Raw genomic sequence first — 241,320 nt, forward strand, 5'->3', positions numbered from 1 at the left:
GGTAATATAGAGTGAGGAAAGGGATCCTACGAGAGAAGGTATGAAACAGGAAAGGACAATGCTGCTTACTCTAGTTTTGTTGAAGCTGCTGTTCTCTAAATTATTCTTCCATCAACTCTGGGAGGATGTAAGATGATGCCCAAGGAAAATCAGAGGCAGGGATAAAAGATTAGGAATTTTAATTTCCTCTATCTACATAACTTTTATGCTACAGGAGAAAATCAACTCAACCCCATCTACCTATTTTACTTAAAGGGCAGGCAAGCAATGACTATTTCATACGGCTATCTTTAAAATTCCTCTAAATAGATATTCAAGTTCATTAAAGTGCCAATGATCATATAATGTGCCAAGAATACAAGATGAATAAGGTTGGACTCCTATTCTTAGAAGGCTCACAATTTATCTTAAATGCTGTAACAGGGATCCCTGGGTGGCGCAGCGGTTTGGCGCCTGCCTTTGGCCCAGGGCGTGATCCTGGAGACCCGGGATCGAATCCCACATCGGGCTCCTGGTGCATGGAGCCTGCTTCTCCCTCCGCCTGTGTCTCTGCCTCTCTCTCTCTCTCTGTGACTATCATAAATAAATAAAAAATTAAAAAAAAAAATGCTGTAACAAGGGGAAGTCAACAAAACACTATGTGCAATGATTAATTCTGCTTAGAGGGCTGTGGTGTCTAAGAAACTTTCACAGAAATGTTAGACATTAGCCGGTTTGGACATTAAATTGTTGGACAAAAACTTTACATTAGGGTTGGCTTGGTATAAGGATAAAGCGATCCCTTCTCAGCTCTTTCTAGCTTAGTTCTCCAAGAGGATAAAAGTATCAGAAATAATCTACCATTGGGATCAGGTAGTTAAGTATTGTACAGTTTAGAGTTAATTGTTTTTTGGTTCATTGCCTTCAGGGATAAAACTCTGTCTTTATCAAGAGTTGGCCCAAGTATTCTAAGAGTTAACCCTAGGTAAATGTGAATCAATGGCAGTTCCCCATCTCTTCATTGCCCCACTTTGTAAAAAGTACCTTCATGAGATGAATATACATAGCAGAAAGACTGTTTGGTCTAAATATCAAAGTTTATTGAAATAAAATATAATCTATAATAAAAAATACTAAGGGTATTATCACTGGTTACAGTTTTAAGTACATTAACAAAAAGTCCAACATTTTAATCCAAGAATGACACTATCTTTGTGGTACAATAACAAACATGAAATTAAATGTTGAATAATACTGAATAATTCTGTTAGAATTATTTTATACTTTCCCATCTATTCAGTATGCCCTTTTTTTTTTTTTTTTTTTTTTTTTTTTTTAGGAATATCTTCCAAAAATGAAACTTTGGAAACTTGTTTAAGACCTAGTTTTTAGAATTAAATAGTTTTAACATAATTAGCATTTAAAACCAATAACTTTTTTTCATAGAAATTCAGTTCAGTTCTAAGTTGGGTAGGTGCTTTTAGGTGTCATTTGAAAAATGTATTTCAAGGCTGTTTTGTATCAGTCTCTATGGTTGCTATTAGCCTAAAACTGCAGTTAAAGCTGGTCACAAAGCAAAGTGGATGAATGAATTATTTCAGATATAGAAAGGGTGTTAAGATAGCAAAGAAGAGGAGGAAAGAACAAGTGCTCATATACTATATATTTAAACTCTTTGAGAACTCTATTTCAATTGGCCAATCTTGGCCTAACACAAGAGATCTATGATATGTCATAGTAACTTCCTGAATATTCGCACATGAAAATGGAGGAAGAAAATTTGTTTCTTCTTACTACATTTCAAGATCACTTGCCTCTGCAGTCATGATACCATTTCACTTGCTATTCCCCAAAAATATGTGCCCCATCCAATTATCCTGCACAATTCAAGGAAAAAGACTCACATGCACTAACTTTAGGAGATGACTTTCAAGTACCTCTAAAGAAGCACAAGTGAAGATTATCCCTTATACTGACCCTTATGTAGCAGTCATATACCAGTCTGCTATCGTTTTGTCCTACTTTTGTGATATGTGGATCTGTGAAAACAATGTTTGTCATTTTATTGAGGAAAGTTGCTTTTTAACAAAAACAACTGGAAGTTTCTCAAATCCTCATCTTTAAAAATCTGTATAGCTATGATAGCCTATGTACTTCAGAAAAAAATGATCATAGAACTAAGATGTAAAAAGGAATAAAAACTGACAATATTGAGACACACCAGACAGATCTTCAAAGATTAAATGCCAGTCTTAGTCTTTAAACATATTCTGTTAGAACCACTCTACAAGGTATTTTAGTGATAATGTCCATTTGGACAGGTCACTGATTTGGGAATTTAAATGGGCATTTCACTTTCCTAACTTCCTATGGCAGGACTCATGGCAGCTGTGACTGCCAGACCCAAAGAAGCCAGCATCACCTTCAGAAGAATTTTGCTTTGTGCATCCTCTAATCTAAGAGGCATCTCTGCCACTCAAAGCAGAATACTGCATAGAGGAGGCATATAAAGTTTTTTAAGTTAATGACAAATCAAGTGATTTGAAAAAAATTCTTAAAATTAGTATCAGATAAAATAGAGCCATTATAGAATAATACTAGAACTTTTTGTCTTTTAAATCTACTGTGATTTATAGTTTAGGATTTGTATTTCTGCCAGGATGTTTCAATTCCTTATCTGGGATAGTACCATGTTCTTAAAAATACCTATTATATGCAGAGAAGTCTAAATTTCAGGACAACAGGATAAAACTGAACTTGAAAATAGTTCAGTTCTTGTTGAAGACTTTGACCCAAGTTTTTGAGTTTTTTTTTTTTAGATCAGAAAAGTGAAATTAGAAACTAGTTTATGTGAAAATACATAAGCATATTCACAATATATTAAACTCTGATTTCTAACAGCAGAGACACTGGCATTAAGTAACAGATGTGTGAATTAAAATTTAGATCTTCAAAAGAAGTTAAAATGACCTGGGTCCTGCAATCTGTCCCGCAGATTCCATTATTTCTCTTTTGTAATTATTTTGGCCAAGATGCCTTCAATTTTAAACTTTAGTTTGTTTTAAAGTGTTACCTGAGGCAAGTAACCTCAGTTCTTTTTAAGATTTTCTCAGTAGCTACAGAAGTATTGGGTATCAGTAAAAAAAAAAAAAAAAACCCAAAAAACAAAAACCCATTATATTCCCAGAGAACCTAAGAATTCTGATTTTCTGTCACTTTCTAAAAGGAATTTATCTGCACATTACCAAATAACATTTATACTAAAAAACAAATAATTCAAATAGTCCTAAATATGACAGTACTTGACAGACCTAAATGAATTCCATCCGTGCACCAGTTTACATATATGCAATTAGTAACCTGATACCACTGTACTTTGTTCCATGGAAAAAAAGGCAAAGAGAGAATCTAAGTATTTAGATATATGAAAGATATTGGAAAAAAATAGACTTTTAATGCTTCTTATACTCTCAAAATACTCTTGATTTTGATCTTACAGTCCACAAAACACAAAAGCTACCACAAAATACATTTTGGGAAGAGATGATACCATACTCAAAGACAAGATAATTCTACACATTTTAACAGCATTAAAAAAAACTGACTTTAAGAAATATTGTCATTGGGAAAAAGATCTGCACACTCAAGAACAGAAACTATAATGTTTATGATTATTTAAGTAATACTCTGAGTTTTTACTATGCCCTTTATTCAGGAGTTTAAAGCACTAAAAAATGCACATCTTTTACATGTTTAGAATAAACAGGGACAGAAAATTTGCCCCTGGAAAGATGAAAGCCAGATTTTTAGACTTAAAACAGTTCAGACTTCCACATTTCCATATTTGTATTTTCTTAAAATACAAACTATGTACTGTCTTTAATACTTCCATGTTATTTTATCAAACTAAATTTTCCATATTTTAAAATAACTAGTATATTTAATAGGAAATTAAGTAAAATGTAATCAATTTACTTTTTTTGCTTAAAAGATTTTTTTTTTAAGTAAATGAGTTTGAGGACAGTTCTAGAAATTCTTGCCTTGAATATTTCTCCAGCAGGACATTACCATTAATATATGGACTACAACAATTCCTTCCTTAAATATCTATCTGACTCCTAGTCCTCTTTCCTCTCAAGGTCTCACTTAGTGACCTGAGCTGATAATTCAGTAAAAACAAAGTATTAAGGTTTTGTGCAAGTACAAAATGGCTAATGTTGGGTTCAGTCAACTAAACTGTTATTAACTTGCTTAATTAAGCTAAGATCAAGAAGTATGCGGAAGAATTTGAAACATAATATGGGATAAGTAGTCAAATACTAGAAATATGAGACACTAAAAAAATATATTCCAAAATTTAATCCTAAACTTAAATCTATGCCTCATTCGACTGCTAAGCTGACACCTTGAAACATGGAAGAAGTTACTTCACCTAAGCACACTGGACCAGCATATTACAGGAAGCAGCCAATGCCAATTTTAGCTGCTTCAGACTGCTTAGTGTATGTATGTATGTGTGTGTGTGTGTGTGTGTGTGTATTTTTTTAAGTGATAATTCTTAAATTTGAGGGAAAGTTCCCAGATTGCTTTGACAATAGAAGTCGTGGATCCTTGCTTCAGAAGAACAGATACACACACGCATACAAACAGGCACACAAGTACTTTTAAATGTTGATAACCTATTGTAAATCACAGCATTGTTAATTCAGTGGGATACACATGAGGACAATTTTCATATTGCTAACGAAGACTGGTCACTAAACTTACGAAATAGCCTTTATAAAGTACAAGAAAGTACAGCGACCATATCCATTCACATTCATGTCGCTTTTGCTAGCTCTAACAGTGATTGGTTGATGCAAATGTGTCCTTAATCTAGCCTATAAATATTAACAACAAAAATGTTTAAGTTCCACCTTCTGCTCAAGCAGTTCATGTAACAGTTTTCAAGTACTACAAAACACTGTGAATGAAAGACTTGAATATACCACTATCAAATTCCAATGTACCCAAACCACCAATGAAATGTCTGAATATGTAATTTGTTGCCTTGAGCAAAATATAAGAAAATAAAGACACAATAACTCTCTAATCTTCAAGGATGGGAAATCAGTATCTCCAAGAAGTTTGTTTTAATAGGACTGAACATTTAATTTTTTTCCTCACAGTAATCAAACATTTTATCATTATTACTCTTGGTATATCAAACTGAACTCCAGGAATGTAAGAAAGTCTGACTTGGAAATATTACATAGAAAAAAGGTTGAATTAACAACACATTATGTTTTTTAGTTATTTTTATATAAGTATACATTGACATCTACTTATCTGATAGCAGCACTGCTGGTTTTGAGTGAGTTTTATTTTTCTTCCAGAGGGAATGCAGAATGGCAGTATTATCTTTGGAACAAATTAAGAAGATAGTAACAAATAACAGAATAACTTTTACACATATTTTTTTCAAGGGTAATAAATAGATAAGTATATAATTATGGAAAAATATGCCTCAAATATGCTTTTTAAAATTTCTCAGGATTTACTGTTTTGCCTTTTCATATTATAATATAATGCATTGTCCCTACTATCTGTTCTAGGAAAAACAAATGCTGAGGTTTGAGTTTCCTCCTTCAACCAACAGAGTGATATCAAGAGAAAACCTGGACTAAAGTCAACTTGCTTGAGCCAACAGAGAATTCTGTAGAACATCTGATTATTAAATTAAAGACTCACCAAATATTTTGTACCAAAGTTTTATACCCCAAACAGGTTCTCTGATGATGATTTATCATGCTAGCATAGGAAATCTGAAGGGATAAACAAATGGTATAACATAACCAGACATGCAATACAGAAGGACATGACATAAAGCTTGACCCTGGATTTTTTCCTTAGAATAATTCCTTCCATAAATAAGACTTTACTTTTTATTTTTACATATAGACTCATCCTATAAATGGTCTTGGATCATGGAGAATGTTAAGGACATAGCTTAAGAAATCTAGACCACATTTTTTTTTGTAGTCTATTGTCATCCTAGACCACAAGAACATTCTCCAAGTCGATGCTCAGGTTAGATTAAGATGCTCTTAAACAAATTTACTGAGGCTTAGAATGTAAATCACATAACTACTTGCAGCAGCAATAGTCTTTTCAAAAATGACTAAAACAAACTTTTAAATATAAAGCATATAAAAAGGACTATTAAGGATAGTAGAAATACAGGAAAATATGTGTTGCCTCATAATAAAGTTCAATAAATATTCTTTCTGAATCCTATAAACACTACAAGATGTTATAGGTCTATTTGGTTGGTTCCCCTAAGTTAAAAAAAAATCTGATTGCTTTTACATAAATTTCTCCCAATTCTTATCTATTTTCAAACAGATTTTTATTAATGCTTTTTCACTAGACTCAGAAATTATTTCTAAATTCCTTTCAGAAATGTGCTTTTTTTTTGTTGGCTTTAGTAAGTATACTTAATTTTCCAGCAAATAAACATGATTTAAATTTTAAGGTTCAAGGTAATTCTAGAAAAAGGTAGACATTGAACTATCTGCTTTTCTACATCCCATATTTACAAGGCCTAGCATCCACTGTGGTTTCCTTCCTATACTCAGTTCTCACACTGTCAATAAGTAGTAACTGTAGTACAAGTTACCTATATTAAATATTTCAAAATTCCTCAAAATTTCACAACACTACAAAGTTATTAATATCTGATTTTGATAGAATATGAGTATTAGTGTTATGCAATTTTTTGCTATTGGAAAAGAAATACAAATTATTTTTTCTATCTAAATGAAACCCAAGCTCCATTATCAGTTCTCAAGATAATATCTAAAATGTACATTCCTAAAGAAAGGTAAAGCTGTTCAAGGGCTGAACTAGTCCAATATAGGATTAAGGGTTATTTATTTCTGTTATTTTTTGTCATGGTTCTTTTGTTTGTGTTTTTTTTTTTTCTTTTTTACATCCCTATATTAAACCCCTGGTTTCTCTTGGATTAGATCATAATTTAACATTGTAAAAATTAATTTCAGAAACTATTGTGCTAATATTTAGATTTCAGGAAGGAATCAGACGAAATAAGTTACCTCCATTCATTGTTAGAACAGAAGATAAAATAGCTTACTAACTGATATGAGTTATGAATGTCACTATGACACAAAATTTGCTGTGATTTGCTTATTTGGCTACAAGTGAAGTATTTTTCATGAATGAAAACACACAGCATTTCCAACTTGTAACATGAAACTCCAGCTCATAAAGAGTGTACTGTGTGACTTGAAAAAGTCTGATTGTAACTAAGTAACAACCTTTCCCCTGAAAAACATGAACAAAATCCATTGGGAAATCAGGCACAGACGGTATTTATCGGTTTTTCTTCCTTTCCTCCTGTGGTTTTGTTTCTCAAGACATATAGATGCATCCAACAGAATCCAACACTTGTTACAAAATGACACAGCTATTTTTGTCCTTTTCTTTCTCTTTATCTTTTTCTCGAGGTTCCTTTCGTTTACGTTCACTATTCCCAGGTTGTCTTCTACTTGGAGAGGCTTGTGCTGGCTGGCTTTGCTTTAAGAAAAATAAACAGGAAGAAATTACCTCAACTTTCTAAGGTGCTTAATCATAGTTATCTAGAAGGAAAAACCACAAGAGTGAAAGGAATCATTAATGAAAAAATTATTTGTACACAGACTTGTTATGTTACATGGTATCTGAGTAACTGCCTCTGTCATTTTGGATAGATATAATTAATGTATCCATTATTCTAAGTAAATGAAATTTCAAACAATATGTAGGATTATATTCCCTGAAGCCTCAAATTCAAGAAATATTTATGTTAAAGTTTAGAATATGTAAAAGAAGGTGACAACTTTTGGTAAATTAAGTTCTCTAAGTCCTCATTAAATACTATAATAAACAAATTTTAAAGGAGAAAAAAGAAAATCCTGAGAACTTCAAGTGTGAAGTAAGTGTATTCTGTGAAATAAGAGCATGTTTTTAGTGAAAAGCTAGGTTTCCACTACCATGGTAGGTTTTAACTTTTAAGCTTGGAATAGTCCATGTTTGAACTAGAACTAGAAATACTTAGTTTAATGGAGACCTCTATGTATAATGTTTTGTTGGACCTTAAAGCGCATCTTACTTTATTATATACCCGAGTCAAAGGAACCATTCTGGCATAGTACAGTTAAACATGAAAGAAGGGAAATATTTTTTTCATTCAATAAAAAGGAACCCATTTAAAGCCACATTTTTAGAGCTTAATACTTTTAACTAGGGAAAATGGAAAGGTGCTAATAATAATCTTTGTTGAATACTTAGTACATGTCAGACATTGGGTTTAAGTACTAACATTATTTATTCTTACCCACAAATCTGAGAGTTAAGCATTATCTTTTATTTTCAAGATAGGGAAAATGGGGCTAAGAGAGGTAAAGGACTTTGTCCAAGGTGCAGCAACTATAATGGGGAGACAGGAACGGGAAGACAGAAGCAGAAAATGCAATCCATGTCTATCTGGCTCTGAAGTCTACATTCTTACTAGCAGTACCTCATACTGCCCTCTAATTATTACAAAAGACTTTGTTCCCATTGGTTTATATTCTTTGGAGCTATTAACAATTTAAAAAATACATTTCATTGAATTGCACCAAAAATAATAAAATACTTAGGCATAAATTTAACCAAAGAGATGAAAGATCTGTACTCTGAAAACTATAAAGCACTCATGAAAGAAATTGAAGACAACACAAAGAAATGGAAAGATATTCCATGCTTATGGATTGGAAGAACAAATATTAATAAGATGTCTATACTACCCAGAGCAATCTACAGATTTTAATACAATCCCTATCAAAATTCCAACAGCATTTTTCACAGACCTAGAACAAGAAATCCTAAAATTTGTATGAAACCACAAAAGACCTGTAATAGCCAAAGCAATCTTGAAAAAGAAAAATAAAACTGGAGGTCTCATAATTCCAGACTCAAAGTTATATTACAGAGTTGTAATAATCACAGCAGTATGATACTGGGGCACCTGGCTGCTCAGTCAGAAGAGTGTGCCACTCTTGATCTCAGGGTCATGAGTTTGAGTCCCATGTTTGGTGTGGAAATCACTTAAATAAAAAAACAACAGTATGATACTGATATAATAATAGTCACATACATCAATGGAATAGAACAGAAAACCCAGAAATACTCCTACAGTTACATGGTCAACTAATCTTTGACAAAGGAGGAAAGAATATGCAACAGGAAAAAGTCTTTTCAACAGTGTTGGGAAAACTGGACAGCTATGCAAAAGAATGAAACTGGACCACTTTCTTACACCATACATAAAAATTAAAAAAACGGATTAAGGACCTAAATGCGAGACCTGAAAAAATAAAAATATTAGAAGAGAGCAGAGGCAGTAATTTCTTTGACATTAGCCATATTAACATCTTTCTGCATATGTCTCCTGAGGCAAGGGAAACAAAAGCAAAAATAAGCTATTGGAATTACATCAAAAGCTTCTGCACAGCAAAGGAAACAATAAAACTAAAAGACAACTTACTGAATGTGAAAAGATATTTGTAAATGACATATCTGATAAAGGGTTAGTATCTAAAATATATAAAGAACTTGACACCAAGGAAACAAATAAGCCAATTTAAAAATGGGCATAAGAGGTGCCTGGGTGGCTAAGTCGGTTGGGTGTCCAACTCTTGATTTCAGCTTGGGTCGTGGTCTCACAATTGTGGGATTGAGCCCCATGTCTGGCTCTGCACTCAAGGCAGATTCTACTTTAGATTCTCTCTCCCTCTCCCTACTCCTCACTCCCTCAAGTAAATAAATAAAAAATTTTAAAAATAAAATAAAGATTATTTCTCCAAAGAAGACATATAGAAGTCCATCAGACACATGTAAAGATGCTCAACATCACTCATCATCCGGGAAACGCAAATCAAAACCACAATGAGATACCACCTTACATCTGATAGAGTGGCTAAATTCAAAAACATTAAGAAACAGTAAGTGTTGGTGAGGATGTAGAGGAAAAGGAACATTTATGCACTGGTGGGAATGCAAACTGGTGCAGCTACTCTGGAAAACAGTATGGAGGTTCCTCAAAAAATTAAAAACAGAACTACTCTTTGACCAGCCATTACACTACTGGGTATTTACCCAAAGAATACAAAATATTAATTCAAAGGGATACATGCACCCTTATGTTTACTGAAGCATTATTTACAATAGCCAAATTATGGAAGCAACCTAAGCGTCCATTAATAGATGAACAGATAAAGAATATGTGGTATATACACAATGGAATATTATTCAGTCATGAAAAAGAATGAAACCTTGCCATTTGCAACAACATGGATGGAGCTAGAGAGTATAATGCTAAGTGAGACAAGCTAGTCAGAGAAAGGCAAATACTGTATGATTTCATTCATACATGGAATTTAAGAAACAACACTAAGTGAACAAAGAAGAAAAAAAGAGACAAACCAAAAAACAGACTCTTAAGTACAGAGAACAGACAAATGCTTCCCAGAGGGGAGGTGGATGGGAGTGGGGAATGGGGAGAATAGGTGAAGGGGGTTAAAAGTACATTTAGCTTGACAAGCACTGAGTAATGTATAGCATCGTTAAATCACTACGTTGTACACCTGAAACTAATATAACACTGTATGTTAACTACACTGGAATTAAAATTTAAAAAAAAAAAAAAAGAAACAACTGAAGGGGCGCCTGGGTGGCTCAGTCGGTTAAGCGTTCGACTCTTGATCTCAGCTCAGGTCCTGATCTCAGGGTCGTGAGTTCAAGCCCCGCGTTGGGCTCCACACTGGGCGTGGAGCCTACTTAAAAAACAAAACAAAACAAAACAAAAAACAAAACTGAAAAATCTTGCCATCAGAAACTCAGGAAAAATAATTTCACTAAATGAGAAATATATTAAGATAATCACAAACTTATAACAATGTCACAAAACCCATGGGTGCTAAAATGCTAACTTAAGAGTCAATACCTAATTTAAAAATATTTATCTCAAAAAAAAAAACTAAAAAATATTTATCTCAGCACAAATTTGTTGCTAAAGTGATCATTATATTTAAGAATCAGAACACTAGTTTTTACCTGGGCCTGTGTAGAAGCAGAAGCAGCAGCAGCTGCTGCTTGTTCCTGTTCCTGATAATATTGAGAAGCCCGTCTATCCTCCTCTTCTTGGAGTTTCTTTGCTAGTTCCAAATCACTGATTCCTTCAGGTATTTGTTCCCAATTGATCTCTTGGCTCTGCTGTTCTTGTTGTAGAGATAATGCCATAAGATAGTCCTAAGAAATTAAGTTATAACCATCTTTAGCTATGAGATTTTACTCAAGAACTGATAAGTATAGAGGTTATACCTACAAAACTATGAGAAAGGCTTTTTAAAAACATATCAGAGTTTAAATACAAAAATTAAAGTTACCTAAGTATTTCTGAGAGCTATAATTTTAGCCATGCTGCCATTGTTCTAAATATTCTTGGAATTCATTTAAAATTATTTGTAGAACCAGTATATAAGGCATTCAAGAAAGCTTTAAAAACAACCCCCCAATAAAAACAAAATAAAAACCCTCCACAAAATGCCCCGAAGGGGCACCCGGCTGGGTCTGTGGAGCATGCAACTCTTGATTTTGAGGTCATGAGTTCAAGTCGCATGTTGGGCATAGAGCCTACTTTAAAAATAAACAAAACAAAATAAACTTCCCTATATTTATGAAAGAAACACATCTGTAGAAATTGTGTTTGAATTTGTATGTGAATGTAGAAAAAACTAGATGGATATATATCAATTGTCTTTGTGTAGTGATATGGTAATTTACAATTTACTGTAATTTACAATTTACAATTTACTTTCTTATTTACATTTTTTATTTTGTCTCAATTCTACATTTCTCAACCTCCATTGAATGTCATAAGTCTTTTTTTTAATTGTAAGAATTTCCCAAATAATTAAATAATTAATTAAATAATTTATTAAATGTTCTTCTACTCCATGATTTTTAAAGCCAGTAACACAGTTACCCATCATTCAGTGATATTCAATTACTTAACCACCTCCTCCTTCCACCAACACTCCCAAGTTATAGCCTATGAGAAAATGTGATGCAGCTGGTTGAAAGTTATATCATCTAATTTCACACACATTCATTAAGAATTAGTACTGAACGGAACTTGAGTACTCTGTGCATCTCCCCCAACCTATACTCAAAATGAGAAGATTTTAATTACCTACAGTGGATATCTAAAAGGTTGTTGCCTGTGAAGACTTTGTACTATCTAGCATGAATATCTTACTAACATGACGAATTTGCCCTTCAAATTTTTCTCCTCACTTCCTCAAACTGCCCGTTGCCAAGTCCCATGGTCTTAAATTCACTCTTTTCTTGCTACTTCCACAGACACTGTATTTCTCTCAGCATCTTACAACTTTATTACTGTGGCAATCTACTGCTTTACTTTCATCCCTTCTGTTCTGATATTTTTTACATATAAGTGTCAAAAAAATCTTGCACATTTCTTTCAAGTAATATATTTTTAAATGCCCCTATAAAGCTTCTGAAGGAAAATGAGCATATTATTATGGCTGTTTGTATACTTTCAAGTATTCTCCTGTGCGCTCATAACTTACTATTCAAACTGCCACTATCAAACTTAACATATAATTATTAGTTAGTGAAATATTTGCCTCTCTGTTAGACTGTAGAACTCCTGAGGACAGGACTAAATGATTTATCTTTGCCTCCCGAGGACCTTGGTAATAATGCCAAGAACACAACTGCTCAATGAATATTGGCTAAATGAACAGCCTCCATGTACTTAAATTGTTATCAGCATCAGAAATATGTGCCAACTCTTCAACATAACCACATTTCTGCCTCAGTTGTGGAAGAAGTCATGTCATTGTTACACTTTTCATAAGAAACACGCTTCTGGCTCCTAGGCTGCCCACCCGTAGCGGACAAAGATCTCACCTGTCTCAGATCTAAATGAGAATTCCACTCATTAGTGCAGTTCTTGCTCTAAGTGTCTACTTACCCTGGACTCTAAGGCTTGGAATAACTACCTAACATTTTTACCCTCTCCTTTTCCTACTTTTTCTGACTAGCCAAAATTGATCTCTAATCTGTGCTCATCTCATCTCTGCCACTATAGCTAAACCATCATCACCTCTTGTTTGAATTGCTAGTCTCTACTAACACCTGTGTTGTCTGTTTATACCTATGCATTTTTCACATAGTAGCCTTTAAAAAAGGTAAAGTAGGGGTGTCTGGGTGGCTCAAAATGTTAGGCGGCTTCCTTCGGCTCAGGTCATGATCCCAGCATCCTGGGATCAAGCCCCACATCAGGCTCCTGCTCAGCCAGGAGTCTGCTTCTCCCTCTGCCCCTCACCCTTGCCTGTGCATGCTCTCTCAAATAAATAAATAAAAACTTAAAAATAAATAAATAAATAAATAAATAAATAAATAAATAAATAAAGTAGATCATCTTCCACATTTAACACTTGCCATATCTTTCCTATTAAAATTTATTTTTATTATTATTTTTTGAATTTTATTTACTTATGATAGTCATACAGAGAGAGAGAGAGGCAGAGACATAGGCAGAGGGAGAAGCAGGCTCCATGCACCGGGAGCCTGATGTGGGATTTGATCCCGGGTCTCGAGGATCGCGCCCTGGGCCAAAGGCAGGCGCCAAACCGCTGCGCCACCCAGGGATCCCTCCTATTAAAATTTATTTATTTTTTTTTTTTTTTTTTTTTTTTTAAAGATTTTATTTATTTATTCATGAGAGACAGAGAGAGAAAGGCAGAAACACAGGCAGAGGGAGAAGCAGGCTCCATGCAGGGAGCCCGACGTGGGCCTTGATCCCAGGTCTCCAGGATCACACCCCGGGCTGCAGGCGGCGCTAAACCGCTGTGCCACCGGGGCTGCCCCCTCCTATTAAAATTTAAAATAAAATTCAAACTCTGTATCATGGCCTTCACAGTTCAATATAATCTGGCTTTCTGAACCAAAGTGTATAATCAATGTACAAATGTAAAATGCTCACTTACTGATTTAGGAAATGTCAGGAATATTTCACAATAAATCTTTATTTCAGAAGTTTTGGATAACTAAATTCACATTTGAAAGGAATGAGCATTTTATTTTTAATTTTTTTTTAAAGATTTTATTTATTCATCATGAGAGTCAGAGAGAGAGAGAAAGAGAGAGGCAGAGACATAGGCAAAGGGAGAAGCAGGCTCCATACAGGGAGCCCCACATGGGATTTGATCCCAGGTCTCCAGGATCATGCCCTGGGCTAAAGGCAGGCGCTCAACCACTGAGCCACCCAAGGATCCCCTATTTTTAATTTTTTAAAAGAGGTTTTATTTATTTGAGAGAAGGAGCGAGCAAGAGCAGAGGGAGGGGCAAAGGAAGAAGCAGACCATGTGGACTTTACTTCAGGACCCTGAGATCACGACCTGAGTCGATGTCAGATATTTAACTGACTGAGCCACCCAGACACCCTGAAAGAAACGAGCATTTTAAACGATATGAAGACAAATTTACCTGATCTATCTGATCTTGCTGTCCTCTGTATACAGTTTCAGGATCTGAAGGAGGCCGCAGATGAAATTCTGAGTCACAGAAATTTCCATCACCATCCACATTATGTAGGCTTTCCCAAACAACTTTTTCTTCAGTAAGAAACCCCTGATCTGTTACCAGCAAATACAGTAGACCCTTAATAAGAAAGAAAAGGCACTGTTAAATTGACCAAAACTAGCTAATACTTAAGGGAAATTTTATCATCTTATGTTTAAAGCATATTAATTATTCCTACTAGTTAGATATAATAAATAGTAGACAAAGTTCACTGAATTAGGTCTACCTGGCTTTGAATACAGTTTATTATTTTATATGTTTATAAATATTGAAATAGGAATATTTTATATTTTATAAGTATATTTTTCACAAATATATTATATATATTTATAAATTTATAGAAGTAAGAAGCTGCTGGCAGGCTCAACTACTACATGACCTATAAATAGCCTCAAAGGGTTTTTAAGGAATTTGTATAGTATATTCCTGTTTTATGAAATATCAGGTAACAAGACACAGTCACAATAAAATTATATCACACTGCCTGTTTATTAAAATTTAAAAATATGACTAATCCAATCCATATCAATTTTTTCTTTTTCTGCTCACACCATTAGTTGCTCTTCTTTCAACACCCAGAGTACTTACAAAGTACTTATTCCTATTGTAGCACTGAATCACACTGTGCCACGACTGTGTTTCCCTGCCTCATTCCCAGACTTTATTTTTAAATCTATGTCTGGGCCTAGTGTAGCGTACATCATAAAGCTGAAGCCTAATATTTATTGAATCAATTAATGAATGAATTTATATTTTTAGTCACTACCACAGAATTTAGTACTGACTTCTAATTTTTCATATGAATTAGTTCTAATTCCAATCATATGTAAAGTGTCCCTATGATACCATTAAAGTTTTTAAGCAATTTTTTTTTTCAGATCTGCCAAGGATATGACTTTCATTTACTTGCTCAGGATTTCCACTGTTAATATAGTATTTGTTGTTGCACAGGATTCATGCTTCTCATGTTCTCTCATCACAATTAATCTTAATAATTAAGAATAAGAAATTTCTTTTGAGAGTTTGGTGGGGGCATTAGAGAAATCATTGAATAGAATCACAGCTATATAGTCAACTAATCTTAAACAAAGCAGGAAAGAATATCCAATGGAAAAAAAGTGTCTTCAACAAACAGTGTTGGGAAAATCAGACAGCAATATGCAGAAGAATGAAACTAGACCACTTTTGTACACCATACACAAAAATAAATTTAAAATAGATGAGAGACATAAATGGAAGACAGGTTAAACCATCAAAGTCCTAAAGGAGTGCACAGGCAGTAACCTCTTTGACATCAGCTGTTGCAACTTCTTACTAGATATGCATCCCGATGCAAGGGAAACAAAAAACGATCTTCATCAAGATAGAAAGCTTTCACAAAGTGAAGGAAACAAGAAAACTAAAAGCAACATTTGGAACAGGAGAAGATATTTATAAATGACATTTCAATTAGCAATAATCGCGCCTCGGATAAACCTCATTGGCTACGATACTGCCATTGTGCAAAGCTTATAAATGACATTTCAGATAAAGGGTAGGTATCCAAAATATATAATGAACTTATACAACTCAACATCCAAAAAACAATCCAATTTAAAAATGCGCAGAGACAGGAACAGACATTTTTCCACAGAAGATGTACAAATGGCTAACAAACACATGAAAATATACTCCACCTCACTCATCAACAGGGAAATGCAAATCAAAACTATGATGAGGTATCACCTTACACCTGTAAGAATGGCTAAAATTAACAAGACAGGAAACAACAGATGTTGGCAAGGATGCAGAGAAAGGGGAACTCTCTTATACTGTTGATGGGAAAGCAAACCTGTTCAGACACTCTGGAAAATAGTAAAGAGGATGCTCAAAAAGTTTAAAAAAAAAAAAAAAGACCCAGCAATTGAACACTACTAGGTATTTACCCAAAGGATACAAAAACACTGATTTGAAGGGATACACGCACCCTAATGTTTACAGCAGCATTATCTACAATAGCCAAATTACAGAAAGAGCCCAAATGTCCATCCACTGATAAAGAAGCTGCGGGGTGTGGGTGTGTAAAATGGAATATTACTCAGCCATAAGAATGAAATCTTGCCATTTATATGACAAGAGATCACTGTATAAACTCTGAAGCTTTAAAAACTAATTATTATTTTTGAACATTTACTATCTGTCCAGCAACACAGCTATTCCTAAAATACGAAATCTTTCCTATTGTCTACTACCAGTTACATCTAAAAGTTAGCTGTAGATACTGATTAATTTATATGATCAATGAAATTACTATAGCAACATGAAAAGTATTCATAAAGAAAAACATTTGGTGTATACAGTTTAAAGACACTGCTCTAAGCAAAAATTATGAGGTGATATCTCATTTTTAAAAAATCAAGTAGGTTCCAATTCATTATTTAAATACCTATGATATGCTCATGACTATGCTATCATGGAAAGTAATGATCTTTCCTTAGTTTGTACTAGATACCCTCTTTATGCTACTCCATAGCATATCACTATCACAGCACTTTATACATCAAACTGTAGTTATCTATTTACTTATCTGTCTCAATGTATTTCAAGCCCCTTGAGGACCAGAGCCATGTTTTATTCGGTTACCTAACACATTTTTAATACCCAGTCAGGGTCTACCTTGCCCTAAATAATTAAAAAAAAAAAAAAACCCAAAAAAACCCTAAAAGTTCTTTCCAGTCAATTTTCCACGAATAGATCTGACCTTTCTATATTTATACTTACCAGAGTACATTTTAATATACCATTATACGGTACAATATCTAGGTTTTATAATTTATTTTACGTTAATCATATATTAGAGTGGCTACTTATTAGGAGAGAAATCAGTTTTATTCTCCAAATGACACTTTAAAATGGGTAAATTCTGGGAGGGTTTTGTTGAAACCTGTTATCATCCATAGCATATGAATATAAGTTTAACAAAAATGGTGTTTCTTTCTTGAAAATAGCTGACCTGTCTTCTCATGGACCACCAGTCTCAATTTCTTCCTCTTTTAGATCTTGACATTTATCAAAACAGTCTATAACTAGTCCACTGTCAACAATGCTGGTTATTACTCAACAGCTCCTTTGTATAATTGCATTGTAGAATAGCAAAGTATGTATTAATATGGCCCTTTGTTCTTGAAAGTCCATAATTAAATTACCATCAAGAGTTGCTCTTGCTTTTGTGGCACCTGTGTGGCTCAGTGGTTGAGCATCTGCTGCTTTTGGCTGAGGTTGTGATTCTGGGGTCCTGGGATAGAGTCCCACATCAGGCTCCCTACAGGGAGCCTGCTTCTTCTCCCTCTGCCCTATGTTTCTGCCTCTATCTCTCTCATGAATAAAAAGTAAAATCTTAAAAAAAAAAAGCTCTTCCTTTTATATCCCAGCACTTTTGCTACATCATCTGGTCAAAGCATTCTTTTCTAAGCCTTGAATCTTCTTAATCTTACCAGTTTCTATAAATACTAATTTCAAAAAAATAGCTAATACAGGATGCATATATTATTAATGTATAAAATATATATAACTTATTATATGAAAATAATAAATGATACTAGATAATTTTTATAACCTAGGCAATTGGATCACCAAAGACAGGATGAAAAACTATTCTATCTAAAATACTCAGATAGGGGCACCTGGGTGGCTCAGTCTGTTAAGCTTCTGCCTTCCACTCAGCCAATGATCCTGGGGTCCTGGGATGGAGTCTTGTGTCAGGCTCCTTGCTCAGTGGGGAGTCTGCATCTCCCTCTCCTTCTTCCCCCTCCCCCTTGCTTTGGTCTGTCTCTCAAATAAATACATATATGACAAAATCATCACAATTTGATAAAATAGAAGAAAACTTGTCAGATGTATACAAAGATTATGTAATTCTAGCCTTTAAATATGGAGGAAAGCACTGCCCAAGTATTTCTGGTTGATTAGCTTGGATTCAAATGACAATGTCACTGGATCTTAGTTTTCTTTTCTTTATTATGAAGTGATATAGAGGCAGTTCAGAGAATTTCTAAGGTATTTTATAAATTAGAAGATGAACTTTACTTCTGTTTAACAAGCATCTCTCTTATCTACAAATAGTTTTCTTATCCATCCAGAGAGGCAGAGCTGTTGAGTGTGGGCTTCAAAGTCAGATTAGAGCTGCTTAAAAACTGAATGGTGTTTGGCAAGTTACTTAGGCCTTTCAGCCTGTTGTAAAGTGAGAGTAAGAATATCCACTCCTCATAGGGAAGCTGTGAAAATTAAATGAGATAATGCATGTTAAGTGCTTAGTACAATTTAAGCCACATAATGCTTAATGAATAGGAGATATTATATTCATGAACACCACCTAAATCTATCTCAGTTTCTTTTTTCTTTTTTTTTTTTTTTTTTTTGCCTATCTCAGTTTCTATATCTGTTGCCTTTTCCTGCCTCCTATTTAGGAGAGAAAGATGAATTTCTGCCTCCACTATGGAATCTATCACTTGTTAGTCTGTTTCTACACTCCTTACCCCGACCCCATTTAATGTGACAATGTTTGATGTATTAACCACCTTTTGAAAATAACTGAATTAGGGACACCTGGGTGGCTCAGTGTTTGAGCGTCTGCCTTTGGTTCAGGGAGTAATCCTGGAGTCCCAGGATCAAGTCCCACATCAGGCTCCCTGCATGGAGCCTGCTTCGCCCTCTGCCTATGTCTCTGCCTCTCTCTTTCTGTGTCTCTCATGAATAAATAAATAAAATCTTTAAAAAAAATAACTAGATAAAAAAACTAAAATAATTGAACTATTACTTAAATATAGCTTCTGTGGAAAAAATCCCAAAATAGTCTTAGTCAAAGAGGAAAGAGAACAGATTTATTTAATATGGCCATAGCACTTATTTAGAACTGTATCTCCTTCTAAACTACTTTTCACTTCTAATCCTTAAATGTAAAGTAAAAATGCAAACAAAAGCCAACCTCAAAAGCCCTCGTTTTGAATATACTCCAGAGAAATGTGAGTAATTAAAGCCAAGAGGTAGAAGAAACAGTTATGACATGGAGAGGAAGGCTGACATAGATAAGAGATGATTAAGAAGCAGTCATGAAAACAAAAAAAGGGTGTCACGATGGGAAAAGAACTACAGATATCATTATGTGAACCAAAGCTCTAGAAGCTAAGTGATCTACACAGAGTCCAAAGAATTTGTAGTTTACCTTACTAAAGAACAAGCAGAAAGTATTAGATAATGGAAAAGAATCATGAGAATAAAATAGAGTAATAGATTTTAGATACAGAATTATATATATGTGAATCTAACAGTCATGATCATGAGATTATATGATAAGCAAAATAGACCTACAAGGTCTTTCTTAAAAACAGACTGACAAGGTAGTTTATTTACAACTCATTTTTATACTTTCAAATTTCCTGCCTGGATAAAAAGTCATCTCACTAGCTGGAACCACAGGAATGGCCCTGAAAGCATCTGCTGCTCTCTCACTAGGATCTCCTCCTGCTGCTTTTGGATCCTAATCTAGTTATGCTGATGAAAAGCACTGATCTTCATAGGATCGTGTATTCATTACAGATTTGTCAAGTTGATCTGCTTGGCTTAATTGTACAAGATTAAGTGGAAGCACATGAAGCAAGGTAACATCAGTGACAGCAGAAATTGGCATATAAATTTGTTCCTGATGAACAGATGAGAGATGAAGAATTTAAAAAAGGATTCACAGAGGGTGCTATTACAACAAATCACTAATAAGAGCTGGATTTGATTATTTTGCTAGCAATGAGAAGAAAAGGCACAGGTATGTGTCCAGGGTTTAGTAATGGTAAAACAAAAATTTACCATTTGTGGTAAATGGTAAATTTAAAAAGGATAAGAGGACTTTCCAATAACAGGAAGTCAGCTAATATCTATGGTTAGGGAAAATATGAGAGGCTGTGCAGTTAAAACCATAGATCATCATAAGTTAGATGGTTGAGAAGTGTAAGGTTGATTGGTAGATATTATTCAGGGAAAAAAAGTCAATTTGACTAACACATCCATTGTGACTCTGTGATGGCAGAAGGCCTAATAAAAAGTCTATGAAGATGGAATCATAAAGTCAGTAAAGAGAATACTTTGTCCAGGTTTTAGAAATATCTGCAATCTTCAGTGCTTTATAGAAAGTCATCAAAAAGTCTAACCTAATAGAGAATTTGCCTCTGCCTCTATTCAGTTTCTAAAGAGAGGAGTTAGAACAAAGATGAGTACTGGAGTACGTTATAGCAGACACATATATACCTCCCCTTTGGTCAAATAAAAGTCCATAACTCATATATCTCTAGAGTTTCATTTTTTAAAAAGTCTTATCTATTGAGAGAGGCAGAGCATGAGCGCGCCTGAGCAGGGGTGAGGGGCAGAAGGAGAGAGAGAAGCAGACTCTTCGCTGAGCAGGGAGCCCCATGTGAGACTCAATCCCAGTACCCCGGGATCATGACCAGAGTCAAAGGCAGATGCTTAACCAACTGAGCCACCCAGGTGCCCATCACTAGAGTTTCAAAAGACTTTAAGTGAAAAAAGATTTTTACACATAAATTAGAGTTTAGTAAGTTCCTAAAGAAATAGTACAACCAATAAAGAAACTGGAGATGACCTTTCCTAGGTAATCCTTTGTCCTGCCAACATGGACTTCCTCCTTGTAGGTGTTGGTCCTGGGGTGATAATGGCATATGATATGACATGGGTATCAGAAAGCATAGAGATCCTTTCTGCAAATCATAATAAAGATAAGCCCCCAAATAAAATAATAGTTCTAAACATGTATGACATTATCAATTTATCAACATTATTTATATAAATAATATAATTTAACATTATGTAATTTATTATAGGCTCCTTGTTATAGACACCATTTATCTGTAGTGGAAAGTATTCTGTCCCTACATTAAATTTATTTTTTGTTGAAAGTACATCTAGAATTCTGTGGGATGAACTGTATTTATACTAAAGGTGTTCCAAAGAGTTCACAAGAGTAGGAAGATGGGAAATAAAGTGATCATTAAATATGAATGCATAAAATGGCACTAAAATCTCAGGAGTCTTCAAAAGTTAAATGTTATGAAAACCTAATGCAGTATTAAAAGTAGTCATATCTGGTTTGAAAAAGCAGCTTTATGGTTTCTCCTTACTTGTATCCCTATTAGATTACAGATTCCCTGGGGCTCAAATATATAAAGAACTACAGAAATTCTTAACAACCCAGAAATTAGTGGTAGGGAATAACAGTTTTAATGCTGAACAGGTTTAACAGAACTAACGCACAATCTTATATCCTATTTCATTACCAAGCAAATGGATACCATGTTGGAGAAACGCCTTCACTACACTTTATTAAGTATTCTTTTAGGGCTTCTAGCTTTACATCAACAACCAAAGAAATGTTATAGATTTTGTTGTAAATCAGTTAATTAGGCACTGGTCAATGAGGAGGCAAAGTGTCTCGGACTCTTATGAAAGAATGTACTCATTGGGGCACTTGGGTGGCTCAGTCGGTTAAGCATCAGACTCTTGGTTTCAGCTCAGGTCATGATCTCAGGGTAGTGAGATCAAGCCCCGCCTGTGGCCACCTCTAGCTCAGTGGGGAGTCTGCTAAAGATTCTCTCTCCCATTCCATCTCCCTCTCCTCCTCCCACTCATGTGCTTTCTCTAAAATAAATTTTAAAATCTTAAAAACAACAAAAAAGAATGTTCTTATAAAAAAATTATTACATTAGGTACTGTGCCAGATGTAAAGCAGGGTCTTATTTACAGACCCTCAGGATTGGAAAGATAGTTTAATGGGAACATAGGAAATAGGACTGAGAGGATTATAATGGGGCATAAATAAATAGTTCACAGGCCCATAAGATCCCTGGAAAACATAAGATTTGATCATATTAAAATGGAGTTACTTCACCAAATTTAATGCATGTTCCTTGATTAGACCCTGGTTTGAAAAACCATACGTAAAACAATTTGTAGGACAAAATGGGAAACTTGACTATGACTTGGGTATTAGATGATAATAAGAATTATATTTAAATTTGTAGGATGTAGTAATGGTATTGTGATTTGAAAGGAAAATGTTCTTGTTTAGAGATGTATATTGAAGTATAAGCAAAAATACAAAATAGATGAAAACGTAAATATCAAAATTGTTGAAAGTGATGAAAATAATAGGCAGACGTTAAATTAGTGTCATTACTTTTCTCTAAATTTGCAGTTTTTCATAGTAAAAAACAAAAAAGTGTTACTATTTCAGTTTGGTGGTCACTACAGGAAACAAGGGAAAGTAAGCATTCCTCTTGCTTAGTGACTGGCCACCAAGATAGTTGTTTTCATTTATGTCTTTTATAAAGACAGGGTGACCTTAATAAAGAATGATGTTCCTAAACTCCTTTGGTTTTCTATTCTTTATTACATCCACTTAACAAAGTCTCAAACCTAGAATAACAAGCTAGCTACCTTTGCCATGCCTATACCCTGATGAATACTTCCACAGAAAAATCACATAAGACGTATGTTCATCCTCCTAAGAGGTAATTACCATCTTCAACACTACCTTCTTAATTTCTCTAATTAGAACTTTCTCCTACTTGCTGTAAAGTCTGCTTCAAACTACCTCCTTCAAATCTGTTACGAAACTTACCTACTACTCAATCTTTAAATGATTTTGCCTTCCAAATAATACAGAGGGGCAGCCCGGGTGGCTCAGGGGTTTAACGCCACCTTCAGCCCCAGGCGTGATCCTGGAGACCTGGGATCGAGTTCCACATCAGGCTCCCTGCATGGAGCCTGCTTCTCCCTCTGCCTGTGTCTCTGCCTTTCTCTTTCTCTGTGTCTCTCACGAATAAATAAATAAAATCTTTAAAAATATATATATACCAAATAATACAGAAACTAGAAACATTCAAACAGTAGTTTTCTCTACTTCTTGCCATCAAATCTATAAATCAGCTGTACTCATAATTGATTCCTTCCCTTCTTTACAATGAAGAGGTCTCCTTTTTCAATCAAGGGTTAATGCCCTTCACCTGTGAAATTACTATCCTTTCAGTCACCTTCTTAGAAGCTTTCTATCATCAATTATCTTTTCTCTTGAATCTTCAACCTTTCTCTCTCTATTGAGTCCTTCAATATTTAAACATGATCAAGTCTGTCATATTAAAAAGTGAAAACAAGGAACCCTCTGGAGTCCATACTCCACCACAGCTGTGAGCCATTATGTCAATGACCCCTCACAGACAGCTTCAAACAAGTTCCTATCCTCTGTTTCTAGTTCCTGACATCCCAGTCATTTCCTCACCAATTCAAACTGAGTTTTTTTCTGCTGCCACAATTCTCTAAAAGATACCAATGAAATATGTATCATGTTCTGCACCCTGCCCGTGTTATCATCTTTCTCATCTTCCTCATCTTCTTTTTTAAAAAAGATTTATTTATTTATTCAGAGAGAGAGAGAGAGAGAGAGAGAGAGAGAGAGAGGGAGGCAGAGACACAGACAGAGGGAGAAGCAGGCTCCATGCAGGGAGCCGACGCAGGACTTGATCCCGGGTCTCCAGGATCACACCCTGGGCTGCAGGCGTACTAAACCGCTGCACCACCGGGGCTGCCCCATATTTCTCATTTTCTTAACAGCATTTTACAACCAAGATCTCCATTCTTCTTGAAATACTCTCTCCCTGTGCCAATAGGGATACCATGATACCATTTCTTTAGATTTTCCTTTTCTTTTCTTTCTCAGTCTCCTTTGCTAGTTCATACACCTTTAGTTGATCCTTAAATCTCTGTCCTAAGCCTTCTTTCTCCCCATTCTGTATTTTCCTTATAAATCTCATCCTCTCCCTAAACTACCATTTATACACAAAAATTATTCCAGTCTAGGGCAGCCCAGGTGGCACAGAGGTTTGGCGCCGCCTGCAGCCTGGGGTGTGATCCTGGGGACCAGAGATCGAGTCCCACATTGGGCTCCCTGCATGGAGCCTGCTTCTCCCTCTGCCTGTGTCTCTGCCTCTCTCTCTGTGTGTCTATGAATAAATAAATAAAATCTTAAAAAAAAATTATTCCAGTCTTGAACGTTTATCCAACACTTCCACTTGGAGGTTTGCCTTAGAAGCAGCTCTAACAGTTGCAACACTGACTTTTTAAAAAGATTTTATTTATTTATTAATAAGAGACACACAGAGAGAGGCAGAGACATAGGCAGAGGGAAAAGCAGGCTCCTAGTAGGGAGTCCGATGCAGGACTTAATCCCAGGACCCCGGGATCACAACCTGAGTGAAAGGCAGATACTCAATCACTGAGCCACCCAGGCACCTCTCCAAGGCTGACTTCACACTGTCTTTTCCTCTTCAGTGTTCTCTCTGTCAATAATGAGCACCACCATTCATCCAATTCTTCATGCTCAGAGCTCAGAAACCATTCTTTCTTAGTTTTCACATCCTAATCACCTCTGGTTGATTGTATCTCCTAAATGTTTCTATGGAATCTTTCTACTCTCCATTTCTTTATCAGCCTAGTCCAAGTCACTGCAACATCTTACTTGTCCTCCTGCAATAGTCTTCTGACTAAATCCACATCCACACTTGCCCCAAAGTCCAAAGCACCTTAATGTTGTACAAGGGGGGCAGGGAGATAACACATCATCTTAGACACACTTTTTGCCACAAAATAAGGTTTACAGAGAAAAACATGGAAGCAGAGAAACAGCAGAATGCACACATTCTCTCAGTTATCATTATCTCAGAAAAATGTATACATCATCCAGAAATAGACACATCGTGGAGAGTGCTTGAGGAGAGATACCCCTTCTCCAACTGCACAGAAACACTGGAAATGTCTAGCTGACTAGTAAAGGACTTCTGGGCAGGTATATGGCCTTGACAGAAAAGAAGATGTCTACAGCTCAGTCTGGGGAGCTTGCTTAACAACCACCAATGACAGCCATGTTTTCCCATTGAACTATCTCACTCCTGCTGAGGCATATAAAACAAAACAAAACAAAACAAAACAAAACAAAACAAAACAAAGAAAGAAAACAAAAAGAACCCGAGGCCATCAGGAGACCTCCTCCATCTCCTCTTAACTAAAGACTCCACAAGATCTGGCAGTTGCCTATTTCTTTAGTCTTCTATCAGGCCTCTTATCTTCTATGCTTCAACCAAGAGGGCCTTCTTTTAATTCCGTAAGGAGTTAAATTCTTTCCCTTCTCAGGGCCTTTGCACACAGATGTTCTATCTGCTTAGTTAATCCTCTTTTTTGCTAACTGATTAAACTCCTAAAAGATTCATTTTTCAAGTCTTAGTTTAAATGTTAACTTCTCAAAAATCTTTCCTGACATTCCTAACTGGTTTTTAAGTACTGATAAAAGCACTCACAGCATGTTTATGTATCCTTTGCAAAATGTGTCTCAATAGAAATAATAACTATTTATGCAATTATTTAACATGTTTCTTGCCAGTGTAGGAGGTCTTTAAATGGTAGGAATGAACCAAAGCTGCCTTGCTCACGCTGTAGTCCTTGTACTTGGCTGAGAACCTAAGCATAATCATGCTTAGTAGATATTTGACATAATCATGCTCAATAATATTTGTTAAATGAATGAAGTGTGGACTTTGAAGAGATCAGGTAAAGCAAGATGACTCAGAAATATACACTATGTAGCAATAATTCTGATTCTGAGGTTTTGGGGCTTTAAATTTCTGAAAAGTATGGATGACTCTGGGCCCGCACCTAGCACACATCTACCTCAAATTTGAGAACAATACAAATGAACCCCTGCTATAACTAATATAATAGGAGAGCTACGGCTTTAGAGTATTTTAATTAAATATTTTTTTCTTTAACTTTAATTCCAATGTAGTTAACATACAGTGTTACATTAGTTTCAGGTGTATAAAATAGCGATTCAATAATTCCATATATTTCTCAGTCCTTAGAGTATTCTTATGTAAGCAAATAAATCATTATTTTACATTGCTTTGTGCAATTCATTGACTAAAGTGTTGAAGGAAATATGAAGCCCTGATTCCTGACTTCAATCAGCTTACTTTCATTTAGAGAAATAAGGCTTATTTACATGAAAAGAAAACTGGTAACTAGGTACTCATCCATAAGTGAAGTAAGAATAACATGGCTCATTCAGCTAGAAGAAGGTGGGTAAAGTAGTGATCCTCAGCACTAGCTGTACATTCAAATTACCTGGGGAGCATTTAAAAAATATAGATGCTTCGGTCCTACCTCTAGACATCCTGATTTAATTGAGTTGGTGGTGGGCTCTAGACATTGGTATTTTTTAAAAAGCTTCCAGGTAGTTCTAGCATACAATCTGGTTGAGAACTACTGGTTTAAGGAGAAAAAGAGTAGCTGTACTGGAGAGATAGTATTTGAAATGCTTGACAGCTAGGTGAAATGTGGATAGGATAAAAGGACTGAGATCTTTTCAAATAGGAATTAAGGAGTAAGAAATGGTAGTAAAAGTGTAGAAATGGGAAAGGATAAAATATGTATGAGGATAGACAATTATTAATGAGTAGGCAAGCTATAATATGCTGAAGCAAAGTGTTGGCACAGAATAGTAGAAAATACCTTGCATTTTTATCCTCTTGGTACTGAGTGCTACTGAGCATTTTTGCTATATTATTGACATGATCAGAGCAGTATTCTACCACAGAACCCTCCCTATGAGTTGAGAAATTCCTCAAATAGGTGGCAGCTATAAAAATGGAAGAGATGGATGAAGAGTTAACAAAAGGATAAATCAGTAAGACTTTTGGCAAAGCCATAAACGGCATAAGAATTTAAAGTCACATTGATAGCTTTAATAATAGTAAACACTATCATAAAGACAAATCCTCATTCTTTCTTCTAAGTTCCCTTAGCCCTCAAATATATACATCCACCATTAACAGCGATCCTAGTTCAATCTCTAAGAGTTATCTTTAATTTTTTTCTTAGAAAGAAAAATAATACTTTTTAATGCGGTAATCTATGATAAAGGAGTTGAGATTTAAAACAAAAAGCTGATCTGAAGTAACACTTAAATTGCAAATCCATTACATCCTAAAGAAGTATTTAATAATTACCTTATAATTTGATGAATAAACATTATGCAGAATTTTTTAAATTTTGAAGTAGATCATAAAACATCTCTAAATCCAGCTCCTTTAATTTAGAATAACAATTAATAGCTATTTCTATATCATACCTTGTATTTGGTCATGGTGCTAAAATGATTATTCCGAAAGAACACACAAAGTTCTCCTTCCTGAACCGTTGAAGTTAGTTCACATAATCCATGGTATGTCAGTTGAGTGGCTGTGTTATTTAGAAACTGCTCAGCTACAAAGCCTATGGAACCAATGCATAATATTAGATGGAAAAATAATTTCAGAATTAAAAAGTTTTTCTATTTACATTGTGTTCCAAGTATGAAGAAAGGCCAATCAAAATAAGATTTTGATACTATAACCTGATGACTCCAAAATAAGATTTTGATATTATAACCTGATGACTCCAAATTGAAGATTCTTCTAATTTTGCAATAGAAGATGTGTCTATAGACATTCTCCATTCTAAAGTAACAGTTACATGAAATTCTTTTTAACAATAAATGTATTTACTTATACTTCACCTATTTCCAAAAAAGGATTTCAGGCAGCTAAAAATAAAAGATATAGACACGATAAAACTAAAACCCTTTAAAACAAATAAGAAGGCAAGAGTTAGCAATTTAAAAAGTAGGTAGGAATGAAAGATGTATGGCAACAACTACCTTCCCAATGGAAAAGTGTTTAGCAATTAAAAGGAACATTAACAATATGAGTTACTCTAAGATGTTAACAAAGATCCCACATAATTCTCAATTCACAAACTGTTCGGTTTTTGCCTTAGAAAACTGAAAACAGGTGAGACCAAACAGAAAACAGTGTATAACTAACTGATGCCATTTTTATCCTAATGTCCTCCAACATACACCACTTCACTATGTAGATATATCAAGTTCAGAGACAGCAATGATCTCTTTTGTTTTCAAAACACAATGGAATATTTGTACAGTTTCATACTTGCAAACTTGCCTACTAACTAAAATTTATTTATAAATCCAAAATCAATTCTTGCTGTGCTTTCAGGGTCAACCTTGGATATGTACAAAGTGGCAAAAATTTTGAGTCATTCAATGCACACATTCCCCACTGTTGTCAAACCTGAGGTCAAACCAAGCAACGTCTGCCATCTTGTTTCAGCTTTCTTACTATAAACAATTTTCACAGTCTATTAGGTGTGTCTTTTTGGGTAACTTTTACTGTGTAAATTGGCCCCCAACCATACTGTTGAAGTGCTGAGTAGTCAAAGGCTGTGTGATATGTCTTACAGAGAAAACATGTATTTTTGCAGATTCATTCAGACATGAGTTACACTGCTGTTGGCCATGAGTATAACGTTAATGAAGCAACAATATGTATTAAATAAGGTGTCTCTAAATAGAAACACAAATAAAACAAGGTTATATATTGATCGGTTGATGAAAATCTTGTGTCCAGAGGCTCATAGGAACCTAATCTTGTATTTCCCCCTAGGAGCAGTGGTTCAGTATTCATGAATTCAATGTTCACAGCAACTTTACAGAACATAACTGGGCAGCCTGGGTGGCTCAGCAGTTTAGCGCTGCCTTCGGCCCAGGGCCTGATCCTGGAGACTCAGGATCGAGTCCCACGTCGGGCTCCCTGAGTGGAGCCTGCTTCTCCTTCTGCCTGTGCCTCTGCTACTCTTTCTCTGTGTCTCTCATGAATAAATAAATAAAATCTTAAAAAAAAAAAAAGAACATAACTGCCAGGAATAATAATCTGTATAAATAATTTAAAAGGCTGTATTTTTCTTCTTTCCTTCTTTATCTTCCTTCATCTTTTTGCTCCTTTCTTTAATAAGGAATGTCACAGATGCATTGCAGGTAGGATGGGGTGGAAGAGAATGCTCTAAAAAGTTTTAAAAGTGAGCAGAGAAGTGCAGATATAGGAAAGAAAGATGAACTTACATTAAGAAACTGACACCTCAACAATAAATTGAAAATAAACTTGGTAGAGCCAGAGGCAGCAGGATAATAGGTTTATTTCACTTCCTCTGCACCCCTCACCCTTAGTGTCAAGCTATAGAACTTTAAGCTGCCAAGTGGTTGTAAAAAGCTACCAATGTATCACACTATTCAAAGGAATTTGTTAAGGTTAGAGGGGAGGTGCAAAAAGTTATACAGAAGGCCCCTGAGACAGGAAATGTATAGCCTATTTGCATTTTCTTGGGTTTATACATTTAGAAGAACTCTTCCCTTCAATTATTATCATTAACTTTGCTAAGTACTAAGTTACTGAGTAGAGAGAATGTATTGGTTATATACTAAAGCACTAGCTACATAATAGTTTCAGTTTTAAGTACTATACCCATGCTGAGAAGTACCACTGCTCTACATAATATCCACATTACTAAACGCTTCCTGCATAAGGATGTTTCTAAAGAACCCTCCCACACCTTACACAATATCCTCTCTAAAAATCTTTTTCAAAAAGATATAAAAAATCAGTGATTACTGAACTCACAACATTATTTCATGTATGTGAAATTTAAAAATGCTGCACTAGAAAGGTCTTTCTTAGCTACTTCTTTCTAGAGAACAGGACATCAGCTCAGAGAGAATACATGACTTGCTCAAGGACATAAAACTAGTTATAGCAAAGTGAAGACTGGAACCCAGGAGAATTACTGGTATTAAGTTTAAAAATTTAGTGCTGATTATTACAAATGCAAACTGAATTGTATTTCTCCCAAGCTATAAAGCATATCCTAATCTAGACTTATAGAGAACAATGTTTCCTAATTCTTTTACCAACTCTTAAAATCACCTCTGTGATATTCATGGCATAATTCAAAAGCCTAATCTAGTTTCAACTTTTCACAACTAATTAAACAAATTTTGGTAAATAGTTCTTTTTTTTTTTTTTACCTTTTTTTTAAATTTTTATTTATTTATTTATTTATGATAGTCACACAGAGAGAGAGAGAGAGAGAGGCAGAGACACAGGCAGAGGGAGAAGCAGGCTCCATGCACCGGGAGCCTGACGTGGGATTCGATCCCGGGTCTCCAGGATCGTGCCCTGGGCCAAAGGCAGGCGCCCAACCACTGCGCCACCCAGGGATCCCAAATTTTGGTAAATAGTTCTAAGTGTTACATAGCAGTTTACTTATCTGCATTGCTTCAAATAACAGTTGATTTTCAACATTTAGCTTAAACTTCATTTTTTTTTTAAAGTATGCTCCATGCTAGAAGCCTGAACGTGGAGCTTGAACTCATGACCCTGAGATGAAGACCTGAGCTGAGATCAAGAATTGGATGCCTAACCAACTGAACCACCCAGGCACCCCTTAAATTTCAATTTTAATTTGTAGATACTGTTACTAATAATACTAAATAAGGTAAACGTTAAAATAACAGTAATAATAAAATTATATTACCAAAAGTAAATTTAAATTAAAAATTGTTTTCTTGACATAAGTGTGTTTGAAAATATTTCTTAGGTTCAGAAATTCAATACTAAATTTATCAAATTACTCTTCTCCATTACTGAGGAGTTATTAGAAAACACAAAAGTACTAAGTGCCTTAAAGGAACTGAAATAGAAACAGAGGCACTAAAATTAGGCAAAAAGGAACAAAAAGAGGATATAGGAGAAAAGGAAACTTGGCTTATTTTTAAATGTTGGTTAGATTTGGCAGTGCTTAAGATGTGCATTCAAATTTAAACTCAATCAGAACTTTGTCACTGTGAGAGTTTTAAACAATTTTCTTTTTAATTTCATCTACTGTCAATTTAAAAAAATCAAGTACATTACATTAATTATTTTTCCCCAAGAGGATGGGGCAAAACAATCCCTTTTAGTAGGACATATACACATATTTTCTTTGAAAATACAAGGGCTCATTGATTCCAGGGATGTGGTAGGGAGCCCAAAATAACCGTTGTGCCATAAATAAGGAAGTACTCAACAAATGAAGACATGTTAAACGAACATGGGATCGAGGTTGAGAGAATTCCACTGGATAAATCTAAGACGATCCTAAGCATCAAAGAGTCATGATAATAACTGATTATAACACAATGAATAAAAAAGAATCTGAGTCTACACTGATAAAAATTTTTTAATGGGGGATAAGAAAACACTTTTCATTTTTACAACAGACTGCCAACTAATAAATGTAGAAGGAATAATAGAAATATAACCACTATAGTAATGGTTGACTCAGACAATAATCACTGAGTGCCAATTGTACTGGCTGAAAGATTATTAGGGAACAGGGTATTCATGCAGTTTCAAAGTATAATGTCAGAGATTACTTATTAATTAATTACAAAAGGCAAAGGACATCTTAACAACAAAAAATCTAGCAGACACCAGTTTAATCATATTTCAACATCACCAATAAAGGGATAATCAGACATCTTATGCCACTTGATTTGACAAACTGGGAAAGATACAGTATCACCTTTGTAGTATTCCCACCAAATATATACTCATGAGGAAGCAATAAAATGAATCCAAATTGAGGACTATTCTACGAAAAAACTGGCTTGGACTATTAGGAAAAGTCAGTATCAGAAAAGATCAAAAAAAAAAAAAAAGGAAAGAAAAAGATTAGGGATCTGTTCTAGATTACAGGAAGCTAAATTGATATGACGATTAAATGATTCTTGACTAGAGCCTATATTGTAAAAATTCAAAGCTATAAGGGGTCTTATTGGGATAACTAAAAAATTGAAAATATGAACTGCATATAAGATAAAAGTATTGTATTGATGCTAAATTTCCTGAGATAATTCTTTTGTGACTACAAAGAAGAATTTTTAGGAGACAACTGTTCAAGTATTAATAGGTAACGTGCTATAATATTTGCAACTAATTCTCACATGATTTAGGAAAATGTGTGTGTGTGTATAACAGAAAGAAAGCAAAATTTCAGTATGTTAATAATTGATGAATTTAGGCAAAGTATATATATATATATATATATATATATATATATATATAAATAATCATTGTTCTAACTTTTTTATGGGTTTGAAGTTGTCAAAATAAAGGGAAAATCAATATCACTTAATCAGAAATAACATGAATTCAAACTATAAACTTCAATGTTTATGGCACATAATAAATATTTGAATGAATATTTGAATTCAAATAAATATTTGAAGAATGAATATTCTGGAATTATTTAAGCAATTTTTTAAACTTAGGAATAACTGTTAAAGAAGAAATTATTCCTGAGAAAGCATCTGGAATTAACTGACCAGCTCTGGTGGAGTCTGGCAGCTGGTACTGTGCTATTTTTTTTCCTTAGGACTGCCACCCAAAAGAGGTAGCAAATAAATACATACTCTATGTACATGTAAAAGTTCTGTACTTTTACTTAGAAGGTACTGCCACCAAAAGAAAAAAAAATGTTATCTGAAAGAAGGTGAAAGAATATCTAACTCTATTTAGCTAAATATTATTGCTTTTTCATCAGAAAAGAATGATAGTAAAAATATTTCTTGTATTCTACACCTTATAGAGATGAAATATTTGAATTTAAAAAATACGGTTATCGGGGATCCCTGGGTGGCGCAGCAGTTTAGCGCCTGCCTTTGGCCCAGGGCGCAATCCTGGAGACCCGGGATCGAATCCATGTCGGGCTTCTGGTGCATGGAGCCTGCTTCTCCTTCTGCCTGTGCCTCTGCTACTCTTTCTCTGTGTCTCTCATGAATAAATAAATAAAATCTTAAAAAAAAAAAAAAGAACATAACTGCCAGGAATAATAATCTGTATAAATAATTTAAAAGGCTGTATTTTTCTTCTTTCCTTCTTTATCTTCCTTCATCTTTTTGCTCCTTTCTTTAATAAGGAATGTCACAGATGCATTGCAGGTAGGGTGGGGTGGAAGAGAATGCTCTAAAAAGTTTTAAAAGTGAGCAGAGAAGTGCAGATATAGGAAAGAAAGATGAACTTACATTAAGAAACTGACACCTCAACAATAAATTGAAAATAAACTTGGTAGAGCCAGAGGCAGCAGGATAATAGGTTTATTTCACTTCCTCTGCACCCCTCACCCTTAGTGTCAAGCTATAGAACTTTAAGCTGCCAAGTGGTTGTAAAAAGCTACCAATGTATCACACTATTCAAAGGAATTTGTTAAGGTTAGAGGGGAGGTGCAAAAAGTTATACAGAAGGCCCCTGAGACAGGAAATGTATAGCCTATTTGCATTTTCTTGGGTTTATACATTTAGAAGAACTCTTCCCTTCAATTATTATCATTAACTTTGCTAAGTACTAAGTTACTGAGTAGAGAGAATGTATTGGTTATATACTAAAGCACTAGCTACATAATAGTTTCAGTTTTAAGTACTATACCCATGCTGAGAAGTACCACTGCTCTACATAATATCCACATTACTAAACGCTTCCTGCATAAGGATGTTTCTAAAGAACCCTCCCACACCTTACACAATATCCTCTCTAAAAATCTTTTTCAAAAAGATATAAAAAATCAGTGATTACTGAACTCACAACATTATTTCATGTATGTGAAATTTAAAAATGCTGCACTAGAAAGGTCTTTCTTAGCTACTTCTTTCTAGAGAACAGGACATCAGCTCAGAGAGAATACATGACTTGCTCAAGGACATAAAACTAGTTATAGCAAAGTGAAGACTGGAACCCAGGAGAATTACTGGTATTAAGTTTAAAAATTTAGTGCTGATTATTACAAATGCAAACTGAATTGTATTTCTCCCAAGCTATAAAGCATATCCTAATCTAGACTTATAGAGAACAATGTTTCCTAATTCTTTTACCAACTCTTAAAATCACCTCTGTGATATTCATGGCATAATTCAAAAGCCTAATCTAGTTTCAACTTTTCACAACTAATTAAACAAATTTTGGTAAATAGTTCTTTTTTTTTTTTTTACCTTTTTTTTAAATTTTTATTTATTTATTTATTTATGATAGTCACACAGAGAGAGAGAGAGAGAGAGGCAGAGACACAGGCAGAGGGAGAAGCAGGCTCCATGCACCGGGAGCCTGACGTGGGATTCGATCCCGGGTCTCCAGGATCGTGCCCTGGGCCAAAGGCAGGCGCCCAACCACTGCGCCACCCAGGGATCCCAAATTTTGGTAAATAGTTCTAAGTGTTACATAGCAGTTTACTTATCTGCATTGCTTCAAATAACAGTTGATTTTCAACATTTAGCTTAAACTTCATTTTTTTTTTAAAGTATGCTCCATGCTAGAAGCCTGAACGTGGAGCTTGAACTCATGACCCTGAGATGAAGACCTGAGCTGAGATCAAGAATTGGATGCCTAACCAACTGAACCACCCAGGCACCCCTTAAATTTCAATTTTAATTTGTAGATACTGTTACTAATAATACTAAATAAGGTAAACGTTAAAATAACAGTAATAATAAAATTATATTACCAAAAGTAAATTTAAATTAAAAATTGTTTTCTTGACATAAGTGTGTTTGAAAATATTTCTTAGGTTCAGAAATTCAATACTAAATTTATCAAATTACTCTTCTCCATTACTGAGGAGTTATTAGAAAACACAAAAGTACTAAGTGCCTTAAAGGAACTGAAATAGAAACAGAGGCACTAAAATTAGGCAAAAAGGAACAAAAAGAGGATATAGGAGAAAAGGAAACTTGGCTTATTTTTAAATGTTGGTTAGATTTGGCAGTGCTTAAGATGTGCATTCAAATTTAAACTCAATCAGAACTTTGTCACTGTGAGAGTTTTAAACAATTTTCTTTTTAATTTCATCTACTGTCAATTTAAAAAAATCAAGTACATTACATTAATTATTTTTCCCCAAGAGGATGGGGCAAAACAATCCCTTTTAGTAGGACATATACACATATTTTCTTTGAAAATACAAGGGCTCATTGATTCCAGGGATGTGGTAGGGAGCCCAAAATAACCGTTGTGCCATAAATAAGGAAGTACTCAACAAATGAAGACATGTTAAACGAACATGGGATCGAGGTTGAGAGAATTCCACTGGATAAATCTAAGACGATCCTAAGCATCAAAGAGTCATGATAATAACTGATTATAACACAATGAATAAAAAAGAATCTGAGTCTACACTGATAAAAATTTTTTAATGGGGGATAAGAAAACACTTTTCATTTTTACAACAGACTGCCAACTAATAAATGTAGAAGGAATAATAGAAATATAACCACTATAGTAATGGTTGACTCAGACAATAATCACTGAGTGCCAATTGTACTGGCTGAAAGATTATTAGGGAACAGGGTATTCATGCAGTTTCAAAGTATAATGTCAGAGATTACTTATTAATTAATTACAAAAGGCAAAGGACATCTTAACAACAAAAAATCTAGCAGACACCAGTTTAATCATATTTCAACATCACCAATAAAGGGATAATCAGACATCTTATGCCACTTGATTTGACAAACTGGGAAAGATACAGTATCACCTTTGTAGTATTCCCACCAAATATATACTCATGAGGAAGCAATAAAATGAATCCAAATTGAGGACTATTCTACGAAAAAACTGGCTTGGACTATTAGGAAAAGTCAGTATCAGAAAAGATCAAAAAAAAAAAAAAAGGAAAGAAAAAGATTAGGGATCTGTTCTAGATTACAGGAAGCTAAATTGATATGACGATTAAATGATTCTTGACTAGAGCCTATATTGTAAAAATTCAAAGCTATAAGGGGTCTTATTGGGATAACTAAAAAATTGAAAATATGAACTGCATATAAGATAAAAGTATTGTATTGATGCTAAATTTCCTGAGATAATTCTTTTGTGACTACAAAGAAGAATTTTTAGGAGACAACTGTTCAAGTATTAATAGGTAACGTGCTATAATATTTGCAACTAATTCTCACATGATTTAGGAAAATGTGTGTGTGTGTATAACAGAAAGAAAGCAAAATTTCAGTATGTTAATAATTGATGAATTTAGGCAAAGTATATATATATATATATATATATATATATATATATATAAATAATCATTGTTCTAACTTTTTTATGGGTTTGAAGTTGTCAAAATAAAGGGAAAATCAATATCACTTAATCAGAAATAACATGAATTCAAACTATAAACTTCAATGTTTATGGCACATAATAAATATTTGAATGAATATTTGAATTCAAATAAATATTTGAAGAATGAATATTCTGGAATTATTTAAGCAATTTTTTAAACTTAGGAATAACTGTTAAAGAAGAAATTATTCCTGAGAAAGCATCTGGAATTAACTGACCAGCTCTGGTGGAGTCTGGCAGCTGGTACTGTGCTATTTTTTTTCCTTAGGACTGCCACCCAAAAGAGGTAGCAAATAAATACATACTCTATGTACATGTAAAAGTTCTGTACTTTTACTTAGAAGGTACTGCCACCAAAAGAAAAAAAAATGTTATCTGAAAGAAGGTGAAAGAATATCTAACTCTATTTAGCTAAATATTATTGCTTTTTCATCAGAAAAGAATGATAGTAAAAATATTTCTTGTATTCTACACCTTATAGAGATGAAATATTTGAATTTAAAAAATACGGTTATCGGGGATCCCTGGGTGGCGCAGCAGTTTAGCGCCTGCCTTTGGCCCAGGGCGCAATCCTGGAGACCCGGGATCGAATCCCATGTCGGGCTTCTGGTGCATGGAGCCTGCTTCTCCCTCTGCCTGTGTCTCTGCCTCTCTTTCTCTGTGTGTGACTATCATAAAAAAAAAAAAAAAGTATATATATATATATATATATATATATATATATATATATATAGTTATCACCTGAGATTAAAGCTAATACTTTTTAATAAAAAAGGATTAGAAATCACCTTTTGGATATTTTATGGATTCAGAAAGAAAGTTATAGTTATGCGTCAAAAAGAAAAAGAAAGCAGACTCCTTCAGCTAAACACTATACCTAAGAAAATATGAGGAAGAAAACAATCAGGGGAAGCTAATTGCTACATGTGTGATCCTGGAGACTTGGGATCGAGTCCCACGTCACGTTCCCTGCATGGAGCCTGCTTTTCCTTCTACCTGTGTCTCTGCCTCTCTCTCTCTCTCTGTGTATCTCATAAATAAGTAAATAAAATCTTAAAAAAAAAAACTAGTTTAGCTTTTTAATTGTACTGAATTCCACATATAATTATTCCTTGATATAAAAATCTGATATGCAGAAATCTACATTACAAAATTTAAATATCAAGGAATTAATCAATTCTGGTACATATTACCCCCAAATTCTATAGCACTAAAGAGGATGATTCCTTCCTTGCTTTCATCAAGGAGTTCTCAAGATATCAATACTATATAGCTGTAATTTTTTGTTACCCTGGGGAATCAATATTAGAAAAATTGTAATAACAGTAGTAACATCAGGCTGAAAGAAAGGAGAAGTGATGAAGGGGCTGGATTTTTGTTGTTTACTTTGTTAATTAGCTTACTTTCTAAGTACATTACATAACTTGCTACATTACACCCTGGCTTGGGGAAAATGCTATTACCAACTGTTTGCTATAGCTTCCTACCCTATAAGCCTATTCACCTCAATATCACTTCTATAGTTATCACTCAATCTGTTAACATTTGCTGAATCCTATTGCTCCCTCTCTTACTACTGAATAGCATATTGGAAGTTACTGAGAAACCTGGAATCTACACATGGAAATTTTCTTTACCGTCTGTTTTTTTTAGATTTGGGTAGGGAATAGAAAGTTCTAGTGACTGGGCAGGCCGGGTGGCTCAGCAGTTTAGTGTCACCTTTGGTCCAGGGCCTGATCCTGGGGACCTGGAATCAAGTCCCACGTCAGGCTCCCTGCATGGAGCCTGCTTCTCCCTCTGCCTGTGTCTCTGCCTTTCTCTTTCTGTCTCTGTGTCTCTCATGAATAAATGAATAAAATCTTAAAAAAAAAAAGTTCTAGGGAGTGGAATTTTGTTAATTGAAAGTATTTTTTTAAACAGCTTTTGTTGCTCCTCTTTCCCCTAAAATTAAACTTTGTTGTCTTGAGTTGTAGTGAAAGAGCTGTCATACCTATCAGTGATTGATATCCCTGTATATTTATGTATTTATTCCAAGTAAAAGCCTCCACTAAAATACTGTTTTCTTGCTACCTGCTTCTTGAATAAATGTGTTAAACTTATGGATAATTGAATAATATAATTACTTGGGTTCTGATTAATATAGTATGTGATTCATGTGCATATCTTCTATGTTCGTATATACTCTTGTAGTCATTTTATTTTTTTAAAACGTGGTGATTATAATCAACTTTCATTATACCTCATGTAAAAGGCTTATGTCTGAGAGAGGATGATGAAGCCCATCCCCTACTTCTCATTATTTCTCTTTCATATTTATCCTTCAAAAAGAGGAGAACAGCAGCCTGAGTATTTGTGCATATTTATGAGAAAGTGAAGTGAGTAGTAGGAAAGGTATATCCAAATACAATGGCTCCTGATGGCACTCTGGTTTCAAATGTGCTTTTCCTTTCAATGACCAGAACACAGCTGAAAAAACATGAAACTGCTTCTATGATGATAAATTTAGCAATTTTAATTAGTTAGGGATTAGGAAAACTGATGATCACAGGTATACTTTCATTAAAGTGCTTTAATATACTATATTGTACTGAAACATAAGGCAGAGCTCTACTAAAATAAACATTTGAGTTCATAATACTCATTCCAGTCAATTAGAAGATGAATTATAAAGTTTATTCAGTACTCCCAAATAATAATACTTTTTTTTAAAAAGTAACTATCAATAACTCCTGGGTAATAGAACATATCAAAGCTAACTAGTGATTCCAAAGAATTTTAGTAGAATCTAGGCCTGATTTTAGAAGTTCAGTGAAAAGAGTTCTAGAAAATACCTTTCACTGGTATCTTTATGAATAATTATTTCTTTTAATTCCTACAAGTAGCATCACATATATTTTAGAAGTCTTATTTATGACATTTAAAAGATACTAAATTATAAGACAAGTTATTCTGCCAAGAATAAGTCAGGTAATAGCAACACTCACCCACCTTCACTAACCAGCTCACTATTGTCTGACTGCTTACAAGAGATGATCTTCTCCACTAGTTGGTTGTAGCTGCAGTTACCAACAGCTTTTACAATGTCATCAATCTAGAAAACAAATGACTGTCTCACTAATCATGATAGGATTAAAAACAATAACAAAGAAACCCATTATCACTCTTTAGGGTTTTATTCTAATATTATATTAAGTATAAAAGTATTACTTATGAAAAAGAAAATCAACATTCAACAGTTTCTAATTTTGTTTATAGCTCACTATAACATATTATGAAAAATAATGCTTAGTTGTACCTCAGTTATGCAAAAAATAATGAAAAGGGATTATTACATGTGACTTTATTTAAGTTTGTAAAGATGCATTTATGTGATTAAAATAAAAAGAAAACTATTTCAGGAGGAAAAATAAGAGGATTTCAGTTTTTTTCTAAAAAACAAATATTCTGCATTTAAAGTAAGATAATTTATGGAATTAACAAAGTTCTCCCATTTTATTTATTATTTAGTTCTTAGCAAAGTATAGTGGAGATGCAAGTAGACATAACTATGTCATTTTCCTGAAGAAAAGTTAATTATTAATCAAGGACAGTATTTGCCTCACAAGTCTTTTTCTTGTTGTTGTTGTTGTTTTTTTAATATTTTGTTTATTTATTCATGAGAGACCCAGAGAGAGAGGCAGAGACATAGACAGAGGGATAAGCAGGCTCCCTATTGGGAACCTCCTGCAGAACTTGATCTCAGGACCCTGGGATCACAACCTGAACCAAAGGCAGACGTTCAACTGCTGAGCCACCCAGGCATCCATGCCTCACAAATCTTATTTAATCTTTGTCTTTGGCAGTAGAATAGAAAAGTAAACGCAAAGTTTTAAGCTATAGGAAAATGAAACTGGGTATCTCTACTCTCCTTCCATTATACTTTGCTTTGACTTTTGAGGAAAAAACAGGTTTCTGCTGTCTAAACATGTTTTTATTGCCATCCCATCTGTAAAATATATTTACTTATAAACTACATGTACTGATCTATCTATAATTAAACAAATAGAAATTAATGCAATGATATAAGAGGACCAATGTTTTCTTTCCACATCCAAATGATCTTCTTGAATATTTACACTGTGAATACCATAAGTCTTCACATGTATCTGTATAAATAATACTCTGGACACTGTTTCTCAAACTGAGGAACTTGTTAAAAAGATCTAAAAGAATTCCAGGCTCAAGTTGCTTCTCAGTTGTCTAAATTTTCATTCCACTGCTTCATAGCAAAGTTTAGGAAAAACTGCTTTAGACTATAATTTTTTTGTACTTGCAAAATTCTAGAATGGAAAAGCCTCTGAACCACTGTGAGACGGACTGTTGAGAAGAACAGTTAATTGGAAAAAGTCAAATCAGGGAGTTGTGAAAAAATGTTATATACACATCTTGAACATTTCATGATAAAATACACAATGTACTCATTGTCGATCTTTTGAGGCAGAGCCAAATAAGGCCTTTTCTTTGAAAGCAGAGTCTTATGATTCTACATAAACAACACAAGAGTATGACTTCCAGTTTTGATTTAAAGTGAAAACTTAGACCCTTAAGAAGCAATCTGAGGGCACAATTCCTTCATATTTTCATTATTCTTAACACTTTTACTGTTTACAGCAATTTTCCTTAGTGACTCAACTTCATTAAGTCTTTCCAAAGCACCTGAATTTTCAATCCTAAGAAATCCACAAAAATACAACTATAATCAAAACAAGATCAATATATAAAAATCAGTTGTACTTCTATAGACCAGGAATAAATAATACAAAGATTTCAAGTTTTCATAGGCCAAATCTCTACATTAGTATTTCATTCAATTAATTCCTTTGGGAGCCTTTTATGTACTGCTATGTACTAGGTGCTGTTAGAGAAACTGCAGACTCAGCAGTGAACAAAAGAGATGGTCTATGCTTTCATAAAGTTTACATTCTAGAGTAAAGACAACAAACCAAATAAGCAAATATATTATATGCTAGGTGGTTATATGTAGTGGTGTATAGCTGTTCTTTGTTCATTTTCATTGTATAGCTTCCCACAGCATGAATATACCATAATTTTTTTTATCATTCATTTTTTGATGGCTATCTTAGATGCTGACAGTTTGGGGCTATGACAGATAGTACTGCTATGAATATCCTTATACATTTATCCTATTCTACACATAAAGAGTTTCTCTAGGGAATGTATCTTGTCAAATTGCTAAGTCTTAAGGTATGCTTATTCTCAATTTTGCTAGAGAACTCCAGACCACTTTCCAAAATGGAATGCCCATTTATTTTCTCAGTAGGAAATGTCTCTACATTGCGCATTTTCTCCAACACTTAGTACTGTCAGAGTTTTAAATATTAATTGTTCTATGTTCTAATGGATGTATAGTGATATCTCATTTTGATTTTAAGTTGCATTTCCCTGATGACTAGCTATGTTGACTAGCTGTTTGGATATCCTCTTTTATAAAGGGCCTGTTCAAGTCATTTGCTCCTTTTTTTTTTTTTTTTAAACTGAGTTGTCTATCTTAAAATATATATATATATATATATATATTTGTAGGAGCTCTTTATACATTCTGGATGTTAATCCATAGAAGTTGTAATCTTCTTCTACTTAGTGGCTTGCTTTTACATTTTCTTTGGAATTTCTCTAAAAAGACACAAGTTCTCAATTTTAATGTAGTCATGTTTACCAAAGTTCTTCATGGTTAATGTATTTGTTTTAGAAATCCTTTTCTATCATTAAGGTCAGAAACATACACTCAAACTTTTGCAGTTTTAGCTTTTACAGTTAAACATCAATGTATGTGGAAACAATTTTATGCTGTAAGTTGGGAGAAATGATTTCATTCTTTTCTAATTGGTTATCTAATTAGATATGCAATAGCTACCTAATTGCCTTATTAGCACCTTTTATTGTAAGGACTGCCTTTCTCCTGCTGCTCTACAGTGCCCTATTTCTGTCTATATATGCATGGTCTTTTTAGCTTCTCTATTCTCTATCATTGGTCCAATTCTTAATTACAATATTTAAAATATTTCCTATCTGGAAAAACAAGTCCTCCCTGCTTTTCTGCTTCAAGCATATCATGGCTTCCACTCCCAGCCTTTTGCATTTCCACATAAATTATAGAATCCACTTGTCTCATTCTACAATTACTCCCCATAAATCTTTTGGGATTTTGTTTGGGGTCATACTGAAACTAATTTAGAGAGAACAGACATCTGTATAAATTGTCTTAAAATCTAAAATCTAAGAATAGAGACTTCCATTTATAGGTCTCTAATTTCTCTCAAATTTAAAATTGTCCACACAGAGGTCTTGCAGATCTTTTTGTCAGTTTTATTCATAGGAACTTATGCAATGTACATGGCATATTTTTAAAATTTCATTTTCTGTTATTTTATTTATTTTTAAAAAGATTTTATTTTTATTTATTTATTTTAAAGAAATTTATTTATTTGAAAGAGAGAGAAGGAGAGAACGGGAGAGCACAAGAGCTGGAGAGGAAGAAGCTGGCTGCCCATCCAGCAGGGAGTTCAATGAGGGCTTGATCCTGGGATCCCAGGATCATGATCTAAGCTAAAGGCAGGTGCTCAACCAACTGAGCCACCCAGGCACCCCAGAGATTTTATTTTTAAGTAATCTCTATCCCCAATGTGGGGCTCGAACTCACAACTCCAAGATCATGAGTCGTAGGGTCTACCGACTGAGCCAGTCAGGACACCCCTTCTGTTTGTCATTTTAAAATTCTTTCTGAAGAACGTTTATTTGCAGAATTTTAGCTTTGTTAACCTTCTTTATTACATATTTACTTTCTACCTTAACACATTTTGCTTTTTAAAAATACGTTCTGATCTTTTTTAAATACCTTCTGCTCTTAAAATGGATATACAGCTTATTAACTTTCACATTAATATATGAATTTAGGGCTTTAAAAAGTCCTGTAAAAGTTCTTTTAGCTAAATCTCACAAGTTTTGGATTTAGTTATTGTGCAGTTTAAAATATACTCTTAAGTTTCATTATAATTTTTTGGCTCAACAATTTCTATTTTTCTACTGATTTCTAGCTTTAATTGCACTGTGGTCAGAGGAAATTCTATACTCTCTACATGATATAAATCCTTAAAAAATTGCTGAAACTTGCTTTATAGCCCTGTAATAGGTTGGTTTTTGTAAATTTCATGAATGTATAAAAAGAATGTATAGTCAGGTTCAAGAAAAAAACAAAAGAAAATGTCATGGACAGGAGACTATGAAGATATGATTAAATGCCATGTATTATTAGTCGAGATTAGATTATAGAACAACAACAACAAAAATTAGTGGAAAAATTGGTGAAGTGTGTGAGACCTAAAAACCACAAAAAATAGAGGAGAATACAGGCAGCAACTTCTTTGACATTGGCTATAACAACTTCTTTCTAGATATGTCTCCCGAGACAAGGGAAACAAAAGCAAAAACAAACTACTAGAACTACACAAAATAAAAAGCATCTGCACAGGGAAGGAAACAACCAACAAAACTAAAATGCGACCTACGGAATGGGAGGAGGTATTTGGAAATGACATACCCAATATAGGATTAGTATCCAAAATATATAAAGAACTTATAAAACTCAACACCCCAAAAACCTAAATAATCCAATTAAAAATGGGCAGAAGACATGAATAAAATAAATTTAAAAATAAAAAAAAATTAAAAATGGTCAGAAGACATAAACATTTTTTACAAAGAAGACATACAGTGGCTAACAGACACATGAAAAGATACTCCAAATCACTCTTTATCAGGGAAATACAAATCAAAACTATAATGAGATATCACCTCAGCTGTCAGAATGGCTAAAATCAACAACATAAGAAATAATAGGTGTTGGTGAGGATGTGGAGAAAGGGGAACCCTCTTGCACCGATGGTGGGAATGCAAACTGGTACAGCTGCTCTGGAAAACAGTATTGAGGTTCTTGAAAAACTTAAAAATACAACTACCCTATGACTCAGCAATTGGAGTCCCAGTTAAGAATCCAAATAGACTAATTCAAAGGGATACATTCATTCCAATGTTTATAGCAGCATTATCTACAGTAGCCAAATTATGTAAAGAACCCAAATGTCCATCAGCTGATGAATAGATAAATAAGATGTGGTATACATATACAATGGAATATTACTCAGCCATAAAAAGAAAGAAATCTTGCCATTTGCAACAATTTGGGAGGAGTTAGAGAGTATAATACCAAGTGAAATAAGTCAGAGAAAAACAGATACCATATGATTTCACTCATATGTGAAATTTAAAAAACAAAACGAGGAAAAAAAAAAAGAGTGAAGCAAACCAAGAAATAGTCTCTTAACTATAGAGAGAACACACTGATGGTTACCAGAGAGGAGGTGGATAGGGGGATGGGTGAGACAGGTGATGGGGATTGAGGAGTGCATGTGTTGTGATGAGCACTGGGGGACATATGGAAGTGCTGAATCACTATATGATACACCTGAAACTAATATTATACTATATGCTAATTGGAATTTAAATAAAAACTTAAAAATAAAATAAATCAGTGAAATGTGAATGAAGACTATAATAAAGCTAATAGTAATGAACCAGTATTAAATTTTGACATGTGTACCCAAGTCATGTAAGATGAAGAGAAATGGGGTGACAAGTACATAGGAATTATCTGTAATATCTTTGTAAATTTCCTATAAATCTGAAATTATTTAAAAATAAAAAGTTCATTAATTTTTTAAAGAATATACATTCTTAGGTTTTGTTTCCTGCTTCTATCACTTACAGAGAAAGATACAACATCTTCCATTATGACAATCTATTTCTTTTTATAATTCTGTTAAATTTTGCTTTAGGTACTTCAAGATTAGAGGATTAGATGCATACAAATTTTATTTTTTATTGTCAAAAACTGACCTTTATTATTTGTGACAGTTCCCATGGGTCCAAGGAAAGATCAATCAATCAAGTATTTACTTACTTCTTTTTTTTTTAAGTTTTCTTTATTTATTCATTCATGAGCGACACAGAGAGAGACAGAGAGAGAGGCAGAGACACAGGCAGAGGGAGAAGCAGGCTCCAGGCAGGGAGCCTGACGTGGGACTTGATCCTGGGTCTCCAGGATCACACCCTGGGCTGCAGGCAGCGCTAAACTGCTCTGCCACCAGGGCTGCCCAGGTATTTACTTTCTAGGTGTCTCCAGGCACATACAAATTTAAAATGATTGTATCTCCTCAGCAAAATTAAACATTAAGCAATTGTATGGCATCTTTTTTCCTTCTCTTTACTTGCAATCTTTGTTTTTTCTCTCTTGTGAACAATAAATATATATAGTTTAGCCTCAGAACCACTTTTAACTATAGCATTTAGTCCTATTGCTATAATTATATATTGAATTTATTAAATCTATTCTCTTTATCCCATCAGTACAACATTCCTTTACATTTTTTTCCTTCTTTCTTTTTAGATTGATTCATTTTTCTCTTTTCTCCTTGTTTAGAAGTTACTATGTTTTTCTATTCTTTTCACAGTTACTCTAAAAGAGCGTTATCCAATAGCACATTCTGTAATAATGGAAATATTCCAAATTTGTGTTGCTCAATAAAATATCCACTAGCCACATGTGACTACTGAGCAATTGAAATGTACCGCATACAACTCAGAAACTAAATTTTTCATTAAATTTAAATACCCAACCTTGACTACCACATTGGACAAAGGAGTTATAGGAACTATAACATCTGTCCCTACACAAAGTCAATATTAATAGTTAATATTAAGAGAAGTTAATATTCTCTTCTTGAACTATTAATTCTAGGCCCTTAGAATACTTTACCTTCCTCCCAACCTATGTTATTATTTTTGTATTTGCTCATATTCTTTTTTAAAATCCCAAAAGATAGCATTATTTTTTATACAGTCCACAATTATCTATATTTATCTTCATATGTATCATGTTATCATTCACTTTTCCCTCCATCTGTGATTATTTTTCTTCTTTCTAAAATCCTTGTTTAGAATTTCCATTAATGGGATCCCTGGGTGGCGCAGCGGTTTGGCGCCTGCCTTTGGCCCAGGGCGCGATCCTGGAGATCCGGGATCGAATCCCACGTCAGGCTCCCGGTGCATGGAGCCTGCTTCTCCCTCTGCCTGTGTCTCTGCCTCTCTCTCTCACTGTGTTCCTATCATAAATAAATAAAAATTAAAAAAAAAAAAAAAAGAATTTCCATTAATGATGGTCTATTACTAGGAAGCTATCCTTTTTTTTTTGAGATTAAAAAAGAAATTAAGTAATCTCTACACTCCATGTGGGCTCGAACTTACAACCCTGAGATCAAAAGTCACATTCTCTACTGACTGAGCCAGTCAGGCACCCCAAGGAAGCTATCTTAATTTAATTAATCTACAAAATGATTTTGCTACATTCTTGAAAGATAATTTTTCTGGGAACAGGATTATAGGTTAGCATTTGTCTTCTTTTAGTACATTCAATGTATCATTTCCACTGTTACCTGGCTTCCAATGTGTTTTTAAAGAGTTAGTTATCCAAAAAATAAAATAAATAAATAAATAAACAAATAAATAGTTAGTTAGTTATCAAGTAATAATGAAGAAATGTTCTCTCAGTGGCTGAATTTTGGTGCCTATCATTAAGAGAACTGACTTATTTGTAAGATAATCATTAGCAGAATACATCATCAGAATACAGAGAACTAACCAGTTCTAAGTGGTATTTCATATACACCTACAGATTTCAAACTTTTACCTTGTTTTTTCCTTTCGCAGCAACAGAATCATTCTGTCACAAAATAAGTAAATAAAAGAGATAAAATGCTGGACATAGTTACGCTTTTCAGTGATACTTCCAGAGACAGAATGCCAAGATACAGATGCTTTGTTTGTAGTAATCCGTGCTTTTCTTGCCCAGACTACCAGTTGCTTTTACCAATGGGCAGGGGTGAAGAAACTATTGCTATTGTGATCTCTCTGTCCTTGTAGTAAACACATGTGGACAGGTATGCATGCTTCATGCCATCCATCAATATTTACTAAGAACCTACTATGTGCCAAGCACTATTCTAAATAATGAGATATAAGAGCCTAGCCCTCATAATACATTCTAGTGGGAGATGAGAGCCCACCAAGTAAAAGAATAAATAATTCCAGATAATTGTAAGTGGTAAAGAAAATCAAATAGTATCATGGAAGAGGTCATGACTGGGGAAAAGGAGGGTGACTAATTTCAATAAGTCAGAAAAGGTCTCTCTAGCAAGGTGATAATTGATCTGAGATTTGAATAATGAGGTACCAGAAACATGAAGATCTGGGAGAACAATGTGTTTAGGGTAGTAAGACAATGGTCCACAGCAGACAATCAGCTAGTACAAAAACCTGAAATAGAAAGGAACTTGACTGGGATCCCTGGGTGGCGCAGGGATCCCTGGGTGGCGCAGCGGTTTGGCGCCTGCCTTTGGCCCAGGGCGCGATCCTGGAGACCCGGGATCGAATCCCACATCAGGCTCCCGGTGCATGGAGCCTGCTTCTCCCTCCGCCTGTGTCTCTGCCTCTCTCTCTCTCTCTCTGTGACTATCATAAATAAATTTAAAAAAAAAAAATTAAAAAAAAAAAAAAAGAAAGGAACTTGACATGTCTGAAGAACAGAATAGCAATTAGCATTACTAGAGAGTAGTTAAAAAAAAAAAGGAGAATTATATGAGATGAAGCTGGACAGACAGGCAGAGTCTAGGTCATACAGCTTATCATAAAAACTCTAATAAGGATTTTGTATCTTATTGGAATTACGGTGGAGGTTTTTAAGGAAAGGAGGGGGCACAGGAATCAAGGGGAGGGTTATTTTACAAAGATCACTCTGAATATGAAGACAATCTAATGGGGAAAAGGATAATCTTTTACAAAGAGCACAACAAATACTACTAGGACAACTGGATATCCACGTGCAAAAGAATAAAATTGGATCCTTCATCAAACTATATACAAAGATTAACTCAAAATTGATCACACTCCTAAATATTAGCACTAAAACTTGATAAAACTCTCAGAAGAAGATAAGGAGTAGGTCTGTGATTTTGGCTTAGGGGAAGCCCTCTTAGGACATCAAAAGCATAAGCAACAAGAGAAAGAAAAAGATAAATTGGACTTCATCAATTAAATAACTTATGGCGGATGCCTGGGTGGCTCAGTGGTTGAGAGTCTGCCTTTGGCTCAGGGCATGATCCTAGGGTCCAGGGATCAAGTCCCACATTGGGCTCCCTGTGAGGAGCCTGCTTCTCCCTCTGCCTATGTCTCTGCCTCTCTCTGTGTGTCTCCAATGAATAAATAAATAAAATCTTAAAAAAAAATTAACAACTTTTGGGCTTTAAGAACACCATCAGGAAAGTGAAAACACTATCACAGAATGTTAGAAAATAGTTACAAACCATATATCTAATAAGAGACTTATACCTAGAATATATACAGAACTCTTTCAACTCAATAACAAAAAGACAAATAGCTCAATTAAAAATGATGAAAGTATCTGCAGACATTTCTCCTACGAAGATATGCAAATGGCCAATAAGCACATGAAAAGATGTTCAACATTAGTCAAAAGAAATATAAACAAATCCACAATGCAATACAACTTTATACCTTTTAGTATGACTATATTCCAAGTAACATAATAAGTGTTGGTAAGAATGGATTCAGTTTGTAGTTGACTTCTAACTCCTTGAAGTTACACTCAGAAGTCTTGGACAGATTAAACAATCTGGAGGACACGGCCCTTAACCTAATAATTTGGCTAATTTCAGGTAAAAAGCACAAAAATATAACAATCAGAGGAGTGCCTGCATGGCTCAGTTGGCTAAATGTTGAACTCTTCATTTCAGCTCAGGTCATGATCTCAGGGTCGTGAGATCGAGCCCTGTGTTGGGCTTCACACTGGGCATGGAGCCTGCTTAAGAGGCTCTCTCTCTTGTTCCCCCTCCTCTTCCTCTGTCATTCCTGCTCACTTTCTCTCTCTCTATCTCAAAAAAAAAAAAAAAAGGATATATATATATATATATATATATACACACACACACACATACACACACATATGAAACAATCAGAAAATATATATCTATCTAGATTAAATTTCCAAATGAATAAAATTTTACTACATTTGTGTTTATATAATTTTAAAATCTCTACTTACCTGTGGGTCCACTAACCACCCATGGTACAAAGGAATATCAAGAAGATCAAATACAATGCATTCTGGTGTATATTCAAACACTCGAACACCTGTGAATTTTACATTTACATCCAAGCCTGTCTGTAGTTTGTGCAGGATTGCCATAGCATCACTCATATTCTGAAAATAGAAAGGAGAAAGGTAAAGATGAGAAAAATCAAATGACAATGACAATGGCAAAGATATCTGAATGCAGGCGTATTTACTTGTAATTTTCCATTTTATCCAATTTATTTTTCCCTTCAACCAATTTTTATTATTAAGTGCCTACTATGTACCAGGCACTAATCTGAGTTCTAAAAAGATAACAGTAAATAAAACAAAGTTCCTGATCTCATGTAACTAATATTCTATTTTGAGAGACAAATATATATACAATATAACATCAAGTATTCATGAAAAATTGAATAGAATAGTGACATACAGACTGACAGGGATGAGAGATCTATTTTAGACCTCAGAGACTAAATAAAGAAAAGTTTCTAGTCAAAGAGTATTGCCTCTCCCACATTTGGGCATATATCCAAAAGAATTGAAATTAACCCCCTGAAAAGATACTTGCATACCATGTTCACTGTAGCATTATTTATAATAGTTAAGAGATGGAAACATTCCAATGTCCACTGATAGATAAATGGATAGAGACACTGGTATATACATACAATGAAATATTATTCAGCCTTAAAAATAAAGGAAATCTTATTACATGCTACAATATGGATGAAACTTGGGGACATTAAGCTGAGTGAAATAAGGACCACAAAAGGACAAATACCATGTGATTCCACTTACATGAAATATCTAGAGTAGTCAAAATCCTAGAAACAGAAAGTAGAATGATGGTTGTCAAGGAATGGACAAAGGGAAAGCTGGGGAGTTGTTCAATGAGTTTAGAGTTTCACAGTTTTAACAAGATGAAAATGTCCTAGAAATTTGTTATCAATATGAATATAGTTACACTACTGAACTTTACACCTAAAAATGTTAAGGGATTAAATTTTATATTATTTTTTAATCACAATTCAAAAAGAAAAGGAAATGAGCTATCAAGCTTGAAAAGACATAGAGGAAATTTAAATGTACATTACTAAGTGAAAGAAGCCAACCTGAAATGGCTGCATAATGTATGAGTCCAAATGATATTGTGGGAAAGCAAAACAATGGGGACAGTAGAAACATCAGTGGTCGTTAGGGGTTAGGAAGAGGGAGGAATGTGTAGGCAGAGCACAGAGGATTTCCAGGGCAATAAAACTGTGTTTGGTACTATAATGGTGGACATTTATCATTATATATTTTCAAAACCCATAGAATATTTAACAAAAGTGAACCTAATGTGAACTATGGACTCCGGGTGATAATTATGAGTCAGTATAGATTCATCAATTATAATAAATGTATCAATGAATGGATATTGATAGTAGGGGAATGTTGTGTATGTATGTGTGTGGGGGCAGGAGGTATACATATATATATACCATGTATACTCCATATACATGGCAACTCTGTTCTTTCCACTCAATTTTGCTGTAAACTTAAACTACTTTAAAAAGGTGGGGGAGCTCTTTAAAAATGACACTTAAATATCAACTAAAGCAAAATCTTGAATCTTGGGAAGCTCTGGGAAAAAAAGCACTTCAGACAAAGCAGATACTAGTACAAAAACTCTGCTGCAGAAATTATTTGATACCATGCTCATGGAACAGCAAGGAGTCCTGCATGGCTAGAACAAAATTAATTAAAAGTATAAAGTGGTGGGAGGTGAAGTCAGAGAAAGACAGAAAAAGACAGATACAAAGACTTGTTGCCCAAATTAAGGGGGTCATTCTGTCCAAATCTGTTTTCTGTAAATATGGTCACATAAATCTGTAATGAAAACTATTTTAAAACATGTTTTCCTAAACATTTTTAATACATTAAGTATGGTCATATGTATAGAAGATATATTTGATGAACCAAAAAATTATAATATATAAAATTTGATATAATTTTAGTACTGTTAATCAGACAATGTGCTACATGTTGAAGATAGAAAATAGGAGGAGACTATAGCCTACTGGGGGCCTTATTGTAGAAAGGGTGAATATGAAGTAAATCCTTTTGTATTAAAACTAGGGACTCTGAAATTTGAAAAAGACAAACCTAGGTCGTAACAACAAAATGTCTGTTTTACTAAATAACAAAATTCCATTTGAAAAGACTCTACAGACTGAAAATAGAAATTATTCAAATGTTTTAAATTTATCAATGAAGAATTTATAATAGGATAACATTGTTATAGTCTGGCATTCATCAGTTTCACCTCTTCCTAATAACTATATTCTCCCAAAACAATGTATTTTTTCAATCTTCCCAAAAATTGAACCCTTGAAAATAATCAGCTTAAATTTTTTTCCCTTCAGTGTTGTAACACTTATTTAAAGCCAAAGCAATGATGAATCTGAAAAAATAGTAATAGTAGGCTATTATAGGAGTAGTTTTACCACTACTGAGTTTTCTTCTGCAATTGTTAAATTCTTGGTTGCCAGTCATCCAATTTCCATTAGGGGAGGTATAATTTCTAATAACTCCTGGGCTCATGCTTACACTTTTATATATCTTCTATATTTCTTTATAAGTTATATAGTATTAAAATATTTAAAATGACATTTGATAATCTCCATAAAGATTAATAACATCAATAAAGAAATAAACATTTGTAAACAAAGAACTAAAGGATAATATTTTGCCATTTTGTTCAAATCCAAATTATGATAATTTATAATATAAAATATAAATCCTTGGGTTGGTTGCTTACATTGCAAGAAAGAATTACTATTAGTTCTTTTAAGCCAGTGGTTAAACTGTTTTTTATTTATTTTGTTTTTTGGTTAAACTGTTTTTTAGAGGTTTTTCACAAGGTATTTCTGACATGGCGAAATATTTTAAATTTAAGTATAAAATCCATTGAGGTGCCTGGGTGGCACCATTGAGCATCTACCTTCAGCTCAGGTTGTGATCTCTGGGTTCTATAATCGAGGCCTGTGTCACGCTTCCTGCTCAGTGGGGAATCTGCTTCTCCCTCTACCTCTCCCCACCATTCCTGCTCTCTCTCTATCTCTCAAATAAATAAAATCTTTAAAAATAAGTATAAAATCTATTTTAAAAATTTATTTGTAGTCATTCAAAAACCTGTGATATATACATGCGCAAAAACAGGGTGCTTTCTTGTGTTGTCAGGGTATCCATCATAAAGCAAAACTGGAAAATACACTTTTTGTTTATTTATATTACTACTTCTGATAAAGAAGTTTTAATTAGGAAGATTTCAGCTCTACATTGTTCTTTCTCAAATTTAGGGTGAAATATTTCTGTTCACATAAAATTATACAAAAAAGAAAAAAACAGTGTTAAATCACACCTGTGGAACATTAAACACCAGCTTAAACTCAGCCTTATCCACATGCTATTCTCACACTAATAGTAATTTAATTATAATACCTTATAAATAGTTTAAAAGTGTATCTTAAATGCAGAGTATTTTTCATTTGGCATGTATTTCTCTTAAGAAATTTAAGTGGTTGTTTGAACTTGAAACAAAACTTTGCTTCCAATCATTTTCTAAGAGTCTAGATCACTTTAATGGAAGTGTTTCCTGAGATTGCAGAAGGACTTGAAAAAACAAACAAAATAATGAAATCACTGGCAAACATTCATCAATCAAGTTTTTCTTGACTGTGCAATAAAAGTAAAGTGAATTTTGAGGTTGATATTAAGCTGCAAAACAGTCTCACTAATTTCAATCAGAAATGATATAAATTTGGGCAGCCGGGTGGCTCCGCGGTTAGCGCTGCCTTCAGCCCAGGGCGTGATCCTGGAGACCCGGGATGGAGTCCCGTTGGGCTCCGTGCAGGGAGCCTGCTTCTCCCTCTGCCTGTGTCTCTGCCTATCTCTCTCTCTCTCACTCCTCTCTGTGTATTCTAATGAGTAAATAAATAAAATCTTTCAAAAAAGAAATGATATAAATTTGATATATAAATAATATAAACTGAATCATCACTTTATACTTAAAATATCATTTACCACTTTTATATATTGGAGCTTAGCATGAGATTTCATTTGAAAATAGGTTTCTAAAGTGAAAATATTTGCAAATTATTGCTGTAAGCTATAAATTCCAATAGAATTTAAATGACTTAGTGTACCAATTTGGCTTAGGCTACAGATTTCCCACCTTACAGAGTGAAGCAATGCAATATGTTGGCTTTCCAATTCTATTAAGACTAAATATGAAGATTATCTGATCATTCAAATTCAAGAAATTTTGCAATGTTGAAATGAGTTTTGCTTCCTTTTTGCCTATTTAACACCGGTAAAAAGTATGTAAAAAAGGTTCCTTTGAAAGTAAATATAAAGGTTCCCCATGATGTTTATTTCTTCCCTGGCTCATACTTTCTTCCACTGTAAGAACCTGATTCTTCTTGCCTTCTACTGTCAAACAGAGCAAGAATACTGAAGAAAATGAAGTTCTCCTTGTTTTCTTCCAGCTCCAATAGTTTTGAGCTTCTCTTATTTTACAGAATAGCATCTCTAAAAAAATATGCAAGAAATGTGGACACACTGAACCCATAAAATAGCAGATTTTGTCCTAATGACACACAACAAATATAATTTACTCAACTTCCTCTCAAATATAACTTAATTATAAAATATAATTAAAACAAGGAATGATTAATCAATGACAAATTTACTTGAAAGTCAATTTTTCAAGAAAAACACTAGGTTATCATTCTACATAGATCTGTAGGATAATATTTATGTTTCATTCCATTTAGCATATATATTCATATAAAACAGAGATTGGAAAAGTATGGCCTATGGGCCAAAACTAGCTGAAGCTAAGAATGGTTTTTACATTTTTAAAGGGTTGTAAAAAAAAGAAAAGAAAACTAATATGCCTACAAAGTCACTGACAGAGACCAATGAAAACATCCATAAGTTAAAACTTATACATTTTAATATAACAAAAATTGTGTCTGTTACCTGCTCGTAGTTTAAACGTTGAATTTCCGAAATTTCTTTTGGCTTTGCATCAAGCATGTAATCTCCTGTAAAAAGAAATTGTGAACTTGCCTTTTTAAAATATCACTTAAAAAAAATAAAATATCACTTTTTCATTACAAAGGTAATAGATTCTAATTATAAATTATAGAAATAAATGACACAAAATTGACCCCCAGTTCTGCTCAGAGAAAAATTGGTGTTAACTAATGGCTATAGTCTCATATGTTTTTTCAATTACATACTATAATGCTTTGACCTTTTTCTTCCACTGTACAATATATTTGAGCATTTTTTCATGTCACTACAATAAAGCTCTAAAAGGTTGTACCAAGTCTCATTGCTAACAACAATATAAACTACTACCTCATTACTTTTTCAAGAACAGGTATTACCAGTGTTTTAAATGTTTGCCATTCTAAAAAGTAACATAAAATATGTTTTGCACTTGAAAAATTGGTATATATGTATTTATATGTATTTTATATTTGTATTTTTATTTGTTATCATCCTGTTCCTCCCTGGTATTACTTTTTTTTTTTTTTTTAAGATTTTAAGAGAGAGAGAGAGAGAGAGAGAGAATATAAGCAGGTGGAGTGACAGGTTAAGGAAGAGGGAGAAGCAGGATCCCTACTGAGCAGAGAGCTCGATGTGGGGCTTGATCCCAGGACCTTTGGATCACGACCTGAACTGAAGGTAGATGCTTAACCCAGTTAGCCACCCAGGTGCTTCCTGTTATCAACATTTTAATATATGTATGATTTAGTATACATACATGGCACCTTTTCAATCTATGTAACATTTTAGCACATGCAATAACTTTTTTACCTATGTTTTGTTTTACTTTTTTTAATTTTATTTTTAGAAAGATTATACTGATGGGACACCTGGGTGGCTCAGTGGTTGAGCATCTGCCTTTGGCTCAGGTTGTGATCCCAAGATCCTGGAATCAAGTTCCACATCAGGCTCCCCACAGTGAGCCTGCATTTCCCTCTGCCTATGTCTGCCTCTCTCTGTGTGTCTTTCATGAATAAATAAACAAAATCTTTTTTAAAAAAAGATTATATTGATTATTTTAGAAAGAGGGAGAGAGTGCATGCAAGCAGAGGAAGGAGCACAGAGGGTGGATAGGGGAAAGAATCTCAAACAGACTCTGTGCTGAGCATGGAACTCAATGTGGGACTTGATCTCACAACCTATGAGATCATGAACTGAGCTGAAACCAAGAGTCGGATGCTTAACTGACTGAGCCACCCAGGTGCTTCTATGTTTTACCTTTTTATTTATATACTAACTATATATACTTTTCTTTTTTTTAAGATTTATTTGAGAAAGAGAGAGACAGCGAGTGGGAGGAGCGGCAGAGGGGTAGAATCTTCAAGTAGACTCCCTGCTGAGCAGGGAAGCTGAGGTGGGGGGGGCCTCAGTCTCACAATACATGAGATCAATACTTGAGCAGAAACCAAGAGTGGTACACTTAACAGACTGAGCCACACAGGTGCTCCTATACTTTTCTTTTAATTGCCTGCCTATACAATCTTTTTCTTATTGAACTATAAATGCTTTTTTATTTTTTATAAAATAATTTTTTTTAAGATTTTATTTTTAGGGCAGCCCTAGTGGCTTAGCGGTTTAGGGCCGCCTTCAGGCCAGGGTGTGATCCTGGAGACACGGAGTCGAGTCCCACTCAGGCTCCCAGCATGGAGCCTGCTTCTCCCTCTGCCTGTCTCTCTCTTTCTCCCTGTCTCTAATAAATAAATAAAAAATCTTAAAAAAAAAAGATTTTATTTTTAAGTAATCTCTACACCTAACATGGGGTTCAAGTTTACAACCCGGAGACCAAGAGTCACATGCTCCACCAACTGAGCCAGCCAGATACCCCTCTCTTTTTTAAAAGATTTTTTTTTTAAAAGATTTTTAAAATGACTTTTTCTTTAATGGAAGTATAGTTGATACATGTTATATTAGTTTCAGGTGTACAACATAGTGACTTAACTCTATATGTTATGTGGTGCTCACAAGTGTAGCTACCATCTGCAATATCATTGACCATATTTCCTATTCTGTACATTTCATCCCAATGACTTATTCATTCCATAGCTGGAAGCCTGTATCTTCCACTCCCCTTCACCCATTCTGCCCATCTCCTCTTGCTCCTCCCCTCTGGCAACCATCAGTTTGTTCTCTATATTTACAGGTCTGATTCTATAAAAACTCTTTTACAACTAGAAAATTAGAACACTCCCTATTATACTGTGTGGTAAATATTTTTCCCTATATTGTATTCTGACTTTACGGTGATGCTTTTCATCTATTTTTACCATACAGAAATATTTAATTTTAATAAAGTCAAATTCTTCTATTATGGCTTCTGATTGGATGTCATATGTAGAAAGATCTTTTCCTCTTAAGCATATAAAACACTCATGTGTGCTTTCTTCATGTAACTTTATGTTTACTTTTTTAAATGTTTAAATCTTTATCTGGAATTTATTTTGATATAAACAGTAATATATGGAATCAACTTCCCACCTAGCCTCCCAAATCACTAGGTTGCTAAAACTGTGTGTGTTTGTGTGTATGTTTTAAGATTGTATTTTTAAATAATCTCTACACCCAAAGTGGGACTTGAACTCACAACCTAGAGATCAAATGTCCCATGCTCTATGGACTGAGCCAGCCAGGCACCCCAAAATTGTTTTTAATATAACTTTTATTTTTCTAATTCAGAATAAACCTCTAAAGACTGCATCAAGTATTCTCTTAAGCTTTTCAACAAGAGATTTCTGATAGCATCAAGAACCTCTGATAACAGAAGATTCCTATGGGATGCCAGGTTTGAGCATCTACCTTTGGCTCAGGTTGTGATCCTGGGGTCCTGGGATCGAGTCCCGCATCAGGCTCCCTGTAGGAAGCCTGCTTCTCCTTCTGCCTCTCTCTGTGTCTCTCATGAATAAATAAATAAAATCTTTAAAAAATATATTCTTATGAACATCAACATATTATTATTTATGCTTTTTGTGTATGTGTGCTTTTAATTAGAACTTTAAGATAGCAAAATCTAACTAGTAATGATTTTATTCCATATAGGCACAAGAACTCCCAAAGCACCAAATTAGCTAATTCACAAAAATGTATAAGCAAGTCTACATAACATTTTTGAGCCTTTTCTATACATGGCACATTGTATATTTGTATGTTGAGGTTTCTATACAGCATTTAACTGAAAATTATGCCTTAATAAATTCTAAACATCATTTACTCAAATAACTGAGAACTGTACTTGTATCTCATATTTAGGTTCTGTATTTATTCTGATAAAAGACTGTATTTGTTTTTCTGACAAAAACTTTAGTGGAGTCAAGATGCAGAACATTCGATAATTCAATATTAATAAACCATGAACATGCTATAATAAATAAAAACTTAGATGCCAAGAGTAGAATAATTATTATAAAAGACTCAAATGTGCAACTCCTGAGGCCAGGAAAGTCTTCTGCACAAGAGAATAGCTTGGCTAAGGTCAGCAGCTTCTTAGTTGGATCTTAATAGCGGCACCTGGGTAGCTCAGTCGGTTGAGCATCCAACTCTTGATCTCAGCTCAGGTCTTGAACTCAGGGTCCTGAGTTTGAGCCCCACATGGGGCTCCATGCTGGGCATGAAGCCTACTTTTAGATCGACCTCAGTAATTCCCATCTTCTGGTATTCACGCCTTTGTATAATCCCCTTCCCTTGAGTATGGATTGGATTTACTGATTCACTTCTAGTGAATAAAAAAATGACAGAAATAATGAAATGTCACTTCTGAAATTAGAATACAGAACATTGTAGCCTTTGTCATGATGCTTTCCCAGTTGCTCACCCTGTGGAAAGCCAGGTGCCATGTCCTGAACTGCCTTATGGAGAGGCATGGAACCGAAGGAGCCCTCTGGCTACAGTTAGTGAGAAACTGAGGACCTGAGTCGAACAACTCGTGAGGAACTCAATCCTGCCAACAACCATGTGAGTAACCTTGAAAGCAGATCCTTCTGAGTTGGGCCTGGGGATGAGACTGCAGCCCCCGCTGATACCCTGACTGCAACCTCATGAGAAACTCTAAGCCAATCACTCAGCTAAGCCATGCCCAGATTCCTGATCCATAGATACTGACAGATAATAAATGTTCATTGTTAAACCAGTGAATTTTGGGGTGATATGTTGTGCAGCAATAGATACCTCTATTTTTAGGAAAGTTTGTAATAAAAGAATCATATATTTTTAAAGGCTGAGTTTGAGTTTCTAAGAGAGATTTAATTATCTAAATAAATCATCTCTTAAGAGTGCTGTTTATATCCGAAACTGGTCAACAATAAATACTATTTCAGGGGCTCAGTTGGTTAAGTGGCTGACTCTTGATTTTGGCTCAGGTTGTGATTTTAAGGTTGTGAGATTGAGCCCCACATTGGGCTCTGTGCTGGGCATGGTGCATGCTTAAGATCCTCTCTTCCTCTCTCCCTCTGCCCCTTCCCTACCTCTTTCTCTCTCCCATGCAAAAACCAAAAACAATATTATTATATTCAAAAAAGTATTTGAGAGTCTGAGTATTTAATAATGAGCTAAAATAAATATTAGGAAATAAATGTTTCTCTTAAAAAACTATTCAGTTGGGAAAAGAACATACAAAAAAACAGAGAATTAGATGATGTAAAGTACAATATAGTGCAACATGTAATAAATGCCTGAAGTACCAATCGATTTTGAAAAGAGATATATTTTTTAAAGGTTTTATTTATTTATTCATGAGACAGAGAGGGAGGCACAGAGACACAGGCAGAGGGAGAAGCAGGCCCATGCAGGGAGTCGATCCCAGGTCTCCAGGATCAGGCCCCGGGTTGAAGGCGGCACTAAACCACTGAGCCATGGGGGCTGCCCTTGAAAAGAGATATTGATAAAGCCTATGGCACCTAGAAATATCCTTATCAGGGGCTCATATCTAAACTGGATTCAGAAAAAGGGGCAGACTTAGCAAGGCAGTGAGGGAAAAAGCATTCTTTGGGGAAAGTGACAGAAAAGCACATATTAAAAACATCACGCCATGGGAGTGCCTGGCTGGCTCAGTCAGTAGGGCATGCAACTTGATCTAATGGTTGTGAGTTCCAGCCCCACTTTGGGTATAGAGGTTACCTAAAAATAAAATCTTTAAAAAAAGAAAGAAACATTATGCCATAGGGACAGCTCATAAGAAGGCTTGTTTATACATAGGTTTATACACAAGATTTATGCTACAGAGGTGCCTGGGCGGCTCAGTGGGTTAAGCAGCAGACTGGATTTTGGCTTGGGGCATGATCCCAGGGTCCTAGAATAAAACTCCTGCCTCGGGCTCACACTCAGTGGGGAGTCTGCTTGAGGATTCTCTCTTCCTCTCCCTGTGCCACTCCCCCATACTTGTGAGTGAGTGTGCGCACATCCCCTCTCTCTAAAATAAATCAGACTTTAAAAAAAAGAAAGAGAAGGCAGAGATGATGCCATTTATTTTTTTAAAAGGCTAATGTTGTAGAATGGTGGGAAATATGGTTGGTAAAGTGGATCAGATAGAAAATTATAAATAGTGTGTTGATAAGTTTGGCTGTTTATGAAAGATCATAAGGGATCTTTACTTTTTAAATAGACAAGTATGAAATTGATGCTTTACGAAGATAACACAGGCACAGAGAGGAAACAATAGAGTTTGAATAAATCATATTGTGAAGTATACAGAGAGAGGAAAGAATTTCAAAAAAGAATGCATAAGACTGGAATGAGACATTCCAGACAAACAGAAATCAAGAAACAAAAACCTGTAGCTACATTAGGCCAAAACTGGAAGAAAAGGTTTGGCAGTAGTTAGTTTATCCCAAGTGAGCATTAGGAAAAGAGAAGCTGGGTAAACTCTGGGCAAAATTAAAATGCTTCAAGAGTGATCTCCCTAAATAGTATGTAAATGTAAAGATAAAATAAATTATCTTTTTAAAAGTTAGACAATACCACCATCCAACATCTATTTTCCTTAGTCATCATCATACCAACTATTTTGGATAATTAAAGTGATAGTATATATTCCTGCTTGTGTTGTGCTTTATAGTATCTTCTTACCCATGTTTTCCCTTCCACCTGTACTTCTTCCCATCTTATTTTATTAAATCTTCCAGCACTTCCTACATATCCTAGGTTGTCATGTTCCTTTCTTAATGCCAAAGCCCTCCAACAGACCATATCCATGTTTGGCCCTGCTCTAATACTCTAGTAATAGAAATATTCAAGTTAAAATTTACTCCTCCTCTAATCTTTACCAAAATTCCCATTCCCTTATGGTCTGTAAGCTAGATGCTAGGAAGGCAATTAATAGTTTGTCTTACAAACTACTAGCATTTGCTTATTAATTCAAAAGCATCTCTGGTTCCTTCAGAGAGCTGAAGTAATCTCACAAGGAGAAAATCCAAATAGCTTAGAAAATTAAACAATTTGTTCTGGCAGGGTTGGCTCTGAATAAAGTTTACTTCTGGCAAGGCAGTCTTTAGAATCTCTTTTCTTTCCTCATTCTTGCTTACTTCTCCCCCACCTCCCATTTTTACTTTCAGACTGCTCCTAGTAGTTGGGTCCCTCTAACCCAGGACTTCTAAACCTTGTCAGCTATCCCAGCTCTATATTATACGAAGACATACTAATTATTTTCTCTCCAAGAAAAATACCATGTTAACATGTTCATAGCAGAATACACTTATGCAGCCACAGCCACATTCACTGCATTGTTGACACCTCCAAATAGCTTGACCACAGTATGTGCTCAGTCAATATTTGCTAGATGAGAGAAATAAAAGAAAGAAAAAGACAAGTAGTGGGAATTTCAAATACTGTAACAAAAACACTTTTGAGTCGTAAAGGAGGTGGAGGGACATACTTTGGAGTATATAAACCTTTCAGGGAGAAGGTTAGGTAAATGGCATCAATTACAGTATAGACAGCAGGGCCAGAATGAAGTTAGAAGCTATAGAGTAGCAGTGTAGTTTGAGTTAACACTGTCCAAGAGAAATACAATGCAAGCCACAAATATAAGCCCATACTTTAAATTTTCTAGTGGCCACACTGAATAAAGTAAAAATAGGTGAAATTAACTTAAATAATTTACTTAGCTCAGTATATTAAAAATATTACCATTTCAATAGTATAAAACTCAATAATACTTTACATTCTTTTTTTTTTTTTTGCATTAAGTCTTTGAAATTCAGTGTATATTTTATATTTATAGAACATCTTAATTAACTAACACTGGCAAAATTTTAAGTGCTCAATAGCCACATGTGGCTAGTGGTTACTGTACTGGGCAGTGCTGCTTTAGGTGATTATGGTCATGATCTGAGAATAAAGAAAGTAGGGCAGACAGTAATTAGATATGGAAGAGACAGATAGGAAACCGGGCTCAGAAATATATGTTCTTATCTCTTAAACTATATATATATTAAACATTCAAATATCTGCTGATATTTGACTACATTTGAGCTACTATTACAATTTCCTAATTGGTCTCGATCAGGCCATCTTAAAAACTACACTGAACATGTTTTTTACCCCAGTTAAGAAACTAAGATAGATCAAATGGCTTAGTATAGTAAACCCAAACTCCCCACCCTGTCTCCCAAGACTCCTCAGTTTAGCTGTAATACACCTAATCCAATCTCTATTCCAATAACTATACAATATGCAGACTTGCCAACTACAGTCAAATTGTACTCATTCACCATTCCTCCAAATATGCCTTATATATTATCACCTCTAGCTTGAGCTTAAAATAGTTTCCATCTAGCCCTGTAACATTCTTTTTCTTCTTTACAAGAGTTTAGATTCTAACTATATTTAAAACCCAATACAAGTCATATGTTCTCTATTAAACCTTTTCCTACTTCCAACTCACCTCTCATACCCATTGCTGCCAAATTTCTCAAAAGTTATCTGCACTTGAGGTCTCCACTTACTCACCTCTTAGATGCTCTTCCACTCACCAATCTATTTTCATCCCATCACTGTACTGACACTGTTTCTGTAAAGATCATAATAGCCTGCATGTTGCCAAGTCACATGGACAGTACTCTTCATTATTCTATACCGTCTCTTCTTCTAACATTCCTTCTCTTGGCTTCACTGTGCCACCCTCTCCTGGCTGTTCGCCTATCTTACTGGCTAGTTCTTCTCTTTCTTCTCTCTCCTCTCCTCTATTCCATGCATTTCAGCAGGGGCCTGTTGCCCCAGAAGGACAGAAACTGATTCCCTGGGGGAGACGCCAAAAATATTTTAGCCAATATAATGGTTTGTGATCTCCAAAGGGCACAGTACATGAAGAAACATATAGTATGCCTATGATATTAAAATTTCTTGGAGTGGGTGATTAGGACAGAAATATCTATGTAGGCTCCTTTAAGGGGCAGTAATTAAAAAAAGACTAAGAAACACTGCTCTACCCCATCTCTCTATGCTGGGAAGTTTTATGGTATAACCTTGACCTCTTCTATTCTCTCTTTATGCTATCTTAATGTTCTCATCAATTTCCATAGATTTAAATCCAATTTTTATACTAATGACTCCTAAATTCTTATCTTGAATATCAGTCCTCTGGAACTCATGGACCCTCCTTGCAAAATCTTCCAGGTATTTTCTTCTCTTAGTGTTCCCTTCACCTTCTTGCCTAAATGAAACTTGGCTCTGCCTTGATGACACTGCAGCCTTCTCAAGTAATAGTTCTCTTTCATGCCTCTTTACTAGTGAGTCTGGAGGTGGAGCAGATACCTGCTTACTCCTTATTGTCCTATTGTCATTCTCTCGCCTTCTCCCTAAAACTCCTCAGTTTTAAAACTCATGCCATTGAATAATATTACTCATCATCCACCTACCTGATTGCAGTCCTCTACCAACTTCCAGGTCAATTCCTCTTATTCCTAGCTCACTATCTCTCTCAAACACAAATCCTGACATAATTTTTTAGTGTTTTCAATATTTAAAGAGATGATCCATCCAATAACCTAGACTTTCTGTTCCTTAACCTCTTCAACAAAAATCTTAAAATCTACCTTACCTCAGAAACTTATTCCCCAGGGTCATACAGCTTTGTCATTATCAGGCTCCAAAAATTCTTAAGCTCCATCAGGACCCCTATAATCCTTTAACTTCATCACATTTTTTTCCCCAAGACATTTATATCTTCATTTCCTCTTTATGCAACTCAAATCCTTGGCTCATTACAATCACTCTCGACACATATCTTCAATTCCTTAGACTCTTTCTTCAACATATTCACTTGGTAAAAAACGAACTCTGCTTAAATCCTGCTCCTCCACCAAGAAGGCCTATACTCATGCAGCTAAATGTGACTAGAGAAATCATACCACCATGCTGGCTGCTCTAACTTCAGAGGTAATGCCCAGGAATATATCACACTCTCATTCACTCTCTTACTCTTCTATAGGCAACTATTTTATGCCTTCCCTCTCATCTGCAACAACTCTTTCTTCATCCCTTGCTCTCAGCTGATGACCTGGTTCCCTATTTCAATGAGAAAATAAAAGCATTCAAAAGGGCTTCTATAAGCTACCACAACCACATCTACCTACCTACCTGCATCTGTTTTTGATACATTCTGTCTCACCATTAATTGCTATCAATGAACTCTCTGTACTGAGACTGTTCTTTTTTTAATTTAATTTATTTATTCCTGAGAGACACAGAGAGAAGCAGAGACATAGACAGTGGGAGAAATAGGCTCCTAACAGGGAGCCTGATGTGGGACTCAATCCCAGGCCCCGGGATCATGCTCTGAGCCAAAGGCAGATGCTCAACTACTGAGCCACCCAGGCATCCCTATCTGAGACTATTCTGTTTGTCAAAAGTATTCTTTTCAATTCCTTTCCTCCAGTTTTCTTTTCTTAAGCAGCTTTATTGAGATACAACTCAAATACTATACAATAAACCCATTTAAAATATACAATTCAATATTTTGAAAGTATATTAACAGGACTGTGAAGTCATCATGATCCAATTTTAGAACATTTTTCCCCACCAAAAGAAATTCTGTACCCATGAGCAGTCAATCCCTATTTACTCCCTTACCTTTCCCACCAGTCCCAAGTAACCCACTAATCTACTTTCTGTCCCTATAAATTTGTTTATTCTGGACATTTCATATGAATGCAATCATATAATATGTGGTCTTTCATGACATGGCTTCTTCAACTTAGCATAATGTCTAAGTTTTATCCACTTTCCAGTGTGTATCAGTACACTCTTTTTTGTGGCTAATATTTCATTGTATGGATATATCACATTTTGTTTATCCACTCATCAGTGGATGGACATTTGAGTTTCTTCCATTTTTTTGGTTATTATGAGTAATGGTGTCATGAACCTTCCTGTACAAGTTTTTGTATGGATGTGTGTTTTTACTTCTCTTGGGTAAAATTATAGGTCATATGGTAGTTCTGTTAAACTTTAAAAAAAATTTTAAGATTATTTATTTATTTATTCACAAGACACACACACATACACACAGAGGCAGACACACAGGCAGAGGGAGAAGCAGGTTCCATGTGGGGAGCCTGATGTGGGACTCGATCCCTGGTCTCCAGGATCACACCCTGGGCTAAAGGCGGCGCTAAACCACTGAGCCACTGGGGCTGCCCTATGTTAAACTTTTTAAGGAACTGAGAAACTGTTTCTTGTCAGCAATATTACATTGCTATTGGCTATGTATAAAGGTTTCCAATTTTTCCTTGTACCCTCCCTGTCTGGTTTCCTCCCACGCACTTGTTGAGGTTACCAGTGACCTCCTTATGGTTCAATCAATAGTCAATTTTTAGTCTTCACACTGCTTAAGCTATTAGCAGCATGTGGTTCAGTTAATCTTTTACTCTTCATTGAAACTTCATTTGGATTCTAGGAAATAAGTCTCCTGTTTTTCTTCAACCTGGCTTGAACACACCTGTTCTTCCTTCTTCTGCAATTTCTAATCAGTGGCATGTCCCACAGTTAGTACACTGATCTCTTCCCTTCTCTATCTACATTCAATCTCATTGTAATTTCACTTTGTCTACCATTTATATATGTTGTCTGCTCCCAAATGCATATTTATAGGCTAGATCTGCACCGCCCAATACATTAGCCAGTAGCAACATATGATTATATAATTTCCATTAATTAAAATTTAATATTCAGGTTCTCAGCACATCAGCTATATGTTAAGAGCTCAAGAGCTATGTGTGGTTAGTAGTACCAAACTAGATAGTACAGATATTGAAGATTTCTATTATCACAGAAATTTCTATTATATAGCAGTGATCTAGACCCCTCCTCTAAACTCTACATTTATATATCTGACTGCCATCCTGAAATTTCCACTTGGATGTCAATAAACATCCCCAAACCCAAATCCTGTTATTCCTCCATAAACATGTTCCTTCCATTTTTCTTGTGTCAGCTGATGTTAACTCCATCCTTTCAGTTGTACTAAGCCAAAAACCATGCAGTGAACCATTCTCACTCTCCATTCAACTGATTAGCAAATCCTGTCAGCTTTATATCCAGAATCTGACCACATTTTACAATCGCCGCTTCTACTACCTTGTTGGAAGCCACCACCATCTTTCACTGATTGCAATAGGATTTTTTGTTGTAATAGCTTCCTGATATCCCTGCTTGTCTCTTCCTTCCTAGGTTCTAGTTTCAGCCAGAGAATTCTTGTTACTCTCAAAGTCAAATCATATCAGTCCTCCGGTCAAAAACCTCTAATGGCTTCCAAGCTCACTCAGGGCAAATGCCAGAAGTTGCTATAATAGCCTACAGGGTCCTATATGACCTGGCCCCATTACCTCTCAAATGTCATCTCCCTTGTACATACACTCCTTGGAAGTTATACTGGTTATTCATCAAAAGCACCAAGCATATTTCAGCCTTCCCCATGAAATATAATTCCCAATTATGTTCCCAATTATGAAACATAATTTAGAAATCATAAAGTTTAACAATCACTAAGCTAGACTAAAAGAGATATAAATAGAAATTCTATTTCCAGACATATGGGTATTCAAAGTAATCTACTCTTAACTCTGAGATTTCCCTAGCCAGTGAATAGGATTAAATGATAGTAATTACATAAAGAAAAGGGTCTTCCAAAAGCTACAATCTCCAACTTCACTAGGCCTGTACTTCACCAAAAGTCAGTTAGCTTGTAGTCTGGAATGGTGTAGACAAGCTAATCAGCTGACAATAATAATTTTTCTTTTTTACAAAATTTTTCTTAAAATAAACAATTAATTACTAAAAAAAACTAAGAATATGGATTGATTACCTATGTGGTAACAATATAAATATATAAATTCCTCTTTGCTAAATTGTAAAAGACCTCAGTGTAATACACAGTTCCCCCGCTCTGTAAACAAGTTCTACTGAAAGCAGCTGGTCTGTAAACTGTCTATCACTGGTCTGTTTTGAAATAAGAAGCTTGCATAAGAATGCAACTTAATACACTGCTTCCTTCATCAAGAAAATTTTGCTATGAAAAATTTCAGATAAACTAAACAGTGTGCTTGTGTAAATGTTTTGCATTTTGGCACAAACCCCTGGATCACTGCAGATTGGTAACTAATGTTTCACAGACTGGTGTAGGTCCACGAGTCATACTTTGGATAGTGATAATCTAAATCTAAATCTAGGTTTTTAATTCAAGTCTATATTCAACTCAATATTTTTTTAATGCTTTCTACATGCAATGTCAGACTTCCTGTACCATTTCCCATTCTGTAATTTATTAGGAATTAATATGTATCTTGTTCTTTTCTGGAAGTTATCAGCCTCCTTATTTATACTATAGAATTTTAACACTGGTTAGAAAAAGCCTTCAGAAAGGTTTAACACTCAAGAACAGTAACATATTAATATAAATTTTTAATTAAGAGATTCAAAATTATGATTTTAAAGCAGATTATTTAATAGCACTTCAGAAAGATGCAATTTGGTAATATATTAGTTTTGGAGACTTTATTTTGAAAGAGATAAAATCATCCCACTTTTCAACACTAACCTAAATATTCCATCAGTTGTTCAGCAGTTATGATTTCCATCATCGGTGGAAGTTTCACCTGAAAAACAAAGTATTTTTTCTATAAAATCAAATGTTTTAAGTGATTAAAGTGTTTCTTCAGTCAGAAACATTGTATGTGTGCAAATGTATCTACTATACATATACATTAATATTTGTTATTAAAATCTTTATAACTAATCTTTATCAAATATGACAGTCAATCTTATCACCATAAAATTTATAGGGCGATATAAGATCTCACAGAGACACCAGAAATCTGTTTTTTTCTTTCATTTTATTTTATTTTTTATTTTTTTTAAATTAATTTTTATTGGTGTTCAATTTACTAACATACAGAAAAACACCCAGTGCTCATCCCGTCAAGTGTTCACCTCAGTGCCCGTCACCCATTCCCCTCCAACACCCGCCCTCCTCCCCTTCCACCACCCCTAGTTCGTTTCCCCGAGTTAGGAGTCTTTATGTTCTGTCTCCCTTCCTGATATTTCCCAACATTTCTTTTCCCTTCCTTTATATTCCCTTTCACTATTATTTATATTCCCCAAATGAATGAGAACATACACTGTTTGTCCTTCTCCGATTGACTTATTTCACTCAGCATAATACCCTCCAGTTCCATCCACGTTGAAGCAAATGGTGGGTATTTGTCGTTTCTAATTGCTGAGTAATATTCCATTGTATACATAAACCACATCTTCTTTATCCATTCATCTTTCGATGGACAAGAAATCTGTTTTTAAAACCAAATGCTACCCCTTTCATCACCCTCTATGATTGTCACTAGGCACCTCCAGTAGTGTCTTACATGATAGACCAGCTGAAGAGCAGGAATAGGCACCAAACATGTGACAGGTCAACCATGGAGCAGTTTTACTAAGGACAGATTGGAACATAGCTCAATATCCCATTTCTTCAGTTTATCTTGGCCATTTTTATTGAGTGACTATAATGCTACAGTATTAAAGTATCAATCAGGGATGGCTGGGTGGCTCAATTGGTTACATGTCTACCCTCACCCCAGGTCATAATCTCAGGGTTTTGGGAATGAGCCCCAAGTCAGGTTCCCCACTTAGCAGGGAATATGCTTCTCCCTCTCCCTCTGCCCCAACCCTGGCTCATGGTGTCACTCTTTCTCTCAAATACATAAATAAAATATTTTTAAAAACCCATATTAATCATATGCTAAAGAATTTCACTTGCAAAGTTTTTTTTTTTTAAATTTTATTTATTTATTTGACAGAGAGCAGAGTGAGAGAGAGAGCACAAGCAGGGATGAAGGGAGGAGGGAGAGGGACATGCAGACTCCATGCTGAGCAGGGAGCCCAATGTAGGGCTTGATTCCAGGACCCTGAGAACATGACATGAGCTGAAGGCAGACGCTTAACTGACCTAGCTACCCAGGCACCCAGTAAAGTTTAAACGTAGGCAGCATTAAACTATATTGTTGATAGCTGTATGCATGGTGATAAAATTATAAAGAAAAGTAAGGAAATGGATTCTATAAAAACCAGAATATGGTTAGCCCTAGGGATAAAGGAAGGGGTTATAGTTGGAAAGGAGGGCATATAAGAGCCTTCTGGGGAGCACCTGAGTGTCTGACTCTTGGTTTTGGCTCAGGTCATCATCTCAGGGTCGTGGGATAGAGCCCCCCAAGTCAGGCTTGTGCTCAGTGTAGAGTCTGCCTGAGCTTCTCTCTTCCTCTCTGCCTCCCTATACTAGGCTCACTTGCTCTAGTTCTCTCAAATAAATAAATAAATATTTTTTAAAAAGTAAGAGCCTTCCGGGATGCTGGCAATGCTCTATTTCTTGACTTGCATGATAGTTCCACTGATGTTTATAATAACTTGTTAAACTATACATCTGTTTTATGCATCCTATGTGTTATGGTTCACAATAAAAAGGTTAAAAGTAGATACGATTACAGTCATATTTAAGTTTCTAAAGTTAATTTGGCAGCAACACATTAGTCTACATTAATGTTTCAAGTGAATTGTCAGATGAGTTACATAGATGTTATAGCCAATCATTATAAATATTTTAGCTGACTTATTCAAAAGCATACTCTGTGGTATATTCATAGGATAGAAGAAAAATAAATGCTGTAGGACAGAAAATCAAACAAAGTAATTAAATATCAACGATAGGAGAATAGTAACATAATTAAAAATTTTTCAGGAGTTATTTTCTGGGAATCATTTTCCGTTCAACCAAGGAAATCATTTAAATTATCAACTTTTTCCAACAGTTCCTCCAAGTGTTGAAGAAGGTGCTCTGGGTGTTTACGTTAGCAAATGCGGTAACAGCATGTCACAATTTTTTGTTTGTTTAATCAATTAATAAAATAAGTTCTTTTTTTTTAATTTTTTTAAAAATTTATTTATGATAGTCACAGAGAGAGAGAGAGAGAGAGGCAGAGACACAGGCAGAGGGAGAAGCAGGCTCCATGCACCGGGAGCCTGATGTGGGATTCGATCCCGGGTCTCCAGGATCGCGCCCTGGGCCAAAGGCAAGCGCCAAACCACTGCGCCACCCAGGGATCCCTAATAAAATAAGTTCTAAAACATATCTCTGTAAAACAGATCTCTGTAAAACAGAAACAGTTTCATACCCTGAGAGCATACGTGACAATTGATGCTTACAATTTTGTCATCCAGCTGGATTCATTACTCAGGCAAAACCAAGAGATGCCATGGAGGTTTTTATTATTACTTGATTCTAAATCATTTGTTTCCTTGTGTCATGTTTTTCAAAAATTGTTAACAGAGTTTGGGGATTTTGTTTGTTTTGTTTTGTTTTAGCTGCTTTAGGTTTACAGAAAATTGAACAGAAAGTTGAGAGTTCCCATATATGATATATTTTTAACCTGAAATTCATTGGTAAACTATGGTCCCTGCCTGTTTTCTTTTTTTTTTAGATATTTATTTTTTATTTATTTTATTAAAGATTTTTAAAAATTTATTTATTCATAGAGACAGAGAGAGAGAGAGAGAGAGGCAGAGACACAGGGAGAGGTAGAAGCAAGCATCATACAGAGAGTCTGACGTGGGACTTGATCCAGGGTCTCCAGGATCATGCCCTGGGCTACAGGTGGCGCTAAACCGCTGTGCCACCGGGGCTGCCCCCTGCCTGTTTTTCTAAATAAAGTTTTATTTGAACAGTCACTCTCATTGTTTATATATAGCTTTATTGTTGTTTTGCACAACAATAGCATAGCTGAATCTTTACAAGACAGATCACAAAGCCTAAGATATTTACTTACTATCTGGTCCTTTACAGGAATTGAGTTTGCTGACCCCTGTCTTAGATGATTTTAACTGTTCCTACAGAATAGTTTATCACTAGAAAATATTGTATCAAGCTGTTTCAGGAGTGCTCTTAAAGGTCTGATATTTAAACCAGAAGTTTATATTCACTGTTAATGTTTATATTCTGAATAATTGTCAGAACAATCTGAAAATCCCACTTACACCTAATAATGTTTCTTAAATAAGACCTATATATTTTTTTATTCCAGACAGGTTCAGTCAATATATTTACCAGAAAATTCCACAAACAGATAGCTTATCCTCTGCTTTGGTTAAAGTAGCAATCCTATATAATTGTCAAAATAAGAATTAACAGAATTGTCAATTGTGGCATTTTTGCCAAAAATAACAAACAAAGGCACTAACAACTATATGTACTTGGGAAATACATACTATAATCCTAGATTTCTACAAACATGATTTCAGGGTTTAGCCTGGAAATGTCCAAATAATAACAATTGCCTACATGCATTGCTTCAAACATTTGAAAAAGAAAATGACACCTTTATACTGATTAAGAAGTGGGCAACAAATATGCAAATATTTTAACTCACTTATTCACAAGCATACTCAGTGAAATATTCATTTCCTGAATCTAGCCAATAACATATTCCGGATAGTCATTAAAATTAAGGACAAATAAACAATTGAGAAGGAACGCCTGCTTCTCACTAATACTGTGAAGCTGTCAACAGATCTTTTTTTTTTTTTTTTAATTTTTTTAAAATTTTTATTTATTTATGATAGTCACAGAGAGAGAGAGAGAGGCAGAGACACAGGCAGAGGGAGAAGCAGGCTCCAGGCACCGGGAGCCCGAAGTGGGATTCGATCCCGGGTCTCCAGGATCGCGCCCTGGGCCAAAGGCAGGCGCCAAACCGCTGCGCCACTCAGGGATCCCCAGATCTTTTTTTTTTAAACCACAAAATTATCTTCCTGAAAGCTTATCTTTTTCCATTCTTTTACCACCATCACCTCAAAAACAAGTGCCAAAGGTTTTGTTAATGATTCTGACTTTCATTCCTGTCTCTTTAGGTTTTATAAAAGAAAAAAACAAGTTAGGGAATAGCTAGCTAAGAATACAGAATTAACAAGTGTGAATCTCTAAATTTTAAATTTTACAATGAAAAAAACTTAAAGAATGACCTAAGTTCTCAGGTGACCTTTTAGTAATAATCTAAAATATATTGTTCTTAAGTACATGAATAATGTATATAAAAGTAATTGGAAGGTACTCTTTTAAGTAGTTTAAATATTCTTCCTAAAATATGAGCAAAACCTCTCAGTATATACTAACACATAGCTCCAAATTAAGAGTTCAAATAGAGTCTAAGAAAATAAATTACGTCCTCTCCGAGACATAAGATTTTACTGAATTAACTGGATTTCCTGAGCAAATTAATAACTTAAGCACAGCAAGAATAATCAAATTAACAAACAGAAATAGCTACTCCAACTCCAACTATTCAACTATAGGGTAAAAACCCATTAATTCAGCCAAATTATTCTGTAATTCTTAGTCACTTGAAGAGTGAAGTGTATTTGAAAATAGACCCAAGCAAGATCAAAATTTTAAAAATTTTTATAAAATTAAAAATAAATAAAAATAAATTAATCAAATCTTCCACGTAAAGTATTAATAAAACCTTAAACAAAAATGTAAAATATCCCAAAAGTGATATGCCAAGATTTTGATACCTATGATGACATTCTGAAGGGGATAGAAAAATGCAGGGGACCAGTAAAACTAAAAAATAAGCAGTTTATATAGGTGATGGTAAGTACAAAAATGACCAAAGAATATTATTAAATGTTTAACTGGAATACCAATAAAAAGTCATAGATTCACATTTTGAATTATAACACCTCTGTAAGTTGGGGAGTTGAAAAGATAAAAATTGAGTATTTGCCAATCTTTGCTCTTTAGGAAAAGCAGAAAAAAAATTTTAATATATTGAACTAATTGTCATTCAGTTTGCTATGACAATTAGCATAATCCACAATCCTATGAAGCTGATTTTACTACCTTCATTCAAAGAATTAACTAATGCACTGAGAAGTTAATTTGTCCAAAGTAGCAAAGCTGTGATGTGAACTGAGATCCGACTCCAAAGCCAATTACCTTCTCCATTATACCACTATTTACATATTTTTACAGCAAAATACTTTTTTTCAACACAAATTTTATGTAAAACATCATCTGAAATATATTTTAAATAAAGATTTGACAGAACTTTGTGACCAATGAAAAGTGGAGGATAAGCCTGGGTGGCTCAGCAGGTTAAGTGTCCAACTCTTGATTTCGTCTCAGGTCATGATGTTATGCATGGATCAAGAGATAGAGTATGACAGGATCCTTGCTGAGTGAGGAACCTGCTGGAAGATTCTCTCTCTCCCTCCCCCTTTCTCAAATAAATCTTTAGAGAAGAGAAGAGAAGAGAAGAGAAGAGAAGAGAAGAGAAGAGAAGAGAAGAAAGAAAGAAAGAAAGAAAGAAAGAAAGAAAGAAAGAAATAAAGAAAAGGAGATAATGATAGGCAAAGAATAAATAAGGTTGACTCTAAGACTTAGTTAGGAGACTCTAAAAATTAAGATCTATAGAATCAATATAAATGAGAAATTTGATAAGGGAAGACAAGTTTGTAGAAGGAAATGATGTCTGCTTCAGAACTGTAAGGTTTAGTTTGATATTCCAACAAAGTTGCTGGAACTCAGGAGACAACCATTTTTAATTTGTACATGAATTATTTAATTCTTGTGTTGCAGTCTATTTTTGCATTACTTAAGGTAAAATGGCCCAAATACATGATAAAATCCCTTCTTAGTTCAAATTTCACTAATTAAAAAAATTTTTAAAGTAATTTCTACACCCAATATGGGGAAAGTTACATGCTCTATGGACTGAGCCAGCCAGGTGTGGTACCCTTCTAATTTTGAATATACAGTAAATCATACAGCATTCATGATTTTTTAGTTGAAATTATAAATAAATTATTTTTTTTAAATATTAGAAGTATTAAACAAAGACTAAAGGGGCACCTGAGTCACTCAGTGGTTGAGCATCTGCCTTCCATTCAGGGTGTGATTCCGGAGTCCTGGGATCAAGTCCCACATCGGGCTCCCTGCAGGGAGTCTGCTTCAATTCTGCTTATGTCTCTGCCTCTCTCTCTTTGGGTTTCTCAAGAATAAATAAATAAAATATTTAAAAAATAAATAAAATAAAAGACTTTTATCCTTTAAAAAGGATCCTTTCAACATGCCTTATTATAAACTATTACACATCATCTTCATATTCTAATTTATTATATGTAACATTCGTTTATTATTTATCATTTATTAAGAATAATTCATTTATTAATAATAATTACTATACTTAAAAATACCAAAATTCAGATTGTTTAGTAAATCCTTCTGTATCTCATCAATATATCAAGTCACAAAAAATTTTAAGACACAATCTTCAACTTAGAAAAGCCAATTTGAAACACATTCACCATCAATTTTTATCATACTTTAGACCCTAACCTCAGAGTAATACTAAGGCCTATCTAAAACTATTTAAAACCATCAGAAATTGCAGATATAGTCATACATATTAGATTTTCAAGAATGTCCTATTTTAGGGCAGCCCAGGTGGCTCAGTGGTTTAGCGCCCCCTTCAGCCCAGGGCCTGATCCGAGACCCAGGATGGAGTCTCGTGTCAGGCTCCCTGTATGGAACCTGCTTCTCCCTCTGCCTGTGTCTCTGCCTCTGTGTGTGTGTGTGTGTGTGTGTGTGTCTCATGAATAAATAAATAAAATCTTTTTTTTTAAGTCCTATTTTATATGCAATGCAAAGAGTTTCAGAGCAATAAACAACGTTACAATGGACTTATATTTAAGCTCAGAAAGCCTAGCTGCTGAAAAACCCAAGTATAACTGACAATGAAATTTTTGCACTGTTACTTGAGAAATAAATGTGAATAGGGTATGATAAGGGACCAACTTGAAGGCTATTGAAGTCATCCAGATGAGATGAAGGTGGCCTAAACCTCCTTCAGGTAGTGGTTGTGGTAGTAAAGATAGTAGTAGTGGTAGTAAAGATAGAATTTACTAATTAATGAAAATATCAAAGAAGGTATTTAATAAACTATGAAGGGAATGGCACACTCATTCACCCCAAAAGCTAAGAAAGTCTCTGACACTGGAAATGTCAGATAATTCAGAGGACATAGGATAAAGTATAGGGGGCTAAAAATGGAAGGAGTCTGAATAAAGAGCAACTGGTACCAGATCCCAAGGATTTGTTCTAAAGAGTCACGGAGGCTATTTCTGCTTCTCTGACTTTATCACCGGTTCGTTCAACCTGCTTAGCCCCAGATCTAGTGTCCATCAGGTTTGCTGGCATCTTGAATTTTAACTTCAAAACCACATACCCCAAGTAACAGCTCAAGTTCTGGAGTGGGTATTAATCTTAGGTTGGGCCAGTTATTTAAACTTTATGCAAAAATAAATAAATAAATAAATAAATAAATAAATAAATAAACTTTATGCACCTCAGTTTTGTATATATGTAAAATAGGAGCAATATTTGCATAAGGATTTAATGATGTGATTGAGAAAATTAAGGAGAAATGCATATAATGCATATAAAATACTTAGCATCATATCTGGACATAAAAATAACTGAATACTATTATTTTTCAAAGCTCTCTGATTACTGGTACGATCTATGCTCAAATGTTCTTCACCTGGGACTCAACATAGACTAGGCTGGATGGGAAATAGGAAAGTTATCCACTGAAGGACTACTCAAAGCAAAGGGAAAGGAGAAAATGAACCCATTATTAATAGGACAACCTATTACAGATAGAACAAACCTATTACAGCCACCAGCAGTATTCATATCGTCATCAGCCTGCATCCATTTTACCTCACCAATCCTAATTCTTAAGAGAGATTGAAAATGAAAGACTTCTAAATGTTATTTGCATCTATCACGTACACAAAACACCAATGTGTAAAGCTATTATTCTCTTCTTATAAGATCTATATTAAAAGGGGGAGGGGACCGAGGAGATGCTAAAATGGAATCTTTGGCTCACCATCTCTTTTTCCACTTTTACAAGGAACAAACACACTTGGAAATCCTCAAAAGTGCCTAGTTTAAAAAAAGGGAAATATGAGAAAATTTGTGTGATTGCAATGTTCTTACAAGTGAGGAAGTTTAAAGAAAAAGAAAGTTGGGGCACCTGGGTGGCTCAGTTGGTTAAGTGTCTGCCTTCAGCTCAGGTCATGATCCCAGGATCCTGGGATCGAGCCCCACGTCGGACTCCCTACTTGGTGGGGAGCCTGCTTCTCCCTCTCTCTCTCTCTGCCGCTTCCCCTGCTTGTGCTTGCTCTCTCTCTGTCAAATAAACAAATAAAATCTTAAAAAAGAAAAGAAAGTAAGAAGCAAGGAGAGGTGTCTGAAAAGTGTATGAGAAAAGTTGTCAAGAAGGGACGGAGAACTAGAGCAAAAGCTCATTGTTGGCAAGAGGCTCATCTTCATGGTGCTTTATTCTATAAGTGATAATGAGAGAAAGGATGTCCATTTGAACTTCTTTGAATTTTCTGGAAATGGCCTTTGCTCATTTTGCTAGTGGATTGCTTATCTTTTCTTTCTAATCTGTAAGGGCTCTTTGTAAATGAAGAAATTAACCAATAGGCACATAATCTGGTAAAGAATTCCCTCAGTCTATAGTGTGCTTTGGTTTAGTTTCCGGTGGAGATTTTTTTGGGTGAAAAAAGGAGTATTTTTGTCCTTTTTAACCTTCAGCCTTTTCATTTTCTTTTAATTTTTATTTTTTAAAGAGAATACACATGTGGGGTGAGGGGTTGTGGTGCAATCTCTTTTCCTCCATAGTCCTTTTGGGTAGGAAATTCTTTTCTCTTCTTTCTTTGCTTAGTAGGGGTTGTGGTGCAGAGAAACGGGGAGACAGAGAATTTTAAGCAGACTCTGTACTCAGCATGGAGCCCAACTCCAGGGTCAATCTCATGACTCCAAGATCATGACCTTAGCTGAAGTCAAGAGTTGGACACTCAACCAACTGAGCCACCCAGGTGCCCTTCAGCTTTTTCATCATTTTTTATAGAACCAAATATGTCAATCCTTACTTTCTAGTTTCTAGGTTTAGAATGTCTGGAGAAATCAGGTTAATATAAAAAGAAAATCTTGCTTCAGAATCCTGGCATTTCTCTGTTGACTTGGAGTAGGAGATGGTCTAAACAAAGAAAGAAAAGAATTTCCTACCCAAAAGGGCTATGGAGGAAAAGAGATGTGCTTCCAACATCTTAATTGAGAACAGTGCATTCATTCTTCTACCAAAATGCTACATGATTAGAAATATTATCATTGGTTATTACAAAATTTATGTGTCTTCTGTCATAATGTACAGAATAAGTTTATGTACTTTTTTTCAGCGTTTGAGCCTCACAACCTATAACAGTCTTTCTGTAAGAAAACAAAAGTATGACAAAGCAGGGATTCCTTCTATTATTAAAGTAATATGGGGTACTGGGTAGCTTAGTCTGTTGACTATCTGACTCTTGGTTTTGGCTCAAGTGGTAATCCCAGAGTCCTAGTATTGTGCCCTCTGCAGGGCTCCCTGTTCAGCAGAGTCTGCTTGGGATTCTCTCTCCTTCTGCCTTTGCCTCTCCCTCGGCTTGCACACACTTCCTAACACATGCATGCTCTCACTCAAAATAAATAAAAAATCATTTTTAAAAAGTATTTTATTTTGAGAGAGCACGTGAGCTAGAGCATGAGCAGGGGGAGAGGGGAGGGTCAGAGGGAGAAAGAAGCAGACTCCCTGATGAGCAGGGAGCCTGATGGGAGGCTCAATCCCAGGACCCAGGGACTATGACCTGAGTTGAAGGCAGATGCTTAACCAACCAAGCCACCCGGGCACCCCAAAATAATACTTTCATAAACATAAAGATATTAAGGCAGAAACTTTTTAGAATGTTACATAATGCAATATTTAAGTTATACAAACTAGAAAAATAATAGTATAATGAATTTCCAAGTACCCATCACTCAGCTTCAACATTCCTAACATAAAGTCAGTATCATCAGAAACCAAATTTTATATATCTTTTGACTTGTTGATTTTCACAAACACATTTTTTTTTAAGATTTTATATATTCATCTTAGAGACAGAGAGCATGAGCAGAGGGAAAGGAACAAGCAGACCCCTCAACCAGCACAGAGCCTGACATGGGGCTTGATCCCACAACTTCAAGATCATGACCCAAAAGAAATCAAGAGTCAGATGCCTAAATGACTAAGCCACCCAGGCATACCCAAACACATCTTTTTTTAAGACTTTATTTTTAAGTAATCTCTATATCGTATGGGGGGCTTGAACTCACAACCCAAGGTGAAGAGTCATATTACGTACCGACTGAGCCAACCAGGCACCCCTAAACATATCTAAATAAATGGGTCACAGCCTTCAAATATCCTTATAAATGGCATTGTTTTTGATAGATAAAATAAAAGATTAAAGAAAAACTATATAAAAAAACTACATGTGTAGTTTAAAGTCAAGAAGCAAAGTGAAAATGTATTCCCAAGCATAAATGTAGGTGAATTTACCTGGTGTCAGTTAAACAGAATTAGAAATTTGAACTTGAATTAAAATTAATGTATAAGTTTCCTTCTTCCTTGATTTGTTGGATTATCACAGCTCAATTATTTCAGAGATTATGAATGATCATCTACTCTTCATCAGTCCTAAAGCAACACTTGTAATTAAAACTCCAATATTCCCAGCACAGTACTCACTCTGTTTGGTAATTTTAACTGTCATCTCTCATCCAGAACCACAGCACTTACTTTCTTTGAATCACTCAAATCTTCCCAACATGTTTAGTTTATTGATTTTTCTCATTACTTCACCTCCCGCAAAAGAAATAATCAACTTTAATTTTCAATTCTAATTCCATTGACTCTCCACAAATAAGCTCTTGAAAAGCCCAACCCTTAATACAACTCTAATTAGCCATTCTTCCTGCTCCTATTTCTAGGTTTTAGAGAAGTACTGGGAGAAAAAACAAAAACAAAGCAAAACTGATATACTAAAAGTTTTTAAAGAGTACCCCCAACATAGCCATTGCTACTTCCTACTTTCCATTTATGCCTCAAATTCCTAGATATAACCTCTGTAAGATTAGAATTTCTTTAAAATATAATGTATCTTTCTCACAAAATCCTCCCCTCCATACTTTATAACTTCTCCTTGCTAATTACTGACAAATTCCATGGTAATTCCTGATGAGGTCAATTGTTATTCTGCCAAAATGGGAGAATGAGGCCTCAATTTCCATCTGCCTCTCTTTTCAGATTTAAGAGAGAGAGAGAGAGAGAGAGAGAACCATGCAAACTGGGCAAGAGGCAAAGGGAGAGGGAGAGAGAATCCATAAGCAGACTCCCTGCTGAGCTTGGCCACAAGTCCTGGATCCCAGTACCCTGAGATCATGACCTGAGCCAAAACCAAGAATCAGCTGCTCAAATGACTGAGCCACCCAAGTGCCCCCTGCCTCTATCTTAACAGGACTCTGTCTCTGTATCTTCCTTGTCCCATCCCATTATTTCAGAAAATGAGATTGTTGTTCCTTTCCTCTGAAGAGAACTTTACCACTTATTCTGAGGAGTCATATATTGTCCTGATTTTTCAGCAACCTTGTCCTCATACCTGCCACTTTTGGGCAAAATCTTTCCTACTCCAATACTTCCTTGATGCTATTGAATTTAACAATGATAACTGACCGCTCTATTATAGTCTCTCTCTCCAAGACTATGATCATGACATTGTCCTATTTCCAGTTCTCAATCAAATCTCAAATTATACCTATAGTAGTCTCTTTTACACTCTCTCATCCTTAATGCTTAGCATGCTCTTTTCCCCACCAAGTTTAATCTTTGTTCCTGTTTTCTCTGTCTCTGGAGAATGGAGTGGAAGAGGGCATGGGGAATTACAAGGAATGTGGAATTACAGGGAGGAATTAAGCCAGTAATTTGTAGTTCCCCACATATATTTGGGATGGAAAAAAGTTGAGAACTATTATTCACCACTCCCTATGGAATCTTCATTCATTCTCTTACGGCAAGTAAGCTACCATACTTATATCTATGCAATAACTCCTCTATTCAGTTTTTCTCTATACTTTGACCTCTTTCCTGAGACCACTCTATGCTTCTAGTAACATGATGAATATTTACATAATCATGTCCCACTTATCAGACATTTCTAATCTGACACAACCAAACTTTGACATCTCCCACCTAAAACATTTTCTCTAGCTTTTGAATGACCCAATCAATCTCTATTACCCAGATTAGAAAAGGTGGGGTTGTCTTCTTCATTACCTATATCCAGTTAGTAATCAGTTCATCATTTAGGCTGCAACGTTATCTTCATCAAAGAGAAAGGGAAGAGAATTCCCCAACCAAAAGGGCTATCCTCATTGATTCTTCCTGCTACACTCACTACAATCCTACCTTAGTCTAATCTCAAACAAGACCACTTTCATCATGTTATTTCTTCTGTCCAGTAATTTATTTATAATAGTTCCATATTATCAGCTAAATATAAAGTAAAAACACCACTAGTGATGGATCTTCTGAAATCTAACAGCTACTTACTGTTTACTATTTACTATTTTTCTTTACTGTATTTACTATTTTTCTTTACTGTAGCATTTCTCAAATCTTTTAGTGTCAGGACTTTTTACAGTCCTAAAAATTACAGTCCTCTAAAGAGCTTTTGTCTACCTACGTCATATCCACCCATATTTACCATACTAGAAATGAAAATTGAGAAAAATTTTAAGCACAAGAATACATGAGCACACATTCCATTAACTGTCAGAGCAATGATGTCATCACACATCACCTAGCCTGGAAAACCCCACTGACACTTGTGAGAGAATGAGAATGAAAAGACAAAGAACATGTTAGTATTATTATGAAAATAGTCTGACCTGTAGCATCCCTAGCTCATTTAGAGAACACCAGTTTATCAGATCTTGCATCACTTTATCTGCCTCCCTATTGATGATAACTGATGAGTAACGTTTGTGTGTAGCCATAGCCTGGAGGCAGAAAGAAGGCCAAAAGCCACAGATTTATAAAATATCCTCCAAAATAATTAGCCCGCCTGCTCTTTAACAGTCTAACTCAACCTATCAATTTTATGTTCTGCTATTGCCATTTCCTTCCTCTCTTCCTCTGCACTCCTGACCAAGGTTAGAATCGGGAAAAAGAACCCATCTTTTTCTGCTTCACCATATTTGAAGACTATTCCCTCTGCCTGGAAGGCATTCTCTCACTCATCCTTCAGACCCAGTTCATAGGTTACATCTATAAAGCTTTCCCTCGACACATCCCATCCCTAGTTACCTTTTTCTCTATAATTCCAAAGCACATTTAAAACTTATCACATTGCATTGTAATTATTTATATGTCTGTCTCCCCACTAATAGTGAGTTACATAAAAGCAGACTTGCCTCTTGTTTTCGTATTTCTAGTACCTCACCCATAGTGGGAACTCAAACATTTGATCATTCCATCAAAGCCATGTCTTTGAAAGAGACAATTCAAGAATCTTCTATCCTAAAATTCCAGACCAGAGGAAGGAGCTCCTCTGAACTTCTGCAGTACTGTATGGAAACTAAGAGAAGAGAAAAGCCTAAAGGAAACTGTTATTCCTTCCTACAAAAAAACTGGGGATTTTGGCCCATATATCAAGTCTAACTCCCGACTCTGACACTAAAGGGCCTTCATCAAGTGGTTCTTCAGCTTTTCAATCTTATTTTTTATTATTCCAGTAAACACACACACACACACTATCCATTCTACTTTCATCGCTTTTGTTTATATCCTTCCCTCTCCCAGAATTCCATTTCCCTCTTATTTTAAATTCTATTTTTCCTTAAAAGCTTGGTTTAAGACCACAAATTCCATGAAGCTCTCTGGGACTATGCCAAAACAAAGAAAAACTTCCCCTTTTGGAATATCTAATACATTTCCATCTGTTTTCTATAACCTAAAATTTCATATTTATATGTATTTATAATGTTTTGTCTTGCATTCTCCTTTAATAATTTCAAATAAGTCAATGATGCAATCCCAAATAGCTCAACAGCTCTTCAAAAGCAGGCACAGTCTTCATTAAACACTTGAGTGCCTTTATATACCAGATACTGCTACAGTTTCTAATTTCTCTCTCTCTCTCTCTTTTTTCTTTCTTTTTTTTTTTTTTTTTTTTTTTGCATCAGCCCTTGCTAGCTAGTAACGGGAAAATGAAGGCACGTAAATAAGTACTATTCCCTTTACTCGATTTTCTTCCTAACTGGTCAGAATGATGCAGGTTATTTTTTTCTAGTAAATACTTTATCAATAGATACAGTTATCAATTTGAAAATAAAAAGTGTGCTATAAAATGCTTCTCAGCACCCTAAAACTGCAAGCTTAAAACACTTCAATCATACAGAACTCACTGGGTCCTCAATACACTTAAGTTTTGAGGAGCCCTTCCTTTTTTGTTCCTTTACCTTGAATCTTTTATTTTAGTCATTACAGTTTTAGTTCCCTTAATGTATTCTGAAGTGAGGTTACTAGTAATAATGCCAAACTATTTCAGCAGAGCCAAAAAACAAGGCAAGTAAAAATCAAGCATAAAATGAAAACGTAATATTTGAAAACCAAGGAGTTATGGTAATTGGGCTCAGACCAATGCTTTCCCTTAAATGGAATTTGTCAAAGGGGCCACATCTTCCCTATCACCATTTCCTTAAGTATCTACACTCAAATGGTGCAAGTATTCTCGGAAAATGGACCAAATGTAACCATCAGAACTTGCTCCCCAATATCACAGATTGATGGTAACTTCTGAAGATCATTTCCCCCGATTCTTCACTCTTTTTGTGTATGTGACAAGGTCGGTAAGAAGGAATCATAGAAAAACATAGTAAAAAAAAAAAAAATCCTAGGGTTTAGGATGCTCGGAGTCCTAGCTGCTTTTAAGTACAACAGCCTGAACTCTCATTTACACACTAGAGAGACCTGGGGTTGGTGGCAATTCTTTACCAAATTCAAGAATATTCTTTGGACAAAGGAGTCCCATAATGAATTTCGTGTGAGAAGAGGACTGATGAAAGAGGAAAGAAAAGAGGAAGCTGTCAGCTGACATGCAGCAGCGACTTCACCCCGTTTCCCCCCCTCCCTTCCCCTCCCCTCCCAAAAAGCTGTAGGAAATAGAAAGCCGCAGAATGTACCTTCCAGGCCAGAAGCAAAACATTGAGGATGGCCAGCAAAGGGCAGGGTCCATTCTCATTCTGAGTGATGATGGGTGTGTTCTCTTCCTTCCACTGGATCCACTTGATGTGATAGACAGACTGTCCCGGGAAGCGCTCCTTGGAGGCCGCCAGTACCTGCGCTTCCTCCCCCTCCTCCTCCTCCTCTTCGCGGCACAGAGGCACAGCCCCGGGCAACACCGCCGCGCCCGCGCCCGCGCCCGCGCCCCCCTCCTCCCCCTCCTCCTCCTCCTCCTCCTCCTCCCCGGGGACCCTGTTCTCAGCTCCCTCCTCGCTGTTAAACTCAGAGCTACTGGGGAAAGAATGCAGGTTAGAGAACGACTCCAGGGAGTCCAGGCTCGGCGATTCCCCGGGAGGGCTCGGGTCGCTGCAGCTGCTGCTGAGGCCGCCCGCGCCGCTGGGCTCCTCGGCCCCGGCGGCCGCCAACTCCGCCCGGCAGGTGCCGGCGGGCCCCGGGCGGGGGCCGGCGTCCCCGGCAGGACCGGATCCCTGGTCCGCTCCGGCCTCGACTGTCTCCGAGGCGGTCACCTTGTGCTGCCCTCTCGGAGGCGTCGTCTGGGCAGCGGGACTCTCCGGATCGCCCTCCTTTAAGTCCAAGCCCGGGAAGGAGCTGCAGGGTCCGGGGACCCGAGGAGAGCCGGCGGGAGACACCGAGTCCAAGAGGCTCCTCCCGGCGGCCGCCGCCCCCTGCCCATTCCCGCCGCTGCTCTCCGCCGCCCATACTCCAGGACCATCCCCGGCGGCGAGCCTGGTCTCCGGACGCCCTTCCTGCGGAGAACCTGTCCCTGGCGCTGGCGCGGCGGCCACCCCGTGTTCTAGCGGCTGCAGGCTCCCGGGGCCGCTCTCCATACCCAGCCGCCAGCCCCTCGCTCTAAAGAGACCGCGGCGGGTTCTCCTCAGCCAGCGCCTCGGACGCCATGACAGCGGCACTGGCAGCAACAGCGCCCTTGCGCGGCCTCGGCCAGGCACGTCACGGGGGGGGGGGGGGGGGGGGGAGCGGGAGCGCGCGTGCGCGCCGCCGCGGGCTCGGGGCGTGCCTGCGCGCTGCGGCCCCGCCCCTCCTGCGCACCCGCGAGCCGGGGTTGGGGTCGGGGGGCGTGGCGTGGCCGGGGGGCGTGGCCAGAGGCTAAACATCCTCTCACTTTGTGGCCGGAAGTTGAACTCCCGGGCAGCGCGACCGCACGCGGCTTCTTTAAAGGCTGGGCGGGCGCGGGCGGCGTCTAGTTTGGTCGTGACCCTCGCGACTTGGGATGCGTGTGGCCCAGTCAAGGGCTCCAGGGTGGGGAGTCGGCGGCGATGTTTGTGTTATTTGGAAAAGCGCTCGTCCCCGAAGGGCTCTCGGGAGATTTGTTTCCTCTGCTTGTCGCATGGAGAATTGAAGGGATTTCTTACGAGATGCAGATGTTTAAGGGCTGGAGTCTGTCTGTTCGAGGTGTTTGGAGGACTACACCGCACAAATCCCAGTCTCCCCGGGGTTTTGGCCAAGAAACTGGGCTCCCCACCAGCTACTGCTGAAAAACGTTCACCCTACTTGAGGCGTCAGTGCGGTTGTGGGTATGGCCTGCACGGCCAAAAAAGAGTGGGTGACTCGGGCCAGTAATAATAAATTAGATTGTGCCTGAATTAGCCAAGTCTTTGCGGTTTTGTTAACTTGGCCTCACTTTGGATGGAGTGAGAAGTGCCTATTCCTGAAAGAGTTTTCTAATTAGAGTTGATTCATCTTAAAGCCACGCAATTTTCGGAGAGGACAGAGTAGCCTGGAAGTTTTGTTGGTGACAAAATGGGATTTGGAGCCTATTCTGGCCTGTTCTGTGGACAAGGAGTTCCCCTCCCCCGCCCCCGCTTTTTTTTTTTTTTTAAGTCTTTCAACATTTTATTAGGCTCAAGGGATGCAATAGACAAGATAGGTCTTCCTTCGTAGTTAGGGATATCAATACCTGACACCTAATGGAATAGTATCTTACCTCTTTCGGTTAGAGAAGGTAGACAAAAATACAAACTTGTTCCATTCATTCATTTAGCACAGTTCAGGACCAAGTGCATTGCTGGATACTGTGGCCCTGGGGATGCCACAGAGAAAAAGAGAAAGGGCTTATGTCTTCCTTGGGTTTACTGTCCAGTAATTTTTCGTTGTATTGCTATATTTTTAACACTTGCTTGGGAAGTATGGTTTCCTGAGAATACAGAAGATGGAGCTTCTTCCACCCTTTTTCATTAACACATTTTTGTGGTATTTATCCAACTCTTGAAAAAGAGGAAAGTTTAAAACGATAATAGCATCTTCAGAATGTTGAATTTAGAAGTTTTGTGTGTTTTTGGTCTCCATGTCAATTTGTAAGCAATAAATTCTATGGTTCAAATCAGAATTTTGCCCTGAGAAAAGATTGCAAATGTTAACAGATTTAAGATATATGCTCCTGGAGGTGCCTGGCTGGCTCAGTTGGTAGAGCATGTGACTCTTATTAATCTTGGGGTTGTGAGTTCGAGCTGCTTTGGGTGTAGAGTTCATAAAATATACTCTGCTGGATTAAGCATTTATTTAAGGCCATTAAGTGCAAATGAGCATACTAGAGATTTCAGGAAATTCAGAATTTAACATAATGCCTTGATTATAGATTTATAAAAGTATATTATAGAGGTACCTAGCTGGCTCAGTCAGTAAAGCATGCAACTCTTAATCTCAGGGTGGTGAGTTTAAGCCCCACATTGGGCATGGAGCCTACTTAAAAAAAATAGTATTAAATAAGGGAAGTTATATCAAGAAATTGAATGACGCTCATTTAGAGGCCAGAAACCACAGAGGCGAAAAGTACGGAACACATGTCTCAAATAATAATGTTTCACTAATTTTTTTTTTTTAATCCTGCTTGGCTAGGCCTGTACTCACAGTGGTAGTTTTCATTGGTATATGTTTCAAATGCTCACATGCATAATTTAATAATTTATAACAGAAAGAAGCAGAACCAAATTTTCTTTTTATATGTTGTCAGCAATTACATAAGGCAAAATGAACAGTGGTGAAAATGTATGTATATAATTAAGTTTGTGAAAACATACATATTATTTTTCTAAGGTGGGGACCGGCATCTAGGGAGAAATATCAGAAGACAATAAGCTGAAAAATGTCTCATTCTTTCTTGCTTATATGTATCTTTACTTAAATGTGAGATAAAATACGCCATTTAAAAATACAATAGTTACTTTCCAACCTTTTAAAATTATTTTTTGGTTACAGATGTAATAGTCTTAAAGTCAAATACTTTATATAAAAACAAAGAGGTTCCTTGCTCCATTCCTCTACACTGAGTCCTATTCTTTACAAGCAATCCCATTCATCACCTAGATATTCCTTAGCTCCTTATTCCTGAAGTTTTGATTAGCATAATTACACTCAGATTTCTTCATTTAAAAATTGTAGGTTTTGTTTATTGATTTATTTATTTATTTTTTTTTAAATTTATGATAGTCACAGAGAGAGAGAGAGAGAGAGGCAGAGACACAGGCAGAGGGAGAAGCAGGCTCCATGCACCGGGAGCCCGATGTGGGATTCGATCCCGGGTCTCCAGGATCGCGCCCTGGGCCAAAGACAGGCGCCAAACCGCTGCGCCACCCAGGGATCCCTATTGATTTATTCTTCTAGGAGGTAAGGATTTAGTTCTTTTCTCTCATACCATTCTTCCTCCTCTTGTTCCAGCCTCCCAATTACTTTGGAAGTTTTGATTAAATAAGGTACTCAAAGTTTAAAACATTAGAGTTAGCATTCTTAAAAAGATTTTATGTATTTATTCATGAGAGACACACAGAGAGAGGCCAAGGGATAAGCAGGCTTCCTGCTAGGAGCCTGATACAGGACTGGATCCTAAGACCCCAGGATCACAACCTGAGCCAAAGGCAGACCCTCTACCACTGAGCCACCCAGGCACCCCGAGTTATATGAGTATTATTTACCATCACTGTGATTGTGATTATATTACTTTTCTTCTTAAAGTTTTGTTTTTCCTCAAATTAACAGTTACCTCATCATTTTGTTTGCTTGCTTAACTCGTCACCTACCACTAACTCAGCCATTGACCTGCCAGCACAGTCAAACATATCAGGTTACCTCTCAGATCCAGTTTAATTTTGGGTATATCCCTCCTGAAACACAGAAACTTCTGTTCCTGTGATCTAAACTTTTTGTTTAAAGAGCTGCTGTATAGCTGTCATCCTGGGACTTCCCTTTACCATTATCTTAGGAGTTCCTTTCTCCTCATTTCCACTTTGGTTCTTTTTTGGATCTCCTGTCTTCTTCTTTCTTTGATTGGTGGAACATATTCTTATTTAGCTTCCTGAGAAAAAGTGTATCGAAAGCACATTTTTGTAGCTTGTGTATGTCTGAAAAAAGACTTATAGTCTACATTTATAGTTTAGCTAGACATAAAATTCAATGTTGGAAATACCTTTTCTTCATTTTGAAGTCATTGATCATTGTCTTTTAGCTTCCAGATGATTGTAGTCTGATACTCCAGAATTTTTGTATGTAATCTATGTCTTCTCTCTGAAGTTTGTCTCTTTCTTGGTGTTCTGACATTTCAGTACTTGCTATACTTTTGGGTGGGCCTTGTTTTACCATCATTGGGCTGCATCCTTGGTGATCACATTCAATGTAGAAACATACGTTCTTCACTTCTGGAAATTTTTTTCATTTCTTTGATTATTATTTATTCTTTAATTTTATTTATCTTCTTGTTCTACCTTCTTTTTTTTTTTTTCTTGTTCTACCTTCTAAGAGATTTTCTCAACTTTGTCTTTCAATTCTTTTTTTAATTCTTTTTTAAAATTCTTTTTAATGCAGTGTTTACTGCATATATTTAATTTTAAAGAATTCTTTCTAGTTCCTTTTTATTGTTTAAAGGCACTTGGCTAGGATCCCTGGGTGGCGCAGCGGTTTAGCGCCTGGAGACCCGGGATCGAATCTCACGTCAGGCTCCCGGTGCATGGAGCCTGCTTCTCCCTCTGCCTGTGTCTCTGCCTCTCTCTCTCACTGTGTGTCTATCATAAATAAATAAAAAATTTAAAAAAAAGGCACTTGGCCTTTCATCTCTTAGAATATTGATCACAGTTTTTGATGTATCCTTTATATTCTTCAAAGGTCTTTGAACAATACGCTATAAAAAGCATACTTAGTAGGGAGTTATTCATAGTGCCAGAGAGTAAGATATAGGGAATACAAGTGTGAAACATTGATTTTTTTCCTTGGAAGGGCAAAATCGTTTTGGGAAATAAGATATATTTACATGAAATATTGAGAACATAAGTGAATTAATAATTAATACTGAGTGGTGGGGCACCTGGGTGGCTCAGTCAGTTAAGCATCTAACTCTTGATCTCAGCTCAGGTTTTGATCTCAGATCTTTGAGTTCAAGCCCCACATTGGTCTCCACACTAGGCATGAAGCCTATTTAAAAAAAAAAAAGGTACTGAGTGGCACAAGCAATACATAAAAATTCAGATGGGGTGGGATGCCTGGGTGGCTCAGTGGTTAAACATCCTCCTTCGGCTCAGGGTGTGATCCTGGAGTCCTGAGATTGAGTCCCACATTGGGCTCCCTGCATGGAGCCTGCTTCTCCCTCTGCCTATGTCTCTGCCTGTGTCTCTCATGAATAAATAAATAAAATCTTTAAAGAAAAATTCAGATGAGGAAAATCTGTTAGCAGAGATAATTGAGGAATTAAGCTACATTATCCTAATTAAAATCACAGACTGATTGTTAACTTAGGCTTAAGAAAACTAAAAAATACATCTCTAACTCTCAAAATTATCATTCTTTTAAAGTTCTTTGTTTTTTTAAGTTGGATCTTGACAGGAAAAGACTATGACAGAAAAGTTGGTACTGTCTTTGACTTTTACCCTAATTTATTTACTATTATCTGTGAAGTCTTACTGATGTTATTATACATGCCTTTTCTATTTCACTCATTTATAGCCTCCTCCCTTGCTGAGTCTTTATCATCTTACTACTAGTGTATGTTAGCATTCTAATCTTTCCCCAGCCTATGTTTTTTTCTTCTAAATCCTCATCTCCCATAGGAATAACTCAATAAACAATCTCTACAATTTTTAAACAAAGAAATCAGAGTGTTATCATGTTACTCAGAAATGTGGAGGTAAGGGGGATCCCTGGGTTTAGCGGTTTAGCGCCTGCTTCGGCCCAGGGCGTGATCCTGGAGTCCGGGCTCCCTGCGTGGAGAAGCGTGGAGCCTGCTTCTCCCTCTGCCTGTGTCTCTGCCTCTCTCTCTCTGTCTCTCATGAATAAATAAATAAAATCTTAAAAAAAAAAAAAAAGAAAAAGAAATGTGGAGGTAAGGAACTAAAGAATATCCAGGAGTTGAATGGGACTGCCTCTAAAGAATAGCACTCAAAAGTGTGGACGGATAGGGCAGAGAACTGCTTTGTTTTTATATAAAGCATTTGGCTTTTGAAACTATTACACCTTGCTTTTATTTTGTTGATGATTCTACTAAAAATGATTTGAAGATTATTATTAGCTGAACTAAAATTGGGTCAGAGCAGATTGCACAGAGATGGGCCATATACACCTTTACTTCTTTCTTCTTAGCTTTCTACTCAAGATATGATGGTAAAATAGTGAGTTAAAATCAAGTGTTTCCATGTAACTCAAATTGTGCTGGCTCTGGCCCTCAACTGCTTATGCAGAAATTCCAGCCTCCTGCAAAGTACATCCCCTATTTAATTATTTCTGAGAGCCCCCATGAGGAGTCCCACACCTGTTCAGAAACAGATCCAATCCTATGATATTGTCCCAGGTGCTGCTTCTACTCCATGCTGCTTCACCAGATGCTAGTCTGTCCTGCTGATATTAAAGATGCATGATGGTGAATGGAAGAAAATGACCTTCTTTTCCCTTTATTATAGCTCTAAGATGCTAAGTATTGGTGAAACAGGTTTTTAAAATTTTATTTACATAGTTTGAGACCTAAATTTAAGAAGGGGACCTAAATTTGCATTCAGATAGGCTATATCAGGAATGAATTCAAGGAATATATTCATTCATCTTCAACTCATAATCTTTATTCCACTGCTCTTATGCCAATGGTTAAAGTTTTGTTATTGGATCCAGTACATTATGCCTTAGGACACCTCTCCTCAAACATACTCCTACCAGTGTAGGAGTGCTAGATTTCTCTCAACTTTAGTACGATTTTTCTCAAAGTATGGTTTTTGGATTCATAGTATTAACATAAGTTGGGACTTGTTAAAAATGAAAATTCTCTAGTACCCACAACTGATCTACAGAAAGAGGAACTCTGTACGGAGCCCAGAGGGCTGTGTTTTAATAAGATCTTTGGGTGATTCTGATTCACAATAAAGTTTGAAAATTACTATTCTAGCATTAGGGGAAGCCTCTCTTCTCCACCCCAATGGCACATAAATAAAACTTAACAAAAGTCTTCTAAATTCACCTTCTAGGAACACTTGGGTGGCTCAGTGGTTAAGCATCTGCCTTCTGCTCAGGGCGTGATCCTGGAGTCTCGGGATCGATTCCCACATCGGGCTCCCTCCGACGAGCCTGTTTCTCCCTCTGCCTGTGTCTCTGCCTCTCTGTGTCTCTCATGAATAAATAGATAAAATCTTTAAAAAGAAATAAAAAAAATTCATCTTCTATAGCCAACTTTGTTTATTACATACCCTGAACTCTAACAAAGGTTATTTTGGCTATTTTTTTCTATATATTCTCCCTTGAGGGGGGTATATGTTTGTATACATATGTGGTGTGTGTGTGTGTGTGTGTGTGTGTGTGTGTGTGTCTATACCTTCAAAGTCATGTTGAAAACCATATATATTTTTGAAAACCATATTTTATTATCCTAATTTCAAATGCTTATTTGTTCTTGCTTTTCCCACATTTTTCCACCTTAATATCAGTCTCTGTCACCCAGGCTTAAAACATTTAAGTACTTTCATTTAGTTTCCTCATGGTCAACAAGTCCTATTTTTAAAAATATTTTATTTATTTATTCATGAGAGACAGAGAGGCAGAAACATAGGCAGAGTGAGAAGCAGGCTCCATGCAGGGAGCCCGATGCAGGACTCGATCCCGGGACTCCAGGATCATGCCCTGAGCTGAAGGCAACTGCTCAACCACTGAGCCACCCAGGCGTCCTTATTTTTTAATTTAAAGTTTTTAATGTAAGTAAATATTTAACTGTACCTTTGTAATACAAAACCAAAAGATATTCATTTTAGAAAAATTATCTACAAGCAAAAAAGGAAAAACATACTATTCATAATGCTATGTGGAATGAAGTATTAGAGATAACACTAGAGATACTTCACTCATTGTATGTCCTCAAACCTTTCGAGGCATCAGAACACATGTATATTTTTGTAAACAAAAATTGGACCATTCTGAACGCATTTTTTTTTCAGTTATCAATATAGCATGAACATCTTGGGATGAGGCTGGCTCAGTTTGTACAACATGTGACTCAATCTCAGGCTGTGAGTTCAAGCCCCACGTTGGATGTGAACTTAGTTAAAAAAAAACCTCAAAAAATCTATATATATTGTGAACATCTTTAGCATTAATATACTTTCATCTACATTTCTAGTGAATTAATATTCTATTATATGGCTGAATCAATCTCTGCTTTTTGGACATTTAGATTGTTTAATATTATGAATGTCACTAAAATCAATGTCCTTGTAACTGAATCTATTCCTTTAATAGATTTCCAAATGTTTAAGTCAAATCAGGATTTGATTCTTCCTTCAATATTTTATCCAAGCTTTGCTTTCCATTCTCTCTGGTGCTGTCCTAGGTCAGTGAGTGTGTGGGAATAAACCTGCTAACTGATTTCCCTATAGTTTATTTTTCTTGGAGTACATCATGTATATTGCCACATTAGGCAGTGCTTTCATTATTTCCATCCACTACTGAAAAGCTTTATTTTTTATTTTTTTAAATTTTTATTTATTTATGATAGTCGCACAGAGAGAGAGAGAGAGAGAGAGAGAGAGAGAGGGGCAGAGACACAGGCAGAGGGAGAAGCAGGCTCCATGCACCGGGAGCCTGACGTGGGATTCGGTCCCAGGTCTCCAGGATCGCGCCCTGGGCCAAAGGCAGGCGCCAAACCGCTGCGCCACCCAGGGATCCCTACTGAAAAGCTTTAAAGGAACTTGTCAACCACTAAATATCCTAAATTGGTCTAGCATTCAAAGCTTTTTTTAATCTATCCTCATTCTATATAACAACCTTATCAGCTATTAAAATGTAATAATAACCCTTTCTATAAGATTTGGTTTGCTCACTCACTGAACTAATTATACTTATGCAAATTGTTGTCTCATTTTGTTTCCCTAATTCAAAATGTCCTCTCCTTTTTTCTCTTAATTCCAGATTAGCTTTCAAAGTCTACTCAGATTATGTCCAACTTCCCACTTCAAATTCCCCCCCTTTTTTTTTTTAATTTTTTTTAATTTTTATTTATTTATGATAGGCACACAGTGAGAGAGAGAGAGAGAGGCAGAGACACAGGCAGAGGGAGAAGCAGGCTCCATGCACCGGGAGCCTGATGTGGGATTCAATCCCGGGTCTCCAGGATCGCGCCCTGGGCCAAAGGCAGGCGCTAAACCGCTGCGCCACCCAGGGATCCCCAAATTCCCCCTTTTTTACTACACCTTTTAAAATACAATTATTGAAAAAAATACAATTATTGAATTTCCTCAGGTCTAAGTTTCACTTTCTTAATATTTAAAATTTTCCAGATTCTGAATTAAACATTAAGAAAATATTTTGTTTATTTGAGAAAAAGAGAGAGAGAGCACGAGCAGGGGTGAGAGGCAGAGGGAGAGGGAGATGAAGAAGCAAAGTCCCCACTAAGCATGAAGCCCAATATGGGGCTTGATCCTAGGACTCTGAGGTCATGACATGTGCCGAAGTCAGACACTTAGCTGAATGAGCCATCCAAGCACCCCAGGAATTAAACATTCTGTGAACATGTAATGCTCTTTTCTTCAAAAGCTATTAAATCAATGGTGTACCTTATAGTTGAGGGTATCTGAGAATCAATATTATTTTTATATGTTGACATTGACTTTCCAAGAGAACTTGGTCTTTTATCTTCATTCTATCCTTCAAGTTTATTTAGATCAGTAATTGTCAAACTGCCGTGTGATTACACTCACATGAGAAGACTGTTAAAACGCATGTTTCTGGGGCACCTGGGTGGCTTAGTTGATTAAGTGTCCAGCTCTTGATTTTGGCTCAGGTCATGATCTCAGGATCATGAGACCAGCCCTGTGGGGGCTCAGGACTCAGCAGGGAGTCTTCTTGGGATTCTTACTCTCCATCTGCCTGCCCCTTCAAATAAATAAATAAATAAATCTTTAAAAAAAAAAAAAAAAAAAAAAAAAGCATGCTTCTGAACTCCAAGCCCAGGAATTCAGACTCAACAGAATTGGAGAAAAGTCCAGGAATTTGCAATTTTGACAGGCATCCTAAGTGACTCTGATACAGGTATTCCACAGGCCATATATTGAGAAACACCAACGTAGAACAATAATCAGATAATAACCACTTGCATTGTTGAGAAGTATAGTTAGTAATTGTTAATATGCATATAGTAAGAATTATGACTCATTTGGCTTCTAATGACAATAATGAACCCCTGTAATTATTTATTGAATATCTATAACATGGTGCTTTGGGGAACAGAAGGGGCTATTAAACATGGTCACACGGAAGCAGCCTAGCATAGTAGGAATTGTGATGAATGGAGACCATGAGACCTAGGACCAACATCTGGTCCTGCATTGACTAATTTTACAAGTTCGGCTAAATTAATTTACTTCTCTTAACATGAGCTTTCACCTTTTGTAAAAGATGAAAAAGACAGAGAGAAATATTAGTGTGAATGTTTTTGCTATGTGTCTTTGTGAATAATATGGGAACACACAGCAAAGCTCTTCAAATATATTATTATTGTCACTGCCCTCAGATTGGTTACAATCTGGTTAGGAAGACAAGACATAAGCATCTACAAGTAAAATAAAAATATGACACTCGAGGCAGTACTGGAGACCTACTATGAAATGCTTCCCAGAAAGATGAGAATTAAATAACCAAATCAATATAAAATGAATCAGATTCACTATTGGTTATAGTTCCCTTAGAAGACAGGATTCTTTCCAGGTCCAAAAGAAGCAAAAGTAAGATTTAGCAATCAAATCAAAACTTGAATAAATGTAAAAAAGTTGTGGCCTAATCAATTATATTATCCTTGAAAAAAATAATAACAAAAAGGGAGATGGTGGTCTACATGGGGTCTAGAGAATATTCCAAAATATAAGGGTTTGTCATAGTGTGTTTCAATAACCATTTAGAATGGAGCTCACCTGAACAGCTGGATGGCCTGACACCTGTCTGGTCCCTTGACCTATTCTAATGTGGCACAGTAAGTTGCATAGTTGGATAAACAAGCCAGTAAAATCATTTAATTAATTTCTTCTGCAGTGATGCTTTGCTTAATAAGCTGCTTTCAATTATGATTTAGCCAACCTCGTGTTGAAAGATAAAAAAGAGAATGCAGTGGCTTGTTAACATGAATATCTAACTTGTAGAATAATAAGGTGATGTTTTGATCAAGACATGTCCCTTGAGAGTTGAGTTCCTATAAATTAGTCCTTGTTGGCTGATCATCTCAAGTTGCATGATGAAAAATCAAGCTTCTGATGGGGCTCCTAGGTGGCTCAGTGCGATAAATGCCTGCCTTTGGCTCAGGTCATGATCCTAGAGTACTACATAGGGCTCCCTGCTCTGTGGGGGGGGCCTGCATCTTCCTTTCTCTCTGCCTGCAGCTCCCCCTGCTTGTGGTCACACACACTCTCTCTCTGTCTCTCAGACAAATAAGTAAAATCTTAAAAAAAAAAAAAATCAGGTTTCTGGATCTCCCTAACCAAACAGTAGATTCTGGACCATGCAGTGATAATACAAATGGATTCACCCAGTAATTTAAAAACCAAACTATAAGATTTAGAGTCAAGCACACTTAGGTTAGAAACCTAGACCTCTCTTTCCTCATTTGTAAAATGGAATATGTCTACTCCATAACAATGTTGTGAAGAATAAATGGAATCATGCATGTAAAGTGCTTATTATGGTGCCTTGCACTATGTCAGGAATATTGTCTTAATAGTCTGGAAACCCCCAAATCAGGAGCAGAACAAATATTTGTTGAATCGATGATAACTAATTACCACTGTAACCCTGTAAGTTTTTTTGGAGGGGGTGCTCTCTGTTTTGGTTCAAAACCTTTTTCTCTCTGTGCTCTGTATTATCAGAATAATAATATGAGAATTTCCATAAAGTACAGAGGATTAATTGCAGATGAGTGATATAAAAGTTAGGTGTTTTGTGCTAAACTGTGATTGAGATTTGTGGGGCCCCTGGGGTCTAGGAAAACACTTCAGGACTATTTGGAAGTTGATCTAGTTCTGAACACAGAGGTCACAAGCAAAAATTCTGACAGGAATAACACCAGCTGGGGTGACATTAGACCAGCCCATCCAAGGAGGGCAGCCTCTACTCAGTTTCAGCCAATTGAGGTTTTGTTAAAAAAAAAAATCTGCTTAACCTCTCAGTTTTCACAGCCAATCTGGTATCTAGGTTTTAATTCAAAAGCTCCTGATTGTTAAATATTAACAGATAATTAAGAAAAAAATTTAACAAGTCAAACCAAACCTGTCTGTGAGTCCAATTTGGTTTATGAACTACCAGGTCGTGACCAGAGCTTTAAAGGCTGTGTAATACTTGTTAAAAGACAAACTGAAGCATATTCAAAAATTTTAAAGACTATTTGAGCAAAAATTAATTCTAATCAGGCAACAAATAATAATAATCTAGCAGATAGAAAAGCTTGGAAGAACTCCACAAAATGAAAGACTTTTAGAGGCAGATGAGAGTGGAAAGAAGGAAATTATACTAGGGAAAAGGTGGGTTGGTTATTGCAAAGTTAACTCCTTTAGGAGATGGCAGGAGCCTATCTGGCATATTACCTAACTGTGCTGAAAAGCCATTTCCTGATTGACTGGGTTAAGATTCCATTTCTGAGAGAGTGGGAATTGCAATTCAGTCTGTTTGGTGATGTGAGGCATAGCATAAATGACTCAATTTGGGCCTGTTTTGTTTTTTAACGTATTGTATAAGAGGAGAAGAGATATAAAGAGAAGAAAAAACAGAGAAGAGGGAAAGTTTATGATGCTTTGGGGTTCTGAAGTGTTGACCAGTCTGACTGGATAGAGTAGGAGTTTCATTTAAAAGGCAAGAGAGAGGGGATCCCTGGGTGGCACAGCGGTTTGGCGCCTGCCTTTGGCCCAGGGCGCGATCCTGGAGACCCGGGATCGAATCCCACGTCGGGCTCCCGGTGCATGGAGCCTGCTTCTCCCTCCGCCTGTGTCTCTGCCACTCTCTCTCTCTCTCTGTGACTATCATAAATAAAAAAAAAAAAAAAAAAAAAAAAAAGGCAAGAGAGAAAAGATTGGACAAGTGAGTTTATTTTTGTGGAGCACCCTGAATATTAGATTAAGATATCAGTTTTTTTTTTCTTTTTCAGATTTTATTTATTTATGAGACATCGAGAGAGAGAGGCAGAGACACAAGCAGAGGGAGAAGCAGGGGATCCCTGGGTGGCGCAGCGGTTTGGCGCCTGCCTTTGGCCCAGGGCGCGATCCTGGAGACCCGGGATCGAATCCCATATCGGGCTTCCGGTGCATGGAGCCTGCTTCTCCCTCCGCCTGTGTCTCTGCCTCTCTCTCTCTCTCTGTGACTATCATAAATAAATAAAAAATTAAAAAAAAAAAAAAAAGAGGGAGAAGCAGGCTCCATGTGGGGAGCCCAATGTGGGACTCGATCCCGGGTCTCCAGGATCACACCCTGAGCTGAAGGCGGCGCTAAACCGCTGAGCCACCCAGGCTGCCCAAGAAGATATCAAGGGTTTAGGCAGGGAGGGGCCACTCCTAGCTTTTTAATAAATTAGTGAAATGGACCTTATTCTAGCACTAACATTCAATAAATATTTGTTGGATATATTTTTGCTAAACTCTCTGAGGCCCTGTTTTTAAAATCCCTATAACATGTGATTCACTCCCATCTTTAAGAATTAGGAAAGGTATCAGGGGCACCTTGGTGGCTCAGTTGGTTAAGTTTCTGCCTTTGGCTCAGGTCATGATCTCGGGGTCCTGAGATCTGGTCATGATCTTGGAGTTCTGGGATCTAGCCCTGCTTTGGGCTCTCTGCTCAGTGGGGAGTCTACTTCTCCTTCTCCCTCTGCTTCTCCCCACTGCTCATGTATTCTCTCTCTCTCAAAAAAATAAAGAAAATCTTAAAAAAAAAAAGAATTAGGGAAGATATTAAATAAACAAATACAGTACAGTTTAATAAAGCTTTACTTATTCTAGAGAGAGAGGGTGAGAGCAGAGTGCCAGGGGAGGGGCACAGGGAGAGGGAAAGGGACAGAAACAGGCTCCCCATGAAGAAATAGCCCAACCAGGGCCCCATCCCAGGACTCTGAGATCATGACCCAAGCCAAAACTGCAAGTCCAATGCTCCACCAACTGAACCACCCAGATGCCCCTATAGTACAGTTGAATAAAGCTACATTAAAAGTATACAAATGGTAGATATGAAGTTTTGTCTAGAGATTAAGTTAGTGGAGATTTTACAGAAAGATGGCCTGAGCCATATTTTTAATAATATCTATTTCTTTACATTTGAAAGGAAATTGACATTTATTACATGCCTTCTAAATGCCTTAAGTTTTAAATATTATTTTTCACTGTTCTCTTTCCCCGAAAGCTGATTTTCTAAGTCCTTTTCTTTTCTGATCCCTTGGACAGAAAGCAAAATCCTAGCAAAAGTGTCTTAAAATGAATTATTGAAAGGATCTTTTGAGCCTGGTTTTATAGAATATATAGGATAAGTGGGAAAGGCATTCCCCATAGAGGGAATAAAATGTGCAAAGGTATCAAAGAGGGAAGTGATATGTGTGTTTGAGAAGGCAACTGCAGTTGAACATCAGCATATTGTAGTGATGAAAGCACATGCTTTGGAGGAAAATATAACTTTGGATGTTGGCTCTGCCTCATACCTGCTTTGTGACTTTGGGCAACTTGTTTAAGTTCTTTTTCATAGTTTTGTTTTTTTTTTTTTTTTTTAAACACAAACTCTACACCTAACACAGGGCTTGACTTTACAACCCTAAGATCGAGAGTTGGATGCTCTACCAACTGAGCCAGCCAGGTGTCTCGCTTTTTTTTTTCCTAGATGGTAACTTATTTAAGTTCTTTAAGCTTTCATTTCCTTACTAACTGCCAGCTGTTACTGTTATTCTGGTTTTTGTCCTTGATGCTTTTAGAAGATAAAGTAAGAAAAGAGAGCCAAGAAAGACAAATCTGGTAAGGAAAGTAACAACCAGATCATAAGGGCATTGTATTTTATCCTAGGAATAAAAGGATATATATTTTTTAAAAAGACCACTCTGGCAGCAGTGGGGGCAAAAGGTCAAGGAGTAGGTAATGTAAGACGGAGAGACCAGATCTTGGGCTTTGGCCATAGAGATGGGCTGGGGTGATTCATAGGATGGAGATTAAAGATGACTTGACCTACTGGAATGGAAGAGGAGTTAGATAATTGCTTGCATGGGGTTGTCACTAACCAAGATAGCACGTTTAGGAAGGAAAAGTGGTTTGAGTAGGTTGATGTAGGGATTTGTTCGGTTTTGGACATGTATTTGGTGTACCATAAGGAGTTGGTTAGTAAATGTTAGATATGCAATCATCACAACACCTAAAATTTTATAATTACATGTACCATGTAATATTCTCAGTACTTTACAAGCACTTTACTTAACTCCCCTAGCAGCTCTCTGGAAGGTAGAATTACTTACTATTCTCCCCATTGTAAGAATTACCAAACTGTGGCACAGGTGCCTTAACTTATTCAAGGTTATAGCTGGTACATGGTGCCACTAGGATATAGGTCTGGGACTTGGGACACAAGTATAGGAAAAGTGTTGACTGTGTGGTAGGTATTGGGTTATAATTCAGAATAAGAGAGACCCAGGCTTTGTTTCAATGGAGTTTACATCCTAGTGAGTCATAGACACTTGAGAGTAGTAAAAACTAATCATGCAAGCGAAGAATGAGAAGACAAGAAAAATAAAGACCTGAAGAACACCAATATTTAAAGGATAAAGAGAAGAAAAAACCCTGGGGAAGAGATGCGGAAGGAAGCATAGTTAAAAGTAGGGAGGAGGAAAAAAAAAAAAAAGTAAGGAAGAGGACATGACCCGAGCATGCTGGGTTGGAGGGAAACTGGAGCAGGAAGGGTCTGCACTGGTGGCCGTGACTGTATTAGGAATTTAGGAAGCACTGCCAACATGTTTGATGTTTAAGAAGCCACTAATAAACTCCTTGATGTTAACCTTCATGAGAACCAGAATTCTATACAGTGACAGAAAGTGGCCCCAGAAGTGAGTCTGAGCACCTCCAAATCACTATTAGAGCCACAGCACCTACTGGTTTTGAGCAAATAGCTGCAGATGAAATGAGAGAGAAATTGGGGTCATACTGCAAACTCAGCAAAGACCGGGACAAGATATATTTAGACATTTCAGTGGAAAGTCTGGCTCAGGTTCATTGTCTAGGATCAGCTGATAACTTATCAACTTAAGGAGTTTAAAGATTACCAGTTCAAAGAAACAAAGGAAGAAGATCTAAAGGATTTTGAAGAATTGGATGGAAAGCTTCCACAGTCAGACCCTTTAAAAGTATAGAAAATTAACACCAAAAAGTATAGAAAAAAGAAAAAGCAAAAAGATAAATCAGAATTCAAGTTAAGAGAAGATTAATAATGGATAAGGAGACAAAACAGATGAGAGATATGATAAAAAAAAAGATTCACTAACAATACCTTAGATTCTCATATCTTAGGTTATTATGAAAATCCAACCATCAAAGAAGAAATCTGAACATTAGTAGGTGATGATTTAGCATCTTGCAAAGACAAGGAGGATGAAAGCTCAAAAGAAGAAACTCATCCTGAAGTGCTAAAGTTTAGAGTCACATGCAACAGGACAGGAGAGAAACTGCTTTTCCTCAAATAAGGCTGCAAGAGATTTTGGGGGTGCTGTTCAAGATTAAGTGGAAGGCTGACATGACCAACTTTGATGTGGAGGTTCTTTTGAACACCCATGATAAATTGTTGTGGGCATTGCATTGATAGAAGAGAATCTCCACTGAAGAAATATTACATATTTTGAACCTACAACTCTTAGATCTACCCTTGCTAATGAATGGGATGCTCAGGCTCTGTGCTCCTCAACCCATTAATATAATAGTTAATCTGACGTGTGGAACAGAACAATACCAATAGAGGGGGCCACTGAATGGTCTAACTGTTGTCACATTGCTGGTGATAATAATCTGTTGGCTGTGAATAGAGCAGCAGATAATATCTCATCTTTATTGACCAAAAGCCAAAGTAAAGAAGGCAAAGTATCCTGGGGTTTGCCCATAGATGCTGTTCAGTGGGATATCTGAATCTGCCATTGAGAACTGGCTCTGTTGACATTATTGTAACAAATATGCCATTTGGAAGAAGGATGGGCCCCAAAAAGAGAAACTGAAAACTTTATCCAGCTTGCCTAAGGGAGATGAATGGTGTCTGTAGACCATGGACAGGTTGAGCTGCACTGCTTACTCAGGACAAGAAATGCTTTGCCAAGGCATTATCTGGAATAGGACATGTTTGGTGGAAGGTACATACTGTCTGGGTGAACACAGGGTGTCTTTATTTTTTATTTATTATTATTTTTTAATGTTCTTTTTTTGTATAATTTTGTATTGGAGTTCGATTTGCCAACATATAGCGTAACATAGGGTGTCTTTATTACAACAATTTATCTTCTGAAATGTAGACCTCAAGCTTTTATTCTTCCTTCAGAACAAGATGGGGAAAGAACTCCTTAGTGATGCAAAGAATAAAGATTTTTTTTTTTTTTTAAGAATAAAGATGGTTAATGATATTTGTGCCTCCTAACACTGAGAATGTCAGCATGATGAACTTGGTTTGAGAGAAAAATAGTGTTAATAAAATTGCAGCTTGCAATTAAAAAAAAAAAAAAAGGAAAATCAGGAAAATGGGCAAGGTCTTGGAAAATACTGGAGGAGAGAATTTTGAGGAATGTTAATCGACCAAGAGGTCTAGTTAGATAAGGATTCTGAGTGCATAGTGGCATTGATAACTAACAGATCTTCGATGGCGCTGACAAAAGTAGCTTCTTAGGAATGATAGGGGTGGAAGTAAATCGCAGTGCGTTGAGTGAGCACTGCATTGCTCTCTAGTGAGAGATTGGAGTGAGATGGTTTAGAAGTCCTGCAGCAGTGTAAGCAAGAGAAATTGTGTGAATTGGAGCGACATTAGTGGGAAGGAAAAGATTAAAGGCACAAAAAAGACATTTTCAGGGAAAGAATTAACAGATGGTGGCTGGTTTTGAACAGACAAGGGAAGAAGAGTCTACAGTGATTCCACTGTCCGTGTCAGGTTTTTGGAAGAGTGATGGTGCCATTATCAGATATAGGAATTTAAACATACTGAGTTTGTCATGACAGTGAGACACCCAGAAGGCAGTTTATTAGGAGTTGGAAATTTAAAATATAAGTGTTAAAATGTTTACCGGGATTGGTTTATGTTGTGGAACAAACATTTTCATGTAATATTACTTGTGTAATATTCTGTATATAAGTATATACTTAGTAGTCAAATTTCTCATTATTGCAGCATGAGAATAACTTTTATTATACTGGTGGTATCAAAGCTGTGTATTCTTGCCAAGGAAATAATGCTATTTTTAAAGAAGATTTTATTTATTTATCAGAGAGAGAAAGAGTGAGAGCACAAGCAGGGGGAATGGCAGAGGCAGAAGGAGAAGCAGGCTCCCCACTGAGCAGGGAGCCAGGTTCCATCGGACCTGGGTATCCTGACCTGAGCTGAAGGCAGACGCTTAACTGACTGAGTCACCCAGGAACCCCAGGAAATAATACTATTAATTGCTGCTTTTGAGTATTCATGGAAGGACAGTGATATTTATAATTTTTACTAAACAAACACATAGCAATTATTGCCTGCCACTTTACAAAATCAACTAATTTAATCATTGAAAAAAATCCCATGAGGTAAAGATTTTATCCTTCTTATAAAGAAATGTTGAGGTTAGAAAGGTGAAAGAATTTGGTTAAAGCTACACAGCTTATGCATGGGAGAGCTGAGAGCCAAACCCACTTAGTCTAGGATGGTATAAATGATCGTTTCCCATACATTCTCAAAATCCCCAAAATGTGGTAAGTTACAATTTCAAACAAAATAGCCATTCAAAAACTTGTGACATTTTAACACATTCATTATGAAGCTGGTATGTTATGTATTTATGGTTTAAAACAAGGGGATCCCTGGGTGGCTCAGTGGTTTGGCGCCTGCCTTTGGCCCAGGGCGCGATCCTGGAGTCCTGGGATCGAGTCCCGCGTGGGGCTCCCAGCGTGGAGCCTGCCTCTCCCTCTGCCTGTGTGTCTGCCTCTCTCTCTCTCTCTCTCTCTCTCTCTCTCTCTGTGTCTATCATGAATTAAAATAAAATAAAATAATAAAATAAAACAGAAAGGTGGGGTGCCAAAAGGTGGGGTGCCAGTTGGTGGAGTGTGCAACTCTTGATCTCAGGATTGTGGGTTCAAGCCCCATGTTGGGCGTACAGATTACTTTAAAAAAACTTAAGAAATAAGGGATGCCTGGGTGGTTCTTTAAAAAAAAAAAACCTTAAAAAATAAAATAAAAAGAAATACAATCTTAAGTGTAATTTTCAATGATCGCCTTGGTAATAATGCAAAAGATGATTTTAGATTTTTTTCCAGTTGAATTTATTATTTACTTATTTATTTAAAATTTTTATTTATTTATTTGAGAGAGTGAGAGAGAGAGAGAGAGAATGCACAAGCCAAGGGAGGCAGAGGGGCAGAGGGAGAAATAGACTCCTTGTGGACTCACTCTGGGATCCCAGGACCCTGGGATCATGACCTGAGCTGAAAGCAGAGGCTTAAGCAACTGAGCCACCCAGGTGGCCCTCCAACTGAATTTATTTATTTATTTATTTAATTTATTTATTTCCCTCCAACTGAATTTAAAGAGAAGGTGTTATTTGCTTCTAACCATTATAAATAAATTAATTTTAAAAATAATTATAAAATATTAATTATATAAAATTAAATAACTATAAAAATACTGTGCAATACAAAACATGCCACAAGATAGTCTAATAGCTAGAGAATCATAATTTGTTGACACCACTACAAAAAGAGAATAATAACAAGCACAGGTGATGTTTGCATATAATTCCTTTTAAGAAAGGAAAAGAAAGAAAAATTTATGAGAATCTGGCATCTTTTGATAATCCCATACATCTCATTATAAATGGATGCTTTTATTTATTATTATTTTTTAAAGATTTTATTTATTAATTCATGAGAGACACACAGAGAGAGAGAGGCAGAGACACAGGCAGAGGGAGAAGCAGGCTCCATGCAGGGAGCCCGATGTGGGACTCGATCCTGGGACTTCAGGATCAGGCCCTGGGCCGAAGGCAGCACTAAATCCCTGAGCCCCCTGGGCTGCCCTAAATGGATGCTTTTAATGATGGTTTTGTAACTACTAACTGTATTTTCGAGCTTATTTATATTGGAGCAAAACTAAATAATTCATTTGTCAAACTGACAAAGAAGCATACGTCTTGACTTATGTAAAGGGTAATAAATTTAAAAATATACAGAATAAAAAGTATAGGATTTCAATTAATTATTAGTAATGGTACTATTAATACTTATATTCCCTAATATGGCCTATTCAAACAGGATGCCAAATAGATAAAGAATATCTAGTTAAATGCCACCAAGAAGTTCTAGTTAATGAGATACAAGTTTTTTTCTCCCTTATTTGCCATATGACTATCTGGAACTAGACAGTGGTGATGGTTGTACAGCAATGTACAATACTAAATGCCACTGAATCCTGTACTTTATTTAATTTCATTTTTTTCCAGCTTCATCAAGATATAACAATATATAACATTGTATAAGTTTAAGGTACATAATGTGTTGTTTTGATACGCATATTGCAAAGAGATGATCACAGTGGGGTTATGTAACACCTCCATCACATCACATAATTATCATTTCATTTTTGTTGTGATAATATCTTAAGTTCACTCTCTTAGCAACTTTCAAGTATATAATACAATATTATTAACTATAGTCCTCATGGTGTTCATTAGAGTTCCAGAATTCACTCATCTTTTAACTGGAAGTTTGTCCCTTTTTTTCTTTTTTAAGATTTTATTTATTTATTCTTGAGAGACACAGAGAGAAGCAGAGATATAGACAGAGGGAGGAGCAGCCTCCTCACAGGGAGCCCGATGTGGAACTTGATCCCTGGACCGGGATCACACCCTGAGCCAAAGGCAGACACTCAACTGCTGTGCCACCCAGGCATCCTGGGAAGTTGGTACCTTTTTTTTTTTTTTAAGTTTGTACCTTTTGACCAACATTTCCCTCCCCCTCCCCTACCCCAGCCCTTGGCAACCATCATTCATGGTATCAGATCTCTGTCTGACTTATTTCATTCAGCATAATGCCCTCAGGGTTCACCCATGATGTGGCAAATGGCAGGATTTCCTTCTTTCTCATGGCTGAATAATATTCTGTTGCATCTATCTCTATCTCTATTTCTATCTCTATATCTATATCTCTCACATCTTCTTTATCCATTCATTCATGGAGGGACAGTTGTTTCTATGTTGTGGCTATTATGAATATTGGTGCAGTGAACCTGGGAGCGCAAATATCTTTTCAAGATCCCAATCTCATTTCCTTTGGATGTATGCCCAGAAGTGGAGTTGTTGGATCATATGGTAGTCCTATTTTTAATTTTTTGAGGAACCTCCATAATATCCTTCACAGTGGCTGCACTATTTTACCTTCCCACCAACAGTGCATATAGATTCCCTTTCTTCACATCCTTGCCAACACATATATTTCCTGTCTTTTTGAATGATAGCCATTCTAATAGTGAAGATTGTGGTTTGGATTTGCATTTTCTTGATGGTTAGTGTTGTACCTTTGCCCTTGTGGATATCTTCTTTGGAAAAGTGTCTCTTCAGTTCCTCTGCCTATTTCAAAAACATTTTTAAAATTTATTTTTTAATCGAGTATAATTAACATGCAGAGTGACGTTAGTTTCAGGTATACAATATCATGATTCAACAAATCTAGACATTTCTAGTATAATTAGTGGATCACATGGTAATTCTTTTTTTTTTTTTTTTAAGATTTTACTTATTTGGGAGCAAGAGAGAACAAGAGAGAGAACATGAGCAGGGGGAGGAGCGAAGGAAGAGGGAGAAACAGTCTCCCTACTGAGCAAGGAGCCTGGGATCATGACCTGAGCCAAAGGCAGACGCTCAACCACTGAGCCACCCAAGTGTCCCTCTACTTCTTTCTCATGGAGCTCAAACTTACAACCCCTGAGATCAAAAGCTGCATGCTCTACTGACTGAATTAGCCAGGCACCCCAACTTTTAACTTTTTGAGGAACCCCCATACTGTCTTCCACAGTGGCTGCACCAATCTGCATTCCTACCAACAGTGCACAAGTAAGTGTTCCTTTTTCTCCACCTCCTCACTAACACTTGTTATTTCCTATGTTTTTTATTTTAGCCATTCTGATATACAGTGATGTATCATTGAAGTTTTTTTATCTGTGTTTCTTTTATGATTAGTGATGATGAGCAACTTTTCGTGTGTTTGTTGGCCATCTGTAGGTCTTCTTTGAAAAAATGTCTATTGAGGACCTCTTGCCTATTTTTAAATTGGATAGTTTGTTTCTTTGCTGCTGAGTTGTAGAATTTCTTTATATATTTTTGGATACTAACCAGGTATCAGAAACATGATTTACAAATATCTTCTCTCATTGGGTAGGTTGCCTTTTCATTCTGCTGATTCTTTCCTTGTGCAGAATCTTTCTAGTTTGATGTAGTCCCAGTTATTTGGCTTTTATTGCTTGTGCTTTTGGTGTCATAATAATAATAATAATAAGAAAATCATTGCCAAGACCAGTGTCAGGAGATTTTCCCCTGTTTTCTTCTAGAAGTTTTACAATTTTAGGTCCTAATCCGGGAATAAGAGTTTAAAGAACCAAAGTGAGTTACTGAGAAACCAAACATGAGCTTCAAAGAAGTTAGGGTGAAGATCAGAGAGTTCTCTCCAGAGCTGGGAAAAAGAGTGGTATAAAGTGGACACATTTTGGGCAGGAGATTTAGGGCCGTATGGCTTAAGCTGCGCGAATTTAGAATGGCCAAAGCCTGATCTGCAACAAATTTTTAAAGAATTCTGAAAAAAACAAAAAAACAAAAACCAAAAACAAGACATAGGCTGTGTCTTTCCTTTCCGGGCTTGAAGGTCCTTACATGTGTTGTGATCACTGGTGCCTGGCGCTTGTTGGGACCTTGCTTTCGTTTATTTGGTTGCTGTCGTGCACCACCACGGGCAGAAAAACAAATAAAAATCTCCCTTCCTTATGAAGTGAAGAAGACGAGAGCGGCCTCGTAACATCCTTCGCTCTCCCACTCGAGCCTTCGGATGGTCCTCAGCGGCCGTCAGAACTAGAGAGCCCGGGCCGCTCTGCGGAGACGCGCTCCCGCCTGGGGGCGGGACCAAGGGAGACCCCGCCCCCCAGCCCAGTCAATCCCAGCTCTCCGGCGGCGGACAGGAAGCGGCGGTGGGCCCGCAAGCCCGGGAACCGGCCCCCGCGCGCATGCGCGCGCCCCTGGGGCGCCTGGGGGAGGGGGAGGGGCGGGAGGAAGGGGTGCGGCCGGGCCTGCGGGTTGGATCCCGCGCGTCACGTGGTGAGGAAGGAGGCGGAGGTCCTGGGCTCGGGGGAGGGAGGTAGAGAAGAGGGAAGGAGCGAGGGAAGGAACGCGGGGAAGGGAGGAAGGAAACGAACGAGGGGGAGGGAGGTCCCTGTTTTGGAGAAGCTGGGCGCTCTGCCGGCCCCTGAAGTGGAGCGAGAGGGAGGTGCTTCGCCGTTTCTCCTGCCGGGGGAGGTCCCGGCTTCCCGTGGAGACTCCGGACCAAGCCCCTCCAGCGTCTCCCTCCGGATCGATGTGCTGCTGTTAACCCGTGAGGAGGCGGCGGCCGCGGAAGATGGTGTTGCTGAGAGTGTTAATCCTGCTCCTCTCCTGGGCGGCGGGGCTGGGAGGTGAGGCACGACCCCGGGCGCCGGGGACGCGGCGGCCAGCGCGGACCGCGCGGCGGCGGCGGCGGCGGCCGGGGCGAGCGGAGCCCAGTCGCGCGGCGCGGCGCGGCGGGCGCGTCAGTCAGCCCGGCCGGCCGGCGGCGCCACTCGGGCGCGCGGCGCTCCCCGCTCCCTATTGTCCCCCGCGCCCCGACCGCGTTCCCTTCCGCGGCGGGCCGAGGAGGCTCCGAGCCTCGGCGAGGCCTTCCCCGCCCCCCGCTGCCCCGGCGCGGCGGAGCGGGCGGGCGGCGCGGAGCCCAGGCCGGGGGCTCCAGTCCCCCCAGCGCGCTCGCGGGGCGCCGGGACGGGCGGCCGCCGCGGGGCCGGCGGGCATTGCCTCCCCCTCCCTCCCCCCCTCCCCCGCCTCTGCCCGGTGGCGGATTCCGGAGTCCGCTCCGCCGCGGGGAACCGCCGCGCAGGCTCGTGGGAAGTTGCGATGTGCGCGGCCGGGCCGCTGTATTGTTCTTCCCCGGGCGCGGCGATCCGGACCCGACCCGGTTCTGCAGGGGGGCCGCCCGCGGAGGGCTGGCCGCGGTGCCCTGCCTGCCGGCCGGGGAGAAGTCGCTTCCGCCCTGCGGGGTGCCCTGCCTCTGCCCGGCGATCGGAGACCGCTCTCGGGAGGGCGTGTTTCTGTGCCGTGGAAACGCTTTGTCGCCCAGGGGAACGGGTTTGCTGGGGGAGGAAGGTCCGCCGTCTCGGGATGCGCCCTGATGTGCTGGTCGGCTTGGGTCTCGGAGTAGGGGCCAGCCCCTGGGTGGCCCAGCCGGACTGTCCTCACTGTCAGGTGGAGTCAGTACAGCGCAGTTAGTGGGCTGTCAGACCTGGGCAACTTCCCCGCTCCGCAAGCTGGAGCTCAGTTTACCGTGAGCTTCTAAGGTCTTGGTTACTCGGGTTTTGCAGACGGTGTTTATTTCCCGTGTATCCTAGACCAGCCGCGTTACTGTGTTGTCGTGTTGGTAAAGTGCGTTATTTTAGGTAAAGTTTCTGGTCCGCCCCAAAGTAGACTTAGAAACTTCCAAGTATGTCGGAAAGCATCGAATTGAAGAAGTGACCCGAAGGCTTCCCGAGGAGCATAGTCTAATTTGATAGAGAATACCGTATATTTTACGTAGCGTGTTGTTCCTGTTCTCCTCTGTTACTCTGGCTCAGGGTTGCAAAGCCCAGCGAGTTCTTGTCCTGACTTCCTAGTCCGGGAATGATGCTTTGTGTACCTACACTTTTGTTGTAGTTTGTGGGGTAGGAGATTAAGAGCTTCTGGTGGATGTGTAGTTTGAAGAAGCATCGTGTGCTGGAGACCCTTTATAAGGGGCTTTTCATTTAACATTTGTATTTATGTTCAGAAGGCGGCTTCCAACAAATCATTTCTTCTGCCTGTTACCACTATTTGTGATTAGAGTCAGGTGTTAGACTCTTGATTTCTGCGAGGTGCTGCTACAAAGTAAGACAGACACGTGAGGTACTGAGCCTTGGTGGTATATAACATGACCTTTGTTTTTAAAAAGTGAAACAATAATATGAATTGGTGTAGCCTGAGGGTTGAGGAAGAAGTGAATTAACAGCCTGATTTTTGTGGGTTAAGACCCTTGGTACGCCAAAATCTAAATTCAGGACTCTGCAGTCATTTATAAAGTATCATTTTGCATTAAACATTAAAGGGCTACTTACTTTTTGATGTTTACTTGAAGCAGAACTTTTTAAAAAGGACACTCAGAAACTTTCATTTTGAAATTAGCATCACGATTGTAGGCTTCGGGTACATGGAGATACTTGTGATTTTATTGCAATATATACTATTTTAAAATATGAACCTGAGCTATTTAAATTTATGGTCAAGTTTGTAAAAAGTTTATATGGCGGTGATATGTAGAATAGAATATACTCGAATATAATTTGTTTTAGCATTAGGAAGAAAATGAATATGTAGATGAGAAGTTGTAGTGGAAATATGGATTTAACCTTAAAGTATAGATCATTTTTATGTTGTTAAATGGTTTTGTTGATTCTCCATTTTATTCGTCAATCACTGTTTTTGTGTTAATTTTTCTTTTAATGTGATGAGTGGGAAGTTTGAAGAATGAAAGTGTTTAGAATCATAAAACTTAAACTTCCCTAATGCTGTTCATTTCTAGCACATGCCCCAGTCTGTTGTATTTGTAGGAAGATACATAAAATTTCCAGAGATCAGGCTACACCAATTCATATTATTCATATTCATAATGAATATCATATTATTGTTTATGTGTTTATTTCCCATGTATCCTCGACCAGCCGCATTACTGTGTTGTCGTGTTGGTAAAGTGCGTTATTTTAGGTAAAGTTTCTGGTCCGCCCCAAAGTAGACTTAGAAACTTCCAAGTATGTCGGAAAGCATCGAATTGAAGAAGTGACCCGAAGGCTTCCCGAGGAGCATAGTCTAATTTGATAGAGAATACCGTATATTTTACGTAGCGTGTTGTTCCTGTTCTCCTCTGTTACTCTGGCTCAGGGTTGCAAAGCCCAGCGAGTTCTTGTCCTGACTTCCTAGTCCGGGAATGATGCTTTGTGTACCTACACTTTTGTTGTAGTTTGTGGGGTAGGAGATTAAGAGCTTCTGGTGGATGTGTAGTTTGAAGAAGCATCGTGTGCTGGAGACCCTTTATAAGGGGCTTTTCATTTAACATTTGTATTTATGTTCAGAAGGCGGCTTCCAACAAATCATTTCTTCTGCCTGTTACCACTATTTGTGATTAGAGTCAGGTGTTAGACTCTTGATTTCTGCGAGGTGCTGCTACAAAGTAAGACAGACACGTGAGGTACTGAGCCTTGGTGGTATATAACATGACCTTTGTTTTTAAAAAGTGAAACAATAATATGAATTGGTGTAGCCTGAGGGTTGAGGAAGAAGTGAATTAACAGCCTGATTTTTGTGGGTTAAGACCCTTGGTACGCCAAAATCTAAATTCAGGACTCTGCAGTCATTTATAAAGTATCATTTTGCATTAAACATTAAAGGGCTACTTACTTTTTGATGTTTACTTGAAGCAGAACTTTTTAAAAAGGACACTCAGAAACTTTCATTTTGAAATTAGCATCACGATTGTAGGCTTCGGGTACATGGAGATACTTGTGATTTTATTGCAATATATACTATTTTAAAATATGAACCTGAGCTATTTAAATTTATGGTCAAGTTTGTAAAAAGTTTATATGGCGGTGATATGTAGAATAGAATATACTCGAATATAATTTGTTTTAGCATAGGAAAGAAATGAATATGTAGATGAGAAGTTGTAGTGGAAATATGGATTTAACCTTAAAGTATAGATCATTTTTATGTAGTTAAATGGTTTTAGTTGCTTCTCCATTTTGATTCGTCAATCACTGTTTTGTGTTAATTTTTTCTTTTAATGTGATGAGTGGGAAGTTTGAAGAATGAAAGTGTTTAGAATCATAAAACTTAAACTTCCCTAATGCTGTTCATTTCTAGCACATGCCCCAGTCTGTTGTATTTGTAGGAAGATACATAAAATTTCCAGAGATCAGGCTACACCAATTCATATTATTCATATTCATATTCATATGAATATTCATATTATTGTTTATGTGTTTATTTCCCATGTATCCTCGACCAGCCGCATTACTGTGTTGTCGTGTTGGTAAAGTGCGTTATTTTAGGTAAAGTTTCTGATCCGCCCCAAAGTAGACTTAGAAACTTCCAAGTATGTCCCACACATACACTCAAATATATACATAAAATTACTTTATTATTTGTAACCATGTTAGAAAATTTTTGGAACTATTTTAAGTAAATAGTTTACCAAGCCTAAACAATTTTTATGTATGTATATTACTTTTTAACATCGAGATTTTGGAGAATTGTTGTCTTTTCTCTTTTTAAAAATTAATTGGCGTGTTACAGATATTTTAGCTCTAGTAGTAAATTCAATTCAATAGTACCATGCATTCTTTTGAAATAAGTTTTCCGGAAGTTTGGCCAAAAGTATTAAAAATATCAAAGCTTAAGCTTAAACAATTTCTCTCACTGCTATCAAATAAGGGTCTATGAAGTTAACAAGAGAGACTGGTGGTTTTGTTTTTGTTTTTGTTTTTGGTCTCTCTTAAAGGGTTCTGACTGTTCATCTTTTTAATTTGAATTTGATAATCTAGTTAGCTGTTTTATTTTAAGGCCCATTCAAGCCATCTCCTACATTAAGTGTATCTTTTCTATATACACAGGACCTCTCTGAGTAGGTGGAGGGAAACAGGCATAGCAGGCATCTCTGATTTCTCATACTCTTTTTATAACTTGTTTAAGATGTTCAAGAGTGGTTATTCATTATCTGATTTCTTAAATTTTCCAAAGGATTTGCAGGGTTGAGGGGAGAGTAAGGGACATTTCTATGATGTGTATGCTGATATGTCTGCTGTGTATCTGATTCTGTGTTAGAAGTGGTGGTATTTTGGGATCCCTGGGTGGCGCAGCGGTTTAGCGCCTGTCTTTGGCCCAGGGCGCGATCCTGGAGACCCGGGATCGAATCCCACGTCAGGCTCCCGGTGCATGGAGCCTGCTTCTCCCTCTGCCTGTGTCTCTGCCTCTCTCTCTCTCTCTCTCTCTGTAACTATCATAAAAAAAAAAAAAAAAAAAAAGAAGTGGTGGTGTTTTACAGTTGAAGAAATAGACTTGAAGAAATTTATTTAGCATCATCCACCTGCTAAATGGTGAATTAGACATTTAAACCCAAGCCAGCTTGACCTTGAGGCCTGAACTTGTTACCCATTACCCCTCATAACCTTTTTGAAAGCAGTTCTCACCACTAGCTTAAAGGTGACCATTGGGCAGAACCACCATAGAGATGTGTTTTGTTTGATTCTCAGTGTCTTTAGGTTTCAACTATTTATCAACATCGAAAACTTGGGAAGTTTCTCAATGAAATTCATGGGTTTCTAGATTTTTTTTTTTTTCTTTTTCTTTTAAGAATTGGAAACCTAGGCTCTTCTGGGCTGCATTCCCATTGTCTGTAGCAGAGTGGTAAAGCAGTAGCTGTCCTCTTTAGACTGGGCATATGCTTACCAGTCAATGCAGTTACTATCATTCCTATTGGTAGTACACTTAGCCTACTTCACTCACTTTAGTTACCTGTGTGGATCCTGTTAGTATGTTATTTGCATCTCTGCCTCAGCTTCATCTTGCATAGATGAATCCAATCTTTAAAAATTTTTTTTTTACTTATCTCTTATCCAATTTTTAATGTATTTAATTCTTCATTTTTACAATAGTCTTAAAACTTTGTCAACAAAAGCTGTGGCATACGTAATACTTTTTATCTAGCGTAAGATTATTAGATATTTTTTTAAATTCTGTTTTCATAACAATTTGAAGGTCTTAAAGAATGATGGTTATACTTTTTCTGAATCACTTTATCTCAGTGAGCAAATAAACCATTCCTTTTTCTACTTGGGTGAAATTCATAGGAAGAAAAATGAGGGTCATGTAAGTAAAAACGTAGGCCTTTTTTCTTTTAAGAACAGGTAGTAAACATAAACTCTGCCTTTGAAATTCATAAAATGAAATAATACATTCAACAACAAGCTACATTTTTCGACATTGTTGGGAAATGACAATGACAGGTTCAGATATGAGAAGATTTCCAGATAAGCCTCTGGGACCAGAATTGTAAAATTTTGGCAGGTTTTGATGGAAGTTTTTCTGAGATGTATTACATACACATTTACTGTGTCTCTTAAAATGGGCTGGCTTCAATCTTTTCATAAAGGATTGAGGTTTAGTATAAAGAACAGCTGTTATTGTTCCAGGCTCTATTGTGTTTCCTGTTTTTTTTTTTTTTTAATTTTCCCAGAAACAAATGAAATGGGTATTCTAAATTTACTCTAGGTGATTGTACTTCCAACTTTTTGGTTGAATTTCCTGGCTTTTTTGCAAACCTTGAGGATATCACCTCCTAATTAGTTGTTTCTAACACAATTTCTGTGGGGAAACTAAATAATCATACTTGATACACTTGCAAACAAAGTGGAATAAATAAGTTCTGCATCTTTTATGGAATAAAGTATATAAACTTTATTTTTTAAAAATTTTAAGAAGATTTTATTTATTCATGAGAGACAGAGAGAGAGAAAGAGGCAGAGACATAGGCAGAGGGAGAAGCAGCCCCTCATGGGGAGTGTGATGTGGGACTTGATCCCCAGACTCTGGGACCATGCCCTGAGCCAAAAGCAGATGCTCAACTACTGAGCCACTCAAGCTTCCTGTATATAAACTATATATAGTATATATATATATATATATATATATATATATATACACACACACACATACACATATCTTAAAATTTATTTTTTGTAGTGATGCATTCACTTTTTAAAAAATATTTTATTCATTTATTTGGGAGAGAATGCAAGCACACAGAAGCTGGGGGAGTGGCAGAGGGACAAGCAGGCTTCTTGCTGAGCAGGGAACCCAAAGAGGGGCTCAATCCCAGAACCCGAGATCATGCCTGGATCCCAAGATCATGACTCCAGCTGAACACAGATGCTTAACTGACTTAGCCACCCAGAGGCCCCTAAAATTTTATTTTTAATATATATGTTTTGGCTTGTGGAGTTTAATGTCAAGGTTGCCCTGTTCTGAACAATTAGGATGATGATGTACTAATGAATTTTTGTAGTTAAAATGAGGCAAGGTGGAATGGATAGAAAAAAAAGCCTGGTGAATAACCAGGAAGACACAGCAAATAAAACACATTTATTTGGTTGCAGGTAGATCATTTTCTAGATCTGAATCATGAGTACTGTGGGTCCAAACTAATATATACTAGATTATTGATATTAAACATACCATAAAATGTACAATTGTAAAATCTTCAGGAATGCAAATTGTAAGTTAAGTAAAATATTCTCTATATTTGAAAGAGCAATTAGATGAAAGGTGGCTGACAGGCTTCCGATACTGTGTTTTAATGTTAGTTTGTAGTAAGGTTAACTGTTGTGTGTTACAGGTTTGGTGACTTTGTGATTTGCATAAAATTTGTCTGTCTTTGAATTGTATCACATTCTAATGGTTAGAAAACTTTTGCCAAAGTTGGAGGTATTTTTTGGGATGGTCTAGCTTAAAATATATATGTAGAGTAACAAAAATGGAATTTGTGTGAAGTTAGGGGGCAGAGCAAGTAGTCATTGGATATAGCTGCTAACCCAAGTTTCCATGAGAGGCTTGAGTGGCCACTAATTGGGGGAGACAACTTGTAGATGCAAAAGACTGTGGACAGAAAAAACATGGTGGTTTCAAATCTGAGCCCCAAGTCACAGGGCGGATGCTCCAAATTCTAGGAGTTGATTTGTATTTGGTCTGTTTGCTCATGGGCAACTCTATGTGACATGCTTGGGTAAGGAGCCCTAGGTTTCTTTTTTTGTTTCATTTTGGAGGAATTGACTTATTTAACAATTGTTAGTGATCCTTCCAAGCAAATCTAAAATGTCTCTTTTTTTGTGAATAAAAATCCAGTAGTAGTATTTCTAACTCGTTTAACTGTCAATCTTTATAGTAGGAAAAGAAAGCAATATTAATAATAAATGGGAAAACTGTAATAATCCTACCTGTTCAGTTCCTATGAGGGCAATAACATTGCTACTCAGCAGTGTGAAGCCTTTGCCTTGGTATTGGTGGGGCCGTCCTGTCTCAATAGGTTGTAGGAAACAGCAATGCCGGGAATAGTTCTTAGAGAACGTAGACTCCCTTTGATACTGGGTGAATTCATTCTGAAGCTATTACAGTTTCAAGTAAACAGTGTGAGAATGTGTACAGCGAGAACATTGCTGTTTAGTCACCAGTTTATTGTATGTCTGTGGTTAGTAGGAGTCATGAAGCTACAGTCTTGAGTGAGAAGTAAAAAACACTGAGTTTGTCAGCATAGACAGAAATGCCAAGTTATAAAAATATAGTTCCAATTATGTATTGTAGTTGCAGTTGAAATGAGGATTTATTTCCCCAGTTGGGGAAAGCTTTTTGAGAAAAAAGAATGGCATAATCTAGTAAGGTGCTTGTTGGTTTACTTGCCTGGAGTGGAGAGTCCATGGCAGAAAATAGGGAGAAAAAAAAAAAAAAACAGAAAATAAGGAGAAGTGCTAAATGGGCTATGACACCGGAACTCCAATTATTTATATACTAGGCCATGATAACTGTAAGGTAGAGTATTATGGAATGTTGGTTGGAGTCCATGTTGAGGAGTTGGGATATGATACAGTAAGGAATAAATTAGTTGCTTGATGAATTGTGTGTTTGAGTCCTGTATTAGGGTAGTGATTGTAGAACTAAATAAGGATAGAAAAGAAATCCCATGAAAGAAAAACTGATAAAACTTGGCAGAAGTTTAATATGAAGCTAACAAAGTTTATTGAAGCCTCACTCTGTTGAATTTAGATCTTAGAGGCTGTTGCATCGGAGACAGTGTGGCTTTATAAAAGAGTCTTCGAAGTTGAAAGTAAGACATCTTAAGATTTTGAATCTAGATAGGTTCTAGTTTGGGCTGTGTGTCAGAATCTGGGATTTTTGGGCAGCCCGGGTGGCTCAGTGGTTGAGCGTCTGCCTTTGGCCCAGGGCCTGATCCTGGAGACCCGGGATCGAGTCCCACGTCAGGCTCCCTGCATGGAGCCTGCTTCTCCCTCTGCCTGTGTCTCTGCCTCTCTCTCTCTCTCTCTCTCTGTGTCTCTCATGAATAAATAAATAAAATCTTAAAAAAAAAAAAAAGAATCTGGGATTTTATCTGACTTGCAATCCAATATTTTTTGTTGGGGATTGGTTAAAACTTTGCATAGTGTTTCAGAAATATTTGGCTCATCATTTGGGAAGCACTGCTCTGGAGTTGTAAGGTAGAAGTTGGGTGAATTTGGAGTGGAGGAGAGAGGTTAGTATTTTTTAAGTAGGCTCTGCCCCAGTGCGGAGCCCAGTGCGAGGCTTGAATTCATGACCCTGAGGTCAAGACGTGAGCTGAAATCAAGAGTCAGATGCTTAACCTATTGAGCCACCCAGGCGCTTGAGAATGAAAGATACATTAGCAAGTATTTTTTTGCAGGTGTATATTTACTATCAAGTTGGAATTAAGCTCTTTGGTTCGAGAATATGCTTGATACTTTTGATTTTATGTGAATTTTGAACTTACTTTATTTTATTTTTAAAAAGATTTTATTTATTCATGAGAGAGAGAGACAGACAGACAGACACAGGCAGAGGGAGAAGCAGGCTCCATGCAGGGAGCCCAATGCGGGACTCGATCCCGGATTTCCAGGATCACGCCCTGGGCTGAAGGCGGTGCTAAACCGCTGAGCCACCCGGGCTGCCCTGAACTTCTTATTTTAAAGACAAATTTGGGAAAAGAATGTGGTCTTCCATTTGAGGCAAATGTACATATATGATTTTTGGAGCAGAATTTTCTATTTGTCTTTGCTTTCATTGATGATACCAAGGGATACACATACATGTATTTGAACTTCGGATTTAGTTTTCATAAGAATACAAGTAGAATCCTATACTTACCAATTGAGCGGGATATATACTTGCTATCTCTTTTCCTGAGAATTAATTGGGATAAGTTTGTAAAAAAGCTGAAGAGACTGTAAAATGTTATACAAATACTATAAAAATTATGTTGTTTCCAGGCCTACTTTTATTTGGAATCTATTAGTTTCAAAATATAGATGGATAAAATGTATTTCTAGAAGTTGAAATGCTAGAAAGTTGATACTGAGCATTAGAAAATAGAATTTAAGAAAATCCACAGTTCTTTGGCACAATTTTATCACTTAATATTAATTATTAATATTAATAATTATTATATTAATAGTAATTATTATTTAATATTAATTATTAATTAGTCTTAATACTAATATTAATATTAATTATTCAGTCTTTTAAAATGCTTATTATTATGAATTTGCATTGTAGTATTTATGCAGTTTTGTATCCTTCAAAAATTATGTATAGTTAAAGCATATCTACAGAGCAGACACTGAAATATTTATAAGTAGAGACAGTTTTGGTTGTCATACCTGGAGGGATGCTACTGGCATCTAGTGGGTAGAGGCCAGAGATGCTGCTAAACATCTAACAGTGTACAAGATAGCCCCCCACGACAAAGAGTTCTCTGGCCAAAATGTTAGTAGTGCCAAGGATGAGAAAGCCTGCTATAGAGGAAATTTGAGTCTTTTTACTTTTTTTTTTTTAAATTTCTGATAGCATGCTGTCTTAATTGGTTACTCAAGTTTCATAAACTTACGTATTTCTATCTTGTTCAAACCTTTTTTTTCTCCTAGTGTTCTATGTGCTGCAGCTCTGAAAAATTGACTTTATCATTTATCTTCCAGCATTTTCCATTCTTCATCTTCCAGTTTGTGGTTGGAAAGTAAATCTGATTCTGTTAATTTATAATAGCGATTGAATAACTGATAACTCATGAGGATTATTTAAAAACCAAATCAAATCAGTTGCTTGTTAACCCAGAAAAGCCATAGATTAATAGGATTTTAGTTTCTGTGGGGTAGCTTTAAAGGACTCAGCCAGCAGCTTCTGCAAATCTATCTTCAGAATTAGTTCTACTCAGTTTCAACCTTTCACAAAATATTTTCTTCAAAATTTTAACTCGTAAGTTCTCAGAAACTTTCGCGTCTTTTTTGTACTCTATTCCCCCTTCCTCTTATTATCATCATTAACACCTTTGGCAGAATTGTTTTATTTGCACATCCAAATTTCCTGGAGGAGGTAGAGGTAGATCCTTTGGGATGTCATATGGGAGAAGGGTGAAGTAATGAGAGTGGGCTTAGGATGAAATGCAGGTGTGGGGTAGATGAAATGCAGGTGTGGGGTAGATAATACACCAACAGGGGAGTTGTGGCTGAACCCATTTTGTGTGTGTGTGTGTGTGTGTGTGTGTGTGTGTGTGTGTGTTTTATTTAGGTAGGTTCAAAGTCACAGTCCCTTACATGGGTTACTGTCTGTACTTGTATCTGCACTTATTTGAATGGTATAAAGACATTTCAAATGAACGTGGAAATCTAAATTATGTGCATGTTTCATTTTTGGATTTGTAAGTTGTATTTCATACGTTAGTGGTAGAAATTTAATACATTCAGTATATTTTAATCATTGGTGTTTTGTGCCCTTTGTGATTGATTTAGTTTATAATTTAAAAAAGAGCTACTAATTTTAACTTCTGAGCCAGCTAGTTTTTATTATTTTTAATTTTTAGAAACCAGCTCGTGTCATAAATGGGTGTGTTGAAATATGCTTATAATTGTAGGACACACCCTACTATCTTAAACTTTCATTGGAACTGTTAGGTGTAGATATTTGCTTTTAGAAAATGATCTGACTCATTTCTGGTGAAGAAATTGATACTGTGGCTTAAGTTTGAAGTCACCGTATAGAAGTAACTTTTTTCTAAGAGTGTAGTAAATGTACTTAAATATATTGCTGAAATATAGGACATGATAGTTCCTGGAAGTCAACCTTTGTCATACAAGAGAACAATTTTGTTAGTGGTATTTAGTGCTTCAAGATCAGAGTGAATATATATCAAATATAAGAAGCATTGGTCAACACAGTATGATGTCTAAGACAGAGTTGATGACTCAAGTTTCTCAGGAAGGAAATACACTTTTATGTTGGGGAAAAATGCTCTTGGTACTTAATTTTAGAATTATACAAGTGAAAAGTCTGTTGAAAACAACTTGATTACAAGTAATTTTTCTGAGGAATGGAAATGTGCCAGCCTTAGCTTCTTCTTACACATCCTCTCATTTATTGTAATTGAGTTTTTCTGTAAATAGGAAGATCTGTAATGTCAAAACATGTTTGCAGATTTTTTTACCCCATTTTTAAAATTGTAGAATAAAATTTCTTTGATACAGTAGAAAAAAAGTTTATGTAATATTGCTATCCCACACAAAGATGATGATGTTGACCCATCATCAGCAAGATATATTCTGATTATTTTTTCATCTTGATGTTAATGAAATTTTCATTCTATGTATTTTGCCCTATTCTTATATTTAATTTAGATTAGGGGCAGCCCGGGTGGCTCAGCGGTTTCGCGCCACCTTCAGTCCAGGGCCTGATCCTGGAGACCCGGGATCGAGTCCCACGTCGGGCTCCCTGCATGGAGCCTGCTTCTCCCTCTGCCTGTGTCTCTGCCTTTCTTTCTCTCTCTCTCTCTCTCTCTCTCTCTCTCTCTTTCTCTCTCTCTCTCTCTCTCATGAATAAATAAATAAAATCCTAAAAAAAAAAAAAAGATCGGAACAAATGATTGTAGGTTTTGGATTCAAAAGTTGGGAATGAAGCTTTTATTTGCAACATTCCTGGAAAGTAAGATGCTACCAGCCCATGAACTATGGAAAATATTCATAATGTCTAGCATTAATGGAATACTTATTAAACGCCAGGCACTGTTCTTAGGGTATTTTGTGTCTTAACCTAATCTTTACAACATCCCTGTAAGGTAGGTTCTGTTATTTTCATTTCACAAACAAGGGAGCAGGATCAGGGAGGGTAATTTCTTCAATTGTCAGAGAAATCAAAAAGCAATTAATTGAGGAAAACTAGGGTTTGAATATGGTCGGTTAGTCTGACTCCAAAATTCATGCTTTTTTTTTTTTTAAATAAAGATTTTATTTATTTATTCATGAGACACACACACACACACACACACACACAGAGGCAGAGAGACACAGGCAGAGGGAAAAGCAGGCTCCATGCAGGGAGCCTGATGTGGGACTCGATCCCAGGACTCCAGGATCAGGCCCTGGGGCTGAAGGTGGCGCTAAACCACTGAGCAACCCGAGCTGCCCCAAATCCATGCTCTTAAACACTATACTACCTCTAAGAAACATATCTCATGCTTTAAAAGACATCGGATAGTGAAGTTGTTAGATTCTGCCTTAGTACTAAGATTGAATCATTTTGGAATCAATTTAGACTCTTTGTACTTATAATATTTGAGCCATTTGGCTTTTGGTCAGTCAAGTTCTTTACAAGGTTTTTGTTTTTGTTTTTGTTTTTTTTTCCATTAGAAAATGTTTACAATTAAGGAGAGGAAAGCACCTTATAAATAAATATATATTTATTCATAATACCATATCAATTGTGTTATAAATTTGTGTATGTTCATTTTTAAAAGCTTGAGGATACATGTTAAATCATTGAATGGTGAGATATAATTTATATATTTCTACAGTAATCAGAAAAGAAAACTTTTTTAAAAGCAAGTTATCTATAATAAAAATTGATATCCAGAGTCATCAGACTTTGAAAAAAGTTACAAGAAATAAAAATACTGTTATTCTCAAACTGTAAAAAGGAAGATACTTTCTAAACTCTTCTGTGGCAAGGAGACGAAGTTATGTTTTTTCCTACTTCTTAGGACTTCCTGGCCATTTTTCTACTACTCTTGCAAACTAGGTGATTTTCTGGTATTGCTTCGCTTTTTCCCCAGTTTTTTTCAAATAAATTTGAAAATTAATTATGTTTTCTTTATTAGATCCAGTCTAGTTATCCTTCACCAATTTTACACATAGCCATTTATACTCAGTATATACTATGTTTTTTCTGAACTTTATATCTTAAAAGCTTCTATACTTTTTGAGAGGTTGGAAGTATATATAGTCCAATTAACATTTATCTACCATTTATCTACCTAAATTTATTAATGGTTGTCTTTTGCCATGCTCGCTTTATCACTCATTTGTAAAAATATATGTAAAAAATATGTATTTATTTATATATTTTTTCCTCGGAACCATTCAAAAGTAAGTTGTACCGATAAATACAGTACTAAATAAGATTACTTTCTCTTTTTAAGTGTGGGGATGTTTAAATTTCCAGTGAAGCTTAAAAGTACTAGGCACCATGTGAACTTATTACATGCTTTCTGAAGGCCAGATTTCTGTCAACTACAACTAAGGACCAGAAGGCAAAACGTTGGTATGCTTTTACATATGGGTAAAATAAAGTAACCGTAGAGAAATGAGACGTTGACAGAATATTGCAGGCTGGAGCTATTTTATGTAGGAACAACGGCCCAATAACATAATAGCCTAAGGTTATCACATTTTTATGACGATGTTAAAGGTGCTGTTAAAGTTGAGGAAAAAATTTATGATGGCTCAAATGGAAAGATATTTGGACATAGATAAACTTCAGTTATCTAGAATTTTTCCTCAATGGAAGCTGTTATTTTCCACTGATGTCAGATTACTAACATCTTACTTGTACTTCAGGTTAAATGTATTTTATTTTCATCATTGAGGGATAACAGATTTGTTTCTCCACTGCTAAGGACTTTACATGAGAACCTCGTTAGTGAGTATTCTGTTCTTTATTAGAAGGAATAAAAGGATGTAACAACCTTTGAGTCCTTCTTGGGTAACCTCTTTCATTTGCCTTGCATGGATGTTATATCAGAGTGATAAGAAAAGTTCCAGGTCTGTTTTCAGAGGCAACATAGAAGATTAGTTCTTTTTCATTATTGCTTTGTTTTTTACTTATAGAATTGATGGCTGTGTTTCCTTTTGTACAAATCTAGTTCATGAAAGTAAAGGACTTAGAGGAAGAAAATAGTCTTCACAAATCACATGCTAACTTGAATTTTAACAGACCTTTGGAAGAAGTAGTTTCTGTTCCTGGATTTACTTATTAGTTGCTTTAAATAACCCCTAATATAGTGATGACCCCCATATTTATTTGTATTTCTAGCCTAGACCTCTCCCTTGAATTCCAGTTTCCTGTATCCCAACTATATATATTGGGTTAAATGGCTAGTGGGAATCTCAACATGTCCAAAACCAAACGCCTGATTCCCCTCACACCATACCTTTTCTCCTGTGGTCTTTGCCATCTCAATAATGGGAGCTCCAGTCTTGAGTTGCTCATGCCAAAAATTTTATTCTTTATTCTTTCTCATACCCTTTGCATGCAGTTCCTGTCAGCTCCTTCTGCAAAGTATGTGCAGATTTTGAATACTTCTCACTAGTTCTACCGCTACTACCCTGATTGATACAAGCCAGCATCCATCTCAATTTAATTACTGTAAACTCTGCTAACTGTTCTTTCTCCCTGTTCTCTTGTTCTCCTAGTCTTTTTTCAACATAGCAGTCAATGTGATCCTGTTCAAAAGGTACTCCTTTTGTCAAAACCATTCACTGGCAAATTGTACACTTTAAGATGTTTCAAATGGTGAGTTTTATGTTATGTGAATTGCACTTCAAAAAAAAGCAATGGCAAAATAAGTAAATTTAAAAAGCCCCATTCAGTGGCTTACTATTTTAAGTAAAAGCCAGAGTTCTTCTAAGTGGCTTGTGAGGCCCTATATGATGTATATTGTATGCTTATCTCTTCTGCAGTACCTCTACAGTTCCCCCCTTTGTTTCTGCTCCAGCTACACGGACTTCTAAAAAAAATGGCAAGTTTGTTCCTATCTCAGGGACTTTGCCCTTGTTGGTCCTTTTACATGCAACACTTCCCTTCTAGATTGCTGTAGTATCTACTCTCTTTTTCATTTTTAAATTAAAACTACTTTAAAAATAGTGGTGAAATACACATAACAAAATTTATCATGACCACTTTGTGCAATTCAGTAGTGGTAAGTATGGTTTCACTTTTCATAGTTTCAGTTTACCCAAGGTCCATTCCCGTTTAGAAGTAGATGATTCTCCTGACTTAGGGTGAGAAGGTCAGTATTAGACTCTCTGTCACAATGCCTGTGTCATTCACCTCACTTTATCTCATCACATAGGCATTTTATCATCTCATATCAGCACAAGAAGGAAGTGTGATTACTTTACAGTAAGGTATTTTGAGAGATACCACATTCACATAACTTTTATTACAATGTTCTCATTGTCCTATTTTACTGTTAGTTATTATTGTTAATCTCTTATAATGCCTAATTTATAAGTTGAACTTTATCATAGATATGTATGTATAGGAAAAACCATCTGTCCAGGATTGGTGCTATTGTTTCAGACACCTACTGGGGGGTCTTGGAATGTATCCATTTCAAATATGGGAAGAGAAGGACTACCATACACTTACTTTGTTGTACTTAGCTTTCTTTTAAGTCTTTGCTCAGATGTTAGTGAGGTCTTCCAATTACTTCATGTAAAAAGACCAACCCTTTCCTTGGCATTCTATTTGCTAACCTGATGATAAAACTCTTAGAGCCATCTAAAGTTATTTACTTATTTTATTGTCCATCATCCTTCTCTAGAGTAAAGCTTCATGAGGTCAGTAACTGTTTTGTCCACTGCTGTATTCCCAGCACCCGAAACACCCACCATCTAGGGTATTAGTAAGCGCCTATTATATGTGTGTCAAGTGAATAGGTAAATGAATATTGAACTAAATGGGTTTATTTTTTAAGAATTATGTAAGAATCATGGGGGTCCCTGGGTGGCTCAGTGGTTTAGAGCCTGCCTTTGGCCCAGGGCGTGATCCTGGAGTCCTGGGATTGGGTCCCGTGTCGGGCTCCCGGGACGGAGACTGCTTCTCCCTCTGCCTGTGTCTCTGCACCGCCCCCCCCCCCAAATCATGAATAAATGAATTTTAAAAAATCTTTAAAAAAATAGAGAATTATGTAAGAATCCTAAGTTTCTAAGCACATCTAGAAAAAAGCTTTGAAAGTTTCTAATTAGTCTTTTTACCTAAATTGACTTTAAAGAAGAATGAAAAAAGAATAAAGAGGAATGAAACTACCATTTTTGTTAGTGTATTGGTTTTGCTTACTGAGTATTTTTTAATGTTCTGTTAATTAAAAAACTAGGTAGGTTGAATGAGTTAGAATTTTTTCTGTAAAAACCAACTAGTATGTATTCCTGTTTTTAAAAATGTTATTTTTTAAAAGATTTTAAAATTATTTTTAAGTAATCTTTACACCTAGTGTGGGACTCAGACTCACAACCCTGAGATCAAGAGTCACTTGCTCCACAGACTGAGCCAGCTAGGTGCCCCTGAAAAGTGTTATTTTTAAATCATTGAGCAGTTGTCATTCCCTGCTCCAAGTTAGACTCCAAGGGGAAATGTAGAATGTCTTCATGCTTACCTAATTATACTTAATAAAACGTATAAACTTTATTGTTAACTTATTAACTTTATGTTAAGATGAAACTTTTAAGATTTATTTATTTTTTTTGAGAAAGAGAGTGCACATGTGCACGAATAGGTGGAGAAGCAGAGGAAGAAAATCTTCAAGCATACTCTCTCTCCTTTGTGTGGAATCCCACTCCAGGGCCTGATCTCATGACCTGAGCCAAAACCAAGAGTCAAAAGGCAGCCTAACCAACTGAGCCACCAGGCAGTCACCCAAAGATGAAACTTTTAAAAGCCCATTTTCATTTTGGAATAAATTTAGATTCATAGAATGTTAGAGCTAGGGAAGTTTTGTAGTCTTAGGTGGATCACTTAACCTCTCTGTGCCTCATTTTAAGATTAATTATACTTGTTCTGTACAGTTGTTATAACAGTTAAATTAGATAATTTAGCCATAACTTACTGAATTTTTACTTACTATATACTGTATACTATTCTAAGCCATATATATATATATATATATATATATATTTATTTATTTATTTATTTATTTATTTATTTAAAAGATTTTATTTGGGATGCCTGGGTGTGTCAGTGGTTGAGCATCTGCCTTTGGCCCAGGGCGTGATCCTGGAGTCCTGGGATCGAGTCCCACGTCGGGTTCCCTGCATGGAGCCTGCTTCTCCCTCTGCCTGTGTCTCTGCCTCTCTCTCTCTCTCTCTCTTCCTCTCTCTCTCTCTCTGTGTGCCTCTCATGAATTAATAAATAAAATCTTTAAGATTTTATTTATCTTAGACATAGGCAGAGACATAGGCAGAGGGAGAAGCAGGCTATCTGCAGGGAGCCCAACACGGGACTTGATCCCAGGACTCCGGGATCACGCCCTGGGCGGAAGGCAGATGTTCAACCACTGAGGCACCCAGGCTTCTCTATATAGTTGTTTTAATCCATGTAAAAACACTTTAGGTTCAGAGACTGCTATTTCACCTGATTTACAGATGGGGAAGAAACTGTGGCACAGAGAGATTAAGTAGCTTTTCCAAGATCCCTAAATTAAGTAAGTGGTAAAGCTGAGATTCTAACTCATGAAGTTTAGTTCTACTTATAAATAAAGAAACTGCTTGCTAAACTGTTAGAACATAAAGTTAGATATGTTGACCTGCCATGGTTATTGAAAACTTAGTTGCAATGGGACTATGAGAGCTATAATTGTCCAGAAAGTCATGCAAAATGGTGATAAAAACTGCATATGTAATTACAGAGACATGCAACTAAAATGCAGTTGTAGCATCAGTAGAAGATTTTGAAAAAAATTACCTGCTGAATAAACCTGTAATAATTTTATTTTTAACAAATTGCATTTTGCAAATGCTGGGCCTGGTAGAAATTCTGGTACTTCTTCTTGGTAAGTATCGTTAGACCACCTATTTTCTGATGATTGATTTGTACTGCTTTTATCAGCAAGATATAGACTCCTTTCTTCATAAATATGAATGAAAATAGAAATTTCCATGAAACATTGTGTGGATTCATTAATTTTTTAAAAAAAATTTTAACATATAGTGCAGTATCGGTTTCTGGTAGACTTAAGTGATTCATCATTTACTTGTAACGCACAGTGCTCATCAGAACATGTGTGCTCCTTAATACCCATCACCCATCTAGCCCATCCCCCACTCACATCTCTCCTTCATCCCTCAGTTTGTTCTTTATAGTTAGGAATCACTTTTGGTTTGTTTCCCTCTCTCCTTTCCCCTCCCCCCTTTCCATATGTTCATCTCTTTTCTTTCTTAAATTTCACATATGAATGATATCATATGGTATTTGTCTTTCTCTGACTTACTTCACTTAGCATAAAACACTAGCTCTGTCCATGTCATTGCAAATGGCAACATTTCATTCTTTTTGATGGCCGAATAATATTCCATTGTATATACACATCTTTATTCATCAGTTGATGGACACGGGTCCTCTCTATAGTTTGACTGTTGTTAATAATGTTGCTATAAACATAAGAGTGATACACCCCTTTGGGATTCATTCATTCTTAAATATTTATTGAGTACCCATTTTCTGTGTCACTCTGTTCTACGCACTGAGGATACATCACTGAACAAAATAAAGTCCTTATTTTCATGGAATTTATATTCTGTTGGTGGAGGGATATATGTCAACAGGAAATAATAATAAGAAAGCAGAATTTTATTATTTTTTTAAAGTTTTATTTATTTAAATAATCTCTATGCCCAGCATGGGGCTTGAACTCACAACCCCAAGATCAAGAGTTGCATGTTCTTTTGACTGAGCCAGCCAGGCACCCCTAAAGCAGGATATTAGAATGAGAATGACTGGGACATATGCTTTTAGATAGGGTGTGACCAAAGAAAGCTTCTGAAGAAGTTGAGTAGATACCTGCATAAAGTGTGGTGTTCAATCCTGCTTTGGGAGATCCTCTAGTCAGAGGGACAATAAGGAGACTAATGTGGTACATAGAATAAGGGGAGAGTGGTGAGATAGTTACAGGAGTTGAGTAGGGAAATGCAGTCCTTTATAAAGGCTCATGTTCAGCCTTGTAAGTCATGATTAGGACTCTGAGCAGTTGGGAAACATTTGGAAGTATTTGAGCAGAGGACAGACATAGCATGACTTTACTTGAACCATCACTCTGTCTCCTGTGTGAAAAATAGACTGCATAGTAGGGGCAAGAGTGGAAGCAAAGAGGCCAGTTATTTGTCATAGTTTTTGATTGTCTAGAACCTTTTGAACCTTGCTATGTTTGGCACTGATTTTCAGTCTTAGGCATTCCATCTTCCTAACTCAGATTCCCAGTCTCTTCATCTGCAGCTAGGACACAGGCATGTAAACTAGTCTTCTGAACTAGGCTCCTAATCAGAAGCCTAATTGGAAACCTGGGTTCTGAATGGAGCAGACATGTTTGCTTGCTGAAGTTTTGCCAATAGGGTACATCTCTCAGACAGTTTTTTTTTTTTTTTTTTTAGAGTTTATTGTTTTAAGTAATCTCTACCCTCAACGTGGAGCTTGAACTTCAAACCCCGAGATCAAGAGTTGCACGCTGTACCGATTAAGCCAGCCAGGCGCCCCAACATTTTAACAGATTTCCCCTTAGTTTTCTCTGGTAGAAAAGTGGCATTGGAGAGGCAGAGCAATGTTGGTGTTTTTCATGTGATGTTTTTGGGCTAACTGTGGTATACGTTGCTGGCTTTTGGGGATACCTGCATAGTCTTGAAGAAGATAAAAGTAGAAAGGCTTTCTGCATTAATGTCAAGTAATAGATATTACTTCAAGTAAGAGGTTATTGTATGGGAAGTATGGGAATTGAATAGGATCATAATGGAGAATAGTATTTATGGAAAAATATATAGGTTCTAGGTCAAGTTTCTTATGTAGGATTTACATGTTGATTTGCAAAGAACACAAAATTTTGGATTCCTCTTTATGTCTGCTGTTATTTTGCCTGATTCATGATTTCTCTTGGTTCAAGCTTGATATTACAGAAGCAATGATATAGTTAGTACTAGGGCATATATATTTATGTACTGATGTAATGTGGGACAGTCCAGCAAGTAACACGGATCAGGAATAGAGTACATTTGACTCAACAGTGTGAGTTAGGATGGCACAAGTTTACTTATGTGCAGATTTTATTTGATAAATGCAATACGATACTGTAGATGTATTTTTTCTTCCTTATGATTTTCTTAGTAACATTTGCTTTCCTCTAGTTTACTTTATTGTAAGAATACAGTATATAAAACATGTAACATACAAAATATGTGTTAATTGACTATGTTATTGGTAAAACTTCCAGTCAGCCACAGGCTGTTAGTAGTTAAGCTTTTGGGGATTCAAAAGTTGTATGTGTATTTTCAGCACTTACACACAGGGGTGTGTGTGTGTGTATTGGTGCCCCTAATTCCACGTTATTCAAGATTAGGAATTGAGTAGACAAATAGGTACTTTAGAAGAAAGGAATCCGGAAGATCTGCAACAAGGGGAGATCAGTATAAAGGTGAGTAGGGCAGAGGCCAAGCTCTGTTAAGATAGAGTTGAGGAGGGATGCCTGGGTGGCTCAGCGGTTGAGCATCTGCCTTCAGCCCAGGGCATGATCCTAGAGTCCTGGGATCGAGTCCCACATCGGGCTCCCTGCATGGAGCCTACTTCTCTCTCTGCCTGTATCTTTGCCTTTCTCTCAATCTGTGTCTCTCGTAAATAAATAAAATCTTTAAAAACAAAAAAAAGATAGAGTTGAGGAGGTGGATGAATACTTAACTGCATCAGTGTGATTTGGTGATAGAGCTGCATTCTGCCCCTGCTTTTTGAGCTTTTGACTAGTTGCTAAAGTACAGGAACAAATCTCAGTTGAGTAGGTCCAGACTCTATGTGGGAACAGGCAATTTTGTGATATCTAACTGAGCTAAGTAGTGCAGAGGGTTGGAGATTGGCATGGGCTCCTGTGGAGTAAACTGTGCCAATTTCATTCACTAGCTGTGGAAATCAAGGGTATACGTATATATTTTTTGAGTCTTTAAAAGGTATGTTCTTATTTGGTATTTTATTATATGGTTTTCCACATCTTAGAGATAGATGTCAATTTAGGTTTTGAAAGGTTGCTGCTGTGTGCTGTGTTTTTATATATTTTTCTCTTCATTTTTTTTTTTTCTTGGAAGATTTTGTTTCTAGGTAATCTCTGCACCCAACATGGGGCTTGAACCCACAACTCTTGAGATCAAGAGTCATATGCTCTGTGACTGAGCCAGCCCCTAGCCCTTCTCTCCAGTTTTTTTATAGTTACATCAGAAATGTGAATGGTGGTTTGCCTTGTTTATGATGAGGATGATAGAATCATGAAGTTATTGAAATGAGAATTCTCTTCTTGGCACTGCTTCCTATTTGCTTTGTGATTCTGGGTTTGTTACATATCTCTCAAACCTCGGTTTTCTTTAAAATGGGCTGATAGTTCTTACTTTATAGGTCTTTTGGGTGGATTAAATGAAAAAAAAATGTAGAATACTACAGAGCCTGGCAGATTGGAAGCGCTCAATAAATTTTACTTATTATTAGATCCAGTTTTTTTAAAAGAATTTTTAAAAAAAGATTTTATTTGTTTATTCATGAGAGACACACAGAGAGAGGCAGAGATACAGGCAGAGGGAGAAAGCAGGCTCCATGCAGGGAGCACCATGTGGGACTCAATCCTGGGGCTCCAGGATTGCCCTAGCTGAAGGCAGACTCTCAACCGCTGAGCCACTCAGGCATCCCGATTAGATCCAGTTTTGAACATTATTTAATTAAATATTTAAGTTTATCTAATTGAGATATTTTTTGTACATAGGAAGCTATCAGTGTAGACTTAAAGCAATTAGAATATATTTTAAAAATAAGCATATGTAGTTTGGGATTTTTAACTTTTCTGTTTAAAGCTGTGACATGTGAAGCTTTTTTTTTTTTTTTAAACAAATGTCTTTTAGCCAGATTTTCATGTGAATTTTAAAATACTAGATTTCTAAAATAGGAATGGGAAAAAACAACCTTAGCATCATATTATGAATATGATAAAAACTAAAGATACTCTTGTAAAAATCAGGAGCAAAGTAAAAATGCTCTACTGTTACATGGTTTGTTAACCCTGGTTACTGTATTAAGTTTTTAAAAAGAGAAATACAAATAGATGAATAAAAAATTAAATAAGAAAAGCAGAATCAACAAAGTACCAGCTTAAAAAAAAAAGAGAGAGAATAATGTTCTTAGAATTTTGCATGCAAAATCAAGGAGCTCAAGAATCCCCTGCCAAGGCACATGGATCTCCTGTTAGAACTCGAGTTGTAGGGGAAGAAAAGATGGTTTATTTATTTATTTATTTTTTTTGAAAAGATGGTTTATAACTAGTCAATAAGTGCTAAAGTGACTTTCTACAGATTCATACCTGTTTTGTAATGCTCTGCTTATTCAACTCTGCTGTTGGAGTATGAAAGCAGTGATAGAAAATACGTAAACGAATGAGCATATAGCTGTGTTGCAAAGACAGGTGGTCAGCTGGAATTGGCTTTTGGGTTAATATACTTACCTCTGTTTTACATTATTTTGACACTTTTTCTCATCAGTACGTTACCTGTGATATCAGGTAAGGCGTTTCTTGCTTGAATGATAGCCCTATTAATATACTATTAAATGCTTAGATTGAAGCCAGCAGGTAGAACAAGAAAGGTACAGCTGCAGGTAGAAGTCAGGGAATTTCTGTCTACAGAAAAGTTGCAGATTTCTGAAAGTTGGATGTGCATACAGATCACTGGGAATCACATAGGTCTTGTTACATCCTGATTTGCTTGGGGGATTCCAAAGGGGAGACCAGGATTTTGCATTGCTAACAGTTCCCCAGGAGATACCCATGCAGCCAATCCCCAAAACACAATTTGAATAGCAAGGTTCTGTGTCAAGACTGAAACATCCACAAACACAAATTTCCAGTCTCTGTGGTAATAGTTAATGAATGAACTCATTTGAATCCATGGGAGTAGTAGGCTCCCAGTTTTTCTTTTAGCTTTTTAGCTTAATGTTGAATTGGAACTTCAGTACCACTACAAAGTCCTTGAAAATGATAGTTTCTACTTTTATTTTAATTTAATTAATTTAATTTAATTTAATTTAATTTTGTTTTATTTATGAGAGACACACACACAGAGAAAGGCAGAGACACAGGCAGAGGGAGAAGCATGCTCCCTGCAGGAAGCCCAAAAGGGGACCCGATCCTGGGACTCAGTCAGGCCCCGAGCAGAAGGCAGATGCTCAACCGCTGAGCCACCCAGGCATCCCTAGTTTCTAGTTTCTTAACTGGTATTTTCCCTTGATGTTTGGTTTCCCCTGATGTTCTTTTGGTACCTGTGATCATTAGTTGCATTTAATTTTTTTGTTTTCTCCATTTCTTACTACATATGTCTTATTAGCAAAAGTATAGTTATTTATGGGGCACCTGGGTGGCTCAATGGGTTAAGTGGCTGCCTTAGGCTTAGGTCATGATCCTGGGATTGAGCTCTGCATCAGGCTTCCTGCTTGATGGGCAGCCTGCTTCTCCCTCTCCACCACTTGTGCTTTCTTGTATGCTCTTTCTCAAATAAAACCTTAAAACAAACAAAAATATATTTATGAATAATGAGTCATTACATGTTGCTTAGTAGTTTCTTGGAGGTGAGTGGAATGTTGAGTTCATTAATTTTCCTTAAAGAGGACAAATTGTGGGGCACATGGGTGGCTCAGTCAGTTAAGCATCTGCCTTTGGCTTAGGTCATGATCCCAGGGTTCTGGGATGGAGCCCTGCATGGGGCTCCCTGCTCAGTGGAGAGTTTCCTTCTCCCTCTTTCTCTGCGTGCTGCTCCTCCTACTTGTGCTCTCCCTCCCTCTCTCTCTTTGTCAAAAAAATAAATACAATCTTTAAAAAAAAAATAGAAGACATTGTAATATTTGAGTTGTCTTTGTTTTTGATTCTGGACTTTTGTTTTAGCAAAATTGTGTAACTTAGGGAAAGGTAAAAGAAGGGCCAGATAGCCATATGCCTACCAGATTGATTCAACACTTTTCTGTAAAAATTTTTGATTAGCTTTGTTGAGGTATAATTTCCATAAAGTAGATTCCAATGATTTTAAGAAATATATGTAGCCATATAACCACTACCATAATATTAGAACATATATCAACCTATAAAGTTCCCTTGTGCTCTTTGTAGTCAATTGGAAATACTTTGTGATATCCCTTTTGATTTCTCCTTTGACCTGTGGGCTAATAGAAGCATGCTAAGTTCCTGATATTTAGGGATTTTACCACACATCTGTTACTGATTTAATTGCACTGTAGTCAGAGAACATACTGCATGATTTCAGCCTTTTTAAATTTATAGAAACATGCTTTATGGCCTAGGATTAAGGTCTGTCTTGGCGAATATTCCATGTGTCCTTGAATATCCTGTTGTTGGTTGGAATGTTTTGTGAATGTTAATTGGATCAAGTTGTTTGATAGTGTTCAAGTTTTCTGTGTTTTTATTTTTTGTCTACTTGTTCAGTGAGGACTGTTATGATTTTCATCTATAATTATAATTCAGTTCTGTCAACTTTTTCTTCATGTGCTTTGAAGCTCTGTTAGTAATACACATTTTAGGATAGTTAGGTCCTTTTGATGAATTGGGAAATGTTTTTCTTTACCCCTCATAATTTTTTGTTTTGAAATTTACTTTGATAATACCATAGCTACTCCATCTTTCTTTGAACTGTTTGTATGGTATAACTTTCCTCACCCTTTTTACTCTAACTCATCTTTACTTTTTTATTTAAAATGTCTTTTGTGTAGCCTTTATTTGCCTTTTCCTTTTTATGAAAATAAGAACGACTGTTGCTCATTTATGTGTTATGTTTAGATCATTTACTTTTTTTTTTTTTTAAAGATTTTATTTATTTATTTATTTGAGCACATGAGAGAGCACAAGGTAGAGGAGTGGGGGAGAGAGAAGCAGACATCTTGCTGAGCAGGGAGCCTGACACAGGGCTCAGTCCCAGGGCTCTGGGATCATGAACTGAACTGAAGGCAGTCACTTAACAAACTAGTCACCCCTAGATCACTTACTTTTAATGTATTTATTGATATGATTGATTTTAAAACAGCCATCATAATATTTGTGTTCTGTTACTCCCCCCGCCCCCGACTTTTCCTGGGTTCTTTGGGATTAATTTATTTAAAAGACTCTTGGCTTATGTGTTACATCTGTTTGCTATGTTTTTAGAGGTTGTTCCATGGGTGTACAAATAATAATCAATAACGTTGTTCTATGGGTGTACAAATATGTATCAATATTATTTGAAGGTACTTGTGTACCTTCAAATAATACACAATTCCATTTCTCTTCTCCATTGTGATGTTATTGTCATACATTTTAATTCTATATGTGTCATAAATGTCACAGTGTGTTTTTTTTAAAAGTCTTTTAAAAGGATTAAAAAAGAAAAAATTTCTCATATATTCATTATTTCTTGGCACTATTTTTTTTGTCAGTACAGATTTCCATCTGGTATCATTCCTTCTGCCTGTAAAGCTTCCTTTAACATTTCTTGTATTTGCAGGTCTTCTAGTGATGATTTTGTCAGTTTCAGTGTTCAATAAAGGGTTCGTTTCACCTTTTTCTCCCTTTTACCTTTGTTTGTGAAAGATACTTTAACTGGGTATAGAATCTTAGGTTGAGAATTTTTTTTCCCTTAAAGTACTTTAAAGATGTAGCTGCATTATCTTCTGGCTTATGTAGAATTATGCTGTCATTTGTAACTTTTTTCCTCTGTATAAAATGTGTCTTTTTCTAGTTGTTTGCTCTTTTTGTCCCTAGTTTTCAGCCATTAGCCTATGATTTGCCTCTGTGTGGTTTTCTTTTATATTTAATTCTGTTTAAGGTTTGTTGAGTTTCTTGGTTCTGTAGATTTATAATTAAATCTTGTTTCCCTCCTCATGTTTGTTTTCTTGTATGTACCTTAATGTATGGAACATATTTATAATAGCTATTTTAACCTCTTTGTATGCTAATTCCAGAATCTCTGTAATTTCTGTTTCTGAAGTCTGATTTTTCCTCCAGTTATGCAGAAAAATATATTTTCCTGATTTCTTTTTTTTTACATGCATGATAATTTTTGATTGGATGTAGATCATTTGATTATTACTTTTTCGCATGTTTGGTTTTGTCCTTTAGATCTTGTCTGACTATTTTGGTGTATGGTTAAACTACTTGGAGTCTGTTTAATCCTTTGGAAAATGTGTAAAATTTGTTAGGGTAAGGTCCACAACAGCTTTAATGTATGGCTAATTTTACCCCGTGAATAAGGTGATGTTTTTCTGAGGGCTATACCCAATGCTCCACAGATTACAGGTCTTTCTTTCCTGCACGGTAGGAATATGAACACTTCTCAGCTGTTAATTGGCTTTGAAGATTGTTCTGCTGACTTTTTTTTGTGTGTGATTAGTTTTTCTGGCCTGAGATAGTTTATTTTCCCATATGTTCAGACTCGTACTCAGCAAAACCCTTAAGTGGACCACTTTTTACATCTCAGAGTGCCCTCTCTGTTCAGCTTTTTCTTGGCTGACCCACGAATTCTGAATGCCTGACCTCCCTGAATGTGGGTATCTGGCTCCTCAATTCCTGAGACCCTCAAGCTTTTTGGGTTCTTCCACCCTGCACATTGGTCTGGAAACTACTTGTAGTTAGTGAATTGGGCTGGTTGTAGATTTCACCTCATGTGCTTATCTTATGTATTTTGTACAGTTTTCTAATTGCTTATGGTAGTTGTAGATTAAATTCAGTCCTTTTTTCTCAATTATAGCCAGAAGTGGAAACTGATGTAACAGTTTACATCCTTTTTCTTATTGTCCTGCCTGGAATCCCTTCAATGAAAATTATGCACGTCAATTTACTCCTGAATACTTGAAAATATAACTTTAAAAGTTCAGAATATTCTATTATATAGCTACAATGCTATTGTATGAAGCTGTCGTATGAAGAAAATTAACAAGATCCTAATATTATCTAAAAGTGATTCCACTTTGTTCAGGATTGTTTTCAAATGTTTTTTAATTTTATTCTTAATTGTATTATTTTCTATTTTGCTTTTTTGTTTTGTTTTGCTTCTTTAGTTGTTTTTGCTCTAGCATATTTGGACAATGTTTATGGTTGTGTGGCTTTTCTCTGCCCTGTTGTTTTTTTGCTGTGATATTATGTGGATAGTTTTTTTCCCTTTTTTTCTGAGCCAAAGTTTCAGGGGCTATTTTGTGTTTTAATTTTGTCCAGTCATGGAGTCATGACCATATTCAACCTTTTTGAGAATTCCAGAGCTCTGTTCTCCTTTGAGATTTAAAAATAAGTGAATTGTAGGACTTCTGAGCATTAGGGACAGCATCAGGAGTCCAATGTGTTATACTTTTCCACTTTCTCATTAGAATATTCTGTTTATTGCCTTGGCTGCCTGTTTGAGAGATTATACCATTAGTTATGCCCAGTGTTGTATTAGTGCACTGACTGTCTTGAAAACAAGAAAAAACCCTCTGATTTGTAGCCTTTTCTAACCTCAGTGGTTTAAGTTACTGGCCCCCTCCACTCCCACCCCTGGCTGATTTCAGGCTACCAACATAATGTCAATGAATGCAGAATTGGAAAGAGCTCTTCTGCTCGTGAACCTGTATTAGCTTAGCTTAATCCAACACACACTGGCTATATTTTTTTCTTACTTGGTTTCAGTTCTTGAGGAATTTTTTATTGTTTTTTTAATATGTGAGGATGGACTGCTTTTTATAAGTTGTTTTCTTATGGATTCCCCCTTTGTTTTATCAAGTATTAGGGGATATAAATTACATAATCCAGTTTTAATACATTATCTTAACTTTAATGATTTTTTTTATGTTACTGAGATCCTTTCATAAATACTGATATTTAGGCATAATTAACATAGAAACATAAGTCTTATGTAGAAAATGATAATGACATGGACTTGATAACTACATATTTCTGGGTAGCATTTTTAACTTTACCAGTTAAAATCTGTGAATCATGTTTTACCTCAATTATAAAGATTCAGAAAATCATCACTCAGATCCTTTGCCAGTGGAAAGTAAACATTATCTTTCCTTAGAAAATTCCTTTGTGTGGGGGACAGAGAAAACATGACTGTTTAATAACTCTCCCAGTAGTGTTCCATCCATGCAAATAATTGAGCTTTTATCACATGTCACCAGAACAGCAGTAGTTATTGTTTTAAGTTATCAGAAATGGCAGAACACTTAATCTGAACTGTGACTTAAAAAGTTGACTTTTTTGGTGCTGAAAAAGTAGTGGAAGCAGTAACTTTGCAAAGCCAAGATCATGCTGTGGTTAGTCCACTTAAGTACTATTCAGTAATCCAATGGAAATTCTAGATTGATTCTCAAAATAAAATGAACTACCCCAAAGTTCTCATACTACAACTTATTCATTCTTAATTTCTTTTTGATATTTTCTCTTGTGTGGGGTATATTTTAAACCCCAGTATAGACTAAAAATACTTTTAAAGAATATGGATAATGTATAGTATATTTGATTCCATTATTTAGTCTTGATTTTTAAAAGTTTCATACTAGCAGATTTTATCATCTCTTATACCCTGGCTTCATTCTATTGTCTTTGTTAGTTGCAAAGATAACTTTGTATTCTAGTTTTGGACTCCATTCTTGTCATCTCTCTTGAGAGCAGTGCATTCAAGAGTACAGTGAAGTGACTCAGTAATAGTTTAAATTAAATGATCTTTTAATGCTGGGATTTGTGCTAAGCAGTTTATCTGCATTTAAGATAGCCCTTGTCTCTTTTATAGATAAGAGCCCTAAGATTTTAAAAAAGTTAAATAATTACCCAGCTCATCTAGTTAGTCATGGCTAGGAAGTATCAAAATGAAAACTCAGTTCTGTGTTTATTCCTCAATTTATGGCCTTAATTTGTATATATAGGTCTCAAAGGCAAGTGTGGGAGGAGGAAGTAGATGAAGAGATGGAGATGATGATGATGATGATGATGAATAATTTACTAAGCCTCTATGGTATTGTAGGCACTTTGCTAATAACTACACATGGCTTAAATCATAATCCAAACAGCCTTAAGAGAGAGAGATTCTACTTCTCTCCAGTTTTAAAGATGGGGCCCTGAAGCTGAGTTTTCCATTTGGTCAGGGAAAAAAGCTAATAGATGAAGGTAATGGGATTTAAACCAGATAATTTTTTATTCTGGTAAAAAAAATGCTTACCATAAAATTTATAACCTTAAGTATTTCTAAATGTACAGTTCAGTAGTGTTGTATATATCTATCTTGTGCAGTCTTCAGAACTTAAACTAGATGATTTGATGTAAGAATTTGTGTCCTTAACTGTACAATGATTTGTATATATAGAAAATTTAGTGATGGACACTTAGGCTTCATGCAGTACATTAGACAAACCATTATAGTTTCTTTTCTTTTCTTTTCTTTTCTTTTCTTTTCTTTTCTTTTCTTTTCTTTTCTTTTCTTTTCTTTTCTTTTTTTTTTTTTAATTGAAAGAGAGAAAGAGCATGTGCCTGTGAGCATGAGAGGGGGTAAGAGGCAGAGGAAGAAGCAGACTCCCTGCTGAGCAGGGAACCCAGTGTGGGGCTTGATCCAAGACCTTGAGATCATGACCCAAGCCAAAGGCAGACGCCCAACTGAGTGAACCACCCAGGCGCCTCTATGGTTTCTTTAAAAAAAAAAAAAAAAAAAGGTGTTTTGTTTTATAAAAGAGGACAGTTTTCTTTTTCTTTCTTTTTTTTTTTTTTTAAGATTTTATTTACTTATTCATGAGAGACACACAGAGAAAGGCAGAGACACAAACAGAAGGAGAAGCAGGCTCCATGCAGGGAGCCCAATGTGGGACTCGATCCCAGGTCTCCAGGATCACCCTCTGGGCTGAAGGCAGCGCTAAACTGCTGAGCAACTGGGGCTGCCCAGGACAGTTAGTTTCCTTTGGGAAGAAATTTTGATTTCTGAGGTAATCACTAGTTTTGACTTCTGCTCACGGTGAAGATGGAGAAACCAGGACCAGATTTTTCCCCTTGTTTGGGGGGGGGGGGGGAAGAACTAAGGCAACTAGGAAAAAACAGAGAAACCACAGTTTTTAAGACACTAGTCACCAGGTGGTAAAGGACAGTGATCCCTGAGAGGGAGAAACAAATGAGGCAAGACCTATGATTGCTTCAGCTTTCTATCTTGAGAAAATTTCCGTCTGCAATGATGATATGGGAGGGAACCTAAATGGAGGCTAACTAACTCTCTAGGTTGAGAACATGAAACTGAGAGTTAAGGGGAACTAAAGCAACTAGAGTTCACAGACAGAATATCAGAATGAAGAGTGCTGCATAGAGACAGAATCTCCGGCATCTGTAAAGGATTCCCCTACTGTTCAACAGTTGATCAGTGCATACATGTGAAGAAACTGAGGCCAGAGAAAGAAACAGTGCCCCATGTTCACAGAGAGCAAAAAATAGTGCCTGTTCTCACTGGCTAGACTGAAAAAATTCATAATTTGTGGAGCAGTGGGGTAGGCTAGTCAGATAGGTCTTGTTTCAGTAGTGAGGAATAATTAGCCCTACACCGAGTATTTGCCTAACAAATCATAAATCTGCCTAACAAATCATAAATGCAAGACCCAGAAAGATCAAACTGTTTCCAAATAATCATACTTTCTCCTGTAACAAAGCCCAAGAATATCTATAAAAATACAAAAAAGCTTAGCACCCAACAAAGTGAAATTTGTCATGTTTGGCATCCATTTGGTGAAAGATTATATTATAAGGCATGCATTGAAGCAGGAAAACAGCAATCCATAATGAGAGTAATAAGCAATTAATTGGAATCAACCTAGAAGTGACGCAAGTTGTAGAATTAACAGACAAGAACATTATGAGTATTATAATCATATTTCATATATTTAAAAAGTTAAGTACAGACGTAGGAAATATAAAACACAAATCTAACTTGTAGAGATGAAAACTATACTGTTTTCAGTGGAAAATACAGTAGATGGCATTAACAACAGATTAGATATTGCAGAATATTAGTGAACTAGGAGATACAGCAGTAGAAACAAAATGAAAAGAGAAAAAAGAATTTTTAAAAAAGATTATTTACTTATATGAGAAAGAAAGAGCATGAGCAGGAGGAGGAGCAGAGGGAGAAGCAGAGTCCCTGCTGTGCAGGGAGCCAGATGCATGGCTTGATCCCAGGACCTTGAGATCATGACCTGAGTTGAAGGCAGATGCTTAACTGACTGAGCCACCCAGCTGCCCCAAGAAAAAAGGATTTTCAGTGACTATGAAAAACCACTAGTTGACTGTGGGAAAAGTTTGAGTGACCTGGTATAATTTGAGTCCTTCTGGGGAAAGGTGGAGAGAGCTTAAACAAACAAACAAAAAAAAATTGAAGAAATAGTGGTTGAAAAACTGTCCACCCACAGATCCAAGAAGTTCACTGAAATAAAGCTCAAGAAATATGAAGAAGCACTTTGAAATCAAATTGCTCAAAGCCAGTGATAAAGAGAAAAATCTTAAAAGCAAACCAGGGAGGGAAAAGATACATTATATTCAGAGGAGCACAGATAAGGGTGACAGATTTCTTTTCAGAAGGAATACAAGTGAAAAGATGGTGGAGCAACATTTTAAACGTATTTAAAGAAAAAAATACAAACCTGGCAGCCTGGAATGCCCAGTGAAAGTATCTTTCAAAAATGAAGACAAAATAAAGACTTTCAGACATACAAAAGCTGGAAGGGTTTTTTATTTTTTTTATTTTTTTTTATTTTTTTACCAGTAGGAGAAATGTTAGAGGAAGTCATCTAGAAAGAAAATGATACCAAATGGAAATATGGATTCATACAAAGAAAGAACCCTAGAAATGTTAATTAGGGAAGATTTTTTTCTTGTTTAAACATCGTTAAAAGATAATTCTGTTTTAGCCAAAACAGTAACAATATATTGTGAGGTTTAAAGGATATGTATAAGTGAAATATATAATGTCTATAACCTAAAGTCCAGCAGGAGAGGAATGGAAGTATATTAATGTTAGCTTCTTATACCTGAAGTGTTGTTGTAACAGTTGAAAGTAGGCTGGGATAAATTAATGGTATATGCTATAAGCCCTAAAGCAACTACTGAACTAACCAAACAAGAGTTTTGCTGATAACCCAATGAAGAGATGATAATAGAATCATAAAAAATGATAAGTCCGGGGGTGCCTAGGTGGCTCATTTAAGCATTTGCCTTTGGCTCAGGTCATGATCTCAGGGGTCCTGGGATTGAGCCCTGCTGAGAAGGGAGTCTGCTTCTCCCTCTCCCTCTGCCCTTCCCCCTGCTCATTCTCTCTCAAATAAATAAAATCTTTAAAAAAATTAATCCAAAACAAGGAAAAGGGAACAAAGTACAGATGAGTCAAATAGAAATAAATAGCATTGATAGACTTAAACCTAACCATATTAGTAACTACTTTAAATGTAAATGATCTAAATATCCCAATTAAAAGGCAGAGATTATCAGAGTGGATGAAATGCAAGACCGGAGGAGTGCCTGGCTGTCTCATTTGGTAGAACATTTGACTCTTGCTCTCAGGGTTGTGAGTTTGACCCCCATGTTGGGTGTAGAGATTACTTAAAAAAAAAAAAAAAAAAAAAAAAAAGACCCAGTTACATCCTGCCTAGGACAAACCAAGTAGCAAGACACAAATGGGTTAAAAGAATGGGAAAAGACACACTATGCTAGCTCCCCAAATAGAGGGTAATGGCCATATTAATATCAAAATAGATTTTAGGATATAGAATATTACAAAGAATAAAGAATATCATTTGATAATGATAAAGGATGAATTAACCCAAAAGGCATGATAGTCATTAACATCTTTGTGTGTAATAACAGCTTCAAAAATCACTGAAGCAAAGAACTGCAAGGAGAAATAGAAAAAATCACACAGAGATTTTACTACCCCTCTTTCAATAATAGAACAGGTAGATAGAAAATCAGTAAGGATATAAAGACTTAACCCCAGCAACCACCTTGACCTAGTTGACATTGTTTTTCTAATGAACATTTGAGATTTATTTATTTATTTATTTATTTCAGATTTAGTTTATTGGAGAGAGAGAGAACATGAGAGTATGATCAGGGGAAAGGGAGAAGTAGGTTCCTGTGCTGAACAGGGAGCCTAATGCAGGGCTCAATCCCAGGACCCCAGAATCATGACCTGAGCTGAAGGCAGACCCTTAACCAACTGAGCCACCCAGATGTACTGACCTCGTTGTCATTTATAGAATACGCAATAAGAGCAGAGTTGACCTTTCTGGAACATTCACTGTTAATAGCAGAGTACACATTCTTTTCAATTGCCCATGAAATATTCCAAAGATAGATCATATTCTATTATAAAATAATTGTTTCTGAGTTTAAAAAAGCAAGGTTTCTGGCTGTGGTGGGATTAAATTAGAATTCAGTAACAAAGGTAATTGAAAAATCCTTGGTATTTGGAAAGTAGCAGACTTCTAAAAGGACAGGGATCAAAAAGGATATCAGAAAATATGTTGAATAGAACAAAAATGGTAACATAGCAAAATATGTGGGATGCTGCTAATGCTGTATTAAGGGGACATTTATAGCACTAAACATTTGAATTAGAGAAGAAACAAAGTCTTAAATCAGTGGCATTACCTTATGAAACAAAAAGAACAATTAAAGTCAAAGTAAGAAAATAATGAGTTCAAAGTGAAAATTAACAAATAGAAAAAATTGAGAAGATCAGTAAAATCAGTAAACCTCTAGCCACCCTGATCAAGAATGAAAGAGACAAATTATAGATTACCAATATCAGGAATGAATCTATATTCAAGAGCTATAAGAAAACATAATAAGGGCATATTATGAATAACTTTACCTCTATAACAATTTAGGTGAAATGGGTAATTCTTACCAAACCTCATTCAAGAAGTAGATAACCTGCCTAGCACTTTATCTATATATGAAATTGAAATTGTAGCTAAATCTCATTTCAAAAAAAGAACTCTTGGCCAGGATGGCTTTACTGGTGAATTCTACCAAACATTTAAGGAGGAACTAATACCAATTCTATATAAGTATTTCCAGAAAATTGAAAAAAAGGTATTCTTTTCCAACTTCTCTTTTACTCTAATATCAAATCTTGGCAAAGGTAGTACAAATAAGGAAACCTACAGACCAACGTCTCTTGTGACTGTAAAAGATGATACAACGTGACCAAGTGGGGTTTATTTCAGTAATGCATAGTTGGTTTAATGTTAGAAAATCAGTCAATTTAATTCATCATATTAAACTAAAAGGAAAAATGTATATAATTAACTCACTGGGTGTGGAAAGATAAGGTGACAAAAGACAGCATCTGTTCCTGGTAGTTTTTTTTTTTTTTTTTTTTTAAGTCCTGGTAGTTTTTATCAACAAAGTATTCATGAAAAATTTAACCCAATAAAAGACATCAAATGTAAACCTGTGGTTAAAATTTCAAACTTTTATGTGTGGTTGAAATTCCCTTTATGGTAAGTTAAAAAAAAAACAACTGTATGTAAGCTAAAATACATTAGTGAGACAATTGTTTTCATATATATTTATAGGTATTTGAATAATCATGGAATCATATTAGAACTGGAGTGGAAAGTCAGGATGATACTAATTCAAACTGTTTATTTTTTATAGGTCAGTATGGAAATCCTTTAAATAAATACATTAGACATTATGAAGGATTATCTTATGATGTGGATTCATTACACCAAAAACACCAGCGTGCCAAAAGAGCAGTTTCACATGAGGACCAGTTTTTGCGTCTAAATTTTCATGCTCATGGAAGGTGAGTAAATTTATTGATGTGTCTGAAGTTTTCCTATATTTAATCTCAGTTAAAAAGAAGAAATTTTATACCATTAATTTTCCTTCTCTAATGGAAAAGTCCCCATTTGGAAATTCAGCCTGCACTATAATTTGGTATATATGCAAAAAAAAAAAAAAAAAAAAAGGTTTTCTTTTAAAATGCATTATCCTTTTTATATTAAGGAAACAGTCATCCTTAAGCGTTTTTAAATTTATGAATATAGCCCTCTTTGTATTAGAGGATATATCTTTTTCTTTTTTTTAAAGATTTATTTATTTTAGTGACAGAAAACAGGGAGAGGGAGATAGAATCTCAAGCAGACTCTGCATTGAGCATGGAGCGGGACTCAGGGCTTGATATTATGATCCTGAGATCACGACTTGAGCTGAAACCAAGAGTTGGATGCTCAACCGATGGTGCCACTTAGGTGCCCCTAAAGAAGATTCTTTGTTCATAATTTCATGTGTTTTATGGGTTGATATATTTGTCTAATGGGGCCAGCAGTGAAGGTAGCTGGTTTTAGGTCATTAAGACATTTAATTTCTCATTAACCTAGTTTTTTGTTTTTTAAATTTTATTTATTTAGTTTTAGAGCAAAAGCACAGGATTTGGGGGGGGGGAGAATTGGTGGTGGTGAGGGGGAGAGGCAGAGACTGAATCTTTTTTTTTTTTTTTAAAGATTTATTTATTCATGAGAGTCACACAGAGAGAGAGAGAGAGAGAGAGAGAGAGAGAGGCAGAGACACAGGCAGAGGGAGAAGCAGGCTCCATGCAGGGAGCCCGATGCGGGACTCGATCCTGGGTCTCCAGCATCACACCCTGGGCTGAAGGCGGCGCTAAACCGCTGAGCCACCAGGGCTGCCCTAGAGACTGAATCTTAAGCAGGCTCCATGCCCAGTGTGAAGCCCAAAATGAGGCTTGATCTCAGGACCCTGACTGAAATCATGACTTGAGCTGAAATCAAGTGTTGGATGCTTAACTGATTGAGCCACCCAGGTGCCCCTAACTCAGTTTTACCAACTCTAAAATGATAGTTTGTGGACAGATTACCTACTGTACTAATTATTTCTCAGAATTGTTAAGGGATAAAGAACAGGGAGCCAAGAGAGAAGGGTAAAAATCACATCTATTTAGTGCTTTATATGCATTTTCTTATTGAATCCTCTCAAAACCCAAATAAGATAAATACCATTTTATATCTAAGGAAACTAAGGCTCTCAGAAAAGTTAGATAATTTCTTTAAAGTTACACAGCATAAATTTGAGCCAGATCTGGCTGACTTTAAACCCCATATTTTTTTTCTTTCTGTGGGTTAGGGGTACTTACATACAAAATCTTGGAGTATTCTTTGTTAGACTCTGCCTTGCTTTTGTAATTAGTAAATCTTTTCCTTTTGTGCCTTTTCTACTGTTGTAGTCCTGATTTATTGTTCAGTTCCGAATAGATTTCTCAGCTTCTACTCCATTTAACATTAAAGCTATCCTATGGATTTCTACAAGATGACTCTTCCCTTAAATGCTTCCTTTTTCATGTCATCTTATTGCTCTAAAGTCTTCAATTAATGACTATAAGCCAGATTTCTTAAGTTGGCTTTCAGGATTCCCTCAAAATTAATTTGTTTATTGTTCTAAACTTTATTTTGTTTCCCAACATTGTCTTTTTCACCCAGAATGATCTGATTGCTGAGTATACTATGAACAGTTTGTTTTCTTTGTCATTTATCTAAATCTTGGTTCAAGTTCTGCGTCCTTAAAGATTTACTTATACCTTCCTGGGAACCTTTGAATTTGTCAGATGTACCATTGGCATTTGATTTGTTCTTTCTTCCTTTTCATGTGTGTGTTTCTTGTTTATTTTTCTATAACTTTTTTTTGTTGTTGTTCCTCACAAGAAAGCATCATGGTTACTATTTAGTAATGTTTATTATTTATATTTATGCTTAAGTACAGATGTACAGATGCTTAAGGAAGATATTAATGAGGCACCTGGGTGGCTCAGTGGTTGAGTGTCTGCCTTTGGCTCAGGGAGTGATTCTGGGGTCCAGGATTGAGTCCCACATTGGGCTCCCCTCAGGAAGCCTGCTTCTCTCTCTCCCTATGTCTCTGCCTCTCTATGTCTCTGAAGAATGAATAAAATCTTAAAAAAAAGATATTAATAGATGAAAAATCAGATTATAAGAAATGCTATGGGGTAGCCTGGGTGGCTCAGCATTTTAGCACCGCCTTCAGCCTGGGGCGTGATCCTGGAGACCTGGGATCGAGTCCCACGTGGGGCTCCCTGCATGGAGCCTGCTTCTCCTTCTGCCTGTGTCTCTGCCTCTCTCTCTCTCTGTGTCTCTCATGAGTAGATAGATAAGACCTTAGAAAAAAAAAGAAAAGAAATGCTATGAAACTTAGAGTACTTCATGCATGGAAATAAATATTATTTAAATTATTTTCAAAAAAATTATTTTCCATATTATAAAGTAATGAGCATTGTAGAAAAAAAGTACTTTTAAGTTATAAAATCTCTTACTTTGATTCGAAGGAGGTAAAAAGATTCATTTTAGGGTCTGTTTTTCTAGATAAAAATTTTAGTGGCAGCAATTCATGTAAATTTTTCTGACCCTCAACTCAGATATTTTTAAATTACCCATTCTTTATTAGTACCATGAAATAATAAGTAATCATGAAACCTTCCTAAGTTTTTAGTGACCACCTCAAAATAAATTTAATACTGTATTCCAAATACAGCGTAAATACCAAAAGGAAAGGTTGAGATTCTAGCTGCCTTTGGTTTGGATACCACATTTCTATTGTATTATTAGATTTTTATTTGATCTATCACATAATTCATATTGAGCTTGTGGTAAAACTTAAGTTCCCAGCCCCTCTCCCCCTTTGGTGTGTTTATATGTGTGAGTGAGTGTGAGCATGTGAGTGCATGCTGTTGTTTATTCAACCAAAAAACTTATTGACTGCTAGTTAATGGTTATCTAGTTTAGGCTATGGGTGGTAGAAACATAAACATAGATCTTATAGGGACAGCAAAATATGCATTATTCATTTTGTAAGAGGAAAATGTGGTATGGTACTTTATAGATAAAATGCTATAGATAATCAGATGAGGGAGAGCTTTCTTTTTACTTCTCTCAACAAGGGACCTGGAGCCAGGAGAGCTCATGTTGTGTGTAAGTGGTCATCTTAGGTACTTTTAACAGAAATCTGTTTAATCAATTATACATACATATATATATTTATACATAAATATATATATATTATTGTCTCAGTGATTATACTTGTATATTCATGCTGTCTCAGAATTTGTGCCGTAAAATGTGGTCATTTTAATTATGTTGTAACATATGTTAGTTAAAAAGTGTAATGATCTGATAGTTTTATTTCTGTTTCCTTGCAAAGGTCAACAAAATTACCTGGGTGGTATAGTTAACAGATTTCCTACCAAGTCTCTCCTTATACAAAATGTTAGTTTTAGTACTCTACAACTCCTCTTAAACAGGATTTGTATTGATATACAAATTATGGGTTATTGAGTTAAAAACAATTTGTAATACAAACAAGAAGAAAAGTGATTATGGTAAAACAGCAATGTGTTGATTGGAAGACCAGGCTTTATTGTGAATATGGTTTTGGGTTGACTTTGGGCTACAGTTAGCTGTAAAATGTGTGCTGCCCATGTGCGTTATGGCTGGACTTGTTATCTAGTTTTCATCTTTTAAAAAATAATCAAGTAGAGTTTGTTTCTCCTGATTATATGGTAAAGCTTAACCCCTTAGAATCAGATTGCTATATTTTAATAAATTATAGAATATAATAAATACTGTGCAGTTAATTTAGAAAAGAGGAAAATACTTGAAAAGGTTTCTGCTTAAACATTTATGACTTGGATTTCTGAATACTACTAGTCAGTCTCTGAGGTTTTTTTGTATTTTTTTTTTTAAGATTTTATTTATCCATTCACTCACGATAGACACAGAGAGAGAGAGAGAGAGAGAGAGAGGCAGAGGCAGAGGCAGAGGGAGAAGCAGGCTCCATGCAGGGAGCCCAATGTGGGACTCGATCCTAGGACTCCAGGATTACGCCCTGCGGGCCAAAGAAAGGCGCTAAACTCCTGAGCCACCCAGGGATCCCTTTGTGTGTATTAAAGTCATTCTTTGTGCTGTTTGTTTTATGCTTAAGTTATATGAACAAATTTCTTTCAAACTGGCTTCTAAGTTTCGTAAATAAGGAAGGGTGTATCACATCCCAAGTTTACAGATACTAATGTTAAATGAAGAAATGTTGAGATTCTTTAAGCCCAAAGTCCACTCTTAAGAATTCCATGAAAAATCACTGCTCTTGAAATAGAATTTAAAGTTGTTTGGAAATAAAAATCATGTGAGGCAGTGCTACAGGAAGGATTGTTAAGGAAATATAAGTATCTTGAAGCAAACTTCGGTAATATTCTTTGGGATATTAAAATATTTTGATAATAGATGGCTAGGGTAAAAGGTACCTCTTAGCTTCACTGAGAAATTAGGAATCAGTTTTCTTGATTTCAGAAATTGCTTTACTTGGATAAGTTCTGATAAATGGGATGCTTGAGCAATATATACTCAGAGCATTGCTTCCTCCTCTAAGCTCACTTAGCAATATGTGTATCAATTATAGCATTTATTACATTTTATTTTAGCTTTGTTTACATGCATAAGTACTTTGTTCCCTGTGAACTTGAAAGGCAAAGTCTTAAGTTGTATTCACCTTTTTTATATAAATGGTGGTCATTTAAGTTATTTGAGTAAATGAATGAATGAAGCATTGTGAAGGGAGCACAACATTTATAAGCATAAGTATGCTTATAGGGGAAGGTATGTGACTAATACTTTTGTTTAAGCCTGGCCCTTCCAGGGAGTTTAATTAGAAAAAGTAAAGTATCAGTTGCTTATGGCATTATGTAACTTGATGGATAATAAAATACACTAAAATATTAAGAAACAGATTTTTTTCTTAAATATTGTGCAGTCTGGAATATCTCACCTTTTTTTAGCAGTTGTTCCTAATCAGTAAGTAGCAGGCAGATTTATTGTATTGTGGGGTGCAGGGTTTTTAAAATACTTGTGGAAAATTTGTTCTTTATCAGTCCTCATGTTCATGCGAAAGTGTTTGATGTGTCAGGGGCTGTCTGTTGTTATTCCCTTCCTTTATTCTTTGGTCTTGTGTTTTAGGCTTTATGTTACCAGTTCACTACAGTTTCATTAGGAATTTTGCTATGTGACTTTCATAAATTGTAAATTTTATATTGTTTAAGTCTGGGTTTTATCTAATATGTTGAAATATTTCTATAATCCTATATTGATATAGATGAACATTGATAATAAATAAGTATTTCTTGGACTTACCCAAGAATGGCAAGATTGTTTAGTAGTGATTTTTAGTATAGTTCACAGTGAGATTCTAATGTTGTATACATCTTTTTAATTTATGCCTTTTGTTTCAACTATCATTGAAGAGAAGCACAACTTCAATAAATTTTCTGAAATACTTCTTCATAGTGGTATTTAAAAAAAAATAAGTAGAAGGAATATCTGAGAACCCTGATATAATAAAATTGATCTTTTTCTAGGAAGTATGCATATACTGTTATATTGAATCATGTTTCTTCGTGTTGTGTATATACATATTTTTGAACCTTTTCCTTCTTGTTTTCCAAATTATGGACTGTCATCTTTATTTTCTGGTCTTCTCATCACTTTGCTAACTTTATAGTCTTTCATAGATTTGATGGTTCACGTCTACCAACTTTGCATTTGAGTGGAAAGCCACTTTCTTTACCTAGAAACTTGTGATTTTATAGGGAGGATAATAAATGTATTGAAACAGTCATAAACTAGCTAGAGAAAGAGAATTAGCACAGGTAATTCAGAGACGGATTAGAGTTCTCTACTAATTTCACATGTGTGATTTAGAGATTTTTTTTTAAGATTTATTTATTTATTTATTCATGATAGAGAGAGAGAAAGAGGCAGAGACACAGGAGGAGGGAGAAGCAGGCTCCATGCCGGAGCCCGACGTGGGACTCGATCCCGGGACTCCAGGATCGCGCCCTGGGCCAAAGGCAGGCGCTAAACCGCTGAGCCACCCAGGGATCCCCAATGATTTAGAGATTTCTTATGAGCCTTAGTTTCCTCAGTAAAACCTTGAATTTTGGACATGATTTTTAGGCCCTTTCCTGCTTTAAAATTCTATAAAATGTATTAGTAACACTCAAGTAACTAAATTTTAAATAGTCAAAACATTATATAGTCAATATTAAACTACTTTTTCTGCTTCTGTATATAATTATTTGGGTACATGATAAATAAAAAATTGTTTCTATCAACATGTGATTTGTACATAGTATAGAAAGATACCGGATTTTTTTCTTAAGTGCTATATAATGTTTTGGAGAACTTACATGTTTCTTTTTTCTGATTTGACAAGATAATTTTTCCTGTAGCCTTATTAATAGTATGTATCTTTTAAAAACAAATGGTCAGACATTTGATTTGACATTTTCTTTTGCAGTTTGGAATTTAAGTTTTCCCTATTGCTCAAATATGAGGGTATCAAGAATGTGGCCCAAAGAATCTGTAAAAGACATAAATATTCCCTTTGATGGATCCTGACTGGATTTGGGTTAGTCTGGAAATATCTTGGGTTAAATGAGTGAGGTTGTAGAAAGCTAGGACGCTTTTAACTCTGTAGACAAACCAGCACACTTTGAGGAGCAGAGATAAGAATCCAAGGAGCACAAAGAGATGTCAGCTCATAAAGAAGAACAGGAGAATAAATTTGAATTTTGTAAAAATGTTACTAATGTATGAGTAAGAACAGAATTTTGAAAAATGCTAACTTGACACTGAAATCCTTTCCAGCAAAATTTGAGCAGATTTGAGCAAAACTTTATAAAGGAAAGGGTGTTTATTTAGTACCTACTTTATGTCAGTACAGTGTTCTTTAGCATATATTATTAAACTATATTTCACACTGCTTTTTGTTTCAGCCATGGATTTTCTAGGAGGTAATATTCTTTATTCTTGCCTGTTTTCTCTTTACACAGAAATTAAAAGCCTGACTTTTTTTTTTAAAGCCTAGCAAATATGTTTTTAAAAAAAAATCTGAAGGGACACTGGCTATTTGAATTACTTCTTGAATCATAAAAACAAGAGCTGAGTTGTGTTCATGTTAATTTTGTATTTAGGAAGCTAAATTGAGAGTTGATGATTGCTCAGAGTTTAGCTTCTTAGATATGATTTCAATCTGAAATACCATTTTGATTTTGCATGTTTTTAAGCACTAAACTAGGCTTTATGTGGTAGAGCTAGAATGAGTGTAAAAACAAAAACAAAAACAAAAACAAAAAAACAACCCCCAAAACCTGAGCTTCCTCCTCATTTGAAAAGGGAATGAAAGTAAGACATAAAAGTACTTTTCTGGGAGGGCATGTGGTAGGGCATGTGATTCTTAATCTCAGGGTTATGAGTTCAAGCCCCAGCCTGGGCATTGGGGCCTACTTAAAATAAAAATAAAATGAAAAAAATTCAAACTTATTCTATTTTTAACTCTTTTGATACCTCATCACCTCTAAACATTCATCAAAAACAAGCTTTTGTTGTCAGAGTTTCTAGAGTTGATGATCTAGACAGTAAATGTCAGAAATTATGTATATTTTAGTAGTAGAAAAGCCCATCAATCATTTCCTCAATTGGAAATTGTATTTCATATTAAAATATTGCATGTGCGGTTGGGTTGTTTAGGAGATAAGTACTCCAGCTTAGATTTAATTTGGATTCATAGCCATCCTTGGTTTTTTTTTTTTTTTTTTCCCCCTGTTCTACAAGTGATTTTAAGTCCCATGTAAGTTGTGATGTTTCTTAAAAGTATAGCAAGGATTTTACATAACTAAAGGTTATTTAAATGCTTATCCTATCTCATGATACTTGAAAATCCTTTATATAACTACTAAATGAGTATGTTTAGTTTATTGATTTTATGCTTGTTTGGATTGTTTTATTAAGCATCAGTGAAGTCTTGTATAGTTGTATGCTACTTTAAAACTGGTGACTGTGTTTAAAAATTCTTTGGTAATCATATAATTTCTTTTTGAAAAGCTTCTAAACACTGAGATGCCTCACTTGGTTGTATCATACCCTCTTTTCTAACTTCTTAAAAGACTTTGCTGCTTTGGGTTGCCAATTTTGAGAGGGGGGTTGACGAATATTTTTAATACTTGTACATAGGGATAAAATCAAGCTGTTCATCTGTGTATGTCTTGAAATCTTAAATTATAACCACTTCAAACTAGTTCTAAAACAGTCTGTACTGGGAGAATAATGCTGAATCAACAAATCAAATATAAACCAGAAATTTAGCATATCTAGAATCTTAGATATATTGGTATGGGACAAATAGTTGTGTAATGTAGCAGTATTTTTTCTTTTTAACCCTAAACCACTGATTCAGTTGAATGGAATTTTGATTTCTGGATTGAATGAACAAATACACTGCATTTCTTTTGTTTGAGCTTATTTGAGCTACAAGAGATGTTTCTGTAGTTTTAATATGCAGCAATTACCAAGTCCATTTTCATATTTTAAGCACCTAATGTATTCCAGGCACTTTAGTAGTCACTAGAAATAGAGTTACTGAACAAGACAAAGTCCTTGTTAAGTGAGGAGTTTATGGATTCATGAGACAAGCAGGTATTAGATTAGGAGTAATAGCTGTGGCAAATATCAAGAAAGGAATATTCAGAAGATTGCTATGGGAGCTTTGGGGGATGCCATCTTGTCTGGAGGTCAGGGAAGGCCACTCTTAGGAGATGACATTTAAACTGATCCTGAAAGGATGACAAGAGGAGTTGGTTAGCCAAAGAAGGGGAAGAAATGTGTTCTAGACAGAAGAAGCAGCATGTGCAAAGATATTTAGGTGAGATGTGGCATGTTTATTGGAGTTGAAGAAATTTTGGTATATGAGTAGTGCTTAAAATGTGAGGGAGAATGGTTCCAAATGAGGCTGTAGATGTAAGAAAGAGCCAGATCTTTGAGAGTTTATGTAAGTCATGGTAACAATTTTTTACTTAGCCTTGAAAGGTTTTTAATAAGTAACTGTATAATGTTTAAAAGTTCAGTCTAGCTGCAAATGAAGAATAGTTTGGAGAGAATTAAATGCATGAGGCTGTTTAGGAGACAGTTGCACTAGTCCTTATGGGAAGTAGTAGCCTGGATTAAGTTGGTATTAAAGGTGATGAAGGAGAGTGAATAGATTTAAGAGATTTTTTTTTTTTTAAAGATTTTATTTATTTGAGAGAGAGCAAGCATGAGAGAGGGTAGGATCAGAAGGAGAAACAGATTCCCTGCCCAGCAGGGAGCCCAATGTGGGGCTCTGTCCCAGGACTTCAGGATTATGACCCCAAGGCAGACACCCAGCTGACTGAGCCACCCAGGCGCCCTGATTTAAGAGATATTTTAAAGGCAGAATTTATTGGACTTGGTTGATTACGCAGTGAGGTATAAAAGGAGTCAAAAGAGGGCTATTTTCTGGTTTGAGCAGCTGAGTAGCTACTGGGTCTACTTATTGAGATGGGGAATATTGGAACAGGTGTAATTTGAGGAGGAATCAAACTTTAGTTTTGGACATGGTCTGTGAAATTCTTGATGGAAGGCCTAGGAGAGAACTCTGCTAAATGCCAACAATTTAAAGTTAGGTAGAGGAGGGGGATGCAAAGCCTGAAGAGTTTTAAGAAAAGTAGAAGAAAGGATGCCTGGGTGGCTTGGTGGTTGAGCATCTACCTTTGGCTCAGGGCATGATCCTGCATCAGGGATCGAGTCCTGTATCAGGCTCGATGCAGGAGCCTGTTTCTCCCTCTGCCTATGTCTCTGCCTCTCTGTGTCTCTCATGAATAAATAAATAAAATCTTTTTTTTTTTTTTTTTAAAGTAGAAAACCTGAGAGTGTGGTAACCTGGAAGCCAAGGAAAACAATGTTTCAAGGAGGGGAGTGTTCAGTTGCTGCTCCTTGCTTTTCTTATGCTGAACATTAGCAATATTCCTAATCTATGTTACTTACCCTTCTTTGAATTTTTGATGACCTTGCTGGATCTAATTGTGCAGGGTAGTCCAGATTTGGATACATTATACTCACATTTAAATAGGGTAACAACATAGCTTTTTTTTTTTGGCATGAATTTCTAGTGATTCATGAAAATAGCCAGTATATTTTTAGGCATTTTGGTTACAAGAGCATATTGGGCAATATCTTTGACCAACCATCTCTACTAATCCTGTGGTGATTGATTACAAGGACCCAGTTATGTTTTAAGTATAACATGGCTAATTTTTACTTGTGTATGAAGCACAAACATATTATTTAACTTAATTATTTATGTGCATCTCTTAAATCTTAAATTATAATCACTTTGTATTAGTTAGGTTCCCAAACTGTCATTTCTGGGAGAATGGTGTTGAACCAACAAATAATGTATGAACACAAAGTCTAGCATATCAGGAAGCTTAGAAATGATGGTATGGGACAAATAGTTGTGTTACAAGCAGTATTCATTGTTTTTTTTTTTGTTTTGTTTTTGTTTTGTTTTGTTTGGGTCCATAGTAAAACTGTTCTGACTCCCAAAATCTTCTTACATTTCAGTTTTACGAATAGCTTACTCCTGCGTGTCAAATGAGTGAGCCTTTCACATTCTAAATCTTGAGAGACTTTAAAGGTCACTTTGTCCAATGCTTTATTGAAAATTTTGCTATCATATGCTGTTTTTTCTTTTTTCTTTTTACTAACTATATGGTGATGAGATGATGGTGGTATTTTTTTTTTTAAAGATTTACTTATTTGAGAGAAAGAGAGAGTGAGTGTGTGTGAGTTCAGCAGGGAGAAGCAGAGAGAGATGGAGAGAAAATCTCAAGTAGACTTCCTGATGAATATGGAGCTCAGCAAGCTTGATCCTGTGACCCTGAGATCATGATCTGATCTGAAATCAAGAGTCGGAAGCTCAACTGACTGAGCCATCTTCCTAATTTCTTGTCACTTCATCAACCAGTTAATCATAGGTTATTAGTATTAAGTCTAGAAAAAGAAGTTCTTATTTGTGTTCTTTTTCTCCTGGAAGTTGAGATAATCAGTGGGGCAAATCAAAAAGCTGTCAGGTATTTTGCAGTAGCAGAACAGCAGTACCTCTGCTTCATCGGAAACTTTATCTTAAGTGGGAAGGAAGACTTAGGATAAGAAGAGAGTACAGTACTCACCCACAGGGAAGGAAACATGAGCTACTTGAATAGCCACAGTTGGATGCGTGAAACCTGGAAGTGGAGATTGGAGAGGAGAAGTTTAGATCCTTAGGCCTCCCTGGATCTGAATAGTTAACAGGGGCAGGAAAATGTGAATGAGAGTGAAATAATTGAGATCATAGGGAAGAGATGATGATTGGTTTTATCTTTAAAAAAGAGAGATCTGAGGGGCATCTGGGTGGGGCAGTTGGTTAAGCCTCCTACTCTTGGTTTTAGTCCATGTGGTGATCTCAGGGTTGTGAGATCGAGCCCTGTGTCCAGTTTAAGCTCATTGCAGAGTCCACTTGGGAATCTCTCTGCCTCTCCCTCTGCCCCTCCTACTTGTGCACACTCTCCCTCTAAAATAAATAAATAACTCTTTTAGAGAGAGTTTGGAAATAGATTGAATGCAGAGGGGCAAATTTCCTTCCTCACTTCCCCCCAGAAATGGAATAGGGAATATTGTAGTTTGAAGGGATATAATCTTAGAGATGGTTTAGTGTGTTTGCCACCTGAAGAATAGCCTGCTTGCTGCCCAGACAAGTCTTCATTAATTTTGTTTTGGAGTCCCTTCTTCTCTGTGTTAGATTCTATTCTTCTACCTTATTTTCCACTCTCCTCCCCTATTTTTAATTTGTTATTTATTGATTTTGAGGTAAAATTGGTATATTACATTATATAAGTTTTAGGTATACAAGATTATGATTTGTATTTGTATGTACTAGAAGTAATCACTACCCTCAGTCTAGTTATTGCCCATCACCATACAGTTGATCCCTTTAACCCATTTTGCCCACTTCCCAACCCCTTTTCCTCTGGTAACCACCAGTCTGTTCTCTGTATCTATGAGTTTGCTTTTGTTTTGTTTGTTGTCTTGTGTTTTTTAGATTCCACATATAAGTGAAATCATGTGTTGTCTTTCTCTGTTTGACTTATTTCACTTAACACAATACCATCAAGTTCCATCCATGTTGGTGAAGATAGCAAGATTTCTTCCTTTTTTATAGCCAAGTAGTGTTCCAGTGCATAGATACACCACATCATCTGTATCCATTCATCTATCAGTGGACACTTAGGTTGTTTCTATATCTTGGCTATTGTGAGTAATACTTAAGTGAACATGGGGTACATACATCTTTTTGTATTAATGTTTTTGTATTCCTCAGATAAATACAGAAGTTGAATAGCTAGATCATATGCTAGTTTTATTTTTAATTTTTTGAGGTATATCTGCTTTTCATAGTGACTGTACCAGTTTACATTGCCACCAGTGCATAAAGGTTTGTTTTTCTCCATACCCTCTCCAACACTTGTTATTTCTTGCCTTTCTGATAATAGACATTCTAACAGGTATGAGGAGTGAGCTCATTGTGGTTTTGATTTGTAATTCCCTGATAATTAATGATGCTGAACATTTTTCATGTGCCTGTTGGTGTTCTGTATGTCTTGTTTGGAAAAATGTCTCTTCAGGCCATGTCAGATCTCTTCAGGACCACTGCTCATTTTTTAATCAGGTTATTTTGTTGTTACTAATATGTCTTTCCAGCTATATAGCTAGAATCTCTGGGGTGGTTAACAGTTTTATTTTTAGGAGTCATTGAGCCAGGTCTACCATAGACTTGTTCCATTTAAACATGAGAGACATGAGAGTCCTGGTCTTTGAGGCTGCTGGATTACATCGACATACTTTCAAGCAAGGATTTTGCTCTCAGGGCTCTTCTCTTGTGTTACCAAAGGACTTTAGTAGTTGAGGCTTTTTGTCCTCATAGGACTTGAGTTTATGGGCTGTACCCTTTATTTATTGCTGTTTTCTTCTGAGAATCAGAGCCAGACTCTCATTAGCCAAAATACTCACTGTATGGAAAAAGGTGATTTTTTTTTTTTTTTTTAACTCCGTGATCTTACTGTTCTAACTGTACAGGAAAGATACTTCTTTATATAAAGATGTAGAGAGTACATGACCTTCCAGAAACTTTTATAGAATCATATTCTAAACAAAATTTATTTTGTTGCTCTGTACTAGAGGTGGTTCTGGCACTTCTACCATTTGTTTGGTTTAGATGTAAAGTGCTTTCTCTAAAGCCTAGAAAGGAAAACCAGCTATTATTACCATGTGGTACAACTACATCTTCAAAACACTGAAGCTAGAGAATTGGAATCTGTTTGGTATCTTTTTTCAAACTACTGTCATTTGTTAACTGAATTTGCTTTCCTATAATTTCACTCCATTCTTTACATCTACTATAATATCACTGAAGGAAGCAAGAAAGAATTACAGTAGAACCACCATAATCAGTATGAGAGACAAAACACTGTTGATCATTAGAATTCAATTTAGTGGTTAAATCTAAGGGTAGAAAAATATTCCAAGTGCAAGTAATATTCTTTATCCAGAGCATCTTCCTTGCCAAAAAAAATCTAAAGTTTATCTTTGATGACAGTGTGCTATATGATAATAATAATAATAAAAATAATAAAACTAAACTTAAACATGGTAAAAGCAGACAGTTTAGCTTATTCTTGAAAGTAACAAGTATTAATAAAGATTTCTTATGGTTGTATTATAAAATTTTCAGTAAAAGTTAAATAAGGTTATATTTTTATCTTTTTTTATTTTTATTTATTTTTTATTTTTTATTTTTTTTTATTTTTATTTTTTTTTATTTATGATAGTCACAGAGAGAGAGAGAGAGAGGCAGAGACACAGGCGGAGGGAGAAGCAGGCTCCATGCACCGGGAGCCTGATGTGGGACTCGATCCCGGGTCTCCAGGATCGCGCCCTGGGCCAAAGGCAGGCGCCAAAGCGCTGCGCCACCCAGGGATCCCTTTATCTTTTTTTTAAAAAAAGATTTTATTTATTTATTCATGAGCGACACAAAGAGAGAGAGAGAGAGAGAGAGAGAGAGAGGCAGAGACACAGGCAGAGGGAGAAGCAGGCTCCATGCAGGGAACCTGATGTGGGACGCGATCCCGGGTCTCCAGGATCACACCCTGGGCTGCAGGCGGCGCTAAACCACTGCGCCACCGGGGCTGCCCTATTTTTATCTCTTTATCATCTCATTTGCATTTGTTGAGATTTTAAAAGATGGCTTATTTGCAGAGACTGATACTACATTAAGACTAATACTGCAGTCTGTGTATTAGCTTGACTTTTTAATTCACATGTTTGAGATGCATTTCTGGTGTGGTAGGAAGAGCAACATGCAGCAACCAAATACTGAAGTTCTAGTCCTAATTCTGGTCTTGTGACCCTGAGTCATACCCTTTGATAAAAATATTCCTCATACCTCCTTTGCAGTTACTGTGAGGATAAGATGTATGACATATGTAAAAGTGCTGTGAAAATCATAAACCTATATACATTTAGGAAGGGTGTTATAATCCCATTATTATCATCACAATATCACTATCTCAATTGGTTCTTTTGGGGCTTTATCACTAAGGGATATCTTTGGCCACATAATTTTATTTTATACTCCAGGTCTTTCAAATACAGTGATTTTTGAAATTTACTTATCTATCTATATTTTGGTAAAATAACCTGTAACTTACTATTTTAACCATTTTTAAGTGAACAATTCAGTGGCATCGAGTACATTCATAGTGTTGTGCAGCTACTGCCACTGTCCTTTTTTTGAGCTTTTTCATCTTTTCAAACAAATTCTTTACCCATGAAACAATAATTCCCCATTTCTGCCCTCCTACCAGTTCCTGATAATCTCTATTCTACCTTCAATTTCCATAAATTTACCTATTTCTAGGTACCTCATATGAGTGGTGTCATGCCATAGTATGCCTTTTGTGTCTGACTTAGCAAAGTGTTTTCAGGGTTCATCCATGTTGTAGCACGTATCAGAGTTTCATTCATTTTTAAAGCTGAATAATCCATTCTATATGTATCCCACTCATACATACATTTTTAAAATCCATCTATTGGTGGACTTTTGGGATGTTTCCATCTTTTTCTTGATTGTGAATAATGCTGCTATAAATGTTGGTGTACAAGAATCTGTTTGAGTCCCTGACTGTTATTCCTTTGGGTATATAAACCTAGATGTAGAACTGCTGGGTCATATGGTAATTCTCCGTTTAACTTTTGATGAACCATCAAACTTTTTCCAGAATACAATGATTTTTATAAGGCAGTGTTCACTGTATTTTTTCTGACCTTTGAACCAAAAGTTTAAACAATTAAAAAACCAGATTGTTTTTTATTCAGGGCTTGTTGAGGAACTGGGAAGGTTGAATGTGGTTAGCTAATTATTATTATTTTATAATATGTTATCCAACAGGAATGTTGCAAAGAAGTTATAATTCATAGAAATATTAAAATAGCATAAAGATACGTATTAAACAGATAGTAGTAGAATTAAAATTAAGAAATTGGAATTTAGTGACTTAGTTAATGGAATAAATTATATCCATGTCTGATTATTCATGTATCAGTTGATCTATTTCATAGATTGTGACAGACTTTAATTCAGTCTGGCTTCTTTCTACCATTTACCTGCCTTTCAGGCTATTGCTCCATTCCCTCTTCTATTCTTACATGTTTTAGATGCAAATTAATATTGATATTAATAAAAGCAGTGCATTTGGGGGGTATGATTGAAATTTGATTTTTTTTATTTTTAAATTTTATTATCTATACTGCTACTTGATTGTGCATGGATAATTAAGAACTGATTTTATCTGTGGGTTAGTCCAATTTAAATCAATGCAGAGAATAACATTTTGTACACGTGAGGTGATTTTCTTAGGCTGTCAGTATCAGGGTTGGAAGAGACCTACTTCAAGTGTTCTTAAATTCTCTCTGTTATAACTTCCCTCCTAGGGTTCCTATGTGCTTAAACATTTTAAGTGACATAAAACTATTTTGGGGACATAGATTGTTCTTATACTGAGCTAAAATGTCTTTTGGAAGTTTATTCCCCGCCCTTTTTTGCATATACAATATACTCTTACTTATATTCTTGCTCTTATAATATTGCCGAATTAAAAATCTTGAATGATAAATATATTAAACTCTTGGATATTTAGTGTTTTAGTTTAACAGAGATACTTTTGATTTTAAGATTTTATTTATTTATTCAGGAGAGATAGAGAAGCAGAGACATAGGCAGAAGGAGAAGCAGGCTCCATACAGGGAGCCTGAGGTGGTACTCGATCTCAGGACCCCAGGATCATGCCCCAAGCTAAAGGCAGGCACTTAACCACTGAGCCACTCAGGCATCCCAAAGATGCTTTTTTTCAGATGCTCTTTGTACAGTGAGTTAGAAGCATATATAATGATAAGTTAATGATTTTTCAAAATATTGTGATCTTTGAAAAAAGAGTGCATTTATTTTTACCTGCATAAATGATTAAGAATTTCCTGTCAGTTAGCAAAAGAAATTTTATAACAGACAGATTTCAGTAAGAATTCAGGCAGGATTCCTGTTTCTTCGGGGTAGCCTATTTTTAACTTTGTAGAGTTCCCATTTATTTTTTATTTATTTTTTATATAAATTTTTATTTATTTATGATAGTCACACACACACAGAGAGAGAGAGAGAGAGAGAGAGGCAGAGGGAGAAGCAGGCTCCATGCACCGGGAGCCTGACGTGGGACTTGATCCTGGGTCTCCAGGATCGCGCCCTGGGCCAAAGGCAGGCGCCAAACCGCTGCGCCACCCAGGGATCCCTAGAGTTCCCATTTAGAAGACGTGTTTGACTTTTTGATTACTTGGGGTAGGAGATGGAAACCTTAAGGCTTAGAGGATGCTTTTCCTACCCTAGAGTCCTTGTCACAGGACCTGGGAAGCTTTAGGAGTTTTGGTGAGTGTTTTAGGCAAGTGGGAAATGAGTATAGCTTCAAAATAAAAGAGTGCCAAGATTGATATGAAATTAAGGAAAATAGAAAATAGAAGAAGTTGAAAAAGGCATATAACTTTCTAAAGTTAATGAGTATACCTTGTTGACCCTTACATACTAAAAAATGAGTTTTTCTTTAAAATCAATTTTTAAAAGTATAATTTATATATTGTTTTTAGTATATATGCTGCTGAAGTGAGCAAAGTGTAATTTACATAAAATAAAATATACAGTTGGCCCTTGAACAATGTGGGAGTTAGTGGCACCAACCCTTCAATGCAGTCAAAAATCCATGTACAACTTTTGACTCCCCCAAAACTCAATTACTGATAGTTGCTGTTGACTGGAAGGCTTATTGATCTATAAAACAGTTGATGAACACATACTTTGTATGTCTTATATATTATTTATTTTATTCTCAAAGTAAACTAGAGAAAAAATGTTAAGAAAACAGTACTGTACTATATTTATGGGGAAAAATCCAAGGGTAAGTGGACTCATGCATTTCAAATCCATGTTTTTCAAAGGTCAACTGTAGGGCCACTTTGGTGGCTCACTTGGTTAAGCTTCTGCCTTCAGCTCAGGACATGACCTCAGAGTCCTGGGATGCTCAGCAAAGTCTGCCTCTCCCTTGCCCTCTGCCATTCCTCCTGCTTATGCTTGCGCATTCTCTCTCTCTCTCTCAAATAAATAAATAAAATCTTAAAAAGCACAAAAAAGAAACAAAAAACAAAGGTCAACTATACTCATTTCAAGTTTGTAGTGTGAGTTAAGTTTTGACACATGTATTTGTGTAACTGCCATTCAAATCAAGATAAGAGAACATGTCCATCATAGCCAAAAGTTCCTTCATCCCTATTTGCTCTTAGTCTCTCTTCACCCCAGGCAACCACCCGTCTGCTTTCTGTCACTGTAGATAGGTTTTTGCCTATTCTAGAATTACATATATATTCTTTTGAGTCTTCACAGAAGTGCATATTTTTAGTAATTTGACATTTTTTTTTTTATTGCTGAGTAGTTTGCCATTGTATGAATAAGCCACAATCTTTTTATTTTTTTTTACTTGTTGATAGACATTTAGGTTATTTCCAGTTTTTTATATTATGAATAAAACTGCTATGGACATTTGTGTTCAGTTTATTTTTGTGGACTTAACTTTTTATATTTTCATTTCTCTTGGGGTAGAATTGTGGGTCATAGGGTTTTCATATGTTTAATATTAGTAAAACTGTCCGTTTTCCAAAGTGATTGCACTGTTTTGTACTTCTTCCAGCAGTGTGTGAGAATTCAAGTTATTCCACATGCTACTAACATTTGAGAGTTGCTAACTGAACACTTTGGTTCAGATTCATTGAGAAATTGTGCTATTTGCCGACTTTTATGACAATTATAAAAGAGATGATATACTTTTAAGAGTTTAGTAATGATAGCTAATTAGTTATCATTTATTTGCAACTCCTGTGTGCCAGGTGTTGTGTTATTGACTTTACATGGATTATAAGCTGTCATCCTTAAAAGAGTTTTAAGGGATAGAATGTATTATCTTTATTTAACAGATAGGAATCCTGGGCTAGTAGATTTTAGGTACAAGATTTGATTCATAGTTTGATTTAAATCCTAGATTCTTTATTTAATTTTACCTCAATATTTTGGTCTTTCTCTTTCCTTTATAGAAGACAGTTGAGAATGAGTATGATTTGGGCTAATGTCTTGGTCTTTGGCTTCTCAAATTAAATTAAGGAAGGTTTAATGATAATTAGAAGAATTAGAAGCCCTAGGGAAAAAAATATAGGAGTTGAAGGTTTGTGTGTGTACGTGTATGTAAAAGAGCAAGCATGTTTGCTTTTCAAGAAGAGTCATTAATATAGGTGGCACTTTTTAATGTATTGTTTGAGTTGTGAAAAGTAGGGGAAAATGGTAAAGCTGCAGAATTACTAAAGAGGTAGAGGGAAGGCAGGTAGTGGTGAATTACAGTAATTGGTTCAAGAAGCTTGTTTTTATGTCCAAGCAACTTAGTTGCTATTGAAATTAACTTGTTTTACCATGTAGGAATCAGCCTCTTGGCATTTAATTTATAATATATCTTAGTTACTGTTTAATTTTATATAATTTAGATTTGTATCACAGCTATTAGGTTGAATTTTAGAGCAAAATTTTTAAAAGAAAAATCTTGGACAGTATGTTTCCCAGTAGACAGTGGTGTGAAACTGAATATTTTGCAGTCTTTTTAATAAAAAAAAAGTTGTTTAAAATTTGGGTCCTTTTAATTTCATTTTTTCCCCTTTTCACCCTGTTTTCCAGACATTTCAATCTACGAATGAAGAGGGATACATCTCTTTTCAGTGATGAATTTAAAGTAGAAACATCAAATAAAGTACTTGATTATGATACCTCTCATATTTACACTGGACATATTTATGGTAAGTTGAATCTTAGAAGAATTCTTTTCTTTAGTTTTTCTACACAAAGAAACACACATATTTTGAGGTATAAGCATATATTTCAGAAGGGTGGGATAAGTCCTGAGATTTAAATATGTCATGAAGGGTAATGGTCTTTGAAGAATGAATTAACTCTTAGACCTATCTTTATATGTATATTTAATATTGAATTATACAATGCCATACTTCTGAAAAGTATGAAGTGTTGATTCTCTCAATACCTACAAAGTGTTAGATTTTTTAAAAGTTTTTAAATGACTTCTTTCATTTTCTGATCTTTCGAGCAAAAAATTAGCTGTGTTTTATAAGAAAAGAGAAGAAACCGAAAGGGAGACTGTAAAGGTCAACGAAACAGCGAAAAATAATATGACAAAGTCATTCCGTAGGAAAATCCTTCCAGGGCTATCCTACCTGAATCTATTTGGTGTGTACACAATTCTAACAAATTCTCTTACTACAATTGATTAAGAAGGTACTGGGGGGATGGGGAGCACACTTAACCCAAGAGAAAGTTACATTTGACAATTGAGTAGTGTGGGAGGAACAGTCAAAATCTTTAGGAGGTATTAGGGTCAAAATATCATTATAACTGTACATTAATAAATACTCAAGAGAATTCTCAGTTATTAAGACAAAGTTAACTGAAAGTTAAATTTCATTTCCACATATTTAGAGAAATTTCCACTCAAAATCATAACATTATGAAAAATTGTTTAAAAATGTTTCTGATTTTTATGATTTCAAATAAATGAGACATTTCTATACTGAGAATTTCTTACTTGTAGATGAAACTTAGTTAATAAATTAAAAGTTTCTTGTACTCTTGTAATTCTGTAAACAAAGGAAAGTGTTTTTCCATCAGTCTAGACTTTCAATCTCAAACCATAGTTTTCTGTTATTCCTTTGATCATTTATCTTTCTGGGCTGATAACTTTGTAGTGTCTGCCTTTCTTTGCTAGGTGATGGTCAAAAAAAGTACAGGACTAAATGAGTTTGCAGATAGAAATCATGTTATTTAAAATACCAGTGTTTTGGGTTCTTAGCTTCAGTTCTTAGTTAATTCACAGTCGATTAATTAATGTTAATCTACAATTTAGAAGCTGTGGAAAGCCTGATACTTATTTTAATGAGAAAATTTTAACAGATAAATTTAACTTTTAACACACCATTCTCCTATTTTCCCCTTCTTAATATCTTTTGATGGCTGGTGCTCAGCTTTTCTTTGTGACTATCTCAAAATACTCTTTATCCTGTATTTTCTTTCACAAGAGAAGTATAATTGATGGGACAGTATTACAAATCCAGTATCTTTTTTTTTTTTTTTTTTTTTAATTTTTATTTTTTTAATTTTATTTATTTATGATAGTCATACAGAGAGAAAGAGAGAGGCAGAGACACAGGCAGAGGGAGAAGCAGGCTCCATGCGCCGGGAGCCTGATGTGGGATTCGATCCCGGGTCTCCAGGATCGCGCCCTGGGCCAAAGGCAGGCGCCAAACCGCTGCGCCACCCAGGGATCCCACAAATCCAGTATCTTAAAAAGGATTGTTGGTATGCTTTTGTTCAAAATACTTTATTATTTTAAAATGTATTTGTAAAAATAGGAGGCCAAAAGTCTCATGCAGATTGTATCAGGTAGGAGAAGAACTTTTTTATTCATGGTAATTGGAGCAAAAACTCAAAAGATGCTTTATTGTCTTTCTTTCCTTTTTTTTTTTTTTTTTTAAAGATTTTATTATTTATTCATAGACACAGAGAGAGAGAGGCAGAGACACAGGCAGAGGGAGAGGGAGAAGCAGGCTCCATGCAGGGAGCCTGATATGGGACTCGATCCCTGGTCTCCAGGATCACACCCCAGGCTGCAGGCGGCGCCAAACCGCTGTGCCACCAGGGCTGCCCTTTTTTTTTTTTTTTTTTTAAGTAGGCTCCACGCCCAGCGTGCAGCCCAATGTGGGGCTTGAACTCACAACCCTGAGATCAAGACCTGAGCTGAGATCAAGAGTCAGACGCTTAACCAGGCATCCCTCAAAAGCCTCCCAGGCGCCCTTCAAAAGATACTTTAATATCTTTATTTTTGTAGTGCATATTTTATCAGTGGATCTGCTTGCTTCTTTCTGAATTTAAGTTAATTTAACAATTATTTATTGAATGACTTGAATGCTTGCCAGGTACTATGCTTAGATGCTGGGAATAGGTTTGTCAGTGAGACAGATGTTCTGTTTGTCACTGTTGTTATCTAATAATTGTATAGATTTTAACCAAGTACTAGTTGCTAATCACATCTCAAATTCAGCTTGATATATTTTATGTGAAAAGTAATTTCCTCAATAAATTTGTGTTCAAGTTCTTAAAATATATAAGAATGGCTTTTTGAAGAAGAATGAATTTAACATTTATGTGAAAATTAATTTTTCAAGAGTTTCTTGCTTTCATTAAAAGGTGAAGAAGGAAGTTTTAGCCATGGGTCTGTTATTGATGGAAGATTTGAAGGATTCATCCAGACTCGTGGTGGCACGTTTTATGTTGAGCCAGCAGAGAGATACATTAAAGACCGAACTCTGCCCTTTCATTCCGTCATTTATCACGAAGATGATATCAGTAAGTACTTAAATTTTATCAAGTAGCCTTTTGCAAAAAGGCATATATATAGTTAAAAGTATATAGAGACATAGAAAACCTGAGCTATTTTCAGTCCTAAGCTATTAATCAGGCTAGAAAACATTTTCACAGCCAAAAATCTCAGTTTAACAAATAATAGACCTATATAAGGAGGTAATTTCCTTGTCAATCCATGCCAGTCCTACTTTGTTGATAAGATAAAACCATTTCTCCTCTCTTTCTTTCTTTCTTTCTTTCTTTCTTTCTTTCTTTCTTTCTTTCTTTCGAGAGGAAGGGAGAGAGGCAGAGACACAGGCAGAAGGAGAAGCAGGCTCCATGCAGGGAGCCTGACGTGGGACTCGATCCTGGGTGTCCAGGATCAGGCCCTGGGCTAAAGGCAGCGCTAAACCGCTGAGCCACCCCGGCTGCCCGATAAAACCAATTCTATTTGAACTATGAGTCAACCAACTCTGACTGAATTGGAAATTCTGTATTCTGATATCAGCCAGTCATTTAATGCCATAGTGCCTTTGTGTGTATCATTATTTTCTTCTTCTTCCTTTTTTTTTTTTTTTTTAAGATTTTATTTATTTGAGAGAGAGTGAGAAAGAGAGCACAAACAAGGGGAGGGACAGAAGGAAAGGGAAAAACAGATTCCTTGCTGAGCATCAGAGAACCCAGCTTGGGGCTCCATCCTAGCACTCTGGGGTCATGACCTGAGCCAAAAGCGGACACTTAACCAAATGTGCCACCCAGGCTCCTCATCATCATTATCTTCTAATGTAAATTTCAGGGGGGAGGGCAGCCCCGGTGGTGCAGTGGTTTAAATAAATCTTAAAAAAAAAAATTTCAGGGGAGATATTTGTGTAGTATTTAAGGAATATTTTAGATATTTTTGTAATTTCTAAATCCTTTGAATCTTTCTTTATGGAATCTTGAAATAATTATTTGATTTCAGCTTGATAAGACTCCAGGTTTATCATGATGGATTTTGTCCTTTATCATGGTTTTTATGTGATGGTAATTTGTTGGGAGAGTTTTCTTTCTGTTTTAAGAGTAGAAAATGTACTTAGATTTCGCTGTTTAATTTTACCATTGTCCATATATTTCTGGTCCTCTAATCACAAGAATGCTTCAGTGAAATACCACAGAAATACATTCTTCTAATTTATAATGCTAAAATACTCATGTTTTATTAAATACTCATTTTTTTTAATACTCATGTTTTTAATGAGTTTTATTTTTGACTGTAGTTAGGCTAGTCTCTCATTTTTTGCCTATTTTCCTAACTGGGCAACTTTCTTCTGGTTTCATTTTCCATTCTACAACCAGAAATTTATTGTCAGTAATTTCATTCTCACTCCTAATAATCTACTAAAAAGCCTAACCATCTTGGCTTTTTGCTCCATCAGCTCTGCCAGTTTCCATACTTCTTCATTCTTTCCAACTGCTTGTTATCGCTGATGCTGGATTGCAATAGAAAATAGAATAATTATTCTAGATAGGATGCATTTATAATTTTTAGCTACTTGTTAATTCATAAATTCATTAGTGCTACTTGCCTATATTACTGTTATTATTATTATTTTTAATGCTACTGCCCATATTTTTACTCATCCCTGTTTGATTCCTTTTCCAGTTTCCCCTACTGGTATTTCAGACTCTTCTCAAGATCTGTGCTACAGTCCTTCACAAGCTGGAATATGAATTCCTTTGCCTTCCTTTCTTTGTGCCAACAGAATTATTATTTACTTGATTTGTATGTTACTTTGTAATTTTGTTAGTGATTTAATCTTCTTGCAGGTTTTCCTTTCCTATCAGGGTATATAAGTTCTCCAGCTGTGGTTTCTGTTTCTTTTGCTCCTTTAACATTCCAAATGTTATTTATATGTTTTTTTTTTTTTTTAAAGATTTTCTTTATTTATTAATGAGAGAGAGAGAGAGGCAGAGACACAGGCAGAGGGAGAAGCGGGCTCCATGCAGGGAGCCTGACGCGGCATTTGATCCTGGGACTCCAGGATCAGGCCCTGGGCTGAAGGCGACACTAAACCACTGAGCCACCTGGGCTGCCCAATTCCAAATGTTATTTAATCTCTGGAGCAGATTCTTTTTTTTTTTTTTTTTTTTTAAGATTTATTTATTTATTTATTCATGATAGAGAGAGACAGAGGGAGAAGCAGGCTCCACGGTGGAAGCCCGACGCAGGACTCGATCCTGGAACTCCATGATTGCACCTTGGGCCAAAGGCAGGCGCCAAACCGCTGAGCCACCCAGGGATCCCCTGGTCAGATTCTTTATAGATACTTAGTGAAATCTTGAAACATTTTCTTTACAAGATTTTCTCAAAATCAAACAAGGCCTTTTGGGAAAGGAGGGAGAGAGGAAGAGAGTAATGGACAGATTTTGAATTCCTGTTTTTATTTGTATTATAATCAAACTTGATCCTTTACTGATTTACACTTCCCATAAGCACTCTAAACTGTTTGTTCTGCCTTTTATGATTTGTTATTACATCTTCTCTCTCATTTCCTTCCTTCTCCTGTCTACTTGTAAGTAGGTTAAGCATATTCTGCTCTTTTTTCGCACTTTTATTTCTTCCTGTCCTATAATTGCATTTTTCCACTTTGCATCTTCCAAATACCTTCCTTTATGTCAACCTTTCTTTTTCCCCAAAGATGATGAGTTAGCTTGAAGGATCAATTACATTGGATGTGACTGAGTTTACTGTTCCTTTTGGCATTTAACTTTACCATTGAGTTCAGCTATTTTTACTTCTAATAACATACTAATAATATGTATGTTCATTAAAAGAAAAAAAACGCATGTTCCTGCTAAGGAGATCTTTTCACATTATTACTATATACCAATAGTAGTATTAGAGCTTAGAAATAGTGATGTTTAGAGTGATTTTGTTTATAATATTTTCAACCACTTAAAAATGTAAAAACCTTTCTTAGCTTGCATACCAAACCAGACAACTGTAGTTTGTTTTCCCCTAACTCACTTTTAATTGGCTCTTTAACCTCTCTGGGTAGAATACCTAAGGTTATAATACTAGTAGTAGTAGTAGAACAGTTATTACTGTTTAATGTGTCCCTGGCATTATATAAATTTTTTTGCTTGCATTATTTCATTTAAACTGCATAATAGGGATCCCTGGGTGGCTCAGCAGTTTAGTGCCTGCCTTTGGCCCAGGGTGTGATCCTGGAGTCCCGGGATCGAGTCCCACATCGGGCTCCCTGCCTGGAGCCTGCTTCTCCCTCTGCCTGTGTCTCTGCCTCTCTGTCTCTTTCTCTCTCTTGGTGTCTCTCATGAATAAATAAATAAAATATTTTAAAAAATATTAAAAATATAAACTTCATAATAACACTAAAAGTGTAATAGGCACACATATCCCCCTCTCCCCAGCTTTATAGGTAAGGAAACTTAAGACTTAGAAAACTTATGTCACTAGATTATGGATCTTGTGTTCTTATCCATGTGCTCTTCTGCTTTACTCATGGAAAAAGCTTAAATTCTAACATTACTCCAAGGGTTTCTGGGGCTTTTCTGAAATCTGTAAACCTCTCTGAATGATACATTTGCATCTATTATTATTTTGAGCCAAATTCATTCCTCAGTGGATGTTCTACTTTACAACTAATTAAAAGGGAAAGGCTGTTCCTTTAATGTAGATTATTATTTTCTTTCTTTTTTTTTTTTAAAGATTTTATTTATTTATTCATGAGAGACACATAGAGAGAAGCAGAGACATAGGCAGAGGGAGAAGCAGGCTTCCTCTGGGGAACCCGATGTGGAACTCGATCTTGGGACTCCAGGATCACGTCCTGAGCCGAAGGCAGATGCTCAACCCCTGGGCCACTCAGGCATCCCTGTATATTATTATTTTCATGCAATTTGCTTAAGTGCCAATAATTTATTTTCACAACTAAATTACGTGTGTGATTGTTTAGATCACTGTGTATATGCCTGAGTGAATTTAGTATCCTGTATGTGTTATTCTCAGCAGAAGCAAATGATGGGTGAGGTATACCAACTTGGGTAGGGGTTCTGATGAGAACTTGGCTACCCTTCATTTAATACCATTTATGCAACTGTAAGCATAGATGTATGAAGCCACCATGGAAAATGATATTGCTGTTCTGGAGAACCTTAGGGAATATGGCTTTGGAGGCAGTATCAGAACACAGAAACAGTTTCCACTGAAATGTTCAATAACTTCTCTAGGCACTTTGATACTCACATGTGATGGTGATAATCACATGTATTTATCAGCTTAAAATTCACACTAGTTCAATTCTGTACTTAGGTAGTAAAAAGCACTTTTTCCTAGGAGATAGAAGTGTGAACAGTTATAGCAAGGTAAGAATACCATTTAGTCTTTTCTTCATGGTTTGTAAATTTGGAGATTAGATAGATAATCTGCATAAGCAATCTTGCTATCTTACATATTTATATTCAGACATTACACTAGGAATTCATTGATGTGGATATAACTGGTTTTGGCAGCTTAGGGAGTCTTAGAATCATGGATTTAAAGATGACCTTATAGATCAACTAGTTTAAAGGGTCTCAGGGCTTAATTCATTTGCTCAAGCTCATAACAAGTTAGTGGCAGACATGGTAGGGAAAAACACAAGAGATGTCAAAGAAGTGAGGCATGCCATATGTATGAGAAAGGAGTTAGAAGGGAAATCAGGATGATGCGCTAGAATAGCTTTGTGACCTTATGGGAAGGTCTTACTTTTGTAATGCTTATAAGTACGTTTCATTTTCTATGTATAAAATGAGGGTGTTAGACCAGATTTTTTTTTTTTAAAGATTTTATTTATTTATTCATGAGAGACACAGAGAGGGAGAGGCAGAGACCTAGGCAGAGGGAGAAGCAAGCTCCATGCAGGGAGCCCGACGTGGGATTCGATCCCGGGTCTCCAGGATCGTGCCCTGGGCCAAAGGCAGGCGCTAAACCGCTGCGCCACCCAGGGATCCCTAGAGCTGGAAATATTTTTGATTTTGATTATCAAATGTCTATATAAAATGTTTTTGCGGGATCCCTGGGTGGCGCAGCGGTTTAGCGCCTGCCTTTGGCCCAGGGCGCGATCCTGGAGACCCGGGATCGAATCCCACGTCGGGCTCCCTGCATGGAGCCTGCTTCTCCCTCTGCCTGTGTCTCTGCCTCTCTCTCTCTCTCTCTCTCTCTCTCTGTGTGACTATCATAAATAAATACAAAAAAAATTAAAATGTTTTTGCATGTGAATGAAGTAGAAGTGTATCCACCACCATTAACATTTTTCTTTTAAACAGTTGCATAATATTTTATTGTTTCATTGGTGAATATATTATTTACCAACCCATCAACTGAGTGGACATTTAGATTGCTTCCCCTTTTTTGCTATTAAACATTGCTGTGGTATATATTATTTTCAAAACTGCTTATATGTAAAGTATACTATCTGATAATTTTTTTTTTTTTTTTTTTTTGGCATTTGTATACATCTGTAAAACAATCACCATACTCAAGATAGTGTATATATCCATTGCCCACAAAAAGCTTCCTTCTACTCAGTGTAATCCTTCTCTTCTTCTCAACCCTTCTTTTTTTTTTTTATTATTATTTATTTATGATAGTCATACAGAGAGAGAGAGAGAGAGGCAGAGAGAGAGGCAGAGACATAGGCAGAGGGAGAAGCAGGCTCCATGCACCGGGAGCCCGATGTGGGATTCGATCCCGGGTCTCCAGGATCGCGCCCTGGGCCAAAGGCAGGCGCCAAACCGCTGCGCCACCCAGGGATCCCTCAACCCTTCTTTCCTCAGGCACTAAACTGCAGGCTAGTTTACATTTTGTAGAATTCTATGCAAATGCACTTCTATATTATGTACTCTTAAAAATATCTGGTTTCTTTAATTTAGCACAGTTTGTTTTTTGAGATTCATCCATATTGTATATATTAATAGTGCATTCCTTTTTGTTGATGAGTAGTATTTCATTGTGTGGAGAACACGTTTATGCATTTGTCTGTTGATGACCATTTGGGTCTTTTCTGTTTTTAGTTATTAAAAAAAAGAACTCTAAAGCTTTTGATAAACTCACCAACTATTGATTGTTTAAAGATCATTTTACATATTATCATATGTAAAATTTTGTAAAAAGACAAGAGGATGAAACAAATACTAAGGACTTTTAATGTTTTGGTCTAATACTTGAGCTCTAGAGAGGGGATATTTTGGAAATTTAAGATGAGCCTTTGGAAGCAAGAGAGCAGAAGGAACATTCCATCTTAGGTGAGTTGTGTATAGATTCTGTCTCCCCCAAACCAATACTCATCCTTCAAAATGCAGTTCAAAAATAATCTCCTAGAAGCCTTTTCTGGCCCCTTAGTTCTGGGTGTACCTCTCTTGACTGCTGTTTATGTATTGGTGAGTCCTCACTGTGTTTTGAATCCAGCAGTTTACAGGTCAGTTGTCCATATGATTGACCTCTGGTAAGAGTTGAGGAAGGAAAATAGCTGTTGACTGGATGAATACATTAAGTTCAACCAGTATTTAACCGTTCATTAACTGTGGATGATTTCAGCAACACTTAACACTTAGAGAGTTAATATTTAAATGGATTCTTGTTTATATGTCTAACACACCAACTAGACTGTAAGCTCTTTGAGGGTCCATACTCTGTGTCTGTTTATTCTTGTGTCCCTGATATTTGGTAACTGATAGTTTTTTCCTCTCTTATTTGTTTTGTAAATAAATTAGTGCAAATAAGAATAACATTGACGTACAATTAGGAAATTTATGTGCATACATGCCCTAATTTTGAACAGGGTCTATGTTACAGTGATCTGTAAAGTGCTTAGAGATTTAAAACACACTTTCATGTAGAAACAGTTTTAAGTTGCAGACAGTTCCTAGTTATTGCAGGTGGAATGAAGGCTAAAAGGAGATTATTGGAGTCAGTTTAGAGGTCTTTGGTTAATGGATAACCTTTGAAGTGGAATAGAAACCAGCTGCTGACTGAAAAATTAAATTCAACAAGTGTTTATTGATTTGTGAATGTACAGGAAGGATTAAGACTTTAAAATAAATCCTTCAGGGGAATTTTCAATCAGTAATCTAGTTGGAATGTGATAAATGCTTAACCAAAGTGTCACCAAGGCCCTGAGGATAGTGCAACCTCAAGGAGCCTTAAGGATAGATACTTAGGAAGACTTCTTGGGGGAGGTGGCATTTGACTTGAACCTTGAACATAGGATAGACTTTTGGCTGTTAGAGATAAGAATCTCTGAAGACAAAAGAAAGGTAGCTATTATTCTGGCTGTAGTAATATTTGTTTTTAGCTGCCACAGCTCAGGAACTCAGAAAGGAAAGGAAACTCATCTTCTTTGGCCCTGACTCACCTGTTTTCTGTTTATAGGGGTAAAGTCTCAGATTTAATGAATGGAAATGATGGTCATGTTAAATCAGTATATTACAAGTTTTCATTACAAGTTTCAGTTTTAAATTTTACAGGTTTTACAAGTTTTCATTACAGGTTTGATTTGTAAGTTTTATAGGTTTTAATGATTGATTAATTATTTTAAAAATTTGAGTGTAGTTGATGTGATTAATTTGTTAACCTTATTTGAGTGCCTAATTTGTATAAGACGCTTTTAGATACTGCAGACACAGAGATTCTTCTCCTAATGCATCTTAGAATCTAGTGATTCTATTTATAATTGATCAGAATAATGGAGCAGCATTGCTCCTGTTGACCTGATGCCCATGATCCTACCTGGCCCCTACCACTAATCCTTAAAAACCAGAAATGGAGAAGGACATGCCTGGCCCAGCTTCCCATCTCTGTTTCCTGGGAGATCAGTGTTAGTGCATGTGGAAAAATGGACCACCTTCAGCTTCCTCTCCTTCTCAGGGACAGTCAGGGATTGGGCACAGGTGTTTGGGAGAAAGGGACTCCTATTCCCTGGAATTAGAAGAGAGAAGGAGATTTGGGGTCTGCCCTAGCCATTCTTTGATTCCTCCAAACTCATCTTCTGTCCTAAAAAAAAAAAAGAAATAGCTTACTTCTTCCTTTCACTGTTCTTCAGTGAAGTGAATCCTTGTTGATTTTTGGCAACTTTAGGAATAAAAGGTATTTTTGTGGGCAAGGACCTACCCACCTACCCTCCAGATATTAACAAAACCACTTTTTGTTCATTGTCTGTGAATTCAATCTATTTTAAATTCAATTAAGATAATAAAAGTTAGATTATTTCATTGGATTTGGTGATTTAGCATTTTATTGGAGAGATTACACCAATTTTTTTTTTTAAGATTTTATTTATTTATGAGAGAGACAGAGCCAGAAAGAGAGGCAGAGGGAGAAGCAGGCTCCATGCAGGGAGCCCGATGCGGGCCCGGACCCTGGGATCATGCCCTGGGCTGAAGGCGTCGCTAAACTGCTGAACCACCCAGGGATCCCTGATTACACCAAATTTTGACTGTGAGAGTGTCATCTCATAACCAAGGCCTTGGACTTTGCAATCACATTTCTAATCTGCCAGTCACACAGAATGTAGGGGAAGCCTTACTGGGAATAGTGAGGATGCAAGGGGTTGTAAGGTCTACACTAGTTAGTATGTAGTGAAAAGTGGATGTTTTATGCATCAGTTCTGTTGGACAGAAATCTGAATGGTAAATATTTTCTTCTTCCTGGAGTGGATGATTGAGAGTTAACCAGAACTATTTCCTGCTTGAGGTTGTATCACAATATATGTATTATTTATATTTGCTCCTCCTACAGCAAAACAAAAGCAAGCAGTTGGCACGCAAAAGAACTGGAAGAAAGGCAATAGATTTAAAGCCGATCTTTGTTTTAAATAGGCTGAATATTCTACACCAATGATTCATTCTTTGTGAAAGAATATGCTGTTTGGCCTTTTCAGAGGAACTACAGTGCATCCTATGATTTAGCATCACAATGAGGGCTTATTCATTAGTTGAACAAAGGCTTTTTCTAGAAATGGGGATTATATTGTCAGTAATTTTAGAGGGAAATGTCATTGTCCATTTTCATAGTTAATGTGGTGACCAGGGAAAATAGGGTCTTTTAGAAGTTTTGAAAGTAATTGGAAAAATTTTACACTTGATTCCTTTTTTTTTTTTTTTCCCTGTTGGGACAGTTTTGTGCTAACAGAATTTGAAGCATATATAATACAGTTTTGTTGGAAATAATCTGTTTACCAAGCTTTCAAAAGGAATGTCTGTATCTAGTTTATTATATATAAAATACAACTTGTAAAGAGATAAAACATTATATTTTTCTTTTTAGATACTCTAATTCTTGATGTTTCTAATATTTTAGAATATGGTGTACTAAATAATAGTTTTATTGGTTTTTATTCCCTTATACATTTATAAATAATAATTAGATTTTTAGTATTGAGATTTTTATTATATTTAATATGAAGGTATTACTATTTTCATATTAAAATTTTAAAGGTTGGGAACAATTGTAATTTTCCCCATATTAAGATCACTTTGCATAGTTTCTGCTGGCATGGTCAGTTTTACTGCCACTACTAATGTGCTTATAGTTACCTGGATAAGTAGGATTGAGAACGGACTCTGGAAATATAGTGTCATTGCTAGGTAGCAAAAAGGAACTGCTGGAGCTTATAGACTATTCTTTTTGAGTGAGAATATTCATAGTTACCAGTTTTCTCTGGGCCCATTCAGTTGCAGGGATGTAGGTAGAGGGTTCATTTAAACAGGATTTGGGTGAGAGTTGAGATTGAGGGGGCAAGGAACTTTTAAGGCAATATAGCAAAGTAGTTATGATAATAATGGAGTACTGGATTTAAGCAGAATAAACAGAAGAAAGAGAATATCCAGTGATAGTGAACAAGGTGGTAACATTGGTAGATTGAAAGATCTTAGTGGTGTTGTAGGACTGTTGGAGAGAATTTTCAGAAAAAGATAATTGGTGGAAAGAAAGTAGGATGTGCAAGTTGAGGTTGTAAATGGGTTTCAGTTATTAGTAATGACAGATTCAAAAGAAGGACTGTATAAGTGAGAACTTGATGTAGGATAAGATCACTGGAGAAAAGGTAGTGTAAGTGTACTGGAAAAATCATCAATATTAATGCTGAAGTCACTCAGAATTATGTCGGGGTGATGTCAGAGAGAGTGACAATGAGAAGCTATAAAAATAAGGAAATAAAAGGAAGTAATGAGTTGGGGGCAGCAAATACCTAGAAGGAGTTAGAGTAGTTGGTGATACAGTCTCATGACTATAAAAGCTAAATAACAATGAGAATAGTCCTGATGGTCCCTATGGCAGAAAGTGGTAGATGGTTGTGAGTGTTTAGTGACATGAGGGGCAGGGAAATGTTTTCTCAAGAACAGGAAGAGTTCTTGGATTCTGCTTTGATTTTTGCTGGAGTTCTCCTGATTGAGACTCTTGACCTCGGCTAGATGATGGACCAGAGGAGACGATTTTCTGAAGTATAAGTATTCTCTTGGTTCCAGCCAAATGCAACTTATTGAGGTGTGTTGGGGCAGAGCAGTCTTATTTTAGGCAGTCTTTTTACCCTGGGGAATGATGGCTTGCAAGGTGGTGATTCTGTTCTTAAGTTTCTGCTGGCTTCCTTCCAACTGCTGCTGTTAGCCTATAGGTGGTGTGCTATTATACCAGTTATTTGACTTCTGACTGTGGAGAAGTGGTAGGAAGAAATCAATTCTAATATCGGCTTCATATACAATGTCACAAATACGTATGTGTGTGTATACCTGTATATGTTATTTTATACTTATAAATATAAGTATATTATATATTTTATTTATATATATATATTTATATATATAATATATTTTTTGTGTATATATTATTTATATATTTTATATATATTTTATTGTGTAGATGAGATACCCATTAGACAGTAGTTGAGTACCGTAATCATAATGTTCAAATGCTCAGCATCAGTGCTAATATACTGATGACAACAGAGTGCCAGTGTGTCTAATATTATTAATAATATCTGAAAAGTATATTTTACTGTATTACTATATAATAGAGGCTGCTGAATATGTATAAATAAAGATTTTATTTATTTGAGAGGGAGAGAGAGAGAGAATGAGCTCAAGTGAGGAGGGAGGGAAAGGGGAGAGGGAGAAGAAAAGTCCGTGCTGAGTAGGGAGCTGGACTTGGAGCTCAGTCCCAGGACCTAAATCATGACCTGAGCCAAAGTGAGGCAGCCAACTGACTGAGCCACTCAGGTAACCCCCCTTAGTATGTTTTGAATGGAGGTGTATCCTAATTCCTGTCGTGGTCAGATTATATTTGTTATTTATCAAATTTGAATAATATCAAGGATATCAACTGATTTATATGTTGAAGTAATATAATTGAACTAAATTATATATTGAAGCAAAACTTATTTTGACATGTTTGTTATGTGGTGGACTTACAACCATATTGCTAACAATTTCACAGCTCTTTTTACTTTTTAAAACTGAAAATCTTGCATTGACTAAATCTTCTTAAACTGTTTGAACAGTGATAATAGCACATTTCTCTAAGTATGTGAAATATTTTATCAGTGTTAATAGAGTTTACGAGTTTCTGTCTTCAGCTAAAAGTGGAATTATTACCATGAGTATAGTAAGTCTTCAACTTAACTCTGTGCCTGATTTTTTTTTTGGGGGGGTGGGGGGCAAAAGTTCTATCTGGGGATGAGTGAAAACTAGTTATAAATGAAAACATTCAGAAAGTGACAGTAACTACTAACACTGCTAAAGAATTTCTGATATGCTAGTCTGAGATTATTTTGGTACTGTGATTGGAAAAATTTGCCAAATGCCATTGAAGAGCAGGTATAAAATCAGTTTTTCTTTCCTTGACAAACATTTTCACCATGTATTAAGGCAGTGTTAACTGCATTATCAAACAGTCCCCAAATTCAGTGACAAAATGTACTGAAAGCTCATTTCTCATTATGTAACAGTTTAATGTGAATATTCATCAGACAGCTTTTCACAGTTCAGGAATCCAGGGTACTTTATGAAATTACTTTCCCAGGTTGTCTCCCACTAGCAATTCAGAAGGGGAAAAGAGCATGGAGGATCATTCTTGTCCACTTCCCTACTGCTCACATTCCTTCAACTTGAACTTGGTTATATGTCACACCTAACTTGGAAGGGAGCCGGGAAATTCAGTCTAGCTTTATATGCAGGTTGATGAGGACCTATTGGTCAGTGGCTGCCAAACTATGCCAAGAATAAAATTTTTTTTTCAAATAGGATTTTTGAATAGTTTAAAAACTTTTTTTCTATTGGTTAAGTGATATACTGATATGAAGGGTTTTGGGACATTTATGTATTTTGGTAAACAAATTTGTTTTTGGTAAACAAATTATCCCTTTGCCCCCATATTCTTTCTTTTCTTCTTTCCTTTCTTCCTTTATTTCTGGTAGTCATGAGGTGTGTGGGATGGGGAGACCAGGTATAGTAGACATTTACGGAAAGTTCATCTGAAAATTGATTGCAATGATTTAATCACAGGGCTTGTCTTTTGAAAGGCTAAGTTAAATAGTTTTTAATTTGGGAGTGGGATCTCAGTGTCCATGCTTGTGTGTTTCTGTTCATGTCTCTATGTGAGAGATAGCAGTTTGGGCTTGGGGGTTATTAAGATGGTTTCAAGAAATGTCATGATAAAATCAGAACGATAGTTTAAAATAGTTCTTTTTAAAAAGTTTTTAATTTAATTCCCATATAGTTAACATATAGTGTTATGTTAGTTTCAGGTGTCAAAATAGCTCTTTTTTATGTGTGTATTGGGAGAAGTCTAATTCAACTATAAGAATTTCATCAAATGGTAAATATACATTTATTTCATTGAACTTAAATTTGCCTATGGTAAGTGGTAAAATAGATTCTTATTACCTAAAATACCAACGTAATAAACAAATCTAAATTAAGGCACTACAAACTGACCCATTTATGACAAAATAAGAACATAACATGCTAATTGAATAGTAAGTTAGTTGCTTATCACATTGGAACAGAAACTAAACTTTTGAAAGAATATAAATTAGTTTCATCCATTTTATATGACAAAATATTTTGTGAGCAGTAACTCAGTGCATTTTTTTACTTATCTGCCTAGTTGCTGCCAGGGTCAGCAGAAGGATTCCTCCTCATACATGTTGTTATCTTAAATAGATAAACCATTTTCTTAGCCATGAGTTAAGAGAAAACTTAAGTCAAAGAATCAGTTCACATTCTTAGTTACTGGAGTTTGGACTATCCTGGTATGGGGGTAAAATAAAATAGCACAAAATTATGGATATAGAAATGATATTAAACTATGAACTTGATTTTATAATAACAATTAAAATAAGTAGCAAAATTCCAAAGGATCAATGTGCTATTAACTGGAAAAGATACTTAAGTATGTGTGTAAACTTGCCTATGAGTATGACTGTATATTTTTTATTTATTAAAATACATGTTCTTGGCATGGAGGAACTTCTTCACCTGGTGGTTCAGGCAAACTAGATTCCAGTAAGAATCTGGGCAAGGCTCATTGGGTATTTTCAGTTAAAATCACATTATCAGAGGAAGGTATTGTGATGATTATAATCCCGAGCCTTCTAAAAGGTGATAATTGAAAATCTGGGGATATTACATTGGAAAACTTTTCAGCCTTTGTGGTAGATTCTTATTAGATACATGTTATTGGGTGGTGGTGTGTTTTTACTTTCCCAAAGTTAACCTTTGAAATGCTAAAATAATAAACATACTAGGTTTTTTTTCTCATTTGGTATTTCAGTTGTATTTTCCACTTTGAAGTCATTTGAATTTTTCTACCTCTTTTAGTCTTGATTTTATTTTGAAAATTTTACACTTAAAAGAAAAAGTTAAAGGTACTGTGCAGTAAACATATATATCCTCCTCCTAGATCTGCCATTAAAATTTTTTTTCTTTTTTTTTTTTTACCCTTCATACACTTCTTGGGGAACTATTTGAAAATAGGTTGCAGACATCATGAAACTTCACTGCTAAACACATTCCCTAAAACACACACTCCCTAAGAATATTTACATTTTCATAAATAGCTACAGTAGTATTTCACCCCTATAAAAATTAACATTAATTCAATAATATTATTTACTATTTGTCTATAATAAAATTTCTCCAGTTGTCCTAAAAATACATTTGTTTGCATTTGTATATTATGTCTCTTTTAATATCTTAATTACCAGGCCCCCACACCCTTAGTTATCAACTTTTTCTGTTTTTTTCTTTAAGTGACCTTGCCATTTTTCACATGTCTAGGTCAGGGACTTATAGGATATTCTGCATTTTGGTGTATCTGATTGTTTATTCATGATGAGATTCAGTGAATATATTTTGTTAAGAATATTGTGTAGGGAAAGATAGATATTCCTTACTGCATCACATCAGGAGGCACATACCTTTCTAGTACATGGGCTTATTAGCTTGATCATTTGGTAAATGAAATGATAATTATTATATCTTTAGTGTGAAGATACCACTTTCCTTTATAAAGTAATAAGTAATCTGTGAGGTGATACTTTCAGAGTCTATGAATATCCAGTAACCCCATATCTTTCACTCAGTGGTTTTAATACCCATTAATGATGCTTACCTAAATCACTTTATACTTGTGGAGTTATAAAGTGGTAACTTTTTAACTCTATCGTTTCACATTTATTGACTGGAATTTTATAGCTTTTGCAGTCTTGACCTCTGATAAAAAAAAACTAAAGTTTAAGTCAGAGCTGTTAATATCAGTAAATGTAGGTTGTCCTGTAACCCCTGTCTCTTAACTGCCAGATTAAATTAGTATTGTACTATTTAATTAGTATTTCCAAAGAAATAGGTCACTAGTATCCACTTCAGGTTCTAGATTTTCTTAAGAAACTACCTGCAGTATTTCTAATTATAATTCTTTGTACTATATCTTAAGCTACTTAAAAATTTTTCAGTGCTTCCTTTCTCACCCATGTCTCAGTATTTTATTTTGATAGTTCACTGAATTATGGTAGCTTGATTAAATTATAAGATATGGTCATGATTAGGGAGAACCCTAACAAGGAAGAGGTATGTGAAATTTGAGAGAGTGAAATAAATTTTTAAATGACTAAAATGGAACAGCTATCTAGAAATAGAACCAATACAGTTAAGGATTAATTAATCACTGTTTAATTATAAAGGGAAAACAAATGATGATAAAATAGTTATTGGCTTATAAAGCATTCAGTTGAGTTACACCTGGAAGAAATTTAAAGTCTTTTTCTGTGCCATGGAACATGTTTGAAGGACACTTTTCCTTGTGGCCAGTTGGTATTCATTGAAGGAATTCAAGCCAAATAGAATATTATATTAGTCTAACTGTAGTTCAGATTGAGGTATACATTTGCAGCATAGGAAACTTAATGTATTTGGAGGGAAAGTTATAAATTACAAAATGAAGTAAAGTGCAGTATTAACATATTTTATATATCTGAAGTGGGAAAGATTGGGAAAGTTAAACCTAGAATGAAGAATGATTATTGTCCTTTTTTAGAATTCCCAAATCATCTATATGAACGAAATTGTAGAGACCAGTGGTATTTTATTGAGGGAGAACTTATGAACCTGCCAGGTTTTAAATTATAATGCTCAATAAGCATGTATGGCTTTTTGTTAATTTTGAGTTTTTCATTTGTAAGATGATTAGTAATCTCTAAACATGTAATAGTAATGACATTACTTTTTTGTGTTTTAGACTATCCCCATAAATATGGCCCACAGGGGGGCTGTGCAGATCATTCAGTATTTGAAAGGATGAGGAGGTACCAGATGACTGGTGTAGAGGAAGTATCACAGGTAAGGATTTTAATACTAGCTTGCATTTAAGAAACGGAAATGAACTTGGACATGTATTCTTGCATTAAAAATGTATGTTTTAGAATTTCTGAAAGATGTATATCACAATGGGGAAATACTTACATATTTTTATGTTCAAAACGGCCAGGTAACTTGCCTGTAATAAAGACAAGGTGCTGAGATTGGAATACAAATTTGTATGATTCAAAAAACATTAAGTTACATATCCACAAGATACTCTGTCTTACATGTTTTGTTGGTCAGATTACAAAAAATTTAGTCTGAGTATGTGTTTTGTATAAATATTTGTATTAGTATGAAAATTAGAGCAACTGGATTCCCTTGGTTTGCCTGGGACTTCCCCAATTTAATACGAAAAATCACATGTTCCTAAGCAAACTGAGATAGTTAGCCACTATAATAAAAATCAGAAGGTTGTTGATATACATATATTTATTTATCTAATTAATTTATTTTTAAAGTAATCTCTCTGCCCAGTATGGGGTTCCAACTCCACTTTTGATACTTTAAGTTTTTTTTTCACCATTTGACTGTTAGGTTTATTTTTTATTTTTTTGCTCTTTTTAAAAATAGTTAATTCAAAACACAAATTTAAAATGAAAATTGTATTTATGGTAAAACATTTATTATGTATTTTGGCATCTTTTCTAAAAGTAGTAAGATGGAATAATGTTGCTTGAGTTTTTTGAGTCACAAATGCAGAAATGTGTGTTTCTTGATCTGCAAAATGGCACAGATAGTTCTATTTCAGGTGGATCTTCCAAGTCCAAGTTAGATTTTATTCTTGCATTTGTTGAATGATTATTTATCAGTCTTCTGCCATATGTCAGAGACTGGTAAGTTCTGCAAGTATGTAGAGATGAAGATGAAAGCTTGTTCTCAAAAAAGTTAATACACTTGACCTTTGAGCAGCATGGTGGCTAGGGGTGCTGACCCTTGTGTGATTGAAAATCTGCGTATAACTTTTGACTCCCCCAAAACCTAACTACTGATAGCCTCCTTTGCTTGGATACCTTACTGTTAACATGAATAGTTGATTAATGTATTTTGTATTATATGTATTATATACTGTATTTTTATAACAAACTAAGCTAGTAAAAGAAAATGTTACTAAGAAAATTATAAGGAAGAGAAAATACATTTACAGTACCATAGTTTATATATGGAGAAAATCACATATAAGTGGACTCACACAGTTCAAACCCATGAAGGGTTTGTTCAGGGGTCAACTATAGTTTAATTGGCAACAGAGAGAAACAATTAAGAGCGGTAAGAGATAGAAGAGGATTAAGCATAGGGTGATACTATACATTTAAGAGGAATAGTTAATCTAGCCTAGGAAGTATTTGAGGACAGTAATCAGAAACTAAAAGAATAAGCAGAAGTTAGATTGGCCATGAAGAGATAGGAAGACAGGAGGAACAGTATATACAAAGGTCAGACAGATAGCAAGACCAGTAAAGAATTTTTAACTCCAGGGTGGGGTACAAAACTAGAGGCTGGAAAACTAATTATAAGTGTTTGTTACTCAGTTGAGAATAGTGGCTTGTACTAAGGTATTTGCAATGTGGATAGAGAGGACGAGACTACAGATTGTTAAATATAAGAGAGTTTAGCAGTGGGTAGATACAACATTCATAAACAGAAATAGATTGCATTTGTTTATATCAGCAGTAGACTACCAGATAAAGAGGGCATCATTAATAATATCAAGAATATCATGTATTGAAGAATTAGAGTTACAAAGAAAGATAAGGCCTATATAAGGAAAATTATAAACCTTTGGGAGAAAAATATAAAAAGATTGATTTTAAATAAATGGAGAGATATACCATAGTTGTGGAAAATAATACCTAATATCATTAAAACTTCCATTTTCCCCATATTGATTTGTAGGTTCACTACAATTCCAATATAAATTACAACAGGGTTATTCACAGCAGAGTGATGGGTTAAAAATGTTATATAGAAAAGTAAAGAAGAAGTAGGGCCCACCCTAAAGGTGGTAAACAGGAAAGAGGGATTTACCCTGGAAGATATTAAGACTTACTAGAGTAATTGAGAGTATGATATTAGTATAGGATGAACAACTCGACCAGAAGAATAAAATTGAGTGCTCAGGAAGCAACCGATAACATGTGTGAAACTTTGTTATGTAGTAGAGGTGGGATCTCAAATCAGTGAGGAAAAGTAGAGATCATTGAATAAGTGGAGCCAAAAAAAATGCTTGTCCGTTTGGAAAAAAAATGAAGTTAGGTCTCCATCTTACATAATATTTAAAACCAAACAAAACTCTAGGTATATTAAAGTGTTAAATGTCTAAAAGGAAAATTTTATAACTCTTAGTGGAAAAAGTAAATGGAGATTTTCCTTCCAGCTGTGCTAGAGTAACTGTTAAGTTAGACCTCCTGTAATTATATGAGGACTGAACTGAACAAAATATATGAAACAATTATTTTCAAACATTGGGTAATAGGCAGTGAAGGACTGAGATCCAGAGAGGGGAGAAATAAATCTCTGTGATTTCTGTCATTTTTTTGACTAGAGAAGGCAAAATTTTAGGTATAGCACAGGGGAAGGGATCTTAGGAAGAGTAAGAAGTACATAGCAGTCTTGCTGAGTTGAAGAGACAGGTCAAAGTTTAGAAAGGCTGAGGTGTCTGGACTTAGGACAGAGTACCTGAGAAGAAAGGACTACACTGAGAAAAAGCTCCAGATATCTGACAGGGATTACCTTGAGTCTTAGCTGAAAACTAATGTGTGCATGCACAGCATGAAATTGTATTAGACAACTACCAGAGAAGGACAAACTACTGGAGAATCTATAAATTGAACAACTGTAAGAAATTACACTTGTTTGAGATCTCAAGCTATGCTAGGAGTAGATTGGCCTCACCCTAGAGTAAAGACTACTTCAGACCTGCCTTTATTAGGCTGAAAAACTAAGGTTGAAAAAGATCAAAGTGATTTTCAAGTAAATTAGCTCCCCATCAGAATAAAGCTCAATAATACTTGTTAAAGGAGGACACAGAATGCAGATACTCAACAATGTAACATTCATAATGTCTAGGATTCAGAAAACATTACTAGATGGCAAAAAGATGAAAAATGTGATCCATAGTCATGAGGAAAAAACACCCAGATAGAAACAGAACCAGAAATTGCATGCAAGGACTTTAAAGCAACTAGTATTAATATGTTCAAAGAATTACAGAAAAACATGTAGGACCAAATGTAACTTACAGAACTGTGAAAAGTGCATTTTCTGACATGAAAAATTTAATGGATAGGCTTAAGATCAAATCAGTTACTGCAGAAGCTAACATAAGAAAACTTGAATAAAGGAAAATAAAACAATAGAAACAATCCAAATCTAAGCTCAGAGAGAAAATAATTGGGAGTCCGGGGAGGAGGGACTTTTTTGTTTTTTCCAACAACAAAGATTTGAAAAATTACCATTTTCAGAATTTTAAGATATGAAAAAAATTTTAATCCATAGCCTAAGAAACTCTTTGAAGCTCAAGCAGTATAAACACAAAATCAAATTACTGGAAATCACTAGAAATGAGAAAATTGTAAAAGCAGCTATAGAGGGTTGCCTGGCTGGCTTAGTCAATGGAGTATGTGACTCTGGATCTTGAGGTTGTACATTCAAGCCCCACATTGGGTATAGAGATTACTTAAAAATAAAATCCTTAAAAAAAAAAAAAAAAAGCAGCCATAGAAAAGATACATTTACATATAGGGAACAAATATAAGAATAACTGCTGACTGCCCATCACACATGTTGCAAACTGAAGACATACATGGAATGACATTTTTATGTGTTGAAAGAAAAACTGTCAAACTAGGATTCTTTATTCTGTGAAAATAATATTGAAAAATGAGAGCAAATTAAAGACCTTTTTTAGACAAAGCTGAGAGAATTTGCCTCTAGGAGATTTACATTGCAAGAAATGTTAAAAGACATTTTTCAGGTAGAAAAAAGATACCAGATAGAAATGCAGATTTATACAAAGAAGTGAAGAGCATAAAATAGTAAATATATAGGGGTGCTTGGGTGGTGCAGTCTTTTAAGCCTTTGACTCTTTGTTTCGGTTCAGGTCAGGATCTCCGGGATGTGGGATCAAGTCCTGTGTTGGGCTCCAAGCTCTGTATGGAGTCAGCGTGTGACTCTTTCCCTCTCTCTCTCTCTCTGCCCCTCCCCCCTGCTTGCTCTCTCTAAAAATAAATAATTAAACAACAGCAAATACATAGGTAAAATGTAAAGGACTTGTATCATTTAAATATTTTCTTTAAGAGGTAATTACTTAAAATAGTAACAATGAAAACTGTGTTTATAATATGCGAAGAATCAAAACTTATGATAATGGCACAGAAGATAGGAGGAGGGAAAGTGGAAGTTATTGTTGTTTCTTATTGTGCAGGAAGTAGTATAATTGTGGCAGCTAGACTCTGCTGTTTAGAAGTTGGATATTGGAAACCTTAGTGCAGAGGTCAGCAAACTATAGCCCATAGACCAGCTACTTGTTTTTGTAAATAAAGTTAAGTGTTTAGTATCAGTCCTTTTAAGAAGATGTTTGCAACCTGACCTGGAGTTACCATTGAAAGAAAATAAAGGAGATACAGTTAACAAGTCAATAAAGGGAATCAAATGTAGTTGATCCTTGAGCAACATGAATTTGAACTGCATAGGTTCACTTATATGTGGATATTTTCTTCTGTAAATACTGCGTAGTACATGAATTACAGCATTGTAAATGTATTTTCTCTTCATTATAATTTTCTTTTCTCTAGCTTATTTTATATATGAATATAGTATATAATATATATAGTATGCAAAATAAATGTTAACTGACTAGTTATGTTATCAATAAGGCTTCCAGTCAATAGCAGGCTATTAGTATTTAAATTTTTGGGGAGGAGTCAAAAGCTATATGCAGATTTTCAGCTGTGTGAGGGATTGGCATTCCTAATCCCTGGGTTAAGGATCAACTGGAGTTTAAAATACTCAGTTAATCCAAAAGAAGGTAAGGGGGAAAATAAGAACACAGAACATATGGGACAAATAGAAAATAAACACCAAGATGGTAAGTTTAAACTAATCACATTAATGATTACATTAAATGTAAATGGACTACCCACATTGATTTCAAAAGCTGAGATGGTAAGAGTGATTGAAGCAAAACCAAATCTGTCTAAAAGAAATGCAATTTAAACGTAAAGACACAAATAGTTTAAAAGGATGGCAAAGCAGATATCATACAAGTACCAGTTGTAAGAATGTTACAGTGACCATATTAATATCAAAGAATGTATATCATTTCACAGAATATTACTGTAGACAAGGATAATTTTTGCTTTATCAAAGAGAAATAGTCCTAAATGTCAGTTAATAATGCAGTAAGAGAGTTATAAAATAATTAAGAAAAAAATTGACAAAACTGAGCAATGAAAAAATCTACAAATTATAGTTGAAGGTACACTTATTTCTGAGTAGACAAGTTGATTGATATGTTGATAGAACAAGTAGATAGAAAAGCAGTTAGGGAATAGGACACTTGAATACCACTCTGAACCAACCTGATGACCTAATTGACATTTATAGAACTCTCCACTCAAAAGTAGCAGATATACATTCAAGTGTACATGAACATTTGCTAACATATGCTAAGCTATAAAAGAAGTCTCAATAAATTTAAAAGGATTCAAATTATATAGAATAAGTTCTTAGGTTTCAAGGAGATTAGAAATCAGTAACAAAATATCTGGAAAATCTGAAATTTTTGGAAATTGAGTCACATCTAAATAATGCAATTGGAAACTGTTTTGAAGTGAATCATAACAAAAACACAAAATAATAAAATTCATTAGATTCAGCTGTGGTGAATAACCACTGAAAGAAAATTTAAATGCAAGAAATGTTAAAGGATGTTCTTTGGGTAGAAAAAGGATACCACGGCAGCCCAGGTGGCTCAGTGGTTTAGCACCGCCTTCAGTCCAGGGCCTGATCCTGGAGACCCGGGATCGAGTCCCACGTTGGGCTCCCTGCATGGAGCCTGCTTCTCCCTTTGCCTGTGTCTCTGCCTCTGTCTGAAAGAAAAGAAAGAAAGAAAGAGAGAGAGAGAGATGGAAATTTAAATCTATACAAAGAAGTGAAGAGTGCACAGGAAACATTGGCTAATCATGTTTCTAACAATTAGAAAAGAAGAAAGATCTAGAAATCAATCTTAAAAGCATCCACCTTAGAAAGCTAGACCAGAAAGTGTAACTTAAACTCTAAGTTTCCCTCTATTTCTAAGTAAATAGAAGGAATAAAGTAACAAGTAAGAGAGATATCAATGATACAAAAACAAGAGGGAATCAACAGAAAAGATTAATTGATAAACTTCTAGGTAGTCCGATGAAGAAATGAAGAGAAAACACAAAATACAGTATCAGGAATGAAAGAAGCTATTACTACATACATTGGTAGTTTAAATTTTGAGCACATTGAGCCAAGAAGTTCAATAGCTAATTTAATGGGCAAATTCTTTTACAGATCCAAATTAACAAAACCAAGCAGAAATAGAATAGTAGGTGTGTATGATGAAATTAGGTTGATACTTAATAAGTTTCCATCAAGGAATGTTCAGGCCCAGAGAGAGTCTCACCATGGAAGTGTAAACATTTAAGAAAGAAAAAATACCAATCTTATACAAAACCTTTAAGAAAATAAAGGAGAAGGGAAAACTTAATATATTCTGTCAGACCAGCATTACCCTGATACCCACACCAGACAAAGACATTATAAGAAAACTAAACTAAACTATAAGCCAGTATACTGTAACAAAATATTAACAAGTCAAACTTAGCAATATATAAAAGAAGATAACATATCATGGTCATAGTCAGCATAGTCAGGCAAGAAAAAGAAATGAAAGGCATATAGATTGTAAAGGAAATAAACTGCATTTATTTGTAGGTAACTTTGGGATTATGCTTAGAAAATTGTAATGAATCTAGGAAAAATTATAAAATAATTAAGTAAATTTACCAAGGACGTAGGATAGATAGATATAAAGTCAGTATGCAAAAATTAGTTCTATTCTATACACTACCAATAAACATTTAGAAAATGAAAATTTAAAAAGCCCTCCAAAAATATCATTAAGATTATAAAATACTTAGAATACATTTAATAAAATATGCACAAGACATATATATGAACACTATAAAACATTGCCAAGAAAAATTAAATATCTAAATACAAACAAAAATATAGGGCAGCCTGGGTGGCTCAGCGGTTTAGCGCCGTCTTCGGCCCAGGGTGTGATCCTGGAGACCCGGGATCTAGTCCCGCGTCGGGCTCCCTGCATGGAGCCTGCTTCTCCCTCTGCCTGTGTCTCTGCCTCTCTCTCTCTCTGTGTGTGTTTCTCATGAATAAATAAATAAAATCTTAAAAAACAAACAAACAAACAAAAATATACTGTGTTTATTGTTTGGGAGACTCAGTGTGTTAGTTCTCCCCAAATTGTGCTGTAGAGTCAGTGCAATTCGTATCAGAATCTCTGAGTATTTATCTAATAATTGATAAACTAATTCTGATAGTTAGGCTGAAATGCAGAGAACTTAGACTAGCCAAAAGAATTTTCAAAAAACAAAAAACAAAAAAACCCCAAAACAAAGCAAGGGCATTTGTACTGCCTGATTTTAAGACTTACTATAAAGCCATAGTAATTAAAGATAGTGTCCTCTTGACTTAAGGATAGACATTTAAAACAGTGGAACTGAATAGAATCCATAGGGTCAGATGGATTTTTGCAAAAGTCCCAAGGTAATTTCAAGGAGAAAAGAATAGTCTGACAAATGGTACCGGCATAATTAGATATCCATATGGAAAAAAAGTTGAACCTCAACCTATACACTATACCTTATACAAAAATTAGGCTGAAAATAGAAAATACATCCATATGCTTAATGATAAAACTTAAACTTCTAGAAAAAGATGAGAAATTTTTGTCACTTTGACATAGGCAAATTTTTTTAGGATACAAAATTTATTAGTTGGGCTCTGTTAAAATTATAATTTCAAAAGACACAGTTAAATAAATGTAAAAAGCCAGAGACTATGAAAAAAAAATGTCAGCAGTACAGCTATTTGATAGAAGGTGTCTCAGAATATACAAACAACTATTTTACTCACATAAAAAAAATGCATGAACTCCAGTTAAAAAATGGGTAAAACGTTTGAAAAGATATTTAAAAATATATTGTATTTTAGGGTAGAGAAACACTTTGAATATGACATAAAATCTTTTGACTATAAAAAGTTTGATATATTTCACTATATGAAAATTAAGAGTAAAAGGTACCTTAAAGCAAAGAGAGTTATAAACTTTGAGACAGTATTCACAATACCTAAAATTAACAAGGAATTGTTTTCAAGAAATAGAGTAATCCTTTTCCTGTTTATAACAGCTGATAAAAAACAACCTGGCCTCAAAATATAAATTTTTTTAATATAAATATTTTAAAAAGTACATATATATACACATGTATGTTTATATGTGTGTGTGTGTTTGTGTGCGTATTTGGAGGTATTGGAGTGAGTATAAGGCTATAAAGAATTATGGGGCTAGATGTTAGGAAAATATGAGAATTCCTAGACATGTGAGCATGGCCTTTGGGGCTCTTTTCTCCAGATGTATCTTCTAGTTCCTGATAAGGTTGCTGAGAGACTGAGAAGCCAAGTAGAACTCTAGATTCTTGAAGCTAAGGATAAAAATAGTACTTAAGGCCTTCTCAGAAGGGCTTTAGGATGGGATCTTGAAGGGCTATCCCTGGAGTAAGGATGAGTCAAAAAAATCCTGCCTTCTTCTATCACAGAGATTAAAAGTTTTACTTCACAGTTACTTAATCTCTGATTAGAGTAAAGTGATCCAGGATTACTAGTTCATCAAGCCTAACTGATTGCCCGAAGCAAAAATTAATCTTGTCTTGAGAAAGTATCATCACCTGAAGTCTAAATTTATATCTGTGGTTTTTTCATGTACATTATCTGGCATTCAGTTAAAAATAATAAGCATATGAACAAACAAGACAACATTGTAGAAGAACAAAAGGAGAAAACTATTGTATACCAAACATCAGTGATACAAGAATAAATGAATATTATAAATGAATAAATATATACACAGAGTATATATCCTCAGAGGACTTACATTCTAGCTGGGATGTCAGACATGTAAACAACCTGAAGGTTTCCAGGTAATGAAATGATCAGACACAGATACAGACATATGTTCAAATACATAAAGAAATGGAATTTAAAATTACAGCAGAAAACTGAAAATGAACAAAAGAGTCTGATGAAAATTCTGAAATTGAAAAATAGAAATTAAAAATTTGATAGGTTTAGATCTAGATGTTGTATATAAGAAAACAGTGAACCATTAGAAACAAAAGGATAGAAAAATTCAGAAAAGAGATAAATGGGGGGATCCCTGGGTGGCGCAGCGGTTTAGCGCCTGCCTTTGGCCCAGGGCGTGATCCTGGAGACCCAGGATCGAGTCCCACGTCGGGCTCCCGGTGCATGGAGCCTGCTTCTCCCTCTGCCTATGTCTCTGCCTCTCTCTCTCTCACTGTGTGCCTATCATAAATAAATTAAAAAAAAAAAAAAAGAGATAAATGGGGGGATTCACTAAAAAGGTCTAGCATATGTACAATTGATATCTCAGGAGGGAAAAAACATGAAATAGGGACAGTATGGCAGAGAGTTTTCCAAGTATAACAGAGATACCAACAAATTTGGTAAGCTTTGTAATTAGAGTCAGATAAATACTTTCCAGTGAAAGTAACACCCTAGCATGTTACCAGAAAAGTCTAAAAACCGAAAGATATATACTCTTAAAGCAACAACAACAACAACAACAAAGTCCAGTTGCCTTCAAAGAAGCAACAGTAGAAATGACAGTTCAGTTTTCATTGGAGACAGTTGAAACCAGAAGACAGTGGAATGTGCTGAAACTGAGTAACCACCATCCTAGAATGCTATACTCAGTGAAAATAGATAAAAGTAAAATGAAGGCCGTGACAAGAGAACAGTCAAACATGGAGTTGTCAAGGGAGAAGGAAAGTATAAAACATGAGTGTAAATTTGGAATTGTGGCTTAAAATATAATTTAATTTGAATTCTCCATTACTTGTCATCAAAGTTCACTTAAAATGGAGCTCTTAGATGTCAGCAAATGTTTAAATGCTTGGATCCAATAACAGTGTAATTCTTTAAACAAATATATACTGAGTATATCTACTCTTTGCCTGCCAAGTCTGCGTTAGTGATAGCAATATAGCAAGAAGCAAACACAGATAATTTCTTCTTTCTGAGTCTCATATTCTAGTGGTTGAAGTAATGATGGTGGGCTGGGGACAGAAATTAAACTAATCACCATTCAATAAACTAAAGTTGTACTATGTAAGGGACCTGGGTTCTGTGAGGTTGTACAATTGATGAATTGACCTTTGCTGAGTCTGAAGGGAGAAGTTAGTTAGGTCAGGAGAGTCAGTAGTAGCATATGCAGACTGGCAGGAAATAGATGATGCTGGAGGATTGGAAAGAAGGCTTGTGTAGGGTAGCACAGAGAGCAAGAGTTGGGTTCTGTGGTAGAGTCTCTTTGAAATAATACAGAATGAGAAGAAACTGGGCAGGTAAGCAGAGACTGCAATGCTGATTTGGTGGCACATGTAAAGGATTTACGCCTTTATCCTTAGAGCAGTAGGAAGCCATTGAAATCTATTACGCAGATGGATAATATTTGCAAATTTGCATTTTGAAAAATTACAGTGTGGAGAATAGAGTGAAAGACAATAGTACATGCAATAGGTAATAAGTGATGGTAGCTTGGGCTGATGTGCGGGCACCAGAGATAATGGGCAAATTCCCTAAGTATTTAGGGGATCATTTTGACAGGACTGGGTAATAGATTGGGTGTTAGAGGGACATAGAGGAAGATATCAAGGTACTATAAACAACTATAAAACTTGCTTTATATTTAAATGATTACATATTAAAAGGTAGGCTTTGAAAATATTTAAAAATGAAAGAATTGCTTGAATAAATTATAAATCATACAGTGGAATGTTATGAGACTGAAAGTGAGATTTATGAAGAATTCTTAATGGTGTAGAGGAATACCTATGGTGTTCTATAATAGAGCAGAATATGAAATTTACATAATGTGTATTCTTAGATATATAGATTTATGATAATAGTGAAGCATACTAATTATCAGAAATGACTCTTTTTTGACATATAGACACCTCAAGAGCATTCCGTTAATGGTCCAGAACACCTGAGGAAAAAACGTACAACTTCAGCTGAAAGAAATACTTGTCAGCTTTATATTCAGACTGATCATCTGTTCTTTAAATATTATGGAACACGAGAAGCTGTGATTGCCCAGGTATTTATGATTTTGCTACTATTTTAAGAGTTCGCATGTTCTCTTACTGTTTCATTACACCTATGTTTTCCTTTAAGAATTAAAGTTATGGTATATCTCTTTTTGAAAAAAAAGAATACATATTTTTCAATAATTATAAATTATGTAGGATAAGTACACAGATGACTGAAAGGCCAGCTAGGATATTTTAGAGTCCTCTAAAACAGGTGTAAGAACATTTTTTCGTGAAGTTGATGACACTGGAGCTTTGCTTTGAAAAGACAGTGGAATTTTCAGTTGTGGTTCCTAAAGGAGGGAAGAATAGAGGAGTCCTTCCAGTGAGAAGTATTTAATTCCTATTCTGTATTCCCATTATACTTAGCACTTGTTTTTTGGTTTTTGTTTTTGTACTCAGTGCTTTCAGAGTTGTATTATATGGGTTTGTGTCTTCTTAATCCTTATGAAAGTAAAAAATTTGGAGATACCCTTTAAAATGTCTTCCTGTCGAAGCTTCCCAGTGAGAGTTTGATTAATGCATTTTGACTCCAAATTTGATTTGAGGCTAAGATGATGCAAATGTCACCAGTATAAATGGTGAAATCATTTTGATGGTGGTAATGAGCATAGTTTTAGATGTGAGAAAGCCAAGTGGCCATTCCTTAGGATATTGAAAATGTAGACCTGGACCTTGGGAGAGGTTAGCCGAGCGTGAAGCTTTCTATACAGAATTTGAAGGTACAAAAGATATAATTGAAATAAGGGGAGGGAATGAAATTAAAAGGGAAGAAACTGGGGGATAATATCTGTATATAGTGAATAGGATGAGGAGGTGAAGCTATGGAATAAAACATAATAGTTAAACAGGTAGGGGATGAAATGGAATTAGCCAAGGAAGAAACAAGTTTAAAACAAAATGCATGGCTAACGTATTGCAGAGATATCAAAGAGAATGACTACAGTATGTTAATGTAGTAGATGGGGGGAGTCCTTTCACAATGTATACATATTTCAAATCATCAAAATGTATATTTTAAACATCTTACAGTTTTATTTGTCAGTATACCTCAATAATACTGGAAAAAGAATGACTACCAAAGGTAGTTGGTTTTTAGTTACTAGAAGATTATTGATGAGTTTTAAGCTGATAGAGTTGTGAGGGTGAAAACATTGCAAACAGTATCGAATGGGTTGGCCAAAGCAATAAGTGTTTTAAGAAATGTGAAAACTAGAAGCAAATATGGTGGCTTAGAAATAGTATGGAATATTTGAGGGTGAAAAGAGGACAGAGAATACATGAGTAAGTTGGTAGGAAGAGGAAAATGATCTAGTAGAAAAGCAATGTAAGATTGATAGGAAACAGTGTTCTTGAAAGTCCAGTAAAGATTGGGATGAGAATAAAGAAAAGTTTTCCTTTAAGGAAGAATTATCCTTTGAGGAAGACAGAAATGGATGAAAATAGAAAAATTTGAAGATGAAGAGGGAAGGAAGTCAAGATGAAGTCTCAGTGAAGTATGAAGTATAATCATCTGTGGAGTAATGTTTGTACCCCTTTGGGAATGGAGTAGAAATAGAATTGGATAAGGAATTACCAGGCCAAGCTGAGGTTAGATAACATGAATTTATAATGGACCCTGTCAGCACCTTTAGGACTTTATCAGTTTGGCAACCTGGGCTACTTTTGAAATTCTTGTTAATACTTCTACTTGGCTAGCTTAAGTTTGTATAATTTCTTTGAAAATAGCTTTAAAAGAATATATATATGTTTTTACATAAATTGCAGCAAGAATACTTTTTTATAAGTGAAGATGAGAAAGTAGTTTAGAAGCCAGAGAGTTTAGTTGGGCGTCATCTAGGTAAATAGGAGAATCCCTTTGTGTTCTAAAACCATGTTTAATTTCCTTCTAAAATTTAGCAAATCTTAACGTATCTTCTTTATATTTGCATTACTTCTCTCCCCTCACCTCCTAGAATAAAACTTTGTAAATTTATAGGGACCTTTTCTGTTTTGTTCACCATTGTATTCCTAGCACCTGAAACAGTGCCTAGTATACAGTAAGCAGTCAACACAACTTAAAGAATGTGTACTAATGTAGCACTAGAAAGCTTGAAGTCAGAGAATGACTGAGTGTCCTATATTATCATGGAAGTTCTTTTTTTTTTTTTTTTTTTTGAGGGAGAGAGCACAAGAGAGTGAGAACGGGGCACTGGGGTAGTGAGAGGGAGAGGAAGAAAGAGAGAGAGAGAATCCCAAGTAGGTTCAATGCCCAGTGCAGAGCCCAGTGTGGAGCCCAATCCCATGACATCAAAATCATGACGCAAGCCGAAATTGAGAGTCAGATGCTAACCAACTGAGCCCCTATCAGTGAAGTTCTCAAAGGAGATGTTTGAACTGAGTCTGGTGGATAAATAAAGATAATCTAGGCATAAGGAAATAGCATGTGAAAAGGCACAGAGGTCTGACCTTACAGGATTGATTGAGGAAACAGTTTTATATGATTGAAATAAAAGTGATGTTTGTTACTGGCGAGAAGAGCCTGGAAAAGGCACAGAATCTCCCCCTTCCCCAGCTCACTAATCTGTTTCATCTGTTCATCCAGTACATGATGCAGACGTTTTAAAATTTGAGTATGGTAGAACACGAGTAATTCTCGATTTGGGAAATGGAAATTCACAGCCTTTTTCACATTTTCACATTGCCTTTAAAATGTTCTTTTTTTTTTTTTTTAAATCTATAGATATCCAGTCATGTTAAAGCGATTGATACAATTTACCAGACCACAGACTTCTCCGGAATCCGTAACATTAGTTTCATGGTGAAACGAATACGAGTAAGGAATTTCAGTAGTTCATAATATTAAGAAAGAGAAACAGTAAGGACCGTGTTTACAAAAAGAGAGATACTTACTTTTTTACTTCATCTTTATGCATTAATAGTTATTTTATTTTATTTTATTTTATTTTATTTTATTTTATTTTATTTTATTTTATTTTATTTATTTATTTTTGCATTAATAGTTTAAATTGTATTACTGATCCAGTTTTCTTTACTCTTGGCTTTTACACATGCATGAAGACACACACGCAGGGGTACCTGGGCTTGTAATTTAAGAATGAAATCTATAGGGTTTTAATCTGGACAGCAGAAGAGGTACTGTCCCACTGTATTGTATCTGATGAGCGTACCAACTAGAAAGCCCTAGCTTCTTAAGAACTACAGGTAACCCAGTACTTGATACCCCCACACCCTGCCTATTATCACTGTTGTCATTTCCTAGTTTCTTAGTGTCCTATTTAGTGCTCCAGAGGAGGGAAGGATAGATAGAATGGTTAGATAAAATTGGAAGTTGGAAAAACAGTACTATACCCTCTTCTTGTAAATTCATGGTACACACTAACATATCTCAAATTTTGAGGAGTCCTTCAGGAGAGAAACTCATGATTCCTTCCTTCCTTCCTTCCTTCCTTCCTTCCTTCCTTCCTTCCTTCCTTCCTTCTTTCCTTCCTTCCTTCCTTCCTTCCTTCCTTCCTTCCTTCCTTCCTTCCCTCCTTCCTTCCTTCCCTCCCTCTTTTCTTTCTTTTCTTTTCTTCTTTCTTTTCTTTTCTTTTCTTTTCTTTTCTTTTCTTTTCTTTTCTTTTGAGAGAAAGAGAATGAGCAGTGGGGAGGGTCAGAGAGAGAGAGAGAGAGAGAGAAGCAGACTCCTCACTGAGCAGGAAGCCCAACATGGAGCTTGATCCCAGGACCCGGAGATCATGACCTGAGCCAAAGGCAGACGCTCAACTGACTGAGCCACCCAGGAGCCTTGAAACTCATAATTTTCAAAACTAATTTGACCATAGAACCTTTTCTATATTAATGAAAACTGAGAGTCCAAAGAACTGTAGAACACATTTTGAGAAATGCTTACCTAGAGCCACAGGGTCACTGATGATTAGTTTTAATGTTTTAAATTTAAATAAGTCGGTATTAAATTACTAACAAAATTGGGTTGTTTGAAAAATTTTCCAAATGTGAATTCTTTCTGTGTATATAGCTTTTAAGAATCTGAATTCATAAACTAGATAAACAGTTTGAGTCTAAAAAAAAAAAAAAACATGTTACAAAACTATTTGCCATAGGGCTTCTTTATATTTGCACTCCTTTCTTAAAACATGATTGACTAAATTATAATTTTTGTTCATGCATTTTATTTACTTATTTATTTATTTTTTATTTTTTATTTATTCATGAGACACACACACACACACACACACACACACACACACACACAGGCAGAGACATAGGCTGAGGGAGAAGCAGGCTCCATGCAGGAAGCCTGATGTGGGACTCAGTCCCAGGACTCTGAGATCACACCCTGAGCCAAAGGCAGACGCTCTACCACTGAGCCACCCAAGCGTCCCTGTTCATGCATATAATATATCTAATAGCACGGCTAAAGGTGGTCCTTACTTAATAGTATGATTAAATGTTAAATTGAAGTTTAAGGTGAAATGTGGTTTGTAAATAAACAATATAATTGTTCATAATCACTTTCCTGTGTTTTGAGAGTAATTTAAACCCTTAAATGAACAACTAAAAGTGATAATAATTATTGTTTAGTAAGCAAAGCAATAAAATGCAAACTAGTGAAAAGTAAAGAATATCAGAACAAATTGTAGTGGAACACATTTTTTTTTAGTATAATGATTTGCATTATGATGAAATGCATGAATATATAAATGGATAGTATGGCAATTGGTTATTCTCAGGCGTTTAACTGAGACTAAAATTTTAGTTTTAATCTCATCTGAAGATTCCTTGTGAACCATTAATTTGAAATTTGTATCAATAAATATATAAATGTTCTCATTTTTAGTATAAAGTAAAATTTAGATGTAATTTTTATGGTAGCCAATAATAGAAATATCAAAAAATTTCATTTCAGTTTAGTGGGAAAAAGTCATCTATAGTATGTCTCTAAGCATGGGCTATTTATAATACATAGTGTGATTGCTTTTGGAATTTTTTGTGTTAGATGACCATTGTTGATTGTTTTCAGTTGTTAGTGGATAAACCAGGAATCTATCCTTAAGCAGTTGCCCTCAGTAGGGTTTTTGCAATTCTGCTTCTGAGCCTCTTGGCTTTACTGAAGGGTGTGGATCCAAAAAAGACTTACAGTTCTTGTTTTATCAACTGTTATATTCTCCCTTTACTATGAATATTTTCAGTAAACTGAGGCCTGCCTTCTAAAAAAATGTTTACTTTCATGCATATCCCTTTTTATTCTGTATCAGCAGTTATATATGTAATTCTCTGACTTACTTGGGAATGCCAAATTGTTCTAGGAAAGGCAGGGGTCTCTGAAAGGAGGTAGGGGCCAGTAAATGAAAGCTTTTGTTTTAGTAGAAGTTTAGTATCAGAACTGATAATTCTTCAGATTGTGAAGGAGGAACCTGTACTAGGAGTACCAGCTAAGTATCAAAAGAAAATTCTGGAGGAACTCAGCTTGATACAGTAAGAGAAGAGAATTGGGAGTAAAAAAAAATGTTCTTGCCCACATTCAGGGAAAAAAATTTAACTTTCAATTTGTCAAGCTTGACTCCTCTAAGATTTTAGGTAAGGAGAAACAAGGAAACAATTTGTTGAATTGATGGTCTTGGGTTAGATGTCTATTTTATGTTCTAGTAATTAGCTAAAATTTAGGATTTTATATCCTCATACTTTCCACTGTGTGTAGGAGATTAGTACTAAAAGAGACTTGCTGAGATGATTAAATTTGAGAAACTGTACTTCCTTTATTAGGAGTTTTGAAAGCAGGGTGCCTGGGTGGCTCATTCATATGGTGTCTGCCTTTGTTTCAGGTCCTGATCCCAGGGTCTTGGGGTCAAGTCCTGCTCCTTGCTCTGTGGGGAGCCTGCTTCTCCCTCTGCACCTCTCTCTCATGAATAAAGAAATAAAAATCTTTATTTAAAAAAAATTTTTGAAAGCAGAACTTATTTTTCCATCTCAAGTGTTCAATGTTCAGGAATCTGGTCAATACTTGCCCAGAAATTTAACATAATCAATTTTAATTCTCCTATTCTGCCTTTCTTCTTTCTTTCCTTTCTTTTCCTTCTTTCCTTTTCTTCCTCCCTTCTTTCTTTTTCTTGTGTCTTCTGTGATCAGCTCAGGGATGGGAGCAGTGGGAACAATTGTAGAAGCCTTAATTCAGGCCTGATTTCCCTTGGGCCCCAACATGTTGTCCAGGCAGATGCAGAAGAAAGTGAGCAAAGACTTTTACACATAGGCTCTGCTAACATTAATTGCTTATTTAAACAATTGTTTTGGATTTTAGATCAACACAACTGCTGATGAAAAGGACCCTTCAAATCCCTTCCGTTTCCCAAATATTGGCGTGGAGAAGTTTCTGGAATTGAATTCTGAACAGAATCATGATGACTACTGTTTGGCCTATGTTTTCACAGACCGAGATTTTGATGATGGTGTTCTTGGTCTGGCTTGGGTTGGAGCACCTTCAGGTAGTTTATTTATGTCTTGGCTTAATATTTTTGAAACAAAAAGTAATTTTCAGGGGACATTGAATTTTACAAAGTATAGTAGAAACTGATGCCTCTACAATATCTTAATTTAAAGAGCTTGAGTTAGGCAAGAGTCACAATCATAATATAAGTAGAAAAATAGAATAGCTTTTTATTTTGTAAAGAGTACTAACAGGGAGATAGCTGGACGTTTGGTACATTCACTGTCTGAAATAATTTTATGAGAAAAAAAGGTACTAATTTCTGAAAACAAAAATGAAATACTAATTTTTTCATAAAAGTTAATATTATTAATTTTAAAAATCTTTTTTTTCTGGGAAAGAGGCCTTAGAATTACAAGGGGAAAATTATGTTTTTGCTTCTGTTCTGCAATGAGATAGAGAGCAGAGAAACCCCAGTCAGAGGCAGTAGATAGAAAAGAAGGACTGCCCTTATTATTATTTTATTTATGGCTTTTATTTTAACAAAAGGTAAGTGTTGCCTGACACAAGATGTAAACAGGAGGGCCTAGTACCCACAGCTCTGCTAACCTCACCACCTGAACCCACAATCTGCGGGGGTCTCTCTGCCTTAACAATGAAAACTACTGTCACTAAGAAAGCTGGGATAGGATAATCCCCTTCCCATTACAGTGGAGGTAGAAGGTCTGTAATTTATAGTCTAATAAATTAGGGGGCCTAATTTAGAAAAATACAAATTTATTAATTGAAAGATTTGAGTAGAAACAATCCCAGACTCTGAATAATAATTTTGCCATATAGAGTTTGTTCTGTCATCTTTTGAGCTATATATGATCTCTTCTGATATATCATTTCTGTCTTTTTAAAGAATTAACTTCTGCTTTATGCAGGGTAAGGGAACCTTTTCTATCCCATTCCTATTCTTTAATTAGCTTATTGTTTGATTTGTGTTGTGTATTTTAACATCTTAAGTAGTACTGTATTTTAGCTCTTATAGTTCTTGCTTACTTTTTAAGCCAGTGATGAATATTCCTTTTACAATTTTCAAAGCTTCTTTTATTATTCTTCCACATTTTCATGATGTCATTAATGTGCAAGTTTTTGTCATGAACTGTATACATTATAGTATAATATTTTTGGAGATTTATGTTTGTCTTTTATGTTCATCTGTCCTGGTTTTGATACTTGCATTGTTAGCAGATTGTATAATCAGTCTTTCCTATGGTAATTTCACATGTTTTATAACTTTTATATTCTGAAATTTCTTTTCCCCTTCTTGTCCAAGTTGGATGATTCGGGATGCCTGGGTGGCTCAGCGGTTGAGCCTCTGCCATGGGCTCAGGGCATGATCCCTGTCTGGGGATTGAATCCCACATCGGGTTCCCTGCAGGAAGCCTGCTTCTCTCTCTGTGTCTCGGCCTCTCTCTCTCTGTGTGTCTCTCATGAATAAATAAATAAAATCTAGAAGAAAGAAAAAAGGAAAGATAAATAAAACATTAAAAAAATAAGTTGGATGATTTATTACAAAGTTTATTATTATTTCTACTTATTCATTAGTAAGTAATGTGAAAATTCAAGGATTCACTTGGGTTTTTTTTGTAATATACCATTAAAAATAGTAATTTGCTATATTATTATCAATTACTATTGATATAGTAAATTACCACTAATATATTCTCAAAGTATGCTCCTTAGACTAGCTGCATCAGCCTCACCTGGGAACTTGTTAGAATATAAATTCATTGGCTCCACCCAGGTCTACTGAATCAGAAACTAAGTGTGGAGCCCAGCAATCTTTGTTTGAACAAGTCTTCAGTGATTCTGATTTGCATTCAAGTTTGAGAACTACCATATTCATATTTTTTTCTCTAAGGAAACTTACTCATGGCTCCTGGGCAAGTAATTGGATGTTTTTTTTTTTTAAATCTCCTTCAGAAATCCCTTCTATAATTTCTTTTTCCGTTCCGTCAGTCTTTTTTTTTTTTTAATTATTTATTTTTGATAGTCATACAGAGAGAGAGAGAGAGGCAGAGACACAGGCAGAGGGAGAAGCAGGCTCCATGCACCGGGAGCCCGACGTGGGATTCGATCCCGGGTCTCCAGGATCGCGCCCTGGGCCAAAGGCAGGCGCCAAACCGCTGCGCCACCCAGGGATCCCCTAATTGGATGGTTTTAAACCAGAAACCATTTTATGTTCTCAGTTCAGACTTTTATTCATTAAGATATAATGCTCTTGAAATCTTCATATAGTTTCATGTCTATAGATACAAAAGTAGACTGTATTTTTAGGATAATTTTAGATTCACAGAAGAATTGAGCAAATAGTATAAAGAGTTCCTATATACTGCTCCCACCCCATACATATTAACAGCTTATATTAGTATGGTGCATTTGTTATAGTTAACAAACATGTTTCATTATTGTTAACTAAAGTCCATAGTTGATTCATGTATTTTAGTTTTTAATCTAAGGTCTCTTTTTTGTTCTAGGATCTCATAGATCCTATTACATTTAGTTGTCATTTTCTTTTTTTTTTAGTCTTTTCTTGGCTATTATAGTTTCTTGGACTTTTTTTTTGTTCTTGATGACTGACAGTTTTAAGGAGTACCGGTCAGGTATCTTGTGGGATGCCCTTCTGTTACAGTCTCATGTTTTTCTGATGATTAAACTAGGGTAATGGGTTTAGAGGACAATTAGTTTTTATATCTAGTTATTTTGATATTTGGACCACCATTTATGATACTGCTCATTTTATTGAACAGCAGTGGGCAAAAGTTTGGATTGAAAGTGGGACACAGAAGTTGTATTTTTGTCATAGGTTCTTCATCAGATGCCCTTTTCCTTTAATCTGTGTTAAACCCCCAGCTCCAGTTCTTAGAAGCTTTTTTCCAAGAGCAGTTGGGAAGGGGCTAGGGAGGGACAGAAGAATGGGGACCAGAGTAGAAAAGAGAAGGGATCTTTGTCTTTTTGATTCAATGTTTTCTAGTATAAGGTGATCATCTTAACATGACATTGACAATTTTGTTCTCTTCCCTTTGTCCTTTGACTACCTGAATTGTTTTATATTTGACATTATATTTTTTTATTTTTAGAAATTAAAAATTTTTTCCAGTTTGACAAAAAGTTTTTAAAAATTTATTTAAATTTAATTAATTAACATATAATTATTACTGGTTTCAGAGGTAGTGGTCTTATGTAATACCCCAGTGCTCATTACATCACGTACCCTCCTGTATTTTTTTTTTTTTTAAGATTTTTATTTATTTGAGGGAGAGAGAGAGTATATGCGAGAGCACGAGCAGAGTGAGGGGCAGAGGGAAAGGGAGAAAAGCAGGCTCAGGGAGTCCAAAACAGGGTCCATCCCAGGACCCTGAAATCATGACCCAAGCTGAAGGCAGATGCTTAACTGACTGAGCCACCCAGGTACCCTACATTGTATTTTTTTTATAAGGAAAAATATATATTTGGTTTTGTTTATTATTTCAGTACCCTTCTGAGATATTGGTGTTAACCTCCTCCATTCTAGAAGGGAGGAAACTTGGGTTTCAAGACTTTGTGACCAACCCAGGCTCACACAGAACCCAGAGTCTGGACCTTCTGACTCAGGTTTAGCAGATTTGGTAGTTATTTTACTAAGTATTATATACTTTAATATTCTAGCTTTCTCTAAGACATTTCTGATAAGTTAAAATGTTTCCTGCATCTTAGTAGTTCTGTATTATTGGAATCTTTTTTTTTTTTTAAAGAGCGAGGAGTTATAAAAGTACTATTTAATATTTAAACATTGTTTTGGGTAGTTGTCATGGCATAATGGGGAAGAGCACTGGTTTGGGAGCTGGGAGACTAGCTTCCTGTCTCTTCTGTCTCTATAAATGTAGGTAAATCATTTTGCTTCACCGTGTTTATTTTTCACTGTAATTTCTTCTCTTGTCCTTTCTTTAAGACTGTAAAATTCTGCCTGTAAATCTTAGTAATGCATATGATTATCTTATTAAAAAGTACCATTTCATAGCTGATCTGTTTTTCTTATGGTCTGTTACTGCTTCTTAATTTTTTCATTTTTATTTGGCTTAATTTTGATTTTGTTTTATTTAGCTTAGTTTAATTTAATTCTGCAGATATTTTACTAGGTGGTGGGAAGGATTTTGTCGTGATGTTAATTTTCACAGAATATTACTCAAATTATTAGCTGTAGTTTTCACTGACTCTTAAGCTGGGAAAAGCAGTGAAAGTTGAAACATTTGAATAGGAGGTTTCTTGTCTTTAAGTCTTCTTACAATACTTTTTATTCTTATTTAATATCATACTGTAGTTGGGTATTGCCTTGGGTTTCTTTAATCAGGAAAACCATACCTCCTGCCCAACTCCATTATAAGTGGAAACAATTAGTGAATGGGGCTGACTTGGAGGCTCCCATTTAAAATTATACAGAGATTAAAGATAGTCAAAAAAAGGGGAGTCTGGTCTTCCAAACAAAGTTAGGATATGAATTTGGAAAAACAGAAGAGACTGTGTTCATTAGTCTCTCATCATTTAGTTTAGAGACTGAAACATTGATTCTGTAATGTCCTTTTGTGTGTGTGTGTGTGTGTGTGTGTGTGTGTGTGTGTTTTTGTAATGTCCTTATATCAAATAATCTTCTTAATTTTAAATTACTTGTGGTACCCATCTAATGTGCCTTTTGAGAGGGGCCAGTTTTTAAAAAAAATATATTAAGGTACATTTTGTTCATATATTATCCTTCTTAATGTTATCCTAATGAACATAGTCTCATTTGGGGCAGGCTACCAAGTAAGGCTTGCTCTGGAATTCATCTCCATAGTTAATCCTAAACAATTCAATATTCCTCTGACTATTTGTGAAGAACATTTTTGAGACATTTTATTTGTTAGCAATAGTCTCTTTTTGTTTTTCTTAGTTTAGAAATTTTAGTTTGATATTACATATTAGGATTTAAGGGCTTACAGAACTCAATACAGGGTTCTCAAGATAACCCACAGCCTGTCAGATTCTTAACATGTTGTTTAAAAGTCTAATTCTAAGGCTGGGATAATCACATCATTAGAATATTACAACAGGACATTTAATATGGGCATTTTATGTAGGTCTGGATTGTTCTGTGCGGGATGTTTGACATCTCTGGTCCCTCTCCATTACTTGTGAGTAATGTTCTTCAGACATGAAAGACAAAGAAATGCCCTAGGACATTTCCTAATAACTTGTCAGGGAGTGTTACTATTGTCTGTTCAAAATTACTGCTTAGATTAATATTGCATGATAAGGTTTAGGGATTTAGGCCTGCTCACATCAAAACTGTATTTGTGGACTCCATCACGGTATTACCTTGTAGTTTTTCTAATTTGGGGGATGGGGTAGGGGTACGTTTTAAAGTGGAGGAGTGATATTCTGTGACTTTAGCTCTCAGGATGTACTGTAGTTTAAAAAATGCTTTTACTTTAAGAAGTCATTATACTTTTTTGTCGGTTATTGAGCCATCCATCCATCAATAATAGCTTTTAATTCAGATTAATAAAATTTTACCCTTCTCATTATTCACAATTTGTTTTGCAATGATGACTACATGCAGTAAAATTTTAAATGGTATAACATAAAGCAATTACTGAACTGAAGCTATGGTTTAGCTATAGGTATATGTCATATCACTGATAGATTTTCTGGCACATCAGAACTACTTGCAGTGTTTTGTAAAAATAAGCTGTAACTGAGCACTGGGTAATGTATGGAATTGTTGAATCACTTTATTGTACACCTGAAACTAATATAACACTGTATGTTAACTGTATTGGAATTAAAACAAAAAACAGTGCACTACTGCCAAAAAAATATTAAATCATAACTTCTAAAATTAAATATAGCATTTTATGTCTTCTGTATAATTGGTTATTTTAACATATGTTATTAGTCTGTAAGAAATATTAGAGTTTTCTATAAGTGATAGTTAAAACCAAAAGCATTTTTTTACTTAAATGTTAAATAAGATGTGAATTATAAGGAGTATATTTCAGTAGAGTACATACAGATTTATGTCTGATTTTCCCTTAAGCTAGATAGACCTTAAAAATACAGAAAAATATATAATCAAAGTTTTTAATACATGCTATTTATTTTTTTCTTTTTTTAACTGATAAAGATTTACAGTGTGGAGCCTTCTATGCTTAATTCAAGTTTCACAGTACTGCATTGGACCAATTTGCATATGACAAATCTTCACTAAGGCAGGATATTGATTTATTATTTGTTTAAAACTATAATATGTAGACTATAATTATTACATTCAGAATGCTTATTCATATCTTTTCTAGTTTCTAGAAATAGTGATACAGTTCTTAGGACTGCTCTCCAAAAGTAGAAGTAGCATAAGAAAATATATCAGTTATTCATGAATCATTTGCTGTTTTTTTTTCCTGTTCCGTTTTCTTTTAGAAAAGGTAGTAACTTCTGAATATAATAAAGGTTCTCCATCTTTTTCTGGTTAAAATCTGCATATGGCTCAGTTTTTCAGTTTACTGCAGAGCTTGTTATTTTAGCTTCCAGATTCATAATGGTAATTCAAATTTCTGTTAACAGGGCAGCAATTGTAGTGTCATGCCATTCTTGCAAATCTGTTTTGAAATTGCCTTCTATTATATGCTTTATCTGGGATTATAAACATCAGATTTTTTAATGGTTTAATAATTTGGTTGTAACTTTGTGTTATAGAAAGCTAACTTGAAATAATTTTATCATTTATTAGACTGTCCTAACATTTGAGTGTATTTTATTTTTTTATTCTTTTATATTTTAAGATTTTATTTACTTATTCATGAGAGGCACAGAGAGAGGCCGAGAGAGAGAGGTAGAGACAGGAGAAGCAGGCTGCATGCAAGGAGCCCCATATGGGACTCGATCCCTGGACTCTCGGATCACGCCCTGAGCCGAAGGCAAACGCTCAACTGCTGAGCCACCCAGGTGTCCCTTGATTGTATTTTAATAAAAAAATAAGAGAGAAACCTTTTATATGTGAATGTAAACTAAAGAATTCTCACTAAAAGTCTTTAACAGAGTTATTAAAAGAACTATGTTCTTCTCAATACAGTGTACATATCGACATAGATTGGCCAGCCAGTTTCTGATTTTCCCAATGTTTTTTTTGAATTCCTTATATTAACTGCCTTTAGATGTATTAGTATTTTCATTTTGGTATTGGGCTTTAAAGTTCCTATTATTGAACAGGTGAACTACAAAGTGATTTAATAAGGTTTTTTTTTTTTTTGAATTTGAAGGTATTCTCAAGACACATTGGAAAATTGTAATTCGGTTTTTTGAACTTATTTTGAAAAAGATTACAAACCTACTGAAAAGTTGCAGGAATAGTACAGTGAAATCCTGATAGATTAATCAGTCAACATTTTTCCACATTTGCTTTCTTCCCCTTCTATCCCACCCTCTATCCTTCATTCTCTCTCACTCCCCTTTTTTTGCCCTGTGGACGTATTTCTTTTCTTTTCCCCCCAGCTTTATTGAGGTATAACTGACAAATAAAATTGTGAGAAATTTCAAGTATACAGCATAATGATTTGAGGTTCACCTACATTGTGAAAGGATTCCCCCACTAACACATACATCACCTTACATATTTATTTGTTTTTGGTGAGATTTTTTTCAGTTCTACTCTTTGCAAATTTCATTTGTATAATACAATGTTACTAACTATAGTCATTATGTTATACATTAGATACTTAGACCTTACTCATTTTATAACTGGAAATTCATACTCTTTTACAAATCTTACCCTATCCCTCCCACTTTCTCATCAGCCCCTGGAAACTCTAATTCTTTTCTTTAAAAAAGAAAAAAAAATTATTCCACATAATTATTGGAATTGGAATATTATTGCCTGTCAAGATAGTGAATCACATACTCCTGAGCATTACTACTATTATTTGTAGAAGTGACTTCCTCATAATCTACTCAAGAATATTTTGTTCCACTTTCATTTAAATTAAGCTGGCTTTTTTTGTTTGTTTGTTTGTTTAAAGATTTTATTTATTTATTCATGAAAGACACAGAGACATAGGTAGAGGGAGAAGCTGGCTCTGTGCAAGGAGCCCGATGTGAGACTCGATCCAGGATCCTGGGATCACGCCCTGAACTGAAGGCAGATGCTCAACTACTGAGCCACCCAGGCGTCCCTAAGTTGTTTTTTTTTTTAAATGAGAAGGTATAGGTTTTGACAGTATAAATATGGATGTATTCAAATTTAGCAGAAACTTAAATATTTGTATTGATAAATTAATGAGAGCAAAAATTGGGGAATATTTCAATCATGAAGAACATTTTCTGAAGAGCCTTATATTAAGTCCTGGGAGTTTCTTTATGTGTACCATTAAAACTTCTATTTGAAATGTCTTCCTAACCTTGGACTAAAGAAACTTTTGAGTATTTGATATATGTAGGATATATAAAATAATTTAATATAGCATATATTAGAAAGTTATTTTGGGGAGTAAATAGATGCTAATTTAGCCATCTTTTATTTTGAATTAGGAAGTTCTGGAGGAATATGTGAAAAAAGTAAGCTATATTCAGATGGTAAGAAGAAGTCCTTAAACACTGGAATTATTACTGTTCAGAATTATGGATCTCATGTACCTCCCAAAGTCTCTCACATTACTTTTGCTCATGAAGTTGGACATAACTTTGGATCTCCAGTAAGTATTGCCTAATTATTAGATTTTTAAAAGTTATTAACTTTTATATTGAGTGATTTGTTTGTTTACATTGAAAACAAATACATATGGATGCTTAGTTTTTTTTTTGTTTTCATTGAAATGTAGTTGACTGGCTAGTTTTTTTTTATATTGGAACACAGTAATGTACTTGACACTATTGAAAAGGAGGAAGATAGAATATTTTTGAGTTAAATGAGAAGAGTAAGCACAACAGTGCAGGATTCTATGAAGGCAAGGAATTTTGTCTGTTTAATCCCTTCTCTGCCTGCTAGTCCTAGAACAGTGCCTAGTACATGAGTCATTCAAATATCTGTTGAATGAGGATCACTTTTCATTGTCATTTTGCACAAATGTGAGCCGAGCCAGGGCAGGGGTGGGGGAAGCAGAGGGAGCTGGAGAGAGAATCTTAAGCAGGCTCCACCCCAGCATGAAGCCCCTGCTGGGGCTCTGTCTCAGGTCCCTGATACTGTATTAGAAGGGAATTTACTCATCTTCACATACTTCACTATACATCCCTAAAAAACTAGACCTTTTCTTAAATAACTATAAATGTGATTATGATACTTGACAAAATTAACAATTCTTTGGTGTCATTTAATACTTGGTCCATCATATTTTCAAGTGACCTAAGGATTAATGCACACAGAAATAGAAACTACTGAAGGATAGACTCTGTGATTCTGGTAGGGCTTATTAAATAACAAACTTGGGAAAATATTATTTGACAACTATACGTAAATTCGTTTTGCCTGTATCATATCACTTGTAAAAAATGGAAATTTTTGTGAGTTTAGAAAAAGATTATATAGTTGGAGCTTAAAATCCTTAAATGTACTTCTCTGATTTTCTCCCAGTTTTTAAAATGGAAGTGGCATCTCACTAATTTGCATCTTCTTATAAGTCCCTATCAGAAATTGCTAGATAATTTTTTAAGATTTTATTTATTTGAGAGAGAGAGCGCACAAGCAGCAGGGAGGGGCAGAGGGAGAGGGAGAAGCTGAGCAGGGAGCCTGATTTGGAACTAGGACCCTGGGATCATGACCTGAGCTGAAGGCAGATGCTTAATCAACTGAGCCACCTAGGCACTCAGAAATTATCAGCACTCTTGGATAAACCGTTCATTCATTTATTTATTTTTAAAGATTTTATCTAATTATTAACAAGAGGCACAGAGAGAAAGAGAGAGATGTTGAGAGAGGCGCAGAGATACAGCTAGAGGGAGAAGCAGTCTCCCTGCAAGGAGCCCCATGCGGGACTTGATCCGGGATCCTGGGATCATGCCTTGAGCCAAAGGCAGATGCTCAACCGCTGTGCCACCCAGGCATCTCTTGGATAAACTATTTAAATAGTTTAATCTCTCTATCTCTTGAGTGCTTTTGTGATCTTTTCGTTTGTTTTGTACTTGAGCTTGATGTATTTTTTTTTCTCACTAGAGGTTTAAAGCCAAAAGCAGTTTCTCTTTGCAACAAATATATATTATGTGATCAGTTCCCCGCCCCCCCTTTTTTTTTTAACTTGAGTGTGTGAGACTGAGTATCAGGAGAGGTGCTGCTGTCTGGGCTTGATCCCAGGATCCCAGGATCATGACCTGAGCTGAAGACAGACACTTAACCTACTAAGCCACCCAGGCACCCCACGTTGTGTGATCTGTTCTTTAAAAGAGTAACTGAAATTGTAGAGATGAGCAGAGAACTATTACTTATGGTCAGTTTGGTTTTTTTCCAACGGCAAGTAAATGTTTTTTCTCTCCTGTCCCCTTGATTCCAACACTTATTAGGGGAGTTGTAGTACCCTTCAGTTACTTCTCTATCCTCTAGGCTAGGGCCTCCCAAATTTTAATATGCATACAAATTGCCAAGGATCTTAAAATACAGATTCCATTGAGGGGGTGGCAGGTTCCTGCATTTTTTATTTTAAGTAGGCTGCAGTGTGGGGCTTGAACTCTCAACCCTGAGATTAAGACCTGAGCTGAGGGATCCCTGGGTGGCGCAGCGGTTTGGCGCCTGCCTTTGGCCCAGGGCGCGATCCTGGAGACCCGGGATTGAATCCCACATCGGGATCCCAGTGCATGGAGCCTGCTTCTCCCTCTGCCTGTGTCTCTGCCTCTCTCTCTCTCTCTCTCTGTGACTATAATAAATAAAAAAAAAAAAAAAAAAAAAAAAAAAAAAAAAAAAAAAAGACCTGAGCTGAGATCAAGAGTTGGATGCTAAACTGACTGAGCCACCCAGGTGCCCCAGTTTCTGCATTTCTAAAACACTCCTAGGTGGTGCTGTAGTTGCCCCTGGTCTGCAGACCGCCCTTGGAGTAGGGAATCTAATCTGTTCTCTCTTCATTTCCTGTCTAATCTATTCTCCACACAGTTGCTAGGAGTATTTTTTAATATATATTTATATAAAGATTTATTTATTTATTTATTTATGATCGACAGAGAAAGAGAGAGAGAGAGAGAGAGAGAGAGGCAGAGACACAGGAGGAGGGAGAAGCAGGCTCCATGCCGGGAGCCTGACGTGGGACTCGATCCCGGGACTCCAGGATCGTGCCCTGGGCCAAAGGCAGGCGCTAAACTGCTGAGCCACCCAGGGATCCCCCTTTTTTAATATATTAATTTTGTATTACAGCTTTTTGTTTAATGGATAAGTTGGTTCACATTCTTTGCCTACCCTGCTTCTTTTCCTCATACAGACTACTTTTAATGACTGTACTATGCTCAATCATACCTCATTCTTCTATGCATATTGTTTACACTACCATATATCCATAGTAGTGCTTAGTAAGTATTTATAAATAATTTAATAGTAATAGCAGCCAGAACTATAAATTCCTGAGCCTGTCTCCCTTGACATCTTTATCTGAAATCTGTCTTTCTCTCTCCTGTTGTCTATCTGAACTGTGTCAGGGTTACTTTCTCTCTGAGTGGTTCACACTATCTCTTATATTTTATTTTTCCTCCCTCAAATTTTTATTGCACTTCTGTTGTAAGCTTTGTCTTGGGAAGTTGTAATCATAAATGAGACAAGTTTCTATCTCTCAGCATGAAAGTTACAATATGTTTGCTCTTACCAAATTAATCTTTGCCTAGGTTATAGTTCTGATTGTTTTGATCATGTCACTTCAGTTTACAACCTTGCTTCCTGTACCTGCTGATAATCGCTGATACAGTTTCCTTATCTTAGCATTTAGAGTTTTCCATCATTTGGGTTCAAGTATATTTCCAGTGTTAACTGCCCTCTTCTGTCAAATTAAGTAATTTATAGTCCTTTAAAATTCTTTCTGCCAGGAAGCCGATTCCTTCCCATCTCTGCCTACAGAGATCTTGATCCATCTTGTTATATAATGGAAATTGTTAGAGTCCTTTTGTCAGTCATTTGTCACTATGTATAAAGACCCTTAAAGTATTTGACCTTTTAACTCAGAAACTCTACCTCTGGGAATCCAACTAAGAAAAATGCAGAATCTGTCAAAGATTTATTTGTATTAAAAATGTATCCATTGCAGTTTTTTTATTAATAACAAAAAGTTTTAAGCAGCGCAAATGGCCTCACTGTAGGAAAGTATCCTGGAATGCTCTGCAGTCATTTAAAAATCAGTGCTTGCCTTATACTGTTAAGCTGAAAGAAACCACGTATATAACTGTATAAGTGGTTCAAATTTCATATTAAAATATGATATGACTAGGTACAAGTCAGGAAGTAGACCAAAATATTAATAGTAGTTATTCATGGTTGATTATGATTGAAATTTTTAATGTTTTTTATTTTCTAAATTTTCTAAGAGTATATATTATTTTTATAGTCAGAGAAAAGTCTGTTGTTTTGTCAAACTTAGTTTCTTTATGAAACTATTTGACTTCTCAGCGCTTTTTGGGGTGCAGTCAAGATGGCCTTTGTATTCTGTTTTATATTTTGCTTACTGATGTGCTTGTTTATCCCCTGTTCTGAGAATAAGTACAGAGAGCTGGCATGCTTGTTCCTTCTTCCATGCCCATTAATGATGATCCATTACAATATCCTCTGGGCTAATAAAGTAGTAACTGATTAGTGATACCTGTTTGTTTAAGTATGTATATAATCAAGCAAGCAGACAAGCTCTTTGCCTCATGACCCTGAGGTCAAAAGTTGCATATTCACCAACTGAGCTGGCCAGGCACCCTGATTAGTGATACCTGTAATGGATTTATTGGGCAGAGAGCCAGGGATATCAAAATATGCTTTCTTTAGAATATAGGCTTTTGAGCTAGAGATAGTACTTAAAATCATCTTTATATTTTTAGTTCCTTGTATAATATTGGACACAATATTTTTTTTAATTAATTTTTATTGGTGTTCAATTTACCAACATACAGAAAAACACCCAGTGCTCATCCCGTCAAGTGTCCACCTCAGTGCCCGTCACCCATTCCCCTCCAACACCCGCCCTCCTCCCCTTCCACCACCCCTAGTTCATATCCCAGAGTTAGGAGTCTTTATGTTCTGTCTCCCTTCCTGATATTTCCCAACATTTCTTTTCCCTTCCTTTATATTCCCTTTCACTATTATTTATATTCCCCAAATGAATGAGAACATACACTGTTTGTCCTTCTCCGATTGACTTATTTCACTCAGCATAATACCCTCCAGTTCCATCCACGTTGAAGCAAATGGTGGGTATTTGTCGTTTCTAATTGCTGAGTAATATTCCCTTGTATACATAAACCACATCTTCTTTATCCATTCATCTTTCGATGGACACCGAGGCTCCTTACACAGTTTGGCTATTGGGACACAATATTTTTTGAATTAAAAATACTCTGTGGGCAGCCCGGGTGGTTCAGCGGTTTAGCGCTGCCTTCAGCCCAGGTCGTGATCCTGGAGTCCCAGAATTGGGTCCCACATCTGGCTCCCTGCAGGGAGCCTGCTTCTCCCTCTGCCTGTGTCTCTACCACTCTCTCTCTCTCTCTCTCTCTCTCTCTCTGTGTGAGTCTCTCATGAATAAATAAATAAAATCTTAAAAAAAAATAAAAATATTCTGTGATAATATCAGGAGGTATACAGTGTTGGGATGTTTTCTTTCTTTTTCTAAAGTTCTAATGCTGAGAATAACTCTAGTGTCCTATGTTATCATAAACCAAATTGAAATCTGTAGAATGAAAACATAAAGCAAGGCAATATTGGAGAATAGTAAAGAGTTGTTAAATGCTAAATCTAGGTTCAGGAGAACAGCAAGAGGTACCAGAAGAATAAATGTGATTGTAGAGGTCCTATTTTTAATAGTTGCTTCAGGGGTTGCCTGGTTGGTTCAGTTGGAAGAGTATGCAACTCTTGATCTTGGGTTCATGAGTTCTAACCCCATGTTGGGTGTAGAGATTACTCTTAAAAAAAAAAGAATAGAATCTTAAAAAAAAAATAGTTGCTTCTAATTTGAAGGATTTCGATGGGCTCTGAGAAGAAACATGATACCATACTCTCAGGCATTCTTTCTTTCTGGAGGGTAGAATTATTACATATTCAAATCACAGTTTAATTAAATAGGATTGCTACTCTAGGACCCAAGTATTTTCCCCTTTCTGACATTGTTCTGAATTGTTCTGAATTGTTGTTTGAGGAGCATTGTGAAGTTGGTTGGTTGTTTTCTTAAATGTGTATCTCCTGAGGAGGAGGGAAAGCAAGGTTGCTTCTGTGGTCTGGTAGTAGTCTGTTAGTTGATCTCAGGGCTGGTCATGGAAATATATTGACTTTGTTGTGGGATCCAGGCCCTTGTTGGGCTCTGTGCTTAGTGTGGAGTCGGCCTTAGGTTCCCTCCTTCCCTCCCTCCTTCTTCCTTCCCCCAACTCCCCTCTCCTTTTTTTTTTTTTTTAAAGATTTTATTTATTTATTCATGACAGAAACACACACACACACACAGAGGCAGAGACACAGGCAGAGGGAGAAGCAGGCTCCATGCAGGGAGCCCACTGTGGGACCCGATCACACCCCAGGGTGAAGGCGGCGCTAAACCGCTGGGCCACCAGGGCTGCCCTCTCTCTCCTTTATAAATACATACATACATACATACATAATCAATCTTCCAAAAAATAGCATTTACTTATCTTTCTTATGCACAAGTTAATAAGTCAGCTCTCTTAGATGACTATCTTGTATGTACTTAGCCTTGTGCCATTCTCTTTTGTTTCCTGTCTTTCCCCTCTTGTCTTCTCTGAACTAGTATAGTAATGGTGTCCCTGGAGAGCTTATTTTTGATGGACTTTATGGTGGTTTGTCCTCCATTCTACTCCCTATTTACAGAGCTGTTAATTGTTGTAGCTAGACCTTCACTCATTTTTCCTTCCCTGCTAAGACAGTGACCCCTAAAGAGCAGCAAATTGTTTTCCTTCTCACAGTCTAAAGCAATTGTAGGATCTTTTTAGAGGAGAGTCTACAAGCTTCTGTTGTTCTTTTTGTGAGAAAATTACATTTAATCAGATGACCTGAAAACCTTATTTTACTTCTTGTTTATGAAACTCTATATTCTGTTTGGCAGCATGATTCTGGAACAGAGTGCACTCCAGGAGAATCTAAGAATTTAGGACAAAAAGAAAATGGCAATTACATCATGTATGCAAGAGCAACATCCGGGGACAAACTTAACAACAATAAATTCTCACTCTGTAGTATTAGAAATATAAGCCAAGTTCTTGAGAAGAAGAGAAACAACTGTTTTGTTGGTACGTATGTTTTCCCAACACATACTTTCAAACATTCAGAAAACTTGACACACTCATGCACCTACCACCTATATTTCATAACTATTAAAAGTTTGCTGTATTTACTTTATCAGTTATTTATAATTTATCCATCTCTCAATCCCTTTTTTTGTTGTTGTTGTTGCAATTTAAAGTGGATTGTAGACCCTTTATGCTTCACCCTTAAACACTTCAGCCTATATAATTAACTAAAGTCCAATATTGTTTTTGGTTCTTTTTTTTTTTTTTTTTAACATAAGTAAAATGTTGCACAGTAAGTCTACCAATGAACTTTGACAAATGCATTTACCTGTGTATCCTATGCACCTTTCAAAATACAGAATATTTCTGACACCCCAGAAAGTTGTTTCATTTCCCTTCCCAGTCAATTTCTGCCCCCAACAGATACTCAAAGGCAATTCTGAGAATTGCCATTATTCTGATATATTTCACTGTAGAGCAGTTTTGCTTGTTTTACTTCATATAAGTATTTACTTCATATGGTTTATATCTTTTGTGGAAGGCTGCTTTCACTCAGCATGTTTTGAGATTCATCATTAATATTCTATTTTATTGCTGAGTAGTGAATATTGCATTGTATGAATATATCACACTTTGTTCATCCACTCTACTGATGAACACCTGGGCTCTTCAGGTTAAGGCTAATATGAATAAAGCTGCTGTGAAATTGTTTTTTGCCTTATGGTAAAGAAAAAAAGATACAAAATATGTATAATAGAAATAAAAATATACCAAATTTGTATCTAAACTAACTTTAAGTTACAATTCAGTGGCATTAAGTATATTCACAGTGATATACAGTCATTACCACCACCCATTTCCAAACTTTTTCATCTCTCCAGATAGAAGTTCTGTAATCATTAGGCAATAACTCCTGTTACCCTCTCTTCCTACTTGGTAACCTCTAATCTATTTTTTCTTATGAATTTGCCTGTTCTAGGTATCTCATAGAGATGGGATCATATAATATTTGGCCTTCTGTGTGTGGCTTATTTCACTTAGCATAAAACTTTCAAGAATCATTCAAATTGTAGCAGGTATCAGAATGCCATTCTTATTATGGCTGAATAATATTCCATTGTATGGATACTACCCCATTTTGTTTATCTGTTCATCTATTATGTGTCTCTTGTGGCATTTAATATGTTCTAAATATTCTACCCTGTATTATGTTTGTTTGGATCTCTGTCCTGTTTCACCAAAATAAATTTGAGGGCATAACACCTACCTCTCTCCTGGTATCCCCTCACCTGCCATACTAAAGCATTCTTGATTTCTAAAATTTTGTCACTCTAAAATGTAGTCATAGAACATGTAACCTTTGAAGTTCACTTTTTTTCATTCAGAATTCCCTGAAGATTCATTCAAATTGTTGCCTATATCGGGAATTTGTTTTTATGAGTAGTATTCCATGGTGTGTATGTACCACAGTTTGTTTACAGTTGTAGCATAGGCTTCAAACTGAGAACTCAGTACATACAGCAGAACACATCTCAAACACATGAACCCAACACAAGGTGTATTTGAATCCAAACTATTCCAGAAAGACTAGCTTTATATTTAGAAAGTTTATGCACCTGTTAAAGGCTATCTGGGCCGTTTTCAGTTTCTGGCTATTATGAATAAATAAAGCAGCTGTAAACATTTGTGTACAGCTTTTTTTATGTGAACATAAGTTTTCATTTCTCTAGGATAAATGCCCTGGAATCCAGTTGATCATAAAGTAATTGTTTGCTCTTATTTATACAAAACTGTCAAAGTGTTTTCTGGGGTGGCTATATTATTTTAGATTCCTATCAGCAGTGTGTAAGTGCTCTCATTTCTCTGCATCCTTGCCAGCTTTTGGCATTTTTATTGTTTTTGTTTTATCTATTCTGATAGGTATATAGTAATATTTTGTGGTTGTGGTTGTAGTTTGTATTTTTCTGATGACTAAAGATGTTCATCTTTTCATGTGCTTATTTACCATCTGTATATTTTTGGTGAAATGTCCATGTTTCTTGGCTGTTTCTTACTGGATTTTGTTTTTTTCTGTTGAGTTTTGAGAATTCTTTACATAGCCTACATACTAGTCATTTGTCAGATATTGATCTGCACATATTTTCTCCCAGTCTGTAGCTTGCTGTTTTATTCTCTTCACAGAACCTGTCTCAGAGTAAAAATTAAATTTTGACCAGGCCCAGATTTCAATTTTTACTCATATTTACTGGCTTTTTCCTTTAAGGCCTTCTATTTATTTCAAAAGGGCAGATTTAAATTATATTGATGGTATCATTTTTTGTTATTGTTGTTATATCACTATTTTCTAAAACATATTAATGTAGAAGTGCTATATAGATCTTTACTTGTAAACCAGGTTTTCACAATAAGGTTTCTGATTGAAGTTGTCTAAAAAAAAAGAACATATTGTTTTGTAGGTATTATGGTAAGGAAATTTATTTCTTAAATTATAATGAGATGTATCTAATACATTTTTGCGTTTAAATAGCACCTTTTCTACATGTTCTAGCTTATTTAAAGCAATATTTCTATATGAGATAAAAACCAGTGTGTAGTAAATATTGCCTCAGAGATTTTCTGACTTTATTCTAAAGTCTAGTAATAATCATTTCAGAATTCATAGGATGTGTAATTTGGGAGAAAAATGATAAAGTCATTATTACTTAGTGTATATGTCCATGTGCGTGCTTCTAGTTTTAGAGAACAGAAGAGGTGGTATAAAATGAAAGAGATGGCTAGAACTTGAGTTAGCTGTAAGATTTCCTTTAATATTTGATATGGTTAAGGGTAAGAATGAACTTTCTAAATATAAAGCTAGTCTTTCTACAATAGGTTGGATTCACATGTGCCTTGTGTTGGGTTCATGTGTTTGAGATGTGTTCCCTTGTATTTATTCAGTTCTCAGCTTGAAGCCTGTGCTACAACTGTTTCCCACATTGATTTGACATAGCAGAAAGAGAAGAGCACCAGATTTTAGATCCCGGAAACCTGGGTTTGGTCTTCGATTTGCTCATACTGGGGCATATGGTTTCTGGCAAGTCACAGACTCTCTGGAAGTTGGTTTTCTTTTCCAGAAAGTGAAGACATTTGATTTTTGTCATTTTCCTGCAGATGCTAAAGTTCTGTGATTTTCCTGATCTTATAAAGAGTAGCATTCTTCTTCTGATTTTAAACCCCATTGACAAAATTCAAGAACTTCAAGAGAGAGCATAAAAGTTTTTCTAAAATTATTCACTGTGCTTAAACCAGACTATCTAATCTTAAAGAATCAAGATTTGACCCAATACTGTTAGCCTCCTTGGGAATACAAAGATATCAAGAATATGTAGTTCCTTTAAGGAGCTTGGATTTAGCTGAGGAGCAAATTAATGTACATTAAAAAAAATTATTTACTGACTAGGATACAGTCAGCCAAAGACAATGTGGGAAATTCTGTTGACAAAATGACCCAATTTCTGTAACAAATAAATAGTGTAAAAATAGGTGGGGGTGGGAGGATGTTACATATTAAAAGAACTTAAGACATATCAACTAAAAGCAAACCATGGGTTGAGGATCCTTGTGCGAAACTTGGTTCAAATAAACCAGTTGTAAAAAGACAGTTGAGGAAATTCAACACGGATTGGCTTTTAGATGCTATTAGGCATATTGTTAATTTTGTTAGATTTGATAATGCTATTATGGTTAGATTTAAAAAAGAAAAAACTTGTATCTCTTAGATTCATCCTGGAGTATTTATAAGAACAAATGAATAGGTTAAGTGGAATTGTTTATAGCTTATTGTTGATAGTTGTTAAAGCTAAGTGATTGGTCCATGGGAGTTCAATTATACTTATTCTTTTACTACTTCTATGTATGTTTGAATTTTTTGAAATTTTCTGTTAACACAAAAGATTTATTTATTTTTTCTGGCTGATGAAACACTGCCTTGATTCATATTTATGTAATGTAAATAAAATTCAATGTGGCATGGCCTAAATAGAATGTTACCACTTCCAGAAGGGACTTTAGAGGAGACTATAATGGCAAAACTCTTTACAGATTATGAAACTGAGGCCCCCAAAAAAGGCAAGTAACTTGCCCAAGGCCACATTGCTAGTTAGTGGCTGAACCACTGTTAGAATTGAATTTAGGTCTTCTAATTTTGAGATTCCTAGTTTGTTCTCCTTATTGTATTCATCAAATTATCCTTTCTCCCTTTGTTATGAGGCTCTAAAGTTTGTGGATTTTAAGTCAAATTAATGTGTGCAAACAGTGCTTACTTTGTTTTACTGATTTTCCCCAGAATCTGGCCAACCTATTTGTGGAAATGGCATGGTAGAGCAAGGTGAAGAATGTGATTGTGGCTATAGTGACCAGTGTAAAGATGAGTGCTGCTATGATGCAAACCAACCAGAGGGGAAAAAATGCAAGCTGAAGCCTGGGAAGCAGTGCAGGTACGCTGCCCATTCCAGTAGTGCTCATGCTGCCACTGGTCACCCGAAGACAGTTATGACCAATTTAAAACTGACATTAAGAGATGCATATGGTTTTGAAACTTCGTCTTTATTTGCTATTGTCTTGTTTATTTTTCTGGCATAGCATTGATGAATGCATTATGGTTAGCAGATTGAGCTACTTGTAATTGTAGGTGTTAAAAGAAAAAGACAGGCAAAGATGCTCAATAAAATATACACTATTTAGTTCCTAACATAAAAATGTGATTGTCATCCATATATTTAGGATATTAAATTTAAATATTTAGGTAATACTGATTTCATAGACTCTTATAACTTAGTGTCATATAATTATTTCACTTATCAAAATTACTTTAGTAATGGTAGATAATAAACAATAGAATATTGTTTGTGCAGTACTTTTTAAATGGTCTGTGTATCCTAGTTTGATTTTAGCACATTTATAAATGTGAAAAAAACTGATGAATTGACTAATGTATAACTGTGAAACACACTGATAATTCACCTCATATTAAATCCATTTTCTATTATAGCCTTTCACTCAAGTAGAATAAGAATATTGAATATAGTATGCCTTGATTATAAAAGCAAGACGGTCACTTTTTTCCATTTATGGAATATGAAATTTAGTAGCCTCTTAGTCCAGAATTTGAAGTTTTATACCAGTTTTATACTCATCTTTAAAAGATGAGATTTATGATTTAAAAATCAGTACCATATCTATGTATATAGGAAATATGCTAGTGATTTTCTTTAATTGCTTTAATGTTTATTCTAGCCCAAGTCAAGGTCCCTGTTGTACAGCACAGTGTGCATTCAAATCAAAAACTGAGAAGTGTCGGGATGATTCAGACTGTGCAAAAGAAGGAATCTGTAATGGCATCACAGCTCTCTGCCCAGCCTCTGATCCTAAACCAAATTTTACAGACTGTAATCGGCATACACAAGTGTGCATTAATGGGGTAAGCATTTGATTTATATGCTTTTTATTTAGTTTTATAAAACCTACTTTTTCAGAATAATTGTTATCTAAAGCTGCAAAGTTACAGTAATTGATCCTGGTTCCTGTTTCAATAATATCCCTGTTTGTTTCCCCATAAAGCCATGAATGTATCATGTGGCATAAGTGCCTGGTGGCATTTGATTAAGTTACTGACTTAATTTTCGTCTTTCCACTGCATGTGTTTTTGTTTCTTTTTTAAAGATTTTATTTATTTATTCATGAGAGACAGAGGGAGAGAAGCAGAGACAAAAGCAGAGGGAGAAGCAGGCTCCATGCAGGGAGCCTGATGTGGGACTTGATCCCGGGACTCCAGGATCACGCCCTAGGCTGAAGGCAGGTGCTAAACTGCTGAGCCAGCCAGGGATCCCCTCCACTGCATGTGTTTGATAGTCTCTAGAGAAAAATAATTGTACAGCTAGGCATATGACTTTGTACTGCTTTTGAGTTTTATAAATTAGTATTTTAACAGCCTATATGAAAGAACTTTTCTGGTCATTTTATCTGAATGTGAAGCCTTTAAAGCTTTCTTGTCTAAATATTTGCTTTCCTTTACATGAGGGGTAATTCATTTTTCTCCTCTCATAAAGGAGTCATAATAACCAGTGTAAAATTGATGCACATCTAATCTTTCTGGGGTTTTTTTTGTTTGTTTGTTTAGATTTTTTTAAATTGACGTTTCTTTAAAGATTTGCTACCTTATTTACACTTAACTCTTTTTCAGGTTTGTTTATATGATCTATTTCTGAAACTAATCTATGCTTTTTTTTTCCATTTGTATTTCTACCTAATTGTTCAGCATCAAAGGTGTATATCTGTTACTCTGAGCAATACGTTTGACTGTATAGGGATTAAATAACTGGCTTTTTATTTTCCTTTCAGCAATGTGCAGGTTCTATCTGTGAGAAATATGGCTTGGAGGAGTGTACTTGTGCCAGTTCAGATGGCAAAGATGATAAGGAATTATGCCATGTCTGCTGTATGAAGAAGAGTAAGGCTTTTAAAATACAAAATATGAAATCTATTTTAAAACCTAATTTTCTCCTAAATTTTTTAAAAGTTTTTTTTAGTAATCTCTGTACCCAGTGTGGGGCTTGAACTCACAACCCTGAGATCAAGAGTTGCATGGTCTGCTGACTGAGCCAGCCAGGCACCCTTTTTTCCCTAAATTTTAAGCATTAAACCTTGATATACAGTTTGGACAGATAATTTCTGCCTATACCAGTCCTCTCTGGATAATTTTAAATGTGGCTTAGCATTGTATTTCTAGTATTATGGTCCCTACAGTGTTTTAAAAATAATAAGCTAGGCAAAAACCTGCCAACTTTATGGCAATAATTAATATAAACACTGTTAGTTTTAAAGCCATTGTTGGAACTAAGTCAAGAGTTACTGGCTATTTGTTTATATTGTATGCTTCAGGCAAATTACCAGTGGTGTTATCTAGCCTAACCAATGAAAGTCTGTATAACATGTCATGGTAATAATTTTAGGAAGTTTTTTCCTTTCCTCCCTCTCTCCCCCAGCTAGCTGGGTAGGAAATCTGATCTTCAACTTATATTTGGCACTTCTTTTCCAGTGGATCCATCAACTTGTGCCAGTACAGGGTCTTCCCGGTGGAATATGCACTTCGTTGGTCGAACCATCACCTTGCAACCTGGATCTCCTTGCAATGATTTTAGAGGCTACTGTGATGTTTTCATGCGGTGTAGATTAGTAGATGCTGATGGTCCTCTAGCTAGGCTTAAAAAGGCAATTTTTAGTCCAGAGCTCTATGAAAACATTGCTGAATGGATTGTGGTAAGTACGGTTTTTATTTTTAAAGAAACCTTATCTTAACATGGTTTTATTGTAATTTTACTTGGCCAGCAGTCACCAGTGTTATAAGAAAATCACTTCTTTCTTATTTATCCTAGAGTTTTTTGGAAGAATGATTTTTAAAGTTCAGCTATCCCTGCGTATTATTTTCTTTTAAAGTGATCAGAATCTCTGCATGTGTATTGCTCATAGATTAGTTGGTAGATGATGGGAGCCTTCTTTTTTACTCTGCTCCCCTGTTCTTCTCCTCAATGGGTTCCTTTTTTCTTTGGTCCATATTATTAGGGCATTTTCCTTAAGTTGTTTCCAGAAAGCCTTGCTTGCTTTTTATATTTCTCCCTTGCCTCAATATGACAGCTACCTGCAGTTTCTACTTTGCTGAACAGGAGATATGAAAAGGAAATTGGTGATTTTCTGAAGATTTTTTCTGCTGTTTCAATATATTTCTTGGTCTTTATCTTGTCAGTGATCGGAAATGTTGAACAGTTAAGATCTGATACAGAGCCTTTTGCAGATTTGTTAATGATTATGGATGTTCTTCTGGCATAAATCCACTGAACTATATTATTTTTAAGCTCACATTTCTCTAAGCTGTACAGATGTTGAATTACCTGAAATTTGCTTAAAAGATTGCTGAGAATGACTATCTGAATTCACTTAAATATTCATGTTTCTAAGTGATTACATTAAAATATCAGTAGGAAATTTGCAAGTGATATATTTGAGCATGTGCTATATCTGAATTGAATGAGTTTGCTTTGGAAATTGACTTAGAACTCGGTTCCTCCTCCCTTCCCCCATTCCCAAACTGTTTCTTACATTTTTTGTATGTGTTCAGGACTGAGGATGCCTTGAAAGCACAAAAAAAGTCATCTGCGGGTTGTCATCTTTTTGGTACTCTTGTAATAACATTTATAATAAAAACTTTGGAATTATCTCCAGTATTAAAATGGCATTTATTGGGGCACCTGGGTGGCTTAGTTGGTTGAGCGTCTGATTCTTGATTTTAGCTCAGGTCATGATCTCGGAGTTGTGAGATGGAACCCCAAGTACACTCTGTGCTCAGCAGCAAGTCTGCTTCTCTTCTTCTCCCTCTCCATTTGGTCCCCCTTCCTGCCCCTGTATGTGCTCATACACGCTCTCTCTCTCTCTCTCAAATCAGTCTGTCAATCAGTCCATCTTTTAAAAATGGCATTTATTATACATAGGAAGAATAATACTTTGCATGTTAGAATATATGATTTTTAGACACACAATGATTGTGAGGTAGAAAGATCATCAAACCTAGATTTAGGAGGCCGGGGATGTATTTATTTTTAGAGAATACTTAAAAAAAAAATTTTTTTTTTTTTTTAAATTAAGCTCTGTGTCCAACATGGGGCTTGAATTCACGACCCTGAATCAAGAGTTGCCTGCTCTACCTACTGAGCCTGCCAGGTACGCCTAGGAGACCTAGGTTTTAAACCAAAAAAGGGGTCAGTTGACTTAGATCTCCTTAAAACATATGTTACTCATTTTCGTACTCCAGTGCTATTAAAAAAAATATCCATTAAGCTAAAGGTGCCTTTGGCACGTTGTTAAATGGAAAGAGTATATAGGCTTGGGAATTATGCAAGGATACATATCGTCCTTTGGCATTTGTCAGTTCTGTGACTTCAAGTAGCTTACCTTTCTTGGCCCTGTACTTCCCTCTTTTCAATTCAGTCCAATCCCCCCCCCCCCCCCCAATTATCTCTAATAAGAGTAAGTTGAGATCTGGTATACTTGTCAACTATAGAGGACAGTATATTTAAAAAAGTAATCTGGTAATGGAGATCTCAAGAGTTATATTCTGTTGAGTATATGTTGTGCCAGATATTTTAGGTTTTCTAGATAGTGAATCATATCTAAAAATAGTATTTTTTTTTTTGCTTTTTTCCATTATCTCTAATTTTGACTCCTTTTATTTAGCATATCAAAAGCTCATTCATTACTATTTAAAAATATTTAATGGAAATAATTTTTCAAAAGTATTATTTTTTAATCCCAGTTTTGTTTTGTTTTGTTTTTAAAGTGTGCTCCATGCCCAGCATGCCCAGCATATATCCCAACCCAGGGCTTGAACTCATCATGACCCTGAGATCAAGACTTGAGCTGAGATCAAGAGTCTGATGCTTAACTGACTAAGCTACCCGGATGCCCCTAAAAGTATTTTTAAAACCTTTTTTCAGGGGTGCTTGGGTGGCTCAGTTCATTAAGTGTCTGCCTTTGGCCCTGCGATCAAGCCCCACATCAGGCTCCTTGCTCAGTGAGGAGCCTGCTACTCCCTCTCCCTCTGCCTGCTGCTCCCCCTGCTTGTGCTTTCTCTTCCTCTGTCAAATAAATAAAATCTTTAAAAAAATAAAATCTTTTTTCATATTTAGATTTGAGGATTTAGTGAAATGCTTCTTACAATGAATTAACAACATGAAGTCTTGTGTTCTGAAACTTGATTAATCAGGCACTTTTAGGTATATGCACTTTTAGGTTTATGCAAGTTTGCCTTGAGTGAGTGTAGAATTCTTTCATTTTATATCACTCTTGACATTCCCATGCCACTGTTTCAGATAGTGTGGTTCATAATGCTTGGAGAGTATCACAAGGCTATTGCTGCTTTTGTGGGCATTCCCAGGCCAAACAGTAAGATAACAAAAATCCAGTTTCTTAGAAGCTATTTGTCTCATTAGTACCCTGTGCAGAGTTCACTTGCATAGCAGAGGTTTTTTTGTTCATGAATACTTCATACTTTGGTCTTTCATCATGTTAGGAAAGTGTCCTTCTAGTTAGTAATAAGCTAGGTTACTAGGATGCCATGGTGTAAGAAGTTGTGAAAGGGAGGATGATTAGTTTCACTGACTTTCCTTTCCATTGGCGCCAGTGGCTTTGTCTCCTTTCTGTAGCATACTCTGGCACCTTTTCTCCTCAGATAGCATAGAGTAAGAAGAACCTGAACAATTTCATACTTTTCAGGGTATGAGGTACTGACTGCTGTTGCTATCATGGAAATGATGTGAGAAAACTTACTTTTTTTTCTGGGAAAGATTGTTTTTGGTAATAATTTGAATGTGTTTTAAAAAAAATACGTTTGGTATATTTGCTGAGTGCTTGCAATGTGTTTGGTAAGGAGATAATGATAAACAGCCTTTGGATTTATCAAGGAGTCATCTAGTCCTTAAAAAGTTTGAGAGAAATCCCCGAGACCCTCCATCCTTATCTCCTTTATTAAAAAATGGGGTTGAGGGCATTGGTAATTCTTTTTCACTTTCTTCCATAGTTATTAATGTGTTCATATTTTCTACATGTTTTGTATTAGGTTTGATGTAGAAAACCATCTTTGACTTTAATTTTTTTCAAATTTATCATTGCATTTCTCCATCTTTTTAAGATTTATTTATATATTCAAGAAAGATACAGAGCATGGGTAGGGGGAGGGGCAGAGGGAGAGAGAGAATCTCAAGCAGTCTCCATGCCTAGCACTGAGCCTGATATCAGGCTCAGTCTCATGACCCTGAGATGATGACCTGAGCCAAAATCAAGAGTCAGACACTTAATTGACTAAGCCATGCAGGTTCCCCTCTCTATCTTTAAAAAATAATTTCCTATTATTTTGTGACTCTTTTCTTCTTAATTTATTTAGATTTATCAGGAGTTTTTCTTTTTTATTATTTTGATAAGAATCAATTGTATCTCTCACTTTTAAATGAATTTCTTCTCTCATATTTTGTTGTAACTTTATGAACCCAAGTATTAAGTATCTCTTATTTTTTATGAAAGGTTGAAGCTCTTGTTTCCTGAGTTCTTCATGAAACGCTAGAACCATAGGTTTTGTGGACAAATGAATCTGGGAGACATTGCATACTATAGTCCCCTTTTAGATACTTATGAGAATATTGATAAAGTCCTGTAGTAAAAAAAAAAGTCATTTAGATTTTTTTTTAAGCTTAGATTTCATTTCCAAGCTTACCTGACCCCAGAAACCTTTATTCATGAAAGGCTTATTAAACCCTAAATATCCTTAGAAGTTACTTGGGGGAACATTGGTTAAGATCAGTAATTCTTATTCCTGGTTGTTCATTAATTAGGGTTTAGACTAATTAATTCAGAATCTCAGGGCTTAAGTATCTGGGTCTTTTAAAAGCTCTTTAGCTCTTTCTGGTGAGGTGCCAGGACTGAGAACCAACCATTCATCTAGAACCAGGGAGTCAGCAAACTATGACTTAAGAGCCAGATCTAACCCACTGCCTATTTTTGTATGGCTCACAGGCTAAGAATGGCTTCACATTTTTTAAGTAGTTGAAAAAAAATTGAAGTAATGTTCCACTGCAAATTATGAAATTCAGATTTCATTGTCCATAAATAATGATTTATGGGAACACGACCACACCCATTCATTTATATATTTTCTGTGGCTGCTTTTGTACTTAGAGTAGTTGCAACAAAGACTGTATGGCTCCCCAAATCTAAAATACTTATCTGACCTTTTAGAGGAAATGTTTGCCAATGCCTAATCTAGAGCATTGGATCTCAAAGTGTAGTCCCCTGACCAGCAGCAGCAGCATTGTCTGGGAACTTGATAGAAATGCAAATTCTCAGGCCTCACTTGGAGCCACCACGTCAGTAGTACTGCGATGGTGCATGCTTAAGTTTGGGAACCATTATTTTAGTCTCTGCAGTGTAAGGACTCCTTGTTCAAAGGCTTGTGACAAATTTTCTACTCTGTCATTCTCAGAGGCTAAAATGGAGGTTGGGGTGTGGACCTTCTTCATAGCCTAGTACAATAGGCCACATAGCTGTCACTTGTGAAACTTGAGCAACAAAACTGCAGTATTGTTACAGGGCTTAGCATATGGTAAGGATTCAGTATATATTTGGTAGATGAATGAAGCAGATTTCTTAAATGTCATAATTTATATGGAAAAGAATAAAAATTGTGCATATTATCTTAACTTTGAAGCTGTAATATCATCAGGTTTCTCTCAGTGGTATTTTATCCTGCTGGCTGGGACTGTGCTTACAGTAATTAAGAGATTAGTGGCCAGTTGCTTTCTGCTTGGCAGATTGCTGTGAGGGGAGGCCCATGGGGGTGTTGTGGGTTGGAAGAACATTGAGTCAAAGTCTAGACAACATTATATTCTGAAGGATAGAAGCAAAGCTTTCTGCCTCCACGGGACAGCAAAACCAGGATCACCACAGGAGTGGTGGGCCCAAGAAGACTCTGTGAGCCAGAGGAAGTTGAGTGCATTTGCTGAGAGTGAGTTGTCAAACGCTGAAACATTCACTGAAATAATTATATGGTTGAGTTTTTCTGTAGATTTTTTTTAAAGATTTTATTTATTTATTTTAGAAGGAGAGTGTGCATGCATGTGCTTACTCACAAGAGGAGAGGAGGTAGAGGGAGAGAGAGGGAAAGAAGCAGACTGTGCGCTGAGTGTGGGGCTTGCCTCGGGGCTCGATCTCAGAACCCCAAGATCATGACCTGAGCCAAAATCAAGAGTCAGCTATGTAAACGACTGTGTTGAATAACATCTGTCTGTTTCCTATGTAGATTATTTTCTTAGGCTTGATTTAGTGCTTGGTAACTGCAAGGCTGTATTTTAACCTTTTGGTTATCTTTTCTTTGTCTCTGAAGTTTCACTTAACACCCTTGTATCTATAAAGGCAAGGGTTGGTGCATAATTTATACTCCTTAAGTGTTTGTTGAGTAAATGATGGCTCTCCTTTCAGATTCTAGCAAGTGGACAAGTGATCTTTTCTTAAAGATGAAACACATATTTTTCATTTATTAGCCTGGTTTGATATTCTTTCCTCCGATTTTATAGCATGTATAAAAGAGAAAAGCAATTTCACATTTAACCAATTCTATGATAATTTTCTTTTAAAGGGAGCATTAAAAAAATACCCTTCTCCAAAGGTGGCCATATTTACTATAATCTCAAGTACACCATTGTTTTGTTTAGTTTTTCTTGCTGTCTTCTCACCACTGTGATGTTTCATTTCCCCACACACTAAACTCTGAAGAGCTGCTGTCATTGTCACTAAAACATCTCAAGCTGTGGGGTTTTGAGATATGTAGTTACCTGTAATATTTGGAGGAAGTCCAGGAACACTGCTAAAAGGGACTGAAAGTTCATAAGGGCCTGGGTACCGTATTTTAGTAAATGTCTACTGATCTCAACTGGACCTTCAATTTTTGACTTTTGTTTTCTATGGTTATAACCATTACTAAATCTAGGGTTTCTCTCTTACCTGCTTTTGTTACTGTCATACTACTTGCATCTGTATTTAAGACTTTTTAGTACTAAAAAACTAGTATCAGATATCAAAATCACCATTTTTTATTCTGTATGAGCCTTGTTACATTATTTCTATGTGTGGGTAATCTAGAAAAAAACAAATGAGCTATTTAGAAATGCCTAAGAAAGTTGGTATTTGGAATAGTGATTTACCTGTAATAACTAGTCCCAACAGGTACTTTTTTTGTGGGATAGATGCTGAGTTTATAGGATATAAATTCAGGGAGCTCATAGTCCAGTTTGGATTAGAGAAGACAAGAACACAGAAATTTCATTTCTGCCTGGTGTTTTCATAGAAAATAAGGAAGACCTAATTAGGGAATATCTTTTGAAGGAGGTGATGCCAAAACTAAATTCTTAAGGACTACTAGAGGGTCAGATGGATGTTTTATGAATAGGGAGCACCTAAGAAGTCACATAAGTATGAAATTTTTTAAATAATAAATGTTTGGTTTTACATTTTTCCTTTTGAAAGTGTGATTATCCTTTTTTTTTTAATTGACAAAGTAATGCTTTTTTTTTTTTTTTTGACAAAGTAATGCTTTGAAAAATAAGCCACCTTTTCCCTGTGAGGCCCAGTCTTCTCAAGATGATTTTTTTTTGTATTCTTCAGAAAAAATACCATTTCAAGAATATATCTTTCTTTTTTTTTTTTTTTTTTTTGAGAGAGAAAGCGTGGGGAAGGGCAGAGAGAGAGAGGGGAGGAGAGAAAGAATCTTTAGCAGGCTTTGCACCTAGTACAGAGCCCAACATAGGGCTCAATCTCACGACCCTGAGATCATGACCTGGGCTGAAACCAACAGTTGGTCACTCAACTGACTGAGCCACCCAGGCACCGATGATAGATAGATAGATAGATATAGATATTCTAAAGTGGAATATAATATACTTGTTTTCTACAGTCATATATGTGGAATCATATCTATACTTTGTGGTACTTTATTGTGCTTAAGATTTGTTTTTTTTTTCTCTCTCCTGTTTAATGGTTTTAGAGATCCTTGGTGGGAAGCTTTTGAAGAAGGATTTTACATAGAGGAATGGCATAGTCAGTTCCATATTTTAGTAGTTGTAACACTGGTGACCATGTGAAATTGATTTTGAACAGGGAATACTGGAAGGAAGGAAATGTGTTAGAGGAATGAATAGACATACAGGTCCAGTAGCTAGCCATCAGCCTGAAAGTAGTAGGAAAACCATTGATCCTTTGTGCTTATGGATTGGATTACATGGGACATTATACTTCCTCCCCAGAGGGAATTTGGGAATGTATAGTAATTGTCAAAGTAACTGAAGGGCTCTACTGGCACTGGATGGATAAGGGCTGGGAATGCCAAATTTCCTCTATTCCTCAGAATGGTTGCATACCACAGTGCCAGCATGTCTACACTGAGTAAGAGGCACTCATCTGCATCATTGGTGTGCTTATTTAAGATGCAGTTTCTTGGGCCCTCCATCAGAAAAACTGAATTGGAATTTGTAGAGTTGTGGCCTGAGAGTCTGTGTTTTAATAAGCATGTTAGATAATTCTTAGATCTAACTCAGTGATAGGAGCTATCCCTTTAGCATATGAGTGCTGATGATTTGAGCACCTTTTCCCAGGCATAGCACTCTCTCTTTCTACAGCTTCTCATATATACTCAGTTTCTCTGAAAATTCTCAGGCAGGTAGGATAGAGATTTAGAACTGAAGAGTTAGTGTTGGATGCTATCCATTTAGGTATGGATTCCAAACAGTTATCCTGTATGTGGGTATAGAACAGGTTGACAGACGACGGCCCATGGGTCAAATCCAGTCTGCTCTTGGTTTTTATAAATGGTGTTTTTTGGGAAAAAAAAAATACAGCCACACTTATTTGCGTGTTACGTGTGGTGGCCTTTGTTCTAGAATGGCAGAAATGAGTAGTTTGACAGAGACAAGCCTAAAATATTTGTTGTTTGGCCCTGAATAAAAAAAGTTTGAGACCAGTGGTTCTGTCTTAGCTGCATAATGGAATAGTCTGGGCAGCTTTAAGAAAATTATTGATATCATAGTCCCATCTCTTTGGTGCTGGGATTTGGTTTGAGTATCTTGAGTTTTAAAAGATTTAGGTCATTCTAATGTGCAGCCAAGGAGAACCACTGGTATAGTACAGACTGGTGATTTCAGTTCTTTATGTATTTTATTGGGTCAGAGTGTCAGAAATGCAGACAGTGGAGGGAGAAAAAGGTTCTACTTCATTAGGTGACATATTTAAAAAGCTCTGGATGATAGGGACAGGACAGAGGCTGTACATATAGACTATGGAAAATTTATGTCACAAGGGAAAGGAAATATCCTAAAGAATCCTAGGGAGAGCGATGCTCTGGAAATTATTTTCTGTTGAAAACAAAAGAAAATTTTAGAAGATTCTCTGGCAATTTCAGTAGGATACAAAAAGTGGCCTTGAAAAGTAGATTATAAACTTGTGGTTTCCAAGCAAGATCCAGCTCTGTAAACATGTCTTGTATTGTCTGTATATTGTTTTTAGAAATTTTGAGTGAGGTGCCAGCATTTAAAAATAGATTTCACATAAAAATTGAGATTTGTTAGCTTCTTTTGAAAAATCTAATCTTCAGCAATAAGGCTGAATTGCATTATATCTTCCCTTCTCCCTTTCTGAACAGTAAATTCCTAAAGCCATTAGATGAGGGCAAGGAAGGTAGGCATCCATGCTAGGTGTGGGGAGCTGTCATGGCATGGAGCAGAGTGTTAGAGCCTGAGCAGAGTAGGGAGGGTATGGAATGGGGAAGAAGACCAATATGAGATATTAAAGCCCAAGCAAGGTAAGAAGGACACCTTGCTGGAGGGGCAACTGGCTTGGGGATATCAGAGTACAAGAGTTATAAGGAGGGTATCTACTTGGGAGGGGCAGTTGTAAAGGGAACCAAGGCTCCTTGGAGAAATGGCTGATTCCAGGGTTGGGACAGGGAAAGAACAAGATAAAGCTAGAATTAATTGTGTCAGAAAGTTAAGTGTTCAAAGACTGATAGGGACATGTTCAAAAGACACAGTATGATAGTAACAGATTATAACCTGTTGAGTAAAATAGGAAACCATGAGGGAATAATAACGTATTGTGCCAAAGTGAGCAAATGAGGGAATAATAATGAATGAAATGACTAAATTGAAAGTTTGATGAAGAACGTGATATCTCTATAGCTCCAAGTTATGTCCCTACAAAGTACTCATTGACTATAAAAAAGAGTATCTTTGTGGTGAAGTTAGGCAGATAACACCTTAACCAAGTGATCAAGTTAGCCATAAGTAATGAGATAAAAAAAAAAAAGGTGTCTCCTGGGATCCCTGGGTGGCGCAGCGGTTTGGCGCCTGCCTTTGGCCCAGGGCGCAATCTTGGAGACCCGCGATCGAGTCCCACGTCGGGCTCCCGGTGTATGGAGCCTGCTTCTTCCTCTGCCTCTCTCTCTCTCTCTCTCTCTCTCTCTCTCTCTGTGACTATCATAAATAAATAAAAATTAAAAAAAAAATGTGTCTCCTGATAGGATGCAATGAGAACAACACAGCATCACTTCTGTGATCTTACTAAATATGACCAAATCTACTCATAGGGACACATCCAAGAAACCCAAATTGAGGGACATTCCAGTACTAAGTAACTGGCCTATAACCTTCAAAATGGTTAGGGTTATATAAACTGAAAAAGACTGTGGAACTTTTCCAGATTGTAGGAGACTAGAGAAACACAGCAGCTAACTGCGCCACGTAATTCTGATTGGATGGTATTGTGACAAATGGTAAAACGTGATTGGGGTCTGAGGATTAAATGGTAGTAATTTATCAGTGCTAATTTACTGATTTGGATGATTGTGTTGTGGTTATTTGGAAAACCCCTTATATTGTAGAAACTATATGCTAAAATGTTTAGGTATATAATAGGGCATCATGCTAGCAATTTACTCTCAGATAATTCCAGATTTTACAAAGTCCTTTGTATTAGCAACTTTTCTATAAGTTTGAGATTCTTTTAAAATAAAACAGAATTTTAATAAAGTTTAAATAAAACTTAAAAATATATTGGGGTGCCTAGGTGGCTCAGTCAGTTAAGCTTCTGCCTTTGGCTCAGTTCATGATCTTGGTGTCCTGGGATTGAGCCCCACATGGGGTGGGTGGGGGGTGGGGGCTAAGTCCCTGCTCAGTGGTGAGCCTGATTCTTTCTCTCCCTCTGTTCCCCCCGCTTCCCTCTATCTCTTTATTTCTCAAGTAAATAAAATATTAAAATATATATATACATATATGTATGTGAAAGGCTTTATGCACACATGAGAAAATGGCTTGGGGTATTTTCCACAACATGTATTTTTATTTTTGTTTTTATTACTTTAATTATTTTGTCATTGCTGATAAAGAAAGCAGGATAGAAATAGTAGGCTGTTGTTATAAGACTCCTTATCATAGAAAATCTTTAATGGGAGTTCTTGAGTAATAAGTAGCAATAACTACATATGTATTATATGAGTTGGTGTTAAGCCAATGTAAAGCTTATAAAATAACCTTTTAATAAAAGGTATAGTAAACATCATACAAAATACAAAAATACTTTGTTTTATATTACTATCTTAAAATTTAAATATTTTGAATTGCAAAATAGAATTTAAGAATAGAAACAGTAATTTTTCTATAAAATTATACCAGTAATTTTTGAAGTTTTTTTTTTTTTGTTTAGCTAATTGATTTGTTTAATATGATTTAAGTTAGAAGAGAAATTTTTAGTTCCTTCTTAGACTAGGTAAACTTTCCTTATAGAATATGTATATCCTTCCCATTTTTCATATTAAAAAGGACTAACCTTTAAATAAATATATATAATAGATATTATGATATAAATAATGAGAACCAAGATATATAAAAATAATTTCATAACGGTAGTCTGGGGCTTAAATTCTGAATGAAATGGACCAACTAAGCCACCCAGGTGCCCCTAGAAGTATAATTTAAAGCAAGTAATAGTCACTAGGGATTGTAAAAGCAAACAGATGTGGTTTATAAGAGTAATAGGCCCCCCCCTCCAAAAAAAAGCCACAAAGGGAAATAGTCAAACCAGGAAACAATAACATGGAAAAATACAATATAGGGGTGCCTGGGTGGCTCTGTCAGTTAAGCATCTGCCTTTGGCTCTGGTCATGATTTTCTAGTCCTGGGATCCAGCCCCCCCCCCCCCCCCAACACACCTTTGGGCTCCCAACTCAGTAGGAAGTCTGCTTCTTTCCCTCCCTCTGCCCCTCCCTCCTGCTTGTTCTCTCTCTCTCTCAAATAAATACAGTCTTTAAAAAAAAAAGAAAGAAAGAAAATACAGTATAACTATGTGCAGAATGGATCCTAGTTTTGCATGTGAGTTTATCTGTGTATATGACCAATATAACCAAATCTAGAAAAGAGACTGAAAGGAAAGATTGAATGTTTTTATTTAGGATGTGAAATTATGGGGAATTTTTTTTCCCTTTTTTACTTCTAATATTTAAAGAAATTAATCTACATTTGCTTATATATGGTATCTGTAAACTTCCCAAATAACAAATGTTCTTCACAAATTAAAATGTAATGTATATAATTATGTAATATAAGATATCCTAAAATATTTTACAGTTTTTTCATTAGAAACATTTGTTTATTTTTAGGCTTATTGGTGGGCAGTATTACTTATGGGAATTGCTCTGATCATGCTAATGGCTGGATTTATTAAGATATGCAGTGTTCATACTCCAAGTAGTAATCCAAAGCTGCCTCCTCCTAAACCTCTTCCAGGTAAGACAGTTTGAGCAAGATATATATTTTTATAACTTAGAACCATTCAGCAGGTAGAATTGAATGATAAATGAGTCTTACTATTAATATTAAATTTTACTATACTTTCTCTTTGAGAATGAGATTAGTGGATGAATTACTGACTTTAAAGTATGTTTTTTATCAATTCAATCTAGCTAATGGCTGCCAATTTAATGCTAATCTGTCTCAAGTCACTAAAAATATTTAGATTGTTAGACAGTTTAGACAATAAATATTAGACAATTTTATTTTTTGCCTAATACTTGTTTTCTTTTTTCTTATTTTTCATATTCTAAAATCTTCTTGTTTTTAGGTTTTATTGTGATAGGCTACTTATAAATGATTAATTTTTCTATTCTAATAGCTATACTTTTATTGTTTCTAATGTTGCTCTTGAAATATTTTCTGGCACATAAATTAATTTTCCCTAGGGGTGATGCTTATGCAGGAATAGAGATGATGTCCTGTGGGAGGGGCTTAAGATGGTGGCTTCAGTCACCAAATAACCATAGTTTTACTCTCCATCTCTGAAAACAACTCAGGTTTGGTATTCACTCATTACCTCTGTCTCATGGAGGTTTGGCATGGGGAGGAGGCTTTCTTTAGAGTAGCTCCAGGATTTGGAGAAGAAAAGGATTAGGAAGCAACTGCTCCAGATTATTTAGTTCCCATCTATTTCTCAAGGTTTTTGTGGTTTCTGGCTGCCCTTGGAATGCCTGTTCCAGAACTCTTCATTCTAGGTGTGGGACAGACATGGTGCCATAACAATGGCGGAGGAGAGTGAGAGCTAAATGACAGGTGTCCCTTTCCTACCATCCACAGACTTCTCATGAAGCCTCTTGCCTCAGGCCAAGTCTATTAGCCTGCACAAAGTAGTTTAAAACTAGGGGTTTCTTATAATTTTTCCCTCAGCTGCTTCCCTGAATTTACCTATCTTGAGGCAAGAGAATGCAGTAGTAGTCATACTTGGGATAATATCTTGGTGGGAATCAGAGGAAATTTGATTTTGATGTCATTGCTTTTTATAAATTGACAGTGTTAGCACTGTAAAACTTATATTAATTTCTTAGTGATTTTTAAGGACCACATGACACTCTTTAGGTATGTTACCAATTATGATCTCATATAATATAACAGTTCTTTTACTTGATTTCACTTTAAGCAAATTCCACCTTCAAAAACTTAAAAAGAAAAACAAAAACAAAACCCAACAACCCTAGCCATCATTGAACCCTCCCAAAAAGCACTTTATATGAATTGTCATATAATCCTCACAGATTATATAGATAGACAATATGAGTTCATTATTATCCCTGTTTTACATATTAGGAATCTGAGTTTCAGAGAGGTTAAGTCATTTGCTCAAAGACACTGTGTAATTTATTCCTCATGAATTCTGTCCTCAGATTTCATGTTAATCTGATAGTTGTGTCTGTTGAGCACTTGAAATGTGGCTGGTTTATATTGAGACATGTGGTAAATATAAAATACCAGACTGGGAAGTCTTAATATACAAAAAAGGATGAAATAGTTCATTAATACATTTTTGTATTGATTATGCCTTGAAATATAACATTTTGCCTACATTGGATTAAGTGAAATAAAATTATTAAGATTATTTTGCCTGTCTTTTTGACTTTTTCATTATAGCTACCAGAAGATTTAAAATGACACATATGGCTCCTGTTGTATTTCTGTTGGCTAGTGCTGATCCAGAACCTTTCTTACTGAATTGGCAACTTTGTTTTTTTAAGATTACAAGGCACACAACAAATCCGTTTTACTTTTGTTTGTGACTCACAGGCACTTTAAAGAGGAGGAGACCCCCACAGCCCATTCAGCAGCCCCAGCGTCAGAGGCCCCGGGAGAGTTATCAGATGGGACACATGAGACGTTAACTGCAGCTTTTGCCTTGGTCCTTCCTAGTGCCTACAATGGGAAAACTTCACTCCAAAGAGACACCTGTTAAATCAGCATCCCCAAACTAAACCCTCACAAATAACAGTCGAAGACAAAATGGCAAGAGATCATGTCCTCAGACCAGGTGGAATTACTTAAATTTTAAAGCCTGAAAATTCCAATTTGGGGGTGGGGGGGGTGGAAAAGGAACCCAATTTTCTTATGGACAGCTATTTTTAACATAATGGCACAAAGTCTTAGAATATTATTATGTGCCCTGTGTTCCCTGTTCTTCGTTGCTGCATTTTCTTCACTTGCAGGCAAACTTGGCTCTCGATAAACTTTTATCACAAATTGAAATATATATATATTTTTTTCAACTGCCGATCAAGGCTAGGAGGCTCGACCACCTCAACATTGGAGACATCACTTGCCAATGTACATACCTTGTTATATGCAGACATGTATTTCTTACGTACACTGTACTTCTGTGTGCAATTGTAAACAGAAATTGCAATATGGATGTTTCTTTGTATTATAAAATTTTTCCGCTCTTAATGAAAAATTACTGTTTAATTGACATACTCAGGATAACAGAGAATGGTGGTATTCAGTGGTCCAGGATTCTGTAATGCTTTACACAGGCAGTTTTGAAGTGAGAATCAATTTACCTTTTTATAACGATGGAGTTGGTTCTGATTTTCATCTTGTCTTCATGCAATGGCTGCTAAGAGCACAGGAGTGACTGCGCTGAAGAACACAGTTAAGTGTACAAACTGGACGTATGCATCATACTGCTTCAGAGTCCGTTCTTACATAAACGTCTGATTTCTGCTTACTTATTTTAAACTTTCTAATTCAATTCCAGTTTTGAATTGATAGGTGAAATTTTATTCACGCTTTGGTAGAAATTATGTCAATGAAATAATTTTTTTATCTGTAGCCTGTTACTTGTGTTTTTTATATCTAAAGTATGCTAATTATGTTTTTGGTTTTCTCCAATATGGAAAAGAAAAGCTGTGTCTTTTATTTTATCAAAATATTGGAATAGTGTTTTCAGCATACTATCACTGATCATTGGTAACCACTAAAGAAGGATGATTTGTTCAACTGTAGTTAAAATTGTAGATAGGCCTTCTGACATTTTTTTTCCCTAAAATATTTTAACAGCAGTGAAGGTGAAACAGCACAATGTCCCATTCCAAATTTATTTTTTAAACAGTTGTAAATAATTGGCTTTTTAAAGAAAGAAAGCAAAAGCATTTAATGTATTAACAGGCTTATTGCTATGCAGGAATGGAAGGGGGCATTACAAAAAAGTTTTAAGCTTGTGACATATTTATTGCTTCTGTTTTCCAACTACATCACTTAAAATAGAAGTAAACGGCTATGATTTTTCTGGCTTCACATAGGAGGCAAATTTAGGAAACGTTGAAAAGATTTGTGTTTTGGCTTTTTTTTTTTCCTTTTTGTTTCTTAAGAGTATAAGGTTTACACAATCATTCTCATAATGTGACGCAAGCCAGCAAGGCCAAAAATGCTAGAGAAAATAATGGGATCTCTTCCTTGTAAACTTGTACAGTATGTGGTGACTTTTTTCAAAATACAGCTTTTTGTACATGATTTAGAGAAATTTTGTACATGAAACCCCAGATAGACTATAAATAATTCTAAACAAACAAGTAGGTAGATATGTATGTAATTGCTTTTAAATCATTTAAATGCCTTTGTTTTTGGACTGTGCAAAGGTTGGAAGTGGGTTTGCATTTCTAAAATGGTGACTTTTATTCTGCAAGAGTTCTTAGTAACTTCTTGAGTGTGGTAGACTTTGGAACATGTACATTTTTTGCTTGTAATGTTATCCTGTGGTAGGGTTTTGGCAGGTACACACTGCCCTATTTTATTTTGAGTCTAAGTTAAATGTTTTCTGACAAGAGATACATGCACTGAACTCTTTCCACTGCAAATCAAGATGTGGTAAAACAAAAGGATCAAGACAAATGAGATCTAATACTACTGTCAGTTTAATGTCCACTGTGTTTTATACAGTATCTTTTTGTTCACTTTGGAAATTTTTACTAAAAATTGCAAAAAATAAAGTATTGTGCAAAGATGTAAGGTTTTTTGAAACTTGAAATGCATTAATAAATAGACTTGATGAAATCAACTTGAAGGTTCCATACTCTTTGAACTCTGAGAACTATCAAAAGGATCTTCCCACAAGGCAGCTTTTCTTACTTAGAGAATTGACTCTTTCCACACACATACAGTTAATTTTATTCCAGGGTAGTAGTCCATGAAAAAAATTTGTGATTAGATATCTCTGTATCTACACACAATGATCATTTAAAAAAATATGCAGCTAATCTCAACCGCTTTATGTTATTTCTAATCAATATTCAAAATGTTTAAAAGTCTTTGCCTTGGTAGAAGAGCAGAGTCATCTTGGAAATATATGCAAAATTTTGAATACTAAGTACCTCATTTATTTTAAAAGTCTCTTTTAGTAGTTAGTATGTTTTAAAATTTGGAGCCACATTTTTCGGTTTTGTCAAATTCATAGCAAATAAGGAAAGAACTGACATTTCAGTCTTAACTAGAAGAAGAATTATAAGCCCAGACTGGTGCCCTGCACAGAATAATCTGCCCCAAAACCATTCATTCTTCTTTCTTTTCTTTTCTTTTCTTTTCTTTTCTTTTCTTTTCTTTTCTTTCTTTTCTTTTCCTTTTCCTTTTCCTTTTCCTTTTCCTTTTCTTTTCTTTTCTTTTCTTTTCTTTTCTTTTCTTTCCTTTTCTTTTCTTTTTCTTTCTTTTCTTTTCTTTCCTTTTCCTTTTCCTTTTCTTTTCTTTTCTTTTCTTTTTTCTTTTCCTTTCCTTTCCTTTCCTTTCCTTTCCTTTCCTTTCCTTTCCTTTCCTTTCCTTTTTCTTTTCTTTTCTTTCTTTTCTTTTTTCTTTTCTTTTCTTTTCTTTTCTTTTCTTTTCTTTTCTTTTCTTTTCTTTTCTTTTCTTTTCTTTTCCTTTCTTTCTTTCTTTCTTTCTTTCTTTCTTTCTTTCTTTCTTTCTTTCTTTCTTTCTTTCTTTCTTTCTTTCTTTCCTTCCTTTCCTTCCTTCCTTCCTTCCTTCCTTCCTTCCTTCCTTCCTTCCTTCCTTCCTTCCTTCCTTTCTTTCTTGACTATAAATAAGTAGTATTTGTTAAATGAGTACGCATAGTCGTTACTTTTTTTTTAGTTATTTTGATTTACAAATATCAAAGTATATATCATGCCTAATCTTACTTGTTCATGAAGCCATTAATATTAATTCAGATGATTGCAAATTTGTTTTTACTTAAAATTGAATGCTTAAATTTGTTTAGAATGTTTTCCCCCCTCAGTTATCTAAATCCTGGCAAAAACTCACAACAAAATCAATAAAATAAATTATTAGAGTATTTGGACTTAGTGTTGCCCATAGCTTCAGGCAAGATCATACAGTTTTGGGGAAGGACATTTTAAAGGGAAGGACAGACAACTTTACCTGATCAGACACATCTTGTTTTCTGATGTGTTTTCGGCACTTTGTGTGTTGGATACTTCGTTTTTGTCATATTCACAGACTCATAAGAACTAACGGTTTCTCCAAATTGAGCAAACATTTTTCTCTGTCCATGTGGCTGGTACATTTTAAGATTACTGATGATGATTATTTCTCCAAAGATAGAATTAGTGTCCTGTGCAGTTAGTAGGTGATTGTGCTTGAGAAGGCTTTTAATTTCTTGTTAAGTATTTCTAATGGAAAGTATAAAAGGGGGGTGGTGGTGTCAGTGTAGTAAGTGCATTACAGAACTGGACATGCCATCTTCAGGGATAGGAGAGGAGATGTTCATATTTAAAAGGTCCATATTTAAAAGGTCAGTGCTTGCCCAAACTGGAGAGGAAGTTGGATACAGTTTTAAAGCAGCTGCCAGGACAATTCATCTTTAAGGAAGTCTAAATTTGCAGTAAGTTATAGTTTCTTGAAAAACAGTTTTGACTTCTAAGTGATACATATGATCAGTTTACCCCACAGAGCTTAGCTTCAGTTTTGGGATTTCTGGTTTTATGTTCTTGATTAAAAACAATTTCCATTTAAATATTTTTCCATTTAATACCAGTTTAGCTTTTCCATGATCGTTTCTGTATCCAGCCCTTCATATTATTAGGATACAAAATGAGCCTTTGTGTGCTATATTGCGATGTTTGTGTAAAATATATACACATGTGTACTATTTTCAGTAGAAATTCATATATTTTATAATTGAGAAGCTCTTCAGATTGTGTGTTCTCTCCCATAAAAAGCAATGGGATGCTAGGTAAAACGGAAGGTTGAGCAAAATATTTATAGCCTCTGCTCTTTCCTAAAATCTTCACTGAAGTCACGGTGACTGGGGAAAGAAAAGAGCATAATCCAACAAGGATAAGGAATACTGAAGCAAAGACAACAAGAGCACAGGTTTTGAAATAGAAAAGCAGGGGGACATCCCCAGGCAGACCTAGGGAAGCCAAGTCCTAAGCCAGCAGTAGAAACATGAAAATAACCCAGTGTTCCCAGTTCAGATTTTGGGAGATAGCCTTCAGTACATTTTTCTGTGCATGTGTTTAAAAGCATAATATGGACGCTTCTGTACCCACCTTTCATCTTTAACAATATATTGATACCTACATCATTTTAATGACTCTAAATATTTCATTTTACGGGTGTCTTTACTTACATTCTTAAAATTAACCAGTTCCCTCTTGTTTGCACATGTAGGTTTTTAGATCATTTATTATTTAAACAGCCCTACAGGGAAAATACCTAAACCTAATAAAATAAATTCCCAAAAGTGGAATTGTTGGGCTGAAGGTTTTTTAGAGGTCATGG

At 35.8% G+C, this 241,320-nt stretch overlaps 2 protein-coding genes and 2 pseudogenes across 4 annotated transcripts; 2 read left to right on the forward strand and 2 right to left on the reverse strand.

The window, feature by feature from the left end:
- Window positions 1-1,057: 1,057 nt before the first annotated feature.
- MINDY2 (MINDY lysine 48 deubiquitinase 2) lies at window positions 1,058-84,807 on the reverse strand. 3 transcript variants are annotated; one of them, XM_041743265.1, is made up of 9 exons: window positions 83,801-84,807; window positions 68,183-68,240; window positions 55,087-55,151; window positions 50,029-50,187; window positions 39,786-39,888; window positions 27,890-28,032; window positions 14,575-14,748; window positions 11,113-11,307; window positions 1,058-7,554 (listed from the first exon to the last, which is right to left on the reverse strand). In XM_041743265.1, the coding sequence occupies exons 1-9, from the start codon at window positions 84,686-84,688 to the stop codon at window positions 7,429-7,431; spliced, it is 1,911 nt and encodes a 636-aa protein (XP_041599199.1). In that variant the 5' UTR covers window positions 84,689-84,807; the 3' UTR covers window positions 1,058-7,428. The 3 variants fall into 3 exon arrangements, with proteins under 3 accessions (XP_041599199.1, XP_041599200.1, XP_041599201.1); XM_041743266.1 differs by lacking the exon at window positions 1,058-7,554 and adding an exon at window positions 10,772-10,832; XM_041743267.1 differs by lacking the exon at window positions 1,058-7,554 and adding an exon at window positions 10,782-10,835.
- On the reverse strand, window positions 16,024-16,180 carry LOC121486045 (annotated as a pseudogene).
- Window positions 84,808-100,275: 15,468 nt separating the features above from the next.
- LOC121483190 lies at window positions 100,276-101,866 on the forward strand (annotated as a pseudogene).
- A 6,021-nt stretch (window positions 101,867-107,887) lies between these two features.
- ADAM10 (ADAM metallopeptidase domain 10) lies at window positions 107,888-238,606 on the forward strand. Its single transcript, XM_041743624.1, has 16 exons — window positions 107,888-108,191; window positions 143,570-143,720; window positions 163,187-163,305; window positions 165,764-165,922; window positions 181,686-181,786; window positions 193,104-193,250; window positions 195,965-196,057; window positions 199,541-199,724; window positions 208,253-208,416; window positions 214,933-215,116; window positions 219,441-219,591; window positions 220,391-220,574; window positions 221,495-221,603; window positions 222,192-222,412; window positions 234,393-234,519; window positions 236,344-238,606. The coding sequence occupies exons 1-16, from the start codon at window positions 108,137-108,139 to the stop codon at window positions 236,436-236,438; spliced, it is 2,244 nt and encodes a 747-aa protein (XP_041599558.1). The 5' UTR covers window positions 107,888-108,136; the 3' UTR covers window positions 236,439-238,606.
- The last annotated feature ends 2,714 nt before the right edge of the window (window positions 238,607-241,320 follow it).

Source organism: Vulpes lagopus, chromosome 2 (assembly GCF_018345385.1).
Source record: "Vulpes lagopus strain Blue_001 chromosome 2, ASM1834538v1, whole genome shotgun sequence".
In the NCBI taxonomy this organism is placed as follows: domain Eukaryota; kingdom Metazoa; phylum Chordata; class Mammalia; order Carnivora; family Canidae; genus Vulpes; species Vulpes lagopus.

Excerpts from the sequence above, each read along its gene's own strand:
- MINDY2 (XM_041743265.1), bottom strand. The coding sequence starts at position 84,688 with ATGGAGAGCGGCCCCGGGAGCCTGCAGCCGCTAGAACACGGGGTGGCC. Across the intron at positions 68,241-83,800 it reads TTTTGCTTCTGGCCTGGAAG|GTGAAACTTCCACCGATGAT; the intron begins GTACATTCTGCG and ends TTTGTTTTTCAG. Across the intron at positions 14,749-27,889 it reads GCACCATGACCAAATACAAG|GGTCTACTGTATTTGCTGGT; the intron begins GTATGATATAGA and ends TTTCTTATTAAG.
- ADAM10 (XM_041743624.1), top strand. The coding sequence starts at position 108,137 with ATGGTGTTGCTGAGAGTGTTAATCCTGCTCCTCTCCTGGGCGGCGGGG. Across the intron at positions 215,117-219,440 it reads GAGAAACAACTGTTTTGTTG|AATCTGGCCAACCTATTTGT; the intron begins GTACGTATGTTT and ends GATTTTCCCCAG. Across the intron at positions 221,604-222,191 it reads TGTCTGCTGTATGAAGAAGA|TGGATCCATCAACTTGTGCC; the intron begins GTAAGGCTTTTA and ends CTTCTTTTCCAG.